We start from the raw sequence: 288,358 nt of genomic DNA on the forward strand, positions 1-288,358 counted from the left end.
ATAGCCATTGTAGTGGTTCTTTGACCGTTCCTCCCCATCAGGCTCGGAGGGAGGCCACTCTGTTTCACTACCTCACACAGTAATGGAGTCAATTAGCAAGCTAGGACTCTGATCCTCTGGTCAGAGCAAAGCAGCACACAGTCTATTGCCCTGACCCGCAGGGGAGCGGGGGGCAGGCAAGGCAATGAGCAATCTTTTGATATAGTCTTCGGGCTGGAGCGAACAGCAAACACAACCTATGGGCGGGGCAGAGCAATAGGCAGTCTTTAGCCTATGTGAGTAGGCCTGCTGGCCTCAAATGAATAGGCCACCAGCCCCCAAAGGGGCGGGGGGGGGGAAGTAGGGGGTAGGGGATCCGGGTCTACCCTACTCCACCAGGTCCCAGCCCAGGGCCCTAACAGTTGAGGATGGTTCCACCACTGGGTCAGCGGGGAAGTCACCAAAACAGACTGAATCATTTTCTGGTCACACAACCAGACTAATGTCTGGTTTCTCTGGGTTACTTCCTACTTCCACCTGTTTGTAGGGCTCCATTGCTCGTGGGTCCTCAGTCTCCTCTGGGCAGGGCCGGCTTTAAGGCGATTCACCTGATTCGGGCCCCGCACCCCTAAGAGGACCCCGCAACGTCCCTAAGGACCCTCCGCCGAAGGCACCGGCAGCCAGTTGAGCTGCCGCCGAAGTCCTGCCGCTGTCTACGGCGGCAGCTCTTTTGAATCGGGCCCCGCAGTGCCTAAAGCCGGCCCTTCCTCTGGGTACTCAGCAACTGGCAGTCCAAGCAACTCCTGAAGGTACTCATCTGGCAGCAGTCCCAGCAGCTCCTTAGGGCACTTGTCTGCAGGCAGTTCTGGCAGCTACGAAAGATACTTGGCTGATGGCAGCCTCGGCAGCTCCCCTACCTTGGGGTTCTCCTCCAGGGGAAGAGATTGGTCCCTGGTTCAGGAGCCAGCAGCAAGGCAAAGGCATCTGAGTCCTTCCCTGACTCTCATCCCACTGAACTAGAGGCCTCACCTCTTACACTTCCTGTCCCGCCTCTCAGTTTCAGGTGCAAGGGGCCAGGCTTGCCTGGCTCTGCCCACCAGCAGGTGAGAGTGGGAGGCCACTGTGCCTCACTACACCCATAATTGTCTGAATGTTAGAAGATGGTACAATACTCAGTCTCTTCTGATCTGGGCTGGATTTGGTCTAGGCCAGCAGTTCTCAAACTGTGGGCCAGGACTCCAAAGTGGGTCGCAACTCAGTTTTAATGGGGTCTCCAAGGCTGGCATTAGACTTGCTGGGGCCTGGAAATGAAGCCGAAGCCTGAGTCCCACCACCCAGGGCCAAATCCCAAGCCCCACTGCCTTGGGTCAAAGCTGAAGCCTGAGGGCTTCATCCCTGGGTGGCAAGGCTCAGGTTACAGACCCCCATCGCCACCTGGGGCTGAAGCCCTTGGGCTTTGACTCCCTCCTCCCCCCACCTGAGGCGGAGGGACTCGGGCACAGGCTTTGGTCCCCCATCCTGGGGTTGTGTACTAATTTTTATTGCCAGAAGGTGGTTACAGTGCAATGAAGTTAGAGAACCCCTGGTCTAGACTCTGTGTCCTATTATTAATTCTCTAAACCACATAGCTGCCTGACCTAAGCTCCTTTTGTGCAAATGACTTCTGGTCAATTGTTGTTTCTGCTATAGTTATTGCTTTCTTACTATTAATGAGCTCAATTAGCTGAGAAAGAACCCCGTGAGTTCTACCATTTACTGGGTCTCTAACTATTAACCAGCTAGCAATTAGCTATCACAATACTATGAACTAAAATACAGAAGCTTTGGCACAGGATAATTCAGGCTAACATCTAGAAATAGAAGACTATCTAGAAAATGTTTTAATCAGATAGGGCAGAATATGGGGCATGTTTCTTCACCTTTCAATGTGTTCTAGCCAGACTCTTGAAAACAAAAATTGTGAAAATAATAAAGTAAAATGTAAGCTAAAATAGGAACATTTTTCAGATGTTGTCAAGTGTCATAGGAGATGTACCCAAGAATGTTTTGAATAAAAAAGAGATTTTGTTATTATATACAGCTAATGATACAGCTGGAGTTGTTCTGTTGGCTGAGAACATGACATCACTTTTTGACCTAAAATAAACAGAAACTTTCACAATAGAGCTAGTCAGAAAATGGTAAACTTTTTATGAAAATTTTGGAAAGAAATGAAAACTGGGGAAATACGTTTTTGGTCAAAAATTTCAGCTTGAGATTTTTCTGCCAAAAAGATGGAAATTTTCTTTAAAAAAAAATAAAAATTTTCTGCAAAATATTTTTATTTTGAGAATAGGTCATTTTAAAAATTTTTTTTTTGTAATTAAAAAAAAAAATCAACCAGCTCTAATATGATGGGTATAGTACACATTGAATTAAGGCAAAATTGCAGCAATAGGGTAGGAAAATGTTTTCAAAAGCACAACACAAAACACAAACTAGACATTTTGGTGTCTAGGGGAAATGTTTGCCCTTTATATTGGAAAAGGGAGCTGTGGTGCATAATAACAGTGACTTCAGAACAAATCTTTGGGCCATACGTCTCACTGCCAGGCTCATTTACTATAATCTTTGAACTCGGGCAACAGTTTTCCACAACTGATGTTAATAATAGTACATTTACAGTACAATTGTAAGTATTTATTTTACATCCGACTTTCCTTCAGCTGCCTGTCAGCAGGAGCTCAGGTAAAGCTTATGATTATTTCTTCCTTTAAACCACAAGGGACTCATGGAGTTGTAATTAAAGTCATGTATTTTCCTGAATGAACTATACAAAATATGTTAAGTATTTGACCATATACTGAAGGCTGGTCATTTTGATCAAAGAGATGGAGAAATAGCACTAACAGAGGAAGAGAGTACTGGAATTCTTTGGGAATCTGAATGTTTGTGTTATAATTTATACAAAAGTAGGACTCTATGTCTGGCTACATAAATATTTTTAACAAAGCACTGGCTTCAGAGAAGAAAGGGAGTAGTGCAATTTTCTTGATTTAAACTCACTATTCTGCAGACTGCTTCCCCTATTTAAGCAAAGATCACTTTTTTATTTAAGTCTGTTTTAATGTAATTTTATGTTGGTATAGGTTTTTTCCCCTCGGATTTTTAGATCTGGACGCATCACCCATCCATCAAAGCAGCTGGGTTTCATAACAAACTGTTTTGTTTAATCTTTTCCTAAATTCTTGTCAACCAAATGCAAATAGAAAATATGAAGTTTAAGAGTACATTTTTATTGCAATTAATAGGATTTAATTGCCCTGTTCTCATTAACATTTGTTGGAATTGTATGGCTAAATCTCCATAAAAAGTATTAAATTTTTACCCCTAAAATATTTTGCCTTGCTTAAAAAAAAAAAAGTACTGATTTAAATATTTTGTAACAACCATAAGAATAATTAATTAATGGAGATATCCCATCTCCTAGAACTGGAAGGGACCTTGAAGGTCATTGAGTCCAGCCCCCTGCCTTCACTAGCAGGACCAAGTACTGATTTTTCCCCAGATCCCTAAGTGGTCTGTTCAAGGATTGAACTCACAACCCTGTGTTTAGCAGGCCAATGCACAAACCACTGAGCTATCCCTCCTCCCCAACAAGTTTTGTTTATAACTGGAGATGCTCACTCTTCTTGCAAGATCTTTTTAGTTTGAAGATGCTCATATAAATTGGAAATGTTAATGCTTTTGTTTTAATAATGTGTTTTATTCCTTTTCAGTAATCAACAAATCGGAGGAGGGTTTGATAAAAAATTGACAATTTTAATAAATATATGAATAAATCTAAAAAAGGGTTGGACAATATGGGCTTTTAAATGTGATTCTAGACAAACAGGCCAGTGTGGGTTTCTAAATATTAATTTAGATAATTTGGCCCATCTAATCGGATGGACTAACCAGATATGATAAAATGACTCAAATCTTTGCTTGTTCCTCAGACTGAACCAAAAACAAACATTTTCTGAAATGTTGAATGTTTTGTTTCTTTTATTTGCTTTTGTTACATGGTAACTTTCTGTTAGCACCAGCACAAGTGTCAAAACACTTTAGGCCAATTCTGAATTTTTTTGCTTACGTAAAGAGCTCATTGATTTGCACAGGAATTTAGCTATTGCTGAAGTAAGGATCACAGAATTTGTGCTTGTGCTATTGGGCCTACTGTTTTATCCGGGGGTACTAAAAATACAGCTTATAAAACCTTCTCTTTGCTCTCCTGAACACAAGTTGATTAGAACACTGAGATTCTATAGGTTTTTTTGTTTGTTTGTTTTAAATTAAAATATATTCAGATCCTTTCAGAATGAAATGATGAGAAAGGTTGTATGTGGTATATCACTTAGTACTGTGAGAGAGGTATCAGAATATTCTAGGTGAAGAAGAACAGGTTGTTGCTTTAACATCCACTAAGGAGGAAACCTGTGGTTGAACAGAGTTTATTACAAAATAAAAGTTAGAAATGAAATCCTCAGAAGATTAGAAATGGGATACAGAGCCTTTCACATTAAGGTCACTAGTTCAAATACAGCTTAGGTCACCACTAATGGAAAGTCATTACTAACTCATGGTTGGTCAGCTGTCTGCATGAAATGAATTGGTGGTCTCAATCCAATTCCTAATAGACAGGAATCCATACCACTACCACAATTGGCACCTTTGTCGTAAGTCTCAATTAACAAGCCAATGACTGAATTGAGCACAGACACAGAACAATCCTTTCACCCTGACAGGTGGTACCTCAAAAAACAGGTTAGTAAGACTTGTGGTAAGATTGTTGCTGGTAGTTGCTACTTGCATTCCTAACTAGTAATCAAGATAGAAAATATCTGGGTTGGATTCTTAGTGCTGTGATGCCCAAATAAATTCTGGACAAACAAGCTATTCTTAACTCTTTCATCAGGGTAGTGATTTCTCTATTACTTAAAGACCACATAATTACCTCCATATATAGCCCATATCTCTCTCCTACATGATATCTTCCTTCAACACCAGGAAAAGTACTCAGTTTACAACTTGATGAAAATAGGATTACTATTTTACATCATATAATAGTTCTTATGCACAAAGTGCTTTACAAACATTAATAGATCCACACAACACCTCTGCAAAGTAAGTAAGATATCCTCAGCTCCTTGTGTAGTCTGTGATTCCCCTGGTATAAATTTGGTGCAGAATTCACCCCTTGACACAGAATCATGATTGAGAACCTCCACTTTCATTTAAATAAAAATTATTTTTCTAACCTTACCTTATGGTTGCAGAGACAACCTTGAAAATGTAAACTGATGCCTGTCTGAGTCTGCAAAGAGCCTGAAACACTTACTCTGAGAGGTGTGCATTGCCACAGTCATCTCGCAGGGACCCATGGATTATTCTGTGATTGCATGGCCATGGAATTTAGCCTTTTTTTCAAGATATTACAAAATTCAGCATTGTTGCTACAGAATTGACTATTTTGCTGTAGCCAAACACCCAGCATTTTGTTCTGTCTCCCTGCTCTGTTGGGATCTATGCGCACCTACCTCTTGCTCTCCACCTTTCCCCATAAGGGGAAATTAGTTGCATTACAGGGCATGCTCCCTCTAAAAAGCCAGGCAGGAGACAGGACATTCCACAGCTTCAGAGCCACAAAAGTAAATACATACAGTAATGCCCAGTTTCTCAAAAGAGCTCAGACCTTCTTTTGGAAAATGGCCAGATTGTCAAAAGAGATCAGCATTCTGGAAGATGAGCTTTTTTTGAAAAAAAAAAAAAAAAAAAGGTCACTAGTGTCACAATCAGCCAGATTCTCAAGTGCTCAGTACTGTCACGGGGTGTATGTACGCTGGCCCAGGTACCAAAGGGTTAATACAGGTACTTCGAGCCACTGCTGATAGTAAGCCTCACAGCAGCTAGGAGGATAAAAGGGCTGGGAAGCAGAGGGGAGGGGTTGCAGTTGTGAGCAGGTTGGAGAAAGGAGCTCCTGCCAGCAAACTACTTAACAGCTTCACAACAACAGCCCAGGAGGGGACAGACTGACCAATAGGCTGGAGAGCCTGCAGAGATCCAGGGGCAGATAGGAAAAAGCTTGGGGCGCAGTCAAAGTAAAAAAACCTTGATCCTACTTATCTATCTCAAGGGCCCTGAGCTGGAATCCAGTGGAGTGGGCAGGCTCGGGTTCCCCTACTTACCGCCTGATGGACTTGGGAGAGACGAAAGGGTTTTCAGATTCCTGGACCCAGGAACAGACTGGCAGCCCTTCTAGGCTATGTGAGCCCAGGAGCTTAGCCATTGCACTGAGGTACCACCTCAAAAGCAACACAATCGGAGCCAGATTTTCAAAAGAGCGCTGTTCACAATTAGGCAACTAACTAAGGCAATTTACAAAATGCTAAGCATCCAACAGCTCCTTTATGGCACTTCTAGCCAGATTTTTAAAAGAGGTAAGTATGCCAACACATTGCTCTCTCTGCGAAAATCAGGCCCAAAGGAGCTGCTGGGTGCTGAATGCTTAAAAATCTGGCCCTAAGCATTGCTGGTTCTGCAGTACCTATTACATTTCCAAGATCAAAATCCCTAACTCCTCAGACCCTCAAATTATAAAGGTACCAGAGGCTTGGCAAGATAAACCTGACTCATTTCAGTTCATGAGGCTTTTTGAAAGTTAACAGGGAGGCCTTAAAATTCAACACATGCACACTTACATCTAAAATAATGTGTCAAAATGTCATTTAGGAGGCAGTCAGTCTTACAGGGAATATTAAGTTTAGAACATATTTAATAGCAATCATCTTTGAGACAACCTTACCAGTATAATTTAAACGACCTTTCTGAATCTTGTCATCAGGACACAGTCTCTCTTAGACATCAACTGTGCAGGGGGAAATTCTTTCTTACAGAGAAAACCTTCCTCTGAGAGAAAAATCATTAGGCAATAGAATATAAACAATCTGGTCATGGTCATTGTCTTCTTTTTTTGGCTGGAAAAAGCAACTTCCTGGATTCTGAAATATGTTGTTGATCAACACATTGTTTCAAACTGGAACACTGGAAACTACTACAATTAGGAATTTTAAACAGGCCAGTTCGCGAATGGGGCTGATTTAGTTTAAATTTAATGTTAAGAAACAATATTTTAATGATTAAAGAATCCCTAGGCATTGGAATCTCTTCAGTGTTGGGAATGTGTTCACTAATAGAAATGATACCAAGTGGGTGACCTAGATAAACTGGAGAAAAAAAAAACTAATCTTTGTATTGGGGACAATCTTTTTGTTATGCTTGTACAGAGCCTAGCATGAGCTCCTGATTCCTGATGAGAGCCCTCAGTACTAACACAATAAATGATAACAATACATTGTTGATGTATAGTTGGGGTTATTGTCATACCTTCCTTCATTATATTCAGGATTAGAAGGAAAAATATGGTGTTATGTAATTATTATTGTTATTTGTATTAGAATAGCACCTGAGACCCCACCTGAGATCAGGGACCCTTTGTGCTATGCACTGTACATAAACAGCATGAGAAAGAGTCCTTGTTCTGACAACAAGGAGTCCTTGTGGCACCTTATAGACTAACAAATATATTTGGGAATAAGCTTTCGTGGGCTAGAACCCACTTCATCAGATGCATGGAGTAGAAAATACCTCTGTTATTGAGTGACCAGACCTAAAAGTGGCAATTCTTCAACAAAAAAACTTCAAAACCAGACTCCAACATGAAACTGCAGAACTGGAATTAATTTGCAAACTGGACACCATCAAATTAGGCCTGAATAAAGACTGGGAGTGCTTGGGTCATTACAAAACCTAATTTCCCCCATACTAATTTCCACCTACTGTTACACCTTCTTGTCAACTGCTAGAGGCCCTAGTGGCTGCAAGCGGCTTTCAATCAGGCCAGGCATCCAATCAGCCGCGCCGCACTCAGCAGGAGGGGAAGGGGGAAATCCCGGACATTTCTACGTGATTAGAAATCTCCCCCCAGATGGCCATTTAACACTGAAAAAGCCGGACATGTCCGGGGAAACCTGGACGGATGGTAACCCTATGTAACAGTAGTTGGCCAGAGGATCAGACCACTCAAGATCCCTCTGTGGTTAGCTGGAAGCTTGCAGGGGGCACCAGGGATTAGAAAAGGACTGTGATACCATACCCTGCCATTTGGAGATGGACTTGTGCTGACTTCTCCCTCAGCTAGTCTATTTTTATTTTTTATTTTAGCCTTCAGATTTCAGGGTGCTCAGCAGGCCAGCCTATGTCTGCCCTGCTAGGAGGTTGGAGGCAGCCTTTATGGTGGTCTCTTTCTCACAGTTCATCCTCAGTTGGGTGGGGAGAGGGGAACCTTGCCTTGCTCTCTCTGCAAGGTTCCTGGCCCTGGCCTCTTAAAGATACAGGGACAGGATTTCCTTCCAGGTATCATTCATTCCCGGTGCCTCTTCCTCTTGATCCGTAAGTGCTTCCCCCTTATGTGCTTCTATCTTGATTGATCTATCTAGATAGGGCCTTTCAAACCCTTACGATCAGGTCATGTGGTGGGGTGGGCTGGGCTGACCACAAGGCCCTACTACCCTTAAGGGCAGAGACAGGGAATCAATATAATAGAATCATAGAACTGTAGGCTGGAAGAGACCTCAAGAAGTTAAGTCCAGCCCCCTGCACTGAGGCAGGACCAAGTATACCTAGACCATCCCCCATAGGTGTTGGTCTAAGCTGTTGTTAAAACCCTCCAATGATGGGGATTCCACAACCTCCCTTGGAAGCCTATTCCAGAGTGTAATTAGCCTGATAGTTAGAAAGTTTTTCCTAATATCTAACCCATAGGTGCCAACTTCTCCTGGCGCAGGTGGATGCTCGACCCCCCCCCCCCTCCCGGCCCCAGGCCCCGCCCCGACTCCACCCCTGCACTGCCCCGCCCCATTCTAACTCCTTCCCCAAAATCCCCACCTCAACTCAGCCCCCTCCCTGCCTCTATTGGAGTCTTTCGCCTAATCCCCGCCCCAGCCCCTCCTCTTCCCTGCCTCCTCCTCTGAGCATGTGGTGTTCCTGCTCCTCCCCCTCCCTCCCACAGCTTGTTACGCCACAAAACAGCTGTTTCGCAGCAGCAAGCACTGGGAGGAGAAGCGGGGACATGGCACGCTCAGGGGAGGAGGAGGTGATCTGGGGTGGGGTGGGGAGCTTGACTGGTGGTGGGTGCAGAGCCACCAATTTTTCCCTGTGGGTGCTCCAGCCCTGGATCACCCACAGAGTCTGCGCCTATGATCTAACCTAAATCTCCTTGGCTTCAGATTAAGCCCGTTACTTCTTGTCCTACCTCCAGTGGACATGGAGAACAATTGATCACAGTCCCCTTCATAACAGCTCTTAACATAAGCCTAGTTTATCAGGTCTCACCACCAGCCCAAAGCTCAGAGGGAGCAGTACAACCTCCTGAATTTCCAGAAACTCATTCTGTAAGCACTAGAGCTGGGCAAAATGTTCTTGATAACTAGTTTGTTCAGTGAAGAATGAAGTTCGGGTCAACGGAAACTGTTTGAGAATTCCTGTTGAGTTTTGCAAATTAGTTTTGTCTGGGGAAAAAAAAATGGGAAAAATTATTTCCAAAAAAGTCAAAACATTTTGTTTCATCATTTTAGAAACTAAAACATTTATAGACTTCTCATTTCAAAATAACACTTGATTTAGAAATTTAACAAGATTTAACTTAAAAAAAAAAAAAAGCAGGGCTGGGGGGAGGGGAGGCAGGAGGGAGTAAAACCCTACCTGAAAATGAAGTGTATCAGAGTTTTTGGTTTTGGCCACTGAACTGAAAAAAATCAGTTACTCACCCAACTCTGGTAACACCATAGGGTTTCCATCCAAGTATTGTCCAGGCATAATTCTGTTTAGTTTATGAGATCTGGTAAGATTCCTTCCTAATATGATAAGCCGTGAACCAAGTTTGGGAAACCTTGTCATAGATGATAGTTAAATCCGTCACCCTTTCCTTTTACATACATGAGAGGTAGATTCTTATCAAATATTAACTTTTTGTGTCTCCTGAAATGAATCTGGGGGAACATATCCCTCAACTGGTATAATTTGGGGTCATAGGCATGGTTTGACTTCTATATTTGGAGGGGAGGCTCCAGTCAGGCCAATGGGGTTGCGCATGGGAGTGGGACAAATTCTATGCCTGCCCATAGAGGCAACTTTAGCCATGATTCCAGGGGCTACTTAGGCAACTGAAAACTCTAGTGTTTTTGCAAATAACTTAGAAGTATCTGACAGGAGCACTAATTCCTATATCAAGAAAGAAAATTAAATAAATATTTGACCCACTCAGCTCTAATAATAACAACATGTTCTGATATCTTGTGGCAAGTCACTTGAGGGACACTGGTTAGGTTTAAAACTGTAATGTATATTCTTACTCAGATACTCTTATTAAAGCCAGAAGGGACCATCGTGATCATCTAGTCTGACCTACCACACACTGCAGGCCACAGAACCTCACCCACTGACTCTTGCAGTAGATCCCTAACTTCTGGCTGAGCTACTGAAGTCCTCAAATCATGGTTTAAATACTTCAAGTTACAGAATCCACCATTTACACTAGTTTAAATCTGCAAGTGACTCCATAACCTATGTTGCAGAAGAAGGTGAAACCCACCCATGGTCTCTTCCAATCTGACCCGGGGAAAAATTTCTTCCTAACCCCAAATATGGTGATCAGTTAGACCCTGAGCAAGTGGGCAAGATCCACCAGGCAGATAGCTGGGAAAGAATTCTCTGAAGTAACTCAGAGCCGTCCACATCTAGTGTCCCGTCTCCAGCTGTTGGGGATTTTTGCTACTGGCACTCACCAATGGGCCACACGCCATTATAGGCGGTCTTGTCATATCATTTCCTACATAAACTTATCAAGCTCAGACTTGAAGCCAGTTAGGTTTTTTGCCCCCTCTGCTCCTCTTGAGAGGCTGCTCCAGAACTTCACTCCTCTGATGGTTAGAAACCTTCACCTAATTTCAACTTGTTGATGGTCAATTTATATGTATTTGTTCTGGGGTCCACATTAATGCTTAACTTAAATAACTCCTCTCCCTCCCTGGTATTTATCTCCCTGATGTATTTATACAGAGTAATCACATCTCCCCTCAGCCTTCTGTTGGTTCAACCAGCGGTTCTCAGACTGTGGGTCAGACCCCAAAGTGGTTCGCAACCCCATTTTAATGGGGTCTCCAGGGCTGGTGTTAGACTTGCAGGGCACAAATTGGGAGCAGCACATCTCCTGTCCCCTCTACAGAACTCATTGCATTGCATACTCAGGCTGCCTGCCCCGATGCAACACCGTGCCTTGCCCCCTCCGCCCAACTCTGCCTATGTTTGGGGTAGCTCCATTGCCAACAATGGAACATTGACATAAGCTGAGTAACTGTCCTGAGGTCTAAAATGGTTCAAGCATTCAAACATGAGGGAAGGGTTATTTGACCTGAACCTCTGAACCTCATATTTCCTTTCTCTCTCTCACAATATGTTGGTTAAAAAAAAAAAAAATCTATCAGTACAACCATATGAGTGAGATAAAAACAGCTCAATCCAAATTAATTTGTGTATCAGTATTGTATAGTGAAATGCATGCACAAGACTCATTTGTAAGCATCTCATGGATGAAACAATATGGAAATACAGCTCAAAATACTCAGTCTGACATATGTCACATGGCTTTAAAGAGATTTACTTACTTACATAAGACATCCTTCTTCACATAAGTAGTTATTACTCATGTGAGTGATCTCATTGACTTCTATGGAACTATTCAGATGAGTAATTATGAGCTCAATTCTGCCATAACGGCTAATGTACCAGAGTCCATTTTGATTTTATTTAGAGTCAGTGATAGAAGGTTTCAAGAACATGGGAATGAGCCAGGCTGTTCAGGTCTAGATTCTGATCCATTTCTGAACTTCCCCAAAGTCTAAGGACTGTTGTATCTGGTGCTTTGCTTTGGCTCTATCTTACAGAGATGGGATGAAGTCCTGAAGTGTAAGTATTGATTTTTTTCCAAGAAAAATGCAACCTCCCGCCCCACAATGTATTTAAATAAATACAACAATTATTACTGGGAATCAAGCTGCCAATCCCTCCTAGGTACCAAATGGCTCTCTCACCAGCTTCTCACATGAGCAGGATTGGCCCATACCATAGAGACCAAGTTAGGAAACTTACTCATCTGTTTCTTTTGTTGCTGCTGATTCTGTGATTAGTCAGGTACATTAGCTAGGGAATAATCTTACCCATATCAGATTCTGTACTTGCATTTCTGAGCTCTGCTCCCTTTCTCAGAGATTAAAAAAAAGAAGATTTTCACCATGAAATTCTACCAAGATTCAGAGCTGATTAACATATTTATATATTAGTTTTGACCAGAAGCAGCCAAATATCTTGGGCCAGCCCTTCCTTTGTTATTGAAGGAAATGACACCTTTGTGCTTTGATGTGCTTTCCCAGAGGGGAAAGTGTACTTTAGACAGAAATAATAGTTTTATTTTATGTCATTTTGATATGCACATAAATGTCTTTTACTGTGATAATGTCTGGGCAAGGTCTTTTCCATAGTTTTAGATTGCCTATGACATTGAAACAGACAGGAAGGATGGCAAATTCATACACACAGGCCACATTTTGCATGCTGTCTATACTAGCTAGTGCAACACTTTCTTAGGAGTGACAGTATTTGAAAATAAAGGCTGCCCTTACTTATGTGAGTTGCACAGTGCTGGGGGAAGACAAGGGGGAAAAGCAAAGTGGGACAGACCATGTGGTAGGTGCTGGAAATTCAAATGCCTAGGATATTTCTTTCAATGCAAGAGTTCTGATTTCATCATTCAGGCTACTAGCGTCTCAATCCAATGTCAGTGGAGATCAAGGAGAATCTTTCCATTGACTTTTTCACAGATATTGGATATGATTCTGTGCAGGGCCGGATTTCCAATTAGGCACAGAAGGCACATGCCTGGGAGGCTGGCATTCTAGCAGCACCTAAAAGTAAAAAGTGGGATAAAAAAGTTTCATATTTTATGGAAAACACAAAGGTCAGCAGGGGGTCGGGGGGAGAGAGAGGGAGGGGGAGTTAAATATGCTGTGCCTAGGGTGCATAAGGTGTATATCCGGCCCTGATTCTGTGCAGCACCTCTAAGAAGCGCAACACACAACTTGATGTCCAGGTGAAGTGGAGTTGAGGCAACTTTAAACCCATCTCTGTAGCCTCCTGAGTGGCCTGGAGATATCCCTGGCCTAAGTTAGACAGCCTCTGGGAGAGGGGAAGGGGGAAGGGTGTCTGTCTAAGTCACAGTAGCCTCCCTGGGCTTCCCCATATTGTCCTTGGGCTACTACACCAGAGCTTGTGAGGGGTCCTTAGAAGTTAACCTTAAAATGGTTTTTCCAGCACCTGCACCAAGGGAAAATCCTCCCTGGTCAGAACAGGAGATTTTTGGACACCTTTACATTGCTTTGGCTCTTTTACCTGGCATAAAGGGGCCAGGGTGGGGGTGAGGATTTTACCCATTAATTCTATTTAAATTAGAATGCACTCTATTTGTTCTGATTAGTTTGGATAAAGTCATAAAGATACATATAGTGCATAATCAGCAATCACCCAAATTTAGGTGAATCAATTTAATACAAATTAGATATTAGCATCCAAGTATTTTTATTACACTGTCTCTTGCACAAATGGTTTTGCGGTGTATTAGATATTTGGGTATTTTGATTGGCTCGGTAGAGCCTCTACTACCAGTTAATTTTGCATTGGCTTCAAATTCCCTATCCTATAGCTAGACTGCCATAACCCCCTTTTTTGGCCTATCATTAAAGGAGTGTTAATGCCCCACTTCACCTAGAAGGGTCCTTAGAATATATGCTAACTACTTATGCTAATTAGTTCAATCTTGTATTTAGCTGTGACATACTTAGTACCTTTCCCAGACCTGAAAAAGAGCTCTGTGTAGCTCAAAAGCTTATCTGTCTCACCAACAGAAGTTGGGCCAAGAAGATAAGTATTACCTCACCCACCTTGTATCTCTAATATCCTGGGACTGACAAGGCTACAACAACACTGCATACCTTTATGTATAAATCAGTTAGCCTCAGTGATTTGTTTCCTCCTATTTTTAGTCAGTGCAGGAATCAACACTTTTTGAATTACAAACATGCATTCATGTGTTCAGAACACAGACAAACATCACTGGCCATCATCAAGCCTTTAGCAACTGTTTGAGTTACTGCAGCCAGCTGTCACATACATCTGAGAGCAACACTTCAGTTCACAGTTCATTCATTAAGTTCCAATCACTTGAAATGCTTGAGTCCAATCATGAGGCGTCATAGGAGCTGAGTCTAAAAGATTTCATGCCCTAACACTTCATCTGAACTTTCAAAAGACAAAACAGTCATCTGTGTCAGTGATATCAGAATCTGGAGCTATATTTCTTTAGTTGTTTTTCTTCTGCCCGTTTTTAATCTTTCTTTCTTCTCATTCTTTTTCCTACCAAAGTAAGTCAGTTGTCAGAGCACATGGTCTTCGCTTTCCTAATGCATGCCAAAGACTTCTCCAAAGTGTCTCTCTTTACTAAAGTTTTAATTTAAAAAATATACATCGTAGACTAAAATATGATTATATCACACAAAAAGGTGCATGTGTAGTGGGGAGGTGGAGAAAGCAGAAACAATTATACACTTACTCCATAAACCAGTTTTGTAGTGGTAGAGTTAGTCGCAACTACATTTATGAGTGAATGAAATTTCCATCCAAGCTGGGTTTTGAAATGAAACTGTATTGGATTTAAATCCCACAAAAAAAAGGGGGGGAAGTGGCTTTATAGTCTTGCAAGAAACTAATTGTATACATAACTCATTGCATAAGGGTTTATGGTTTATCTTCCCCATGTAATTATTAGGGATGGGCTTTGAACCAAACCCAGTCCTCTTCTGAGGTTCAAAAAGTTTGGTTAACTGATTTTTGTTTCAGCCAAGAGTAGAAGCCTCAGTACCAACATACAATATTGTGAGAGACGGTTCTCACGGTATCCTTATGCTGGCAGCAAGAAGTGAGCACTGGAAATATCATAAGATCTTGCAACATTTCCAGCCTTATTTCCAGACCAAAGAGGCTTGGATAGGTTTTGATTAAGCAGTAGAACTTTTGGATGCGTATCCAAACTGAACAGTCTCTCTGAATCTTTTGAGGTTCAGCATTCAGTAACTAGCCATTTGAGTAGCTGTTGGAGACTTCGTGTAATTGACAAAAGCCTGCCAATGTCCTCAAGTGTGTTCAGTTTATTCTGCAATGTCAGTAACTTTCTCATACTGTGCGTGTTGAGAGTAAGCTTCCCTTCTGATGTTGGCGTTTGAGGAGAGGTGATATTGTGCTCATCTAATGAATGCTGTCCTGTCCTTTCAGACATTTATTCACTTATAACAATGATGAAATGCAGACCCAGCTCACAAGTGTTATAAAAGCTTTTCCATGTTGTTTTGATGCTGTGGGTTTTTTTTACAACTACTATTCAATTATTACGACGAGGAGTCCTTGTGGTGCCTTAGAAACTAACAAATTTATTTGGGCATAAGCTTTCGTGGGCTAAAACCTACTTCATCAGATGCATGGAGTGGAAAATAGAGAGGCAGGTATAGATACACAGCACATGAAAAAATGGGAGTTGCCTTACCAAGTGGGGGGTCCTTGCTAATGAGCCAATTCAATTAAGGTGGAAGTGGGCTATTCTCAACAGCTGACAAGAAGAGGTGAATACTAATGAGGCCAATGTAATCAAGGTGGCTCATTTCAAACAGTTGACAAGAAGGTATGAGTATCAGCAGGGGGAAATTAGTTTTTGTAGTGACCCATCCACTCCCAGACTTTATTCAGGCCTAATTTGATGGTGTCCAGTTTGCAAATTAATTCCAGTTCTGCAGTTTCTCTTTGAAGTCTGTTTTTGAAGTCTGTTATTGAGTGTCTAGGGAGATTTAAGTGTTTTCCTACTGGTTTTTGAATGTTATAATTCTTGATGTCTGATTTGTGTCCATTTATTCTTTTGTGTAGAGACTGTCTGGTCTGGCCAATGTACATGGCAGAGGAGCATTGCTGGTACATGATGGCATTTATCACATTGGTAGATGTGCAGGTGAACGAGCCCCTGATGGTGTGGCTGATGTGGGTAGGTCCTATTATGGTGTCCCTTGAATAGATATGCGGACAGAGTTGGCAATGGGGTCTGTTGCAGGGATTGGTTCCTGGGTTAGTATTTTTGTTGTGTGGTGTGTAGTTGTTGGTGAGTATTTGCTTCAGGTTGGGTGGCTGTCTGTAAGCGAGGACTAGTCTGTCTCCCAAGTTCTGTGAGAGTGCGGGATGATCCTTCAGAATAGGTTGTAGATCCTTGCTGATGCACTGGAGAGGTTTTAGTTGGGGGCTGTAGGTGACGGCTAGTGGTGTTCTGTTACTTTCTTTGTTGGGCCTGTCCTGTAGTAGATGACTTCTGGGTACCCTTCTGGCTCTGTCAATATCTTTCTTCACTTCACTAGGTGGGTACTGTAGTTTTAAGAATGCTTGATAGAGATCTGGTAGGTGTTTGTCTCTGTCTGAGGGATTGGAGCAAATGCGGTGGTATCTTAGAGCTTGGCTGTAGACAATGGATCGTGTGATATGGTCTGGATGAAAGCTGGAGACATGTAGGTAAGTATAGCGGTCAGTAGGTTTCTGGTATAGGGTGGTGTTTATGAGACCATCACTTATTTGCACTGTACTGTGTAGAAAGTGGATCTCTTGTGTAGACTGGTCCAGGCTGAGGTTGATGGTGGGGTGGAAATTGTTGAAATCCTGGTGGAATTCCTCAAGGGCCTCCTTCCCATGGGTCCAGATGATGAAGATGTCATCAGTGTAGTGCAAGTAGAGTAGAGGTGTTAGAGGACGAGAGCAGAAGAAGCGTTGTTCTAAGTCAGTCATAAAAATGTTGGTATACTGTGGGGTCATGCAGGTACCTACCTCTGTTTTTTCCACTCCATGCATCTGATGAAGTGAGTTTTAGCCCACGAAAGCTTATGCCCAAATAAATTTGTTAGTCTCTAAGGTGCCACAAGGACTCCTCGTTGTATTTGTTGACATAGACTAACACGGCTACCACTCTGAAACCTATTCAATTATTATTATTAAATTCTGAAATGTATTTTCTGTGCTTTTTTTTGATAGTCGTTTCATTAGATGAAAGTATCAGAGGGGCGGAAAGGATGTTTGGAATTCCATAGTGAATAGGATTCACTTTCCTAAAATTCTCTACCTCATCCAGAGAACGTGGCATTTTGGATGAGATTTGGGCTCTGAAAAATTTCATAGTGGATGGATACAAAGTTATTTAGTGCAGGTGTTTCAGTACAGATGTGTCCTTTTAAAAAATCCCTCCTCTCTTGCAAGTAGAAGGGGTTTTTTGTGTGGGGGGTGAGGGGTGGGGGTTGTTTATAACAGGAACTCTGTCTCATAGAATCACAGAAATGTAGGACAGGAAGGGACCTCAAAAAGTCATTGAGTTCAGCCCCCTGCACTGAGTGAACTTAGACCACTCCTGACAGGTGTTATCCAATTTGTTCTTAAAAAACCTCCTTTGATGGGGATCCCACAACCTCCCTTGGAAGCTTTTTTCAGAGCTTAACTAAAATTTATATAGTTGGAAAGTTTTCCTAATAGCTAATCTAAATCTCCCTTGCTGCAGATTAAGCTCATTACTTCTTGTACTACCTTCAGTGGACATAGAGAAGGATTGATCACCATTCTTTTTATAACAACCCTCAACATATGAAGACTATTATCAAGTCTCCCCTCATCTTATATCTATTTAGATGGTAAGGTCTTCAGAGCAGGGATTATTTACCACTCTGTGCAGCACCTAGCACAATGTAGTCCTGATTTTGGTTGGGGTTCCTACCATAAACAAGTTTATAATAATAATTTTTATTCAATGGAATTCACCCTGAAGGACAGGAGGATTGTAAAGAGCTTGGACTGTAGCTGCAATACCCAGCCTATGTTACTTTTAACAGAGGTGTAGTCAGCAAATACATACACATTCACACACTTGAAATGAATGACAAGAAAGTGAAAGTGTCTAGTGGCTTGAGGGGTACTCTGGGTTACAGTGCCACCCAAAGACGACAGAATAATGCCCCCTCAGTGTCATAAGTGTATCATCTCCTTGTTGTGAAAGAGGAGACTGATACAGCACAAGGATAAGGAAAGTTTGTGTGAAAATGAGAATCCTGATCCAGGTAAGAACTTTTATAAGGTCATAGGAATCTAGGAATTGCAGGACTGCATCAGAGACCTGATTCCTCAGACAGTCTATGAAAGTGAGCAGTTCTAGGTACTTCAGAGAAAGACATAAACCTCCCCATAATGGACAAGTGTGCAGTGATATCTCTCTGGGGAAAGTTTCCTTCCAGCCTCAAGAAGTTAGTGGTTGGATTAGGAAGAACAATAATTATCATGCTCACTAATATTTTATGTCAGGACGTTCCATAGGTTAATTAAGCATTGTGTGGAAAAAGTATTTTCTTCTATCAATTTTAAATGTGTTGCCTTTCAGTGTCTACTCCATGGCCTCCTACTGTGGTATTATGAAAAAAAGGATAAATAGGAGTGCCTGATTTCACCATCTCTGTGCCATTCATTATTTTACATCTCTCTCTTGTGTTGCCTCTTAATTCATCCCATTTTAAAATTTCTCCTTCTTTGAAAGCTGTTCTGTGGCTCTACCCATTTGCGTTGCCTACCTCTCGACCTTTTCTAGTTCTCCTATATTCTTGGACAGGCAGTCACCAGAACTGAACAGAGTGTTTGGTTGAAGGCTCACCATTGACTCATATAATGGAACTATGATATTTGCTGCATTATTTTCTCTCTTAGCTTGTATTTTCAAAAAAAAAGTAACATCTTAGTTCCTGTCTTGACCTCTGTCGCATGCTGACCAGAGTTTTTCAGTATGCTGCCCACAATGAAATCTAGGTTTTTTCACCCAAGTGCTGACAGTTCATTTAGAATCCAGCAACGTGTCTAAGTAGTGAAAATGGTTCTTCCCATTATTCCTTACTGTATCTTGCCCTTGATTATACTGCTCTGCATTCCTTGCCCTTTTACCCCTGCGTTATATTCACAGCTCTCTCCTCTACTACTTCTCCTTCCCCACCCTGATTCTTCCTCAGCCTGTTTGCCACTTCACACTGTGGACACATGCAACACCATGGCAGTGATTAAGTACCTACGCAGTCAGAATGATTCAGAAATTAGTGATTAGTCAGACCAGACTCTCAGGTGCGTCCCAGTGTCTTAGAATATTGCACACATTTTGTGTTCAAGGTCCAGCCCTTAGAGACCATGGATGAATAGTGATGAAGAAGTGCCATGGGGTAGTATTACTTATGCTCAACCTTCCACCTGTATAGTCTGGTTTTCTAGCATTCTAATGAATCCCTAGAAGGGCTAGTCAAACTATTATTCATCGCAAACAAGGTAGTTAACAAATGTAGTCCTTTCTTCTTCTGTTTGCAGAACTGCTGTTCATACTGCGTATTCTGTCACTCGATGTGATATTAGGAATTTGCTATTTGAGCTGTGTCACCGATTACCCAAGGGTATGTCTACACTTCAAGGTGGGCATGTGATTCCCAGCTTGAAGAGACATACCCATGTTAGCTCTCATTGAACTAGTGCGCTAGCTGTGACAGCGCAAGCAGTGGGAGGTGCTAGCCACTACTTGTACATGCCAATGGTCTCAAACAGGCCCATACTGAGGGGCCTCCCACTGCTCACGTTGCCCCAGCTACATTCTAACTTTAGGATATTAGCTTGATGAGAGCTAGCACAGGTGTTTCTCCTCGAGCTTGGAATCATATCACCGGCTCAAAGCGTGGACATAACCTTTGTCACATGGGATTGTTTCTGTCCACTGATTGAATGACCTGACCTCTTTATAAACTACTTCTGCTTTCATCTGAAGCTAAATTTGTTTGGTTATTAAAAGGATTTACTTGTTGGTTGAACAAATTTCAATATAGGCCCTAAATAAGCTTTTGCTTAATAAACATTGGTATGAACAAAAGCTTTGTTGGCTGGGAATAGTGAATGATAAAGGAATATGAAAACAACTCGCTCATGTCATCAGCCACATTAATATACATACATCATGTCTGTTAGCCTAAGAACACGTATAGCACAAGGACTAGAACTTGAACTAGTGGTTTAGCTCCCAAACCATGTTTGCTGCTTCTGCAAAAGGAGAATCTTTTTTACCTCTTAGCAGTAATGTGGTTTATATAGTCTTTGTGGGCTAGCCACTAGCTGGAGAGATGACAGCAAATAGTTGAGCAGGTGTCACTCTATCCTTTAGAGGACAACAGAAAACATTCACAGTAGACAGTAGAACTGGTCAAAATAGTTTCATCAAAATGTTTAAAATGAAGAATAGTGTTTCACTTAAATAATTTTTTTGAGGAAATCTTTCATTTTGGTTAAATGTTTTTTGATGGCAAACCAAAATGTGAAATACTGAGGTTTCATTTTTTTTTAAAACACACCCCCCCACCATTCCCTATTTTCTTCACTTTATCCTTATGTGAAAAGGAAGGAAAAGGCAAAAAGAGGAGAAAAGGGCAGGCCCTGCAGGGAGGGATGTGTGCACAATCCCCACCCCCCTGAGTTTTGGGCGTTCATTTTATTGACAATCCTGTTGTATTATGTCACGCTGAAAATCTGGTCCTTCACGGTAAAGTTGGGATTTTCAAAGGTCCTCAGGTTTGGTCATTGACTCTGCTCCTAATTATGTCAATGGTGAAATTCAGTGGGAGGAGAGTTAGGCCAATACCAAGTACTTTTGAAAATCCACCTTAGGTGTCTCCAACTGGGTCCCCAAAAACGAAGCTAACCAAAATTAATGGACTCATTTGAAAACTTAATGATGTTATTGGGAGCTATGGATGCTCCGAGAATTAGGCACTAGCTTTCTAAAATACTCAAATTAGAGACCAATTTTTAAAAACGTGTCTGTCAGTTCTTGCTCAAGGCCACCCAGAAAGTCAATGGCAGAGCCAGGAAAGAAATCCAGAACCCTGACGCTCCAGTCTCTTGCTCAGACTGGCAAACAACTTTCCTTCCTTTAGCTTAGGCTTATGCTTTTGATATTCTGCCTTCTCAGTAAAAAAGTGGAAAACGTGTGATTATGTTGACTAATTTTATTCTAAGTAGTAGCTCTAAGCATAGAAGGTCACTTAAAAATGAAAGTTAATACCTGTGTGGGTTATTATTGGCGGTAGCAAGATGGAAATGTGACTCTCGGGCTCATATCAGGGTCAGGCTTGCTTTGACCTGGATCTGTCTCTGAACAAGCCATTTCCAAGCATTTCCTATCATGCTTCTCATCAATCTACCATAAAAGACTAAGAGGGAGAATTCTCAGAGTGTTTCAATAGGAAATAATACCAAGAATTCACTTCCTAGTGGTATTTTCTCTGCAATGCAAAATGGCAGCTGCTTGCCTGGCCCCTCTCCCTTACCAGGAAATGAACTCTCTCTTTTTCATTTTAAGTACTCTCACTCCTGCTATTTATTGATTGATTTTTGTTTTCTTGACTTGACAAGATCAGGTTGGTCAAACCTGAACTGCCTGGATGTTGCTGACTGGATGGGCTGCAGACCTTTTAAAACTCTTGTCATCTTGTCTTATAAATTACATTAATGAGGGGTGTAAATCTTAGTATTCTAAGGGTATAGTTATAAAATAAAAGCCAGTATCTTGCAGGGGTGCTCTTAAAATGTAATGCATCCTCTGAGAGCTGCTTTCCCCCTGCCCCCCTTTTTAAACTAAGGTTGGATTTTTTTAAAGAAATACGAATGGACCAATTTTTTCAAAGTCACTTTCAGGAAAGTGCAATGTAAATAGCAGATTGTACACATCTGTGGAGTTTTGCATATGCAGACAAAAGCGGTACATTTTATGCACACATTTTTAAAGGGAATTTGGAAAATTTAGCCCAATACATCTAACCATATTTTCACACATTAGAAATAATGCCAGTTTCTAAACAATACCATTTAAAACATATTACGACTACTTCCTCCCCACCCCTTCCCCAAAGGGAAAAAAAGCAAAGGATACAAAAATCATTGAGTAAATCCAAAAAAATCTTTAGCAGAACCAGGAATAGAACTGCAGTCTCCTGACTCGGTGTTGTGACAAGCACAAGATATGCCTAAGGCCATCTGAATATAACATCCTCTGATGACTGACACTGTTGACCCCTGAGACAATTATACGGATTGGTGTGTGCCATGTGAAACCCCTCCTCCCAAGCTGAGCATGTTGCTTCTGTACTGCTCTCAGGACTTGATTCAAAGCCTACTGATGTCTATGGAGAGTCTTTCCATTAATGTCAACATACTTTGGATTAGGCTCCATGCCTTTGCAAACTCAGGTGCAAGGATTGAGTTTGACACCCAAACTGGGTTTGTGTACACAACATTTTGGAACAAGCCTCCTAACCTGGGCTGATAGATTGGGGTGAGAAGAACTAATGTTCTAAAAATAACTGTATAGACAGTGCTTTGAAGTTGTGGCTTGGTCTGGAGCATGGGCTCCCAATCCCACCCCTCTCATTTGGCTTCAGAGCTCCAGCCCAAATCGCAACCTCAAAGTGCTCTCTATACAGCTATTTTGAGAGCACTAGCATGAGCTCCACTAGCCCCAGGATATCGGGCTGAGAGGCTCACTCCCAAATGCTGTGCAGATGCACCCCTTGAGGCCCTAGTTCAGCAAGGTACTTAAGCATGGGATTGGTCCCATCAGAGGGAATAGGACTACTCACTTGCTTAAAGTTAGGCATGTGCTTAAGTAACCTGCTGAATCAGGGCCTGTGTGGGGAGAGTCTAACATTTGCAAAGATTAATTGTTCAATAATTCCCTTCTGTACTTTCTGCTCGATAGCAAGCAATTATAAAATGGCTCCATGAAATGTTCATCCGATCACCGTGCCAAGCACGCTGATTTGTTGGAACTGCTTACCTCAAACCACCTATCATTATCTACTACTATATCACTGCCCCTCAAACACACACATAAGGACAAAAAGAGAAATGTGGCTAGGCAGGTTTTGGGGGCTCTCGCGGCATTTATCTGAAGTCCTCTCAGCCAGTCCAAATCTACTGACAGGATGCTAGTGTCAAAGCAGACTGTAGTACTGTAGATTTATTTTCTCTCTCTTGATATCATTGACAAACAGATCAAAATATGCATCTTGGATCAAAGTGCTAGGCTGACTCTTTAGACCTCAGCATATTGTTAACAGCCTGGGAAGTTGCAGGAGAATCTTATTACAGACAGAGCACCCGACAGAAAAGTGATAGCAATGAAAATCATATCCTTGTAAGAACAGCTGCACCTCATTGAAAACCGCAGTCTTCAAATATTCCAGTGCATAGGCTGGATGTTACAGCAAAAGTAATTTACAATATAATTATAAACCCCAACACATTAATATCTATGCAACCAGCCAAGAAATCTCACATTGCAACTGTGGTCAATTAGCAACGGGTCAAAAAATAAAAGTTAATGCCATTTTAATCAGACACAGCACAAGGAGATCCTCATTATTATTAATTATTATTTTACTCAGTTCTATAAATCAATGAGAGTTTTGCCTGAACAAGGACTAAGAACAAACTTCAGCAGATTGACCAAGATTAATAATTTTAAGAATAGGCCAAGTTCATCTCTGATGTAACTCCCCTTATTTCAGTTTGAAGTTTGCCCAATATAAAATGTATTGCTGATTTTAAAACTAAAGCTACTCAAATGTTTTAAAAATACATGCACATGTCAACTAATAAACTCACAACAGGAGTTAAAGGGTGCATATGTTCCTCTTGTGATGTTACTTGGAAGAGGTGGGATAATAGTTGCTAAACAAAAGAACCTTAACTGTAATATTAAATTCTGTGGCCCTCATTCTCAGTAGCACTACAGCCTATTTATACTGCCAGAGCAGAGCAAAGCATAACAGGGCCTTAGGGTATGTCTACATTGCAAAAAAAGTGCATTCCTAACTTGGGTTAGCTACACTCAGCCTCCCCTGTAGGCTTTAAGTCAAGTCTGAGTTAAAAACAGAGTTGCCATGTCTTCACTGCTATTCCAACCTGAGTTAGTTAACATGGGTTAGGTAACCTGAGTTAAGAGCACACTTTTTTTTTTTTTTGCAGTACCTATGATCTCAGATGGAACCATGTTTGGGGCTGCTATCTTCTCCCTCTGCTTGCGCCACTGTGGTTGTGAATCTATTTCTAGTGGACTACCTTAGTCACTCTTCCAGCTTTAGTGTAGACATACCCTTAGACTAGCTGAGGATCAGGAGATATGTATTGCAATACAACTATATGGCTAAAATATTTCATAAGCATAGCAGCAAGGTTTTTTAAATTGTTCTCCATCACAGGTCTTTGTTTAAAATACATAATGCAACATCTTTAGATGGGCCCCTGAACCTGAAATGTTCCATGCTCACCTGTTTGTGTGCTCAAAAACCATATCTGAGAGTCTGTCTCTATCTCCACTGTGGTGTGGACATTTGTGCATTTAACAAATCAAGTGGTGCTCACATATGCCTGTGTCTGCATTTAAATATGGTGTTATATGCAAAAAAATTTGGAGGCTGGTTTGAAGCCAGTTGAAAATATGGCCCATAAAGTCTCAACTGTGATATGTACCCTTCTAAAGGAACACTCTGTAAACGTCGACAGGTCCCCTGCTATTCTCGCCTCCTTACCTGCTAGTGGGTTTTGTTATAAATTCAAACTTTGGACTAAGTTTGCCAAAAGATTTGCAAATCCTTCGGTGAATTTGGTCTGAGCTTTGAGCAAACCCACTCCAAGTTTAAGTAAACATAGGCAGAGTTTAGAGCAAAGTGAGATCTAGTTTAGACTCATCAGGAAAAAAATTTTGAGCTACAAATAGGTGGTTTGGGGTAAAACTGTTATTGTTTTGAGATTTTTTTTGATCCCCCAAATGTAACACTTGAGAGGTGCAAACCCATCCAAACCAAAATAAACAAACATTTGCACGAATACCTGTGAACAAAATGCACCAAATTTTGCACATCTTTAAGGTTGGGATTTTCAAAGGGTTGAGGGGGGTAAAATGTCCACATCTCACTGAAAGTCAGTGGACGATGGCACCTTACTTTCTTAGGCCTCTTCAAAATCCTTATCCTATATCTTTGGGCATTCTAATTTGGATATGACGTCACATTGTTTAATCATCCAGTTGAGCCAAAGCAAAAAGTTTTCTATAACAACTTTAACAAACAAACAAAAAAAAACAGCCAGTTTGAAGAGAGAAATTACTTTCTTCCATCCTTTGGATGTATTTTTTTTTTTTAAAATACCCAATGATTCTGTAGTCTGTAAAACTCAGTAAAACGTTTCTAGTGGAGCTCAAATCCACAAGGCATGCGAGAACTAACCTGGAGAAAGATCTTGATCATTCTTTTCTTTTTCATGCATAAGACTGAATAAAATGGGGCTTTTCTTTCAGCAGCAGCCTTTTCCATTTTCTTCTGCTTTGTTTTTCTCTTTCAGTGATGAAGAATGCACCAAGGGACAGATGAGTTAAGCTCGAATACCATATGTGTACGTGTGAATACTTCAGTATGTTCAGGAAAACAAGGCTTTCATAACTACTATACCAGTCTGAAGAAGGTGATTTTTTTGGTGTTTGTCCTACAAATTACACTATAAATGCTTTCTTTCATAAGTTCTAAAGTCCCTGAGCAAGACACTGGAATTCCCATCTGTACAATACACGCTTTCATCTGTGTGTTCATCAACATATGTTGAATGAGTTTCTGAAAGTTTGTTTTAAAGTTCTGGCCATGGAACATCATGTGACCACTGACTCATTTTCTTCCAGCTCAGGGTACATTTTATCTTGCCAGACATTTCCACAGTTTGTGCAAGCAGTTCCTAAAGTCTGATTCAGCTACACATGATGTGGCTGTCTGCTTGTCTGAGTGCAGGGGAGGTTTAGGATATCATTTTCCTCTTCACACTGTGATTTTTAATCCTCTAAAGCGTTTCCTGAGTGCTAAACATATGCTTTATTTCTGGCAAATGGTATTTAAAAGATGCTAGGAACAGTTTGTTGATGAAAAATAAAATACATCACGATGGTCTTCAAAGAGCCCTTAATTATTGTAAGTCGGGAGGAAAAAGAGGTTTCTCAAAATGCATGTTTTATGTTAATGAAAATAATATTTTAATGGCATAATTTTATGGGAGGTTTCTTAAAGTAAGGAATCCACCTCATATTTAATAGGATTTATCGCACACATCCACTCATCAAATGCACACAGAACACTCCGTCAACCAATTAAAAAAAAAAAAAAGCCAGCCAACTGTGAACTTCAAGCAAATGTCCCAGTAAAACTGAAACTCTAGCACTGAGCTATAATTGTCTGAAGAATTGCAATGGATTCATTAGTGCCAGATCAATGCATGCACATTACATTTTGGTAACTACAGCATTAATAACCAGATAAGTATGTTTATGCAGTAGATGCCCTGGGCCAAATTCTGATCTCACCATTTATGCTGGTGGATCAGAATTTGGCCCATTCTCTCCCACAGTTAGGTTTTAAACACGACCACAGGCAGTGGGGACATGGTCTGTTAGCCCCAAATGAGCTGTACAGGTAGGGATTGGTGGCTCCGATATTCTTTTGAGTTATAGCCACATTAAGGTCATTTTCAAAGTTACAGGCTGGGCCGGCTCCAGGCACCAGCGAAGGAAGCAGGTGCCTGGGGCGGCCAATAGAAAGGGGCGACAGTCCATCCATTGTGGGAGCAGCACGTCCGGGTCTTAGGCGACAATTTGGTGGTGGGTCCCTCACTTCCTCTTTGGCAGCAATTCGGCGACAGCTCAATCGATATTTTTTTTCTTCGCCGCTTGGGGCGGCAAAAAAGCTGGAGCCGGCCCTGGTTACAGGGATTAAATTTCCCAAATTTGTCTTTACAGTTTGATTTATTATCTCAGGGAATTTGCCTTGTCAGCTTTACATTTTGGTCTAGAATCTACTGATGTGAGTGTCAGTGCTTAAAAACTGTACATGTTCAATAGAATCCATATCACATCTGTCTACATACCAGAACAGAGCACCTGGTTAAACTGCTTCAGAAGGGTTTGAAGATCTGGTGGTGTTTTAAGGCTTCGCTAAGCCTCTGCTACTTTTTAACTTCTCTAGAAATCAGAGACAGAAAGGGTCTGTTGGGCCAGCTAGCCTTTTTCCTTTGTCTATGCCAGATTAGTTCCTATGATATATTTTCTTGTGCTTTGTCCAGTGTAGTGTTAAAATGTCTCAAGCAATGTGGCTTCCTGCACTTCCTTCGAGAGACTATTCAGTTGTCTAATAGATCTCGCTGTCAGGATGTTTTTCCTGATACTCAACATGTTTTCCCTTTCTTAATTTCATCCTATTAATGTTAGTTATACTCCCTTTCCCTTCATTTCAACTATTGTTTTTCAAAGGAAATATAACAAAGTCTTTCTAACTAAAAGGAAGCCTGTCACCAAAGATTCATGTTGGAAGATAATGCTTGCTCTGCTTCTACGAACTAGGGAATTAACATTTTGAAAAGGAACACAAATCCATCTCTCACTTTTTGCCAAACCTAAACAGAACTCAGAAGAGGGGAGGGATAGCTCAGTGGTCTGAGTATTGGCCTGCTGCACCTAGGGTTGTGAGTTCAATCCTTGAGGGGGCCATTTAGGGATTTGGGGCAAAAATCTGCCTGGGGACTGGTCCTGCTTTGAGCAGGGGGTTGGACTAGCTGACATTCTATGATTTCTGGGGTTTAATTCTAGAACCCAGTTTTCAAGTGGGTTATAAACCTGGCATAACATTCTGCTGGCCAACCTTCCTTATAGACCAATGCAATACGCAATTTACATAGAGGGCTTGCTCCAAACCCCTTTGAAGTCGATGTGACTTTTCCCATCAACATCAACCCCAATACACATGAAGACAGAACTGTACTAACAATACAAAGATAAATTATTTGGGAATGTCTAGTAATATTTAACTTCTATAAGCTTCCATATCAGGGGCTCTCAAACTGGGGGTTGGGACCCCTCAGGGTGTCACAAGGCTCTTACATGGGGAGTCACGAGCTGTCAGCCTCCACCCCAAACCCCACTTTGCATCCAGCATTTATAATGGTGTTAAATATCTAAAAAAGCATTGTAATTGATAGGAGCGGGGGGAACATTCAGAGGCTTGCTATGTGAAAGGGATCACCAGTAAAAAAGTTTGAGAATCACTGTTCTATATGTTTTACTTCATCTCTGAAAGTGCCTGTGATGAAATCATGTGTATTTCAAATTTGCATGGCAAGATAATCTTTCAAGTCTCTTCACCCTTTGCTTTATACAAGCTTAACTTGTAACAGCATGCAGAGTGGAGCAGCAATTTCTTTGAGAGAGAATTTATTTTCCAGATGGCTCCAGTAACAAGGGTTTAACCTGTTGATTGCAGTAGTTATACATACAGTAACATGATTAACTCTTCCAAATATTATTGGACCTGTTTAAGTTAAGGATAAATATCCCTTGTATTCTCTCTCTCTCTCTCTCACTAATATCTATTTAGTTAGTTATCTGGTCAATGTTGTTCCACAGGAAACTCCCAAAGGAAAGTACTGTACTGTAACAGCATTCTACCTCTCTTACATATAGTTCAGCACAAAGTGCATTCCAACATACCCTCTCTTACCAATCATGTGCTCTCTCTCTCCCCCGCCCCTCTCTCTGTGAGATAGTTTTGGGTCTCCTATTCTGATAACTGAGTTGGCATTCAGAAAGGATGGTCAATTTTCAGCCAAGGAAAACATGCTGATGTATTGGCATTGAGATAACATCTCACAGCTTTGCTCAGTGATGTATACTAAATCTTCTACGCCAGGCATGAAGATATGCACACCCATATCTAACATATTCACTTCATCTCTTGCTTGGTCTCTCTTCCTAAGCTATGTAGAGACAAACTCCCATGTTCGTGCTAAAGTTTTACTGTTACAGCTTAAAGTAAACAAACTAGAGATAATGCGGTCTTTCTTTGCAGCGAGAAATGCTGGTTTCCTGCTTAAATGCAAACCTTTGATGATGGTTCACTGGCAGAACTTGCCTTAGGTAAAAGAAACATAATTATGTAATTTTCAACTAGACTATTTTTCTCCTTAAAGAGAGATGAAAACCGAAAAACACAATCCTACCTCCTTAGTAGTGTTCACTTCTGGCATTAACATTATTTTACAGCTTTGCTCTCATTTATATTTTTTTAAAATGTGGTTTTGAGTATATTTACATGAAACAAGTGGACAACAATCTAGATGGGTGTTGTCAAAGATGTTCCCTATACCAAATTTCATATTGTTGTCAGCTAGTCAGAGGCTTAAGAAATAAAAATACTTTAAAAATGTATTACATCAACGTGTTATAAAGTTTGACACACACACACACACACACAGATTAGGGCCATAAAAGAATTCAGAAGGATATGTTAATAGTTCATATAGTACATGCTTTAACTGTCCAGCATACTGTGCTGAATAGAAATGAGTGTGGTTATTTAAATCTTGACTCATTAATAAAGTAAACACTAATTATATGGGAAGTACCTATTAATTAATCTCTGAGGGCTCTGCTTTGCCCATGAAGAGACTGTTTCGTCATAGTATTTCTCAGCTTGTTTGATACATTCTTTTAGGAATTTTATCTATATTATGGTAGCATTGAAAAGGGTTGATAAATAAATAAACCTGAATACTTTTTCTAAGCTTACATCTTCCCAGGTCAAAGAAGGCAGCTCTGTCTCCATGTTACATTGCCCAGTTCTAGAAGTCAGTCTCCCAGACTTCAACTTAGCCAAGTAGAACAGCTAGGATCATTTGATATTCAGTGGCTGGGCTAATGCCCGTAACTGTTTACTGCCATAAGAGAACGGAAAGACTAGATGGGAAGGAGATTTTGGTGAGCTAGTTTGACTAAAGTGCTGCTCTACTTATACAATATAATAAACTAACTTGCTCATACTACTGGACCATAGAGATGATGGCCCCTCCCCTCAAGAATCAGAACAGTAATATCACCTGGGTAATTTAGGTATCATCCCAGTGACTAAGTCTGAGATATCACATAGCTCCAGAAGTAAGGATGTCACACAATATCCTTATGAGTGGGCAAATTGCAGCTTGCCGTCTTCTTGGGTCTGCGTGAAGCAGCATAGTTAAAAATATTACCTGGCTACCCAGCATATGAATCATGCAATTCCACCACTTCACCATCTCCATCTGCATCTGCTGGCAGGGCAGTTGGTTCTTTGTCGGAAGCTCTTGGAAATGCATATGTGCAACTCAAGACAGGCAGAAGGGGCTGCAGATATTTCTGGTTGTTATGAAAACAATCTTCACTTTCAAGATGAACTCCTTCCTGACTAGTGTGAGGCAGTGCATGAAGCAGAATGCATGTGAGAAACCACTGCCGTGCACTGATGACAACCCTGCCATGACAGCAAGCATTTTTCCACAGCTATGCCACTGCTGGCAATTCTGTAACTCCACACTGGTAGTGCATGGCACATGCTCACTTTCATTGCTCAACCAATATGCATGCCAGGATATATAGCAAGCAACACTTACACCCAAAGTATTACATTACAGGGGTTAAATCTGTAGCCTTGGTGTATCTGATCCCCAGGTTTGATATGCAATTGGTGGTTAATCCATTGGTGCACTTGTCCGTAGAGTAGGATCCATAGGGTAGACCCTCCAGCACTCACAATTCTAAGGTATTTATATGGCTCCCATTACAGTAGAACCTAAATAATCTTTACTGTATTTATCCTCACAACACCCCTGTGAGGTAGAGAAGTGCTATTATTCCTATTTTCCAGATGCAGAACTGAGACACAGAGACTTGTCCAAAGTCACACAGGAAGTCAGTGGCAGAATAGGGACACGAATCCAGAGCTCCCAAGTCCTAGGCTAGTGCCCTAACCACTGGACCATCGTTTCTCCCCAAGGGCTTGCCACTCTTCCGCTTTCAGTGCTTGGAAAAGCTTTGGCATAGCCTTTAAGGGCTTGGCACCTGCTAGCATTGGGTAGCAGCAACCATCAGTCCCTGGAAGCCAATTCCCTCCACATGAGGAGGAAAGAAATATGCTAACAAATGACAAGTCAGACAGTGTTCAATGAAAACAAATACACATTCCTATCCTGCACGAGCACACATACTTTACCTTTGAACACTGGTGGAAATGTTAGTAGTATGTTTATTGCCAACACCAACAGGTGGATTCCACAGAATACTGCCTCAACTTTCAAAATGAATCCCAGCACAAACATCAGGCTCTGTTGCCCCTACTCACTGTTAGGGTCTCCCGATTGCATGGATCAAACCTCTGTGCAGAGCCTCCAACTTTGGGATGTTTCTCCCAATCAGTTCTCTGAACTTTTTTTAGGCTCCCTAATGGATTGCCATTACACACCAGGGGCTCCATTCAACCCTGGTGTAATTCCACTGCTGTCAGTGAATTTAGCCCAACATCTTCCAATAGATGGCCTGATTGTTTTCAAGTCCTTGAGATAAATAGCACCATTAATCACAGGAAAAACAGAATGCTCACGAAAATGTCTACATTTATTATAGGAAAAGAACCAGACTCTGTAAATCAAAGGGTTTTGTTTTTATTTTGGTGAAGTGGAATATTGCATTCTGTCAGAAGTTTTCTTTCACAGATGCTATTGAACTGAACTGTCTTTTGGCATTAATGACAATAGATGATATCTTGCAGTATGTGTGTGGGTACGGCCATTTTTGGAAGAGAAATTCAATTAAAAGAAAGAGTTCATGACTGAACAACTAAATCCAATGGGAAAACTATCAGACATTATACTGCTTGGATATCTTATAAAGATATAAAGTTTCTCACTGCATTGCCAGTTGTGCTAAGCTTTTTCACAGATGTGTGTACTATCATAAAACTAACTAACTAGATAGGATAAGACATTCTTACGCCCCAGACTATGAGCCTGATTCTCTCTTGTCCCACATGTGGCTGTAAAATGCTACTAAATCATAATGCTAGCTTTTTGCACCCACTTTGCACAGATGCAAATGATAGGTTCAGGGCACTGGAGAATCAGATCCTAATTGTCCATTATGGAGAGCAGATGGGATAGTTGACTGAGAATGAGTAAACATAGTGAGTTGATTCTTATTTACACTAAAAATCCTAATACTGCACTGGCGGTGGAGAGCAGCCTTATTATGATTGTAAATTGTAACATGGTATTTTCATAGTAAATAATGATCAGTTCTCACACCCATTGTATAATTGTGTAACTTGACTTCATCCCATTGAAAGATTAATTTTAATGTAAAGTGGACAGAAAAGAGAGAATGGTATGTGTTTTGACTGTAAAAGCAAAGCATAATTCCCAGGTAGAGGAGTTCTCTTTATACTGGTGTCATGGTGTCCCAACAACATCTCATTCAAACTGCCACCCCAGCATAGCTTGATATTTGATGAGAGAAATGAGTGACATTGGCTATGAATTTGCAACTGACTTTGCAATTGTTCAATAGTAAAAACAAAATTATCTGATCACAAAAGCACCATATGTACAAATACATTTCATTTAACAGGAGCATACTATGTACCAGTGGTTTTGATCCTTATCTATTCAGTTTGTTCCAAGATCCATTATGGAAAGAATTGTCAGGCTGATCGAGGGGAAAGAGTGTCGTATGCCATTCCCTACTGATAAATAAATAACATACCTTATCCTGTTACTTAAATCATGTTTTAAAATAATATGTTCTGAAGGATTTGAGAAACCCCACATAAGCCTTTTGAAATGTTTGGGATTAATTTTGATTTGATTATTCTGAGTTTGGGTAAAAGGGCTGAAACTTTCTAGTTCAAGAGTTTATTCCTCTCTCTCACACACTCACACACACACACAAACCTCTGAATTACTTTTTCCCTGGGATCTTTGGTATTGCTGAGGTCTGTACAGGTTATTGCAGGCTGTCATTACTAAATTCTATGGGGCAGGATGTTCTCTTCTTGATGCCAATGGGAACTGAACATGTGGAAAATGTGACAAATATGACCCTAAATTCTGGTTCCTACATTATATAAAGGACATTGAAAAAATAGAGAGGAGTAAAAGAAAATGATTATAACAACAGAAAGATGGGGGTAGATGATACAGAGTACTGCATATAAGAGAAACTTATGGAGCACAATAATATCAGTTAAGGATGGTGCTACTCCATATAATCATCTTGGCTACATAAGGCATAATGGTCTAAAAATGAAAAAAAATCAGGATAGACATAAGGATTTTTTTTTTTTTTGAGTGTGATTAGTTACTTGAGTCGATTACCAAGAGGGTGGATGGGACCCTAACTATTAGTGAAAGGATTCCATGTTCCCATTCTGCTCCCAGTAACAAAACCTCCATTGACTTAAAAGCAACAAGATTGGGCCCCAAGAGATTAGATAAAATACTAGAAGATGATACTGAGAGAGATTAAGTGAGTTTGATAGTATCACCTCAGTGTCCAATAAGTGTTCATCTACCTCATAGAACCAATGCAGAACTTTGTGCAATCAACTATCTTTGTTAAAGGCAGGTGAGGAAGACCTGCTCTGAGTGTGCAGAGCCACCTAGGGGAGCTTGCTAAAGATCTGTCAGGTCCCAGGCAGTGTTACTGGTTTCTTGATTAAACAAACAAAGTTTTCCAAAATTTTAAAATTAAAAAAAAAGTTGAGCCTCAATTTTTCAGTGTAGAATTCTAGCAGAAAATGTGAATTTTGCAGATAAATGACCAGGACCTCCAGCACACCATTGACTCTATTTATGATGAACATACAGGAAAGTAAATATAGAATTGTTTCCCCATGGGAAGAAGCTTGCAAATGTTTTGCACATAAGGCCAAGTGATGATAATTTGAGGGAAATATTTTTTGAAGGAATACTAATATTGTCTATAAGAAGAGAGGCAAGAATTTCTAGTTGAAATCTGTATGGCAGGAATGGATTGTGTAGTATTTATAATGTAGTCTGTGCTTTGTGGACCACATTTCAAACAAGTATCTATAAATACATTGGCAAGATTTGTGGACTTATCCATTTGTGCATGCACAAAATGGGCAACTGCACTTCTAACTACCCATTTACATTAATTTATCTTGCACAGACATATAATATATTTGGTCACGTAACAACATTTCCAGGAAACGTCCACAGGCTTTATCAAGATGTGGCTTGAATGCTTTTTTGCTCTGTATCTTATATGTACTATTTCTTGTGGACTCTGTGTTATCTGGCAGAATAGGTTTCTTCACAGATATATTAGCTCCAATTGTGGATGTTTACGAAAAGAGTTGTATTTGGTTTAGCTGATATTAGAAATAATGCACACTTATACTAAGAGCATGTAATAGATTATACATGGAGTTGTCTCATTTAATATGAGCTCAAAGTACATTGGTTGCCTGCATCCAAAGCTAAATTTAGCCAATTAATTTTAACAAAGCATTTGCACCAAATATAATGTAACATAAAACCTATTGTGTAGAATTTTAATAGAATGCTTAGAAGAAAGTTGAAGACATTTCCAATGGAAATATTAAAATTAAACAGATCTGTACAGCTCAAAATAGTTTACATTTTATATGGAAAAGGCTCTGGGGACATTTGCTGTTTCCTACTATGAGATTCATTTCAACGGATCCATTAACCCATTGCACCTATTTCAGCACTCTCCTTACATGTACCATTATATACCATACATACACAGGCACATAGAAAAGTAATACCAAGTATTTTCTTTTACTGTGTATGTTCATAATAGAATACTGCTTTTCTATTAATGGTAGATTTAGTAAATTAAGTGGCAATACAAACACATCTATTTCTCATTGCCTATAACATGCAGTCTAAGCAGTCATATATTATCATTGGAAGAAAGCCAACACTGTATAGTTCACTCTCATACAAGAGCCCTTGCCTTCAGGACAGAAAACCTAATACAAGATTTTTACATATAATTTAGCTTTACAGCTTCGAAGCATTTAAAGCAGGACAACGCCAACTATGGCTTTAACAGCGTGGCGGCCATGACTCAGCCTGTAAATGAATCTTTGTTTAATGAAAGTTTTATGACTGATATAATTTACTACAGAAACAATGTAATGAAAATTAGACTAATGCTATAAGCATATCACTAGCAGAGCTGTGTGGGAACCAGATTTTTCTTTTCACAGAAAATTCCAGGATTTTGAAGTTTTTTTCTATTAAAAAATGAGATGAAAACAATTTTTAAAAATTTCCCATGGAGCAAAATTCTGAAAAAAACTGCTTTGGGTCAATCAAAAAACTTTTGTTCAGAGTTTGACTTTTTAAAATGCTTATATGATAATACCATTTTTTTTTTAAATTGGGGGAAAAAAAAGTCATTTTGAACCAGAAAAATCAAAAATGTTCCATTCCAGTTTCTAAAAGAAATTTAATTGAAGTAGACATAAAAAACATGTTAGCAGAAAATTTCCACCCAGCCCTAATAACTTCATGTTTAGAAATACCATTCATGTTAATAAATTCATGTCGACAGCTAACACTCTGCCATTTAATTGCTGCCTTTTGCTGCTTTGTTTGACTTGATTTACTTGGTAGATGGGTTAACATTACCTACACACTTTTTCTATGAATTAGCTCATGATGTGCCTTTTCTCAAGTGCCAGATACATTATTTAAGAAACAAATGGCCAATACAAACACTTAACTTTATTTTTAAACTCAACATTTTGGTAGCAGCTTTGTAAACCAGTAAAGGAAACGTTTTGTTTTAAGATCTTAACTTAAATCTTTGTGAAGCATTTTATCAATTGATAATCTCATACTGCAAGTGAATCTGAGATGTATTGTGTAAAAGTAATGGCCAACGACATTGGTTTCTAAAGGTAGGCTCCTAAATCTATATTTAGGCATCTAAATAAGTGGCCTCATTTTCAGAGGTGCTCACCAATCCACAACTCCTACTGTCTTTAGAAACCCAAACATTCAAATGTTGGCCATTTTACAGAACTCACCCATAAAGAGATTGTTGGGAGGGGAAGGAAGGACTGAATTTGTTTGATGTGAACACAGTGTACATTGTAAAGGAATGGATTTGCATGGGGTTTGGAGTCAAGGTACATTAGCCAAGCAGTCAGGGGTGACTGTATCAGCACACTTTGCAGCTTAATAAGGAGTGGCAGGACCGTTTTAACAAAATATGCCGTGGTAGCTGTGCCTGAGTAGCCCAAAGGCTGGCTGCCCTCTCACAAACCACCTCAATAAAAAGGATAATTTATTAGTATTTTCCCTGAAATAAAGGAAACACACTGAGTTCTCCTTTAAAGCCCTGTAAATAAGATACCTTTAATCAGACTGGTTTACAAATTAAGATTACAAGCTTTCAATCCCCTGAGGAGCAGAAATAATCAGGATGATGACATATGATTAGAGAAAGGCCACTCTATGCCAAGAATTTTAATCTACAAGCAATTATTTAAAGACAGCAGAAGGCAGCTGTATAAGCTGAAAGAGATGAGATGATTATTAGAGGAATAACGGTAGAACAGGGAACTACTTCTACAAAGGGAATCGCAATGTTGATTTATAGGTTTGACACACAAATAATGAATGAATGCAGGCTGGTGAAATAAGAATTCAAGATTGTTTTTGAAATTTTATTTTCAACGAAGCACAAGCTACAACAGGCCCATATCATGCTACAAATACAGAAGTGTGGGTTATTATAAGAAATTAAGTGATCAAGCAAGAATTCAGGCCACCATGCTGGTCAAAGTCCTGACCTGCTTATCTGAATGGGGTGTTGATCTATAACCTTGAAAAGGCCATCATGCCATATAATATATCACTTGTGGCTAAATGCCTCTGAAAGTCCAGGCACAAGAGCGAGATATCAGGCCTTAAAGAGTGATTATGTGGTCCAAATATTCCATTTACAAAGGGTCAGTAATGAACAGGTACGTGAATGAAATCCACAGCCTTGATGAACATCCCCCCTACCCTACCCAGCAAACCCAAATGCCTTCCCCCCCCCCCCAGTCCCAGGATTCCAAGTTTTGGCATCACCCGAACCACTGCCCCTCAAATAATGAGAGAGAGAGACAAGATGGAAAAAGGTAAATAGTCCCTCAGTTTGCTAAAGAGATATGGCAGGCCTAGTAAGTAACATGGCTGGAACCTTTCAGAACTCATTAGCACTCTTCCCTATGAAATGACTTGAGATTCTATTGTTCTTCTCCAGAGCTGTCTGTCTCTTCCTCAGCACTCTTGTCCCTGCTCTTGCGAAAAGCAAGAGAAGCAGCCAGTAATTAAAGTAAAGTAAAGTAATTAAAGCTGGGACTTTCACATAGCAATACAGAGTCCATTCAGTAATCTATTGGGTGCCGCTAGCTTTAACTTACTGTGCTGGGCATAGCTATTATGATACACATGCTTCTGTAGGTAAGATCAAACAGGGTACTGTGACTATGTGACAAGAGAAGAGCTGCAGATTTAGAGTTTGGTCATGAACAGTGCAGGTTTGGGGTGTTGCCATATACAAGCATAAAATAAAAAGTGGTGAGCATGAGAGGGAAGGCACTGGAACCTAATAATGTGTCAATGAGAGTGCTGCTGTGCAACTGCCAAGTTACCCTGGGGTATCAGGAAGAGAGGCTTAAGAAAGGAACACTTAGCTAAGCCCTCAACAGCATGATGGGGATACTGCTTCAAGCCATATCTCCTGAGACATGGCCTTTGTCCTCACCTACTTTCGACCCTGAACAACTAGGAAAAAGGATGCACTGGTGTAAGTGGAGCTTGAGATGTATCACCATACCTAGCCTAAACCTGAAATCCTTGCCCATAGCTTACTCCTGCCCATAGTCCATTTGCCTTCCAGAGGACAATCTGCAGGACAGGAGTAAGATAACACACAGGACTAGAAGCTTAAAAGAATGGGCCTGGAAGGTGAAATCCACCCTTGTGCAGAGGGCCAGAACAAGGCCTACACACCTCTTTAAGTCACACTAAAACATGATTTTGAAGACTTAGGTGGGACTAAGCAGGGTCTGTGCTGGCCCTCTGAATCTCACCCTCTGTGTATAGACCTACTCCTAGTTCATGTCCTTACTTGTCTCTGTGTATAAATTTCATTTGCATTGGAGTGCAATAACTTTGAGAACCCTGCTGCACCCCTTGCAATGGCTGACAGGGTCAAGGCCTTAATATCCACGCCTTTCAGTATACCTTTGTATTTGCTAATATATCTCAGCTCATTTTCAGCTAGAAATCAGCAGCCTTCTTTTCTCTTTTTGGATACATGTATAGTGGATGATATGAAAGCACCCAGGGTTTTGTCAGATGCCATTTTCTCAGGCCTTGAAGTCCCAATTACAACTATTATCATGGTGGGGATTGTGAATTGTTTTACACTTACACTGGAATAAAAGGGAAAAAAAGTTTTGTTAAACTTGAAAGCAACATCATCATCTGCTGCCTCTAGACATCTAACTGGAGGACTCTTGTTTTGTATTTAAAGTAACCAATAGAAATCAGATGACTAGCACAGCACTAGCATAACACATTGACCTCTGCATGCCCTATATCAATGTTTCTACTTCTAAAGCTTTCTTATGCTGCATAATAGTGCAGTATTGTACTCTTTAGTGTCTTAGAAATTCGCTGCAAATCAAGTGAGCAATCCTGTGAAATGCATCCCTTTCTCAAGGCAAAATTTAAACAACATGAGACAGCCACATGCATATTTCTCTCAACTTCCGCTGTACTTCCCCGCCCTCCCCCCCAAGTCATGATATGTCAGTTACAAGGCTATGGACTGTGCAGTTACATGCTCGCTTTTAGTTTGTATATTGAACAAATTCAAACACCACAGATTCTTAGTATGCGGATTAGGATTTTATGGTAGCTACAGGCATGATTTTTGCTTATGTAAGTTACCTCATATTTCTGCCAAGAAAGTGGCATGTTTTTTCTCTTTTTGGTTTAGTTTTGGCTACCATGTCTGGGTGTGCGGTACATTTTGTTGTAGATACTATATCTGTTTTCCTTTCCTGTTTATGTGTTGATAATATCTTAAGGGGCCAAAACAATCAGAGCTTACAAGCTTCTGAAAGTTCAAGTAACTCTTTTCATAGTTATGGCCACAAATACTGATGTCACTAGAAAGAGAAACTACATTGGTGTTAGCTAACAAACTTCCAATTGTGAAATGCAGTTTTGCAGCACATGCAGTGAAAGGGAGAGAAATAGGTTAGAGAGAAATTTGGAACGGTTGTTCTAGTGCTTCACATGCTTAGCAAGGCTGCCCTGAGACTTGCAAATTCAGCTCAGGATACATCTTGTACTCTAATCCTGGGTCAGGCAACTTGAGCAGAGCTTCTCAGTTATGTTGAGATGTTAATCACCAATCAATAGAGAGAAGAAAGACCAGAAACTCATTTTCACTAGGATTTAAATTCAGATCTTTCTAGAGATGAAAAGCCATCTCAGTAACATGGTAGAAATAACCCACATTGGGGGGCACAAATAAATTGCAGTGCAAGAAGCATTAAATACTGTCTTAATTTACTTATGAATATATGTTTAATACCAGCAATAATCTCAGTTCACAAATTTTATTGTAAATTACGATGAATGTGGTCAAATGTAGTCTCCCAGCTAAATGGTATGTTTAATGGGATGTTTTAATAACTGACCCTTTTCTAACATGTCTAGTCTTACAGAATCACAGAAGTTAGAAACAGAAAAGAGGGAAGATCCAGCCCATCTCTCAGCCCCTGCAGGACCATTCTGCTATGTTCAGGTATGTTACCTAGGCCTTTCTTCAGTATAGTTTTAAACGTTCTGAGTAATGGGGCTTCTACTCCTTCCATAAGGAGGCTATTGCACAGCCAAATACATCTCAACACAAAAGAAGTTTTTCCTGATATACAGCCTACATTTTTGCTTCCTAAATTCCATCCCATTATTCCTTGTCCTACTTGTAGACTTTCTGGTCATATAGCATCCAGATCGGAGTGCAATATTCCAGTGCAGTCACACCAGAGGCAGTGGTGTTGGAACAAATTGTATAGTGGGGGTGCTGAAAGACATTGAACAAAACTGTAATCCCTATATGATGGAAACCCCTTCAAGCCAGGAGGTGATGTCACACCCCCAGCACCGCTAGTTCCAGCACCCCGACCAGAGGGACAACTGCTTCTGCAATATGATACCATTTTGTATGCAGCCCAAACCGTTACTGGACTTTTTTGTATCCATATTGTTTAGCAAACTCATGTTGAATTGTTTGTCCACTGTCATCCCTGGAGGTCTTTCAGCATCGTTGTGTCCTGGGTTTCTCCCTCACACTGAAACATCAATCATGTACTCAATGGATCTTTCCCTAGGTAGGGTGACCAGACAGCAAATGTGAAAAATCAGGACAGGGAGTGGGGAGTAATAAGAGCCTATATAAAAAAAAGACCCAAAAATCGGGACTGTCCCTATAAAATCGGGACATCTGGTCACCCTATCCCTAGGTGACATGATTCCAGGATGAAACTCATTTTATTTTCTTCCCATATTTCTCTCCTTTATGTGTTATGTCATTGTCATGACTGGAATTCACTTTCTCCCAACATATTATTATTTGCTAATCTAAACGATCTGTTCGCTCTCTCTGCCAGATTAGTATTGAAGACATTAAAGAAACAGCTTTTAAGACTGACCCTTGTGTTACTCCACTGGGCAGCCTCTGTCCCACAGCTCGATACAGCTCCATTTATCGCTATCCTGTGTTTACAATCTGTTAGCCAATTTTCAGCGCCCATGACCTTGACTCTGAGACCGTTGAAATGAATTTTTCATGTAAGATTTCATGAGGTGCTTTCAAATGTATTGCTCAAATCCCCAAATATTCTATCCACCGTATCACTTTCATCCCTAAATATTGTAATTCTATTAAAAAAAAAAAAAACCACAACAGTTTGGCCTGGTAAGACTTGGAGCATGATCCTGCAGCCTTTACTCATAAATAACCCAAACTAACATTGGCCCTGTTTCAGCAAGGTATTTAAGCATTCAACGAACTTTAAAAATGTGACTGGTCCTATTGATTTCAAGAAAGAAATAATACAGGCAGAATATATTACAAGAAGAAGCAATAGGCTCTTGGAAGTCAGCAATTACCAGTGTGTGTATATAAAGTTATTTTCCTAACCCAGCTCTACTTACAGAACATGTGAAATGATTTAGAGTAGATCAAATACTTAACATGGTAAAAAGAAACAAAAAATTCCTCATTCTATTGGACCAGTGGTCTAACTAATCTTAAAAAGAAAGAAGAAGTCTGTGTAGGACAGATATAAAATTGTGTCTAAAACTAGAGAATGGTCTTTTTGAGGAGCAATACCTTAGGCATTTAATGTACTTTTAGCTTCCTTTAATGTCTCTTAGCAGTTGAAAACAAGAAAGAGAGCCACCATCATATGAAAAGCCAGCTCTTCACAGATTACCATTGGTCCATAAGCCATAGATTAAGAACCTCTCTCTAATTCCCCATGCATTTTGGAGTATACATTAGAATCCAAGCATCAGAGGGGTAGCCATGTTAGTCTATATCCACAAAAATGAGGTGTCCACTGGCACCTTAAAGACTATCAGATTTATTTGGGCATAAGCTTCAGAAGTGGGTTTTTTAGGTTTAGGGTTTTTTAGATTTAGACTAAATCTGTGAATCTTTAAGGTGCCACCGGACTCCTATTAGAATCTAAGTAACGCCTAACTGTTTCTTTTGTAGATATATGTTTCTAGAGAAGATCAAACCTTAAATTCACACTAATGTAAAAATGAGCCCTCTTCAGAAAAAGCATAAAAGTGTGTGTGTGTGTGTGTGTGTGTGTGTGTGTGTGTGTGTGTGTGTATATTATATATTCTGTTCTCTCCTCTGGGAAACTTGGTGAAAGTGGGAGATGAAAGGGACATGTTAAGTAGAAACAGATATCTGATCATTCTCACAAGATCTGGTTTGTGTCCAGTATTTTCCATTAAGAAATTTGGAAGTAGCTAGCAGCCTTGAACGGTGCATACATTGATAGTATATCAGTTTTCATGAGCCCTTCAAGACCTTTTGGGCAATTCTTAGGCCCTTAGAGCTCCCTTCTTCTCTCAGCTGTAAACACTGTTCTCAAAGCAGTATTACATAAATACATTATTATTCATAACACCACGTTCAAATAGACTTACAAATATTAAGGGATTAATCCTCACAATACTCATTCAATGTAGGTATTAGTAAGTAGTAGGTGCCTCCATGGTAGAGTCTCCACTGACCTGGGAAAGGGCGTCCAGGGTTTAATTATTATGTCTTTTGTGATATTATATATTAGGGTTACAGGGGAATCTATATGGCATATAAACTACTACTGTTTCAATAGGCATTGGTTATGGATAGAGATGGTTAGGAATTTTCTGTTTAAATGTTTTTCTGTTGGAAAATGCAATTTCTACAAAAATCAAGGTTTTCCATGGAAAAAAAAAGTTTACATTTTGCCAAAATTTTTTGACTTTCCATCAGGAAAATTAAATACAATATTTTATTCCAGGTTGGATCAATCGATATTGAATTATTTCAATTCTTTGACCTGAATTCAAATGTTTTATTTCGGGTCAGTTCAACATTAATCTGTATTCAAGTGAGTTGCTGAGGGTAGAGGGATAGCTCAGTGGTTTGAGCATTGGCCTGCTAAACCCAGGGTTGTGAGTTCAATCCTTGAGGGGGCCACTTAGGGATCTAGGGAAAAAATCAGTACTTGGTCCTACTAGTGAAGGCAGGTGGCTAGACTCAATGAACTTTCAGGATCCCTTCCAGTTCTAGGAGATAGGTATATCTCCATATATTTTTATATTTCCTACAATGCTTCATGGAAATTGTAATTTGTGTGCCTCTTGGCTTCACACTCCCTTATGGGTAGACTTGGCAGAATTCAGTTTTCATTTTTTAAAATAATTGCAACAGATAATATGGGTGCTTATTTTTATCATTTTTATTTTTTTAATCAATTTACATTTTCACAGTTACACAAAATTATGGATTTTAAATGTTTTTTTAGTGATTTAAGTTTTCACAGTTCAGGAATCATTTGGGGTGTCACAATTATTTAATGACAGTAGACATTGAGATTCAAAAAGTAAAGCTTCATAACTGCTTAAATATAAATTGTCAACATCACATGTCAAAATATACAAAATAAATATCCTTAAATCAACAACTCATACCTGTTTTTGCTATTCATTTGCTAGACCATTTCTATCAAGACTAATTCAAAAGTCTAAATTACCGGATTGTGTTTCTAAGAAGTTCTCAGGAAGCAGTTTTCTTTGCCTAGTTTTAAATTTTGATTATTAGCGATGGAAAAGTGGGTAGGTCCAGTTATGGAGTGACTGGAGCCAAAGCAGCAAAGAGATGTGCTGATTCAGTGCTTGCCCTGGACAACCTTCACCAGTGGTGCTCCTATGGAGAGCATGTTCTGAGTGCTCTATATCTGCATATATGTAAATAGTTAATACGTACGCTGCCAATAGATGGTGCCTATTAATATGTAACATAGTTCCTGGGGTTTGTAGGAACTATGAATTTTGTTGTACACTGAAAATGGCTTCCTTAACAGAGCATAAAGAACAGCAGCAGGAGATGAGAGCCATTGCTAGAACAGTGCCTTGAGATCTGGCTCTTCTAGATGAAAGATTCTTCCTAAACATATGATGCTATTGTAAAAAGGACTTAAAGTTAAACTTTTTGAAGCCACACTATTTTTGACCGTCTTGAATTGAGTTCTGATTGAAGGCCCAAAAATAGTTTGGTTGGAAATGGCATCATGCAGTACAAATTGTGTACGTTTTTATAGATCATTGAAGGAATGTGAGGTGTTAATAAAGACAGCAGTACTGTACATTTTAACCGGGATAGTGTCTCACTAATTCACAGAAGTCAGAACTTTTGCAGAGCACCACTCATTTTACAAAATTTTTCTGTAACCTTCTCCTGAGTCCTGGCCCAGCTTGTGATGTTCTGATTACAGTAATTATTCTGTCTTGTTACTCATATGTTGCATAAGATGTGTTTAAAGCATCAACAGAACAATTATGTCTGTGGAGCTTAAGGCACACTTCTCTGGCTGGTGTGGTTTCTATGGGGTGATTTATTTTACAGTTAGTGCTTAAGGAGTTCACACATTTTGTAAGTTTTTTAAAAAAAAATTACATAGAATTGCCAGCACCTCAAGCAGCATCTAAGGCCAAAACAAAAATACGGAAGAGAATACCATTGTCCTGAATACCATTATTTAATTAGGTAATGACAACATGCTGACTGTGTGGTGGTTTACATCACTTGACCTTTATTCTAAAACATCCCCAACTATCATTATAACCCTGTTTCCGTTGCACATGCCCAACATATCTTTAAGCATCTGTATAAATATAAAATCACTCCCCAAACTTTGGAACTAATTTAGACATTTTTTGACAGTTTAGGTTTTCTTCTGCCAAAATACTGACACATGCTCACCACATAAATACAGTTATAATGCGCTGGTCATGATTTTAACTTACCACATACAATTTGATAACATTTTCATTTTCCATATTTTTAGAATGGGTTGAGAATACTTTGATTACTTCTCTCTCTTTGGAGGTTTGTTTTGTATAAATCCCTGAAAGTTTGGATGCTTATCTGAACTGGATGCATATTCACTTCCTGTCTTAAACTTTTAGGTAGTTTCTGTGCCCTGATAAAACAGCCACCACATTCCTCCCTAGAAACAGTTAATTAATCCCTGTACCTAGTTTGTATAACAGTTTGTGAAGCACTTTAGGATTCCCCAAGATGAAACACACTATGTAATTACAACTAGTTGGAAAAATTTTAATGAAACTTTCCTTCTATGGGAAAAGGTCAGTTTTGACTAAATTTCCTCTTTTTTGAAAAACAAATTGAAAAGTATTTAGAAGTTGTTGAAAGTGACAGGTTTCAACAGTTTCAAAACAAAACTTTCCAGTTTCCTGCTTCAAAATTACTTTTCATTTCAAAAATTAAAGCTAATTATAGTGAAAATTTAAAAAGGTGAAAAATCAAAATGAAATGGTTCGATTGACCTGAACCAAGTGGTTTGTTTTGTTTGTTTACAGATTTTCAGTATAGGCAAATTTTCAAAATTGCTTCCCCGCCCCCCAATTTGGGACAGGAACATTTTTCCAAATCTCAAATGTTTTCCTGGGATGGGGGAAAAAAATCCAATTTCCTGCCTTGTTCTGTATATATTTTAATCAATCTAAAACTTCCCTATTTTTAATCCTATCCCTATATTGTCCCACCCAGTCAAACTATATCCTTCTTTAAATGTAATCCAATTTTTTCTGACCCCGCTCCTCTTCTTAACATCTTAACTATTGACATTCAATACCAATTAATTTTCCCTTGCCCCAAAGAGGCTATTGAATCACTCACAGCTGGCCCTATGTCCATCTCACTTCCTTCCCCCAGTATGCCTCCTACCTTCAATGAGATCAGTTTGAGTTGGAAGTGGGGAAATTAGGTTAAATTTGGAGCTAGTTCTTAGGCAGTTTACATCCTGTCTTCACTGATCAACTCAGGTGCAGCATTGTCTCTAGACTCTTCCTCAACAAGAATGGATGGCCAAACACAACATATTTCTTCTAAGGTGAAGGGAGGAAAGGGGTCTAAAAAGGCTTCAAGAGGGCTTCAAATGAAGGTTCTTAAGGTCTCTCAGAGGGCATTAGATAGGAACTTGAAGCTCTAGGTTTCAAAAAGGTTGGAAATTTCAAATGCAAACTTCTAAAGGAGCAGCCCAAGGCATCAAAGAGGCTTCCAAAGAGGTGCCTAGTCAAAAGAAATAAATGCAGGATTCTTTAAAACAGAAAATCTTATCCACGGGGTGGAATTAAACAGGCAATCATAAAAGGAAGCAGTACTGCATATTCTTACTGTCTGAAAGCAATGGTAGATGCATAACAGAGGATTCAGACTTCTGAAATTAGAGAAATCTCCCATCTCTTTTTTAAAATGTTATTTGAAAGAAAATGGATTTCAGCCTGTCACGGTGCATGAAACACTCTTTTAAAGATGTTACCGATACTATTTTATTGGGCTGGTTTGAAGTAAAGGCTAGAACTGTCTGAACTTACATACTGCAGAGAGCTGAAGGCTGTCAGTCCTGGGAGTAGTGAATGAGGGGGCTGTAACCAAACAATCCCCTTCAAACATTTACAGGCACCCTGGCATGCTCCCAAGTTTATTTTTCATAAAATTTTCTAAGAAAGTAGGGCTCTCTTTCCATCATTGGTTCTGGTTCTGTCCCATTTGCTGGCATTACATAGCTCAGCCTTTAAATATGCTGCCTTAAAACTGTATTATGATTTTCATTTTCGCCTTCTTTCTATGAGAGATATGCAGTGAATTTCCTGCTGAAACCCTCATGACAGGATGATTAGACAGGCATTGTACTGGATAAGAATTTCTGAAATTAAAAACATAGCAAAACAAAAGTCCTTTTCTGCTTTTCTTTAGTCATTAAAAACTTACATGAAAACTAGAGCTGGTTAAAAAACAACTGCAGACATAGTTCTGTAAAAATAGTTCCTCAAAATTGTCTAAAATATTTCAATTGATTCTAGTTATACAAAAGATTAGACTGGTCCAAAATCCCAAGCGTCTCCCGCCGCAGGCACAGACTTTGGATTTGAATGCTGATGTGAATTTTGCAGCTTTGAGCTCCCTGTGTAATGGCCTCTATCTGAGGCCCTAATCATAATCTACAAGATTGGGAAAGTTTGAATTTGGATCGGAATCCAGATTCAAATATGCATCTTGGTCCCTCCTCAGAGAGGGTATCATTTAAAGAAAGCAGGATGATGAACAGAGCTGTAGTGCTTTGCCAGAGGAGTTAGAGAAATGCCAGGCAACAAGATTGCTTGTTTTATTAAAGTGCATAGTCTTGTATCTAAAAAAAAGGTCCTGCACCTTATAACGTTGATATAAATACAACGTAAAGCAATTTGGAATTCTTGACTAGCAGAGCAGTGTAAAGGGGCCTTAGCGTAAATGAGAATCAAACCCTTTGTGTCCAGACACAGCTACACAATGCAGCCTACAGTATTTTAATTGTCAGTATGTGACTGTAGTTTCCCTTACAGCACCTTATGATATTTGATGCATTTCCGAGATTGAATTGGGGCTAAACTGTGATAGGTCAAGATTCTTCAACAGAATTGCACCAAAGTATTACACCAGCAGAGAATTCAGTACATAATGTGCTGTTTCTGCCATCCAACTATTTTTCCCAGTCCCTCCCCTTTTCAGACGGAGCTGGTGAGGAGTTTGGCTATGAAATAAACATGTACACCAACATCATTCAAACATTTGTGCCTTTGCTCCAGCACAAATGTGAAACATAGGTCTACTCTGAAGCCCAAATGCTAGGTAATCATTAGTACATGTAGTCATCCCTTGAAATGAATACTGTGGTGCACATTCAGGTATTATTTTCAGTACTGCATACTGTAATATCTTAAACTGATCTCCTACATGTGCCCAGTCAGGACTTTGGAACAACCAAACAGTACATAAAGAATCAAACCAAAGATTTACATGAGAAACCATGCATGCTAGGACAGGATACTTTAGAGCACGAACTTGTTTGCTTTTTTCTTTAATAGTGAGCCTTATTTGCATACATTAGAAATTGGCAGGAACACAGGATGGATATATATCAAACAAATAGCTTTTGGCTCAAATGAAGTTCATTCACTGGCAAAAAAGAAGATAAATTCTCGGGCTTTTAAATAAATACATAAATAAAAACAGAACAAATCAATAGGAACCAGGTGGGGAAAATGGCAAATTCAAGCCTAGCATTAAAGCAATTGCTGTTGAAAAATAAAATAAATAAATGAATAAAAATCTACAGTGGCAAAAGTCTGCTAGTTCACACTGACAAGGACTCGTTGGTTATGTCAGGCAATAATGTTTGATCTATTTTGTTGACATTCAGCAAGTGGGTCTTTTCTTATCCTAGAAACCCCAGGATAATGGAACTACAAGTTGACATGTACAGGTGTGCAATTTTGTTTGGTAGCTGCTTTTTCAAAAGTACAGCTGTAAATGTAGAAATTAAAAACTTGTGGTTAAGGCTACAAAGCCCCACAATGCCCCTTCCCCCTTCCCTCATTTTTGAATTGGTAGAATAAACATTTAAGTACAGTCTGAATGTATTTCACCTTCTTAGAGATGCATTGTCTTGCAACTCTTCCTCCCGCTGCGTTCAGGGTACACTACTCGATAAATTAATGATTTTACTAATAGCTCCACGAGTGATGAATATGAAATTGTTTTCAAACTAATGTTTCCTTGCTCGCTACTGTTCTCTTCCTGCTTCCTTTATATCTGACCTAGTCTCATTTAATGTTCCATCCTGCACTATCCAAAGCAGAATAGGTTTTTGTTTTTTCTAAAAATCAAGAGCAGTTCCAACAGCATACAGATTCCCATGAAAGGGTGTCTGTAGACCTAGTAAATGCCACCACTCACGCTGGACAGGTTCAGTGAGGGTAAAAGAAAAGAAAATAGATGAGAGGTGGGGGGGTTGTTTTGGTTTGGTTTAGAGTTTAGCTCAAATCTGATGGGGGAAGAGGCAGGAGAATGTTGCTATAGCTCTCACTCTAGTGAAAATGAACTGACAGTACATTCCATGCAGGAAGCGAATCAACCTGCCTGCACTTTGAACAGAGAACTTTACTTTCCAGAGTAACTTTGTGTTATAGAAAAGTCAGATTATGCAGTTGATGTGAATTCATGGGAAATGGCTTCTGGACTAAAATCATACTTCTCTCTCCAGATGAAACTGAAGACCAAACTTTCTGTACCCAGGTGTGTAGAATTTGACTGCAAGTCTGCGTAGATCTTTGACGAACTAGTAGAAATCTTTGGATATCTTCTAACCTATCCTGGGTTCCTAGTATAATGATTTCCCTGCAAAATATTGAGTTACACCGTGTTGTTTGAAATCTCCCATAGTAAAGCAATAGTTATGAAAACATCCCACTGGGCAGAAATTAGTGAGAATACACATTATGTGCCTCTGCTGGATTTGCTGCCATGAATACCTACGGATGCCAATTATTTGTAGCTTTTACAGGAAGCTTCACTGCTCATGCTCATAAATTTCCAAGTATTTTTCCTCTTTAAACCTCAGCCCAGGCTGGATCTTTTGGCGGAAGCTCTTGTGTCTGAACAGAAGATAATATAAGAAGTGGATAAATGGAATATTATCAAAGGAGGTCTGCAAAGTGTATGTCACGGGAAAGTTAAAGATGGCAATGGGTTTTCACAGTAAGACAACACATACACAATAAAATGGCTAAGATTAAAGTAAGGTTCTGATCTGAAACATAAAAAATGTTATCTTCTTCCTCCTCAATAGTTCAACTCCCTGTACATATTCAGAGTCTTATCTTACTGACTTTAGGGCAGGGGTAGTCAATAGGCGGACTGCGGGACAAATCCAGACCACCAGATGCTTTTGAATGGACCCCAACATCTTTTTATTGACTTGTAATTTTTTAATTATTATTTTCTCTGGAGTCTGGACCTTGACTATACCTTAACTAAGAAATTTGGACCTTGCCAGAAAATAATTTGACTATCCCTGCTTTAGGGTACGTCTTCACTGCACAGTTAACTCAGGCTGTTACCTGGCTTTTAGTCCAACACCTCTCACCACCCCTCATCTACCATCCACAAAGAAAAAAATCTGACCCAGGTTTGGATGTGTTTTAAGCCTGAGCTATCTTACCCAGTGAAGGGCATCCATTAGAGCCCAGGCTCTGGTTTAACTCAGGTTGGAACACACACACTTTGCAATGAGGATACAGTAAATCACTTGTGTGCTAATAGTCCTCCAATGCCTTCCCACAATTCCTCCCAAAGGACAGACAAGTTTTCCTGCAGCTGAGTAGGACAGAATCCTAGAGTGTCTCAGCACAAAGAACCGTGGGTTATGCACCCAGACACAGTGAGCGCAGAAACAGTGACAACACAGTGTAGGTTAGGTTTTGCTGTAATATCACAGTTGCCAACTTTCACGCGATAAGTGCCCTGATTTTCACAATAAGCCAAAAAATCAAACTAATCCCATTTCAAAACAAGGCCAAAACAAGCCAATCCCTAAGAACCCCAACACTCTATGTGACTAGATCCCCCTGGCGTGCAGTCTGGGACTGTGGTGGGCTTGCTGTGCACCCCTGATTCTCTCCCCCCACCTTGCCCCTGCTTGCCGGGAGTCGATCAAAAAAAAAAAAATTGAGGCAACAAGCCAAAAACTAGCCAATAAGCAACTCTCAAGCCAATTAAGCCAAAAACAAGCCCAATTTCTGCGTTATTTTTGTGGGTTTGGCATGTCTGGTAGGGATGCTCACACATGGGCTAGGCTAATGCAGGTGCTCAGACCCAGGTGAGAGTCACTAGGTTAACTGTGCAATGAAGACATACGTTTAGTACTTTTTTATTGCTTTTTATTCCTTTAAGCCTTGAAGAGCCACCACAACTAAGAGAACGTGGGCTGGATTCTATTCCTCATGCATCATCAACGGACTCATTAACTAAATTCCAAAATTAGTTACACTGGGAAAAACTTACTGAAGGCAATGGATCTGCACAGGCGTCACTGAGGACATAATCTGAAGACAGTGAATTTGCACAAATGTCAGTGAGAGCATAACTGACCATCATAATGTTTGTTACTGCTGGATTAGATGTAAAACCTGCCATTTTCCCCCTTGTAAATAGAGCACAGTTGTCAAGGAACTCATCGAGACACAATAAACATGGAACCCCACCAAAGCCTTTCTGGCAGAGTAAAACCACACTTTATAAATACATCCCCAATCTAATTTAGCAACACATGCTAATGAACTGTGGGAAAGGAGAATTTCTCCGGTCTGGGCATGCATTGCTGATGAAAAATGCAAATTATGTTAACAGTAATTTCTTTGTTATGACCAAAACTTTGCATATATCCAGCCCATGAAATTAAAACTCATCTAAGATTTTTAGGTTTCTGCAAGTATTTTTCATGAAAACCAGGTAATAGAACTGGCCTACTCATTACTTTTGTGAGACTATTTTCATTTGCAGATATACTGTAGGCACAGAATCTAATAGAATAGTACAAACTTTTGAGGGTTTGCTCTATTGATTTGTTTCAACAGAAAGTATTGGTATGTGGATGCATATTAACCCCCCCTACTTTGATCCCAAGGCAAGAAGAGAAATGTGGTAAGGAAATAGGATTTAAGATCAACACATGTGGACAATATTATCTCACAGAAAAGATTTCTCTGTTAGGGAGTATAAGGTCTAGACTTGTAAAAAAACATGGTGATTTTGATTCAAAAGGCTTTGGAAGAAATATTTTTTTGTTTAGGTACAGGTGAGTTCACAACCACGGAGCTTTACTTTGAGCTTGGGGTTTGAATGAAAAATGAAACAGCCAAAAAACACCATGTTTCATTTGATTCTATGTAAAAAAATTGGCGAAAAACTGTTGTGCTCTGCATAGTGATCATCTGAAACCATAAACAAACAGAGATCCCTTCACCAGGACTACCTCCAATGGCCCCTTCTGACAAAAGGCCTCATCCTACACCACAAAAATCAATGAGGAGCGCAGATCATAAAGACAGAAAATAGGGGAGTTGGACAGCTGAACTCTTGGATGGAGTGAGGAGTTGGCCATAAACTGGATTCTTGCTCATCTGAACCTCATCCCCCATTTCATGGGCAGGTTTGGGCACCTCTGAGGATCTTTGGAAAATGAGGGCTGAGTGATGGATTGGTAAAGTCAGTTTCTGGCTTGGTTAAAAACTTAGTATTACTCCCATAGTCCCATTGAAAATCTCCCTTGCTGAAGCTGGAAGATTTTCTTCAGGCAGGCAGAGAAGCCAGACTCTCCAAGTTTCTACTCCTTCATTTCTTATGGACTCAAGTCTTGGTGGTACAGTGTTTATAAAAAAGGTTGTCTGGCTTCCACAGCACAGAAGCAGGAAGCGGGTTTCTGCTGAGCACAGGATAACTAAGGGTAGGGCTACACTTACCCGGTAGTTCGGCGGCGAGCAATCGAACTTCTGGGTTCGACTTATCGCATCTTGTCTGGACGCGATAAGTCGAACCCAGAAGTGCTCGCCGTCAACTGCGGTACTCCAGCTAGACGAGAGGAGTACCGTGGAGTCGATGGGGGAGCCTGCCTGCCGCGTGTGGACCGAGGTAAGTTCGAACTAAGGTACTTTGAACTTCATCTACGTTATTCACGTAGCTGAAGTTGCGTACCTCAGTTCGAATTGGGGGTTAGTGTAGACCTGGCCTAAGAGGGGCCAGACTCCTGAAAATGTATTCCAGAGAAATACACTAGGCCTGATTCTGCTCTTATTTACACTAATGTACATCAGGAGTAGAGTTATAAAATCAAGGCCTGGCTCACCACTCTATTACTCATTTTGCACCAGTCTGGCTCTATTGTAACCACTGAGTTACACTGGTGTAAAACTAGAACAATTCAGTTGTGAATAAGGCCTGTATAAAGCAGAGGAGTATAAAACTGTTGGTGAGGTCATAATCATGACCACTGGTCCTAATTCTTCTGTCTGTTAAACCAGTGTAACTAAGGCATAATTCCACTTCAATAGAGTTACGCCGGTATAAAACAATGCAAGTGAAAGCAGAATCAGACCCAATGTTCTAAGGGGAACCTGTGAACTTTTATTTTATGGTTCTATTCTTTTAAAGCCATTAGAGCTTAGACATGGTTATGGATAAAATCCAGTGAGAGAGAGGCAGATTTCTTTTTAAATAAGAAAAGTAGCATTAGACATAGAATAGATCTCATTTTGCAATACGGATGGGAAACTAAGAAAATAAACATTTGCTGCAGAATTTTTTCTTCTTTTTTTTAGGATGAAAATGTAGTGTGTGGGCCATCCTCTCTTTACTAGGTTGTTCTAAACATACAGACTTTAGAGAGCTTGTGAGCTGAACTCTTGGAAGGAGTGAGGAGCTGAAAACTGGGGCCTTGTTCATCTGAATCTCATCCCCCATTTCATGGACAGGTTTGGGAACCTCTGAGGATCTCTGGCAAATGAGGACTGAGTGAATCACTCAGGAATCACTCCAACAGAGAGATCTATCCCAGCACATTTATTAGCATGGACAGAGGCCCCCTGTCACTGAAAAGAACTGTTAGCAGGCTCCTTCTAGTGAAGACACCTCAGGACTGGGGGATAGGTCCAGAGAGTAGCATGAGTCCCTGTTCAGCCTACACTGCATATAAGAATCAGCAATAGAACAAAGGGACCTCATGCTCAGGTTACTGTCCAGACCTATTCCCCAGACCTGAGTTCAAGTTCTGTTTGGGCTTGCTTGGTCCCTCCAGCAACTGCACAGGCCTACTGGTAGCCTGCACAGTCCCTTCTCAAACAGCATACGTCTACTCCAGGGCATACGTCTACTCCAGGGGTTCTTAAACTTCATTGCACCATGACGCCCTTCTGACAACAAAAAATACTACAGGACCCAGGGCCAGCTCCAGCTTTTTTGCCGCCCCAAGCGGCAAAGCGTGGGGGGAAGAAAAAAAAAAAAGATAAAGTGCCGCGATTGACGGCACTTCAGCAGCAGCTCTACCGCGCCGCTTCATCCTTCGGTGGTAATTCGGCAATGGGTGCTTCCCTGTGAGAGGGACTGAGGGACCCGCTGCCAAATTGCTGCCCAAGACCCAGACGTGCTGCCCCTTTCCATTGGCTGCCCCAAGCACCTGCTTGGTTCGCTGGTGCCTGGAGCTGGCCCTGACAGGGCCCCAGGTGGGGGGACTGAAGCCTGAGCCCATCCGAGCCCCACCACCCCAGGTGTGGGGGACAAAGGCTGAGCCCCACTGCCCTGGGTGGAGGGGGGGGAGGGAGGGGAAGGAGTCAAAGCCCAAGGGCTTTAGCCTGAGGCAGGGGCCTGTAACCTGAGCCCTGCCACCCAGGGCTGAAGCCCTCAGGCTTTGGCTTTGGCCTCAGGCCCCAGCAAGTCTAAGCCAATCCTGGCGACCCTATTAAAATGGAGTTGCGACTCATGTTGGGGTCCTGACCCACAGTTTGAGAACTGCTGCTCTACTCCAATCAGAGGACAACTGGCAGCAGGAAATAGGGTGGGATTTGTTTATTTTTTTTGGTCAGCTCTTTAGCCAAGCATGGCTCTGGTGAGTGGAGAGGCCACCTTTTCCCATCCAACCAGGACTCGGGAGGCAGGACCAGCCTTCATAGCACTGCTGCTGTTCTATGGAGTAGGGGTTCCATGGTAGGTATACAAATGATCTTTTAACAACTATTGCTAAAATCTCATGCCAGAGAGTAGTTGCAATCTAAATAGGAAAGAAAAAAAAAAAAAAAAAAGTACCTGGGTGTTGACTGGATATTGAAGCCAACAAAACTCAGGATTCTCCAGTGTCTTATACCTGACAGTCATTTATACCTACGTGAAGTGAATTTAACATGTTCCTATTCTGATACAGCTTGTATTATACAGAGGGGTAAAAGGTAGTCGTGAATTAGATCCAAAAGGTCTTTCTTGAAGTTGCTGCTCCCATGCTCCTAACAAGCACATCTCACAGCTAAAACATACACAGCATTTACTTTTGGATTAATATTTAACCCGCTTTAAAGTATGAATGGAAAGATATTTTGATAAATGGAATGGCCCAGTGTACATAATACACTGACAGCTGGAAGTGTAACCATATTGACTGCCCTTGTTTAATAACCTCAGTACAAACTAGATAAGGTTCCTTCCCATCATTTCTGGTTAATAAACGAACAGAGCTGGCCCCTCAAATGCAAGAATGACAATGGACAACACAGTTTCTTGAATCAGCACAGTTTTCAGTGAAAAAGAGCAGATACTTATGCTCAGTCTCTCTCACCTCCCCCATACACATGGGGATGAGTTTTGCATTTATTTCTGAGATTGGCTATTTCCATGGTCACCTATATTTAAATCGATATCTATTACATGTTAAATGAAACATTAAGACACCAACATGTACTGGCAGCCCTATGGGGCTGTGCTAATCTATTGGTATGAAATTTCATGGGGAAAATAGCTTCAAACAAAGATGCAATCATCTCACTGCCCAAACTATTCAAGTTTGCAGAATGTTGGCTTTGACACTGAAGTTTGCAAAGTTCAGAATTTTGATCTTTAACTTTATCTGAATCAAAACAAACATTTTGAGTTATTCATTTTTTTAAAAAATAGGAGAATTTTGGAATGAAACTAAGATTATTTTGCGTTCAAAACCATTTCTGTTTTCGAGCTTTAAAGACATCCTAGTGACATTTGAATTACTAATATATATAAAAAAATCCTCCAGAAAAACTTTGACATAGAGGAGTTACTGAGAATGTTTCTAATGTTCTGAAGGGAAATAGTGGGAGCTAGTGGATAGAGCATTGGATGGCACACAGGAGACCACTAGCCTGCTAGGTGACATTGGGCAAATCATGAAAATTCCCTGTGCCTCAGTTTCCCAATCCATAAAATGAGAAGAATTACCTCCTTTGTCAAGTGTTTTGAGATCTATAGATGAAAAATGCTACATAAGAAGTAACTTTATTAAACAGTCTAAAACAATGCTTCTACTCATTATTGTAATTGGTACCTAATAATACAGTGATGGGCATTTCAGAAATCTGTAGATAGTAATGTTGTAAGTACAATTGGTTTTCCATAAAATGTTCAGAAAATCCACAAAAGGAAAAGTCCCAAATTAATCATAAATTGGAAAAATGGATCCTGATTCTATATAAAAAAAAAAAAAAAAAAAGGAGGAAACATAGCAGCAAAAATACCTAGGAAAATTTCATGGGAATTATTACATTTTGTTCCTGGATTGAGATACCTCTTCTTCAGCTCACAAACCCCAATTCCATAGCAGTTTTCCCAGGAATATTCAGAGTTAAGGTGCTCTGGGACAACATAATTACATCTCCTTTTTATAACTGGAACACAACTCTTCCTTGGCACAGATATCTAAGCACATCTTTTCTATTGAATCAGCAGTTTTCAATGAAAAAGAGCAGGTTTATTATTTGCTGAGAGACAGAAGTTGTCCAAAGCCAGAGAAGATGCGCCATATGGCCAATATTGTAAAAAAATGTTGTTCTAATTTGCTGTTCTCTGAAATACCAGCTTCAGAACCCTCCTCTGACCACTTCAAAACTCGAAGAGTTACAGTGGGATATGGCTCCTTGATGCAGAGGACACACACTTGCATTTGTTAACTCTACTTCTGGTTATTAACAATTTTATCACCGCGTATGGAGGTGATAAGATTATTGTGGATAATTATCCACGGGGAAAATAAAAATAGTATGTACCTGGTTTCCATCACATCAGAAACTCAAGTTTTGTAATCTATAAGGGACAAGGTGCTGAAATCTTTCAGTCAGCCTGGAGAAGCTAAATGCAATTTCTGAAAATGACCATTTTCATGCATGATGTTTTACAGATCTTTTAGTGCTCCATTACAAAAATTAACGTTGCATGAACAAATGCAGTCCTGGTAAATGGGCAGTGACTGTCCCTTCCACTGTGACCATGGAAGCATATCGACGGATAGTTTAGTCTTTGATGGAAGGCAGCTGCTGAATCCTCTCCCCCTGCACTGACTCACAGGATAATATTACTAGGAAAAATGTAGTCACATTTTCTTGTGACAACACCTGGAGCGGCATATATGTAATATACTGAAAAGAGGCGAGGGAACACTGGAAGTTGTCATTACAGTGTTCAAGTGAATATGAAGTCTTGAAATGCCTGAAGTCGGAGTTTAAAAATAAGTTATAGGAAATTGCATGTATGGCATGATTTAATGCACAAAATATGAGAGGGTAAGGTTGGCTATGACTGTGCAAGCTACTCTATGAGTGGATACCCTGCAGCGTAGACAGAGGTTGGAAATGAATGAATCTCTGCCAGTACACTTGAACCTTCTCTAAACTATGAAAACTAGTATGTTTAGCAAATACATTAGCTAACACAGGTGAATTAACATGTTGCTAAAGACCACTTAGCACATATTAGACAAAGATAGTTGGGTTTTTTTAAAGCATGGCTTGGAGATTTGAGTTTAATTAATTCAAGTCACCAACTAGAACTACTGAACTGGCTCCTTTCCCTGCGCTGCCTCCCCTCCCCCCACGCACCCAGGAAACCCCTTTTCTAATCAATGGTTAGGTTTTTTGCTTCCGCTATTCACCCCTCCCCCATTACACTATAAGAGGCCTGACCACCTTCTTAACCGGAAGTCTTCGGGGTCTTGTTTCGGAGGGACTATTCATGGGAAGAGAGGAGAGGAGGGAAGGCTGCCTGTGGGGAAATAGATTCACCAGTTTCCCAGTGCTGTGAGCTTCCCAGCCACACTTGAACTTTTGTGATTTTAGAACGTTTAGATTTGCAAGCACATTGAATCTCACACCCATGTCTTGGACTAAGTGTAGGGTTACCATATTTAACAAATAAAAAAAAAAAAAAAAAAGAGGACCCTCCACGGGGCCCTGGCTCCGCCCATTTCCCACCCAGCTCCGCCCCAACTCTGCCCCTTCCCCACCCCAACCCCGTCCTAACTCCGCCCCTCCTCCCTCCCACTCCCAGCCACGCGAAAAGGGCTGCCCGAGTACCGGCTTCACGGTTTGCCGGGCAGCCCCCAGACCCTGCGCCCCCAGCCGGCGCTTCCCCAGCGCAGCTGGAGCCCGGGAGGGGAAGCGCCCAGCCGGGGGCGCAGGGTCTGGAGGCTGCCCAGCAAACCGTGAAGCCGGTAGCACTTGGGCTTCGGGCAGCCCCTATGCCTCCGGACCCTGCGCCCACTTCCCCTCCCGGGCTCCAGCGGCGCAGGGTCCGGAGGCATGGGGGCTGCCCAAAGCCCGTAGCGCTTGGCTCTTAAACAGAGCCGAAGAGTCAGGGGAAGAGCAGAGCAGCCACGGGAGGGGAAGTACCCGGCCGGCATTTTCCCGAACATGTTCGGCTTTTTGGCAATTCCCCCCGGACGGGGGTTTGATTGCCGAAAAGCTGGACATGTCCGGGAAAAACCGGACATATGGTAACCCTAACTAAGTGGGCTTGAGGGTCAGTGTGAACACTGCACACAACTCTAGTCTATTCTTTATTTAATATACAGCATAAGTTAAATTACTGTTCACCGTGTGCAGCAAGCTGAACTTTTTTAAAAATTACCAAAAAACAGAAATGCTTATACAGGTCTCATTCAGACACAGGCAGCTGGACCTGGAATTTAAAACTCTCAGTCTACTGGATCTACATCACACACCTTTCCCAGAGGAATATGCACAACCTTGAAAGGTTTACAGCTATATATTTCAGTCCAAAGTTTCACCCAATCTCATTCTTTAAAAATTCTGCCCACTTTGTGTGATTTTTTCTGTTGCTATGCATGTTTGCAAATTTCACCATCTTTTCCACAGCATTTTGTGCAACTTTTCATTGGTTTGTGTGACAATTATTTGAAAAACTATAGAGGTGAGAAGCATGTTTACATTTTTCTGAACCCAATGTAGATCCAAAATTAACTTGTTTCACTTTAAGTAAAAATTATTTCCACTACATAGGCTAAATAGCATCCAAACACCAATGAGTAATCAGATAGAATAACCACTTAGTAGCCAAAAGAAGATTTACAGTTGTTAACATTAAAGAAAGCCTCCATAATCCATTCATATATTTTCTATAGTATATTATGTTGCTGCCAAAGCTTGGTCAGTTGTATTCATGTATGACTAGGTGTAATAGAGATACATCTCCAGGTTTTCTTACAAAAAATGGGTATACAGTAAATGGAAAATTTCTAAAATGATTGATAAAAATAGTAAAAAAAAAAAAAGTATTGTGGAAAAGTTCATGAAAAATGGGTCAATTTTGAACCAGGTACAATTGACATACCTTAGAAATTTCAGCAAACTGTTTTCCCATTTTTCTATCATGTCTATGTGGATGTGTTACAGGCTGAGGCAGGATGGGATAGCTTCCCAGAGCTTCTTACAATACTCTGATACAAATCTGCTGAGGCAATACGATGGGTGTGGCTATTCAAACACATTTGACATGGAGTTCTGGCGCGAATGAAGCTGCATATTCAACCATGTTGCCTCACTGAGTGTGTCATGAATAGGTTTGAAAAAACAAACCAGGCTGCACCTGTAGCGTAGGTGTGACCGTAATGAACTCCAACACTGAACAATATTCCTTACAACTGGATACTACTTCTACTTGCAATGAGCACACTTCGGGTCCAGAGACCAACATTTAGGTGCCTCTGGTATCCAGAAAACCCCCACTCAGCTGCTGCCTAAGCCTGTAGGTACCTAAATCTTGTAGATATTAAAATTCCCTAAATTTCAGCAGCTGGGCATGTGCACAGCTACCTAAGTCCTGAGACCACTGAGCAGCTCAGCTCCTATCTCATGCCTAAGCCCAGAAGGGATTCATAAACTAGGTTTTCCCCCTCACCTGTCTTGCCTACAGGGCACAATCCAGTAGGCCTGCTCTAAGCACATGTAACCCCAGACAGGAAGAAGACACAAAAGTAAAGTCACTGTTCCACATGAAGCAGGGAAGGGACATGAACCTAGTTCTCCTACAGTGTGAGTGAGTATTCTAACCACAGAGCTAATGGGTAAAAGACGGACCTGATTTAGGTACTCAGCTCCAGGAGAGGAGTCATGGTTGTGAATCCTAAATGGAGACAGGTCCTAAGATCCTTGGAGTGGCAGGGCTTCGGCCACACTCATCTCCTCAGCATTTCCTACTGGGTAGCATAAGCAGCTCTCTGCTCAGCTTGCAGTCTCCTGTGAATCCCCTTTTAGGTGCCTAACTATCCCCCTGCATTATATGGAGAGCCTGGACACCTAACTCAGAGTTATGAATTCCATTAGGTGACCTGGCACCTCAGAGTTAGGCACTGCAACACCTAAATCCTTGAGAATCGAGCTCTTATTGCATCAGCCTTGTAAGTGCTGCCTCTTTCCCATTTTCTAGCCGTTCAGATATTGATGCTCAACACACCAAATGTTTGAACGCACCTAAATTCATAATAGAAATGAGTATACCTCAGAGTAAATCTCCTATTGATAATTCTACTCTATCATATGCCTTGAAATATGTGCTAACTACTTATGCTAAACAATCTGTTCCACCTTGCATTTACTTATGACACTCTGAATAAGTTTCCCAAACCCAAAGAAGAGCTCTGAGTATGCACAAAAGGTTGTATCTCTCTCACCAACAGAAATTGGTCCAATAAAATATATGACCTCACCCACCTTGTCTTGCTAATATCCTGGCACAGACACGGCTACAAACATAGCATACACATAACTCACGGTCATACTATGTTCACCATTACAACTGGCAAACACCTGTGGCTTATTAGCCGCGTACTTTGTTGTAGATACTGATGCTGCCAGGTTCAAAATAGCTTTGTAAAACCCATGTGGATTCATTTTAGAGGATGATTGATCCTCAAAGCAATCATCCTGTTTTTCTAACGGCTAAAGTAGTTAGAGGCTCATGTGATTCCTTCCTGCTCCTTAAAACCTGGGATTTTTCTAGCAGACATATAGAAAACAAATTGGATTTTATAGGGACATTTAGGCTTATTTACAGTAATTATCCCCTGGTATTGGAGAAACAAGAGATAAGGTCAACTTGCTGTGGAACTTCCACCAGATAACATATATAGCCTTTCCCATCCATTAGCATAGGTCTTGCTGGTTCCAGTTGTCCTTTCTCCCCCCTCCTCTCACCCCTGACTATAAAACCAACTGCCTCCCTTTTTCCTCCTTACTGAAATGCCTAGCTGTGTCCTTTGGAGTAATTAGTAGCCTGCTTGTAGCTATTACATTCATTGTTTGGTTCCCCATTTCTGCCCCTATGTGCTTTGAACTACAGTACAAGAGGATGGAGAAGAGGGATATGCAAATAGCATCAAGCCAACTGAGTACCCTCCCAAACCTAGACTGAAGTTTGCAGTGGGAATAAAACCAGAATCTACCTGATTTCAGGTGAGATTCATATGAACCTTTCACACAGCCCTATTCTCTAATCAGAGAGGGACATGCCAGACTTGTTCTCTCTCACATTGGTTAGATCCAGTCCTTGTGCCCAGGGCACTTAGGCCATGACTCTCCCTCAAGAGCATGTATAGACAATAAGATCAGGGGGGAAACCATTAAAACATTTATTTGAATTGTAAAATGAGCAGTTTCATAACCACACTGTACAGAGGTTTGTCGCAATGTACACACCATGGGGCAATAATGTCCTTATGCAATAGGTGCTTTGTGGCGATTAAGCCCTCAAGCTTGTATTTAAATGCATTTAAACATTTACCATTAAACCTACCATCATCCATGATGGTAGTTTTTAGATTGAAAACTAATGATATTCTAAATTCCACAGGCCCAGCCCAGCAAATTGTATTGTATTGTATATACCTGTACATATACACAGAAATGTATGCACGTGCAGGGACATCCATACTACATGTATATTGTATCACACGGGGCAGATTGTCTACCCTGATCTGCTCCTTTGGGGCCACTCAGAGGGTGTAGAAGGGAATGGAAACCACCCACATGTTCCTTGCTGGGAATTCTCCCTGGGTGAGGGAGTCCCTGGCAAGCACAAAGTGATGGAGAGTCTCTCTCCCTGCTGCTCCTAATACTGGGGTTGTGTTGGAAAAAGGAGAGCTCTTTGGGGGAGGGAAGGTGGTAGGGATGGGCAGCTGCTGTAAAGTGCACTGGGGCAGGAGCAGAAAAGTCGGGAGCCTCCTCTGCTCTGCTATGCCTAGCTGGGCTGCGCAAAGAATCTGTCCCTTCTGTGTTTAGCTTGCAGGGGAAGTTGGATGTAGCTTTTACTGAGCCTGGCCTCATTTGTTAAAATAAACCATTTCCACTAGGTAAGAGAATCTTTTGCAGACATGCTATGTGTACCTTGGAAAAAGGGTGGAATATAATGATGAGTATTGAAAATAGTAAACAAACTTATGAAGGGGGACATTTGGTTTTAGTGGATGACAGTAAGTTTCTTATCATTATTACAAATATATATAACAAATACTTTAAGGAATGTAAAAATAAAACATAGCATAACATGCAAGTTGCCCACCTAAAATGTTTGCAGGGGGATGGGAAATGGTACGCCAAATAGTGCTTACGTGTTTTTGAGAAGTCCATGAAAGGCTGGCAAATATAAGAGACTTTGAGTATCTGCTGTTATGTTGTTAGGACACATTTGCTTCCCTTTTTGCTGGCTACCAGTACTAGATGCAGTGCTCCACAGTTTGCTTCCAGAAGTATTAAAGAGAAAGCATTGGACAAGCATTAGTAAGTTGCAGCTATAATAGTGAAACTCCTTTTACTTATAGATTTGCATAATCCAGCCCTACTCCTATGGAGAGCTCACGAACTAAGAAGTTTGTGGCATTGGGGTGCTGCTGCCGCACGCCATGGCTTGAAGTGGTTTCCATCAGGTACAGGGTTTACAGTTTGGTTCAAAGGCTCTCAGCCAGCCCCACTGTACAGATTGTTCCAGCACCCCCAGTTTGTGGTGTCAGAAATCATTATTATTAGTCACATTTATCATGTTCGTGCCTAAGGACCAACCAAGAATGGGGTCCCATTGTACTAGGAACTATAAACCACAGATGGTCCTTTCCCCGAAGAGCTCACACTCTAAATAGACGAGGCAGGCACAGGCGGAGGGTAGGTGCAGAACACAGAGTGAGCAATGTGATGGCAGCAGACAGCATATTAGTTCCATTTTTTCAGTGGGTTTCATTAGGAAGGGGATCAGCTAAATGGAAAGAATAAGAAAAGGAAGGGGAAAGGGAGAAAAGGGTAAGAGGTGTGGAGTGAAGTTGAGGTAAAGAGACTGAGGGAGAAGGAAGAAGCAAGTTAGAGCAAGCAGCCAAACAGCACAGAGCAGAGAAGATCCAGAGAAGTTTTTACAGTTTTGACTGAATGTTTGAAGGCCACAGCTTCAGCTGCTTCTGCAGCTGAGCATACTGGCTGGAGTCTCTGGCTGGTTCCTTCCTGCAATTTTTCTCCGTGGCTACATGGGTGGTGGGGATGAGGGAGGAACCACCTGCGTCCTAGTGACCACAGAGCGGGGCAGGACTTCCAAACAGCAAGTGGTGTCAGTGATTCAGTAAGCAACACCCTTCCTCTTCGAATCAATGCTCTACTGCAGTGTTTTTCGAAAGTGGTGTGGGCCCCTTTGGAAATCTAAGACATAGTCTGCAGACCCTAGTGATCAGCGGACCACAGGTTGAAAACCGCTGCTCTAATGTAATTCTGGAGGCACTTGGATGTGTAAAACAGAGGACCTAGCCACCTGTTATCATTAAAGATCTCAAGATACTTTTGTAAGAGTATGAGTATGAGTGTTAACCCCAGAGGCTTGGATAAATGTCGGCTTGAGATATTACTGTACACAGTGCCTACCTAAATCCCCCCTGGAATTTTAATTAGACAAGGTTTTGTCCTTTACTTCACTTCAATGTGTAATATTGCTGTGTTCAGCTACAAGCTGTTGCATTGCACAACAGATATGCCTTCAGTTTCATGGCACGTGAAGTGATCTCTGTCCATAGGGCCTGATCCAAAGCTCACTGAGATCAGTGGAAAGCCTATTGGCTTCAGTGGACTTTAGATGACATTCACAGTTTCTCTCTCAATCTATTCAATTTATAATGTGCTTGGAGCCATTGGGAATGAAAGATGCTATACAAATGCATATTGCTTTCTTTTGTGAGTGCTGCAAAGGTCTATCATTCTACTTTGCTGAAGAGATCAGGCACATTTGTGAAGGCTTGTCAAACAGCACAGATCAGTGTCCCCTATACTGGTGAACAAACAGCTCAGCTGCATTTCTAGAGTTCAGGACATTCACTCCTCAAGAAGTTCTGGACAGCCTAAAGAAATCTTGATCCAAGAGCTTATAATCTGACTCATGCCCTTTCTAGCTGGAAAGAAAGTCATGTTCAAAATCTTATACTTCTCTTAAACTTGTTCAATGGCCTGGGCCCAGCTGTGATGATTTGGGGAGTCCATATGAATAACTGAACTCCTATGGCTAATTAGCCTGTTAGTCATTACTTCAATGAGACAGGTCATAAACTTTCATTATATGTTTCAATAAGAGAGCTGAAGGCCACAGTCAGACTACCCTAGAATAACGTATAACAAAGAAAATAATATATTCCACTCACGGAAACAAAGAGAATTTCTTCTCAACCACATTATTGGTTCCATGAAAAGTGCACACCCCCTGAACATTTCCTATACTTTGAAACTTGGGGCTCTTCCTAACAAACCATACCTTGTGGGAGGGATGTTTTATAACCATGATAGATAGCTATAGCTAGACGTCTGAATTATATATTGTATTACACTTCTCCACTTCAAATTTTGTTATGAATAAATTTTGCTCATTTTTCCAGAGTAGACAGATCACCAGCATGGTCAAATTGTAGTAAACACTAGAAGTGTGTCATTACCAACCTACCCAACTAAATATTAATGTGTGTTTAAGCAACCCTAAGACAGCACACTTGTCCCTCTCCAACCCGTTCTGATTAAAAGTAGGAAAAACTTGCTTAAGAGACAGTGTATGGTAGCAGGCTCTCTGTACACAGGGACATCTGGACCACTCTCCCACCACTAAGGTTTGATGCTTTCTGAGGCTCCTGTCCCAGAAAAACTACAGAGCAGGGTCTCTGACATTTTAAGAAAGCTAGACAATTTTCAGTTTATGCTCCCCCAGGGTGTGTAGATCCAGATTAATGTTCGCCACCAGCTCTAATTTGGCCTGAGGGTGTGTAAACAGACTGCACTTCCTGCTGGGAAGGGGTAGTAAAATGATAAGGTGGAACTTCCAAAAGTACTCATCATTTGCCTAACTCTGTTCCCAGGAAGACAATGGGAGTTGTAAGAATAAATAACCATTTTGAAAAATGTAACAATTTTCTTGCACTAATTTTAGCAGTGCAAGTCTCTTGTTTGTTCTCCACTAGCTGTGAGGGAAAAAAAAAATACACTGACAGAGCATTATGAAACTGACCGCAAAAGTGCAGACCCAGTGATAAATGAAACATATCAAAGCCAGGCAGAGGAAATAGAATACTTTCAAAAGAGACTCCCTTTTTTTGAGAGGGTTAATCATTCAGTGCTTCACCCTATCCAACAGAAAAATGAGCAACTACAGTAAGATACAATCATTGGGTCAATTCTCTCCTCAAATACATTTATCTGAAGACAGAATTTGGCTATATATATATATAGAGAGAGAGAGAGAGAGAGAGCGCTATCCATAGACCATAGAAGTTAAATAAAAGTAATGGGGACTTATTCTCTTTTCATTACTCAGGTTTCACAAAATTCTAATTCCTTTGATGTAAACTAAACTATTCCTGATTTACATTGCTGTGGGAAGATAATGTGCTGCTTACCTGGGATGCTGCAGACCAGGAGGACTACTAATTTGCATCCCCAGTAGAATTATTTTGAAACCATTTCCTCTCCCAGCAATTTGCTTTGGAAGTTGATCTATTAGAGATGGCCAAAAAATGTTTGTAAATAATTTATTTACCAAAAAAAAAAAAAATGCACTGTCACTCAACCTGCAACTATTTGTGAATTCATGTTGAGTTTACTGATACTTTTCACATAACTGCAAATCAAAATGGTTACATAATGTGGTAGTGCCCTCTTTATAACAGTGGTGTGGACACTCACCTGTGATGTAGAAGGCCTTGGTTCAATTCCCCTCTGCCTACTCTGAAGAAGAGATTTGAACTTGGATCTCTCCCTTATAGGAGATGCCCATAGCACTGAGCTAAGTGATATTCTGGTGCAGGACTCTCTCAGCCTTTGAGGTTGAAGCTGTTCCACTTCATTTCATTAATTAATAGTCATTGAACCAGGGATTTGAGTCTCCAATCTATCAGGAGAGTGTCCTAACACCTGGGCTATTCTTGCTTCTTTTCCTGGCCCAGTTGCTATTTACAGCAACAATTCATAGCCACTCCTCCTCCCTCCCCCCATTCTGTGAATCTCATCCTCCTTTGCTTTTGTTGAAATGAGCAAAATTTAAAAACAACAAAAACTGAGTCAAGTCAAACAAAACATTTCATTTGACCTGCCTCAAAATGTTTTCCAATTTTTAAATGCACCAAAAATTTTGAAAAAAAATTGTTTTGGTTTGATTTTTTTTTCTTCAAATTTTGATAACTGCCAGCCAACCAAAAAGCCATTATTTGCCTAGCTCTATATCTAATCTACCTCCAAGGTGGAAGGGCATTCACCCCATACAAGGTGTGTGCCATAACAGCTAACTGTCTGCCATAAATCATATTCACTGACATCTTGGTATCATAAATAAAATAAGCTTTTGTTTTTTCACTTCATAAAGTTTAACCTGTGTTTGAAATTTTGCTAAAGCAGAAGAGATTTAATGGTAGGCTTTAAGTTGTAAGGATTCAGTTGGCTATTTCACATTACATGATACATGACAAGCCCTGAAACAACCCAGACCCATCTAACCTGATTACTCCAAGGTTAAAATTATTCCTGCAGAGGATTAACATCTGCTTTTAATCATAAGGAGATATTCTGATCAGAACGTGCTGATTATCACTTTCAAGGAGAAAAAAGAGCTAGGTTTGTTTTAGGCAAATCTGCTAATTATAGTGCTGTCATGAATAGCAAGGTTGTTGGATAGGGTTTTAATTGCCTGCCTCCAGGCCAAGTTTATTTATTTATTTTTGTCATGCATGGAGTAGATAAATATTCCTGGATGCATATAGGGAAAAAATTACAAAAGTGTCATCTCTCTTTTGCAACCCACAGAGTAACCTTTGCAAAATGGATTTTAGGAATGCAGCTGGATACTTACATCTTTACCTAATTGCAGGCACAAATCAGCTCCTTAGAAACACAGTTACTCAGATTTGTCTCCAATACATTTTCTGTGTGCAAAAAAAGTGGGTTCAAATTTTCTAAAGGGCAGAGTTCCTTCTGTGGTCTTTGCACCTGCAGTAAAAGTGGAGTTCAAAAATATGGGTGCAAATTTTGTGGGTGCTAATTGTTCTCACAGAAACTGATGCCAAGTCTCAGCCCTTTTAATAATGTACCATAAGAGAAGGTCTAGACTACATCTTAGACAACACCTCTCCCCACCCCCCAGAGGGATGTGATAAAGCCGTTGCACTCCTGCATGGGCTTTATGGACTTTGGGTCTAGCCATACAGAAGTAGGGCTACTTGTTCACTGGGTAGAGAAGGGCAGAGAATGGCAAAACTTTGGCTGCACCACTGCTACTCCTTTTCCAAGTAGCTGAACCAGGGCAGCGTGTGTGGGATGGAAATGGGGATAGTAATGTACCAAAGCTACTGTTTTACAAGAGCAAAAAAGAGGAAGCATGGGAGGAATTGTGCCTCAGAGGTGTCTTCTGAGTCTTCTTAGGCTACTCCTCCTGGGGTAGCGCAGCTCGCAAACCACACCTTGTTTAAGGCTGTGCCTGAAACCACAACATAGCCTTTGTTAATATGGGATCTTTGGGCTTGATCCTGTGAAGTATGTGAGTAAGTTTACTCAGATGAGTACAGTAGTCTCATCGCTATCACTTGGATTATTTATGTGCATGAAATTACTCACATGTTGTTTGTAGTGTTGTAGCTGTTGGTCCCAGGAGATGAAAGACACAAGGAGGATGAGCTAATCTTTTATTAAGCCAGCTTCTGTTGGTAGAAAAAACCTTTCCAAAACTCAAAGAAGAGCTCTGTGGAAGTTTGTCTCTCTCACCAACAGAAGTTGCTCCAATAAAAAAATATTACCATCTTCCCACCTTGTCTTACTCACATGTGAGTGTTTACAGGGACTGGGCTTTTGAAATGGTCTATAATTGTTGATGTATTTATTTATTCATTGCTTTTTATTTACCTGTAAAGTTTAAAAACTGTTTTAATGGGTTTATTGAGAATTTGTATTGCAAAGAATACCACCACCCCCATTCCAGGTTTCTATTACTCCATAAGATGGTTCACATTATTATAAAAATTGGATTTCCATATTTTAAGGAATGATAGGATCATTTTGTAAATTGGATTAGAATGAAGAGGCTTAACATTCTTTAGTAGTTTTACACAATAAAGACATCTCTGTAGGAATCTATGGGTAAATTGAATGTTTACATTGAACTTCCCTGACCACCCAGAAAGGACCTTGAACAAAGTGTTAAGCAGTAGCTTGTACATATAGAATAATTATGGTCTTTTTTCAATTGCTTCAATGAGATGTAATAATATATTACTCGAGTTACAATTATACAGGTTACAATTTTGTAACACTTCAGCCCTCACCACAAAAACATAAAACTTCAGTGAATTTTGCTGATGTATACACTGTATAGTCTTATTCTCAACTTCAATAAGGGCCCCCCGTCCCATCCCTACAATATTACACAGTGTATTTAGCCTACAGTTATCTGGAAGCCTTGGGCTGAGTTAATCTGCTGAACTGACTCATTTAATTGTAAAACGAGTTTGAAGATCAATGCACGATAAGCTCCATACACAAGAATCTTTTCTACCAAGGCACAAATACAGAGCAACAACAAACTGATTAACTTGACCAAAAATAATATGCAGATGTTACATCTGCAGTTTCAACTGCATTGTAGCTAAATTAGCGGAACACAGATTTATGAGTGTTTAAACTCTGAGACTTAGCAGGATATCCCTTTACACAACTACAATGATAATTACTTATAGAAGTTTAACTAGCAAAAGATGATTCCCAACTGTTTTACCATTGAAAACTGTATGACTCTTCTTGTTGACTGGCACCAAACCTCCCCCTCTTAGCCCCCCCCCCCCGTCCCAAAAACACATTTGTAGATTCAGGATTAAAAGGAAATCTTTTTGCCCTTTTACATTAGTAAAAGATGGTTTTTAGAACCCTTTACAAACTTTTTCAAGACTAAGTGTTAGTCAAGCCAATTTGTGAATTCAGTAAAAAGCTGTAAGCCCATGTTTGTCTGTTTTCTCTTATGGTATCCACTTGGAGTGTTATGTGCCCACCCTGTTAACATCAACTAATGCTGACTAAACTAAAGCTAGGTAAACTTTAATACTGTCTTTGTTTAGTCCTTTGTATGCAAGCACTTACGTGCTAAACACTTTTAAAGATCTTTAGTTTTGCTCAGTAAATATTTTACTATTAAGATGAAAGATACAATCATACCCATGTTTTAATTACCTTTCTTTTAAGAATTTGCCTTTATCTCTTACTTATCTCTTTCTATTGTTTGAGGTGTCAGAAAATGAGATGTTGTTCGAACAGGTGGAGTTTGACCTTTAACTCTCCAACTCTTAATTACCAATCAATTCAAGTGAAATTAAGGGGAAACCTGAAAGACATAGCTATGTTTTTAAGGAAATGCACTGTCCGTGTGTACTTTGCCAGAACACAAATTGGTAAGTACATGATTTTTCTGTATGATCATGTCTTTTATTTCCAGGGAAATGGTATGTAAAACATGATAAGACTGACAAGAACCTGCATAGGAATTCAGGGGCCCCATCCTACAACATGATGATCACCTTCAACTCCCACAGGAGTTTATGGGTTTTGAGAGTATTAAACTCCTCACAGAGATACTCAGCACTTGGCAAGAATGGGCTTAGGTTCCCTGTTCCTGGTACAGCATGAGCGGCAAACATCAAAAAAGTTAGTTCAGATAAGAATCTGAAAGTTCAAATGTTTATCTAAATCTTACTCAAACCAATTGAGTTTGCACCACTGGGAATCTATTCTGCAGTAGTGGCTCAAGGCCATCAAACCCAACGGGAATTACATCATAGTCCAGTGGTCACTCAACTTTTCCTCTCGCACCCCCCTGGGCTGGGAACAGAGTTGCTGCTAGGCTGCAGCTGAGAGTCGGGGCTGGCGGCCGAGAGCAGGGCCTCGTGGCCGTGGAGCCTAGGCCACAACTGTGGTCTGGGGCTGGAGCGGTGCGAGAGGCAGGGCGGAGCTGGGTGTAGTTCCCTCCCAGCCCCCTTGTTGGAGCTGGCCCAGGCCCCACTGCCCCACCCAGACGTTACTCCATGCCCCCCTTGAGGGGTGCTCCCCATAGTTTGGGGACCACTGTCTTAGTCAGTACTACAGGAATAAGGCACTTCACTTAGAAAAAGATTCTCTTACAACCTTTTCTATACTACCAGAACAGTCTCTCTCACAGTATATTTCAGAACAGCTGGAACTAAGAAGTGCAGAGCTGAAAAGAAAATTAAGAATAATGAGGGGATAAAATTATCTGCACTTTGGGGTTTAGCCTTGTTTTGGGAGGAAGTTCCAGGTTGGTTATTATTTTTTCCAACGATTCCCTGCCCCTAGCATTTACGAATTCATCTTCTTACTTTGTAAAAGTACACCTCATGTTCCTCTTTTGGTCCTGTTTCTATTACCCATCCGTACATTGAGCAGGACCTTAATTCTTCAAATAGACCTCTGGTAACAATGTAAAGTGCCATTCAACAGGAGTGTGGCTGACAGAATCTAGCCCTTTAAAAGTACTACAGTGCTGGGAAAAAAAAAAAAAAAAAAAGAATGTATCATTCTTCAAATCTACGGAGGGCGGAGCTGGGTGTAGTTCCCTCCCAGCCCCCAGTATTTGAAATATTGCTAAGTATCAGAGGGGTAGCCGTGTTAGTCTGAATCTGTAAAAAGCAACAGAGGGTCCTGTGGCACCTTTGAGACTAACAGAAGTATTGGGAGCATAAGCTTTCGTGGGTAAGAACCTCACTTCTTCAGATGCAAGACCTTCTTGCATCTGAAGAAGTGAGGTTCTTACCCATGAAAGCTTATGCTCCCAATACTTCTGTTAGTCTCAAAGGTGCCACAGGACCCTCTGTTGCTTGAAATATTGCTGTTGACTTCCATTTTATTCCTTTTCATTTAATAACATATTTACTATGCAGAAATGGGCTAAGGAAATTCCACTTACTCCAGGTTATGGAACACACTTTAAAAAATAAGGTACTTAATGTAGCATGTTATAAGGATATGAATAACTGATTTTGAGCAAAATTCTGCACTATCATAATATGCAGGGCCGGCTCTAGGCACCAGCCAACCAAGCACGTGCTTGGGACGGCCAATGTTGGGGTGGCGGGGGGGCAGGCTAGGGGTTTTTTTTGTTTTTGTTTCAGCCGGGCAGTGCGGGGATGTTTCGGCGGCACTGGGGGGGGGGGCAGCGGCGTGGCGTGGCGCTGGGGAGGTGCGGGGGTTTGGCCAGCCCAGCTGGGCGCGGCATGGCACAGCGCTCCGGGGGGTGGGTTTCGGCAGCCCAGCACAGCGAGGTGCTGGGGGGTGGGGGGGTGGGTCGGCGGTGCGGTGCTGGGGGGGGGGCGGGTGTTACAGCGGGGTGGCGCTCTTCTTTTTTGCCTGGGGTGGCAAAAAAGTTAGAGCCGGCCCTGATAATATGAGAGGAATCACATCTGTGCAAAATATAAAAATATGTCCCTCACGAGGGGGCAACCCTGCTCCCTATACCACTAGACCCATTAGTCCAGTGTGGTAATCTTCAGTCACTCCTGCTGTTGGACATGAGAAATTGTGTTTACCCTAAATGGCTGCTAAGCACCAGTATTTTTGAACAAGAGTGGCTGGCCAAAGTTCACACCTTTCCCACTACAGGTCACAATCTGGGTGCCAGCAGCGCTCACATGTTGGGGAAACTTCTGAAAAATACATCCTCACCTGCACTATCTCTTTGCGCACTTGCTGCCATGCACAACCACTATCCATTAGTTATTCAAATGACTTCTACCTTACAGCAATTTAGAAAATAGAAATAATTCCTTTACTAAACAATAACAGAATCAAGCTCCACAACCAAAGGTATTGGCATCAGGCCCTCGCATCTAGTCAACAAGGAATGTGAAGAGAGGGCAGGGAACGTTCCTTCAGCATTCAGAGGCACAGGGAAAACATCAAGAATGACAGATCACATTGTAGAAATTAAATAATCTATTCAGTTTGACTGAAAAATAAATAGGAGATCAAGGTGCCAGAGGACAACTGAAGATCAATCAAATCCTTCAGCTCCAATATCAGTACTTGAATAATCCAATAATTTCTTTGCAGGAAAAAAAATTGTGTCTTGAAATCAGTTAGAAATGACCTAAGACTCTTCGCTTTTCTTGACAACATGAAACATTTCTGTAAAATACTGTGATTGCTCATCTTAATTTTTCTTAAATTCAGTTTCGACAACTAGCACAAAGAATGTAAATTGGCTAGAGCTGAAACTCTGGAGCATCCAGTCCTTAAAAAAAAAAATTGTTTATATGTTTCAAGGCAACTGGTCTGAATTATTGGATACATTCACTCCTCATCCCCTACTCCTACGCATCAACCAGTATGGATATTCCAGAACTGTAAGGATACATGGGGAGATTTTCAAAGGTACTAATGGCAATTAGGTACCTAATTTCTACTTACTTTCAGGATCCTCACTGCTATTAGTGCCTTTGAAAATCTTGTTCACATTTAATGGAGAAAAAAAATAGGTCAAAGAGGTTAGTAAGAAAAGATAAAAATATTCAATGAACTATCCTCCCATGTCTTTTTTAAAAAAGTTGTGAGTTTTGTGTTTTTGAAAGGTGCTGGATTGACAGCCTGGGAAAAAGGAGTCCTCTGTCTAAGCACACAAAGATACAGAATGGGCTAGATCAGGGGTCGGCAATCTCTGGCACGCGGCTCACCAGGGGAAGCACCCTGGCAGGCCAGGACAGTTTGTTTACCTGCCGCATTGGCAGGTTCGGCCGATCACGGCTCCCACTGGCCATGGTTCGCCATCCCAGGCCAATGGGGGCTGCGGGAAGCGGCGCGGGCGAGGGATGCGCTGGCCGCGGCTTCCTGCTGCCCCCATTGGCCTGGGACGGCGAACCGCAGCCAGTGGGAGCCGTGATCGGCCAAACCTGCCGACGTGGCAGGTAAACAAACTGGCCCGACCTGCCAGGGTGCTTACCCTGGCGAGCCGCATGCCAGAGGTTGCCGACCCCTGGGCTAGATGCTATCCCGAACAGCTCTGGTAAGCTACATCAACCTTGACCTATATGGGCCATATCAGTCTCCAGGCCCATTCAGTCCTTGGCTTCTCTACTTACTATGCCCACAAGGTTGCCTAGTAGTGCCAACTGTGGTGGCAATTTTTCTGATTTCTTATATGCACCCACTTGAGTATTCTCCAGAGATTTTTAATGTTAGTCAGTATACATTTCACAGAAGAGTTGAAATCTATCACACTGGCTATTTATTTTAACAAAGTGTTTGATCTTCTGCTAGATGGGTCAAGGATCATAAGAACTGCAAAACCCATCATAAAAAATGCTAGATAATTTTTCTGAAAATAATATTTCTATTATGGTGACCTCAAGAATTATGCTGGCAAATTAGGTAAATGCACATACTCATCAAATCTATGCAAGCAAATGTGGGGTTTTACATGGGCAAACGGAATAATTTTGCAAGTGTATTAATAGAGGCCCTTTCAAAATTTACTCCATAGAAGCTAAACTACTGAATAGGGAGAGCTCCTTCTGTACATTCTATTATCCCACTGCACAAAATATATCCATATGGTTGTCAAGGCCACCCGTTTATCTGATCATGCTCATATTAGTTTAGAGATAATAGACATATATAGAGGCACCTTTAGTTGACATATGCATGCATCTCTCCAATGTGAGAATGTCTGACTTTTTTCACTCTAAGAAATAAAAATATTCTCTGGCCTTGATGAACCATGAATCCAAAATGATTTCATGTGTAGGTTAATACAAAAGATTGTATTAGAATAAAATTAGGCTTTACTTCTATAATCAGCATTGCTTCCCTGATTTTAACAGAGTTAGGCCAATTTAAACTAGCTGAGGATCTGGCCCACGGTATGGAAATATCCATATTTGGTTTGCTGCATTACCCAAGTAAGCAGCTACTATGCCACTGGTCTAAGAGACCTTATCAATAGAAGTCATTACATGAATACATTCCTTTCCTGTCTCAATATGTTTAACTGCACTTCGGGTTTGCCTGCTGTGATAACATGGTATCAAGGTTGTAGGATGGCAGATCATTTCTCTGTTTGTTGAGTTTTATTGAAATGGCACAGAATGACGTCAAATGGATATTACATGAAGTTTTATATCAATTCGGCATATACAAGCTAAAAAATAAAAAGCCACCTCAGAACTGATTTCCTTTACAGCAGCAGTGATAACAAAATTTTAACATAGCAGCATACAAGCAAAATTGAATTTTAACAGAGAAACTCCTGGATTTTTCCAATTCAGATGTCAGCATCCTCACTTCTTTTTTTTTAACGACAAGTTAAACATTTGCATTTTCTCTTTTAGAGAACACTCAGATGCCTTGTTTGGCTGATTTGAAAGAGAACATTGTTTCAAGCAAAGCCAAGCCCTGACCTGACTCAGGCAGTGACCTGACATAAATAAATGAGTAGCAACTACCAACAGGGCAACAAACACCTATAAAAAGGGAGAAAAAAGGCCTTCATGGAAGTGAGTGAACGGTTGTGTGCAACTCTCTAAAGCCTGATCAATGGAAGCATTTTGTGTGTTGTTTCTGAGAAATCAATGCTAAAAGTCTTGGTTACAGACCACACCTTTTATTGATGCCATATTGTCTCAAAGGCACTACCACTGGGAAAATAAACTAGTCTTCCTTGCCTTAATTATAAGGATATCTTTCTAGAAGTGGGAAACTGGTCACCCCATCTTTAGGAGTTTAAAAGCAAGAGGAACACCCACCCATATACCCTTTAATGCTACCCTATAGTGACATGTAGAAAAGAAAAATTGAAAAAAATTGAATATGCTTTAAAATCAGTTGAATCTAATCCACAGCCACAAACACTATTATGTACCCGTCATAATTGTATAGTTATTGCACAGTGTCACTACAGGGCAGCGTTGGGTGCCTTGACTGTGTGTTTCCAGACCTTAAACTTAAAAGGAATCCAAACAAGTTAACTCTGAATTTCCTGGGATTGTACATACCTACTACATAAATTTATCATTCTAGACATGGCAAAATGATAACTGAAAGTGTTAGGCCATGATCAAGAAAAACAGATCTAAAAATAGCTTTCTTTGTGTGTTTTTGAGATAACTTTAATACGTTTTAAAGGGACTGCAAATATCTCACATCCTAAAATATACTATAAATATATAAATTTGCTATACATTTTTAATGCAGTATAACAAATACATCTAAAGATCTATAGCTAAATGGCTATCAACAAGTGATAACCAAGCCAGTTTTCTATTAACAATTTATTATCTGTACTATAGTAAAATGGTCCAAAGTGTTAGATACTGTATAGATACATAATTAAAGACAGTCCCTTACTGAGGAGCTTACCACCTTGTTATATTTACTAGCCTCCAGTCCTCTTATTGCCCTAAGGGCACCATTTATTATCCAAAGACAAAAACTCATGAAGTAACTCAAAACAAAGCTATTCTCCTGACCAAAACAGGCTGCAGCCCCCAGATGCATTTTTGTACCTTGACTGATGTTCCTTCCTTTAGCCTCCTACTGAGTCATGTGACAGGTAGGTAGCCCATAACCCTTTTCTGTCTCTTTCACCCTGTCACATAGGGAAAGAGGTTTCCAAAGATAAATTGAGTAAGGATATTCAAAAACATCCCCTCCCTGGATATTCACAACTTTAACTGTTCCACTCAGCACTGGTGAGGCCTCAGCTGGAGTACCATGTCCTGGTTTGGGCACCATACTTTAAGAAAGATATGGACAAACTGGAGAGGGTCCAGGGGAGAGCAAGAAAAATAATAAGAGGTTTAGAAAACCTGACCTATGAAGAAAGGTTGAAAGAATTGGTCATGTTTAGTCCTGAGAAGGCTGCGAGGCACATGATAACAGACTTCAAATCTGTATAAAGTTTATTATAGGAAGGACAGTGATGAATTGTTCTTTATGTCCACCAAGGAAAGGACAAGGGAGATTTAGGTTAGATATAAGGGAAAACTTTCTAACTAGAATGATAGTTCAGCACTGGAACAAGTTATCTATGGAGGTTGTGGAATCATTGGAGATTTTTAAGAACAGGTTCAGGCAAACGTCTGTCAGTGATGGTCTACCTGCCTCAGCATGGGGGGCGGGACTAGATGACCTAGTCCCTTCCAGCCCTTCATGTCTATGATTCTAATGAAAGTTTGTGTTTCAGGACAAGTTGCCACCTGAGATTTGTTACTAACAGACAAAGAATATCTTCTGTAAAAAAAACGTACAGAAGCTCACACCTCTTAGTATGTATTAGTGATCATAAGAGACCTGCTGTATTATACTATGACTGTGGGGTGTAGTTTTCAAAAACACTCATCTGCTGGCATAAATAGGAGTTTTAACAATGACTTCAGTGGAAGCAGTTAGGTCAGTGTGGGACACTTTTGAAAATCCCACCCTGACATTATAAATAACGTTTGACATGACTATTGTTATTGTGTAGTTGTATTTGGGGAAAAAAATATCATCATATGGACATCTTTTGTCAAGACTTTAGTTTAAGAAAAATACTCAGGGTGCCATTAATCTGATTATAGACAATGACAAATATTATTGTTAATGTGATTTCATAAAAATGATTAATCATTTCACCTAAGGAGGCTGTTGTCTTAGCAAACATAATAACTATAATAAAAATAATATGATATAATAAAAGGATGACCTGTTGTTCACTGAAATGAAACCAACAAAAGGACAAATTGGTAGAACATAGAGTGTCTGATCAACAATCCTCAGTGCTGATAGACTGAGCAAATGCTGCTCTAGCCATGCCAATGAACATCTAGAAGGGATAGCTTTCTCCAGCTGTTTGTATTTCAGCACTGAATTGGCTATTTGCCAAAAGATCACTTAAGGCCCTAGTCTTGCAATCAGGTCTGCATAGATGGATCACTGTTTCCATGTGGAGCCCCATGGAAGATCATGCAGATCTGATTTAAGGATCAGGCAGATAGGCAGCACATTTGCTTCACATTTCCAGTTTTCAACAAACAAACTTTTGGTGAAATCCTGGCTCCATAGAAATCAATAGCAAAACTCCTATTAACTTCATTGGGGCCAGAGTTTCACCCCTTAATGCCAAATTGTATGTTTATAATCAAGGAAAACTAAATGGAAGTTTTGTTCAATGAAAAAGGTCCCATCTACTTGAATTTACTGAAACTGAGTAAAGTAAAACCATTGCAATTTTTATAATAAAATGACTTTCAGACTTCTAGTAGTTGGTTATCAGTGTCTGTTCAGCAAGTAACAAGTGAATTATAGGGGGGAAGCAGTGAAACTGACTACATAAAGAGCTTTCAAATGAACAAGTAAACATACTGAAAAAATAGAGAACTATTTTTAATTAGAATCATGTTGGTGTTACGTGCACCTACTGAAGGTACAAAAACATCAGGTAGAAATGTGATTTTTAATTTGACAGTATCCTTTTAAGAACTGTAAAATATGTCCCCTTGTGGCTGCAGGAACCATTTGGAATCTCAAACTGGTCTGAACTCACCCTGTGTGTCACATCAATATGGTTCTCCTTAGCTCAATTTAGGTAAACCCTTTAATATACCCATTTGACCATCTATATTCATTCTAATCTCACAAAATCCCACTTGGCAAACAGCAGCAACAGAGAGAATGTAAACCTCCCACAATCAGGGAGGACTTTACTTACTGGTTAATCTTCAACCTGTATAAACAAACACAGCTTGATCTCTGACCATTGTGGAGAATTGGAAGTTTCATGGCATTATTTAACCAACTATGTTTGCTTTAAAGGATTACCTCATTCCATTCCCCTTTCTGTTCACCCCCATTTGCTACAGCTTCTCTTCACCATAGTCTGCATGAACTTTTTCACTACTCTAAATGTACCTTTGATCAATTCCACCAAAGGGTGGTATTCAAATTTACCTAACATGCAGATCTGAGTCTTGATCCTACAATACCTTGCTCATGGTTCTTCGATTTAAATATGTGACCATGCAGGCACAGGAGTGAGCCTGTGCATTACACACTGAAGGATTATGGCTTTGGTCATTTCCACAGCTTTGTCTCTATGTCAGCAGTTATGATTTGTATTGCAACAGCACTTAGAGTTTCCAGTCAAGATCACATCAGCAACTGCAAAACTATTTAAAATCATATATACATTTAAATTTTTGCAATTAAATGATCAGAGATCAAATGAAGTCGAGTCCATCTTCGTTTCCCTCCCCCTCCAGATCTCAGACAAACTATTTAGGTAATCTCAAATGCATTTATGTGCTGCAATGAAATGTGGTTTTAAATATGAAAAGTTACATCAAAACCACATGAGTAATTACTGGACAGGAAAAAGCTATTTGGCCCTAAAAGCCTGTCTCCTCTAAGTTTGCCTCAATCCCTCTTCCAGTTTTGCTACTCTTTTGCCTTAATTCCCATCTCCTAAAACAACAAATGCCTGGCAGCCCTTCAGCCGATACTATTGATACTGCTTGCTTTGATTGCTTTACTTAGCAATTTATTCTATGATGTGCACTAGCTGAGACAAAATATTTGTTGAAACTTACTGTTTACCTCAATGTTGAATTTTTGATCATTTTATTCCTGCTTTCAACCTTTCACCAAGACCAATTTTTCATTGCATTTTGTCAGCCTCCTTCATAAGTGTGAACAGCACATATGTTTGAAATGAGAAATCATCTACAATTGTCACCCGGTGCTGCATTTTTCAAGGTCAATACTATCCTACATATGGAAATCTGATTAAATACACCTCTATCTCGATATAACGCCGTCCTCGGGAGCCAAAAAATCTTACTGTGTTATAGGTGAAACCACGTTATATCGAACTTGCTTTGATCCGCCGGAGTGCGCAGCCCCGCCCCCCCCGGAGCACTGCTTTACCACGTTATATCCGAATTCGTGTTATATCGGGTCACGTTATATTGGGGTAGTGGTGTATAAGCACAGTATTCTAGATGAGCTCTAACTATAATGTGCTGTGTACACAAAGATCATTTTATTTGGATTGCATTTTACTACAGCCCAACATTCGGCTTTTTTCCCCTGCTTCCTCTTCCCCCCCCCCCCTTTTTTTAACCTATACATTGGGCAGATGATGTCAAGGATTTTTCTGCAACCATAACTCTTTTCTGGTCAGTACACTTCATGACTACCCCTATTTAACACATACTATCTATTCTAGTTGCTTATATTACATCTTCCATTTTCTTTTCTATTTTCACCCAAACTATTTGCATATCTATCATATATTATGAACAATAGAGGCTGTGAAACTAAATCCGAAGCTATCTGACCAATTAACTCTCTTTTGTTGGAGAAGTTAAAAACTATAAATATAAATGGTAATTTCCTAGTTTTGTGGCACCTTTTTAACTAGCCGTATATTATACTTTTCCATATCATTCAAGACTTAACTTGTTACTTTGTAACCTTCAATGCTGGATGTTATCAATGCTTTGGAAATCAAAGTGTCCAATCCTCCAGGCATTGGAATCCTTGAAACGTTTCTTTTCCTACTGGCTATTTTTACTCAAATTATCGCAAAGTAATCCGTCAAAAAGTGAATCATCTGTGCTCCCTGATGATGTAAGCTGTTTTACAACTGGTGACAAGCTAAGTCTATAACTGGTCTAATATTGTAACGACTTGCTGCAAATCTTCCTTAATACTGTTTTCATTTTTCCCACTCTGCAGGCCTTGGAAAACTAAACTGGAACCAGAGAACTATTAAAAATAAGAGATGGGACAGCAGAAAAACCTAGATCCTAACACACCCCAAATATGATTTGGAATCCAAATCCAGATCTGAACTTTGTGACTTGGGTCCATGCTATGTCAATTTAAAATACGAACCTCATGTTTATTTCAGACTTCAGTTGTTAAAATACTGGGTGAAATCTTGTGCCCTTTACTTAGGCAAAACCCCACTTTTGACTTCATTGGGAGTTCAGTATAATTAATAAACAGAGGATCAGACCCCGAGTTTGTGATCAATCAATTCTAGAAGTCCTCCAGCCCCATTTCTAATACTTATCTTATTGCAGTGAATTAGGAAAAGAATTACCTTTTCATAATTTTAGCTATTTAGTGTACTCCTTCTGCAAGCGGTTGCCAGGAGCAAAAAGGGTCAGGTTCAGTTACCTTAGAGTTCCTTCTGAAAACTTAACAAATAACACCAGCTCAAGCCAAGAAGCCTGGAAAAACTAAATACCCTCCTGGGCACCTTTGAAAGGCAGTACTTTCCCCATACAAGCAATGAGTCAATTTCACAAACCAAAGCAAACTCTTTTGGGAGCAAAAGTGGAACAGAATAAACTTGGGAAAGCAAGTAATAATTAATCAACAATATCTGTTTATATCTATTAAGTAAGACTCTCCCTCCCCCAAGTGTGTCTTGGCCATAGCCTGAAACTCAGGTGGTATGTTCCTGTAATAGCCACTTCCCTCCCTCCTTCCCATCCTTTGCTATACCCTTACTCACTGTTTGTTGTTCACGGTTTCCAGAGATCAAGTTTGGCAAGATCAACCAACAGCCCCTCAGGGAAGTGCTGCTCCAGAGACTCTTCTACTTATCTCAGCAGTAGAGATTACAGCTTTTACTGATTGCTGAGTAGGAAGCCCTCACCAGAATTCTACACTATCTGCTAACTTTGTGCTTCTTTTTGCAAAATCTTCAGAGAACACCAGTAGCATATAGGACCCAACATATAGTCTTTGCTCCCAAATCATGTACTCTTCTTCCCCTACCCTCCAAAAGTGGGCATCCTTTTTTCCATTTTCTCTCTCACACTCATGGTTTTATCTGGGCTTTGCTCCCCAACCACACCAGACTGTGCTTTTGGTTAGGGTGACCCCCTTATTCCAAACACATTTCATGCAGTTCTTTCTTGCCTTTCATTACTTGAGAAGGATAATAATATTGTATTACTCCCAAACTTAAAACTTAACTAAATTTTGACCAAAATGCCCCAAACGGTCACATAACAGAAATGCAAATCAGGCCTGGTCTATTTGGCAATTTATGCTTGCTCACCAACCAATGTTGGAATTCTCAAGCAGGTCTGGGCTGAAGCTGAGTGTATTTTTTGGCAAAAATAGTTCATTCACCAAAAAAAATTCACTTTTGGTCAATCCAAAACATTTTGCAAATGTGCTGTGAATGTGCTGAATAGTCTGTGCCACAAAGTTTTTTGGGCAGACTGGGGCACCATTGTCCGAACACTTGGAGGAGGAGGAGGAGGTATAGCTGCCCTCCTGAGGACTTTCAGATCCTCGGTTATAGTACTTTTTTGGCAGGTGGGAGACCTGTGTTCCATTTCCCCTTCTGCTTCATGTCTCCCACTTTCCAGGACAGTGCCCTGGACAATTGGCGAGAGGATATTCTGGTGTTACTATCTCTCCTGTTGAAACAGTTCTACTTTGTATAAATAATTAAATAAGCAAAGAAGCAGGGCTTGGACTTGTGTCTTCTACAGCCTCATAGAATGTTCTAGCCCTCAGGATATAGAGCCATTCTCACTCTTTTTTTTTCTGGCTTAAAGACAATTAATAGTCATGCTTTATGACTATGACTAGTCATTAGTAGGGAAAGAGATTTTTTTTCAATTCATCTAATTTTTTTTCATATTTCTGATTTGATTTGACTCTAACCAATTTTTCTCTCCAATTTTTTTAAATTACCAGAGAACCAAAATCACTCTTCTCCTTATGTAAATAGCAAGCTTCCTACTCTCTAGGGCTTCATGCCTCAGGATTTACATTCTAAAACTGATTGACTCATGTAATCTGGCTCTTTATATCTCTATTAGGTTATTAATATGTAAATTATTAACATAAATTATATTTGAGTTCTGGGATTTCTGAATCCAAATTTTCTTATCTATAAAACTATTGGTTGAATTACTTTAACTCATCCTCAAAAACTTGCACAGCATCTCAAAATCACTTGATTGCAGTAAAACATACAAAGAGAGACTTTCAGATGATACAAATATATATATTTCCAAAGGATTTAAGTACCTAATCACCACTTTAGCCACATAAATCCCAGAATCTGGCCTCAAGGGGATTCACTCAGCCATTGCGGAACCCTATAGGTGCCTAACCTTGCTTGGTGCCTACATTTCTGCAGTAAAATTTCCCTAGGTGCCTATGTTTCTGTCTTTGCACATGTACATGGCAGCCTCACTTGAGGGGTCTGGACGCTTAAGCCCCAGTGTGATACACAAACTGGGGGGAAGATAGGCAGTTCTCTGCCTAACTCACCTGTGAGAGCGAGAGACAGGAAGAGAGTATGCAAGCATGAGAATGACTCCATAACCTGCTGGTTAGAACACTTACTTGGGCTGTGAGCAACCCAAAAGCCAGTCCCCCTGCTCCAATACTTTTACTTATTTATCCAAAATGGAACAGCTTCAACATGAGAGACTGAGAGATTGCCACATCAGAATATCCCATAGCTCAATGGTTAGGGTACTCATCTGAGAGGTGACAGAGCCTGCTTCAAATCCCTCCTTCCCCTTAGGTGGGTGGGAGTGAGGAGGTCTTTCCCATATCCCAAATGAATATCCTAATTACTGGCTTTAATGTTATGAGGGAGATTCTCCAAGAAAAAGTTTGCAGCTGAGAATTCCAAACAGTGAGAGGTGCCAAACTCCCTGAGGGTGGTGGTGCTACATAAGAATGGCCATACTGGGTCAGACCAAAGGTCCATCTAGCCCAGTATCCTGTCTTCCAACAGTGGCCAATGCCAGGTGCCCCAGATGGAATGAATAGAACAGTGATCCATCTTTGGTGAGGGATCTTATCAAAGGCTTTCTGAACATCTAAGTACACTATATCCACTGGATCCCTCTTGTCCACATGCTTGTTAACCCCCTCAAAGAATTCTAGTAGATTGGAGACACTGATTTCCCTTTACAAAAACCATGTTGACTCTTCCCCAACAATTTATGTTCATCTGTGTGTCTGACAATTTTGTTCTTTACTATAGTTTCAACCAGTTTGCCCGGTACTGAAGTCAGGCTTGTATTTTCCGGGATCACCTCTGGAGCCCTTTTTAAAAATTGGTGTCACATTAGCTATCCTCCAGTCATTTGGTACAGAAGCTGATTTAAATGATAGGTTACAAACTAGTTCTGCAATTTCACATTTGAGTTCCTTCAGATCTCCTGGATGAATATCATCTGGTCCTGGTGACTTATCACTTTTTACTTTATCAATTTGTTCCATTTGTTTATCAATTTGCTAAGGACACATTCTTCTTCTTGGCATCTCCCATTGGCTAGCTTAAGTGGAGAGCCATCTATCATGCTGACTTGCTTTTGTGAATACCATTGTAAGGCACCTATCTCCTTCCATTTATTGTACAGAAAGCCTGAGCACCTAACTCGGGCTTTGTGAATCCCAGTGATTTTCTAGGTGGCTAAAATATAGGCATTGCAACACTCAGCACTGCAATGCTTAAGTCCCTTTAATATTATTATTATACTGTTTAGCTACCATTCCACAGTCTAATAGATCTCATAGTCAGGAAATTTTCCCTGTCTTAATTTGACACCACTAACATTTAGCAATATGCTCTTATCTATCTCACAGAGGTGTCATGAATTTAAGTGGTTAAACAGTTAAAGTTTGCACATTGCTTTCTACACAGAAATCACTAAATGGAGGCATGCAAGACAGTCATTACAAAAGGTAAAGCTATTCAAAATTCAGAGATGTGTTTTTGTTTTGTTTTGCTTTTACAAATTCAGCAGGTCTTCTTGCAGAATTTTTTGCTAAATTGTGTGATTTTTTTTCAGGGGCGAATGGGTCCCAAATGGGCCATTTTTTAATTCAAAATTAAGCAAAAGTTGTCCAAGCAAGATGGATTGTACAATACAGACTTTAAAAAATTCAAACTTCTTGCATGTGAAAATACTCACTTCAGTGAAATTGCCAGTTAAGTAACACTTTGAGGAGTGCAAAATTTCATAGCCTACATTTTCAAAAACTTGGTTCTCTCAAGCTCTCAGTGCCCAGCTTGATACACTGTAAGAGAGTCTGATTTCTACAAAGTGCAGAGCACTTGTCCTTTAAAAATCAGACTTCTTTAAGGTGTCTTAAACTGGGCACCTAAAATCAATAATCACATTTGAAAACGGAGACCTGTGAACTTTGCAGGTGTCTAGTGCTCTGTTTGTGCTACCCCAACTCCCATGATTTTATTGTGTCTCATGATATGTGGTATTTTCCTTAAAGAGGCGGCTCCAGGAATCATGGGATTACGTGAGAATCTCAGCTTGCTTGCTAAAACAAAACAAAGAAAAAAACCCTCATGACGGCAAAGAAAAGTAATTAGAAAGGTTCGAAAACAGGCAAATAAAAAGAACCTACATTTTAGTCAACCTCATGAATTTGAAGCCAATTTCATGATTCTGGGGGGCCTGACTCTTCATTTTTAAATGGTTGGCGTTTGGAGTACTATATGTTATTTTTAACGCTAATCATCTCTCATTTCTTGCAGCACCTAGATGTCCCTTATCATACAAGTATTGCCACATTCCAATCTTGCTTCACTTGTGAGATCACAAGATTAATTCTGCAACATTCAGCTGAAAAAAACAAGACATTCATTAAGACTTCTCCGTCACTTGAGGTCCTTTGTTTTTATGGCTGCTACAGCATCATTTCATTTAAGCTTTGTTCCTTACCTTTCCTGCCACCACAACCAAGGTGTCAGTATGGTTCAGTCTGTAGTTGCACACCTTTGGGCTATAGTCATTCTTAGTCATTTTAGTAGGAGACCAGATTTATTTTGAAGCTGTCAAAATATGATGTAACATTTCACCCCACAGCGGTCTATTTTGTTTCATCATGCATGTATAATATCCCTAGTGAGAATCAAAAGGAGAAAAGATTCCTTAATATGGACCTGAAACAACATTAATATACAGAAATGCATATTAAAACAGCTATACACTTGTACTTATGCTAGCAACTAATTTTTTCTTGTTATTAACTTAGCTATTTTGCCATATTTTTTAAGTACATAACGTTCTTAGCCTGCCTTTTATACTAATATCCTGGACATTTTTTTTTAAACTAACATTTCTTGTTATTATTAGAGGTCAAAAAAGCATAAGACATCTGCTGAAGTGAATATTTTAATCCTCCTCTTTAAAACAAAAAAACAAAAATAAAACTAAACTGAAACAACTTTAATGAGAATGTTCAAGAGAAAAAGTCTTCTTAGTAAAGTAACGAGCTTCAGCACATTTTTTTGGCCAGTATATTGACCCCTAAAAAATAAAGCTTCCAATGGAGAGTCTGGATGAAGTTTATTTCCATTACAGTGGTATTAGTGCTTAAATGTTTGTACAGTTTCTAGCACAATGGGGCCCTGATTTCTGCTGAGAGTTTTTAGTTGCTATCATAATAGCAGCAATTAGTGAGCTGCTCTACAGGCAACATTTTACACAAAATATTTAATGCCATCATTTGCATATTTGCAAATAATTTGCACGTGTCCATACATTTCAGCTTATGGTCAACACACCCTTCCCCAAGCATTGGTAGGGGTAGGACATGTCATGGCAGCTGGGAGTGGGTAGCAGGGAGGATGACCAGAGCTGCTGGGATACATGGGTGAGTGTGGGAAGACATGGGGGTGCTGGGTATTTGAGTGTTGAAGAATGCTAGGGCATCTAGAATAGATGGATGTGCAAGTGCAGGTGGGTGTGGCGGTGTTTGGAAGGTGCTAGGGCATTCTGGGGTGCTGAAGTATGTTGGGAGAGAAGCTGGGGGTGGTTTTCTGGGGGGGAAGATAAGAGTCATGTGGGGGCAGGGTGAAGATGTCAGGGGGAAGCTAAAAGCTGGAGGGGCCTGGTGGCACTTGGGAAGGAGGGCTGTCTATCTTGGGGAAAGCTGGGAAAGGGTGAAGTTGGGGAAACCTGAGGCCACAACTGGGCACCTTCTTTCCTCATGTACTATGGCTGCTGTTGCCTACTGTTCTTCCCAGTTGCTCCTTTTCAGCTAGGATTGAGCATGAGGAGCCAGAGCGGCCGATGGAGGCTGGCAGAGAAGGGACCATAGCAATGTCTGGTGGCTGACACCAATAATTACAGCAAATTTCTGCAATCCAGCTGGATGCCAGGCTATGGCAATGCATGACTGGGCTGCTTGGTGGGTGACAGCTGGTAGCCCTATAAATGCAGGATTTATACCATCTGCCTGCATGTTGTAATAATCTATATGCCCAAAAAAGATACCTAAATTGAAGAATAATTATTGTACGGGATCTAAAGAGCCTCATTTAGTCAGAGATGTGAGTCCAACCTGATAATTTTTGGTTGCCTCTTTTTCTGTGGCAGGTCTACTTTAAATCTTTGTTGAAAGAAATAAACAGAAAGATGATTAAAACCACTGAACTTGATCATGCAAGCTTTCATTTCCATAGGAATTACATCCAGGGAGAATTTGCTGAGTAGGACTTTTCTTTACCCTGTAAAGTGAGGTGAGAAACACACAGATTAGCAATACTGGGTCAAATCTGCAAGTGATGTATATGAGGGAGTGGGGGAAGTAAAGGGGAGGAGTAGTGTGGAAGTTACCTGATAGCAATTGGGATTGTGTCTGAGTGAATTTAAGTACATCTAATGGAGTCAAAGTTGGTGTAACATATATGTTAAAGGACCTAGAAGAAGGTCCAAATGCAAGGGGCAAGTCTTCAACCTTGCCTTCTCTAATATAAAAACATGGCAGTGTGTATTGTTGTGTGACCTCATTGTCTCCTTCTTGATGGATTAGCACAAGCAGGCAGAGTCCCTGGAGCGAGGACACCAGCAGGAGTTCAGAATGTGTTACAACTGGAAGAATAAAACAATACTTTTGCTTTTCCTCTAGGCAGGAAGTACCCGTCACCTCATCTCAGCTTCCTAAAAACGAGGCCCTTCTTCTTTGGGGGGGAGCCACATCCTTTAGGGGCTATCTGTGGTGGACGTCCACACTCTCAGATCCAGGAGCCAGCCAGGAGACAATACATCTCCTGCACTGCTCCTCCTTTTTCAAAAAGACATGTCCTTTAGTCCACATAACAAAATGATCAAAAGAAGGAACTATGAAAACATGGTTTTTATGTCCAAGTGGTAGCCCAGCCTTTCTTGCAGGTGTACTACCCTTCAAAAGGAAAAGTCACTTTTGTCATAATCCTGGTTATTATGGGGATGAGACCTATCAATTTCCTGGCCACACAGTCAGCACACATTGGACCCCATTGTTCGACAGCCTGGCTAGTAATGCCTGGCTGATACCCACCTGCTGTGTTCTTCTCTACCCCTGTTTCTCACCAGCTGATATGTAGCATTTGCAACACCTGCATCGCTAACATCAGGTCTGTTCTTTGAATCCTGAGAATCTGGCCACTTGTTGGTTTCTCACCTTTCTTATTTACTATTCCTTCCTCTTGAGAGCAAGGGGGAAAACTCCCCTAATTTAGTGTCAGGCTATGCAATCTGATCTTCTGGTGCTCTATGAGCTACCCAACCCAATATCACTCCGTTTCTGGCTGTTCCAAGAGAGCGTGCCACCAGAAATCAGACCTTTCTAATGTCCCACCAGATGTCTCCAAAATGGTCTCTAGTCTGAGACATTATACCTGTCACCAGGACTGGAATTACCTCTTCTGACCTTAATGGGATTATTACATCCCTACCACAGTTACCCTATATTCAGCAATGGCATCATTTTGGCAAATTACAGGGATGCATTTTCCAATTGTAATTCATGTTTTATCCCCAACCAATGCCCTGTAGTCTGAGTTTTGTGCCACAGTAAAACCCCATATCGATGTAATGTTTGGCAGTTACTCATTATAGCCATCTTTGGCCATTTGCCCCACTGACTCCCCTACTGCTGTGTCCTGAGCTCTGTGTTCCCAGAGCCTCAGTGCTGCTCCCTCACACCCTTCCAGCTGGCGGATCTGCTCCAGTTCATTTGCTAGTGTGATGGGTTCATCAAGCCTTTGCAGTTTTGCATTCCTCAGTTGTATCCAGACATCCCTTCTGTCTATCTTACCAATGAAGTTGGTTCATGCTAAGGCATCCTTACTGCTGTGTCCATTCCTGTGCAGGCTGTTGCTGCTAGCTGCCTGAGCTGATTCCCATAGTCTCTGAGTATTTCTCTGACTTGGCATTTCTGGTCTCCACTTGCCATCCGAGACCAAACTTCATGTAAAGGAGCCTCAGATTGCTGTTGCAGTGCCTCTTTCGGGGCTTTGCAATCTGTCTGTACTCAGGGGAGGCAGCCATACACACACATGCCATGCCCTGCCTTTCAGTAGCAGCACCAAAAAATCCACCTTCGTGCCCTCAGACCATTGATTCAGATTGTTCAAAGGGTCTTATCCAGGCGCTCCACTCCTCCTCAGCCCCTGCAAATTGATCAGGCATAAAAAAAATGGGTGTTTTTCAGAGTCTTTCCATTCCTGAGGTTCCCTGGTACATGTCACCCTCTTCATCGCTGTCATCTACCATTTTCCTTCCTTCCTAGGCTATGTGCTGATCCCAGTCTGCCACCAGTGGTGTGTGAGCTTTCAGTCTCCTTCTTGATGGGATAGCACGAGCAGGCAGAGTCTGTAGATAAGGATACATTCAGTAACAACAGAACATGCACTTATTACTAAAAGAGAGGACAGAGGCTGCTCCCATTCTGCTGCTGGTGCTGCTGACTCCAAAACACTTTTGATTTTTTGCAGGAAGCCCACACCCCTATCTTCAACTTCCTGAGAGTGGGGTCATTCCTCTCTGGAAAGAGTCACTCCCTTTAGGGGCTGGCTGTGGATGTGCCACAAACAGATACCCAGGCAGCACAGTAACTCTGTCATAGAACCTTTTAAAAAAAGTTATCCCAAAACAAAACCCTACCAAAACAAGCCATTCCATGGCATACACAATTTTCTCTCTGGGAAGAGGATGGGAGAAAGAACAAACCGTACATGACCAATGTTTGTCACATCGCTTAATTCACTACTAGAAAGTACTTAGTTGCTACAAGAATGAGGGTGGTTTAAGAAACCAAATAGAATAGACAAAACTAAACTTGCCTTTAAATTTGGCACACTTTAGGAACATAACTTTTGGGACAGTTGGGGCCTAACTCAAAGCCCACTGAAGTCACCATGAATCTTTCCATGACTTCAATATGCTTTGAAGAATCCCTTATAGCAATCAGCAAAGTGCTCCTTGGAATCATTTCAAGTTTTTCCTCACTAAGGGCTCAATCCAAAGTCAGTGCAAATCTTTCAGTTTCAATATTACTGAGTCCCTAATGCTAAAGTGCTGTTTCTTATGCAAAATATTTCAATAGATATTTCCGTAGACACTCGTACAGTAAGACATATTGTAGGTAACACAGGAGGAATTTAAAGTATTGAGTAGATGGGTAGCTGACACAGTAGGAGCTGCTGCTGCCTGGCCATTAGAAGCTTGAAAAGCATAGAAGAATTTTAATCCTCATCTCCAATCTGCAAGGGAGTGTGCTTCACCAATAAGGCCAGAACAATATCTTTTTAAAAAACAAAACAAAAGGAAAGAGGAGAATTTAAGTACCTGTCCAAAATTTTTCTCCAGATATTGCCAAGATAGGACCTAATTTCTGAACACACTGAAGTCCGTGAGAATTTTCCTCGCAGTAAGGACATAGGATGCTGCCCAAATCGCTCAGATTACTCTGCATCACAGATACACTATCTTATGCCAATACCGAGCATGGGCATAATAAATCCAGCAACCTCTAGATTACTGAAGAAGCTCCAATGCAGAATGTTCTGAATACATTTGAACTGGAAAGAGTTGGTATTTATAATGGTTAGCGCAATCAGAGTTCAGAATAACATTGTTCTGTGTTCTTGGCAAACCACTTAAACTTTCTGTGGCTGAGTTTCATCACCAGCAAAATGAACGTACTCGAGCATACCTAATTAACAAGGATGATGGAAGGAAAGTTTGTAAAGCCCTTCTGAGAGCTTGAGAGCGTGGCATGATTGTGAGGCAAAGAATTAACAGTGTTCTCTTATTATCATTACATGTGCAGAGAGCGAGAGAGAGACCTCTATGTTTATATTAATACATGCAGCATATTGCAGATGTAGATCCTTATGTTCCAAGCCACCAAAAGCTTGTGTACAACAGGGAATAGAAGTACTGAAGTAAGGGAACTGAAGACGACATTAAAACTACCTACGTTGTAGCATTTCCTTAAAGCAAGAAAGAGCTCCCATACTGTCATCAGTATATCATTTATAAAAGTGTTTGGTAATTCCAGAGTGGAAATAAAGGAACCGTTCTTTAATAAACTGGCAACTCTCCTGATCATAAAAACAATTACTAAAGGAAAAGGCATTACACTGTAATACCACTTCATCTAGTCAGATCAGTGTCTGTTTGGGTGGGTGGTTCTTCGATTATGTGTTTGCTAAAAAATGTTTTGGAGCAGTTAAGCTAGAGGGATATGCATCACATCCTTTTGTCCTGGTGGGTTTTTTTCCTTTAAAAAAAAAAACCATTCAGTCTGGTCCCTCAGAGTTCAGAAGTGCAGCACCTGCCTCTCTGATTGTCTGCTAAAGAAAACTATCAAATACCTCCACAGGTGGGGGTGGAGGTTACTTTGCCACTATTCAGTTAGGGCCAGATTCCAACACCCTTACTCATACTGAGTAGTATCTAACACCTCAGATAGTCCCATTGATTTCAGTGGGACTACTTATGGAGTTACTACTCAGAGTGAGTAAAGGGTATCAGAATCTGGCCTTTAGAGGAGGCCTGAGTTGCAACTTTCCAATTTGTATTTGTATTATGAAATCCCGTATCCCAAAGGTTGGTGGTGATCATTTTTAGGGTTTAATTTGGCTGAGGGTAGAAACAGAACATCTGTCATGAAGTTCAGATAGCTGACTCCTTCCCCCCCCTTTAAAATTTGAGTGTGTTCAGGTATGAGATTTTGGCTTGGACCTATCTCTGGTTAAAATACTAATATTATGCTGCTTACAAACTGGTACCTCAGTAGCTGGATAAGGAAAAGGTATAGCTAATTAATGTAGTGGTTGGTTCCAGTCCTCCAATTGATTTCAGAGGTACATGGCATAGAGCATGGTCTTGTATTCAGTTTTGCAGACATTTGCTAATCAAATTAGCATATTAAAATGTTATCTGTAGAACAAAATGCAAGAACTACAGTGAACAGGAAAATTCCTCAAACCTTCCTAGCTAGATTTATTGCTGTTTTCTGCCTTTTGCTTTCTTCATTTCCATGTGGCTGTTTAGTCTCCTTGTCCTCTTGTCATTCATCCTTTCGCCAACATGGAGTTCTATCAAATCTCAGTCAGAGGACTCTCACATTGTTCCCTTTGCTCCTTATCATCCTGACTGACAGCAATTTGAACCCTGCTAGACTGAGAAGTGTAGCAAGAAATTATCACTTTCCTGTCCCTGAATACTCTGTTTTGTCTTAAAACTGATTTAACCTGTGATCTTAAACCAGGCTTTGACTTGGTCTCCAATATTGTGGGTGCTTTTAATTATGACTGCAGTTACAGTTATTTAGATGTCCAAAGACTTAATTTGCAGCTGCAGTTAAATAGTGAGGCTTCTAAATAGATCCATTTGGCAATCTCATAAGAATCTACCTACTCCCTACCCACTTGCACATGGAAAGGAAATGGAATCCCCAGTGTAAAATCTTGCACCACCACCTGTGATATGCTTAGCTAGCACAAGGCATTAAGGGGGTTGTTTGTGTCAGTTAAGCAGCTCACAATCTGGTCCTTATTCAGTTTAATTTGTGATTACAGTCAGTTTCTAGTCCATTTCTGTTTCTGATTCTCATGCATTAACATAAGCCTGTAATGCTTTGATTGCAAACTACATTTAGAAAATTTGTTTATTTGGATTAGAAAAAATTGTGGAAACATTTTTCTTGGTCTCAGATTTTGAAAAAGCTTATTTTCATAAAGATTAAGTTCTGGGTTAAATTTGATCTGGCAGAATCCCTTTAAAGTTTCTATTTGAAATGCAAATTTAGTACAAGCATTCATTTGATTTTTTTCTTAATTTGTGCTAGAGAGAAATCTACTTAGTACTGAATCAGAAATAGAAATTTAATATAGTTTGTTTTGTCTTGGTGAGAGTCTCTGTAATTAATTAAATATGATGTTATCTTCCATTATGAAGTATGTTCCCTGGATTCACTCAGAGGGGTGTGGACACTCTTCAATGGATAAAGTGCTATTAACAAAATATCTTGAACGGATGGGAAGAATATCATTAATAAGCATATGGGGAAATGTATGCTTAATAAGAACAGGAATCAGCCTTAATTAGAAGTCCAGATTCTAATTCCCCTGAACTCCATGGAAATTTGGATCCAGAACCTGATTTTGCAACTAAGGCTTCTCTGAAACATAGGAAGAATCCAAGGGCATCAGAGGACTTTAAGGAAGTTTTGGATTTGAATCCAAATCCATAGCCAGACTTTTCAATTCAATCCCATTTCTACTGTGAAATCCTGGCCCCCTTGAAGTCAGTGAGGGTTTTGCCATTGACTTCAGAGGGGTCAGGCTTTCACAACCTGGTGTCTGTATAAGGTAAATATAGGTGACTGTATTGGGGAAAGATAGGGGATGTAAATATGCCATTTAGACAATCCTCGAAGAGCAGTGTCCAGGCGACAGCCTAACATTTTTTCAAAAAGTTCATTGAACATAATAGAGAATGAAGAGCTGTCAATGTGGAAGACTTGAGGCTATCAGGAGTGTGTAATCTTCTATAGGTTGTTTGATTTTTTTGTTTTCTTAGAACTTAGCATGAGCCTGAAATGCTAGTGCACATTTTAACGAGTAAATCTATCTCACTGTGGTAGTTTCTGTTTGCCTATACTGAACATTTTGTATGTCGTTCCACAATTATTTTAGGCTATGTAACCTCACATTTTAAAAGATTCTGTGATCTTTACAGCAATTTGTATGGAGATGGAATAAGATTATTAGCTTCATCCACATGCCAGGGCACGTCCCTCTAGTGTGTGTCTAGTCAATTTTAAGTGTCTGATGGGACTGATACTCTTTTCTTTGAAGGAATTCCACAATTAAATCGCTCAAGGAGTTTTTCCTGATACTCTAAAGTTACCTTTTCTTTGTTATCAGTTGATCTTTGTTATATGTCTTGTACCATCCTCTCTGTCTTAGATATGTATATAGAGCTCATCGCTGTAGTATCTAGCCACCGCCACAGTAACTATATAATTATTATAATACATATTCAAATATATTAACTATATATACACTAAGATCAAAATCTGTCCTTCAAGATGCATTTGCAGAAAATTAATAGGGGCAGGTATATCTAAGGGCAGAATGTATCCCCAGTGCAAGAAAAGTTTCTCTGAAAACAATACCACTAAATGATAAATATCTAACAGCACTTAAAGGGACCTAATTCTGCTTTGAATGCGCTAACCATTCCAGTCTGGGCTGAGGGAATGGAAGCTGCATGAATTTAGACCACTGGGTTTAAAGAACACAGTCCATTCTTCTGATCATTTTAAATTGTTTTTTTCAATTACTTGCAGAATTCAAATTCACTTCATATTTCTTCAAAATGGTAAGCATCAACATCTCCCAGTAACTCCACTGTTAAATGCCGTGGCTGTTACCCATGAAATTATTGCCATTCACACCAAGAAATCCAAAGACCAAGATCATTTTTAATGATCAGCTTGCGACACACATTGCCTCAGAACAGACTTTGGAGCTCTCTGTAGAATCACACTTTTTAGAGACTTACCCACTGCAGTATCCTGTTTACACAATGTACTTCTTTTAATCATTTCAGGACTACACTGGATTTATTTTCACATCATTCTTTGCCATGAAATTTATAGTTTATAAACAACTTTAAACTATGTTTGCCCTTGACAAGGTCAACTAGGGCAAGCAGCCCATCAGCCACACCTCCAGCTATAAAGTAGCTCAGATGTGTCATCTGACTTGAACCAATAAATAATAAAGATTGATGAAAGCAGCACTTAAAGGAACTTTCAAAATACATTCTATTTTCAGAATTTCTTTAATGGCCAGCTGTAAAAAAAGAAAATGAAAGAAATTAATTTTTTTAGCACTGTAGATTCAGCTGAAGTTTAGAGTCTGCCTAACACTAACAAAAAAGGGTGTGCTGCTATGATTGAAACCAATGTGACTTTTGCACATTCATAGTGCTGTTATGTGCATGCATATTAAAGTTCCAAAGAGTAACTGTATCATGCGGCATAATAAATTTGGGTCTTTGGCATAATGAGGGCTTTTTATTTGTCTTTCACTCCCACATACTGTATATGCCAGGAAAATATAGTCCTGCTCCCTAAATTTGGAACCTTTAGATATATTCAAAATTATATCTACAACTGGGATCAGAGAAACATGTAGAAGTTAGTAGTAACTAGGGGACAAATCCTGTTCCCAGGGCTGGGTGTTTGGCATATTTCAGACTGGGACAGGAGTAGGAAGAAATATATCCCTTCCAGGCTGCCTCAGAGATGGATTAGCCTCCCACACACCTTCCACAGGAGTATAGGGCGAAGTGGAGACTCCACCAGCTTCAACCATCCCCTTTGGGTGAAGGTTTGTTCAAGGGACACAATGAATCAACCCATCCTCTGGCTACGCTTCTCTTTTTTGCACACATAGCTAATTTGGACAGTGTGACCCTAAGTGTATATTACATTTTAATAAACTACATTAAAAGAATGTTAAAGTTGCAATGTGAAGCACTGAAAAGTTAAGAAATGCCAGAATTAAGGTTGCCTTTGCAACCTTAATTCAGTCCCCTTGTGCATATAAATTATGAGAAAGTCTTTAAATATGTGATCACGTACTATTTTTTCCATAGGACTTCTGCCTCATTCACAGCAATTTCCTTCTCTTGGGTCCTGTGCGCTGCCCCACAGCAGTCCTGGCAGTGAAGAACAATACTTGCAGTGAAATCATGTCAGTCCCTTCAGCCATGGCCTAGACTGAGCATGCTCACTTGCTCTGTGTGGATGGGGCATTCACCATCCAGGCTGGCATATAGTAGTAGCTGCTTGAGGAGGGAGCACACACACTGTAGATGGAATCTTTGAAGAATTTAGCTTCCAAACTTTAAAAGGTTCCACTGAGCATCTGCAAACTGAGATTTTTCAGAGATGCAACATAATTTGACCCAATCTGTGCCGGTTTTCACAGGGACAATAAAAGGCACCAAGGTGACATGCTGGACTCCTGCCAAATTTAGGTCCCAACTTGAAATTGATTGATGTGAAGATGAGGAGCTCAGAATTTATGTGGGGTTGGAAGCTGCAATATCTGAGCTAGGGTTAGGTATATGTGGGGCTAAGGGGACACAGAATGAATTAACTGAAATTTGGGGATTTGGAGGGAAGCTCCCAGCATCATCAGGAAGTGCTATATGCAAATGTGTCATTTGGTCTTAGTTAGGGTGACCATATTTCCCTATGCTAAATTCCCCTTTCGGCTCCTCCCAGTATTTCTATATCACTAGTGATCAAACAGAGGAAGGGCTTGTTGACTGCTCCTTTTCTTGATCCAGCCTGAACCTAAGACACTGAGGAGCAGGGATTGGCCCTGACAGACCATCCTGGAGAGATGAAATCATCAGCACTGTGATACCACACTGATAAGAGCAACAGTTCTAAGGTGCTACTGGCCAGTGAGAGTAGTGCATTTCCATTGACCTCACAGTCAAAGTGCCAGCCCTGCTGTCTGCTTCCAACTGTGTTGAATGTGAATGGGATTTGGTCTGCTTGTATTATAGACGGCACAAGTAGTATCACCTACAGTTAAGGTTGACTGATACTTTCCATTATTACACTTTCCTTTTTCTTGCTCATAACCTACTGTTGCTAACCCCAAAAGTCCAAAAATCATGATTCCTCCCTTTTGTAAAATGGTCCCCTCAGCAGCTTAAGTATGGAGGGACAGACACTGGTTACTGGTATATTGGGAAGCATTCTGACCAGTCCCCATGGGGAGGAACTGTGGGCCCTTCATCTCTCCTTCCTTCTCTCAGGAGAAAGTGCTGCAGGCACAAAGTTGCTCAGACTCTCAAAAATGTGTCCCTTAAAATGTGATGAAAATGTCAATGAGATAATCAATAATTTCAAGGCAGGTCACATTCCGGTTAAATTATTTGACCATGCTTCTAAATTACCTTTAATTGAGTCATCAACAATTTTTGTATGTGTAATCCAGTATCATTCCTCATGCTTTCTAAAAGAAGAGCTTTATTATTCTCTCTTGTTTTCATATAAAGTTGTTCAAGTGTTTCAACTTAAAATAGTCCAAAACGTCGTACAAAATGATTAATAGATCAGATGATGGAGAACATGTATCCATAGTCAGAGCTCCACAATCACCTGCCAGTAGATACAAGCTGAAATTCTTAGTGCACCCTAGGGGTAAAAACACACGCAGCTTCCAAAATAAGGCTGCAGTTCCTGTAGCCATTAAGAACACATCCTGCCCTGACAAAAATATTACTCTCCCTTCTCCCTGTTTCACCATCAGACTGTTCTCACCTAAGGAACAATCCCAGAATCATTACAGAGGGGAAACCATCTTTAGCTAAAGAATAATGTAAAACAAGTGAACAAAGAGCTTGGAGGTAAACAGAGGGCAGGAACAGACAAAGACAGATGATAAACACAAATAAATAGAGACCTGAGTGCCAAAGCCCTTCAAAGGCAGTAAATCACTCACAGACTCCCTTATAAATCAGCACAAACAGCTTCCATGTGTGCTATTCTTAAGTGCAACACCCTAAGTGGCATGAATTTATTACAGCTCTGCTTTCGCCTCACCTTCTTCCATCAATACCTCACCCTATCCTATGTACATTAGCTTCATGGGCAAGGTCTCGCTGTGATTCTAGTGAATACACTGTAAGTAACATCTCAATCCAGTTTCAGTAAATTTATTTTGACCCTGTGATACCTCCCAATGAATGTTTACTTTAGAGATTATGCAGTACAATTTTCAACTGAAAGCTATTACAGTGAATTATGACTAAGCCAGAGGGTAGCTTTGATAGGGACACATACACAGAGACTACTAGACCAATAATACGTGAATTAGCAGGTAGATCAGGATTATTACCACATGAGATGTTCCCAGGGCATGTCATCATAGAACTCCATATTTGACACCATCCTAATATTGAGTTGATCTAATGAGGCCATCATTTTATAGGCAGTTCTTTGTGCTCATATGGAATGGGTTGTAACAGAGCCACCTTATGAAAGAAATGCACCTCATTTTCATCTGCAATCAACAGCCTTCTTGTTGAAGAAAAGTACATTTCTTCCAACCCACCCACCAGTCTCATTTAATGTTCCTACTCAAATTTCAGTTTTCAGTGTTTCTTCTGGATTCTTTTTCTATGTCCCAAACTGAAATTTGTCCCTAGTCAAATTGCATGGCTTGGCACAGAATTTCACTGCAGGTGGGAACTCATGGATAATGTTACAGTTGTTTTATCATTTAGATGACGACTGTTTTCCAAACTGAGGAAGAAAATCTATATGGAAGGAGGATAAAGCACACTGCATCAGTTTTCTTGTATAATAAGAGATAATTTAACAATCTGTCTGGGAGTGTACCTTTTCTTTTGTCAAGATGTCTGAAAAGCACTCAATCCACCCTTCTCAGAAGCAGTACTGCATTATCAAACTACTCACACCAACCTGCTTTGGGATTTGGATGGAGTAAGTACTATAGAAATCAGTTAATAGCTAACATACCTGAACAGCTGTAATAGAAAAAGCAGATATTAAAGAGAGAGGAGGCAAATCCACTAATGAGGTAACAGAGCAGTGAACATAAGTTTCAAGTGAGCGATTGGTAGCCTCTGCTTTACTTTCAGACCATTGTGTTAGGCTAATAAACTAAAGCCTAAGAATTATTTTCAGATAGTAAATCAATCAGGAGTTTTACTGTATTAATACACTAAAACAGGGTCAGATTCTCAATTGGTGCAAATTAGTACAACCCCATTGAAGTCAATGGAGCTACAGGGATTGATACTAGCTAAGGATCTGGCCCTATGTCCTATATATATTTTTTTTAATTAAATTCTTTATTAAAAAGTAGTATTACAGTATTATACTGTAATGTGACTGACTAATATGTATGGGTACCACTGCCCTATGGACTTGCGACAGCTCAACTGTGTGTCATACAGTCTCTATTACTAACAGTTAATATTGAAGTCCTACTGTAGTTGGTCATGAGTTCGTTAAAACATAATTAGCATTGTTTCAATTAAAACACTTTTTTAAAGGAATTATTTTTACATTTGATTATTAATGATGCATTTTTAGTTCAGAAAAACTGTTGTGCTGGAATAGGAAAAAAATGTCTGGGATTTGTGGTTGCCTCTAAAAACCCTTTTTAAAACTTGACCTCCCTGCAAATGTCTCTAGTGACTGGCAGGAGGAGGGAGGGAGGGATGTTGAGGAAGGATAACTGCTCTCTCCAAACCACCATTTAGATAAAAATGATGAACTGCTACAAACATTCTACCAACATTCCAAATGAAATTAACTACTTTTGAGGTTCCAAAAGTCATTCATTTTGTCTAACATTTTATTTGTTATTAAAGCCCTCCTTGTCTTCATTCAGGAACCAGAAGCAGATGTCCCAAAATCCTCAAAAGAGGCTACTGGCCTTGAGGTATTTCTGGCATGGTCAAAATTAGGAAGTACTGGCGATCTCTTAAGAAAATCTGATTTTGTGTAATGTCCAGACAAAGATGAGTACTCAAACTTTTGGATTCTTCTCAAGAATGAATCTCCAAAATCTTAAAGATTCACTTAGCAGCAGCAGAATAGCAGAAGCAAATCCTAAAAAGATTTCTAACAGACTTATTTCTAAAAACTGCTTTTCTCAGTTACAAGATCTGTAGCAAATAAGCCGTCAGAAAAAATTATATTGTACGAGCTACCTCACTGAGCATTTTCCTTAATTTGAAAAAGGCCCTAAATAAATGATGTACTCCATTAACTGCAAGGCCTGTATAGTGTCAAAGTTATGTTTCACTAATATGTTATTCCTTCAGAACATCTCAGGCACTGGCTTCTTCCCTTGAATTACCATTCTGAATGCTTTGTTTATTGAAAGCAATCAGATTTCTCAGATAGAAACTGACTTGCTCTGAAACGAAAATCATTTCAGGGTCATCCAATCTGAGATTGAGAAGGAGTCCCCCTAATTTCCCAGGAAGAGATCTGTCACCATAACGAGTATTCAAAAATAGGCCATCTCTGGCTCTGAAGTTTTTCATAAGAGATACATTTGACTAACGTGTTTGTTCTATCCTAATGGGTGTAGAAAAAAAGAAAGTATAAAATGTGATCAGAATCACTCATCAGCTGCTGGTTCTCTATAATTAATTAAAATGAAACAATTTATTGAGGCATTGTACATCAGTGATAAAAAGAAAGGGTCAGCTGTTATCCAGCTTCTTAAATATCTGAATATAGTAAGGTGACCCACTGAAGATGTATTGTTTGACTTACTTTATCTCCAGTGTTTTCATTCCTTAAGACATCTGGGAGCAGGGAAATGGGGGTGGATTTCATGTGTGGTCACTTCTGTTTTGTGCAGGTCACGTGGGGAAGGAGGTTTCTGCTTTGTGCAGTGTGTACATCAGACTAGGGAAAGATTCAACAATTTAAGTAGGAATGAAAGTATCTGACATAGATATGACTTTTCCATTGTCCATTAGTTCTGATTGACTCTGGAGGAATTATGCTGTGTGGGCCAAATATAATTACGCAATCAGGGGAATTAAAGTAATATTCAGGGCAAATTCAAGCACAGACACCAAGATTGTGGTCATAAAATATGTACATGCACATGCGAGCATGTATTTGTTCATGCAGACTGATTAATTGCATGTGCAAATGGGTAATAACACACGCATGTACCCATTATGGACACACAAATTAGTATCTTGTGCTTTCTGTTTGAAAACATATCTACATTTTCCTAGATAAATCCTGGCCAATGGCCTGACCCTGTTGGGGCTGACTTTGCCAGCAGTTGAGGGTAGTCAATACTTTCCAGGAGGTACTTAGCACCTCACAGACTTAGGCCCTAAAACAGGGAGTTGTTGTTGGAGTTTCTACAGTGAAACCACTGATGGTTGTGATGATGAAATGAGGAGTTGAGTGAGTCCAAAGGCCTGTTCGCAAGTTTAAAGGGAAAGCACTGTAACTGTGTGCTTGCATATAACAACCTATTTAGCTTTCAGCAAATGAATGTGTTCTACCTAATATGATTTTCTTTCTACCTCTGATGGTTAAATGCTTCCCCTAGTACTAATGTGTGAAGTGATCTGGAGAGCTAGTGTTTGCATTAAGCAGTTACTTGCGTAGGCCTTGGAAAAATGATGGCTTCTGGCAAAATTCACTAGAGGAAAAAATAAATACATTCCAGATTCAGATTTTACTTAAGGCTTTACTGTTCACTGATCAGTGGTTTGGGCAAGCTCTTACTTCCACTTTTCCCCTGCAAGAAAATAGGCAATGACTAGTAAATGAGCTGGAAATCATTACTATAATTAACATGTCTTCAAAGCAGCCGTTGGAAATTGTGCATGCAGCAACAAACTAATGAAGCTCCAGTTGCACAAAAACAAAAGGGCACAACAACCTGGAAAAACCCAGAGTGGGAGCTGCTTCAGAGAAGTTCCCCAATATTGAAAACAGGCTTTGAAGGGGAGAGTAACAATACCATACCAAACTGCAGAGTTTTATTGTCTCGGCTGTGAAATCTCCCAGTAATGAATGTCTGCTCTGTCAGCACACATGGAGGCATTTGGAAATCCTCATAGAAGAGAGAAGACAGAAGGTCTGGGGGAGGGAGAGAGAAGGGGACAGGAGAAATGCAGCCAAAAGAGGATATTGGCAATCTGAAGAGAGAAGTTTGTTTGGCCAAAACCTGATTTATTGTGTAAATAATTATTCAGCTAGTGCGCACTAATTACAGATAAAGTGCACTAACAAATGAGAGTGGATCTTTTTTAACTGATATGACCCAGTTCTGCTCGTTAGGTTTTTCTCTAAGAGGGTACAGAAAAAAAAAGTGGGTTTCACAACAGCATTTCAACCACATTATTGCCAGTTTATAATAGCCCAGTCTATAATAGATTTTTAGTTGTTTGTTTTTGCTGCATAAGGGGGAGAAATTACAGAATCATAGAAGATTCGGGTTGGAAGAGACTTCAGGAGGTCATCTAGTCCAACCCCCCACTCAAAGCAGGACCAACCCTAACTAAATCATCCCAGCCAGGGCTTTGTCAAGCTGGGCCTTAAAAACCTCTAAGGATGGAGCTTCCACCACCTCCCTAGGTAACCCATTCCAGTGCTTCACCACCCTCCTAGTAAAATAGTTTTTCCTAATATCCAACCTAAACCTCCCGCACTGCAACGTGAGACCATTGCTCCTTGTTCTGTCATCTGCCACCACTGAGAACAGCCTATCTCCCTCTTCTTTGGAACCCCCCCTTCAGGTAGTCGAAGGCTGCTATCAAATCCCCCTCACTCTTCTCTTCTGCAGACTAAATAAGCCCAGTTCCCTCAGCCTCTCCTCATCAGTCATGTGCCCCAGCCCCCTAGTCATTTTCATTGCCCTCTGCTGGACTCTTCCCAATTTTTCCACATCCTTTGTGTGGGGGTGGGGGTGGGGGGACAACGAAACTGGAGGCAATACTCCAGATGTGGCCTCACCAGTGCTGAATAGAGGGGAATAATCATGTCCCTTGATCTGCTGGCAATGCTCCTACTAATGCAGCCCAATATGCCGTTATGCAGCAAGCATCAAGAGCACACTGTTGACTCATATCCAGCTTTTGTCCACCACAATCCCCAGGTCCTTTTCTGCAGAACTGCCACTTAGACAATTGGTCCCCAGCCTGTAGCAGTGCATGGCATTCTTCCATCCTAAATGCAGGACTCTTCTTGAACCTCATCAGATTTCTTTTTGGCCCAATCCTCCAATTTGTCTAGGTCACTCTGGACCCTATCCCTACCCTCCAGTGTATCTACCTCTCCCACCAGCTTAGTGTCATCTGTGAACTTGCTGAGGGTGCAATCCATTCCATCATCCAGATCATTAATGAAGATGTTGAACAAAACTGACCCCAGGACTGACCCCGGGACACTCCGCTTGATACCGGCTGCCAACGAGACATCGAGCCATTCCACATACCAATATGAAATATTTAAATGTTATTCATTGACTCATTTTAAATGAGAAGTTAGGAAGCAGTAGCAGTTGGAAGAGCAAATCATAAGCATAATATGGACAGGTTCTAGGCAATTGCCCACTCACATATTTCTGCCATGACACCTGTCACATCAGCAGGCTTGCCAGAAATCTGTTTTTATTTTTATAATTTTGACAGATAATATCAATGTTTATTTTTAAGCATTTTTAACTTTTATCAATCAAAATGTTCAGAGTTGTGGAAAATTATGGGTGGGTCAGACAATATTTGTTTAATGACAGTAACTGTTGAGATTCAAAAAGTTAAATCTTTATAAACCATTAAAGCACAAATTGTCAATATCATGTCAAAATGTACAAAGTAAATCTCATTCAATCAAACTCTATGTTCTCAAGCAGCATTTTTCTTACATTGCCTATCTGAACATTTAAATTATTGATGGAAATATTTCATCTGTCTGTGCCTGAAATCAACATTTGACAAAAATCTAATACTTCGACATCTACACACGAATCCTCATCTGAAGCATCCCTGTTATTGGGCCTGATTCAAACCCCACGGAAGTAAATATGAGTTTTTCAGCTGACTTCAAATGGTTTTGGATCAAATCTATTATGGGCCTTTCCTCAATTAAGACTAGACTAGTTGTGCCAAATGTTGTGGATGTTTTTGTGATGTTAATTAAACAACCCACCAAGGATGTGCATGGTGTGTGAGGTTTGACAGTGCATTGGAGGGAGAACAAAATCTAATCACTGGATTATTTTAGATCCCTCGTCTTTCTAGTCAGAAGGTCCCATGTGGTGCTGGAACCTTAACATTCCACCATTCCTGCCAGGGGATTCCCTGCCCTGAAGGGTGAATTCTATTGAATAACATGAAGTTCCTGTGAAAAGACACTCTCTTCCTACAGAACCAGGGCTAAGTTAATCAACCAAATTAATCATTACAAATCATTTGCTTATCTCTGTTCCTTCCACATTTAAGTGAATATTTTATTAATGCAATTTTTTAATCAAACCTGACCTAGCCTTTCCACTGCAGCATTAGCAATAATCACAGTGGCAATGAGCTAACCGGAATTATCAGGCTATGCATGATGTACGTTGAGTATTGAAAGATGAATTCAGATTTTCTGCAGAATTGTGTTGCAGATATTCAGGCCGCTGAGGAGATTGCTAATTATAAGTTTGGCTATAAACTTCTATTATATACTGCAGTGAAAGAACTCCAGATTTGACTTGGCTTTGACATGCTTTTTCCTCTTACAATTTGTAATGACTAATTCAAATGGATTGAGCACATTCACAGGGCTTCCCATTACACTCCAGTCTATCCATGAAAGTAGTCTGCCAGTATCATGTTCCAATGACATGGCATATACAACCAGCCTTTGCTCAACGATCCCATGTAACAAAGAATATAGAATTCCATCTGTTAACTGCATCTAAAGTTTGCATTGGGATATATTGCATTCATCTTTGAAATGTCTCTGAAGTTGCTTTTACAGATCTAAAATATTTCTTCCTTTTGGAAGTGATGGTGCATACATCTTTCTTTTACTCCAGGGTATTCTGCAAGGTATTTGAAGCAGGGGATATTTACAAAGCTAACATTTGCTATGGCCAGTTTGCCCTGCATGAAATCTTTCTGCCATGCCTGGGATGCTGAAAAATATATAGTCTTCTGGCAAACTTTTAATGTCTTCAAAATGAAATGACCCTGAAGGGGGTGGGGGGAGGCAAAATGGGTCCTTCAGTAAGCAAAATCATGTCATACTTACAATTCCAGAATTTTACAGTTGCAAATAGAAAATATTTTCAAAGGTAAAAAACTATGGATGAGATTTTCAGAAGTGCTCAGCATTGGCCTAACAAACACTCATTGATCTCACTGAAAGTCCCACCATAAGTTTACAAAGGTGTATTAAGATCTACCAGAGACAAAACTTTCAGGCCAAGATTAGATTATTTGTTACAATTTATAAAATTTTAGAAGGGAGGGTAAAATCAACATTAGGCCAAAGGTGATTGTTTTTCTGTTTGAAGAAGAAGGTCCCTAACTGATCAGTGAGTTTCCAGACCATTCACCCAGCTGGCCAAAAAGTTAGCTATTAACTTCATAACAAATTCTTTAGAGAAAACCCGCAGGGGCCTCCTAGGTCATTGTTTAAATCTCAGCACAAAATATTTCAACTTCATTGCCACAATAGGGATTTTCTAATGAATCTGAAGGAGAAACGTATAGGAACTTTAGTTATTGTCAATTCATACAGGAGAAATGGTCCCCATGAGTCCCAAACATTCCACTTTCAACAGATAAGGCAGGGGAGCTGGAAGAGGCGCAAGTGAGGATTGCTGGAGTAGGCATAGGTATTATTACAACTATTATTCATTTTTATTACAGTAGCCTCCCTGCCCAAGACCCAGTCAGATCGGGGCCTCATTGTGCTAGGTACTGTACAAGCACATAGTAAAAGTCAGTCTGCAAGAGACACTGTTACTTTTCGTCTTTGTAAAAGAAGAATCTGCATTCTATTAAAGATGCTAAACAAAGGTAGTGTGCATATCTTAATAAACAGAACATATAAATTTATGTATTTAACTAGATCAATGTGTCCAAAAAAGACAGAATAAAATTCTGAAAACCTCGTAAGTGAATTAGGAACATAATCCCTATATTCAAAAGTGGTTTAGACACAGATTTTTAAAAGTATTTAGCCATTGTTCTGCTCAGCAAGGCTTAAATGATTGAGGCACTTAGGCCCAGATCCTCAAAGGCATTTAGACACCTAAATGACTAAATCACTTCTGAAAATTAGGTGTAGGCTCCTAAGTCACTTAGACCTAGCAACGCTGAGCAGAGCAATGGCTAAATACCTTTACAAATCTGGGCCTAAATCACTTTTGAAAATGGTGCTTAACTTCTTCATTGATTTAAGTGCTTTGAAAATTTGACCCTTGGTTATATCTTTACACGAATTTAAATCTATCTTAATCTAACAATGAAATATGGATTATTTAGAATACCTGTTAGATAGTACAACTAATTCACATCTTCCATGAAATACTTCTAGTGAAGAAAACTCATTATAAATAGCTATCTTAAAACACTTAAGACAACAAAATCAAGTCTATGCAAATCTAATGCTCACAAATCCATAGGACTTGCTATTCAGACTCTCTTTCATGCTTACTTGAGTTAAAGATACAGACCACAACTGATCTCACTGGTACAGAAACTGGTATTATCCGGGGGTGAATCAAACAATTATTGTTATCTTTAATTAAGAATTTCCTAGGTTTGATCAATTTAAAAGTATTTAAGCATAGTGGGACAAATTTGCCTATGTGTAAGGCCACTGACTTCAAGTATGCTACACCAGAGAGAAATTTGGTTCATTTCTAATATGTGATCTTTCAAATCTCCTTGATTGAGGCAATAACTATCCTCAATGCTTGTAGCATTGCACATATTCCATAGTTGAATTTTAAGTAGAGTTGTCATCTTCAACTAAAAAATGTTCCACATTTCATGATGATGCCCATTAAGGTTCCTGAGATATTTAGTTATTATTGGGTTCTTACCATGACATTCAGGAAGAATAATAAATTTAGATAAGGAATGTCGTGTTTTGGGAAAAGAACACAGAGGGCTGTCTAACATTTCAATAATGAAATAATGAAAGCTAGTGCCATTCTGTATGTGAATAACTGCCAGGTTAAAGCCATTAACTCAGATGTGAAAGTTGAATCTTTGAATTTTTTTTAAAGTGTTTCAATACTGAGGAAGTAATTTGAGTGACATGAATATTAATTGGTGATGTCACTGCCAAAAACTATTTCATTTTGTTTAAAGATCCAATTGTTTGGAGCAGAACTCTGGCTAATGATGAGGGCAGGGGTTAGGAAGTCAGGACTCTTGGGGTCTTTCCCCTAGTTTTGCCATGACTCAGGAATCTCTAACAACCTCTGCGTAACATCTCAATATACTAGTAAGAGTACCACAGTATATTAAATCACAGTGGTGCTGTGAGGTTTTTCTTCTTGTATGTAAAGTACTTTGAGATCCCTGCATAAAATATGCTATAAGTAAAAAAGATTATTCAGGTTAGGGTTAAATATTTCAAAGGATAACTCATGAAACTCAAAGAACGGAGGTTCTCTGCAACTTGAAGTCTTTAAATCACAGGATTTGGGGACTTCACAGCTGAGTCAAGGGAAAGGGGGTGGGTCAGTTTTTGTGGCCTGCATCATGCGGGAGGTCAGACTAGATGATCATAATTGTCCCTTCTGACCGTAAAGTCTGAGTCTATGAGTCTATAACTGTAACATGCATTGTTAGTGAGCTCCAGTGATAAAACTTAACTATGGGCATGGAGAGTGTTGAACCAGCAGAACTGATGTGATTCTATTTGCACCACACAGGGAGACAGAATACAGATGACCCACACCTTTTTCATGCCATTGGGGCACAATTCTGCAAGCACAAGTCAGTGTGTGGGAGTGGGGGAAGCTGGGATAGGGTGGGGTGGGAGAGGCGTGTGAGTAGGACTAATGGTTGTGACTATATATTTTCTCCCCAGGACTATGCTAGTGGTTGCAGAGCTGCCCTGCTGATATGCTACAACATGGGTGAGGATTTTATTTCCGATCCACTGCACCTGTGGGTTTGGCCAAGTCCAGTGACTTAGGCTTTGCCTGAGAAAATGATTTAGCGCTAAAATCCAAGGGTCAGATCTTCATCTACTGTAAATTGGTAGAGTTCCACTGACTTCAATAGAGTGCCAAAGATTTACATCAGTTGAGGATGTGGCCCCTGGAGTGCTTTTGGCTTTGGATATTCAGTCAAGATATATACTAAACCCAATACACTTTTAATAACTCATTTAAAAAATTTGGGTACTTCTAGACAAACTTGTTTTCTTTGCTTGGCTTTCAACACCTCCTAAGAACAAACTGAAACTCTGCCTACGAACAAAGTACAAGGAGGATCACAAACAATTAGAAAAATATTTATCTTCTTTTTGTACGCACTCCATTTACACAGCACTATAGCTCAGTCCAGTTCATAGCTGTACATAGAGACTCCTATAAACCTTGAAGGCATCTATTTTTAAAGCTATCTGGGAATACAGAAATATCTTGTATGTTCTCATCTGGAAATGTTTTTAGAAATGCCATCTACATGGGCAATGCAGAAGCATGCTGTCAAAAAATAAACAGCATCTTTATGCAAGGCAATTAATTTCCCAAAGGCAGTCCAGTCTGTGAATGACTGGTAAACAAATGGGGCAACTGCCAAGATAAATATTTACTTGGGAAGACAGGGAGCTATGGAGAAAACAGAAGTTTGTCTTAAATGGTTAGTGTGTGCACGCTGCAGAAAAAGAACACGAATGGTTCTAACATTCACCAGAGGTCTGCACAAAAACTGCAAATGTATCTGAACATTTTAAAGTCTTTTTTATGGTATTAGTAAGAGTTAAGCAAATTGAACACTGAGTATTTTGTAAAAAATCCCCAAATGAAGATTTAGTATAAACTATCACTAAAACAACATTTTAATTTGTTTTTCTGTGAGGTGACATCAAATTTGACCTACAATGGCTGCACTGGCTGGGTTCAGCAATTGTAAACCCAGGTTTACAATGTAGTATGGACACTCAAGCTTGAAAACACTGATTCCACAAGCCCAGGTACACAATGCAGCTTAGACACATCCTGGGAATTCAGCACACTCAGCACCTGGCAGGGCTGGGCTTAATACGCATAATTATTTCCATAGACATTGCAACAACTCCACTGGAAGTCCTGGACACATAACTGAGAAGGAATGTAGTTGCTCTTCAGAACTTTTGGTGTCTGAAAGGAAATGGCCATTGGGGAAGAGAGAAAGTTCTACAGCTCGATACATGGTACTGCCTTTATTCTTTCTAAAGATGTCAGCACTCAGCAGTCTCTTCTTATGGCACCGGATTTTTCTTTTACTCAGTTTCTTTGCAGTGCTATAGTTGTCATGTAAATTGGATCCAGATGTTCTTTGGAACCTACCTACATTTTACAGTCCAATTCCTACTTTGATGTCTCTTACCTCAGTATATTTGATGAAGAGGGTACTTCAAAGATAAGTACCTTTGGTGATAAAAAGATAACACTGCCAACAAATATTTTTTTCTGCAAACTTATATATTCCCATTTTCATGGCAATTGAGGCTTAAAACACACATCTGCAAGTCTGGTACATAGGGACAAGCGAACCCACTTCCTGCATATGTGCAAAGATACACAAGTTTTTAAAAAGGCCCAGTTGTGGTTCATTCTAAGGTGCACTCACCCAGTTTTCCCATCCCTTATTGAAAAGTCCTTTGGGATGAAACCTATAACGGTTTAATGAAATTTAGTATGATTCTAGAGAGTTTACTGGAAAAATTGAGAGGATTTAAAGGAGATTTGGTAGAGGGAATTTTGGATCATCTACTAGAATCCTATAGAAAAGATACAATTCTTTATTATGGTGTATTGAAAGATTCAAAAGTGGATTGAAAATTTAGAATGTTTAATAAAATTCTACAGAACTTTTCTAGGTGAGTACATCTGTCCTCAAACCTACCATCTTTGCTGTGATTCCTATAAGAAATTAGACCATAAAAGATAGCTACTTTCCACATAAAGATTGTCAGAATTTATTTTACCTAGTTATTTTAATGACTACAACAGATGTTTGAGACACATATGTTTACACAAGCTACATGTATTTAGATTGTATTGCTCTACCCACACTTTTTTTTACGTCACTTATCTCCTAGGGTCCTGACTCTGCTAACACCTATGCACACGTTTAACTTCACATACTATGTGTGGTCCATTTGAAGTCACTTGGCCTACTCATATGTATTGCATTAAGCACTTACATAGATTGTTTCAGGATAAGGTCTATGAGTTTAAGCTTCCTAGGACAGAGACTGTGTCTTCATACATATTTGTCCAGCACCTAATACAATGGAGACTCATCCCGATTTGAACCTCTTGGCCTCTCTATAAGTACCAAACAATTATAAATAAAAAATAGTACTATTAACTGGGTGATTAAAGGAAGGCTTCAGCTACTCTATTGTACTCAGTACAAAAACCTGACAGGTTAAATGGGAAAGCAGTACTTTGGGGAATGAATTCAAGTACTTGATATGTAGTGGAATATTTTTTTAAGTCTACTCCTGCCAGCTTATCTTTCTGCAAAGGCTAATCATTCATCCATGAACACCAACATAAGAAATTATCAACCAGTTCCAGCCTTGCAGTCAAAGGAGTTTGTCACCATAATAATTTCACTGAGTGAATATTAAATATATTTTTAAAAGATTAGGTCGTCAAGTTATTCTTCTACTTAGGCTGATTTTTGTAAAACATGTAGTAAAATCTTCACCACAACACTTCCTGCACATATTTCCAATTGTTTGTGTCTCAAGTCTTGCTTAGCAGTGGCACGTTATCCACTATTGGAGTCACACAATTCCTGCAAGGGGCTGGCTGCATCCTTAGCTCTCACCAGCTGGCAGGATCAGGCCTGCTAGAATGTTTTATTAAGCTGGCAATATTTCTTTATACAGCAAAACAGTGAGAGCCACATTCTTGGTTGGTATATATCAGTGTATCTCCTATGAATTCAATAGAGCCATGTGGATTTACACCAGCTCTGAATCTGGGCCTGAGTTTTGGTAATTATAGCACCATCTGCTGATGACATCAGGAAAAGTACCAATATTGGCAGAGCTCATAATTAAAAATCCCTGTTATATTATAATATTCATTTTTCAAATGCCTTTTGACAGTTTCAGAGTTGTGTATTGTGTGTCTCACCAACTGAGGTTCGGTTCCTCACTGCTGTGTTGGGTAAAATGAGCCATATAATCACACATTCTTGCTTATAAATGGCCAGTTATTTGGTTGGTCACTCCCCTGTTCATGCAGGATTGTTCCCTCGGTATATTGAAACAGTGCTTTGTCCCATATAATTTTTAATGTGTCAGAAGACAGGGCTTCCATCATGCACTCCAGTAAGGAATAGAGCAGAACCCAGAAGCATTTAGGAGATTAGCATGGGATAGGTATATTGTCTCATATCTTCAGGCTTGGCACATGGTCTAGGGCTTATTCTTGATATGGGTGTAGTGTTATTGAATGACAGCTCATCAGAAACCAGATTTGTATCTAGCCATTTCATAATAACCCATTTATTAAACAAATTGATCCCAAAATCAACATTCAGCTGTTTAAATAAACAAGTCCAGACTGAACATATATGCTTTTATTTTTACAATAATGGATAGGGAAAAAAATCTCTTGGTGCATGGTCACTACTTTGTAACAACCTGCCTGTCACAGGCAATAAGTGAGGTACATGTGGCAGGTAATTGCACTGAAGGCTATTACAAATACACTTTGGGGGTTATAATGACTGAGACTTGCTGACAGATGTCTGAAATAAGAGTGATTTGGGGCACCATTGCCCATGTTAAGCCTGGAAAAAAATTTCAACTGTGCTGCTCTTTATGCAGAGTAAAAATTGATGCTGATATTTTAATTGTTATGAAACTATTAGAAAGGAAAGCAAAACCATTGCAAATTGGTTATGTATGAAATATGGTTCATTCTACACGTATGTGAATAAGCATATAATTATATTTCTCAAGCTATAAAGAAACTTACAAGCCACATGAGGTGACAAAAAGATTTTCTGAACCAATTCTCTAGCATTAGGGGGCTACCATGCTGTTGGGGTGCCATCTTACATATAAGAGAAAAGGTTACTCATATGTAATGGTCTGAGTTTAAATTTGATATCACCTTTATCCGGTTTGTCCTTGTCACTCCCTCCATGGACACAAATCGACCCCACACCATTCCATTTTGTTGCAAGCATGTTCTTTCCATTTCTGGCCAAAGAGTTTTGTCATGGCATCGGCCCAGCACTTTTTCGGTCTTCCCAGCAGTCGCTTGTGGTATCTGGGGTGAAAATTCTCTTGCCATTGAGAAGTCAAGGGGATTTTGCTATTGATTTAAGTGGGGCCTGGATTTCACTCCCTATCTGATATACAAACTAACACATCCTAGAAGCTGTTTACACAAGTCTCTGACTTTCCTGCAGCAGGGTGAATAGTAATTATAACTGTCATTGTAACTACAAGTCAGGGCCAGATGCTCAGCTGGTGTCAACTGATATGGCTCTATTTACCTTACTGGAGCGATACTGAAATATACCAGCTGAGATTCTGGCCTTCACTGTTTCTGTACAAGCCAGTACTGCCTATTTAATAAAACTAGAAAGGAAGTGGGGAATCTGAATCCTCCACAGAAAGGCCAAAACCAGAAACTTGATCCACATTCATGGAAGCCAGAGAGGTTTGATTCTAAGGACCTGAATGGTTTGGGTTTCAGAAGGGATCCAGAACAACAAGGGGCCTATTTTCCACTTCCAGTTTGGATACAGCTGCAATCTCATGAGAACACTTGTTCTTATCAGATCTCCCCAATCCACATAAAAATCAGCTGATCAGACTGTTTCTCACCATAGGCTGAATCTCACAAGTACCTTTCAAAAGATTTCAGTGCCACTGACTCTGAATCCTACCTTAAAATTAAACTGGAGCTGCACATCAGCACCTTGGCTTGTTATAGCCTGCACCTTCCAAATCTACCTTATACTGCCAAGTGACTGATATGATAAAGTGATAGGAGTCCTTGGAAGATATTTAACTGAGTGTTACAATCCAAAGGAAAGCCCTACAATCCAAGCTCATGGTCTATTATGTTTTTAGAGTCCCTTATCAAATGGAAACAATTCTTCAGCTAATATGATTATTGTTGTTAGTCAGCGCCAGTTGTAAACAGTGGTAAAGAAGCCTAAACTAATTTAGGCCTTAGAAATTTGGAGGCATGTATATCAACCTGTTGATTTTTAAAGCAGAATACATTGGTGAATTAAATTTATGGTATCAGGTTTAAACACACACACACAGGACGCAGTATGTACCTTGGTTTAAAAGTTCTATTTACTATCATTCTGTAAAGGGGAATGTGCTAATGAAAATTCAAAATGAAGGAAGAAAGATTATGTAAAAACAAAAGAAAGATTGTCCCGTCCCATCCCCAAGGTGGCCTTTGTGTATATGTTAAATATGTTGACCAGGATTAATGACTGTCCTTGGATAAAAATGTCTGGGAACTTCCTGAACTTTGTAGGAATGTTTTATTGAAAGTTTTTTCTTCAGTTGTACATCAGAAAGTGTCCGTAAACATGGGCTTAATTACATTTGTTTAATGAAATTTAGTGGGGAAAAAACACTTCACTCTGAACTTCAGTGCTTTTTGAAAGTCTCAGATTTAAAACAGCAAAGCAACAAATTATCAGAAGGTTGTAATTTAACTTGATGGGCCAGATCAAAATCTTTCCTTTGTCCATTTTTTCCACAGATTTGTTTTTACATTATAAAATATCTCTTTCAAACATCACAGTGGTTACTTTTTTAGCTGAGGGCTGATAGGAAAGAAGGCAAGGAAATATTCTCAGAAAAGCTTATATTTGGAAAATGGGAAAATGAGGTCAGTGCTGCTACAAACTAACCCTGAAAGGAATAAAGCGAATCTTCTGTATGGGTTCTTTGCTTTACTCCCATGAATACAGAAAGGGAGTGGAAAAGCAAGACAGGGAGAGCTACAAAGGTTCTCGTTGTACACAGCTTAGTGTGTTGTGTTGCCAACAGAATAGCTTTGCTGGTTTTCTTTAGGTTAAAAGAGGGGTGTAGTTTAAAGCTAGTGTAATTATTAGGCATATTGAAGTGTGTCACAAATCTGTGGCCATGTAGGAACTTCATGTTTTGGTGAAGTTCTTTGGCCCGTGTTATGCAGAAGATGAAAGTAGATGATCATAATGGTCCCCTCTGGCCTTAAAAATCTATGAATCTATTGTTTCCCCTATGCTACACACGGCAAAACAAAAAGACCACATGAAAAGCCAAACATTTTGTTATGTCATTTTCAAAATAATGTTGGGGGGAGAGGGTTCAAAATGGCTCTTCAAAATGTCCTTTAATTTTATTTTAGAAAGGTTTAAAAATGGTCAAGATGAAAACATTTTGTTTCAAAACTGTTGAAAATAATTTTTTCATTTGCCCTGAAATTAAAGTTTAAAATTTTTGATTAACCAAAAAATTTCAAAGAAAGTTGCTTTTGGTTTGACCTGAAACAATTCATCCAATTTTTTCAAACTGTAATAATCTGAAAAATCCATTATTCACATAACTCCATTTATGACACACAAATGAACTGTTCTAATTCTGCCCAGTAAAGGACTCTACTAGGGATGCACACTACCCAATTATCAATGGTGACCTTCCAAAAAGTATGAGGCCGATGTTCAATTTAGATGCATGTCCAAAACATAGCTGATCTTCTTAAATATGCAAAACTGGACAAAATATCTTCTGAGAACAAGTGACCTCATAAAAAGTCTGGCACTTCCATTCCTGGATAGAATTACCTTGAAAGCAGGCTTTGTACTTGCATTTCAGCACTTCCAGTTCTAGTGCCTACTGGAAACTAGAAGTGAGAATGTTCTACCTAGACATTTCAGAACTTGGAAAGCTTTTGATTTAAGCTCAGTTCTACAGTCCCAGGAGGTAATGGCGTATGTGTACATGCAAAGTGTGCCTTATGATAAAGAAGAGATAGGGTTTGATGGTCATGTATCCCCTCTTCTTAAATATGTTTTTAAAAAATGTCAAACTCGAGCAAGAATACCAACTGTAAACTGAATTTTCACATGCAAGCTTTGCTAATGGCTTAAAGTCCATGGTGTGCTGTGGAGTGAGTACATAGCTTAAATGCCCAAACCATTGGCAGAGGCAGCATAATGCCCCCAATGGTAGTTATAGCTTTCTAATGGAAGGAGCATATGCTCATCCCATTGGTGGCAAAAGAAAGCACTAGCAGCATTAATGCTGCTTCTTAAGTATGTGCATTGGAAGATGGTGGTTGTAAAGGGATATTCTGGCACTCTCCTCTAGCACGCTCCATCAGGGAAATCCATATTTTGGCAGAGTATTTTCATTAATTCTTCCAAGATGAACTGGGGACAAAATATGAGCATGAGGTTTGTGCTCTTGTCAATTGCCACATAAACACATAGACTTGATACATCAGTGACATATTATTCATTTCTATTATCTTATTGTCTTTGACACTAAATTGGCTCCTTTTCATGTCTGTGGGAGTTAGGTCGTTGATTTCTATAGAGCCAGGATGGGGAACTACAGTGGTTGCCATTAAAAAAAAATCAATAGTGTTGTTCGAAAGATTACAACTAATTCCCCTTCGAGAGATGGGAAAGTGACTATGGTATCTCAAATACCACTGTGTGGTTCCCATTGGCAAGGGTAACTTTATAATGGCAACCACTGTTAGTGCTTGAAAAGTGGAAAGAAACATATAGGACCTGAAGAAGAGAGACTCAAACTCAGCCTGGTCTAAATATATGCGTGAAGGTAGAAGGTATTGCATCCACTTATATCATGGCTGAATTTGGTGCACTGCATTGAAAACCTAGAGCAATTTCTTTGAATCTTAATAAGAATCTGCAAATTCCTCCTTTCTGGATGGAAACCATACTTCTGTACTATACATTAACTCTTCCTTTGATTGGTTCCTGAAATTTAAACAGTGCTTGCAGAATCTGCTCCGCTCTTGGCTGGTTGTGCTTTTGTATATTTTATTGAAATTCCATTTGAGTGGGAAGAAGGCATAGATGCTTTAGCTAAAATTGAAAAGACCAGTCTAGCTGAGGGCATAGATTAAGTGATTTGGGTTGTTGCTATTCCCTACAGCAAGAGGTCACTTGGATCTGAGAACAGGATTCCAATTTACTAACTTGTATCTGAGTTTATCCAAACAGAATACATTTCACATTATTATTGGATTAAGATGGTTACATTTTTCATGTTACAGCATATACAATTCCTCTTTCACTCCAGAAATAGTCTCTGCTCTAAATTACAGTGAACACAGATTGTTTACTAATATACACCTACTGATCCAACTTCTAGTGGTAATGGCCTCTAAAATTATAATTTATTATGAATCCATAATATGTAGATAGATGTAGGTAGCCATGTAAATCATATTAACCCAAGTTATGAAATGAAGGATCAAAAAAGGTGAAGTGACTTGTTCAAGCAGCATGAAGCCTAGTGGGATCAGTGTAGACTGCGAGGCAAGGGACCAGGGCCCTAGTAAGGGTCATTTGAGAAATGTTATGTACTTCCTGCAAAACAACTGATGAAATGAAACATTATCTTTCTTTGTTTCTTTCAAAATAGCAAATGAAATTGTTTGATTTTTTCATCAAAACAAAGCAAATCCAAAATGTTCATTTCATAGTGAAAATTTGCCTTTCAGGTTTTATTTTTCCCTGTCAAACGCTTTTCCCTCTTTTCTGCTGGAAAATGGGAAAGGGAAAGGGGGAAAAAAGGAACCTCCTAAAAAACTGAAGCAAAATGAAAAAGTGATTGAAAACAAAAGTGTTTTATTTGAAATAAAATAAAAATTCTCATTTCAACCCATTTAATCGGCAGGTGGAGGTGAATTTTTCCATTTTGTGGGTCATTCCACAGGTTTAAAATTGTTTCGATTTCAGAATTTCCCATGAAATGAGATTACAAAACAAATTTTGTTTCAGGTTGAAACATTTTCATTTAGATAAAACTGAACTTTTCATTCCCATTTTTAATTTATTTTTTAAAACTATATATGTTATTAAGTACAGACTGTGACGTTGCATTCCATATGTTTTATGAAAATATGTTTATAATCCTATTCAATTTATTTATAAATGATCTGGAGAAAGGGGTAAACAGTGAGGTGGCAAAGTTTGCAGATGATACTAAACTGCTCAAGATAGTTAAGACCAAAGCAGACTGTGAAGAACTTCAAAAAGATCTCACAAAACTAAGTGATTGGGCAACAAAATGGCAAATGAAATTTAATGTGGATAAATGTAAAATAATGCACATTGGGAAAAATAACCCCAACTATACATACAATATGATGGGGACGAATTTAGCTACAACTAATCAGGAAAGAGATGTTGGAGTCATCCTGGATAGTTCTCTGAAGACATCCACGCAGTGTGCAGCGGCAGTCAAAAAAGTAAACAGGATGTTAGGAATCATTCAAAAAGGGATAGAGAATAAGATGAAGAATATCTTATTGCCCTTATATAAATACATGGTACGCCCACATCTTGAATACTGTGGTCTCCTCATCTCAAAAAAGATATACTGGCATTAGAAAAGGTTCAGAAAAGGGCAACTAAGATGATTAGGGGTTTGGAACAGGTCCCATATGAAGAGAGATTAACGAGGCTAGGACTTTTCAGCTTGGAAAAGAGGAGACTAAGGGGGGATATGATAGAGGTATATAAAATCATGAGTTGTGTGGAGAAAGTGAATAAGGAAAAGTTATTTACTTGTTCCCATGATATAAGAACTAAGGGCCACCAAATGAAATTAATGGGCAGCAGGTTTAAAACAAATAAAAGGAAGTTCTTCACACAGCACACAGTCAACCTGTGGAACTCCTTGCCTGAGAAGGTTGTGAAGGCTTGGACTATAACAGGGTTTAAAAGAGAACTAGATAACTTCATGGAGGTTAAGTCCATTAATGGCTATTAGCCAGGATGGGTAAGGAATGGTGTCCCTAGCCTCTGTATGTCAGAGGGTGGAGATGGATGGCAGGAGAGAGATCACTTGATCATTACCTGTTAGTTCACTCCCTCTGTGACACCTGGCATTGGTCACTGTAGGTAGACAGGATACTGGGCTGGATGGACCTTTGGTCTGACCCAGTATGGCCATTCTTATGTTCTTAAGTGTGAATATGATGTAACTGAAATATGCTTTATGCAAAAGGTCTCTTGTAAGGTATCATTACAAAGTTTATGATCTATTGAGTGTGTTCATCCTATTTGTATGAATGTATCATTCTTGTATCTGAAGTCAGAAATGTGAAGTATTACTCTGAAGTCTTATTTTAACTATACAAAGTGTGGGACATTAATAGTGGCTTGGAATCTTGATGGCTCCCATCAACTAGGACAATTGGTTGTAAATGGCTCTGTTTATTTGTAAGCCTTCCTGTATACGTGGGTGCCAGCCAGTGAGTAATGAAGTCTCACATGACATGTGAACATGTCACATGATACAGGAATCCATCTTAAACCTGGTGCTTTTCCATTTAGAAGGAAGGTGGGAACCCAGAGAGAGACAAAGGATTCCCGCCTTTGTGCCAAAGATATAAAAGGGTATGGAATAGAACAAAGGGGGCTGCCTGTCATGAGAAATCCCCTAGTTACAACCTGAGCTGTAACCAACAAGAACTGTACTGGGGAAAGGATTGGGCCCAAACTAGAAAGGAGTCTAATCTGTGAAATAAGCTTATTGGAACATCTCTAAGGGTGATATTTACCTGTATTCAGTTTCTTAAATGTATTAGGCTTAGATTTGCGAGTTTTGTTTTATGTTGCTTTGTTCTGTCTGTTATTACTTGAAACCACTTAAATCCTACTTTTTATTCTTAATAAAATCACTTTTGTTTATTATTGAACCCAGAGTAAGTGCTTAATACCTGGGGGAGCAAACAGCTGGGCATATCTCTCTCTATCAGTGTTATAGAGGGCGGACAATTTATGAGTTTACCCTGTATAAGCTTTATACAGAGTAAAACGGATTTATTTTGAGTTTGGATCCCATTGGGAGCTGGGTGTCTGGGTGCTGGAGACAGGAGTACCTGCTGATTGGTTTTCACTTAAAGCCTGCAGCTTTGGGGATGTTGTTCGGACCCTGGGTCTGTGTTGTAGCAGGCTTGCATGTCTGGCTCAACAAGGCAGGGTTCTGGAGTCCCAAGCTGACAGGAAAACAGGCTCAGAGGTCATTTCAGCACATCAGGTGACAGTCCCAGGGGGATCTCTGTGACCAAACCCATCTCACAGACATTGACAGAGGTGCTCAGGCCCTCCTACTCTCCATTTCATGTACTTGACCACATGACTTTGGGAAATCTCCTCTTCCAAATTCTACAAAATTCACAGGCTCAAATGCATGTACAAAAAAAAAAACTTTTGTGACATTTTGTGAAAACTGAATCGGGATCAGTGGAGAAGGGGAAGTGTTTCAAGAATCACAATAAATGAGGAGGTGGAATATTTTCCACACGGAAAGATGTCACCAGTTTTGCTCTTCTCTGCTATAAATGATTGACAGCAAGGTGAGAATATGCACCTATGAATAGAAGTTAAGGCCCCAGTACTGCAAACATACATGTGTAGTCCTAGATTGAAGCTTTTACTAAGGAAAGAACAAAATTATGATGAGAGTAATCTAATTACACCCAGTATTTTCTTGTTTCCCCAGGAATTTCTCAGACGCTGTTACACAAAGATCTGCTTTATAAACATTTTCAAAATATCGTGATTTGGGTTACATTCTGCCCACTAAGAGCACATGATTTTATTGTGGTCATGTGATTTACAGGGTGCCTAAAATGGAATCCTTTCTGGAAGAGTATAACAAACAAAACAACAATATTCAATCAGCTGAAAATTTAACGCTTTCTTGTGGTGTTTCCAAAACTTCTCTTGTGGTTAGGTTGTACTTTATAGCACAGTCCTATAATAGAAAGCCATATTGCCCCAGGGTTAGAGCAATGGGAGAAAATATCATTGCAATAAATTTTTACAATTTGGGCCCTTGATAAAAGCATTTGATAGGCCTAGTCCATGAGACCCATAGAAAATATTGTGTTTTGATTTTGCATGGACTCATGATTTAGGAAGATTAAGCTAATGCTGTTGTACAGCTCTTGATGATTCTTTAAATAAATTTTAAAAACTTTAGAAAAAAATGTCAATAATTATAAATAAATAAATAGGTGTTGAGATACCATGGGCTGGGGGAAAAGATGTGAAAAATGTATCATCCTTGTATCCCAAATTTTGCTGCTGCTAGTGAAATGGAATACAGTAAATTGGAATATTTGCCAGAATAAAGCACACCGAAAGTAAGTCACAATGATAGATATATTTGGGAGTGCTGAGATTTATAGCCATACAGCAGAAAAAGATTTTTTTCCAGTGTCTCCTAAAATATTCGGGGGGTGGGGCGGGGTCTGCATTTGATTTCATAGCAGATATTGAAGCAATAGCTCCACTTTTGTTTAGCCCACATCCTCAATTAGACCAGCTTTGTCTAATTAGCCTGAACTACTGAAAAACACTCTCCTGAGAAGAGATTCATGATCCTTTCTTTTTAAAAACTTCAGACTATACGATATAAAAAATAAGTTAATAAGTCATGTTAGGTGTGGCTGAGACACTCATAGTTTAGACATCAGGATAGCCAAGTGGCTGAATTTCTGCTAAAGCACTTTCTAATTCAAACATATTGGTGACCTCAGAGTGACTTGCATACATGTGCATTAGATATCACTTGCCCAGCCAACCTCAGAGGAATAGTAGTTGATTACAGTAATAGCCCATACTGGAGGAATGCAACTTTTCTACTAAAATGCACAGAGTTGGACATGGATTTATCTCAATTACACGGGGTACTTACATGTTATACAGGAAAAAGAGTTAGTACTGGGTATTAACGCATTGAAAAATATTTCTTTAAAACACAGGGAAGTGAAAGAAAATGCTATCCAGTACAACGCCTCATACATATTTCTGGTTGACACATTGATCAGAAAATATCAATGTTTTGTTTTTTGTTCTGGGAGTAAGTACAGTTTGTAGCAGTTATTGCATTTTGAAATGACGATCTAAAGTAGAAATCTCGTGAGGCACTTCTTCATGCTTCATAGACATTTGTTTATACAAGCAAATGTAAGATGATCAAGTAGCACAGAAGATTGGTCTATTTAAGTTATAATTGTTTTTGCTGGGCCACATACAAGGAGATAAATAGAATATAAATTAATGAACCCCAGTGACTCAAGCTGCCATGTATTGATTCATGGGCTATTTATCTAAAGCTTTACTGTCCAACAAAAACAGTCAGTGCCATTATAACCCCATGGTTTCTGAAACAAAATAACCCAAGAATTGCTTAAGAAAATAAAAAGTTGTAGCTTTTAAGCAGAGGAAGCCACTATCAAAATGGATATTGGCTTTCAGTGCTGAAAATAAGCACTATATGTGTCATTTTTAATTTGGGCATACACCAAACAAAGCTCAGGCAATATGCACACTGTTTTTTATTAGAATGGTCAATGGTTTTCCAGACATTAGATAATGTCGATGATATAGAAAGGATTTTATGAAAATGGAATGACTGAAAAACACACCCAACCCCAGCCAAATCCTTATCCAGTTTGTGTGTGATCAGAATGAGAGAAGAACAAATGAAAAAATCAAAGGAATTAGAGATGGTAGAGCTCTATTAAATTAGATCCCATTTTCCCACCCCACCCCTTCTCACCAGCTGCAAGACATGGCCTCCAGTTAGAGGATTTATGTGGGATTATACTTTATCCTAATCAAAAGGCCAAGAAGAAGCATGAAATATCTCATATTAGTACATTGTAAATATGCCACTAATCTATGTGAGACGTAATCCACAAATTCTTAAGTGACCTGAAAAGAAATAGAAACTCCCAGTCTAGTGACACAGTAAGGAGAGTGCTGTCTTTTTGTTGATTTCATTAAAGATCAGAAGAAACAAATCCCATTTCAGTGATTCTGTTTTGAACACCCTTCTGAAAGAAGGTTTTTCTTGAAAAGCCTTTAACTTTGAATCCCAGACCTCCGCGCCCCATTAATCTTCCAGAACCTGGATTTATTCATTCTGAAAAGCCCAACCTTTCCCCCAGGCTTCTGGAGAGGAAAGAGTTATGGGGTAGAGAGGTTTGGTGGATATTTATGCTGTGGGTATTCCTTTACCTAGCATTGTGTATTTCCATTTATGGGATGGGTCTTTGAGAAGAGGAAGGACAATTGAAGAGATGTTAAAACATACATTTTAATGTATAAATAAGTTATAAATAATCACTTGGGAAAAGTAGGTTCTACTAGTTTATCTAGCCTTAGTAAATTCTAATATGTGTAAGACTTGTTAAGCTTTTTAATTTTATTTATATAATGAAGATAAATTATGAAGTGAAAAAAAAAGTGATAAGGGAACCTAAAGACAGCAGGGGAAAACAGCTAGCAGGGCTGAGAACAATAAAAAACAAATTTAGTTTTAGTTTTGTTTTAGTATAGTACAGGGGAAAAGACTGAATACTGGGATAGGCCTATTACGGTGAGATTGTTTATAACGGTGAGGCAGAAACACAAGCGTTCAATAAATATTTATTTTGTATTTGGAAAGAAGCAGGATCATGTAGTCATATCTAGGCAAATTAATTATTTTAGAATAATCAGTTCACCAAAAAAAATACATCTTTGCAAATGCAGGTCAAATTCAGTGAATAGTTTCAAATATATACATATATATATATTTTAAAATTGGAATAAAGTCAAAAAAGTCAAAACAGTTCATTTCAACCAAATTGAAACAAAAATATTTTGACTCTTCATTTCAAAATGGCATTTTATTTCAAAATTTAGCTGAGGTGAAAAACCCTCAAAAATGAGGTCAAGTGAAATATTTCACGCACCCCAAAAATGAGTTTCTTGTTTTTCATTTCTTCAAGAAAAACTGAAAATTCAGCTTTGGATCAAACCTAACCAAATTTGGATTTGGATTTTTTGTTTTAGGCTCTAAACTAGAAAAAAAATTCACCTAGCTTTGCTCATTTCACATGAGGATGATGAAGTCCATGAGTAACTCCCAGTCCATGAGTAATTAAGGAAGATGTTAGACAATATTTACAAGGGATACACACAAATTTAAAAAGAGCAAATTCAAGTAACTTGCACCCAAGAGTCCTAAATGAGTAGGCTAAGGAAGTCTCTGGGCAGCTGATGTTAATTTTTAATATATCTTGGAATAATGTGCAAATTTCAGGAGACTGGAAGAGTGCTAAGTACCAATATTCAGGAAAAGTAAGCAGAATGATCTGGGTAACTATGGGCCGATTTGCCTCATATCAGTCCCAGGCAAGATAATAGAAAAGCTGACATATGTAAGGGGACTGTCAGCCCCTTACTAAAACTTTGTAGGTTTTTAGGTTGGCCCTCTCCCCACACCAGGAGAAAGGGGAAGAGCCAAAGAGGAGTCAGGATCCTGCTACTGACTGGGCTCTGGCCATTCAGAGAGCTCCAGACTAGGAGCAACGGGAAGTAGCCAGCATCCCAAGTCAGTCTGATTGACCAGGCAACTGTCCTAAAGACCCAGTGACACATGTAAAAGAGCACCAGCGAGCAAGGCGATGGTCAGGGAGGGGAGCAGGAAGCCACTGTAAAGACGAGTGACCAGCTGGGCAGGACCCCGCAAAGGGGAGTGAACAGCAGCACTAGAGACAGGAAGGGCCTGCAGAGAATGGTCTGGGGAATAGAGACACATGATAAGGGAATGAGAGACAGTCACTGAGACCTCAGCTAAGGAGAGTAAGTGGAACAGCAAAGAGGGGGCTGAGTTGTGACAGCACTGTAACCCCCTCTCCCTACCAGCCTGAGTCCAGCTGTGCAGGGAGCTGTAATTAGCAGTACCCAGGGGAGTTCCCAGCAGCCTACAAGTCCCTGGAGAAGGCAGTGAGTCTTGCTGGGTAACTGCAGCTGGTTCTGCAGAGCCTTTTCCAGTCCACTGCTGAGGCAAAGACCTGTCTGAGTTATGCAAATCCCAGACAAAGGCAGCACCACCTCCCAGTAAGTAGGGGAGTCCAGAATTTTTTTATGCCTTTTTCTCTCCTTTTCAGTTGTCCCTTAGCTACAGAGGGGTGGGGAGGGGTGAGTGGATGCTTGGCCAGTGCATTCAGAAAGTTGGAGGGGGTCTTCTTCATTCACTAATGCCTACAGTGGAACAGCATCTAGTGACCTTTTAAAACAGGGTCTCTCTTGTAGGGGAAGATTTTGGAGTTGTAAAAAAAACAAACGGGAGGAGCCCAGACACTGCTGTGATAATTTGTGTGGAACTCTCAGAGAAGCCATAGCTGGGGGGCGGGAGGGAAGGGGATTGTCTCATCACATCCCCCCTTCTGGGGCTATCAAACAACAGAGCCAAGTTTCACCATCCACAAAACAGACGGTTACCATTTAAAGTGGGAGGCTTTGTATGTAGACATATAGAGTAAATAGTATGTCTTTTCATTCAGGTGTAGGAAGTAGCATATGGATTGCTTTGGTATATTTCGAAACCTGCTAAAAAATTTTCTCCCAGTATTAGATTGTTCCTGTTTTACTTGGTTTAGTGTTTTGTGCATGTGCCCTTTTTTAACAGTTTAGTTCAAGACAAAGCTACTACCCTATTAGGGGTATGTTACTTAGTGGGAATCTATCTAGTAACCAAGTGGCAGCACTCTACCTCATAGTTGGATCTGATGCAGGTAAGAGAAGCAACTGGGGAGGAGGCCCCATGGTCAGAGAGTGAGATGACTTTTTTTTTAGCTCCCTTGCCATAGTCTCCAGGGTTCAGGCTCAGTCCCAGGGTACCACAGGCAGCTGTTATGTCCCTCAAGAGGGAGGATAGTTGGGTTGCAGCCTTAAACCCAGTCTCAGAGTGTTCTAGGGACCCAGTAGACAAGGCCTTTCTGGTATAGCCTCACTAGGTAGCTAGGGGAAAGGAAGTCCCCTTGAGTTACTAGTGTCCCACCCCTTCCCACAGGCAGGGAACCACACCCAGCCTGTTCCTCTGGGTAATGCCCGGGGCAGTGAGGGATGAGTTGCTTCTCAGCCCCTGAGATAACTTAGGGTGAAGTAGGGTCCCATTTTACCATGCCCTTACCCCTACCCCAGTTACATATAAAATTTAATTGGTAAAGAACTAAAAGATATGAATATAACTAAATGCCTGTCATGCTGGTTTTATGGAAAACAAGTCTTATCAATCAAACCTGATTTCATTCCTAAATTATGAGAACCAATTGCTGGAAGCTGAAACCAGACAAATTCAAGTTAGAAACTAGACACTAATTTTTAATAGTGAGGGTGATTAACCATTGGAATAAACTACCAAATGATGGAGTCTGCATCTCTTGATGTCTTCAGATCAAGACTGGCTGCCTTTCTGGAAGAGATCCTTTAGCCAAACAGATGTTATTGTGCTCAATACAGGGGTAACTGGGTAAGTGTAAGGGTATACAGGCTAGATGAAATGATAAAATGGTCTGTTCTGGGCTTAACCTTTGAGTCTGTATGTATAAATGTGTATGTATAAATGTGTAGGATTGAGACCTAGATTTTGAACTATTCCTACATACTTTATTAGAAGTTTTAACTCTCTTTAGATTTTTTATTTATACAAGACTTTTTCATTCTGAAGTTGGCACACCGACTGCTGGTTTTGATTTATTTCTGCTTGGATGTCAACACAGCTGATCTAGACATGGTCAGCCAAGAAAATAAAAGACCATAATCTTTCCTGAAAATTGCATTTGAAGTTCATGTTATTCAGACTGGTGCTGGAGGGAATGTGTGGGTGTGTACTGCCTTACTAGCCAAAGCTCATAAAAGCTAGTGCTTCTATGAAAGAAAATAAATCAAATAACCTTTTATTAAATTTCAAATGTACCTCCTAAGAACTTTTAAAAATAATTAAATCTCAAAACTGCCCTTTGAGGTAGGCCACTCATCTCCATTTTGCAGCTGGAGAAACTGAGGCACAGAGAAACTACCTAAGGTCACTTAGTGGGTTAAAGCCAGAGTCATTGTTAGTCCTTTGCTTAACCATTAAGCTACACTCGCTTGCTTAAAAGGTGCGTGGAGGTGACCCTAAAGTTTTGTTGGTGTGGAGACAAGATGCAAGCTCCTTCAAGCAAATGCTTGGTTGTTCACATGGTCCATATGGAGCTAAACACAATTGCTTTGTCTTGGAAACTTATCAGAAATCAGACAACACATACAATTTAAAGAAATAACTACTCTGGAAAAAAATCTGCTAACTTCTACAGGAAAGGAGAATGGTACGAACAGCTGTGGTCATAGTTCTAGGACAGTGGTTCCCAAAGTGGGGTTCGCGAACCCCTGGGGGTTCGCAGAACGTTTCCGGGGGTTCGCAAGAAAAATTTCATTAATGGCGGCCAGAGGACTCTGCTGGGACCCAGTTGCAGGGCAGACAGCCCGAACCCCAGGGAGAGCGGGGCCAGGCAGTTTGAGCGGGCAGCCCGAGCCCTCTCCTGTCAGCCAGGGAGCCGGCAGTCCGAGCCTCGTGGAGAGCGGGCAGTTTAAGCTGGCAGCCCGAGCCCCTCCCCTGTCAGCGGGGGAGCCAGCAGCCCGAGCCCCAGGGAGAGCGGGGCTGGGCAGTTTGAGCCGGCAGCCCCAGCCCTCCCTGTCAGCGGTGGAGCCAGCAGCCCGAGCCTCGGGGAGAGTGGGCAGTTTGAGCCGGCAGCCCGAGTCCTCCTGTTAGCCAGGGAGCCAGCAGCCCGAGCCTCGGGGAGAGCGGGGCTGGGCAGTTTGAGCCGGCAGCCCCAGCCCTCCCCTGTCAGTGGGGGAGCCAGCAGCCCCGAACCCCAGCACTCCATGTGGGGTGCAGGTGGCAGCTCGGATCCCTGTCCTTGTCAGGCAGGGGAAGTTTACATCCAGGGCAGTCAGCAGGAGGCCACGCTGAATGTGGGGGGTGGTCCAAGCTAATTTGTCCCTCCCAGGGCACCTTCCTCGGCGGAAGAAAAGCTGTTTGCGAGCCAAACCAGCCAGAAGCACGTTGTAGCCAGTGAAGGAGTGTTAAGGTGTCTCAGTAATTGTCCTTCTCTCTGGAATGCTGATTTGCTTCAGTGAGTGAATCATCTCAGTTTCTAGTTTGTTGGTTGTTAGCAGTCTCACTCTGTTATTTTTATTAGAACTTTTGTACACAAGTTCAATGGATAAGTGGCTGAAAAAGGAAAGTGTAAAGACGCTGGAATCAGCTAGTGTTTCCTCAAGTCCACACTGTGGAAAATCTAAGTCTAATGATCATGATGGTCCTGGAAAGTCACTTACAAAGAAAAGAAAATATGACGATGATTATATAAAATATGGCTTTACGTGCATTGGTGATCAAGAACATCCAAAACCACTGTGTGTGATTTGTGGTGATGTTCTAGCAAACAGCAGCCTCAAACCTTCTCTACTTCGGCACCATTTAGAAATGAGGCATCCTGCACAACTCGACAAGCCTGTTGATTTTTTCAAGCGAAAATTAGCTGAGAAGAAAAGTGACATTACCAGTTTTATATCCAAAGCAAGTACTGATAATGAAAATGCACTTAAAGCGTCATACCGCGTGAGCTACCAAGTAGCAAAAGCATCAGAAGCCCATACCATAGCAGAGAGCTTGATTGGTCCATGTATAAAAGACGTAGTTCATTGCATGCTCGGAGAAAAGGCTGCAAAAAGGATTGACATGGTACCTTTGTCCAATAATACGTTGTCACGAAGAATTAATGACATGTCAAATAATGTAGAGACCACAATTGTACATAGAGTGAAAAATAGTCCATATTATGCTATACAGTTGGACGAATCAACTGATGTAGCTAATCTAGCTATTTTGCTACTGTTTGTACATTATGTGAATGAAGGTATGGTTGAAGAAGACTTGTTGTTTTGCCGACCATTGGAAGAACGTACAACTGGAGAAGATATCTTCAATCTGACTAATGCATATTTTCAAGAAAATGACATAGATTGGTCTCGTTGCCTAGGCATTTGCACTGATGGGGCCACATCAATGACGGGGAAGTATACTGGATTTGTAGCTCGAGCAAAAAAGGTTGCATCAAAAGTCTCTTGGACTCATTGCAGCATCCATAGACAAGCCCTTGCAACAAAACGCATGCCAGAGGGACTGAAGGAAGTGCTGGACAATGTAGTGAAAATGGTGAATTTCATAAAATCATGGCCAACGAATTCCAGAATATTTCACATACTTTGTGACAAAATGGGTAGTATACACTTCTGTGTTTTGACCCATACTGAAGTTAGATGGCTCTCAAGGGATAAAATCCTTGTGCGCTTGTTTGAGGTTAGAACGGAAATCCTAGTTTTTTTTTTCAACAGCCACCCTTTCCACCTTGCCAGCTGTATGGAAAATAATGTCTGGCTCCAGAGCCTAGTTTATTTAGCAGATATTTTCTCAAAAATTAATGACCTAAATTTATCTCTTCAAGGCCTCAATATAACAGTTTTCAATGTGCAAGAGCGTGTTGAATACCTGATGAAGAAGTTGCAGTTCTGGGGAAGTTGTTTGGAAAATAATCAAACTGAGTGTTTCAGTAATCTTCATGACTTCCTGGCAGAACATAAACTTCAGTTGGATCAGTGCACTAAAACCAATATAACTGCACACTTAAAAGGACTTTGCACAACTTTCAGGGAATACTTTCCAGCTATGTCAGGTGATAATGACTGAATTCGCAATTTTGATGATACCACTTCTCAACACAGATATTAAACACCAAGGAAAAAGAGAAATTGATTGAGATCTCCTGTGATTACGAACTGAAAAGGAGTTTCAGAAATCTATTATTGATCAACTTTTGGCTGAGTTTAAGAAACGAGTACCCCTTTCTGGCAGAAAAAGCTTCTGCAGTTTTGTTACCATTTTCAACAACATACTTATGCAAGAAAGCATTTTCCTCGTATGCACATCTGAAAACCAAATACAGAAACAGACTTGATGTGGAACCAGACCTGAGACTTTATCTTTATCTTTCTCCAGTGGTTCCAGAGTTCCAAGAGCTATGCAGAGCAAAGCAAGCAAATCCATCACACTGAGGAAATTTAAACTTAAATCCCTGGAAATATTCATTTTTAGGAGGGGGTTCACGAGATGTCACAATTTAGTGAAAGGGGTTCGCAGGCTGTTAAAGTTTGGGAACCACTGTTCTAGGATGATTGGAGGGCAGACTACAACTCTTTTCACTTTGTCCTTGCCAGCCCACCTAATGCTTTTTGTGTTCAGCACCTAGTTTTATAGGGATTTTATATATAAATTCATCTGACTTGAGAAGACTCTGTGGTTCACTGTCAGAATTTTGAAAGTTCGGAGTTCCAGGTGTGGATTCAAATAAAGCTGCGGCCCTGTGAAGGACATCTCTCTCTCTCTCACTAGATTCATGTGATCTTTCATTTTCTCTATACTCATATGATCTCTTGCTTTCTCGTCTCCTTCTTGCCCGTGATAACCGTTTCCCATCTTGCCCTTTTGGGTGGAATGAAGTCAGGGGGAATTTTGCCATTGACTTCAGTGGGGCCAGCATTTCACTTTTCATCTTCCAGTCTTGTCCCTTTCAGGACCACAGAGCCCGCAACTGGTTCTTCTTTAATCTTTCCACTCCCTGATTAGCATTAAAGTTGCTATTATTTTGTTCTCCCACATACAAAGAGCAAAACATATACTTTCAGTTCATGTAACTTTTGATTGGGGGAAAAGAAATGACTATAAAATCTTCATGAGGAAGAAAGTAGGGACTCTCTCACCCCAAGATCCTCCACCTTCAATTCTCTCTTAGCTTTGTTCCCTAGCAGACTTCATACATTTAAAGGTGTCAGTATATAAAAAACAGAATCATAGTCAAACGCATCACAGTGACCACTGCTCTTTTTTATGATAGATGTTAAACATTGCTCAGGTTGGATGCATGCATTTCTATCTTCAAATGCACAATATATGTTTATCCTTGACTGAATTATTTGGTTTAGGGGCTTTTCTTCCCCCTATTTTCTCTCTCCTTTTTATTTTACCCTATGTATTCTGCAATCTCCAATAAAATTGCCATGATAATCCAGCACCCATTACATCAGTATGTTTATTTTCTTGTGGTGAGTGGTAATTGTTCCTTTTATTATTTATGTTTTAGGTACATTCATTCATTATGACTCAAAAGACGCCGACCTTGCAGACTTGTTGAGACAAATGCTGCTTGACAGAGTGAGTTGAAGACATACAGGAAAACATGCCTAGTCTCACTAATATTGCCAAAGTCACAAAAATGAAAAGTGCCCTTCTCTTATTACTTTGAAGGAAGTAAACCTTCTAGGAAGACAAGCACTTATTTTGATTTATACGTTTTAAATTATATTAACTTTTAAATGAAAAACATTGTGATTTGGAATGCACTTGAGCGGGGTGGGAAAATTCACAAATAAGATTTTCTCATTGGCAGCAACAATAATCTAGACCTAATTTATACCATTTTTCACTTGTTGGTGGCTTTATGCACTGGCCTTTTGCCTCTGTTCCTGGAGACCAGTCCTCAGATTTAGTTAAGATCACAAATGATTTTTGGGGAGCTCAGCCTAATCCCTAAAGGATGTTGAATGTTCATATTATAAAACCACCACACATCACGGAGCCATTCAGCATAATGAATAGTCTGGATGAGAGAGATGCCCAGGCATGAGTAATTGGAAGTCAGATTCACTAGGAAAGGAAGCGCTTTCAATGCCCTAACCATATTCTTTCTGGCTCTAGCTTTCTCTTTTCATTTCCTAGTCAGCAATATTGACCAAATCTATTCCATATTCCTGCTCACTGGCTAGATTCTGCTTGTTTGATTATGAAAGAGCAAAATCTGACCCATTATTATATACTGGGGTCCTGGGGTCTGATTGGGACCCTGTAGTTACAACAGAAATAGAAAAATAGTAAGTGTCCAGGCTTCAGTGCCTAGAATTTTAAGGGGAAAAACCCCCCAGCATTCAGCAGTAAAGAGGAAAGTGCCCCTTTCCATTTGGACTGCATGAGATCTACACAACATTAACCCATTCTGCAGCTCTCAGAACTAGGAGATTAAAACGCAGAGATTAAGCATCAGAAGTTTTGAAAGCATCTGTCTTCATCTTTAAAACATCTGATCTGTATTTCTTCCTCTGTGGAAGAATCCACCCTGCATGCCTGGAAATTGAAGGAATGTAGTCAGCTTTCAGGACTTCTTAGATGTTGGAATGAAGAATAAAATAATAATAATAAAAAAAAAATCAGGACCCTGATTCTTCTCTGTCTGTTTCTTCCCTCAGTTACACTGGTATAAAGCAGGAGTGACAAGTGAAGCCAAGAGGGGAGGAGGAGTAAATGCTGGTGTGAAACCATTATGAATGACTGACCCTTAGCTTGCTTCCTTGCTATTACTTTATTATTGACCATGGTATCTCTCATGTTGAGAAACACTTCTTAATTAACAAGCCATTGGGCTAAATTTTGTCTCTATGCTCTGAAGTCAACAGGGGTTGTGTGAGCACGAACAACGGCAAAAGGAGGCCAGGAATCATACCTTTTATTTTTAGATTTCTTCACATAGGCCCACAGATTACTCCTTTTTCAATCAATGAGGAAGAAGAAACAATATTTTTATTGTCAGGAGATACTAGGCCTGATTAACCACTGAACAGTTACCAGGGAATTATACCATCATGCAACTGGAGTAATGCAGAGGTGAATTTGACCTGCTATATTTTAATTAGAGACATCTGATCCATGATATTCAGGCTTCAGTCTGGCTTGTGAGCCACTGCCGCCCCCCCAACTCCCCCCCCCCCCCCCCCGCACACACAGAAAAAATGATCAGAGTCTTTAGGTTTGGGGTTCTGGTTTGGATCATTTATTGAGCTACAGCACAGAACTGAATACAAAAAACAATGTAATTTGCATATCAGGTTTAAACGTGAATGCATAGTAGAGCTGATTTAAACATTTTCAGCTAAATAATCATGGGGGGGGTTGCCTTTTTGGATCAGTTTATATAAAATTGATAAAAATTTCCATCATTTTTAAGCAATTTTAAATCATATCAAACATGTCAAACCTAGAGATAGCCAAAAGTTCTCCTCTGTGTTAGCCTTTCCTCAAGAGGTCTTCAGACCTGGGTAGTTTTAGTTTGGTTTTGCAACATTAAAGCCATTCCCAGTTTTGCTCATCTCTTTCACTCTAATGTAAACAGTAAGGTTATTTTCATATTTTTACTGTATGTTCAAGTTAACACTTGAAAATGTTGTTCAATTGTTTATAATTCCCCAGGATTAGTTATTGAATGAAAAGCCTATAGCCTGCCATGAGTCAGAGGCTACATTCACATGACAAGCTCGGAGTGTTTTTCCCCAGCTCACGGACACATACTCATGGCAGCTCAATGAGAGGTAGCACAAGCACAAATAACCATAAAAACAACGAGGAGTGCCAGTGGCACCTTAGAGACTAACAGATTTATTTGGGCATGAGCTTTTGAGGGTAAAAAACCCACTTCTTCAGATGCATTGTAGAGCTGAAGAAGTGGGTTTTTTATCCATAAAAGTTTATGCCCAAATGAATCTGTTAGTCTTTAAGGTGCCACCGGACTCCTCGTTGTTTTTGTGGATACAGACTAACATGGCTACCACTCCGATACAAATAACAATGTAGCTGCAGTGGCACAGACAGTGGCACGGCTCAGCCATGTTCACTAAAAACCTGAAACTGGTAAGTATATACTTGACTCAGTGTAGACATAACCGTCCATTTTCATAGGATTCTTTTCTACAGAAAGCTACAGAGCTGAAGTGTACCATTGGGGCCCACAGCACCACTCTATTTCAACATGCCTGTCACCCTCTCCACTGCTGACCCTTCATACTGAAAAACTTTCAGGACCAGAATCATTATACAATATCACAGGTGTCTGTACCTTTAACCAAATATTACCCGTGAACAAAATGGCCATATTACGTTATTAATTTGTTAATTATTGTGACAAAGTGACTCACCAGCCAGCATGCCCCCTTGTGACTGGGCACAGCGTTGTAGAGCCTGCCTTTCCATTGCCCCCTCTGCATGGCCTTGCAGGTCTGTTGGTAGTCCACTTTGTCTTGTGGTCTCAGCCCTCCAGCCAGGTCGCATTAAGTCCCACCCTTTCCATGGTAAACACAAAGTCCAGCAAAACGATAGTCTATTGACCACACACTGGGACTTCAGTCTGACTCCAGACAATTACTCCTACCGCTTGTGTTACGGCCTTCCCAGTGGGCCCACAGTAGAACCCAGGGCCTTCCCCTACTCTGGGTTCCAGTACAGGAGACCCATAGCAAGCAGCCAAGGCATGTCTACTCAGACCCCTTGCTGCCTCCCTGGACCACTATCTACCTAGGCCTATCTTCTTCCTGAGCTCACTATGTGTCTGAGTCTCTCTCGGGGCCTCCTCTCTTAGGCCTACAGCAAAGAACTTCCTATCACTTACTACAGCTACCTTGCTCTACTGCAGGTGAGTTTTCTTGTCCCTCCCCGAGCTTTCTTTCCTTCCTTATAACTGTGTCTTGCATCTGATAAACGCCCAGCTGGGCCTAATATAAAATTGGGCTCCACCAAGTGTGATAACTGGGCCCTTATGCTCCAATTAACACACTGTTTACTAGTGTTGGGTTCATACCCCACATCACAATTATTTATAATTGATTTGTGCCTTTAGGGCCTGATACTGAAAGGTGCTAAGCTCAGATCCACAAAGGCATGTAAAATGCCTAAAGCCCAATTTAGGCACCACTGGGATCCACAGAACCCCCGCTCAGTTGCCACCTAACCCTGTAGGCACCTGAACTCAGTCTGTACCTATATTTTCAGGGTAAATGTCCCCTAGGTGCCTAAGTTTCTACCTCTGGACACATTCATTGCTGCCTCATGCATGTGCCTCAATACCTATCTCACATCTAAACCCCAGGGCAATCCTTAAACCTGGTGAGGATAGGAGTTCCCTCACCTATCTCATCTGTGGGGCCAAATCCAGTAGGCATGCAGTAAGCCAGGGATCAGCAATCTTTAGCACGCGGCCCGTCAGGGTAAGTACCCTGGGGGGCTGGGCTGGTTACCTGCCGCGTCCGCTAGATCAGCCGATTGCGGCTCCCACTGGCCACGGTTTGCTGCTCCAGGCCAATGGGGGCTGTGGGAAGCAGCGACCAGCACATCCCTCGGCCTGCATCGCCGAGTGGTGAAGCACTCAGAAGAGTGGGTCCCTCTCAATCTTTCCTGTTGAATCTGTTCCACTTTGCATAACTAAGTAAATAATTAAATATGCCTTGGGCCAGAGAAAGAGTGAGAATAATTCGATAGTCCAGTGATCAGACTATCGAATTGAGCCAGGATTGCTCAATTCTCCCAGATGAGTTTCCTAACCACTGGCCTAAAGGTTATAAGGGAGGCTGCTGCCTGCTCCTTCCTTGGCACTCTCCGGCTGCTGTGTGTGGAGTTAGGCATGCACTGCCATTGTGTTTCAAGGGAACAACTTAGGTGTCTGACTACAGGAGAGGGTTCCCAGCTGTGAGTCCCACGCAGAGATAGGCACCTCACTCCCACCTGGACCTACGTACTGATTTTGCAGAGAGGAACAGGATTTAGGACACACCCCTCTCATCACATCAGCTATTGCCTGGCTTAATGACTCCCCACAAGGCCGGTGCAAGGATATTTCGTGCCCTAGGCAAAACTTCCACCTTGCGCCCCCCCCTCCGGCCTGGGGAGCCAGGGCCGCCCTAGCTATTTTGGTTCCCCAAGCAGCCCCCCCGCAGCAGCTCCCTACCCCCCCTCCGCCCTGCAGCGCCCCCCTGCGGCAGTTTCCCGCCCCCCCTCCGCCCGGGCAGCCCCCCCTGTGGCAGCTCCCTGTCCCAGCTCACCTCCGCTCTGCCTTCTCCCCTGAGCACGCCGGCGCCGCTCCACTTCTTCCGCCTCCCAGCCTTGCGGCACTAATCAGCTGTTTGGTGCGGCAAGCCTGGGAGGGGAGGAGAATTAGAGCGGGGGACGGCATGCTCAGGTGAGAAGGCGGAGCGGAGGTGAGCTGGGGCAGGGAGCGGTTCCCCTGCACGCCCCACCCCCCATTACTTGCTGTGGGCAGACCTCCCCGCGCTCCCCTGCCCCAGCTCACCTCCACTCCACCGCCTCCCCTGAGCATGCTTTTTGGCGCCCCCAACCACTTGGAGCCCTAGGTGGCCGCCTAGTTCACCTAGTGGTTGCACCGGCCCTGACTCCCCACCTAATAGACTGGCTTTTTTGGATCCAGTTGTCAGGCGCCTATCCTTCCCCATGCATTGTATGGGGAGCCTATGCGCCTAACTCCAGGTTTGTGGACTCCACTGGCTGGTGAAGCACCTAAAAGTGAGACTTTGCAATGCTGAGTATTGCAACCCCTATGTCACTTTGTGGATCTGGGCCTGAATGCTGTACTCCCCACAACCAATTGTGGGTGCTCAGTGGCTCCTTTGCACAAATAAAGTGAATGAAAAGTTACAGTAGTTACTAAAACTGAGCTAAATCAGAAAGCTTCAGAAGCAGTTGCCAGCTGAGGAAAATAAGGCTCTGATCTCAGAAAGGCTTACATACATGCTGAACTTTACACATTATAAGTAATCCTTTTGGAGTTCGATGGGTCTTCTCCCAGAGTATAAAGTTAAACAGATGTCGAACTATTTGCAGGATCAGGCCCTAAGCTTGTAACAATTGTGACTTAAGGAAGCGCTTGATGCCTTTTGGAAACTGAAGCTTGAAATTACATCAAATATTTAAGTACGACGATGGAATTCTGTAAGAAGGATCAATCTGTGCAACTGTTCTTACCTTTCTATTTCATAGATCCTTTACAATATAAAGGCACAGAATTAAAATTTTCCATTTGGAAGAGTAGTGGGTCCTGTTAAGCATTTTAATGTCAAAGCAGGTAAAGCAGGCTAGAACTAGCTCTAATGAAAGTGCCTTCTAGCTCTTTTATGTTTTATTTCCAGCTGAGTAGCACTCAAAAGTGCAAAGTTCTTCCATGCCATTTACAATATTAATGAAATTATTTCCAGTCCAAACCTTTCTACTTAATTCCCAGTATACACTGGGATAAATAGGTCAGTGGCGAGAGCCAACATGCAGCGGGGGCTGCACTGATGGCCAGCCCCACATGCTGCATCTTTGACCCACCTCCAGCTGTGCACACCCATACCCATCATCGGCCACTGGACCCCCCACTCTCCGTTGTTGGGTGGGCGTCTAGCGAGCAGGGATCCAGCCAACAGCAGGAACCGCCAATACTAATGGGGTGGGAGAGACAGAAAATACGGGACAATTTGCCCGTTTTTAAGAAAAAGTTGGGACACTTGCAGGAGGGCTTAAATATGGGACTGTCCCTTTAAAAATGGGACATCTAGTCACCCTAGTCAGTGCCAGTGGAGTCTGACTTTTGGGAAATAAGATCTGAGTCAGATAGTTGGCACTGAAACTGTTAAGACCCCACAATGGATTTTCAAAAGCTAAAGAAATCCTGTAGCTATCACCTTGTCTTATCCTTTCATTATATTTGGCCTGCTGAATGAGAACGACTTTACTTTGTGGTTTCCTGACTCAAGATAGTGTATGTCTGACTATTCTTTTTAAATGAAACATTTTGAATATCTTTATTATAAACACGCCAGCGTTTTTGGTGGTGATGTTTGTTGGTGGTAATGTTTTTCCAGGCGGTTTTAGGTCAGCTTAATCCAAAATGATATTATCTAATATTTTGCATATGGAGAGCTTAAAAAGCTTCCCAACTAGCAGGGACATTTTAAAGCAAGATCTTTTTTTCTGTTTGTCCTACTGTACCTGTTGTAAGAATGTATTGTAACTGGCAGTTACAAACCACTGACCTCAAATTTAACCTCCTACACAAATACACACAACAATTGATGTCTCTCCAGACAAGACATAACTATTCGACTACGAAGAGCAAAACATTTAGTCTGCTAGTTGCTTTCTGTACAAACTGCATAATTAACATTTTGTTCTGTAATTTTACAAGCAAAACAAATAAAACTGTTTGTAATCCAAAGAACACGAAAAAGAAAATCAAAGGGGGAATAGAAAAATACAGAACATTTTGGGTTTAAAGAAAAAATGCTAAAATGAGATTGTTACCTTAGCAGAAAGTTCCCTTTTCCAGAAATAGCACAGTAATGAGTAATTATGAAAGCAATGACAGTACAAAAGTCTAGAGCATGAAATCTTTCTATTCATTTTTAAATTCTCCTGTCTTTTCTCGTTGTAATTATTTACAACATTCAGAAGCACTGGGGCCAAATCCTGTGAGCCGCACACAGCCTTTTCTTGGGCAAAAAGCCCATTGATGTCAGTCGGAGGTTCGCCTGAACAAGGACAATGCAGAAATTAGCCCTTAGTGACTCTGAATTCTGAGAAATAAAAATCCTATGGAATCAATCTGAGTTTGATTTTTAACTCAGATAACATTAACATTGTTTAACGATCCTGGCAGAAAAGGTCCAAGTGAAAAACATTCAGATGCTTTGAGGAATTTCATGCCAAAATAACAAGTACTGAAACTGCATCTCATTCGTTCAAACAGCACATTTGAACCAGACCATTTTTTAAAAAATCATGGGCCAGATTCTCAGCCCTGTGAGGGCTACTTTATGTTTCTCTAGTGATTCAGAGCAGCCCTAAATCTTCTACAGGATTTCCCTTGTGTTAGGCAACTCCCTGTAAGTGGTGCAGAGCTGGCATTAGGGCTCAACCTAACCTTTGCCACTATCACCTGTAGAGGATCCATCCCATCCTGCTTCTTACCTAAAGTAAAGGGGCAGGGGCCTGGCTCCTGAGCTAAAGCACAACGGGTGTTTTCAGGGGAAGGAGCCATGGCTGGGACAACCCTATGCCTTAGTGATCCAAGGCTACTGGAACTGCTTTTGGGGGCATCTGACAGCCAGTGCAACTTAGAGCTGGCTTAAATCTGCCCCAAGTTGTTCCAGACTGGGGCCCAAAAGTACCAAGGCAAAAGAAATACAAAAGTGTCTTAAAGCTACATGTTTCCTCCCGCTCCAAAACACTGCGTGAAAGCTGGTCTCCACCCCCAAAGCTAGTCCCATATATTAAAATTAAGGTCTCAATCCCACTCCCATGGAAGTCCGTAATAAAACAAATACCCACTGGCTTCCTGAGGAGAGGGCCTATTACACATGCCTGCTGGTGAATACTCCAGCGTATGAATTATTTGACCATTTCCTGGCTGTGGTACATGCATGGTTTTTATTTCATCAGCGACTCCATTGTGAAAACATAGATCGTATTTAGTTAAATAAAGACTGACAAAAGAGCATGTTAACCTCCATCCTTCCAACAAGAAAAAGAACAAAATGGGGAAATCCACATTAGAATCAGTGCAGAATAAAATGAAGTGTAATGTTTCATTTTAAAAATCACCAGTGGACAATGATCAGTTTTATTGGTTAGAAGCTAGAACCATATTCCCAAAGTTTAATAAGTGTTAAGCACGTTTGCACAACTGAAGTGCGACCATATGTGAGTTCAAACAAATTGTGCTGGTTGTGGGAGAAAGCTTTATATTTTATTGTTTAGAAAATACGACTTCATAAACTTTTTCCAAGAAAAATGTTATTACTCTAAGAAAAGGGCAGTACTACATAAAAGGCATTTTTAAAATGGAAACTCAAGTTCATTTTGACTTCTGCCTCTACCTGAACAACAAGAATGTAGTGAAAATTATAAAACAAATTTCCTATATGGTTTTAATGTTAATCATATTCTTCTCCATGTGCATTATTTTCAATGGCAAGTTGATGGTGAAAACTTGGAAAACTCTGTCTCTTTAAAAGGTTACCTGGTGTAACTGAAAAGGATAAAACAATCATTGTCATTGGCCTTACCCTTATTATTTGACTTTGTTTTTCCTCAGTTAATAGTTTGTATTGTTTACGGTCAAATAAAATATTTAAATCCTCAGGATAAGGAACTTGTCTTATTTGTTTACAATGAGCTACGTTCTGAATGAAGAATAAAAAACAGATCATCCCACTTAAGTAGCACCTTACCCCTTCAGTAGTTCCACTGATGTTAGCACCACCATTGGGACATCAACTGATGTCCCCCTTACCTAGACTGAGCAAGCATGCCAGGAAGGAGTAATCAGTATCAACATGTTTTAATGATGCTCACCTGAGGCCTGCCCATTAACTTTGATGGAATCAGATTTCAATCCAGAGGAGTAAGGTACTAAGTGACAGGAGTGAGGGTATGAAAATTAGGCTCTTGGACCTAGAGGGGGCAAATATTCAGCTACTCAGTCTATCAGGTTACACTTGAGTCATGGTAACATTTTTTGGAGAACAATGTGCGGAGGGAAGTTTGACACCTGATAACAGTACATAAATAACAGCGGGGGGGGGGGGATCAAGTTTTGCTCATCAGCAATTAACACTGGCCAGATGTGATGAAAAAGCAGCAGCAACCCAGGAAAATATTCGGATGGGTGTCAGGCCTCATTTAGAGAAGGGCCTCAACTGAACTTCCCTTTTTGTGACAGAATTTTGGTTCCAGGATGAGCTTTTGTCATGTTAGAAGAATTCCACACTGAATGTATATAAAAAAAGTTATAGAATGGTATTACTCGGCAATCTCTGAAAACATTTCAATAACACTACTGCCAGTGGGAATGTGTGCGAGGATTACTTACCAAATATTATGTGTTTATGAGGGTAGTGGAAACAGGATATGAAAGGTGAGCTGTATTATATTCACAGTAAAACAAACAAACAAAAAAGAGGTGGAATCCTGGCCCTGCTAAAGTCAGGGACCAAAACTCCTATGGACTACACCTGAGTCAAGATTTCACCCACATTATTTATAATAGTGGTTCAAAATCCTGTACTAATACTATTTTATGTCAGAGACCTGCATTTCTTGCCATCGCCCCAAACTCCCAATGGTCTTATTTGGGACGTTTCAAGATTGGCTGTAGTTCTAAAAGATAAAATCTAGTTCAATCAGAAGTTATTTGGCTTGATACAGGAATTACTGGAGGAAAATTTAAGGCCTGTGCAGTACATGAGACTACATCATCATAATGGTCTCTTATGTCTTTAAAACCTATTAATCTATGAACATAGGACCAAATCAATGAATTCTGGTGCTATGAATCGTTACTGTTGGATCCGGTAAAAATTTTTAAAATAAGCAAGCATCTGGGGATTCCTGTGACTTTAAAATTCAGTACCAGCATCCCAAGGAGTCCACCAACATTCATTACTTGGATGGCATTTGCACAGAAAAGCTACAAATTGTCCAATATGGACTTGAAGGCTTATCATATTTAGAAAAAAACATCAACACTCTGACACATTAGAGCATTGACTTACTCCCAGAACCTTCAAGGAGATCTATGTGGGTGAAAGGGTCTACGTATGCAGAATTCCTGGCAGGACCAAACCCTTATTTGGTGCTATTTCTTGAGATATGTATATCTATTTAAGGAGACTGAAATGTCCTTCAAGAGAATCAGACTGGAAGCTTTTGGAAAGACTTTGGAGTATTGCATTCATATGTACTCTTCTTTGTGTTTTCTCTTCTTTTGCAGGGCTGTCATCACAGGGATGAGAACAGAAGTTGTCCAGACCCAGGAAAGAGCAGCCAGGATCAATGTGTTTTCATGCCACTCACCAAGGGCCTTATGTTGGACCCACTGAAGTCACTAGCAAGACTTCCATTAACAACAACAGGACAGGATTTGTCATCTTAACAGCAGCCACCATCCCCATTGTGGACCAGATAGTCAAGTGCTCACACCCATGACTGGGGCCAGATTTTCAAAAAAGCCACTTCCATAAGGACCAGATTTTCAGATTTGCTCAGCACACAACAGCCCCATAGCAGTGGATGGGCAACCTGTGGCCCATCAGGGTAATCTGATTACGGGCATGAGACATTTTGCTGATGCTGACCACCCGCAGGCAAAGCCCTCACTCCCCCGCCCCCCGCAGCTCCCAGTGGTCGCGCTTCGCCATTCCCAGTCAGTGGGAACTGTGGGAAGCAGCGACCAGCACATCCCTGCAGCCCACCACTTCGCACAGCTCCCATTGGCTGGGAACAGTGAACCACGGCCACTGGGAGCTTCGGGGGGCCATGCCTGCCAACAGTCAATGTCAGCAAAATGTCTAGCAGGCCGCAATCAGATTACCCTGATGGGCTGCATGCAGGTTGCCCACCACTGCCCTTTAATGACACTTATGACCAGATTTTCAAAAGAACTCACCACTAAGTGTGTTGACCTCTCTTGTAAACTTGGCCACTTAAGTCAGTAAATGGGAGTGGAGCTAAATCTGGCCATATGGGCTTTAATCTGGCAGAGGGGGGAGAAAGAGAGAGAGAGAGTTTGCAGATGATACCAAGCTGGAAGGGGTTGCAAGTGCTTTGGAGGATAGGATTAAAATTCAAAATAATCTGGACAAACTAGAGAAATGTCTGAAGTCAATAGGATGAAATTCAATAAAGACAAATGCAAAGTACTCCACTTAAGAAGGAACAATCAGTTGCACACATACAAAATGAGAAATGACTGCCTAGGAAGGAGTACTGCAGAAAGGGTTCCGGGTCATAGTGGATCACAAGCTAAATATGAGTCAACAGTGTAACACTGTTGCAAAGAAAGCAAACATCATTCTGGGATGTATTAGCAGGAGTATTGTAAGCAAGACATGAAAAGTAATTCTTCTGCTCTACTCCACGCTGATAAGGCCTCAACTGGAGTATTGTGTCCAGTTCTGGGCACCACATTTCAGGAAATATGTGGACAAATTGGAGAAAGTCCAGAGAAGAGCAACAAAAATGATTAAAGGTCTAGAAAACATGACCTATGAGGGAAGATTGAAAAAATTGGGTTTGTTTAGTCTGGAGAAGAGAAGACTGAGTGGGGACATGATAAGAGTTGTCAAGTACATAAAAGGTTGTTACAAGGAGGAGGGAGAAAAATTGTTGTTCTTAACCTCTGAGGATAGGACAAGAAGCAATGGGCTTAAATTGCAGCAAGGGCGGTTTAGGTTGGACATTAGGAAAAACGTCCTGTCAGAGTGGTTAAGCACTGGAATAAATTGCCAAGGGAGGTTGTGGAATCTCTCCATTATTGGGGTTTTTTAAGAGCAGGTTGAACAAACACCTGTCAAAAATGGTCTGGATAATACTTAGTCATGCCTTGAGTGCAGGGGACTGGACTAGATGACCTCTCAAGGTCCCTTCCAGTTCTATGATTCTGGGGTGGGGGGGTGTATCTGGTGAAAAACAATGGGAGGGAGATAGTTGGTGAATACCAGCAAGTAGTGATGGTAGGGGACTTGTATATATTATAATAGACTATGTTTTGGATGCATTTCTGCTCTTCTAAATTATACTCCCATACTTGCCCCTCGTTAATTCACAGTGACAGTAAAAAGGATTTGATATATGTATCTCTCCTCTCTCTGCTTTGTATACTGATTATAGAGATGATCAAAAATTAGAATTTCCATTTCATGAAAATTCCAATATTTCAACATTTGTTTTCCCCAAAAATCAGGATCAACAATCAAAATATCAAAATTTTGCAGGGGAATGCAAAATTCCAAAACGCTTTGAAAGGTCGAAACATTTTCGGTTAGTTCAACATTAAACTGTGTCTGTCTGAACTGCTGTAGTGCCTCCCATTCTGCCCTAAGGGCTTGGCTCTCTGGTCAGACTACAACTCGCATGCAAAACTGTGGTCATGGGATTTCCAAGGTACAGTACAACAGATCAACCAGAGGGAAAACTGCAATGAATTATGGGAACTGTACTGTGGCCTGGCAGCCCAGTTCATAGGGAAAAATGGGGGGTTGAGGCACTGATGAGGTCCATGGGAATTCAGGCTGACAGTTTAATGTCAACATAACCCAAAGCTAAATATTTCAATTCAAATTTTCTATGATATAAGTTAAAAAAAATGCAAAATTATTCAAAACTGGTATTTTCCTGCAGAAAATTTTTGTTTTGTAGAAACCACATTTTCTGCTGAAAAACTGACTGAAAATTTCTCACCAGCTCTAGTAGATTTTTATTTGGTGTTACAGATCTGAGAATTTGCTGGTCATGCAAATTTTGATTTGCTTGAGCAATTTAATCTATGTCCAAAATGTCAGTGCAAATAGAGGGGCAATGAGATATGATTATTATACAATTATCCTTTACAATTTCATTCAAATACACTTCAGACTAAACTTGATTCTCTTTAAACATGACTAATTTAGCACTTGTGATAAGCTAGATTTTTTAAATGTATTTGTTAGCATTTGGTAGATAACACTGGAGATGAAATACTGGCCAATCAACTGGTGAGAAGCTGAAGGTTTTGATTTTGTGGAACATTGGAGCACACTCTAGTGGGAGAAAGGTCTGTGTGAATTGGAAGGCCTGTATCTCTCAGGTAGGGGAACTAATATTCTAGCTGCAGCAGCCACAAAAGGGTTAAACTAACAATGCAAGAAGAGGGTGCTAAAGAGAGAACATGGTACTAACTCAAACTCAGCATCTCATGAACAAATTGAACCAATGTGAAAAGAAGAAAATTTTCAATTACTGCTAGGAGCCAGGGTAAAAAAGCAAGAGGAATTGGAAATTTTCATTGATGAGAAGACATTAGATTGAATTCATATTACCTCATATTTGTATGATTAGAATGTTAAAATTGTTGGTTATAACCTGTTCAGGAAGGACAGAGCAGGTAAAAGAGGGTGATGGTGGAGACTCTATATTAAAGCTGTTTTCAGTTATTGATATCTCAGAAATGCAGGATCTTGAATGCATATAAATCAACATGCTAGCTAATAAAGCCCAGGAGGGGTTACTGATGGGGGGCTATTACAGCCCCCCAAATCATACCAGAGAACCCTTGTCTATAACATGTAGCTTTTCTTTCTATGTTATAATGGACTTCAATATGGAAGACATACGCTGGAGGTTTCATGCAGCCAGTAGTGAAATAACATTAGTTTCTAAAAGTTACAGGTGATAATTTTCTAAAATGAAAAGATATTGCACCCAACATAAGAAATATTTTGAACCTCATTATGATGGATACATGTGTATTATTAATTAAACTGGAATCTGATGGTTGCTTAGGGACTAGTGATCATGCACTCATTACATTCAATATGGGCAGTTCCACTCAGTAATATTTACTTACTTACACACACGATTCTTCAAAAAACCCTGTCTTAATTCAGTGACAAAGTAAAGGCAGCAATCGGGGGGGGAGGGGGACAATAAATAAGTGGGGAAAGGGGTATTAGATAGCAATCAATATAAATTAGAAGTTATGAAGAGTAGAAAATTGATAAGGGAAACTTAAAGACATCCAGGAAAAACCCATGGCTTGTAGGGCTAAGGACAATAAGAAGGGTTTTATGTTTTTTGTATTTTTTTAAGTATATCAGAACAAAAACAATCCTAGCAATGGTATATCCCCACTGCTAGATGGAAATGGTAATATTGTTAATAATGATACAGAGAAGTTCAAATAATATTGCTCTTCTCTATTTGAAATGAATCATACTGTTGTTCTTTTATCACATGAATATGATAAAGTACTTTCCAGTCCATTAGTAACTAAGAAGGATGTTAGGCAGCCAATCTATTAGAGATAAATATTTTTAAAACAGAAAGCTCCAGTTAACTTGCACTCAAGAGTAACAAAAAAAAAAATGTCTGAAGAGATCTCTGGCCCAATTATATTAATTTTTAGTACATCATGGAATATTGGGGAAATTTCAGAGGACAGGAAAAGTGCTAATGTTGTGCCTATATTTAAAAAAGGGCAAGCAAATAATCTGGGTAACTCTAGGCTGGTTAGCCTGGCATCATCTCATGCATAATAGTAGTAAAGCTGATACAAGATTCAACTGGTAAAGAATTAAAAGGAGAAGAATATAACTAATGGCTCTCAATATGGTTTTATAGAAATAAATCTTGGCAAACAAACCAGATTTCATTCTTTGATGAGATTACAAGTTTGGTTGATGAAAGGTAACTACCGGTATGTTGCTGTAGCATACTAGATGCCTTTCTTGAAAATATGCTTTAGCCAACACAAGTTATATTTTAGTCAGCGATAAGTTATTGGGCTCAGTATAGGGGTGAAAATTAGTAGCCTGTAAGAGGTCACAGTAGATGATCTAATGTTTCCTTCTGGACTTAATTCTATACATTGAACATTAGACCTCAGATACTAATCAGGCCTAACGTAGGAGTAACTTATGTGAACTCAGTAGAAGAGGAGAATCAGACCCTGCATATATAGAAAGTGTCAATTTACAGACAATGGTTCTGACTTTCAGCAACTGCTTCCTATTTTGAGAGTTCAAGTTTGCACCAGAAATTACAGGTGCTGATAATCAAGTATCTAAATGCCTAAGTGCTCTGATTTTCACCAACAGTTAATTGTGCTAAGAGGAAGCTGGTGGTGTCCCCGTTAAAATAATATAGTCCTATGCACACAAGTGCTTTGGAGTCAGACTGTATTTATAATAGGAATCACTTCACGCACTAGACCCTCCTCAGCAGTGGGAAATCTGTAACTATAAACACACTGCACAACATGGGTTTAATTAAAAGGGAAAGTGTAGAGTAACTTCTTTACTTGAAAGTGCAGGAGAATTGTATGTAGCAAAACCCCAGCTGGGATTTGGCTCAGGCATTTTATTCATGTAAAAAGTGAGAGGGATTCTTTAACAACCACAATTGGTCAGGAGCTAGAGTTTTACCTCTCATCCAATGGCAAAGATGAGCTAAATATAAAATGTTAGTCTCGGTTCTTTACTTCTGTGGATTTAACTCAGACACTTAAAAGTTGTCTAAGCACCATTTATGTGGCTTAATCTATACTGTAGTCTGAACCTTTCTCATACTTGTGCTCAGTGGGAAAACACTGCAGGATGTTTTGCTTCCAAAAATATACTACTTATGGTTACCCAGAAAGAAGTGAGCCATTTTCAGTTACACAAGTCTGTGCTGAAAAAAGGTCCTGCTGACATATGAACAACACTCATTGATTGTATTTTACTTTATGTATTGTTTCAGATTATATACAGTATTTCAAACTGGTTTCAGAATGGAAGGGAACAATGATAGCATGACAGAGGCTCTTAATTCATTAAGCAGCTACCACAGCTGTGATGGAGTCAGAAATTTTTTGGAAAGCTTCAGAAAAGAATGAAAAACAGACAGTTTGCAAAACCAGGGTTCGCCATTCCTCAGTTTGAGCAGAATCACAGAGCAGAAACTCCTTGGACACAGTAAAATACCATTTCCATTGACTTTGCTTTTAAGATCAGACCATTTTACTATGATTTAAACGGCCAAAGCTCTTCCCTGTATACAGAATCTAGTGAGTTTCATCACATAAAAACAAACAAATGGAGCCGATAAAGAGAAAAGAGCTATGCTGATCTTAATTTAAAACTATTGAATGCTGAAGTTCTATTATTTGAGCATTACTTTTCCAGGATCTTTACATTTAAAATATTGCCCTTTTAAGTGCACTTCAAAGATCAAAGATTACACCCCACATATCCAAGAGGGTCATTATTATATTAATGAAGGTAAAAATTGTTGATCTACACTGTTGTTGGCTACTTTGGTCTCCAATTTTGCAGCAACAGATTGCTTTGTATCTGGTGATGGGTCAAAGGTCAAGCTAAACTCTAACCATGTGGAGCCTAACGATAGCTAAGGGAGAGTCATGAAGGATGTAAAAATAGAACTAAGGATACAGGCTTTAATCACAAGTGACAAATTACATTTCTGATGTGTCAAGTTTAATATTAATTATTTTCAGCTGCTCTGCTTTTTCTTTTGTCTTAAAAGGAAGCTGCAGCAATCTGCTGACATGTATGAAAAAGTTCAGGTGCAAAATGATTTCAGTTCTGCTTGCACATTTACAGGAAACCATCTACTACCCTTGGAACATTTAATTCTATGGCCTGTGGAAATATAAATCAAGCCATGATCTTGCTCGTTTGCTAATTTTAGAATGTGCTGATTCTTTTAGTAGTATCACGTATTATAGACTGGTATGGGAAGAGACTGGGTTAGCATTTGTGCATCTCAATCAGGTAGTGTTTTCAAGTCAAAAGAGCAAGACACAGCACATCCCAGTTTTAAAGCAGAATTAAATCTACTTCATGCGTGGTCTGGAATGTCTAACTAAATAGCTCACTGCCATAAACCAGCAACCTTAAAGAAACGGCCATCTCTTTTCATGAAGGCCACATAAATGCCATTAGGTGGTTTTTATGTTCAGTCAATATCAACATAACTTGATTTGAAACAGTGACCTTAGGCTCTTAAGGAATATGGTGTTAAAAGACCATTAACAAACCTTTAAGTCAACAGACCCCCCACACACACACACATTAAAAACAGAAAATTCAAACAATTTTACCAATTAACTTACCTACTGCATAGGCTGAGGTTTCAAAAATATGTTTTATTGATATAGAACATGCATATGCCTTTATGTAGAAATTATTAGGGGGAAAATGGGATATTTTTAGAATCATAAAATATCTATATGCAGAAATTCCTTTAGAAAGGTGTAGAAAAATGGCACTGAAGTTGAAGACACAATCGAGTGACTACCCACCTTGACAGATCCATATATAACAGACTGACTTCACCAGCACCAGTCCCCACACCACCCCAAAATGTAGTAGATGACAGATTACATAAAATAGTAGTATCTTACATCTATCTATGGACCATCCCTGATGAACCAGTAACCATGGCATCTAGACTATTCAGTTTAGAAACAGAATTTTTAAAACAATATATTGGTCCTAAGTTTTTCTTTTCATGGCCAGGTTGTAATGAATACATGAAGTCCAAATTACAAATTAAATCTTTGAGGGTAATGAGTCAGATTGGGCAAATACTACAAAGAGAATGACATGTTTTCATTTGAATAAACACTTCAACTAGGCAATATTTGCAACCTCTTTTACACACTCTCCACAAGCATTTGTAAGAGTGAGTTTTTGTTCACAAGGATTAGAAAGTCAATCCTTGTGCTAATGGTGTTTGCATTAATATTTGTACTCTATATGTTCAGATGGTCATCTTGAAAGGTCAGAAAGCAAGAATAAAGCTATTCAACTTGGGTAACAAATTGCAAATAGCAAACACCTGAAGCATACATCTCAACAATTTATTTACGAGCAATTCATTTGCATAAAATATTTGTTGAAGGATTTTGAATAATAAATATTTTTTAAATGAAATAGTTTCATAAATACTTTAGAAACATGGAAAGGGCCTAAATTCATAAGTTACTTTTTTTATATGAATAGTTCAATCTAGTAATGAATTGTCAAGCAGTTAAGTGTTCCATCCTAACAGAACTTTACTTACCAACTTATTAATGTACTAAATAGACAGGAGCTACAAAATATTACATTGTTAATAATGCACTGATATGATACGTAACTGGAAATTGAGATTTACTCTAAACCATTGATCTTCTGCTAGTGTGATTTCCAAAAAAAGATGATAATCATTAACTGTAATCTTCACATGTAAGAACATCTGTGTGGTAACATTCTACATAAAAAGATTTGAATGTCAGTGTTTACTGCATGGTCATTGGAGAGCTGTGGTGAAAAGCAAAAGAAAAAAATAATAATCATCAAAGCAATCAATAAAATTATGCAAGAGAGTTTAAAATTCTGACTGTAAAATGAATATGGATATAATTAATTAGAAGTAGCTCATGTTTATGGCACCGAAACACTACAAAGCCTGTAAAATTGCCCACAGCAAGTTAAAGAAACAATAAAAATAGTCAGTCCTGGAAACAAAGGTTATAAAAATAATGGAAGTGAGAACTGATTCAAGAGAATGAAAAGAGTGAAGTACAGTAATTACCCGAGCATATAATGAGAAACTCATAACATTGTGCTCATTGAGTTACTGCATATTCCTGTAGATCTGTGAAGAATCCAAATGTAACAGCATTATAGTGTATAAATTCCTTCTGCAGCTGTCTCCAAAGGCAATCAACGTGAATCATCTTTTTTATTAAATTAACGTTATTAAAATTCATGAAGAGTTCACTTGGAGTTATAAAATGGCTATAAATGAGGCATCGCGCTCTGTTGCATAAATGTGTGCATGTTTCCAGGGAGTGACCTTTGGACTGACCTGTCAGAGGTATATCCAAGCCATTATTCTCTGACAGGCCTTTATTGAGGGAGAAAAATCTTCATAATAGCACAGAAGAATTTACTGGTCTGACATCTAGTTTAGCAGATTAATCTTGAATGTTCTTTGATCATGCTTGGTAACCATGTGCAGCAAGTCAAACCAATCAACAATAATTAATTAGCAGAACAATGCAGAGCAGAGGTTACTTAATTATGAATGGCACACTGATTACAAATTATTAGTCCACAGATGAAAGACTAGATCAGTGTGGAAACATTTGCAAAAATGGCATATATCAGCACTGAGCCACTATCCTGAAGCTTATCTAAAGTGAATGGGAACCATGAAAGAAACCGGGAGGCCATCAGAAACCTTCATCTGAAAATCTGAATGGAAGATTGCCTTTGAGATTGTCACACACCAAGGCCCTGGTCCTACAGAGGGATCTATGTAGGCAGGCCCATACGCCAGTGCAGAATCCTCATCAGAAAAAAATTGTGCCTCTTTGTAGATGCTGATATATAGTCCAAAAGAGTTTGAGTTGACCAAAATGTGTAAATGATAAAACTAACCTTGTTGAGCTGGGTTTATATTCTTTAATATATTACAATAATGGTACAGTTCTACTCTCATTATTAAAACTTTGCCACAGACATTTAGGGCCAAGTCTTCAGCTGGTGTTGCCTTATTATAGTCAACAGAGCTACGGTGATTTGAACCAAGAATCTGGCCTCAGACCCCCTAGTGATCTAACATTTAATTTCAAACGTCTTTTATTACCTAATGCAAGGATAGAACTTTTTTTGGAAAGTTAACTTGTCTTATAAACTCAGTCTGGCAGTGTTATTCAGCTCCACCTTTGTAACTGTAAACCAGAGCTATGTTCCTACCTGTGTAATATTATTAAGAATGACTAAGCCTTAATTATTCTGGGAAATGAGGTGGATATAAAACGGAGTTAAGTGTTTTAGGGAATTTTATTTTAATAGAAAGAGTCTAAGGAAGTTACAGACATGTGCTGACTTAAAACTTTATCACATAAATAATTGGATGATTATATACTAGGAAATTGTTTGATGCAAAAATACTCTTTAATATCTACACACAGTTCCTTGTGATTTTTCTAGTTTGGAGTTGTCTTTTTATAACTAAATTTAAGCAGATGTTCTGAAAAGGTCAAGGCCCTGATTTTTAAAAGCCTTTTGTTTTTTTCTCATAACCTCTCATCACTGATGAATAACTCCTGATCATTCTGAAGCCAAAGCATAAAAGCAATAAGATGACAAACATCTTTGGGGAAGATATTTCTGCTGGTAGATGTATCTTTAATTTCTCAGAAAAAGGCATAATGAGATATAATGATTGGAAGCTGTAGCTAGACAAAATTCTGGCGAGAAAAAAATGCACAAAATTTTGATGTGATGGTAATTTATCATTGGAACACCTTACATAGGGATGTGGTGGTTTCTCCATCATGTCTAGTCTTTAAATCAAGACTGGATCGCTTTCTAAAAAATATGCTATAACCAAAACAGAAGTTATGGACTTGGTGAAGAAATTACTGGGTGAGGTTCTTTGGCTTGTGGTATGCAGGACGTCACTCTGCATGATCATAATGGCCCCTTCCGGATTTAAAATCTATGAATCTTTGATCTTATTTGAAAGCCATTTTTGGAGCTATGCAATCATTAGTTACTATTGTTTCTGTGCATTTTTGTGTGTTAACATCTATGCACATATTACTTATGGAATTTACGCTATTTATTGGAATAGCTAAAATATTTATTGTAAAATGTTTTTTTCCAGTTATAAATTATTTTTAGGGGTTTTTTTATTTGTGGGTTCATGCAGGAATAGCACATTTTAATAATTTTTGTTGTACCCCATGCCAGCTTTTGTCTCCCGTATTAAAAAAAAGTGCGCTTACTGCTGTTGGATGGTAGCAGTATTGTGATGGAGATAGTTTTTAATACAAATATTAAATGTATTTTGGGAGTGTTTAATCTTTTGTCCAATACAACACGCAACACTAAATTTCAGTGTGAGTGTATGTATGTATATTTTACCTACTATCATTTACTTATGCAATCCATCTGAATCAGATGCTTAGCTGAATCTTTATGCTGATTCGCCCCAGCTGAGTTTCTGTGCTATGTTTGTCACAGAGCAAGAAATCTGTCATACATTAAATTCGAAAGCACAAAAAATATTCAGCGTCACAATCAGATAATGTACACGGGCAACTGGAAACCATGGTGCCAAGGTTTCCTCTGACACAGGGAAACCCAGGGACTCTCAATTAATCTGCCACAGTTCCCAACTGATATAAATAGATGGGAAGAAAGGAGGCAGATGATCCACAAAGCAAGAGACAACTGGCAGGCTCTGAGTGACCAAGGACAGGCCCCAAAGAAATAGGTCTTGCAACATGTCCTGCATGGTAAAGAACTCCAGTAGGCCCAAGGGTCCTTGACTGTGAACACCCTGTCTAATCTTCAACAAACCTAAGGATTGAAACCAGACTACCAGGGACGGTCTTAACTGCAGAGCAAAACTGAGCTTGCTTGTTTTTGTAGAAAAGCTTCCACAATGCTTCTCCTCACCCCCAATTTCTGACATTCATGGGAAAGCTGAATAGAATGGCTGAAGCTTTAAAATGGAAATGTAGCCCTTGATATGCACTCATTGGTTTTGGTATTTTTTTTTAAAGATGTGAAATGGCTGGGATATTTAATTTTATCTGAGAGTAAAGTTGTACACGTGGCCTCCACTTTCACATTTGTCTTGGTTTTTCTATAGCAATAAATACCATTCTAAGGACCTAGGGGGTTTGTACCATGTACATCAATGGAACCTGTTATTGTGAGAAACAGAATCAGATGGATCAATCCCTCTTCCTCAGTGGGAAGATGGGAGGAGAATCCAATGGAACTAGAGAATGAAAGAATGCTGCCCTCAAAGTCATCATTTACCTTTTCTATTAACTGCAGAAATGCTTCTATGGGGCCTCCACAGCATCTGGGTTTTATAGTGTGGAAAGGGGTGGACTACTTAGGCAGCTGTTCTTTATGGAATCATTGCTTCCCAAATCACATGGGCTAGATGGGAGTTCACTGGGTTTAGGAACCAAGCAAGAGGCCACACTCATGAGATGGAAAACCCTATCTTGATCACTCTATTTCTATCTGACCAACTTGGTCTAATTCCTAAACTGCCTACCAGCATAGTATCTAAGCCCCACAATGGATGCATTCATAGAAAACTCTCTGCACGTGGAAGTTCAGAGTTTCCTATCTGTTAAATGGGAGTAGCCCTTGTAGAGGACTATTGCACCCTTTGTATTTAAGGTATTAGCTTTGGTGGTTTAGGCCCTAAAGGCGCTCTGACACCATCCATTTTAATGGGTTACATAATTAATGTGCACTGTGCCACCGTGCAGGCCTAACATAGGCATGGGTGAGGTGAGTGAAGTATAACAAATTCAGTATGAACTACAAGTGTACACATTGTAAGAAAAGTTACTGGACCTGGCAACCTGTATGTGATATTTCCTTGGTTTTGCTGGTTACAAGGAACATTTGATATTACTTCAATAAAGTTTTTTTGCATTTAATTTTCTATATAGTTGATTTAACCTAGACTTTTAGGTTCTGAGCTTGGTCTCATCCATGTGATTACAGAAATAAAGTTTCTCAAAGAAACTAAAAATAACATTTTTCTTTCCATAAATTCATAACTCGTTTATAATAATAGCTGCTGAAATTCCATTTTTGAAATATCTTGGTAATTAAACATTATAAATGTGATAGTGTACCCCATAAGGCTTTATGGAAATATGCTTATGAATGTATATCTGACATAACTGGAATATGTTTTATGCTACATATGCTATGTAACATATCTCTGTAAAGATTATGATCTACTGAATACATTCCTCCTATTTGTATGCATGTATCATTTTTGTACTTGAAGTTAGGAATATTGGCTGTATACTTGCTTGATTTCTAAGTAGCCTTAGTAAAGCATTTGGTCAGCTTCTTGAGAAAGGAATGTGCAAATTAAGTGCCCAATCAAGAACCTCTTAAGCCAACAATGAACTTGAAGACGCCAATCCACATCGGTGCTTTCCCAGGAATGTGGCTTGGTTGGTAAGAAACTCAGTCATGCATCCGAAGAAGTGAGGTTTTTACTCACGAAAGCTTATACCCAAATAAATCTGTTAGTCTTTAAGGTGCCACCAGACTCCTTGTTGTTTCACTCATGCATGGACATTTGACTTGCCCATAGGACTCCAAAACTCCATCTTCGAGATGGACTTTGCATAAGAGAGAGGAGGGGGTCTCCACCCACAAGAGAAAGTCTATTTAAACCCCTGGGAGACCCCTCCATTTTGTCTTCAGCTGGCTCAAGAGATAGCCTCTCCATCCCCAAGAATGCCTGAATGAAATTGGAACAAAGGATAGTAACTATAGAGGGTGTGAATGATTTCTGGACCCAGACTAGAAGGAGACTAGTCTGTAAAAGGAAGCTTACTGGGTGAGATTTTTATCTGTATTCAGTTTTCTCAGACATAGACTTACATGTTCTATTTTATTTTGCTTGGTAATTCACTTTGTTCTGTCTGTCACTACTTGGAACTACTTAAATCCTACTTTCTGTATTTAATAAAATAACTTTTTACTTATTAATTAACCCAAAGTATGTATTAATACCTGGAGCGGGGGGCAAACAGCTGTGTATACATCTCTATCAGTGTTATAGAGAGCGACCAATTTATGAGTTTACCCCATATAAGCTTTATACAGGGTAAAACAGATTTATTTGGGGTTTGGACCCCATTGGGAGTTGAGCATCTGAGTGTCAAAGACAGGAACACTTCTTAAGTTGCTTTCAGTTAAGTCTGCAGCTTTAGGGCACGTGGTTCAGACCCGGGGTCGGTGCTGGAGCAGACTGGCATGTCTGGCTCAACAAGACAGGGTGCTGGAGTCCCAAGCTGGCAGGGAAAGCAGGGGCAGATGTAGTCTTGGCACATCAGTTGGCAGCCCTAAGGGGGTTTCTGTGACTCAACCCTTCAAAATAACACTACTTGTTTCTTTTTTATTTTAAGTAATGTTTCAATTCAAATAATAAAAATCTATACATCTGCAACCATGGCATTTTACTCTTAAGTTATCGCTTTTGTTTCTGAGAATACTAAACTCATAGTTTGGCCAAACTTTTAAAACTTGGTTGCCTACATTTAGACATTTGAATCCATATTTAAAACACCCAACTAGGAGAAACCTTTACTATAAGCCTTTAATTAAACAGTATCATGAGATTGCTGATAAACTGGCCTCATAAGAAATGTTTAGCTAGTATGTGCAGCACAAGGAATTAACTTCAATTTCCCCTTGCCTTTGAAATTAACAACATTTTTAGTCCAAAATAAGAATAAATTGAGAAGTCCAATGAAAACAATAGAGAGAGGAAAGAACAAATTTACAGCACAGCAGTTGTAAACGATAGTATTTCTGCTGCATTGACTGCCTATTGGATAATTACTCTAATAGCTTAAAAAACATGAGAATACCAGGAAATGTAGAGATGTCCACAAAATGTCCAAAGGGATAAATTTATTTAAGCTTTGCCAAACCTCAGAAAGGTTTCTTGTGTTGGATAAACCTTCAAGTCAACGTTGACTTTCTTGTGCTTCTTCTCTTTCTGGTTTTTTTTTTTTTTTTTTTTTCTTTTTCTAATGCAGAACAGAATAGTAGTGCAGGTGCAAGTCTTTGTAATCTGCCTTGTAGACCACTTACTTCATGAAAAGCAACTAACTGTCTATAAGGTGCCACAGGACTCTTTGTCGCTTTTTACAGATCCAGACTAACACGGCTACCCCTCTGATACTTACTTCATGAATACTCTTAAAATAAGTTACATTGATGCTGAGTCTTTGGGACCTAATTTCACTTTTAGTTATGGTAGTTCTGAGTGCATATATTTTATAGCTGCTTAAGGAGCATTTTTCCTCCTATGCATGTGGAGGTTCAAGTTCAGACCTTTGACATGAGTGCAGATGCTCATTCAACTGATGAAATAAGATTATTCACACAATCCACAATGTGCAGCAAATTTTTAGCCAGGCTGAGTCTAAGTTTCCTTTATTGCATGTGAAATTTATGCACACTAAAAAACCACAGCCCGTTTTTGCATCTGCAGCTACATTTTGAGTGCAAATCTTAGTAGTTACCATTTATCCACACAACAGCAACAGCAGCCAAAAAAAAACAACATTAATTACTTCGGAGGTTCAGAATAAGGACTACATTTTCAGAAGTGACTAGTGGTATTGGTTGCCTCAATATTTGGTTCTCAGCTTGAAACACTTTAATGGGATCTGATTGTAACACTGTGGATGCTCACCACTTTTTGAAAATCAGATCCCCAAAATTGAGGTGTCCAAATTTACTAGTCACTTCTGAAAATGTAGGTCAAGGTATTTAAACAGGCAAAAAATAAGTTTTTAAGCCCTTATTTTAGGATATATAAATAGTTTCAATTGCTTGGTTTTAACATGTGCTTCTCAAACCTCCAAGGAAAGCACGGTTTATAACAAAGAGAGCAGTTTTATTTTTTCTAGATGTCATATTATGGAGAATCTTAGTTCTCTGAAATTTCAGAATTGCAACCTCCCTCCCATAACCTACAACCCAATCAAATCTGCAGGGCTGCCACTGCTGCTACTTCATGCTCACCTTAGTCATACAAAAGCCTTTACAGCCAGCCATTCTAGCAGTGTTCAAAGGAAAGTCACCAGAGCTGTAAGAAGAACCACTGAAGTAGCTACAGAAAGACTTGTAGTTTCTGAGTGAGAAAACAGCAAGGGAGGCCATTAGGAAGGGCAAGGGTGAAAGAAGCAAGAGCCATGAATATTTGTCTGCAGAAAGAGGGTCATTGGAAGAAAGGAGCAGAGTAAATGGCAGGAAGATAAAGGAACCAGTGCAAAGGATGGCCTCAGGATTCACATGTATGTCTTATATGAGTGGGGAATACGTTATAATGTAGTATAAAGATTTTTATCAACATGAGATTGGAATGTTCACTTTACAAGTGACAAAGCCACAGATATGCAGGTCCTCCCAAATGAATGCTTCTAGGATTTTTGAACCACACCTTATATATATGTTGGTGCCACAGATGTTATCGTAAAACTATCAGAAATATCTTAAAGAGTTTTAAAAATATTATTGGGAGTGTATCTTGTAATCCCTATGCTTGTAGGGTCAGGTATGATAATTACATGCATCCAAATGTGCAAAGTTCAGTGGGAGTGCAAAGTTTAAACACTAATAAATGTGTAATGCCTACAGAAATGATCTAAAATAGCTTTGCCAGATCTAAAATGTTAGTGTTAATGTGGATTGTCTTGGGTCCTGCTTCCAGGGCTGGAAGCATGTGATGGGAAGCTGAGGATCTCCCCACTTCATAATAGTATAAAAGTTCCCCTGTCTGTCTGGTCCTATAGGACTATGGGGATATCAGATTTTAGGACTGCAGCATTTTTATATATGGAAAAGCAATTATTGGACCAGGACTGAATAATGACTATCCTTGATCTCAGCTAAGGTAAGTGTTGGGAGGTGAAAATTCCACATTTGGGGAGGAAACATTTCTCTGTAGATTGATTTAAAAATCAAAGCCTCCCCTCCAGAAATACATATAATTGTTCAAGGCTGCAGAGGGATTAGTGGGAAGGTGATGCAGATGTGGGCATGTCATAAGTTTCACTCACATGACAAACTTATCACATGGACATCACCTCCACATATAACACCAGAGGGCTATAAAAATCTATTCCTGGATTCTACCGAAAAAACCTTGAGGTTTGCTTTCATGATTCATGATGTCATAGAAGCCCTTGAAGTCATATATATATGAATACACACTGAAAGTTCATAAAATCAAGGCACATAAGACAACATACTATCTGATTGCTTCATGAAAAAGAATTGTGTGGCCGACCTTGGTCTTTGGTGTTAGGCAGGAAAGAGGTTTTTGGCACACACATGTATCCCTGCTGAGTTCAAAAGGGAAACCCACAGGACAGTATGTTCAGGTGCCTCAGGCTTCTCATGGAGAGAACAGAGATATTCGAGAATAGACCCTTTAATCTGAACAAGCAGTCAAATGAAATCATTTAGTTTTGTGTGAAACTGTCCCTGTGAAAGAGACTGTGAAATGGATAGCAATCTTAGGTGCAATTTTCCATTGCATATGTTTTTCAAAGATAAACATCTGATCAGAACTGTTTGCTATTAGTAAGTGAAAATAAGAACCAGAGCTAATACTGTATCTGCCAGCAGCTCCTAGACCATTAACTATTGTTTATTTCTCCTCATGTTCAGACATCAGACTGGAGTGATGGAAGATATAGTCATTAATTTGGGAGCCATTTCAAGATGTTCCCATAAACACTGAATCAGGATATTGGCAAGCTGCCTGAGAAAACTTGCTGCCAAGATTTTTTTTTTTTTTTTTTTGAGTAGTGACATTTAAATGCTGGTGTTATTTCTGCTTTCTAGTCCCTGCAATAGACCAAAAGCAGATAGATCATCACAATGCTTTTACAGAACTTGCTTTCAGATTTTTATCCTTAGCTCTGCAGCTACAGATGTTCCTTGCCTTTCTGTTACAACAAAAACGTTTAAAACTTTCATCATAAAACATTAAGTGCTCTGTTTCTGACTTCTATCACAATGACAGGGTAGTCTAAAGGGGAAAAAAATCTGTTTTTCTTCACCCTACAGAAGCCTATTAAAGTGACAGGTGAACTGTCAAAAACAATTAGACTGAAATGAGTTGTAAGACTTCACAGAAATACTTCTATCCTTTCTGACAAAATTGAGTTTAAAGAATATATTCCACTTAAACAACAAAACCACAGATGATCCAGTCCCCATTAACCACATAATGAATGTAAATGATGTTAAAAAAACTTTAACCATGAATGGACTGAAAGAGAAATCAAAAATGTCTTACCTGTAATTAGATTGTGCAATTGATTAAGTAGAAGTGTTTTAATTTAAGTTACAGGGCTCAAAATTCTGGCATGGAAGAATTATACAAGTCACATACCATGGGTCAAATCCTCAGCTGAGCAGTGAACAGAACCATGCAGATTTACACTAGCTGAGGAGCTGACTCCTAGCCTGTAATCTTTACTGATGTGGAAATTGCATGGAGTTTTCATGAGAAATGAAAATGCTGGTAACTCACAATTATGCTGCATGTTCCTGTCGTTATTTGGTAATGACACTTAGTGGGTCTAAAGCTGTTACCATGTGATATCATGGAATAGAAGATGGAATTAACCAAGAGTAAGACCCTGTAAACATTCCAAAAGAACGAATTTAGGCAAAGTAATTGAAATTTATAAACTTAAAAAATAATTTTGCTGCAGGGAAAATAAGTACTACCAACATTTCAACTATTACAGTGCTTTTGTCAAGGATAACATCTTTCTTTGTTTTTTCAGTCCAGTGAGAGAAATAGAAGTTTTCATCCAGTTGCCCCAGTGGGAAGAAAGTACCAACTCCTGAATCTGAGGTCAAACTTCTGAACCACCTAAAAACGATATTATCTGTTTCTTAGCAAAAAGAATGAATTTCAGAACTGATTTAAAATGAAATGGACTTAACAGTACACAACAAAGGGCCTTGGGCAACTCAATGTTAATGACTCTAAATTTCAACCAATTTAATATTTTTCTACAAAACACTGATTTACAAATAAAATATGAAAAAACAAGAGTAGTACTGACTGCCATGCTGTTGTGTGTACTTTTGAATAAAATGTACCACAGCCCAATTCAAAAGGGAACCAAGTAAATTATATTTTATAAAACGGTCAGCAGTGGTTGGACTTCCTTCATAAAACCATCATAACATAGTCAGTGTCTTTCTGGATCAATTAAAAAAAAAAGAGATTTCAAATTCAGATCTCTGTTATACTTTTTTTTTTAATTGAAGATTATGATTCAACAATAACACCACCATTCTGTAGTATATCAGTATAATTCAGGAAGGCTCCTGGAATCAACCAAGTCCTCTCCCTTTATCCTTTAAGGCTCCCATATCAATTGTTCAGAAAGACTTCAAAGAAGGTTCAAGGAACTCTGGCTGGATTAACTGTTTAGAGTACATCCAGCTGGATTGTTAGAAGCTACTGAATAAACACATGGATATTAAACTAGGTTACATTGTTGGTCTGCTAGTGAGAGTGAAAAGTAGTTGGCCAGGCTGATGCCTATTCTTTCACTTATACCACCTTAATTTCCTCTTCGTCTTGTGAGTATGTTCTACCTTTTGTAAACTATTTGGGCATGTCTGAGAACCAACCAGTACATTGCTTCAACTCCAGTTTTAAATAACTTTTTCTTTATTAATTTCTACAGAATATGTGTTGATTAAATAGGAACAATTTTCACTGATGTGCATAGGAGGCAGATAACACATTCTTGCAAAGTAGTTGAATGTGCTCATAGGGATACGTCCAACAGTATGATTTGAACTCAGAACATTGAGAGAAAAACAGCCAGACAGTAGTACTGTGTGTGTGAGTGACCAGAACAAACTTAATAGAAAATTATACTTACTGCCAGCCAACTGGAGCCAGCTATAGCCAAAAATAAAATATTTTCTCAGAATACTACAAACCATGTCCAAGTAGTTTATCCTTCACCATTATATCCTCCAGGCCATAGTGAGGATTGTGGCAAGTGAAGATAGCTCTTATGTGTAGCAAGTACTGGCAAAATAAGTGCTATGTAAAGATTAGGATACTTGTCGCTGGTCCGAGCCAACCCTTGACATGCTCAACCTGAACATAAAACTCAGAGGTGTCTGAACTTTTGCTTATTGCCCAGTTGAGAGTGCTATAAATAAAATCCTATCTTTGCCATATACATAACATAGATGCAACATGCATTAGGACTGCTATACCCAATTCTGTTACCTGATTATGTATGAGGAATGAGTGCTATTGATATACTGGCAGGAAAACCTTTTGACACAGTACAAACTGATTACAATCATACTGTAATTAATGACACCAGCAAGTGGCTAGAAATAACTTTTACAACCCAGCTTGCTTCCATAACTGTACTATCAAGTTCTTGGTAATAATTCTCAGTCATAACTATAGCACAAGTGCAATAGACTCTCACAAAGGGCCATAGACCACCTCTCTAGGATACGAAGAATTTCTGAAGCACAGAAATAGTAAACACAGACATTCTTCCATTCATTATCCTCAGGCTAATGGGAAATAGAATGTGTTAAGCAAGTTCTGAAAAACTGTTTAGAGGGCAAACTGCTGACTAGAAGGAATGCCCTCGAAATCATTTGCCATAGAGTTTTTGCATAACTGCAAAGCAACCTGACTTGTAACTACCCAGATATCTCCCACAGAATTGTCACATGCAGACAAGTTAACAATTGATGATCTGCAAAAAGTTGTCTGATAAAAATGGAACATGATTCAACCCAGCAGACTGTATGAGACAGTTTGAATAACGCAAAATAAAGTCAAACAGTATGAAGATACACATTTCTTTCCAAGTATCTAGAATGCAATGCAATGAAGTTTTCTTGCAAACCTAGATTTATTTTTTTAATGGCCACCAATTTTGGATGCCCTCATTGAAGTAAAGGGACTCTAAACCATGATATTTTTATGTAGAAAATACCTTTAATTGGCCCATGTCTGAATCATGCTCCTTCCAGCCCACAAGCACGTGTAATTTGGGGGGAGGAGGAGGAGGAGAAAACACTTTCCTGGCAGATTTTTATTTTCAAATGGTGGTTGTTTAAACTGCTCAGGATTTGGAATATTAGACTATGTCCAAGGAAGTTGGATTAATGGGCAAGTGATGCAGTCATAGGAATGCAAACACTTGCACAAGCAAATTATAAATTTATTCATTTTGAATGCCAGTGCAATTTTTCACTTGGAGAGCACTTCCATAACTAACGTCACACACAACCACATAAAATGTAATGGAAGTGCTATCAAAAACCTAAAATAGACAACATACAAAACAAAACATGAGAGGGAATTGAGACCAACAAGATATTTTTGGATTTTTTTATAAATCTGGATTAAAATAAATATATATCATAGGCAAAAAAGGAAAACTATTTTTATTAGCCTTTTCTACTCAGTTAATTCATGGTCCTTTGTGGTTTTGTTCTCTGTCCTGTGTATGCATTGATATATGTATATATCTGTATGTCTGTGTCTATGTCCACACATATATATGTGTATATAGACACACACACACTATAGAGACACAGACAGCAATATCATCATTGGTGGTTAGTGAATTATAATCTGTATGCCTCCCATTTTGCTGAAAAAAGTGTGTTGTTTCCCCTTGTTCTTGCAGTTATGGGCTGTGTCACACTTTAGCACTGATTCGATCTGTTCACAATTCCTTTATCTTCTCGTTTTCATCACATAAATCTCTATATTTTGTGTCCCACTTTTTCAATTCTGCTTCCAATGCAAAGCTTAATAGCTTTTTAAAAAAATCTTTTAAAAATATAATCAAAATGCTAATAAAAGTAAGTGCAAAGTCACTGATTTATAAAAGGCAGTCAACTGGTTGCAGCCTCAATTTGCTGGATCTGCCTCCTTTTTCTCTCTTTTCTAGTTTAAATCAGAAAACAGAGAACAAGTTTGCCTCCAACGATAACTAATTTCAACTATGCAACCCATATTTTAAAACAATGTTATGTCCTAGACTCTGTCCAGACTCATTATTTTTCCTAATCAAGATGAAGTTTAGAAGCCAGTGACTAATCTGCTCCATCACAGACGATCTTTGAACTCTTTGTAGTTGGACATCATTCCTAAAAGTGAGAGAAATAATTCCAAAGGCAAAAAGAGGCCTGATTTTCTATTGCTGGAAAAAATACATAAACCGTCACAAATTCCCAGGTGACAAATATAAGCTATACAGAAATGAGAAATTTCAAAAGTCTACAAAAAGTAACTGGAGCTCTGCCATTTCAACAATCAAAAGAAATCAATTAGTCATCTGAATATATTTGTAAACTATGTGCTAAAAACATATTGCAGAAATGGGAAAGATGTTAACATTTTTTTTAAAATAAGAAGTGCACCATGTATAAGGTTGTGACGTGGTCTGAGACGTTTGGTAAAGCACCAATATTAGGACAATCCAGAAGACAGTCCGAACTGGGATTTTTCCTTAAAATTTCTGCACAACTGTGGCAGCTGGATATTTATAATGGATAAACACTGTAGCTATTCTTGAGGCACTAAACCCCTAAAGGAAAGGAAATATGAGAAACTAAGAAAAGTAAAGATGAGGTGTGGATGCACTGCTCATATTAAAAAGAATGGAAAACCTCAGCATTAATCATGTAAATTTGGTTCTCACTAATGGTCAGGCATTTTAGTAGGCAGCTCCACGGGACCTACAATGGCTAAGGATTATTGTCAAACCATGGCTAGTAACTTGATTTAGAGCCATATTGTCCCCTTCCACTGTCACCGTTATGCACTGGGACAAATCTGACTGGGAACAGGTTTAGATCAGAATTTTCTGCAAACCGTTCATTGGGAGAGGCAAGATGGGTGAGGTAATATCTTTTATTGGACCAACTTCTGTTCATGAGAGACAAACTCATAAAGTTGGTCCAATAAAAGATATTACAGCACTCACCTTGTCACTCTAATATCCTGGGACTGACATGGCTACAACTACACTGCACACCATTGGGAGAGGGGCATTCTCCCTCCCACAGCGGACTCTGCCGAGTGGGCAGAAGATTTGGCCCTTCAAATCTGTGTCCTGATTTTTAAGTTATTTAGAGTCAAATGGTAAACACAGATTTCAGTGGTTTATGAGAGCCTGATCTTGAGGTGGTCCTGAAACAGATTCCGTGAAATGGGTTAGGAGGCCTTAGCTTACTTAAAACGGCATGGCTACAGCATGGCTCTCCCTTGTTTTAAACTTTATTTTACAAAACCAGTTTTGAAACCATTTAGAAAGCATAAACAGGCCTTGGGAAAAACAGGCTACCCGGGGGGGGGAAACAAGTGGGGCAATTTGCCCCAGGCCCACGAGCCCTGGCCTGGTGGCAGTCCGGGTCTTCGGCATTTTTTGGCGGTGGGGGGTCCTTCAGTGATGCCGAGGACGCAGAGAGACTGAAGGGCTCCCCGTCGCCGAAATGCCCCGTGAGCCCTGGCCCGGCGGTGGTCCGGGACTTCAGTGACATTTCGGTGGCGGGTCCTTCAGTGCTGCTGAAGATGTGGAGTGACTGAAGGGCCCCCCGCTGCCGAAATGCCACCAAAGACCCAGACCGCTGCCGGGTGAGTACAAGCACCGCAGCTCCCCCGCTTTGTCCCAGACCCCCTCTGGGCAGCCCTGGGGAAAAAGGCTTAAGGCACCTCCAGAATGGTAAAAAGACTTACGCTCTGTGGATGTTGTGCTAAATAAAGTCAGCATGAGATCATATACTATCAAGGACTTTTTAATTATTGCCACCTAGTTTTAACATTCAGTGTACAAGGATTCTTGAAGTATTTATCAAGATTGCTCAAGAGGAAGCAAATTATTTTTTGCTAAACAAAAAAACCACAATAAAACTTTTCTGGTTGGGTTAATGCAGGGGTCTCAAACATGCGGCCTACAGAGTTATTTGCTGAGGCCTGCCAAGCTCCCCACCCCTCTGGAATTATCTTCTGTGGCCGCCAAGCTCCCCTCACCTGCTGCCTCCCCTCCCCCCAGCGTGCTGCATCCCTGCTCCTCTGCCTATCTACAGGCGCTTCCTTTGTACAGTTAGAGCAAGCCTAAAATCAATATGGGGCTTTTTTGTGTAAGTACAATTCTCTTCCTACACAGTTAGAAATGCGGGTGCTGATATTTACATTTTTGTGGCCTCACTACCTCATGTCACAAACAGGAGTGGAGGAGCTTTGTCACTGCCCTAAACAACAGAGGCGTAATAGGAACACTCATGTCATAGTACTGTTGGCCTAAGATGATTATCCTAACATAGAGCCAGATTTTGATACCTTAGAAGCACCTTTACTGAAGTCAGTGGGACCACTTGGGGAATAATTTACTGTTCAGTGTCAGTAAAGCTATCAAGGTCTAGCCCATAAAGGGCACAAACCTGCTCTGATTGAAGTCAATGGGAAAATTCTTGTCAACTTCAGTGGGAACAGGATCAAGACAAAAAGGTGATCTTAAAAGGAAGGATTTTACAGTGCAATAAAAATGATCTAGTATAAGATAAGACCCTCTTCCTTTTTGAGAATCTCTCTCTCTCCCCCCCCCCCTTCTCTTGCTCTGTCTGGCCTGTTTTAGCATCAATATATTTGTGCACTTGTTCTTACTATGAATTAGGCAAGTTTCTAAAACTAGTCAAATTATTACTCCTAATATTTTCCCCATCATGGATATTAAAATAACTATTTTATAATTGCTTATGGTAGGGCTCCTTTCTGAATAAAAGTGCTAAGTTTTCCTTTTTGCAGTCCTCAGCAGTCTAAGTCATTGGAGAACAGCGCTTCCTTTAAATTTCCTTTAAATCCCAAAGATCTATGTTATCTGGATTCAGAACTTTTCCTACCTCAAGAGAGTGTCTAATAACTTTCATTCTTATCTGTAAAATATTTAGCTCCTCCCTAATCGTACCAGGAAATATGGTCCTTTTCTTAAGTGGCTCCATACTCTATAATTTCTTCATAGTGACAGGAGCAAAATGCTAGTTTCCCAAATCTGTTATTTTCTCAGCCCCCATCCCCACCTTTTTGCCCATTTATTAGGACCAATTTTGTTTCTCACTCTCTGTCTAAGGCAAGTATATTTTGGAAGCACCTCATTATTCATTGAAACTTTCTATGCAATTTGTAGTGAGCTATGCACAGATTCCCCGTGTAAATTTCTCCCATTTTGGGATTTTCTGTGGCAGGTGGTGATTTAGTTCACATGAACAGAGGATGTTTTTTGTGTCTGTTATTATAGAAAAGTCAAATATTTGAAATATTGTCTTTTTAAAAAATATTAGAAATTCCAAACCAGGTATGAAAACTGTCATTTCTCCCTAATTTTCAGGAATCTTTCATGTGACTCTACAAGGCTTGATGAACCACCATCATAGGCATTATTTTCCACAATCAGATGAAGAAAACTACTTTGCAGTCTGATTAATATTTATAAAACAATATTTTTTAAAAAGTGAGATTATCTCTGGACCTTGCAACCATGATCTTATCACCCCAAGTGTTTTGTTGGGTTTTTTTAAACTGCTGGCTTCCCTCTCCAAGCCACCTGAGTAACACAGAGGGCCATATCCCAGACTGAGAATGCACCTCCTGCAAACTCAAAGGGGTGAAGTCTTTGTCTAGATTGGCAGGAAAAAAAGAGATAGTGACTGCTTTAAGGATCGGCCTCTTCTTTGAATTTGGGAGAAGGTATGGCTGGATGTGTTGGAGAAGCATCACCTGAACTGGTAGGCTGGCTAATGGCCTCTGGTAAGCCATTGGCGCCTCTGCACATGGGGGAGGTTAATAAGCCCAGTCTCTCTGGCGAGAGCCCCCTTCTGAGGCCTAGATGGAAGATCAGTTGCAGGATCTCAGAGATGAGAGAGCTCTGAGTTGGCATGGATGGAAGAGCATGCTCTAAGAAGTGAGGGAATGGGGTCACCAGGGGCAGTATCTGGATCTGCAGGTACAGTACTGAGCATTGGGCCCACAGGTGAATGGCTAGTTTTCCTGGAGCTTTGTCGTTGGGCCTTGGAGGGGAAGCAATTTGGAATTGGTATGGCAAGAGGGACTCTGAGACAAACCAATGCCCCTTACTGTTTGGCAGCCAGGAAGCACCCACCCCAAATGATTATTGTACATCTGGGTGAAAACAATTTGGGATTTTATAAAAGGGTTGAATCAATCAGGGCAAAGAGATTTAGGGCAGATCCAGGACATTTCCCCCCAGGGGTTACTGTAAAAATGGTCTGAAATGCTGCTGGGGAGGTATGGCAGGGAATTGCCAGGTCTCTGTGGGGTTACGAGGCTGGAAAATGTGTGAATTAGGAGGTGGCTGAATTTGACTGATCTGATTTGTCACCTGAGTTATTCAGGAAAGATAGATACACCACTCTGACAGGGGAGAGGATATATTTGGGGTTGATGTTAGGGAAGAAATTATTAACTCTCTGGAAACATGGGTTAGGGACCAGAGGGCAGGGGAAGCAGCCAATCTAATTCTGCACCTCCTTGTGGAAGGCGTCCAGTGCAGGTAATCATCCCATAGGGATTCTTGTTCCCTGATAAACCAGAACTGGAAGAGGATTTAAGAGAAGTGATCCTCTAAAGAAGCTAGGGAATGGGGTTGGGGCTCCTAATATCTGGTGCAGCAAGGAGACAACCTCCTTTCTCCAGTTCCTTAACCCACATTTGAGGGGGTTATGCTGAGGAGAAGGGTGTGGCCTAAAGCCTTCCCCGCAAAAAGGCCTTAGGAGCCGAAGTCTGGGCTGGAGGAAGCCCCCTATCTCCATTTGGGATTCACAATTGAGAGTTAGATGCCTAAGCCTTTTTTTTTCCCAGAAACTTTGCAAAAGGCAGTGTTAGTGATGATTCCTTGGAGGTGGGAGATCCAGGCTCCAGTCCCTTTATCCAAATCCCTTCTCCTCATCAGGCAGAGGAGGAAGATTGGACCCAGGTCTCCAACATTCCAGGTGGGCGATCTAACCATGGGGCTAAAGAGTTAAAAGGAGGCTACCTCCTCCTCCAGCTATTTTGTATAGAGTTAGGTATGTTCTGAGACTGCCTACCAAATCGGGCCCCACTGGCAAGATAAGTAAGGGAGCACTGCACTTGAAGATCCTTCTGAGGCTTAGGTGTGAGGTAGGTGCCCAGGAGTTTTGATAGAGGCAGCTGTGTGCATGCTCACTGGCATAAATTTAGGTACCCATAGAGTTAGGTAGCTCCTGAGTAGGGATTTTGACAATCTTAATGGCACCCAATGTGCCAGTTAGGCACCTAAGTCCTTTCAGGGAATCTAGCTCTCAGTCTCTTATTACTCTTAGTTGGACAGTTACAAAGTTAGCACTTAAGAAATTTCTAGGGGGTTACTGTCGATTACAGTATTAAGGGACAATGACCTATAATGAAAACAATACTGTTTGAGGGGGAAAGCAAAACACCACTTTCTCACTTGTCACGGATTTCAAACAAACACATTTTTGACACATTCCCGGGTTTTCTATTGAGGGGACCATCTCCCGCTGATTGACAAAGACTACTGATGTATTCCAAATTGTTTATAGAAGGGCTAAAAACGGTGGCTACTTTAGTTACATATTTCAGAGTCATTGTTTCAAGTTATTTGGCAGACTACAAGTAATAGTGTCAAGAGATCTTGGGTAAATAATACATAAATATCCCTCCCCCCTCCAAAAAAAAAAAAAGTTCAAACAGCTTTTTTTCTGGACTTACGTTTGTAATGAGCTAAACTGATATCTGCCTATTGGAGAAACACAGCTGAGACCTGCACTACACATGCTTAAATTTAACACGTTCCCATGGCAGTAATGAACAAAGCAGTCCTTCCTTTCAGGAAAATCCTGGACTCACATTCCCTAGGTCCCTGAGCAGTATAGAATTTAGAAGAAAAACAGGAAACACATGTGGAAACCAGATAGAACTGACCAAGCCTAACTATTTAAGTAGCCCAGCCGGTAGCTTTTAAATGAATAATCAAATCTATCTATATTATATCTGATCAACAAACCCCCCACTATTCATATTGAAATGTTTAAGTCAGGTATAGGTAATACAGTATGTTTATAGATACACAGAGGAAAGAAAGGGTAGTTAGTGAAGTCTGCTTTTTGGGACTTTCAAGTTCAGTTTATCTGTTACACACAGCCAACTATATAACGGTTTATTGGCTCCTAGTGCATTTTTAAAAAAAGAAACCAATACAGTCTGTGCAAAATAATGAATTCTGGTTCTTTGAAACATTGCAAGTGAAGTTTTTATGGAGTCTCACATCTCAATATTGTAAATATTTTTTAAAAGACTGAAAATTTTTGAGATGAATGAAGCCTTACATTTTTAAAGAATAGTGTACTGGATGCATGCTAACCTCGCTGTTGGATGCATTCAGACCATATTGGAAAAGCTGCTGGAATTTTCAAATCTCCATTAGTATAAAGTATATATTTAAAAATTCTGGACCAAATTGTATGTTTATATTCAGCCCTCACTGAAACCAATGAAAGCTCCTCCTCTTTCTTCACATTTTCATTTTGCTCATTATTTTGTTTTGTTATTCATTTCTGGCTTCACATTTTTAGAGGAAGTGAAAGAATTACCATGGGATGAAGACAGAGAAAGGGGGAAATATTTTTTTCTCAGTGCTCCTGCTATACCCACAACACATGTCAGAGTCTCTTATATTCACTATTCACTGCCCATAAAACTTCTCTGAGTCTCACTCCTTCAATCTTCTGTCTAGTCAGGGAAAAAAGTAGTTTGTTGTCATGGCTCCCTGCCACAGAGGTTTGGTTGCTGAAAGCAATGCCTGGATAAAAAAAGACTTAACTACAGAAGTCACAGGACCTTAGGACCGGTTCCGCTATCATATTCACTGACTGAGAATTTTCAGCATACTTGCAAAAGGCTGCTTCTTCCCATATAATGTTTGAGATCCACCATATTATTTTTGGTCATACAGTATTATATATATTTCAGCCATGTCTTATACTGCAAATATATTTTTCCTCCTACATACATTAAAGCAACTGGAAGTGGGCACATTTCCATTAAAAAAAGGTTTGGTTAAAAAAAGAAACATTGTGGCATCGTGAGCTTTGACTTAATGTGAACTTTCCTATATCCCAGTCCTGAGATTTAACCAAAAGCAGCTTTGGGGATATCATGATGGGAAAGGAAAGTGTGGTGATTGCATTGGGAATACATTAGCTGGAACGCTGTCTCAGCAGCTGGCCAGCAGCCTTTTGAAACCAGGGTTATTCCAAGAACTATATAAATAAACAGAGACCTTGGGAATTTTTATCCGTCCAAAAAAGTCTCTTTGCCAAGCCAACCATTACCCAAACTTTCTTTGTACAGAATGTGTGCCTCACATGTGGGGCACTTTACACAGAGCAAGAGATGACTAGTTGTGTGTGCCAAATTCTTTATGTTAAGATTTGGCAAGCAAGGATTTTCAGGGAGAAGGATGGGGTATAAGCTAAAGTGATTACTCAGCTAAGTATAAGTGGGCTCTCTAGTTTATTACTACTGCAGTCTATCAAGATCTCTATTCTGTTTGAGGTACAGAAGGCCTCGGCTTGCAGTTCTTGCTCTGTTGTAATTCTCATTGACATAATGAGGTCAGGCCAGAAAAATTCTACATTTTGATTCCCAGTGGTATAAGCAGAATGGCCAGGGCTTTAGGTCCCTGCCATGGAGCCTCACTAGGGCAGGGTCTTGCTCCTGGGTCTCCCATATTCCACATAACTGCACTAACAAACAACTAGGCCATACAATCATTTTTATGCTTGGACCACTGACTATTCATCATGAATGACAATGGATAGCTCTTGAGCCAAGGACAGAGAGTGAGATGATGCTATAGGTTGGGGATTAGGGCACTCACCTAGAATGTGGAAGACCCAAGTATAAGTCCTTTCTCCACATCAGTCAGAGCTCCAGTTATAAGGAGGGCACAGGCACTTCTACCTCCAGCCCTTTTGTGACTCATGTCCAAAAAAATTGAACTGTTTCAGTGGTATGGAAAAGAAAAGGTTCATTTAGACATTACTGAAATATTTCAGTTTTTTGGTTTGCTTGAAAGTTTTCAGCTATACACATCATACATAGTTTTGGGTCATCCAAAATGGCATTTTGACCAACTCTACAGATAAACCATTGCCCAACTACACCTTCTGTGATCGCTCTGAAAAAAAGGAGACGAAATGCACTTTTCTCAATCCTAGCCTAGTGTCACTGGTGAGTGAACAAATCCTCTGGGGCAACGGTATTGGAGTCTGCTAAAAGATCTTAAAAATTCAACATGGACACCTGACCTGTATCAATCATGAGAAAGTATCAGCCAGGAAAGCTAATGCCATTACTATGTTGTACTGGATGGCAACAGGATTGAAATCAGTCAGTGAGACAGCGGACTACAAATGCTTTAAAATTATTTCATGTTCTCACTCACCTTTCAAAAAAAGTGAATGTTAGAGAAAGGGCAATAGTTAGTATGAGATAAACAAGCTATGGCTCTACTTTATGAGGTCATACTAACAATCAAAGTCATGTGACCAAAGATGCTTCACAACATTAACTTTGTAGTAAGCATGCTATCACTTTTCTACTGATGTAACTAAATCCAGTGTCACTGCCTCACCCTATAAATAACACAATATTATAAAAGTTTTCAACTGAATTCACATATGACTAATGAGAATAATACTCATGGCTTATGGTAATAAGATTTTATGGCCATATAAACAGGAGACACTTTTAGAGAATAAATACATACAATTTGTAGTTACGGACAATCACGTACAGGTGCTTATTTGCTCTGAACATTCACTTGACAAAAAAGGAAGATAACACAAAACACACTGAATTAACTGATCCTATCATGGGTCAATTATTATAAAATGTTGTGGTTCTATAGCCCTTTCGATTTGAGGATCTCTAAGTAATTTACAAAGATTAATGAACTAAAGTCCCACAAAGCCCTTGTGAGGTAGGTATTATTATTCCTACTTTACAAATTGGAAACAGATACAGAGTGGTTAGGTTACTTGCCTGAATGCACACAAGACATATTTGCCAGTTTGGGAGGAAGAGGCCATACCTCCTTAATCTCTGTTTTTTTGGTTTTTTATCATTAGATTGCAAGATCATAGATCTGCAAAGCAAATGTAGACAGTCTTAAGCCAGCAAGCAAAAAAAAAAAAAAATGCCCTGCAAAAATATATATTAATGAAACTATGGAAAGCATTTGATTGAACTAAGCAACAATTTTTTCTATTGTTCTCAATTACTTATGGCAGTTAAATGCACAATAAAAACTCAGAGGGTTTGTGCATATGTTAATAATAACAAAAGTGTATCATACAAACCAATATCCAAAATCTCTCATACCACTAAAACATTCATAATTCTTCCTAGAATTAACAATAAACATCAGCTATAATTTAATTATGCTCAGGCCAAGTTTAAGTAGTTCAATATTTCTGTTTCTAAATGTTAGATGCACTTATAACTATATTAGTCAGACTGGAAAAAATGCTATTGGGAAGTCTAAAATCTCAAGGGGCTTAAAAAAAAGGTTTGTTTAGGCTAGTGCAGGTGTTGTGATTCAGCACAACACATAGGCTGTGCAAAGGCTCTGTACCAAAAAGTCTATGGCTCCATTCCCAGTGCCTCAAGCCAGATTAAGAAACTATATAAATGAACAGAGCAATAAATCTCCACCCATTTAAAAAAAAAGTGTTACCAGGAATTTCTCTTCTGATTAAATATTCTGGTATCTAAAAATGATACTTATACTTAAATTTTATATGAACAGGCTAAAATTCCACTGCCAAAAGTTCTCTAACACTGGAAAGTAGCACAGAACATGAACAACAAAACACAAAAGTAGCAGGCTGGACTTCAAAGCACACCAATATTGCCTGACAGGTCACTACCGGGATGACTGAGAAGAGAAAAACAGCAATATTGACCAAAAAGGAACTTTTTCTTATTGGTTGTTTGGCATTAGTAGTAATCAGTGTAGAATTGTAAAATTGTGTTCCCATTTCCTTTTATCAAGTTTAACTCAAAGGCTCTCTCTCTCTCTCACACACACACAAACAGAATTTATTATTATGGCCAAGACTGGCAATAAGGGAAAGGTTCACAAGTTCATTTGAGATATCAGGCTCAAAGTTTCCCCCAAAAAGTTCTGGTTCCATTGAAGTGACAAACACAGCAAGAGGTTGGCAGGGTATTTTCATTTCCTTTCTCAACCAGTAAATGCAGAGGAATTTAATGAAGTATACCAAACTTTCTGAAACTCAAAATACTTTGGATCAAAGGTTGGACTCAGGTTTAAGACATTTTACATTAAATAGTTGGTTCACTCCCAGGCTATCTGGGCAGCTATTACCATGGCCTAGGTTCAGCTGCTGGCCTGGCCAGGGAGCGGAGCCTTGAGGGGAAGGGGAGGAGCAGAGGGCAGGGCCCCATGGCAAAGGGGGTGAGGCCCAAATGTTCTTTGAGCCCAGGGCTCCAATAAATCTTCATCCATCTTTATCTACCAAGAATGGCCCTTTTTACCATTATGATACCTTTTTGATATGTCCTGACCTTAAGGGTTGCTTCCAGGTTCACCCAGCTTGCTGATTGTTTAACTTTTGCTGGACACACAGTGCTTTTGGGGATTTGTTCATTATGTGTCAAAATTCTTGCCACACTTATCCCAGGTCACTGAAATCTTTAAGAGACTTACCAGTAAAGAAAGATGCTGGATAGTGCTGAGAATCCAAACAAGAAGATCCATTCAAACAAACCAAAGTTAGTGACCAGTCATATGGTCCTAAAATATTATGTAAAAGGAATTAACTACTCAATGAATGCTAGTGAATGCAGATTAGTAATAATGCTGCTCCAAAATGGACAGTGTGTAGCATATGCCTCTAGGAGGTTATCTCCAGTACAACAAAAACTATGCTGAGGCAGAGAAGAAATGTTTAGCCATTTTTTTTGCATGAACCAAGTTTAATTGATGTCCCCTGGACATAGATTACAAACATTTGAAATCCAGCTTCCAAAAGCCGTTATCGTGAGCTCCAAAACTAATGAAAAAAATATCACTTGGATGTATAATACCAAAGAAGGTTTTGGGCGGTTTGGGGGGGGTGTGTGTGTGTGTGTGTGTGTGTGTGTTTGGGTTTTTTGCGCCTAGAGCAGCAGTGCCACAAAAGACAATATATTGCTTGAGTCTCATCAGTATTAAGTATATACCAAGAGGAGGAGTTTCATCAAGAACTTGAACGTATCAACCAAGAAGAATTCCTATTTGACAGATAAGTGGCTTCTGCAGATTAAGAGACAGCTCCAAACAGACATTGTGTGACTAGCCCTCAGGACTGTCATCATGATGTCAGGATGGCAAGACAGGAAGGGAGATATGAGAGTAATTATTTGTGTATATTGGAGAATATATCTTGAGAAAAACTGAGATTATGAAATGGTGTTCTTTATAAAGGCAGTAGGGACATACTACCTAAAGACATGCATCCTTAACTGCTAACCCATGTACATTTGAGCTGTATTGATGCATATTGTCAATGCAAGGCCCATGATGTTCTGTACTGGCCAACCATGAGCAGTAAGGTCAGAGACTTCATAAGTCTGTGCAGAATCTGCAATGAATTCCTAACAAAACAAAGAGATCCACTTATAAAGCATGAAATACCTGATCAAGCCTGAAGTAAGTTAGGCATGCATATCTATTGGGAAATCAAAGGCACCTTGTGATAGCTGTTTATTATTTAGGGTTTTGGGAAATAGACCCTTTACATATTACAATAAGTTGTATTAATCCTCCTAAACCCATCAACAATGCTACATATTCTTGAGTCCCATTTGCTGTCACGTTTTCTATTAACTCTGTACAGAGCACTATCATAACAGAGTGGGGAGGGGAATCCCTTCTCTCAATGGAATAATTTAGGGAAATCTCTCAGAAATTTCTGCAGTCTTCTTGCTCCAGACCCTCTTCCCGCAGGAATGATGTGGCCCGTAGCAACTAACAGTAAGACTTTTTGTGAAAACAGGATAATGCAGTGGGCCAAATTCTGGTCTTATACAATAGTGTTGTTGATTTTGATGGCACTGATTCAGAAGTCATGCTGGGGTGAATTTCTTCCTTCCTACTGATATAGATATCCTTAGGGATTGTATGGATGTAAGTGATGGCAGAGTTTGCCTGGGGTTGCTCTATATTCTGTCTCCCTTGTCAGCAGGGAGAAATCTACATCTAAAACAACATCTAAAACAATTTTAGGACCTGATTCTCCATTGCTCTGCTCCTTCTGAGGTCATTGTCACCAGTGCAAACACAGGCAAAATGCAAAGCATCTCACACCCATTTAACACTCACTTGGCACTGCTGTGACCAACTACACAAAGAGCTTGGCAACAGGGAATCAGGTCCCTAGTTTTTCTGTATAGTCAGTCAGTATGAAGTAGTCCCCTGGATAGCAGAGATGAGCTCCTTAACCGTTCAGAATAACCCAATGCACCCTCCTCTTTCTAGAGCTGCAACAAACGGAACTAAAGAAAGCATATTCAAGATTTGCTAATAATACTATTTAATACATTTTTCCCAGCTCCATATTAAATTTCAAATAATTTGCCTCCCCCACAAAAAAGCCATTTGTCAACCCAAAATTGGTCATGAATTTGCTAAATAGTTTTGTTGAAACACACACACACACCCCAAATTCAGGGGATGACTGTTTAATTATTTATACACAGTGACACAGCCTCCACAGAAGAGATTGAGAGAGACCTGCCCAGAATAGCCAATAACCTAGTGGTTAGGGCATGTTCCAAGGAGATGGAAGAACTAGGTTTAAATCATTGTTCTACATCAGGCAGAGAAGGGTATTGTTCGGCTATACCAAAAGGAGGACAGGAGACTCTGGAATTGTTTAATTAGGCTGCAACTTTATTATTAGATGTCTGGGACTACCCAGACAATGAAGGTGTACTGTGCAGGTAACTACATGATTATTTCAATATCTACCCAGGGGCTTTCGCCAGCCCCGCCCCTTTTTCCATCCTGGTCCCCAGCCAAGCCATTGCTGGGACCTTAACATCCCCCAGACCCCCAAATAAGGATTGTGGTGATCTATAAAGGTGTGTGTGTGGGGATCCCTGACATGCCAGTCACAGGCACTCCAAACGCGTGCTCTCCCCTGCATTCTGCTCCTTAACAAACACCTCCTTTAAGTCCTTTATCGGGCCATTTATCTGTTCACTGTATCCCTTCCCTATGGAGCCACCCCACACTTACATAGTGAGTTGCAACATCATAGCCTAACTCCCTTCCCTACTCACCATAACAAAGCCCTACCTGAACCAGCTGTGGGGAAGGCAGAAAAAAGCCACATTCCACCTTGATGGTGAGGGGAAAATTCTTTCCCAGCCCACCCAAGAAAGGAGTGAGTAGTGCAATGCCCACGATGAGTCTTGACCAAACCTGGTATTTTGCCACTTTCAGGAGGATCGAGGATGGGTGCTGCTCCACCCGACCTGGGAAAAAGGGACTTCTCCTGCAGGGCTTGCCCCTTAGCAACTCCCCAGTTCCTACGGTTCCTGGGGGGTGAGTCAGTGTCGCCACGCTGACCCACTCTGCATTTGCTGCAGCATCTGTACCTCTCTCTCACCCCTCACCCTTAAAGTGATATACCCCTTCCACACCCCTGCTTAGGGTGCAGTCATTGAATCCAGGTCTCCCACATCCCAGGTGAGTGCCCTAGCCACTGGGATAGAAGTTATCAGGTGGGCATCATTACCTCCTCCTGCTGCTGTTTTGTGAATCAAGCTCTTCACATCCACTGCTTTTATTTATTTTTTAAAAGTGCCCAAAATGGAACAAAACATTGTGCCAAATAAAGCATCTTGTTCAAAACAAATTGTGTTGACTTTGGTTTGCCAAAATTTTACAGAATTTTTGGTTTCAGTTCAGATCACACCAAGTTTTTTTTTTTCCAGAACTATCAGCAAAAAGGATAAAACCTCAAACAAAACATGTACACAGCTCTAATTTAAAACCTATAAGATGCCAGGATGATGGAATTTTCATTATACCTTATATGTAATGTAGCTATGGGGAAATTTGGATCAGGTTCTTTTAAACAAGTTATCAGAAAGTTGAAGTACCACTTGTAAGAGGATGAGGACTCTTTCCAAATAGTTATTATTCTAGCCATTTATTACTCCTACAAAAACAAATATAAAATTGGTGCTATGTCAGTCTGTTGGCTGTAAACTAAATAAATAAAGTTTAAATAAAAGGTGAAAAATTGGGAGCGGGGGAGAGGAGATTTTGGCCGTCAGGTTTTTTCTTAGATGGAGGACACTTAAAACGAACCAAAAAAATCTTTCTGTATTGATGTTTTTAAGAACTTGTCCTGTTGTGAAAATATGATTTCCTGACTTATTTGGTAAATGGCAAATGTAAAGTTCAGTTAAAAGTATATTGATATTTAATAAAACTCCATTTGTGTGAACATGTTGAGATAATGCTCAATGGATGTTAATCAATAGCACACCACTGACTTCAGCTGGGACAGTATCTTACTCTGGGTGTAGATTCTTCACTGTGTAAAATTCAGTCCCTTTTGAAGTCAATGTCAATGGGAGTTTTGCCTTCAGTGGAGCTGGGATTTCACCAATTGATATATCAGTTGGCCTATATACAGAATAATCTATTTTTTCTGGCACCTCTATTTATACTAAGAAGAACTCTATATGAATGCTTAAATCCTCCAAATTTACAGGACAAATCCAAAGGCCAAATTCTTTCCTTAATTATTGTTTACTAGATGTGGTTGAACTATACCGTCTGAACAAAATTAATTATTACATTTAACCCCTTTTGTAGATTGTTTGTGAACAATTTGCCAGATCCTGATTTCCATCAAATGCATTAGTTATTTCCTAAATATTTACTGACTCATTTGGATAAATTTCCAGACCATGGGTTGGTTTTGAACTGTTCACACTTCTGTGATTCAATATTCATTTTTCATCTCTGCCCTTGCCCTGAAATCAATGGGGTCCAAGCAGAACAAATTTCAGGGTTCCTGTGCAATTGACCCCACCTCAGGTCACAAGGAATTATTTCTGTTCCCTGATTGGATGACTAACAGGAGAAAGAATGAATGAACAAACTACATTCTTCCTCTTATGAATTTTGGATGATTGATCATTTGAGCTAAGATTGGTGAAAACTGCAGGATTTGTGAACATTAGCCCATATACATCATGCTCGGATTTTAAGCTCTTTGGGGAAAGGACCGTCTTTTTTGTCTGGAGTTTGCCCACTACACTGAGGTCCTTGTCCAGGACTGGTGCTCATTGGCACTACCACAATATAAATAAATAAGAATTACATAGACTTGGTGGCTAGTTAATGAATAAATGGACACAAATCAGACATCAGGAATAGTAACATACAAAAGCCAGTAGGAGAACACTTCCATCTCCCTGGACATTCAATAACAGACAGGGCTGGCTCCAGGCACCAGCTTACCAAGCAGGTGCTTGGGGCGGCCACTTCAGAGGGGGCGACACGTCCAGTTGTTCGGCGGCAATTCGGTGGACGGTCCCTAACTCCTGCTCGGAGCGAAGGACCTCCCGCCGAATTGCCACCGGAGATCGTGATCGCGGCTTTTTTTTTTTTTTTGGGCTGCTTGGGGCGGCCAAAACCCTGGAGCCGGTCCTGATAACAGATTTAAAAGTAGCCATCCTTCAACAAAAAAAAATCTTCAAAAACAGACTTAAAAGAGAAACTGCAGAGCTACAATGCATTTGCAAACTCAACACCATTAATTTGGGCTTGAACAGGGACTTGGAGTGGCTGGCTCACTTACAAAAGCAATTTTCCCTCTCTGGGTATTGACACCTCCTCATCTATTATTGGGAGTGGACCACATCCACCCTGACTAAATTGACCTTGCAGCACTGGTTTTCCACTTGTAAGGTAACTCCCTTCTCTTCATGTGTCTGCATCTGTAATTTTCACACCATGCATTTGAAGAAGTGGGCTTTTTACCCATGAAAGCTTATGCCCAAATAAATCTGTTAGTCTTTAAGGTGCCACCAGACTTCTTGTTGTTTTTGTGATACAGATTAACACGGCTACCCCTCTGATACTGGTGGCTAGTTGGTTGTCCCAAATAATGGACAATACGACTCCATGAACAATAACACACCCTGATGGAAAAAATATTTGTGAATCAGGTTGTGGTGGGTGTGTTTGTGTTTCTTACTACTTTGAACAGTTCTACTATACACATGCATATAGAGGATATTCGTTCAGTTCATCATTTTATTCACATTTAGTAAAGCTTCATAAATAGAAAGTTTTCCAAGCTGTAGACAAAAAGGTTTAAACATACGATGTTCAGCAAGTCAACATCTATGATTATGAGCCTTGTGGTAAGATAGCCATTGCCAGGTTTGCCACAGTCACAAGATAACGTTGCATGGGAGCAAGTGACTGCAATGGTTGTTTTAATCACAGAGCACACATGCTTGGTTCAATCATGGAGCCAACATCTTCACTGGAGCCAAAACAGGAAGAATAAATGTATTGGTCAAAGTGTTTCAAAAACATGGTACCTCATGTAGAAAAAACAACTTTGCCTTTGACCACACCTGCACTAAAACAAGCAGAATGCAATTCACTTTCCAAAAAAGAAAGCTGCACCCATTTCACTAGATGCATCCTTCCAAAAGCAATGTACATGTCGACTGGGGATGGCATTTGAAAATCTGCAGCTGTTTACACACACAAAAATTGATTCAGCTTGATGCTTTCCGATTTTCCTGTGGTTGATTTGCCCACACCCCTGAGTTACAGTGAGCATTTTCTTGACTATGTGCACTACTGGGTTTTGCAGAATATTGGGTTTTTTTTAAAAGATCAAGAACCACCCAAGATTTTCAGGGAGTCAAGAAATACTCCCACAATTTGCTATTACATCAGTAGAATGTGAATTGTCAAAATTAAGGTAGTCTAGATCAGAAAGGTCTCTGAAAACTTAGGCTGCCTGCGTCTGAGTTGCTGCAAAGTTTTGTAGTAGATTAACAGTTTGGATTAAGAATAAGAATGGTTTGTTTATAGGGTGGCCTGATTTTCAATATGAAAACCTTGACACTTGTCTTCCTGGAGCAGGAGCAGAGGTGAAAGTAAGCTGGTACGGGTCGGTACGGCATACCAATAATAAAAGTGGCTGCCGATACCAGCCAGTACACGGCCAATGTTAAAGCGCTGCCGCGGCAGCACTTTAAGCACCGTACTAGCAGGGCCGCTGATGGGGGGAGGTGGAGAAAGGGGCAGCTGCCCCAGAGCCTGGCAATATAAAAGGGCCCAGGACTCCCAGAAGAAGCCGGAGTCCTGGGCCCTTTAAATTGCCCCTGGAGCCCAGTGCCCTTTAAATTGCCGCCAGAGCCCTGGTCGGTGTGGGACGGGCAGCTCTGAAGGGCTGTCTGGGCGAGTCTGGCCCCAGTCCTACTCCTTCTGCCTGAGGCCCCACCCCTTCCAGGGGCCCAGAGCCGCCCCTCTCCCTGCCCCCCACCTTGCCCAGGAGCCCGGCCGCCCTGCGTACCGGCAAGTCCTTTAAGTTACTTTCACCCCTTAGCAGGAGGGTTTCTAGGGTAGGCGTTTGGTGGGGTCAGAAAGGTGGGCACAGCAGAATTTGAGAGTTATGATGAGTGGGGAAGGAGATTTTTAGGAACACATTGTTTGTAAAAAAAAAAAAAACAGATTGTTGTCCATGTCCATTAATGTACAGTGAGGTGTGAGCATGGTGAACAAGAGTGAATTTTGTTTGAGGGGTAAGAATAGGAGAGGAGTAAAATATGTTTGTCACCAACTGCCCCTCGCCCCTCTATCCCCCCAAAATGTTAGACATGGGTGGCCAAAAATGCTCAGGCTGACCCTAGCGGACACTTAAAACAAATACAAAGACTCAGATTCTATAATGTGGAAAAAAATTCAAACTTTAAATCTTGACATATGGTTCCCCCCACCCCCGCAAATGGTGGCAATGAAGCGGAGGGAATGGTATGTGGTAACAAAAACAAAAACCTGCCAGCAGATATGAATCTTTCTTTCACATAGACATACCTGTACAGCTATGCTGAAACCAACCCTTGTGTGTTCAGATACCATTCTACCAACGGGGACTCGATTGGAGGGAAAGTTCTACGGACCAAGCTAAGATGAAAGGGAACCCTGAACACACAGGAACCAGTGTGTTTCCACAGTGTGCAGTGAAGGGGAAAAGGTGTGGGGTCTGTACTTGAAAGGGGCTCCACTGGCCCTATTATGCAGAATGGCAGAAAAGGCTTATATTGCAAAGACACTGCATAGGAGACAACTGCAGATTGACCATTGTGTAAGTCTGGAAATGAAGGTAAAGTTAGCTTGTTTTAGAGACTGCTACTACTAAATCTGTAGGCTCAGCACAGTCAGATGGCCTGTGTCACAAACTGAAAGAATTACATCTGAGGCTAGTTTTATTGCATTTTTCAATGAAATATTTGGTTATTCAAGCCCATTCCCACAGTACTTGAAGATAAACAGCTCCTGATGTCATGGTGGAGTTCTATTTTCAGAAAGCCTTATTTATTTCTAAGTGGTTTAATGTGCATTTGTTTACATAAATATTTAGATATGTGAAAGCACATCCTGCTCATGCTGGTCTGATAAACAGAACTCAGCTGTTACTCCTTTTCCACTACACACTACGTTTGGAATGCTGCCTATTTCTCAGTTCTGGTTTATAATGCAGCCATTGTCCTTAGAACCAGCAGACGTTTATAAACATAAGTCTGAAAAAAAATGTACTCTGGCTTTCCAGCAAAATATCCAAATGGCTCTTTTATCATTTAAACTGTGCTACAGTTGGTGTAGTTCAGGGACCCAAAAGCTTTTCTCCACCATGCCTAACCCAATATACACATCCACTGGATTAGCAAGTAGGGGAGGTGACAAGACAGAGTGTACGGCAGGCAGGGCCGGCTCTAGGATTTTTGCCGCCCCAAGCAAAAACAATTTTGGCTGCCCCCCTCCCCTGTTTTTTTCTTACCCCACCCCCGGCCCTGCCTCAACTCCACTCCTTCCCCAAATCCCCAGCCCTGCCTCCTCCCCCCAGGCTCTCAAGCCTAGGAGGGAGGGAGGGAGAGGGAGAAGCAGCGCGTGCGCCGCGGCCGCTCGGGGTCTCCCCCTCCCTCCCAGGCTCTCAAACCCGGGAGGGAGGGGGAGACCACAAACGGCTGCGGCGCACAAAACAGCTGATTCACGCGCCGCTGCTCCCCCTCCCTCCCAGGCTCTCAAACCTGGGAGGGAGGGGGAGATCCCGAGCAGCCATGGTGCACGAATCAGCTGTTTCGCACGCCGCAGCCGCTCGGGGTCTCCCCCTCCCTCCTGGGTTTGAGAGCCTGGGAGGGAGGGGGAGCAGCGGCGCGCGAGCGGCAGCAGCGGAGGTGAGTTAGGGCAGCCGGGGCACATTTTTAGGGCCGGCATGGCCCGCGCTGGAATGCTGCCCCTAAAAATGTGCCACCCCAAGCACCAGCTTGTTTTGCTGTGCCTAGAGCCGGCCCTGACGGCAGGCAAAGAGCCCAACACTGTCACCTTTACTCGTGACAAGTAATACCTCACTATACAGCTAGCCCCATTGACTTCAAAGAGGCTATGTATGGGTGAGGTACTATCCATCTACATAACTGTATGATGCCTATTACTAGATCTCACATTAACATTTATCCTCACAAATATCCCGGTGAGACCTGGATGTTTATCAGCATCCCTCTTTTACAGAGTACAAACTGAGGCAGAAAGGGTAAGGGCATGTCTAGGCTGCAAATCAAGATGCAGTTGCTGCGCAGGTAGACCTGTGTTAGCTTTACCCATGCTAGTAGCCCTGTAGATGCAGCAACATAGCTGTACAAGCTTATCAGGGATGCTGGGTAACTACTCATGTTGCTAGCCTGTACTGAAACCAGCACCACTACGTCTACACTGCTATTGTTTAGTTATGGTAACACAGGTATATCTACCCAGTCTGTAGTCACACTTTGGGTTGCAGTTTAGATATACCCTAAGAGTGCAGGGAAGATAGATGTCCTAGTGGTTAAGGAACTGGACTAAGGCTCAGGACATCTGGATTCACCTTTGGCTGTGCCACAGACTTCTTGTGTGCCCTTGGAAAAGTCACTCAGTCTCCAAAGTACTTGAGCAGATCCTTGACTTTAAGTATGTGACTAGTCTTGTTGACTTCAGTCCGTGGCAGAGGTGGGAGTTGAAGACAGATTTCCTGAGACATGATTGAGTGCTTTAGCTATTCAGCCATCCTTACTCAACCTCAGTAAGGGTGACAGAACTGGTCTCAAAATGATAAACATTTTCTTATGTATAAGCCCTGAAGGTCAAACTCTGTCCTTCAACATTGCAGCCAGCTCACATTGAAGTCTTTGCACCTCTGCTAAAAGTGTCACTTAGACCCAATAAAACCTGCATCTGCTATTTATCAGCACTGTGGTCCAGATTTCCAGAAGTTCTCTGAATTTATATAAGTTTTTGCATGCGCAAAAACTCTGATATGAGCGTTCAAACTGTGAGCCCAAATTGCTTCAATATAAAAGTCAGATGACCCTGAGAGAAGGTCATCATCTTTTAGCTCCCTTTGACCTTCCATAAGACTTATTCTCTAACATGCCTAAATTGCTTCTGAAAATGAGACTTAGGAGCCTAAGTCACCTAGATGTTTTTGAAAATTCTTTCCCAATTCCCCATTGACATTTTCAGTGTGAGTTGGGCATCTAGATCCCTGCAGCCCTTTTGAAAAAATTTAAGCCTTTAGGCCCAGTCTTCACTACAGACGGGATTTTCAAAACCACTGAATTTTGGCCTAATTCGACTTCAGTTAAGTCAATGATGAGACTCTTATTGACTTCAATGGGAGCAGAGCTAACTATAATTGTGTTTTGGACTTGGTTATTTTGCTCTTTCTTACATTGCTTTGGCTCCAGGTAAATCAGTGAGGTTGCGTGGGATTAAGGCAAGAAATTTGTCCTGATCCTTTTTCCTCTAAATTAACTACACTCTATACTCACAAGCCTTTCTTCAAACATTTCACATTCACATCAAGAGCCACACAAGTTAATCAATTTGGATATTTACCTAATAAGAAAAAAGGTACATTTGAAATTTTGTTTTCATTTTTTCCTCCAAATATATGTTACTGTCTCTACTATGACACTATTATATAGTTTACATTGCCATCCTCACTACCTGCCCTGCCAATTAATAAAAGCCTAAGCTATTGGGCTTCAGAAGAAACCCACTTAATAGTTAAACGTTGACTGTTCAGAACCCTACTTTAATTGATGTCATCGAAAGGAAAATACTGCATAAGTATTTTAGACATGATCATATCTTAGTACAAAATATAAAGCAGGTGTTTGATATATTCATAATTGTATACACGTCTAAATTATCATTCTAAATTAACATAATTCTCTAGTTTAAGAAGTGTAAAATATGCCCAGAATATTCAAGTAGGATGCCTTAGTCTAAAGGAGAGGTTTATAGATTACAGACTCCATCTGCTTTCTGACACTCCAGGAGTGCAAAGTGGCAGGATTCCTTTGAGAGGGAATCCCTAAGTGACAAAGTTACCCCCGCATGTCCTATACCACACCAGCTTAGGCCACGGGGTAGTGGTTGGGAAAAGAGTCACGGGTATCCCTGTGCCCTAGTAATCCCTGTCTGCCAGAGGCAGAGGCTCCATTATCCTGGTAAGGGGACCATAAAGGTATGCCTTATAGCCCCATCCTCTCTTGAGCTGCACCTTGCACAGCTCAAACATATCCCAGGATAAGAGTCTGAACAAGAGATGGAGACAGTGACTCAAAGGCATAGCAGTATGGGCAGACAACATAACAGTTTCATCATAAAATATCAGACAGCCTTACCAAATTCATATCATTTTCCTCACACATGCCTTTTTTTTGGGGGGGGGGGGATAAATCAGTAAGTAAAATATTCCTTTTTTTAATCTGATCATCAGCATAGTAAGAGATAGGTAATCAACATATGGCAGATGCTCTGCTGGAGACACTGGACCATGGGACAAGAAGCAAGTGTTAACAGAAGTCACAGGAAGGAAGGTCTACCAGAGGACCATGGAAGAGGTATGAGAAGGGAAAGGTGTTGGGAAGGATGCTAATGTGGGAGTAGTAGAGCTACTTGAGGCTGTCCCATCTCTTCTCTTTCCCTGGGAGCAAAGGAAAGGGAAGAAAGAACATATGCTTAAACTAATTGTGACAGACCCAGACCAGTGGGGTACAGGAGTCTGGTCCTGTTGGGATCCAGGAAGTGGGCAGGTGAAAGCCCGCCCACTGCTAAAGGACCTCCCCCCAGCCTAAGGGGAGAATCCACCAGTCAGGGATTCCAAATAATTATGGGGGACAACTAATGATATAACAGGAATGGGAGTGAGGTCACAGGGCTAAACGAAGGGAACCTGACGGGGACACCGAGCAGAGAACCCTGGACAGTGTCCATTGCTCCTTGAAGGCATCAAGGGAGCCAGCAGACACCACCCAGAGGAACTCTGCCCTGATGAGTGAACGGACGGAGGAACGGAAATAGGCCCCACAGTTGCAGGAAACCCTGTCGGCCAACCTCCTCTCCCTGGTTTTGTAGATGGCCATTTTGGCCAGGGCTAGGAGAAGGTTAACAAGGAGGTCCCATGATTTCATGGGCCCCACAGGAGTCTGGTAGAAGGCAAATACACTGGCCACTGGATGAATAGTTTTCTGTTCCCTGAGTGACCAGAGCAGGAGCCAGGGCTGGCTCCAGCGTTTTTGCCGCCCCAAGCGGCGGGGAAAAAAAAAAAGCCACGGTCGGCACTTCTACCGCCGCTGCTTCATTCTTCGGCGGCAATTTGGTAGCAGGTCCTTCCCTCCGAGAGAGACTGAGGGACCCACCGCCGAATTGCCACCGAAGATCCGGACATGCCGCCCCTTTCCGTTGGCCGCCCCAAGCACCTGCTTGCTGCGCTGGAGCTGGCCCTGGAAGGGGCTACCCTAGAGCAATCAGGAATCTGCTAGAACCAATTAAGACAGGCAAGCTAATTAGGACACCTGGAGCCAATTAAGAACTTACTCGAATCAATTATGGCAGGCACGCTAATCAGGACAGCTGGTTTAAAAAGGACCTCCCATCAGTTAGTAGGGGTGTGTGCAAGGAGCAGGGAGTGAGAAGCTGTGCTGCTGGAGGACTGAAGAGTACAAGCATGATCAGGTTTCAGGAGGAAGATCCTGCAGTGAGGATAAAGAAGGTGCTGGGTAGAGGCCATGAGGAAGTAGCCCAGGGAGTTGTAGCTGTCATGCAGCTGATACAGGGGACATTGTAGACAGCTGCTACCACAGGGCCCTGGGCTGGAACCCAGTGTAGAGGGTGGGCCCGGGTTCCCCCTATCCCCCAACTCCTGATCGGACACAGGAGGAGTTGGCCTGGTCTATAAGAAACACCAGAAGGAAAGGTCTAATTTGGAAAGGGATCTGGCCTGTCCCCGACCCACTAGGTGGGACAACAGAGACTGCGGGGATTGTTCTCCATTTCCCCCATTCTGGCCAGTGATGAGGTTAGCTGAGTGAATGGCAGGTTTGAGCCTCTATCAGAAGCGGCCAAACTGAGGGCTGCCCTGAACCTCTGAGGTGAGCAAATCCGCCAAAAAGTGCAGGACCCACCAAGGCAGAGGAGGAACTTTGTCACATAATCTATTGAGATCATTACATTTTACAAGATGTGTAATGGGCCAGAAGGGACCATTTGATCTAGTCTGACCTCCTTTAGAACACAGATCATAGAATCTCACCTACGTTGAACCCATTTGGCTCAAGAGATAGGTTGGGTCAGTTCTAGTAGTTCCTAGACCAGCTTTTTCATGTAGTTGCAACAGGATGTTTCTGATGTCAATCTACTTCTAGAAGTGTTGATTATCCAAGACTGGCTGAATATTTGGTAAGTGACTTTATTTTAATTGAATTTTTATAGTTAATTGCAAGAAAAAGTATGTGCATGTGTTTGGCTATTGTACAGCTTTATTAAAGTCCCAGGTGGTAAATAATTCCATTTGCACAGTCTAGGACACCCCCCATCCTTAACTCCCTTGTCAAGTTCTCAGAATCAACCTCAAAAGAGAAATGTGACTTAAAGGAAAAAAATAAAACCTCAGTTGGTGAATGAAGAGACCTTTGGGAAATTCAAAAGGAGTTTCAGATGTTTGCCCAGTGCACTAGAGCTTGCACCATGGAAAAATCTTCCCAGGTGTTTGCAGTTTCATGCATTGCTGCAAAATGGGGATCACAAAACTATTTCCGTATGGAAGAGCAGCCTTAACCAAAAGGAATGTGAACAAGAGGCTGTATTAGAAAGGGCATCCGCAGTCAATGAGGGAAGTATAATACTACAGTTTATGCAGCACCTATTTTGCAAGGATCTAAAAGCATTTTAGAAACATTAATGACGTTTCCTCACTCCTGTGAGGTATGGAAGTATTAGCCATAATTTACAGATAGGGAAACAGGGAGATTAAAGACAATGTTTTCGAAGACCTTGAGCCTGATTTTCAGAGATGAATTCAACTGGAAATACAGATACTTAGCAACTCTGAAAACCAGGCCCAGGGACTAAAATTTCCAAAGCTGTCAGATGTCCAACTTGACACAACTGGGGCTTCATTTCCAGAGGTGCTGAGTGAGGATTCCGTTTACTTTAACTGCAGGTGAGGATGAACAGCACTGTTTGAAAAAATCAGGCCTAAAGTGTCCCAAGCTGGTCACATGAAAAATGAGCCATCCAAAATGAGTGGACCCATGTGACCATATTGGCTGAAGCAAACTGCCAAAGGTAGTGCCAGAGTGTCAAGCAGAACTCCCAGGTTCTCTTCTAACAACCCATGGCCTGATACTGCCAGGTTTTGAGTGCCTTCTGTGAAGTGAAATGCTCACTTTATAGGAGATATTCAGCACCTTGGAGGATTAAGTCCTAGGTCACACTCACAAAATAAAGAAGTACTCCTGTTCTTTTTGCGGATACAGACTAACACGGCTGCTACTCTGAAACCTTTCTTTTCTAAAGTAAGTTTTCTCTTTAAAAAACTTAAAGAGATTTTCGTAAAAGAACAGTTTCAACATTTGCCCTTAAAAAAAAAAACCACTGTGAAGTGAGAGAGAAAGATTGCAGAGGTACATTTTGTTAGCTTACTGGGGCTAGTGAATACTTTGTCTCTTAAAAAAAATAAAACAAACCGTTGGATTTAAGAGGTAAGCAAGCTATAGACAAGCAACCCACACACTTTACAAAAGCAACATCCTGGAAGGGGGCCTGTAACTTGCACATCTGTGTTGGTCTCTTTACCTAAAGGAAAATTATTTCCAGATCACCTGGAATTCTTCTGTTTTTGTCTTATAAATATTATAATATGTTCACATGCAGAAGTTTCTGCCATGTTAAGATACAAAGACAGTTTTTCCATCTCTTTGCACAAACCAGGGCCAGCACAGCTCATTTCTAAAAGACTTTGTAGCTACATGTATGATAAAGAATCACATAGCAAATAGAATTCTGATCAAGCTGGTAATTGAAGATTACATGCTATGGTATATCTGTAACATTTCTAATGCTTGACTGAATAGTCATTGCTAAACATGTGTCACATTACAAGTCTGATTTCCACGGTGCCAGTGTGCATCATTGCTCAGCAGACCATAAGTATGCGGTTGGCCAAGAAATTCCTCACATTGTTTTAAATTGTTGTAGTTTCATTTGAGACTCATTAGCAGATTTTATGTTGTAGTCCCATGCATTGTATTTGTCTCTCAAGGCATTCATTTAACTCACATTTCCATCTCTTTTCATTCTGAGAGACTGAAATGCACACTTAGGATAATAACCCAAGAAATATTGCATAAGATTGTGAGAGGACTGAATAAGACTGTGTAACAAGATGCTAGCTTTAATATTGAAAGAGATATAGGAGACAGTTCAGGTGCTGTAGGCAAACAAGAATACAAGTGGCCTGAAGTTATATGAAATCCAAGAACTGTACTAGTTTGTTTCCCAAGTTGAAACTGTTCTGCAAGGGTGTAAAGCTAGTGAAATCCCCCTTCCAGATATTAATTCCCATGAACATTCTTGAAAATGAACGAGTAGTCATTTGTCTACATTGGGGTGCAATGGGGGGCAGGTCTCCCCCCTTGGTCCTTGACCAGAGCTGGGTGTCATAATAGCAGAGCCCCTTTCTTGCTGGCATGGCAGAGGGGCATCCAGGCCAAGTCTGAGTGGTGTTGCAACCTGGCACATGAACTTAAAACATCACTCACATTTGGCCTGGCCGCCCCTCCATCACATCAGCAATGAAAGGGCCTCCACCCTTATGCTATGCAGTTCCAATTATTGCCTCCCTATTGGCAGAGGTGTGTCCTGTCCCACCCACTGTTGGAGTGGGGGACACCTGGCCAGAACCTGATAGTTCCCAACAAATCAGGTTCTGGCCAGGACCCTCCTCCCTCTAGCAGTGGGTGAGGCCAATAGGGAGGCAGTGATTGGAGCTGGGTGGCATAAGGGTGAAGCCCCTTTTCCTGCTGGCATGATGGAGGGCGAGGCCAGGCCAAATTTGACCAGCATTGCTACCCCAAGTGGCAGATCTCACCACCACTCAAATTTGAGGCAGCCAGACAAGCAATTTGGGTCAATCCTTAGCAAAAGTTCTGCTTGCACCTCTGGCCTACTTCCCAACAAGTCATGGAGCACACCAGAATAAACTTAGAATGAAAATATTTATGAATAATTTCTTGTATTATTCAACCAACTGAGACAAAGACTGACATGAAGAGAAGAAGAGAGACTTAAGGTCAGAAGGAGCCGGAAAGTCTTTTGCTTTGTTGCTCTGTGCGCTTCTCTACTTCTTCCGGATGATTCTTAGTACAGTTTCCCCTTACTTTTACTCTATGACTATTTGTATCTGTTCAGTCCTTGCTCTCACCCACTTTATTAGTCCCTCTCAACACAGTAACTACCAGTAGGATTTTTTTTAATTGTAGAGCATCTAAGCTACACAGAAGTCAGACTGAAATGGCTCTCTTTAAAACAACCTAAGAATGACCATGAAATTCAAAGTTTTTGCTGCTGTCTGTAAACCCTAGCTACTGCAGTTTGGGTACTGATTACTCTAAAGACTGCATCTCAATTGCACCACTGGAATGACTAGAAGCAGCTGTGATGTTTCTGCTGACAAGCCCTAAATTTCAGTTGAGTGGGGCTGAAGCAAGCCCTTCCCAGTTCAGGGTCCTTGACTCTGGAATTTGCTCCCTCTAGTTGTGCAACTGAGCTCAAATATGTTGATCTTCAGGCCCATCTATTTACTTAGACTTTTGCCTGAAGAGGATTGGTTAGAAGGGAGTCTTTGGTTTTGTGTTCTGTTTAAGACAGTATCTGTTATAAAAAAAAGTGTCTAAATTGCTGGATCATTGCAACCAGAGTTTAGTTATTGAATTGAGGTGACCAGAGCATGTTTTAGATCTTTAATAAAAACAACAGTGCTGCCCTCAATACTCTGCTTCAAAATGTGGTGCTAGCAAGCCCGTGGTGTTGCCAATTCTCACAATAGATGATGCTTTGGTTAAATCCATAGCTCCTGGAATCATCTTTTATTTCAAAAAAAAATGTAAAACTCTAGTCCACATGGTTGGGGAGAAAAGCTTGAAAGCATGAAATGCCTCAGACACTGGAAGGCAAATCAAAATAATCCAACATTGATTATTTTAAAAATCTCATGATTTTTGAATGTTGACCTAATTCAGATATTATGAAACCTGTTGGGTTTCAAACTAGAGAAATGTTCGAGTTTTTCTACTTATTTTTACTTTCATCTTGTAAATGCATTAAAAACAAATACAAGGGATTCACCATTTTCTCCCCATTGGATAAGTGTCAGTATTTACAGTGTTCCGAAGTTATGATACACAATCCTGTCACATGCTTTTCACCTATGGATCTAGCCCTGCATGCTGTGCCCCTCAGATCTGAATTATCACTGGGCATTGCCCCTGCCTTTTGGCAATATGTGCCAACTAAATATTACCTCAGCAACCTATTTATAAACAACATATAATGCAAGTGACAACATTTCCTATGGATGTTACATTGAAAACTGTTTCAACTCAGCACACTCTGGTACTCTAGATTATGTTTTGGTGGTGATGAGTCCAAAAGGCTCTGAAACAATGGATCCAACACCAGACAGCAACGCATCACTCTGATACATTAAAGAAAGATATAAATAAATTCCAGACAATAAGATACTTGCTGGATTTTATTCTCTCGGCAGCCATAACATGAATAACAAACTTTTTACATAGTAGGTAATCCATATAAGGACTTAACAGTACTACAGAAGTAATGCATCACCAGGAAAAAATTCCAGTATAGTACGTACAAGTATTTCCTATTTTAGAAAAAAAGGTATCTTTCAAAAGAGACCTCACTGTTAATTGGAAATAAGTTTTCCTCCAAATTTTGCCCTTTTCTTTTCTGTTCCCAAGTTGTTCACACACTGACTCTGATTTCTGTGTTGGTCATTTGTAAGTAATCATTGAAGAATTCACATGAAGAATTTCCTACCTATGGGTTATTTGTAGACAGTTTACTTCAGCTATTTATTATTCACCATTTGTTTTTTCATGATATGCAATTGGTCACATAAGTCACATGATATTGGTTCTACTCTCTGACTAGATGAAAGAAAAACTTTTTGCAACAGGCGAATGGATTTTTAAAAACAGTATCCATAAATCAGGAATGTATACAACCAACTGACCAAGATTCAGTGGGATTATTTTATGCACAAAATTATGACTGCATTTATTTGTACCCATAATATGCACCAGGAAAAACAATGTCCTAAACATTGATCTTTTGAAACTAAGGCCTATAAAATCCCATCTAGATGTCAGTGTGTAGACACAAACTCTGGCTATTCCTTTGGTATTGTTGCTGTGTGCACCTAAATTACATTAATATGATTGAATGCAGTAAAGGTATTAAAGATGAAGCAAAGCATTTTTAAGCATGCATTTCATTATTCATACCAAGTCACAAGTTTTGGTAGTCCAGTATTTAAGAACCTCTATCCCATAACAACATTTTAAAATACTGGTTCAACCTTTCTGTTCATTTGTGTTCGTGCTCCCTCGCCCCACCCCTCACCCCCCCATAACCCTTGCTTGGCAACTAAATTAGAGGTGTTCCTTTGGTGTATTTTAAAGAATGACTTTAATATTGCAGAAGATGAAGATACTGGATTTAAACGTATTCATGCCATGTATGGCACCTTTCACAACTTTGATATGAATTTCTTTGCTGTTTTTTGTTACTATCAATGCTATTTCTTCCCTCCCTCATATGTTCTGTTTTCCTCCTGCTCAGCACTGGAAACTCCACCAATTCTGGTATACAATGCCTATTCTGCCTTGAATAAGCTACAGACTGTTTTTACTGATACCATGAGCAGATTTTTCAGTGAAGTCACAGGGCCAAATTTTTCTCTGACTCATGTTTCATGCATCACCATTGAGTTCACTAGGTTGAGTTACTACAGGAGGTGTGGATCAGGGGAAATTTGACCTACAGTTATTTGTGATTAAAAAAAGGTAATAAATATTGGACCAAATTCTGACCTCAGCTAAACTCCGGCAAAACTGATAATAGAATTGCATATGTTTACCCAAGGACAGAATTTGGCCTATTATTAAAGTTGCAATGCTAAAGCAGAATCAGGATATGGGGAGGAGGGGAAAAAAACCCAGATCACATGCAATGATACACAAGCACAAATCTTTAACAGCAGAAAGGCACATACAGAAACCACCCGTACTGAGTGTCGTACACATACCTACTGTATGTGCCAGTATATTTCATAGAAAATATTCTCGATTCAACTTTGGCCCAGGATTTAAAGTCTGTCTTTTAGCTTCTCACATATTACAGCAACAGTGTGAGCAGCACAAATGTTACGGCTATGTCTGTGTTTCCATTATAGCCTCCATTTTAACTTAGTTATAAAAGTTTGCTTCAGGCTGGAAGTTGGCATTCGAGATCTGAGCTCAGAAGTATATTTCTAGGTTATGCATTTTGAAATAAAGCTGTTTGACCAGCTTTACGTAAGAGGGAATCAATAAATAAATGAATAAATAGCACTGAAGGCTACAGATTCTGTTCCACACTTCTAAAGAAAAGTTGGCAAGAGATTAATCTTTAATGTGGATTAAACATTTTTTAATATTAAAAAAACAAAAACAAAAAACAACCTAAAATCCTGAATCCTACAGAGGTGCTTTGGGTTGAAAACACAGATGTGCAACCACCTTTTTTAATGAGGTTTAATGGGTTGAATGGCCAGTGGAAGGTATCTTGCCAAAACTCTCTCTCTTCAATGCTTAGCCAGACAGTTGGCTGTAGCGATCATTCACCATTTGGTCTGTTCCTGCACAACCGCAAAGGCTTGACATCCTGAGAGTCCAACATCAGAACAGACTTGATGAACCCAGGTAATAGGGGATCTGCCTCTGGGCTATCTCCACCCCTTAGTTGGTGGAATTTTATCTTGGATGTTACAAGCCACCCGCAGAACGGTATTCGCTGGCACATCTTGTGGCATCCTTAGAATCATAGAATATCAGGGTCGGAAGGGACCTCAGGAGATCATCTAGTCCAACCCCCTGCTCAAAGCAGGACCAATCTCCAGACAGATTTTTGCTCCAGATCCCTAAACGGTCCCCTCAAGGATTGAACTCACAACCCTTGGTTTAGCGGCCAATGCTCAAACCACTGAGCTTGTGACATGTCAAAAAAGCGTAAGGCCAATGGCCCCAGTAGTCTGTATACCCGAGCGACCATAAACATCTGCATTACAGATGAAGTCATTCCACTTTATGCCCAATATACGACATTGACATTTTGTGTGGAAAACCTCCAGCTTTGTCCAGTCTGAGCAGCATAGTGTCCATGTTTCATAGCCGTACAACAGTATGGGAAGGATACAGCTCAAATAGATCCTGAACTTGATTGTCCCCATACTAAGATAATGTTGATTCCATATCCATTGTAAATGGCCCACGGTAGATGCTGTGATGTCAATCCGAAGGAGAACCTCCATGTGAGAATTGGAGGAGCTGGTAAGTATAGAACCCAGATAGCAAAAGTTGGAAACTGATTCAACAGTTTCATTGTCCAAAGATATTGGAGTTATGGGTGGCCTGGTCCTAGATTTTTCAGTTTTGTCTTTGACCATGAAACATGGAGACCAATCTTAGCTGACTCCTTCTCCATATGCTGGAGTGCCTCACAAAACCTGTCAGGGCTCTGTACTAAAAGAACAATGTCATCAACATCGTCAAAGTCTGAAAGCAAGAGATTACTAATCTCAATGGCTATGGACGTGACAGATTGCTGCATTATGAAATCCACTGCCCAACAAAAGAGTGCAGGGGCCAAAACACAACACTGCCTAACACCAGATACTGATTTACAAGGCACTGACATTTGGTTCCCCAGACGAACATGGGCAGTGCTTCCATTATGCAGCTCTCTAATCAAGTCCAGCAGAGTGGTAGGGATACCTACCCTTTAAGGCCTTTCATAACACAACACAGTCTACTGAATCAAATGCAGCCTTAAGATCAACATATGCTACGTGCAGGGGCTTCCTGAACTCACGGTGTATCTCTGACAACAAGTGAAGGGCCAAAATTGCATCAAATGGGACATATTCCTCATAAAGCCTGACTGTTGGGGACAACACTTCTGATGTAACAAAAGCTCCAGGCGTGCCAGCAAAACATGCACAATCACCTTCCCTGGAATGAAGAGCAAGGTGATCGGCCCTCCAAGCCCGACCTGTACCTCATCGTGGTGGAGGGGGTGTAACATCTGAAGTAGGGGATTGCTTGTTGGAGCTATGCCATCAGCAATGAAAGCTTGTCCGAAATATCACCTTGGGTATTATGCGAGGTGGTCAGATCCAGCGTGAACCCTGAAAATGATGGCTAACACAGGCAGCGAAGATGCAGGGCAGCAGCTGCACCTAGCTACCCAAGGCAAAGGAAGTCGCTGAGAAAGACTCAACAGCTCGGGTCGCGTAGTGTGAAGCCAGTACTGGTAGACCAGGAAAAGGGTTGCATTGCCATGCCTCCGTCTCATTCCAGTGTGGCGAGGTATTTCCTGGGATAATCCTTCACTCTTGTTTTTTTTTTTTTTTTAACCATGAATAACCTAGTACTCAGCACCAGGGTTAAAGCCACTGCCTCACTTTCAGCTGTAGATGCCTTGTCGGTGCCACCTCTCCTCCATGCAAACATGACGAGTTTGTGCCAAAGCTTCCCTGGGGAGGCATGTCCTCTGATGTCAGCAGGCCCATTGTGACTATGCATCCAATTGAATCTGGGATTTCCGACATTCCACCAATATTGCAACTTGGAATGTTGAAACTCTTCACAGGCATGGTCATCAGGTCACTGTCTCATGCAAAATGGACCATCTTGGTATATCAATTGCAAGACTAACAGAAGCAAGACTGATAGATCACCGACGTCACAAGGTGGAAGATTCTTTACTTCTGTATTCTGGGGGCCCGAACCATTTACATGGGGGTAGCACTACTACTGTGAGGTGAGACCAAGTCCTCCCTGACAACCTGGACGCCTGTGTCTCCTTGCTTACTTATTGCACATCTTAAACATCGGCATAGTTACCTCACTGTCATAGTAGTCTATGTGACGACAGAGGAATCTGTTGACTCAGTTAATGATCATTTCTACGATCAATGGAAAATGTAGTATGCACCCTTCCTCCACATGATAATCTTGTGATCCTGGGTGACCTAAATGCAGTTACTGGCTCCCTGAGAACTGGGTTTGAACAGGTCATTGGTCATTATGGTTCAGGCACGCCCAATGATAACTCTTGCCACTTGCTTACATTCTGTGCCTCCCAGAATCTTTCCGTTCTTGGGTCATGATTGAAACGGCGATGCATATATCAGTTGTCATGGATCTCTCATGATGGCATCACTCAGAAGGAGTTGGACCACATCATTACATGCGTTAGGCATCTCTTCACCTCCTGTAGGGTATATCATGGTGCAGAATGTGCAGCGAACACAGATCACCATCTAGAGGTTGCCCGTATGGTGTTGATGCTCCAACGAGCAGGTAAGCCCTCTGCGATGATGAAGTTTGACATCGACACACTCCATGTGCCAGGTTTAGCCAACAGGTTTTGTATTGACATCAGCAACAGATTCTCAGCTCTAGCTAATCTACCAGACTACGTGGAGGTTGCCTGGTCCCTGTTCACTTCTACACTCAACTAATCTGCTAAGCAGACGATTGGCTATAGGCATCCAGCACGCCGACCATGGCTATCAGAGGAGTCCTTCCAGATAATTAAATTGAAGGCTGTGGCCTGCCAATGTGGTGTTAAGCGCACTCATAATCAGCTGAAGTGAAAATTTAACACTCTGGCTCTCCGTGATCACAAGGCATATTATAACCAAGTGGTGGATGATGCTGAATTTGGCTTAGCCAGGGGCGACTTGAAGCCAGCATTCCACGCCATTCGCAATCTCAGTGGTCAAGAGGTACACTTGGCATCCTGAACAACAGCCAAGGCCATCCATGTACATCGGATGATGACATTCTCTTAGGCTGGGTGGAACATTATTACAGTGCCTTGAACCATCCTCCAGCATTTGTTCAGAGCTGGATGATCTGGCAGTCACTGTAGTTTCAGATGTAGACATTTGTACTGATGCACCAACATTGGATGAAGTGAAGCGTGCCATCTCTAAACTGAAAAACGGATGTGCAGCCAGTGCTGATGGCATCCCCTGAGAGCTGCTAAAATGTGCTATTGATCCTGTAGCAGAATCACTTCTGGCCGTCTTTTGTCTAAAAGGGGTGCCCTTATCCAGATGGAGAAGATCTGCAATTCAGTAGTGATACAGAACCTCATTCCAATCTCACTGACCCTGTTAAAAATAATTTTCAGTTTCAGTAAAAACTGATGTTAGACCAGAAAATCTGTAATGTTTCTTTTGTGCAATGCAGGTGGATTCTATATATTAATAATAGATAATGAGGGTGCACCTAGGAGCCCAGTTATGGACCAGGACCCCATTGTGCTAGGTTCCCTACAAAGCAAACAAAGTAACTAGCACATATGCAAATTGATGACAACAGGGTTATACAGGTGTAAGTGAGGGCAGAATTTGTCCTGTTTTAAATAATCTATTGATTACCTACATTTACTAAAGGAATAGCCATACATTCATAATTTACATTATAGAACCTACTGTAAATAGAACCTTGTTATTGAGTTAAGAGAACTATCAAATGACAAAATACTCACTCCAGCTATTTTATCAGCAGCAAATTCCAGACCTCAAATTTCCAGCTAACCCAAATTTGGTCTTAAAAAGAATACATTTTCATCACTCTGTGCACGTCACTTTTGTCTAATGCTGATGAGAAACAAGTATGAAAAAATTGCTGGAGTCAAAAGAATAAAAGGAAATAGCAGTTGGGAGTCTAGGATCAATTAGTAGATGTAGCACTCTGCTAGCGGTGGTGTTTTTTTAAAAAATAGATCAGAAGAAGTGCTGGAGGCTGAAATTCATTCTCCTCTGAACTTTCAATATTATTGTGGTACAGATTTAAAATACAGAATGCATTTGGTGTTTGACAATTTTTCCTCAGACTCAAAAGTCCTCCCCTTTTTGTAGCTTTGTTCAGGGCTTGATCCTGAAAATCTTTTCCCAGTCAAGTAGTCCTTACTCACGCAAATAGAGTTTGCAGGATCTGTCAGATAACGCAATACAAATCCTCTAACTGCAAAAGACTAAATCTTGGGTGTTTGGGGGAAACTATGAATTAAAGCGAATGTTCTGAAATGTAAATTATGCATTAACATTTAGTAAAAAGAATAGATGGTTTTTATTACATTTATAGGTTAAAATTTTTGATGTTAGCAAATTATCTTAAGTGAAGGTAGTAAAACAACAGAGTCCTAACATTAGATGGAAGAGAGCTGGGATCTAAAGAGAACTATTCTACCTAATGAGGAACATCTGAGAAGTACATAATGTAACCAGGATGTTGTATATTCTCCATAGTTCTCATTACAATGGTCCCTTTTCATAAAAAAAAAATCCAGCCATTTCCTTGCAAAGGTTAGGTCTGTGCATGAAGGGAAAAAAAAGGTGGAACATGCTATTTTAGTATAAAGAACACTTTCCTGCTATTCATTACATCGTGCTCTCCCTCTGATCACATATTGCAGCTCCTGCTATCACGCATAGAATGTCTGCATAAATTCTAAAGAAAAGCGATCTGAAAAAGGGGTGTCAGGTTCAGAGCAATCTTCCCACAGCATGTATAGAATGTGTTATATTTTTTAAGTGGTGGAACAAAACAAATTCAATGTAAGTTTCAAGTGACAGGATCAATAAGTAGGTTATAAACTTGTTGGAAACATGACTGCTCCATTCATCCACAGTAGGTGATTACCTGAGCAATCAAACATCCACACATTCTGAAAAGTCATGATACAAAATAAAATTTTAATACTTTTTCTTTCACACAAATAGCTCTCACTAAATCTTACATCAAGGGGCATACAAATATTTAGATTTGGCAGCAAATTGTAGATATGATTTGACTTTCCATGTGTGTTAAATTCTTCCCTAGTGTAGCTTCATTAAAGTCATTAAAATACCTCCATTAAAGTAAATGGAAAATTAATTTGACCCAACAGTTTAAGCGTGTGCATTCTATTTTCACTGACGCCTCCCAGCCTTGAACACCTAGAGCAACACAACTCAATATTAACACCATAACAACCACTTCACTTAGTCACCCTGTTAATGTTCCAAACTGTCTGCACTTTGGGTTGCTGGACACATTTTTTCAAGTTCAGGTTTCAGTGTCCACACACACTTTCTTTTGTACTTCGTGCAATGAAGTTTGTATTTTAAAATTGTTCTGAACTTCTCATACTAGGTTAAGATCTGGGATTTGGATTCAGGCCCTTCTTTGCTTTTCACATCCCCTGTTTCAGAGTCGACAGCTGAACAGCTGGGAATACACACAGGAGATTCATAGATCCCAGATCATTTATTGCCATAGGTTGGAACTAGGGGTCCTGGGGGTGCTGCTGCTGCACCCCCTGGTTTGAAGTGGTTTCCGTCATATACAGGGTTTACAGTTTAGTTCAATGGCGGCTCAGCCAGCCCCACTATAAAAATGGTTCCAGCACCCCTGCTGTTGTGATGCAGTTGATAGAAAACTGCCTTATATTTTGGTGGTGTTGATTGTCCATTTTACATTTTAATCTTTGTAAAAGGAGGTTTATATATGTAATGTCTCTGGTTTCTCATCCAGGTGCCAGTTTCGAAAAGTACTTAAGCAAATGCTTAAGAGCTGTCCTACATAGGGATGATTTCCTGAATTGGGGCCCGAGACAGCCCAACCTTAACAAATAAAGAGCTGGTTTTTCTGTTTCTTCTAATCTGGGGTTGAAAAATCTAACTTCCATTGGCAATACCACCTTCAGCTTGGAACTTTTGTGCATTTGGAACCCAATCTAAGGCCCAGTGAAAGCAAAAGGAAGATTCCCATTTACTTCAATGGGCTTTGGATCAGGCTCTAAATTCCATGGAATTTTTTCCAACCTGAAGGACTATCCAAACCTCAATTCTAGTCAATCCCTTGTACATGTGTGCGCACGCTTGTACTCACACTATTCGAAGGTTTGTTGACTTAAGTGACCTGTAGGGTTTTTATTATTATTATTGACATTTTGACTCCTTATCTGAAGTCTTTGGCAGCTGTTTTATGACATACGCATTTTGTTAGTTCATGTTTAAGGAACCTCTATTTATGGCTCTGCCACTGTGTAGTTTTCCTGACCAAGCAGGGTGAAAAACCAATATACCAATTGTGGAATACCTGAGATAAGATGAGGAAATAACCAGAAACAACCAGAAATAGAGCAAAGGAAGGAAGGAAAATCCCTCCACAACATGGAAATCCCCAAACTCAGGATGTCATATCATGGTTCTATGATTCACTCTTTCCCTGCACCTTACACCCATGCAAAGTGGGGATAATACATAACATTATTATTGATCAACACTTTACACCCACTTTTCACTGTTGTGGGTCCCCAAGCATCCAGTATGGTATGCCAAGTTGTGTTTGTACTGTTCCTTGCACACTCACATGACTGGAGCTCCTAGACACCACCACAACACAAATAATTAATTGTTAGTAGTAGTGGAAAGCGTTCAATGAATAAACTCAATTAATAAATTGCAGAGAATTCTAAATGGTTTGCAGATGATAGCATACATATGCAGAAAGGAGCCAAATCCATTGAACACGTTATACACTCAGCCCATAACAAGGGACAGTGCTACCCAGCAGAAGTCCAGGGAGGCAAGTGAAATGCTGAGAGAGTCACAGTTCCTTCCTTCGTTTCTTCCTTGCTCCAGTGGGGAAATAATCTGGTAATTTTCTGTAACAAGCCATTTATTTATCCCACCCACATTGGATGGCCAATTTGCAATGGAGGCAGAGTCAAAACTCCACCCATTCTCTGCTCACCCCACCTCCTACCCACCTGCACGGGAAGGTGGGGTGTCATGCTTGCAGAGGCTAGTATCCCCTCCATGATGCACATAGCCCACAAAGAAGCTTAAAGGGACACCATACTCACCGTGAAGGATGAGCCATAATCGTGCCCCTAAGTATTTAATCCAGCTCTGTGATCTTAAATTGATATTTATAAACTCTCCCTTTTCAATATCTAACAGTAAGCTTTTTTCCTATCTGAAAGTAATTAAAACTTCATGTGGTAAATCTAGAATGCCAATGTAGGTAGATGGGCAAAAACATTCTTGTGTCAATGCCCATTCCATCTGGAATAGTGAGTGTCTGTTTAAAGCTTGGCAGACATATATTGTTTTTGAGAAAGATTTGGCATATCATGCAAGAGTTCTTGGGTTAGGCCTACACACAAAAATGTATTTTATGCCCAGTATCAGTATCAAGCAACCTTTTAAAAATAAAATCTGTTAGTCTCATGGGATTAGAGCTCCCAAATTCACATAAATGTATTTTTCTGTGGTGTGCCATTAGGAAATGCTGACAAAGAACTAATAAATATATGGGAATGAAGCATTTTAGGATCATGTGCTTCCTATTGGTCAATGAAAGAAAACACCCACGTCCACTTCAGCAATCAACACATACAGTAATCATGTGACATACCCACTCCAATCCAGGAAAAAACAAACACTTTGTATGTTATGTGAGTTGCACCATGTCTATTCCCAGTTCCATGTTAAAAAGAAAACTAAAGTAACTGAAAACACTTGTTCCAACAGCATTCTGATTGTATTATTGGTTCCTTAGGCTGGTTATATTTTATGAAGAGATTCCATCTAATGAATACAACAAAGAGTCTGGTGGCACCTTAAAGACTAACAGATTTATTTGGGCATAAGCTTTCGTGAGTAAAAACCTCACTTCTTCGGTTAGTCTTTAAGGTGCCACCAGACTCTTTGTTGTTTTTGTAGATACAGACTAACACGGCTACCCCCTGATACCATCTAATGAATGGTCATCATAGCTTCTCACTCCAAAACCGCAGTCAAGATCTGGACTTGTCACTTATCTCAAATTGTTTCTCAGGAATACAGGATGTTGAAAGGGGGCACTCCATCAGGCAGTGTTCAAGTGTGTCTGTCTGCTCGCCGCATTCACATTGGGGGTCATTCCTGACCTCCTTCTTGGGAAAAAATTGTCTCCAGTCTTTGCCACTCCACTCTCTCTCAAATTAGAATACAGCTGTATTTTCATTGGAGGTCAGTGCCTGGCAGGAATTGCTCTCAAAGATCATTGGCATTTCCTGCCATTTTAGTACTCTGTAGCTTTCTACAATAGTATTTTGGGGTAAGGGATTTTCAGAAGTAAAGCGCTTTCTGGACTTCAGCCTCTTCAGAGGTGGAATGTATACATGCAGAGGATGTTTTGGATCATGAACCTGTTTGTTGTCTCTCCTTTTAATGAAGGCGTCCTACCTCACCAATGGCAGTGCAGTCTTTGCAAGGCAGTACAGCTACAGTGTGAGTGTCGGTTTCAAAGTCCCTGTGATGATCCTAAAGGACTGATTAGTTTAGTATCAATTGTGTATGCATGGCATGAGGGTGACCATACTGGGGCATAGTACTCCACAGTTTAACACAGGGCAAGACTGATTTCTCAAACTATTTTAGGGTCAGCTCTCCATTTTGTGTTGGCCAGTGTCTGAAGTACACAATTCCCAGAGTTCACTACCCTTTTCAGCTTCTTGATGTTGCTCTTTGAATGTCAGCATTTCGTCTAATGGACCCCAAGGAACATTGGATGGCCATAGTGCTCAAGGACCACCCCACAATATCTAGCCTTTTGCTTGGCCTGGTTTTTTTTCAGGTGAAAAGTGCACACTTGTGTCTTGCCGGCGTTGGCCTTCCGGAATCATGTGCAATAATATTTTCTAAGTACACTCAGTCCACTCAAATCTTTCCGAGTGGGTGGTGATGCAAAGATCACCTGCATAAATGAATCTTTGCACCTGGGGGAATTCCAGCTGATCAGTTGTGTAGATATTAAACAGCAATGATGATAGCACTGGACATCAGGGCAATCCATTCCATTGAGTACACCATCAAAAATCTTTCAACCACCCCTTTTTTTTTTTTAAGTTGATTCTCAAGCAGTGAGTAAAAGACCTGGACCATCTTGCTATTTCTCAGAATTCTTGGCAATTTCAGTACAAGTGCCCAGTGTCATAAGTAGCCAACAGAACAAACACAGCCCTTGTAAGTTTGCAGGTTTAGAAGTAATCTTTGATATACTGAGTTAGGTTTGCAACTTGGCCACAGCATGAATGTCTTGGGCTGAAACTGGCTTTTCAGTCAGATGCCCTTCAACTACTGGCATTATTCTAGCCACTATCATGTGCTCATATAGATTGACCAGAATAAGGATGTTGGGTGATGACTCAACTCTCGCATGGAGACCATGATTATACCCAGGCTGTGGAGACAGGCCAAAGAGACTGCACTACTCAAACCACATAAAGGCCATAACTCTGCAAAGAGTTAAGCAGCCAATTCTGTACTCTTATCCTGAAGTGTAATAATCGTTCATTAGCCATACCACTGTGTGCAGCTTTGTTTCCAGCATTTCAGTGCTTCCATAGCTATTGTCAGTTCCTCAACGTTGAGTTGTTCATTGTGGACTTTGCAGTCTCTGAGGAGCGAGCAAAGTTTCTGCCTGACATGTTTCATTCTGGGCTTTGCTTGTTGGGCTGGTTTACCAATTAGGATGAGTTGGCATGTGACTTGGTGGGGAGAGACTGGACCAGTGCACTTCGGTTGCCATCCTGCAGGGTTCAGCTTGCGAATGGTGGCCCATGCTTTTATGCTATTATGAAAACAAATCTATGCCACTCAGCATCCTCCAGTAATCACACTGCTCCTTTCCCTGAACCAAATGGTTTCTTCACCAAAAGACTCCGAGTCAAACCGTTCTAAATATTTCTTATATTGTTGGCTTGCCTGTTCTGAAAGCCCAGGTACACATAGTGTCCGACCTCCCCTAGGGATGAACTTTTGGGCAATCTTCCACACCAAGGAGACATTCTCCCTAGTTCCCATGTGTCAGAATAATATTGTAGATGGATTCATCCAACTAAGAGGTAAAGCCTTCTCAGTAAGCCTTTCTGAAGTTGAATCTCAGCAGATCACTTGTTTTCCTAGTTTGCGCTGCAGCCTCGATTGTCCTTGCAATCTTGGGATCGCTGCCACAACCTCCCTTCAGAGGTGACAAAAGCTAGGTTGGGATTGAACCCATTGTTAATGAATGGTGGTGGCCTTCATGAGCTATAGTTTTGTACTAAGTACTTAGTATTTAAATACAGCATATATTTAATATTGACTTTAACAGAAGCTGCAAATGAATTTGCTCCATGTGTGTACCTAAACTTGAGTTTCACTCTGACCTTTTAGCATTCCTTTTATATTTTTAACCTTATTGATCATCTCTATTTTCAAACTATGATCAACAGTTCTCTGGGCATGAAATTCAGCCACACCCCACACAAAGTGCATAGCCTCTGTGCAGTGAACTCTGTAGGGGCTTGAGAAGATGAAAAGTCACTCCTCTTTGCCCCAATTCACAAGCAAACCATGGTATTGCAACTCCCCTGGCCTCTATGGGTGTGGAGTGGCCCTCTAGACCCAGATAAGTGTGGATCCAGTTGTCTCCCTTCAGTGCCCCTGAGCCTACCACCCTTGATTCTCTCCATGCAGCTTACTCAGAGATAGTTGGAAGCTCCCTCCACACCCCCTGTAGCATGCAAATGTAGCAGAGCTCCCCTGCCCCTGTGTTTGTCTTCTCCCTGTACCTTCCCATCGCGCAGTAGAGCTACAGGGATAAGTGGCAAGGATGGTGAATTCACCACAGGAAGGTGAATTTCTCTCTAGAGTCTCACATGCATATTATTGTTAATTCAGCAGTCAAAATTCATGCAAAAATCATAGTCTTAGACTGGGAGCTCTCAGGGTCAGTGTCTATTTATTTGGACAGTGCCCGGCAGATTGCGGGGGCCACCATAACTCAGATGGGTACTTTGGGGCCCATTGCCTTTCCAGGCACACTGTGAAACCCATCGCATTGGCGGTTGGGCAGGGAGGGGTATGACAGAGTGAGGCAAGGTACCCTGTGGATCGAATTTCATCTCTGGGATTGGTTATTTTATGGTTTGGGGCTGAAGGTAACTTGTTTATCTTTTAGGTAGATCACCCCACCCTTTGGAGTACCCAGTGTAATAGCTCCCACGCCAATTTTCCTCCCTCTAGGCAGAATACAGGGGGAAAGAGAATGTGGCAGGGGCTTGTGTCTCAGCCATCCCTGGTTGCCAGTGGCCCTTTAAGGATCCTAAGTAGCTTCCACAAGTAAGAGCAGACTGAAGGCTATGGGACAAGGTCTGGGGTACTTACACCAGTGAACCAGCCTAACAAAGCTGGCCCAGGATCAACAAAGCACAAAAATGACAGGAAAGCAGCTGAGGACTGAGGCTTTAATGTGCTGTGGTTTATTATTTATCATCATCAAAATTGGGGAGGTGAACTAAAAAAAAAGCCCTTCCAATGTGAAAGGCAGTCTGCCTTGAAGCATGGAGCAGGCGTAGATCAGAGTGTACAATATTAAGGAAATGCGGGCTCTGGGTGGACAGCAAAAGATGAGCTCATGTTCTTGATTTAAAAACAGAATGCCAAGAGAACACATAATATACCATTATATCTATGACTTTAAACTTGAACTAAGCATAAATTATTTCAGGAATGTTGTGCATAGTCTCTTTTTATATCTCCAGCGCAAGAACTATTTTGATTGCATGGCCCTGGAAAAAGCCTGTTATTTTTCAAATTTTATCATTTTTGGAACAGTCTGCGGCAATGCAACCGCCTTATCTTTCAAACCTTTCTTTTTTTAAAAAGCAAAAATAAAACACACTTTGCCACTTGAAAAGCAGAGAAACAGGCTAGAGCAAAAATCTCTATTTATCCAGGGAACGGTCTGTGTCTCCCAAGGAAACCAAAAATAAGGGAGAAGATCTTTATTAACACACCACCAACTTAAAATGCTGTGGGCCAAGGGTTACTCTTTAACATTCTAAATGACCAAGACAAAAAGCTCTATACATGAGTTGTTAAGAGAAGAAGATATATATATATATACACACACACACACACACGATTCCAAAGATAAGACTTCATAAAAAAAAAAAATCCAAAAATGTAGGTGATACAGCCACAGAAAAATATCATCCCCTATACATGAAATTGATATTAATATCAGCCACAGAACAGTGGTAAACAGCCCACTATCACCCAGAAGTCCTTTTGCCCTTCAGCAACAGCTTGTGGCCTAGTTTCAGCTCAACTCATTTTCTATTATAAAAAGCTAAGCCAAATTACATGCCCAAGAGCCAAGCATAAATCCACTCCTCTCAGATAGGAGCAGAAGCGCATGCTGCAGGGCCAGAGGGGTGGAAGAGGAATAGGAAAGGGGCAGAGGAATACATGTAAGAACATAACCGCAGCACCTATTCACTGATGTCTTGCCTCTTCTCTCCCTCTACCCGTTCTAGAGGGGACTCCCCTGGCCACAGCCACCTCTAGAACCCTCTTAAAAAGGAGCAGGCCTCATTCCTGCCATTCCTACTGAGTTTTAAAGAGAAAGGCAATACATAAAAGATGGTATCACATTTCTGTCAGGCCTGGGAAGAACCCCTCTACCACACTTTAAAGTAGATTGTGGTTGGGGCAGCTGTGGCCAGGGAAGTATCTGACTGCACACTCCAGATAAATAGGGGAGAGAACTCCCAAGACATTTGTGCTGCAGTTATAGGTACTTGCAAGGCCTGGTTCCCCACACACTGGCCAAAAACAAGAGTAGTCCATGCTGTGTGAGCAGGTGAAATTGGCAAGGTGAATGTTTCTTTGTATTAGACTGCATTCCTATATTGTTTGGGAGCCCATGTCAGCTGCGCCCAAACCGATTCTGAAACATTGCTTGTCATTGCAATGTTGAATGCTAACACAGGAATGACATGGTTGTGACCAGACTGAGCAAATGTATATTTGAATGGATACTTTATGGGACACTCTGCCCAAGTCCCAAGTGCAAACACACACAGATTGGGCACCAGGGGATGTCTCATTTTGTGGTGATAGGTACAATACATTTCCTTCTGGGTGGCTCATGCAATGTTTCCAACTCGCAAGTGCAGCAGTCCCCCAAACCATGAGACCCCACATTTCCAGGGACACACTGAAATACTTGTATTGCGAGTCATGCTCTGGCATGACGCAGCACAGCTTTGTGCTGACAAGAAAGTCAGTCTTCTAAAAAAAAATCAGAATACCTTTTTCTTTATCTGTTTAACCATTCTGCCATTAGGGTACTGTCAGTGCTGTACACCAGTGTCTCTGTGTAGAGCAGCAATTAAGTTATTGGTCCAATAATGAACTGTTTTTTGAGTTCAGTCCTGAATGCTGTTCTTTATTACAGCTTTTTTCCTTATCTCTGTTGATATATTTCCAACTTTTTACCCTTCCCCCTTTCGTTCAGCTATTATGCATCTTGCCTGAGAGGCAGATTCCAAAATGGTATGTCACTCTCTGGTCACACACAAGCAGGAAGAGGCTTTCTTCACAAGGGAACCATGTGAAAGGTCTCGAAATAGCTTCCCTGCTCAAATTTCTTTGCAGTCCAGCAATTCAAACATCAGTTTTCACAGACAACTAGAGGGCAGGGAAACCAGACACTCTACAGGAGCAGGACCATGCAAGTGAAGAGACACTCAAAGGAGTCCTCCTGCCTCTAATAGTGGTTGCAAGGAATTTCTATGATAGAATGGTGCAATTGCTAAGAAAGGCCCAATCAGTCTCATGTCATTCTGTGTAGAACAGGAGTATGAACATGATACCGCTCAAGTCAGTGGAGTTACTTGCAATGTTGAATGCTAGTTTACGTTGGCGTGAGATCAGAATCAAAAACAAGAAATGTTTGCTAGGAAGAGACTGAACATTTTTCTAGCTTAAATCCAAATAGGGGATTGTTCAAGATTTTCTCCATCCTTTTGCTAGAAGCATACATTCAGTCAAGTTCAAATTGTTTTCTTTCTGCCTCGTTAAGTATCTTGCTGATGATGGATGAGCTATCACAGAGAATGCAGAACCTGTTATTCTTCTCCAGACATGGCAGTTAGCAGCTAAATACAGGGTTTGAATGAATCAAGCTGGATTCACTACAAGAGTAATGAAGTGTTCATTCATAACTTGATTCCAGCCTCAGGGATTTCACAGGCCTGTAGCAACTGGTTCAAATCTCTAGAACATTTTAGAGGACATCTTAATATCCAGAAACTTTGGGGGCAGGGTTGAGGGAAATATTTTTTGTTTGTCTCCTCTCAAATTTCCATAATATATATAAGTTTTCATAAACAGCTCATCGGAAATGTCATGGCTCAAAAACACTGGCCCATTATTGGAATGAAGTTTGAAGTCAGTATTGGCAGTGTTACAGTATGTAATTGTAGCTGCAGCTGTCCAATATTCCTTTTGGAGTGGTTGGTACGTATACACACACACACAATGATATCCATAAGGAGTTGTGAAACCATAAAATAAAGCAGTTTAACTGCCTCACCTGCCCTCTTCTCTCGCTCGCCATTGTGACTAACATACCAAAACAGTCTTCATACAACAGCCACGTAAAAAGCAGCAGCAACAACCACAAAAGCCAGAGAAGAGGTTCCCTCCTCTCCCTACCCCTCAAAAAGGTAGAATTCCCTCACGCACGTGCTATACATACAGATGAAGCCAAACAAATCAAGATCCAAGAGAACCAATATTCCTTCACACCATCTGACATATGCATAGGTATGCATGCACACCATCTGACAATGGGTGGATCTTGCTGCACCACAGTATTTAATTTTTTTCTGGTATTGTCCAAATGGATAGTTTATTGTCCAGCTTATAATGGCACCTGTATTATTGTAGAGAACATGAGTCTCATTTTTCATCTTGTTTTTTCTGAACAGATATTTGTTTTTTTAATGATGGCAAGTAGTTTAAATATTTCCCTCTACATCTGGATGTACTGCATAAAATACTTAATGTGGCAAAATCAGGTGCATAATTATTACAGAAAACCTATTCTCACAGTTATTTGACATCTTTAAATCAAGACTGAATGCTTTTCTTAAGTTGTGCGCTAGTTCAACCAGATGTTATTAGATCTGATGCAGGAATCATAGGGGGAGATTCCAGGTTTATGCAAGGACTCAGACTAGATGGTCATAATAGTCCCCTTCTGGCCTTAAAAATCTATGAATAAAAACGAATTAAGAGATTTTTGCCTGAAAGTGTGACCATGTGTGAGAGAAAGAAAAACAGAAACAGAGGCAGTATAGAAATTTGCCCAACCATGAAGACAGCATTTCTGGACCTATGACAGCAAAGACTGAACTGCAAAATCTTACTGCAATGGGCAGGTGTACTGGAGAAGATATTGATTTCGTTTTAGTTTCCTTCTTTTACAACCTGTTAAGAAGTTCAACATCGTAAGTGATGCCTCCAAACTCAGGTTGACAAGTTGAATCTGTAGAAGATTTTGCATTTCAGCTGAGGGTAAGCAGAAGTTAGCAAGAATGTGATAGCAGTGAATTTTCATCATATCAGCTGTCAGCAATAAATAAAGGCAGTTTGGGAGTACAGTGTTAGAGTGCTGGGGAGTTGATCTTCTTTAAAAAACCAAAACCATAGCACATAGCGTTAGTTAGGAGACTTCTGCTGAAAACTGTTTGGCTCAAGAATGGGGAAAAAACAGTCAGGACAAAGAGCTGCTTTCTAACTGTCAACTTTAAACGTTGAGCTCCTGGTTATAAATAATCAAGGCAGAATATGTCTCTTAAATGTCTGTAATCCCCATTGGGAGGGTGTGGGGGGGAGGAATGCACACAAACAGATGGTACATCTAAATTTCATTAAATGTACAGGAAAACTGAAATTTTATCTTCATTGGGTATATTTGCTGTTTTCCCTATTCACCAAATCCTGAATCTGTTATGCACACCAGTGAAGGGAGCCTTTTATACCCTCAAAATAGGGCATAAGTGAGAGTTAAATACTGCCTATGCCCCATGCTGGCCTCCCACACAAAGGTGAATTTCAGATGCGGCATAACACCCACACAAAAGTGCAGGAACTGTAGCAGACTGACAAACATCTATGGCCAACTTCAGACTTAGTGCAAGTAGGTGTAACTGCAGGTTAAGACACTGTCAGATACTGGTAGTCTGAAATATGAAACCAAAAAGCCCACAACCACGTGTCAGCCTGTTAATCACTGAGGTGGAAATGGCTAAGCAATATACATAACAAGGGCCAGATCTTCACTTGGGAATTAGACCATGTGAAAAGATGCAAGAAGGGAAGGAGAAGGCATAAGAAATTTTCCCAGTTCTTGCAGAGGATGCCACTCCCTCGGCACCAGCCTACATAGCTGATTCATACTAGGAGTGCATACTGCACCCTCCAAGGGGTGGCAGAACTACCCCTCCAGGCTGGGCTCTCTCTGCCTCCCCCACAACCACCATCCTGGATCTTTAAGGAGAAGTTCTGACTGAATGCCACAAAATTCCTCCAGAGCCTCCCACTGCAACATGGCACCTCCTCACCTTCTGCTCCAGTGTGGCCATTTGTTTAAAGACAGAATCTGTCCTTAAGTGTTTTGGACTGAGAAAAAGACAAGAGACTCAGTGTGCTCATGGCCATTTACTTCCTGTTTTGTCTTCTTCACTAGAAGAGTGATCAGGCTGGGTTTCCACACAATATCTCGAGTTAAATTTTCAAGGGGCCTCAGTTTCTACTTATGGGTGCACAGTTTTTTCATGCTATCTGTCTTGAGCACAGGTCAGAGTATTTATGGCTGGAATTTCAGAAGACACTAAGAACATTAGGCACCCAGTCCCCATTATTTTTGGTAGGATTTGGTGCCCTAATTCCCTTTGGGTCTTTTGAAAATTTCAGCCCTACATGTATAAAACCCATGATGTGTAAACCGAACACACAGTGGGGTTTTGTGCATGTAAACATTATGATCTGCATGAACAAGTGGGAGCACATAGAAATGCAGGCTGTATTTTGAGAACTTGGCCCCTAGAGTCCGGGATCTACATCCATGACTAGGACCCATTTCTTCATGATGACATAAGCCTGCTCAGTGCAATGACATCCCTGACTGCTTATAAGCAAGATGAAGAGAGAGTCAATAGAAAATAAGGAGAAAGGAAAGAATGGATGTTTTCAAAATGGCCATGCTCCTGTTGATATAACAGACCACATCTGATATGAAAGCAAATTCCTGCTCAGACTTTTCACCATACCTCTGTGGGTTGCTGTCAGCACAAAATAACTCTTTACTTGCTGCATATAATTAGATGGTGATAATCAAGATGTTCTGGCAGAGTGCTTACATGGTAAATAAATATCTTGTAATTGCACAGTACATACCTGTTATTTCTGCTTTCTAAAGCTTTGTGCACATCATTTGGACATTCAGATACCTATTTTATAACATACAACTTATTTGTCACTCATTGAGCAGAACTGCTAGCCTGCCTGGTGCTGTACAATATGCAAAATATAGTCCCTGCTCCAAAGAGCATATGACCCAAACAGGTCAGACAATACATTTATGAGCCCAGGGTTAAGCTAATACAGGATTTTCTAAAGTTAGGTCTTTATTCACACTACTTTTAGTTATCTATATTGTTAATAAATTCCCATAGGTAATCTAGAAATGTATAGATCCAAAACAGATCTGAAGTAACTGCATAGGCACAGCATCACCTCCATACAGCCAAGCAACAGCAACAAGAGAAGCAAAGTTACTTGGGGAAGGTATTTTTTTTTTTTTTGGAAATACAAACCCCATGCAAAATTTCTGATTCTTCATCCCCTTGAGAGGGAGGGGACTGCACATGTGCAACTATGCTACCAGCAGATAACCCACTGCTAAACTCAGGACATTTGCATGGAAAGTGTAGCTCTGTTGTCCCTGGTAGAAGGGCTCACTAAGAAGCCATATTACAAATAGCACAGCACCCCTGCCTGTGTCCTAGCCTACCTCCACCCAGAAGCCCTGGGCAGGATTTAACTCCTTGTAAAACAGTGACCCACCAACTGATGCACCCCCTAACATAGCAGGCTTTCTTCCTCAGGCCCAGTAGGGGTCTGCTTCTTCTCAAGACATGTCCCTCCAGCCAGCTCACATTGAGTCCCACCCCTTTGAAGAGGACAGAGTCCCACTAAACAGTAGTCCAATGACCCTAGGCCAGGTCTTCAGCCCAAGGATACTTACACACCCCTTATCTCAGGTGACTTTTACACCACTTTCCTCATTTGCCAGTTGGGGAGCATAGACCTTCCCTCTGATCTGGATTCCACTCCAAGCACCTAAAGTCTGCTTCTGACTCAAACACCTTGCTGCATCCCTGTACCATTCCCTATCTCGGCCTGCCATTAGGCTCTTTCCCCAGCCCCTTCCTGGGCTCACTCCTCCCAGATTCTTCACCCATCCCAGGCTCTGCTGAGTTCTTTCTAGCTCTTGTACTGAGCAACACCTTGCAGGGCTTTCTCCCTGAAGGCTCAGCACCTGCCTACCTCCCCAGTGCTCTCACTAAGTCCACATCTCTTTCCCCCAGAAACCCAACCTCTGGGCTGCCTCTTAAACACCTTGCCCCTTTTGTCACAGTTCACCATAGGAGCGCACTCCACCCCAGTGGCTTTCCACATCCTTTATCAGAGCTCCTTTCTCTAAAGAGGCTCCTAAAACCTACTCATCTCCTGCCTGCCCTCCAAAGTCCATCCTCTATCAGTCAGCCCTGCTTCTCACAGCTGGGACTCAACCTCAATTCAGCCAGAGATCACCTCCTCAGCTGGGCCTAATTCTAAATGGGGCCTGGCCGCCTTCCAGGTGCAACTGGGTGGACTAATTACTCTCTCACTCCAGTTAACTCTTTCTCTGCCAGGGTGGGTTATACACCCTCTCACACTCCTAATGAAATTGCCTGTGGAGATTATGGATTTGCCAGAAGGTGGTGCTATGAAATTCCTTGGCTCTGCTATCCCATAGAGGTTCAAGTGCATTGGCGAATGGGGATGAGGTGGATGTGGCTTCACTTCTATTTTGGCTGGTATTTACCAGGTTATCCCCCTTCACAATGCACAGGGGAGGAGACAGTATGGCCTTATTGTATGCCATTACTAACAATTAAATTCTACTCTCAAGGAGCTCCATTCTGCATATAAAGGCAGTCAAAATCATTGTAAGCTCTTCCTTGTCTGTAATGTACTATGTGACTTTGTGAGGCCTATAGCGACCATTAACAGATCTGCACTTATCAAACACATGCTAAGTGTTCCCCAGGTCTGAATCCTGTAGTGATTTATATCCTGTGCATCCCCATTGAAGTCAGTGGGGTTGTATGGGGTGTAAACTGTTGCACATTTTGGTCCTCCAGGATTAGATTTTAAGCAAGTACAATAGATTCAAGGTGCCTATTTCCAGCTTCAAAATGCAGAAGAGTTTTATTAGTTGTTTAACCTCAGTTTATGCAGAATGTCATCTTATTTAGGATTAACACAGCATTAGACATATATATCTTCATGCAGGAAGAACAAGGTCACAGCAGTTATGGCCAAAGATTACTCTGTGATTGATTATCCCAGTCTATTTCACCACCCCTTCTCCGACCAGAAAGTCACATATTACAAAGAAGCCAAACTTCATCTAACTTGTGCGGGACCCATTGTCAATTCGTGATTATTGTCACCCAAGGTGACAACTCTTTTTGAGTTCCAAAAGAAAGCTGTGGCATTACTGATATTTACTTTTATTTTATTTAAAGAGGTAACCAGATTAAAAGTCCAGCCAGAAAAGCAGGGGCTTTGTTTTCCCACCTGATGGTTAACTTGTTACCCCTAACAAATTAAGAAAAACTGAACATGCTATTGTACAACGTTTCCCTTTTTGTAGTAGAATTTACTAAATAAATCAAATCACAGAACATGGCAATTCTTTGGCAAGTAAATGGAGAATTCTGAATGCATGTTAGAATCTTCCATGGTTTCAAATTGTGCTCTGCATAATGCCATCTACAATATTGTAGGAGTACATTTAATGAGGTCAGGCTGTTATGTCTTTCTTGGAGAGGTAGCACTTGGAATAATTGGAGATACTACATGCTTTTTTCAATGCACAAGGTAATGCCATCTGTATTGGAATCCCCTTGGCTTCCTCAGATTTCTACCTGCTGGTACAATTAGTAACACTTTTATTTGTGGAAAATATAATAATATTCTCAATCGTGATTTGAAATTGAGAGATACAGGGCCAGATTCTTGTAATCACCTCACAGTGACTCAATGTCTCCGACAATTAGCAGGTGTATAGACACTGCCAAGTCCTTTGGATATTGCAGCTAGGTCCAGGGCCTGTTACTGCATCCATGGCCTTGCTTTCTCTTCATCAAAGACCAACCCCCTGCTAGAGTGATATGGACAAGATGGGGCTCTAGGAAAGAGCAAGCTCTGCTTTCCTTAAGCACAGAGACTGATATGTGTCTGGCCTTTGCACATGAGGGGCAATCTTCTTAAACTTCCTCTTTGTGTACCTACTTTACAGTCTGCTGTAATCTGACCTTGGATGAGTGCTAAGAATTCTACACATTTTCATAGTCAACATTTTCATATACTGGGTAAAATTTTCAGAAGTGCCTACATGATTTAGGAGCCTGAATCCAATTTTCAGAAGTGACCGGGCCAGATTTGCAAATGTACTTAAGTGCCTAAATATCATATAGATACCTCATGGGGTTTGCAAAAGTGCCTAAGCAGGTTATGTCCCTAACTCCCACTGAAAGTCAATGGGGCCTACATCACTTATGAAAATAAGATTTAAAGTCCCATAGGCATGATGCTCTATAAATAGTGCTTTTGATAAAAGGATTTTGTACCAGGTTATGTATTATTCATGTTTTGCTTACAAGTCAGCACTTGCTTTTCAGAGTTCTTTCAGTTTATCATGTACATATTCTAACTAGAGATGGGGCCAAGCTGCAAAGTTCAGGTCCAGAGATGAACTTCCAAAAAGTGTGTGGGGAAGGGAACTTCATGTCTGGGGGGTTACTACTGTGCATAACAGAATTAAGGGAAACACCCAAAGATACAAAACTGCACCTTGAAGATGGGATTTTCACTCAGGGCTAAATCAGCTCCCATTGAAGTCAATGGTAAAGCAGAGTTAGGTCAATCCCAAGCCCTTTTGAAAACCCATCTCATTTAGATAGTGCTAAGAATATGATGCTCACTAAGGACCAGTAGATTGAAGCTCAGGCTTCCCCTATTCCTGTTGTTTTGTCCTTTTCCCCTGCACAGTGGTGTGAGTTCAAGATAGAGAAGTATTTGCCTTACATAGCATTTCCTGTCTTTCCTTGATAATTTTGTCACAAGCTTAAGGTTATTCATCTGCATTATCTATTTTTCAAGCAACACCATTGAGTCTGTGACAACTAGCCCTCCTTTTATCCTATGGTCTTTGTCCTTGTTTTCATGCAAGCCAGGATGGACCGTGCAGGGTTAGCAAACAGAGGAAAAGACTTCTTGGCTAGACTGTCCTACTGGCATTCACGTTCCTTTGAGTCACGCCTTGTTTTGATAGTAAGGAATTTGCTTCCTTGTACATGACAGTGTGCGAGATTTTTAAACACTTTTTGCTACTGCTGGGTGAAGAACATTTTGCAAATGTATGTTCTCATGCTCATATGAATTGGTTTAGGCCTTGCACCTACCCTTTTATGAGGGGTTTTCTGTGAACATCTGAGCAATCAGGCTTTACAGATAAAATTACTTGTGCAATGAGAGTCATAAAGTCATATTTGTGACTGTCAGTGCACTGTTATTACAGCTGAACCGAACTTATTGTTGTCACTATGGAAAATTGTGTCTTGTAATCAACAAGCTGAAAACTGAGAAATCTGGAGGTGGGGAGGGGTGGCCAAAAATGAAATGGTTTAGGGTTTCAGATCTTGGACACGGAAGCTTGAACATTTCCACAGAAAACTTTTCCCTCACTAAGTTTCTATTTTGACGAGCCATAATTATTTATTATAACTTTTAAATATAAAGGATCTCTATGGTAGTTCACAGAAAAAGAGACGTGGAAACAGGCACCCTATTATAAAATCTTGGCATTTAATTCAGACATGACACAACAAGTGATGGTCATAAAAAGGGGGAAAGAGGGAAGAAAGGGAAGAGGATTAGAATAATAAGATCACATGGATGTCGTAGGTAACCCAACAGAAGTCAGCTTTCAGGAAGGACCTGCCTGAGGCAAGAAGGTAGCTTGGTGATCAATCTGAGGAGGGGCTTCCACGTATAAACCAAATGTTAATTTTTCATATGTAAGTATTCATGTCAGAAATCCCTGTGTGCTTATCCAGTCAACAGAAAGCATACATTTATGTGCCTCTCATTTATGGGATTCACACACACAAAAGCCACTCTACAGAGGCCTTAAAGTGGAAGTAAATATCCTTTAACCCCATGTGACTTTAACACAGCGGGGCACAGACTATCCAAAAAATTCTTGGACTGCATTGCAGACAACTTTTTATTTCAGAAGATTGAAAAAGCTACAAGGGGAGAAGCTGTTCTAGACTTGATTTTAACAAATAGGGAGGAACTCGTTGAGAATTTGAAAGTAGAAGGCAGCTTGAGTGAAAGTGATCATGAAATCATAGAGTTCGCAATTCTAAGGAAGGGTAGAAGGGAGTACAGCAAAATAGAGACAAAGGATTTCAGGAAGGCGGATTTTGGTAAGCTCAGAGAGCTGATAGGTAAGGTCCCATGGGAATCAAGACTGAGGGGAAAAACAACTGAGGAGAGTTGGCAGTTTTTCAAAGGGACACTATTAAGGGCCCAAGGAAAGATAGAAAATGTGGCAAAAGACCACCTTGGCTTAACCACGAAATCTTGCATGATCTAAAAAATAAAAAGGAGTCATATAAAAATGGAAACTAGGACAAATTACAAAGGATGAATATAGGCAAACAACACAGGAATGCAGGGGCAAGATTTGAAAGGCAAAGGCACAAACTGAGCTCAAACTAGCTACGGGAATAAAGGGAAACAAGAAGACTTTTTATCAATACATTAGAAGCAAGAGGAAGACCAAGGACAGGATAGGCCCACTGCTCAGTGAGGAGGGAAAAACAGTAACAGGAAACTTGGAAATGGCAGAGATGCTTAATGACTTCTTTGTTTCAGTCTTCACCGAGAAGTCTGAAGGAATGCCTAACATAGTGAATGCTAATGGGAAGGGGGTAGGTTTAGCAGATAAAATAAAAAAAGAACAAGTTAAAAATCACTTAGAAAAGTTAGATGCCTGCAAGTCACCAGGGCCTGATGAAATGCATCCTAGAATACTCAAGGAGCTAATAGAGGAGGTATCTGAGCCTCTCGCTATTATCTTTGGAAAATCATGGGAGACGGGAGAGATTCCAGAAGACTGGAAAAGGGCAAATATAGTGCCCATCTATAAAACGGGAAATAAAAACAACCCAGGAAACTACAGACCAGTTAGTTTAACTTCTGTGCCAGGGAAGTTAATGGAGCAAGTAATTAAGGAAATCATCTGCAAACACTTGGAAGGTGGTAAGGTGATAAGGAATAGCCAGCATGGATTTGTAAAGAACAAATCATGTCAAACCAATCTGATAGCTTTCTTTGATAGGATAACGAGTTTTGTGGATAAGGGAGAAGCGGTGGATGTGGTATACCTAGACTTTAGTAAGGCATTTGATACAGTCTCGCATGATGTTCTTATCGATAAACTAGGCAAATATAATTTAGATGGGGCTACTACAAGGTGGGTGCATAACTGTCTGGATAACCATACTCAGAGAGTTGTTATTAATGGTTCCTAATCCTGCTGGAAAGGTATAACAAGTGGGGTTTCGCAGGGATCTGTTTTGGGACCGGCTTTGTTCAATATCTTCATCAACAACTTAGATATTGGCATAGAAAGTATATGCTTATTAAGTTTGCAGATGATACCAAACTGGGAGGGATTGCAACTGCTTTGGAGGACAGGGTCATATTTCAAAATGATCTGGACAAATTGGAGAAATGGTCTGAGATAAACAGGATGAAGTTTAACAAAGACAAATGCAAAGTGCTCCACTTAGGAAGGAAAAATCAGTTTCACACATACAGAATGGGAAGAGACTGTCTAGGAAGGGGTACAGCAGAAAGGGATCTAGGGGTTATAGTGGACCACAAGCTAAATATGAGTCAACAGTGTGATGCTGTTGCAAAAAAAGCAAACATAATTCTGGGATGCATTAACAGGTGTGTTGTGAGCAAGACACGAGAAGTCATTCTTCCGCTCTACTCTGCTCTGGTTAGGCCTCAACTGGAGTATTGTGTTCAGTTCTGGGCACCGCATTTCAAGAAAGATGTGGAGAAATTGGAGAGGGTCCAGAGAAGAGCAACAAGAACGATTAAAGGTCTTGAGAACATGACCTATGAAGGAAGGCTGAAAGAACTGGGTTTGTTTAGTTTGGAAAAGAGAAGACTGAGAGGGGACATGATAGCAGTTTTCAGGTATCTAAAAGGGTGTCATAAGGAGGAGGGAGAGAACTTGTTCACCTTAGCCTCTAAGGATAGAACAAGAATCAATGGGCTTAAACTGCAGCAAGGGAGGTTTAGGTTTGACATTAGGAAAAAGTTCCTAACTGTCAGGGAGGTTAAACATTGGAATAAATTGCCTAGGGAGGTTGTGGAATCTCCATCTCTGGAGATATTTAACAGTAGGTTAGATAAATGTCTATCAGGGATGGTCTAGACAGGATTTGGTCCTGCCATGAGGGCAGGGGACTGGACTCGATGATCTCTTGAGGTCCCTTCCAGTCCGAGAATCTATGAATCTATGACTTATGTCACCAATCACAACTTGACAACTCAGGTCAAAGTTTGAATCTGTAATCAGTCCATTTAGTAAAAATAATTTTAAAATAGATGTGGTAAATACGTGTTAACAAAGAATAAATTCTCATTGGGAAAGGGACTGCTACCTTTGAGGTGGGCCACAGTGCCTAGCACACTGCGGGTAATGCTGGAAAACAAATAACTTAATGATCATCTGTGGAAAACTTGGTCTGCTTCTGAATATTCCAAAATCAGATGGAGTAACATTTGTCAAATAGATACTTTTTTATCATTTTTTTCTCTCCATCCTAGTTTCTGTACAGAATGCAGTATATATTTATGATTTCAAAAGTTGTTTCTTCATGCCACCATAATTTTCTTAAGTAAATCTGTATGTTGGACTCTGATCTGCCCACATCCTGACCAGGGCAAACTAGAGCCATGCAATCAGTTCTGACTACAAGACAGGAGCCAATGACATGGAATTTAAATTGGTTCCATTAAAGAAGAATGTATATTTTATTCCACACGTTAATGTACTGTCATCTTTCTCTTGCACCCAGACAGCAGATTTTCTTTCTGAATCCAGGCAGGAAGACATAACAGACTTTAATACAATTCACGTTATGTAATTATTAGTGCATTTTGTAAAGTACCACACTGAACCATGCTGCTTGGAGTTGGCCTTCCAAATGTCCTTGGCTGCTTAGCGTACATTTCAGAGCCAAACCAGGGGCATTCTTGGCTTTAGTTAAATTTGTCTTAGTCCATTCCAGCACATCCCAGTTAGCAGTTCCCTCGAGCACTGAGTTTTCTTTGTGAATCGGGAGAAAAACAGGATATCTGCAAATATAAAAGTCACAACGTCTTATTGTGAGCCTGCAGTACATATGTCATTTCTTTATGGATGTGATCCAGCATGCTTTCCTAGCCTTCCAATTCAGGAATGAATTAAAGCAATTAAGCCTCTGGGTCAAAAGAAGAGATTACTGATTATATATCAAAGTTTGTTTTAGCCTGCATGAACATAGTTTTGTAGAGCAAGTGAGAGACAAACATCAAGAACTACTCTGAAATGTCCCTAATAGGCAGGTTTCTTAAAAAGCACTCTCCTTCGCACATTGGATAAGACAAAAGAATAGTCTTTAAATATTGCGTCAGAGTAAGGGGCAGATTCTGAGTGGTGCTCAGCCCACACAATTCCCCAAGGTGCAGATTCTGACCTCAATTCCATTAGGCTGTCTTGGGTCAGAATGTGGTTCTTTGACTTTAATGGGAATTGTGGATGTTCAGCACCAGACAAACTCCTAGGCCTCTTTTCTGCAACGGGATCTGGAAATGAACACTTAGTCCTGTGCAAAGTCCCACTGACTTCAAAACAGACCATAACTGTCTATTTGTCTTCGGAGGGATGCTGTAAAAGGTTAAAGCTCCATGCTCGTGGATCCCTTTGCGCGAGCCAGGCTTTAAATTTTAATCTAGAAATGGTAATCACATTTTAGTCACAAACCACAAAAACCTCACAAAGATAGACTTCACCAGCAGGATGATTGGACCCTATGGAAAACAACCAGACTTCGGCAGGAGCATGAACGGGCTTTTCAAGAGAATGTCATCCCTGACGTAAATCATCCCTGAGATAATCCCACGGACGTCAATGGAGTTACACCACGGATTAATTTGGCTGAATGTAGTCCTTTTCTGAAACTGGAAATCTGCTCCCAGTACATGCTCCTATTGCTTAGTGGAAAGTTCGTGAAATGAATGGCAACAGTAACTCGATGGTTTAAAGTGCTCTGTGCGTGCATAATAAAATGTTTGTGTCTGTACCTTATCTCTTCATATTTAAATATGAATTTCCCAGTGTGTATTTTTCAAATAACTTTCAGTACAGTTAGTGCTCTCAGAAGGTGGACATTGACAGTGCAAGAACAAGCATCGTGGACAGTTGCCCCTCCCTCTACAGCACTTCTGATAGACTTCAAACTTGACCTCAGACTGTCCTGATACTCCATCCTGTGCAGTGCTTCATTTTTTCTGGGCCTGTATGTTGTTTTTCCCATGTAGCGTACCTAGTCTCCATGATTACTCTATCTGTGAAAGCTGGCCTTGAAATAATGCCTGTGTTATTGCCTGTAATTTTTAATGAGGATTAGCACGCTATTAAAACTTCTACCCTTTACTCAGGATAACATTTGGGTGATGAAAGTAATGACAAGTTAATGGAACTAGTTTGGGAGGGAGGGAGAGCAGTGTAATGTTACCAGTATGTACGAAAACTCAGCCCACGGAGCAACAGGACTGTCACTTTGCTAAGTCAAGGGTTTCCTACATCTAAGTAAGATGTAAGTACAAATACCTTATTTTATTTAATTCTAAGCGTGTTTCAGTTTATGAGAAAACCTAAGGTGCACTTGGAATTTCCCTGCAGATTCTGTGAAATCTTTTTTATTATTAATGTTAACTTGTAAACCATTTCAAGCTCAGACAGAATTTATTGCAGGGTTTTACTTGTCAACAAGATTGGATTCCCAGACTGTATTGTATAAATATTTACATAGCTGGGCGACTATGCCCAGCCTCAGGTGCATTGGTGTCCTAGGAGAATCATTGTTTTAGGTACCCACCACCCGGAATTAAGCGAAGGGGAATACAAAGAATATTGACTGATATTTTCATGTTAAAAAAAAAATCCCATCTCAGAGCCCTATCCTTTAGATACCAGTTGGGCTGCACACTCAGATCAGGAGTAATACACAATTTACTTTCCTTAGTGCTGTTTATCTTTTCTTCCTTTTTCTTACCTCTTTTCCATTCCGGTATTGTCCACCACTTTTTATATTATCCAATTTTATTCTTTTACCTCCTTCTCTCCAGCTTCTGACTTTTCCTCCTTTCTATTTGATTCACGTCCCCTGTGATGCAAGTTCTTCTCTGTTTCCACTCTGTTTCCCATCCCTGGCTCTCCGCTTATGTCTCATGACTTGTCAAGGTCAGCCCATCTTGTTCTATTCTTCCATTCCTTTCTCACATACTCTTTTTCCATCCCCCTCACAGGGGCACCCCAATTATCCTCAAACACACACATACGAAAGGCCACTCATCCAATTTTAAGTTGAACTTTGTCTATGGTTTTGTCCTCTGTCTGGTACTGAGACAAAAGGGGACATGGGTTTATCTGGTGTCACAGATGGGAGATGCCATTTTGAAGAGCACACCACTCCGCCCTGCCAGTGTGATCTCGCACACACAGTCTCACTGGTAGGAAAGGGCAGCACACTCTTCAAACTATCATCCTCCATGCAATATGACCTTGCATTCATGGTGTGTGCAAGGTCATGCCAGTGGGGGCAGTTCCGTGCCATTCCTTAAAGTACCAAAATGTCTGGTATTCTGGGGCTGTGGCAGTGGCCACCCTACACACCACCCCTCTTTCCTTACCTTCCAGTTCACTTTCCCAACTCTTTGTCCCTTCTCTTCCCCCATATCCCCGTCTTACTTCCCTCCAAGTGACTCTCTGTCTGTCTCTCTTTCCCTCCTTACCCTCCCAAGGCCTATCCCAACCCTCCTTACCCACAGGTAGTACAATAATTGGGTATTGTATGTATGCCCATCTTCTCTTCCATGAAGTGCCCTACAAAGTGCTCTCAAACTTGGGATTCAAACTCCAGGCCAGAACTAAACTTTGCTAGATTTCACGCTGTTCAGATCCAGCCCATTTTAGCAATAAATCTGACTTGTAATCTGAGATCCAGGGTTTTGCATTCAGAAATTAGAAATGTGCTTGAAGATATAGGGTAACATTTTCAAAAATACCTGTTTGATTTAGGAGCCTAAGACCCTTTGGCTCCTACATCTCTTAGATGCTTTTAAAAAATTTAGCCAGAATGAGAAATGGACATGTATAATGACATGTAAGCTGGATATAATTATTATTCACTCTTTGCATTATTGTAGCATTCAAGCCACTAATCAGCATCAGGATCCAATTGGGCTGGTTGTAGTACAGGCCCATAGGAAGAGACTATCCTTGCCTCATAACCAAGGAAGAAATTTCCAAGGGCAATTATGTGCCTACCTCCCCTGTGTGCCACATCTGGCCTTTAAGGTTTAAACATAAGCTGCCATGAGTGAATGTAACAAACAACATGCGGGGGAGAATGAGGGTAATAGATATTGTCTTGCAGCTGCATAGGCTAACAATGCACACAGCCTCCTGGTTCCAATTCATTTCAATGAGCATTTAAAAAAATCCTTAGCAGTCTATAAACTCATTGGCTCCTTTAATATTTGCACATCAGTCCACTCCAGGCCAGCCCAGAAAAACGGACCCTGCTGCCTATTATTTTTGTATCTTTTTTCCTTTCTGTACAAACTATTCCCAGATACCCCTTTTGCCTAGCGTTTTTGCTGCTTTCTCCAAACTAACACTCTATCCTCATAACTCTCCAGGGTAACGGGCTGCCTGTTAACTCTCCCTCCAAAATCACTGGGCTGCCTGCCTGCCTGCCCCATCTGAGGCTAGGAGTCCATCATAACCAAAGAGGATTCTTCTATTCCCTCTGCAGCTCTTCAGAGGGCAGAGGTTCACCCCAGCAGGTATTAGGGACGAGGCCCAGTGATCAATTATGTGATCGATCAGTCAGATGTCCCTGAGGCTAGGGAAGTGAGGGTTTCCTTGGGGGTTGTCCACTATCTCAGCCCCCATTTAATCCATCCCTTTCCCCTTTCTCACACTTCCTTCCACCCCCACCCTTTCCCCAAAAGTGATCAGAGACTAGAACTGCTAAAATCTCTGGGGTTTCTGAGGCTGTAAAGAGCTGCCCCCAGGTGCTGCTAGGAGGAGATTGGATGCCATGCTTGGCCCATAAATCCCCAAACTCCTGGTGCTGAGGCAGGGCTGGCTCCAGGCACCAGCCCACCAAGCACGTGCTTGGGGCGGCACCTTGGGGTGGGGCGGCGCTCGGGTTTTATTTATTTATTTTTGGTTCGTAGGGGCAGCGCTGGAGGGTTTTTTTGTTTTCGCGGCGCGGCGCTCGGGGGGGGGGCTTTGGGCGGCGCGGCGCTCAGATGGGGTGGCGGGGGTTGGCGCGGCACAGCGCTCAGAAGGGGGTGGGGGCTGGCGCAGCTCGGCGCTCGGATGGGGGGCGGGGGCTTGGTGCGGCACTCAGATGGGGGGCGGGGGTTGGCGTGGCACGGGGCTCAGATGTGGGGCAGGGGCTGGCGCGGCATGGCGCTTGGAGGGGGGCAGGGGCTTGGTGCGGCGCTCGGATGGGGGGGCAGGGGTTGGCGCAGCGCGGCATGGCACTCGGATGGGGGGGCTGGTGCAGCACGGCGCTCAGAGGGGAGCGGGGGCTTGGTGCAGCGCTCGGATAGGAGGGCGGGGGTTGGCGCGGCGCCCGGATGGGGGCAGGGGTTGGCACAGAGCGGCGCTTGGAGGGGGCGGGGCTTCGGGCGGCGCGGCGTTCGAGGGCGGGGCTTCGGGCGCGTGGTGCTGCGGGGGTGGGGATTTCGGCTGCGCGGCGCTGGGGAGGGTTCGGCTGCATGGCACTTGCAGGGGGGGTACGGCGGCGCGGCGCTCGTGGCGGGGGGTACAGCGGGGCGGCGCTCTTCTTTTTTGCCTGGGGTAGCAAAAAACTTAGAGCCGGCCCTGCGCTGAGGGGCTTTCAGGGCAAGCATGTCTTCTAGGCCACTTCCCCTGGTGCCACTGCTAAAAGCGGCCAATGCTGTAGTCAAGTCTTTCCTTCTTAGAAGATGTCTGGTGTTTTTTTTTTTTAATATTTCAATTTGGAAATGTCACTGTGGTGCATCGTTATAGTACGGGTGCCTCATGCCCCTATTCTGCCCTATAGGCCAGTCGCCTGGGGCGGGGGGGGTCAAAATTTTTCCACAAAAGCAGACATTTGTAATGAAAAATTACATTTAGTCAAATTGCATATCAGTCCACTGAAAACTTCCAACCCAGCCTAGTCCTTTTCTCTAAAAAGAGTTACTAAAGGGGTTGTGTGCTATTCAGTTAGCTTATGGAACATTTGTGTAGTAAAGGAGGAATGGCCAGTATGAAAATGGGGATGGACCTGAAATGGATTTTCTGCCCCTCCTCTCTAAGAAGGTAGTAGTTTTACTTCGGGATAGTGACATGTTTCATCTAGTTTGTTAATGTTGACAGAAGACATCTGCAGTCGACTCATTTCCTCTAAGAGAGTGGCATGCCAAACTTGTGCGGTCACATACTCCTCACCTTCTAGGCAAGGCAGGAAAATAGAAAAATAATTCACTTATCTTCAAAGTTCAAATAATTAAGGAGCTGAAAATGAATAAATGATGTGGCTTGCAGAAGTCACGTAGCTGAAATGTGTATGGTTGATTTTCCACTAAAATTGTTGAAATGTTTTAACTTGCACTGAGGTCCTCTGTGATGAGGCATGTTGGATTGGCAGGAAATAAAAGGATTGTAAAGCTGTGCAATAAAAAAAATTACAAATTAGCGGTGTGCTGAGTGGTTCAGAAAATAATTTTGTAGCCCACCCTAATGCTTATTTACCTGCAATTGACTACCTGCCAGGCTTTTACCTGTGTACATGATTCAGCTAGCAAGCAGCCACTGCATGAAAATAATAGGTTTACACAATTCACTCTGGGAATATATGCTTGTAATGTATATTACTTTTTATCTGGCTCTCTCTTTTATTGGTAAATACCATGCAAATGTGGGTAAACCAACAACTTAACATCAGTTTAAATAACATTTTTTAAATATATCATTGCCTACATTACATGTGAGCAGATCATCAGTTAGTCTAACATATTGCTATGATATGATATGTGTGTGTGTGTGTGTGTGTGTGTGTGTGTGTGTGAGTGAGTGAGTGAGTGAGTGAGAAAGAACACGAACCACTGCCCTCCGCTGGAATAGAAGCAGAACTACTCAGTTTACTGTGCTGCAGTCCCTATAATGCCATCATCTAAAGGAATTTCTCCTTTACCTCAAATGGTAAGGGCAGAGGGTCTGAGTTCTGAAAGCTCTTTGGGACAGGGACTGTAATTTGTTGTGCGTGGGTGGACTGGGATGCCCACATAGAGTCTCCATTGATTTCAATCCCATAGATGCTCCGTGTGGGCACTGCAGTCTGCCCATGCACAAAAAACTGCAGAATTGGGCCCTACATTTGCACAATGGGACCCTTTTCTTGACTGGGGCCTTTCGGCACTATCAGAATGAATGATCTCCCCCACGGTGATGATGACATTCCAAGTAGCCAAGGTATGCATCACATTTCCAAATGGCCACCCATTGTTATTACAATATGTAAACTATGTAATCTCATGATTCGCAGCATCCTCTCTTACAACAGAAAGATCTTAAGGAGTATTAACATTCGGCCTTTACATTACTTTTGCTTGAGCGCTAAACTTGAGGCAGTTTTAGCTTTGTGCACTTTTGCACCCCTCTTCCCCCCTGTGCAATTCTGTAAGCATTTCCTGAGATGGGATTATGGTACACATCCAAGCAAGGGCTGCTGGTCACATTCTGCCCAAATTCAGAAATGACATTCTGTTGCAGAACACTGTTCAATGATGGATTCTGCCCACTTTGACCATTTTGGAGAGAACAATTGCCTAACTAGTCCCTCTTGTTTTCAACAGCTGCTTTTTTGGCATATGGGACTAGTCTGCCCTTGCAAAATGTAGCCACACACAGTTTAGCCTGCATAAAACAAACCTAACACAGGCTCAAACTTCTCAGCACATTTATCAACTAAGCTTTCCAGGACATTAAGATACCTTGTTGATTTAAGACCAGTTTAGGCACAATAGATTTAATTGTTTGTGGTCCAGTAGTGCTGGACCTGTAATGTGGTTACAAGAGCCAGATTATACTATTCACCTTACCTTTACCTGGATTTTCCCTCAAACCTTCCATCTTTGTTTAGAGAGGCTTTAGGTACACCGTGGTATAGTTCAAAGGGGACCTTCCTGAGTCTTTTATTATCAGCCTCACTGAAATCAAAGAAACTCCAGTCCTTTACAGTAGTGAATTCCTGATTCTCTGAACTGGCAAGAAAAGATACAAACAGAAGTCTGCTGACATTTCACGGCTTCTAAATTTGTAGCTAGCATCAAACTTGTTTACTCTTCATGTTACTGCTTACTCTGGGGAACTGGCGAAGACCAGTGTTTCTCGTGCTATGGTTTGGATCTCCTCGGGTGGATTATGCCTACTAAGAAGGCCGTAGTAGTCTTGTGGGTCTACTGTAGGGGGATGGGTGGTGGAATTAGGAAGATTACAATTGTAAACTGGGGATTAAATTATTCTTCTCTGGTCCAAAGTCTGGGCACTATAGTGCAAAGCTCCCCTACTCCACCCTGCGGGAAAGAAAAAAAATCTTTGGGCACACCACCTCAAAGAATGTATTCTCCATGAAAATGTCTCTATTAAAAGAGTAAAATTAAAGATTTTGCAACAAAAATATTGTAATGTATTTGTACTGCAGTAGTGCCCTAGAGGCACCAACCAACAGTGGGACCCCATTGTGCTAGGCACTGTACTTACCCACAGCTACAGACAACCCCAGGCCCAAATCTAAATAGATAAAATAGACAAAGGCTTTGAAGCAAAAGAGAGGCACAGAGATGTTTTGAACTCCACACATCTGCTGCGCAAAACAGTTCAGCTTCAATGAAACAGTATTTTTCAACAACAAAACATTTTGTTGGAAATGTCCCAACGAGACATACTCTTTTGATTTCTCGGTAGGTTAGCTGGGGTCCAGAATGATTGCAAACACATGGCCCCAATCTTGGCACATAACCGACGTGATCAGAAACCCAGTCCACCTTTGCCAGAAATTTGGTGGGAATGCTTTGGGCCGGCATCAGCCAATGCATTTAAAGCTGCCTTATGCCAGTATTTCCTACTCAGAAATGGCTTCCAGTGCCTTTTAATCTACTTGGGCTATGTCCATACTATGATCTAGGGTTGTGATACCCAGCTCCTGTACACAGAGAATAGCTCAATGAGGACTAGCACAAGTATAAAGAGTAGCATAGCCACAGTAGCATGGTCAGCAGCTGCACAGCTTAGCCATACCCCCTGGTTTCAGGCAGGTTTGTGCTCGACACGACTAATCTGTGCCTCCACTGCTGCTGCCCATGCTACTGCAGCTCCACGACTATTTATGCTCATGTTAGCTCAATGAGCGCTAGCGTGAGTATGTGCACGTGAGATGGGAATCACAGCCCTAGCTCATACCATAGATGTAGCCTAAAATCCCCAGGTCACAAGAACTTTCCAGTTAGTAATTGTGAGGTCACACTTTATATTAAAGGTATACATATAACATAATATTCATAATAATTTTAATAAACGGCTAATCAATTGTCATAGGTTGTTATTGAGTAGAGCAGGTCAGAAATTTTCTGATGAAATATTTTCCCATTGGAAAATGCTTAGTCATCAAAAAAGGGAGGTGCATCATAGATAGTGTCAATTTCCATGAAATTTCACTTTTTAAAAAGTAATAAACGATCTTGACATTTTCAGAACAGAATATTTCGATTTTCCGTTTCAAAATTACTTTTTATTCCCATTTTTAAAATTTGTATATATTATATAACAATTTAAAATAAAAAGCAAAACTGAAATGAAATGTTTCAATTTTATCAAAGCAGTGTTTTCATCAACTCAAAAATTTAGAATTTTGTTTTGTGGGAAATTTCTATTTTTTTTTCTTTTGTTCCATTTTAGAATAGAAAAAAGTTCAACGTCATGAAATTTCCTGTGAGATGTAAAATCTCATTCCCACCCATATCTTTAACAGATCAACATATTGCTTAATCTGATTCCCACCCATGTCTTTAACAGATCATTTAACACACATCTACAACGCCACCTACTGATGTGACAACCATCTTTATTCACATGCTACAGTCTGTAACATGCTTTCACCTCTACTAGTTATTAAACTATATCTTATCTTCTTACCAGTTTACAGAATCAATTACATTTCTATCATATTTCTGGAGATGGATCCAAACCAAAATTTGTGGGCTTCATTTTTCACTGCCTTGTATCTTGGGTAGGCATTTAAAACTGTGCTAGTCTAAATAGAAGTGTTTTTCATTCATTTTGAACAGCTGTAAACAACTACAACCATGGTGAAGCAGATGTTCAACCTGGACACTCCGGAATTTTGGAAAGTTCAGCTCCAAATCCAGATTTAAACTTCACAGTAGGCTTCTAAGTCTGGGAAGGTCTAAACCAAAACCTGGGATCTAAATACTCTCCTTCCATATCTTACACAAAGTTTTGAGCTATTTATTTCTTTTCTCTCTCTCCCTCTGAACTTCTCTCAAATGTCTACTCACCTATCTACTCTACCTACTACTAATCAATTTAAGTTATGTGCTTTTAAACCCTATACAGCAAAACACTTAAGCGCATGCATAAACGTTGTTGATGCCAATTGGATTTACGTACAATAAGCTTAAATGCTTTCCTAAATTGAGGCACTTGCATCTTACATCTTATTCTCCTCTCACCTTCACTAGATTTACACTAGTATGGCTCTATTATCTTCAGTGAAACTACACACAATTTACACAAGTATGGCTGACAGAAGTAACAAGCCTGATCAGATGTTGTGATACACAGATAAAAAGTTTTCAAAAATAGGTTCCTGAGTTCATATTTACAGAGCTACATGTGTGCAGAGCACCTACCAGCTCCCATTTTGAGCATGGCTGTTCAGCACTTTTGAAAATCAAGCCTATCATTTAGGTATCTAAGTAGGGAGTGAAGAATCCAACTGTAGACACTCGTTCTAAAAAAAACTGGCCATACGGTCAACATATTCAAATGAAGCAAAATAATAAATTATTTTCTGCCAGTGAAATATTAAGATCTCCAGCAGATTTGTTTGGAGAATTTTCTAAAACCTAAAAGATTTTAAACACAGCACTCTTTATTAGCACAAATGGACTATGTTTTCCGTTCATACATACAAAATAGACATAGAAAATGAGGTTAGAGGTGATATTTCAACCAGATGTCCTTTTCCAAGTTGTGAGGGGAAAAAATCAAGCAGGATCATAATAAAACTAACCATGCCTCCTTTGTTCTTACAGGCTGACAAGGCTTCATAGTTGTGTCACTGACAGTTTCAATTTTGGATCTGAAGTTTCTTTATTTAAAGGGATTTTTTTCCTGTTTTGGCTTAAATCCTGTAGCCATAGGTTATCAAAGTACCTCTTAGCCTATGCAGTGTCTTACAGAGATTACTTTTAAATACAGAAAGGGTGGAAAGAATTTTTTTCTTTAAAACTTTGTTGAGTAAGGGATCTGGAAACTTTGCTGAGCTGTGCTGTGCACAGGAGATAGATATAACAGAAAAAAATTCTTGATGAATGTGCAAGTAGACGTGCCTTTCAGACAAAAATATTTCTTTAAAGTTTCTTGTTACAGTAAAATACAAAAGTGATGTTGAAATAACAATGTGACTAGGGCTGATATATTCACTGCTATATACTGAAGACTTCTAGTAGGGCTGGAGAAGGGAACTGTGAGTTTCCTTTAACTCAGAATTTCCTTGCAGATTTTTCTGTCTGTGTTCATGTTATTTTAAGACACTTTTATTTGATCATTCAATATTTTCCACTCCTGACTAGGTGGTGAATAGACTTGCCACTTAGCCATTTTTTCTGCTCCTCCTTCCCCCGGCTTTAACATTTCTTTTGACATGAATGTCAAGTGAAGTGGAGAAGCCACCAGGGTTATTTTTTAATGCCTTTAACAAACAAAAATAAAAGGATTCTGTATAGAAATAAAACTTAAGGCACTCCCTGGGTCCATCCACCTACGAAAAAATCTGAAACTTCAGCCAAAATTAATCTTGCCAGAATTTCTATAGGAAGCATTAATTCAGTCTCTCACTAAATCACACTGTTTCTTCCTGTTTAATATCACCCCAAACCATTCTAGCCCCTGCTAATCCCTTTCACATATTTTTGTTAGCTCTCATCTTGATTACTGCAAACTTCTCTTCTCCGCTTCTCTTCCCTCTCCACTCTCCTTGAAAGTCTAACGCTAAAGTAATCTTCCTCTCCTGCCACTCCAGTAATGTCAGCTACTCTTTTTCCTCTTTATATATTTTAACACACAATATTAACGTTCCTCACCTTCAAGGCCCTAAACAATCTTTCCCCTACACTTCCATGTCTCTGCTTTCATTTCCTCCTACTTTCCCTCTCACCCTACCCCTCACCCCTCTTTTTTCTCCTCTCTTTATCTCATCCTCCCACATTTGTGCCTTCCTATTTTCATTCATGATGTCCCCTATACCTGGAACAGTCTCCTGTTTTCCATATGACAAATTCCCCTCATATTCCTCTTTCAAGTATTTCTTTTAAACCCACTTCTTCTATAATCTCTGCCAACTTCAGAGAAATTGCACTGGGAAGCTACAAATGGGAGCCCTCCATTAATGGGCTGTAGGGAAGGGGGGGTTAAGTGGAATCTTGCCAATTTTTTCCATGATCACAACTCACCTGACTTTCAAGGTAGTCACTCAGCCAAAACAGCTAGGACTAACATCTTTAGTGCCTTTTTATTGCAAAATGAATGGCTTCTATCAGTTGTAGGCTTGCTTAAATATACAGACAGTTTTGTATACACTGGGTCATAACATGCTTAGCCATTGGATGACCAATGTAAAGACATTTGTATTTGCTGAGACTTGTGCAGAAGTGGTTTGAATTCTATCACATTTTTGGAGTCCACTGGAACTTTGGCAAGATACTATCTCAGTTTTATAATTTAGCTGTGGGAGCAACGAGGTTCCCATGCAGGCCAGCAGCTGTTTTCATTATACTCACAGTCTACTGGTGTCCCAAGTCACATGACTTTGAGACTCTTGTAAGGCAATTTCCCCACACAATCTATTGCAATTACATTTGATTATATCCTCTATATAGGTGCTCTTTTATTGAGTGCTGAATAGGAGAAAAGCTGAGGTCAGCAGTTTGCTTCAACCAATTGGATTACATAAGAACGGCCATACTGGGTCAGACCAAAGGTCCATCTAGCCCAGCATCCTGTCTTCCAACAGTGGCAAATGCCAGGTGCCCCAGAGGGAATGAACAGAACAGGTAATCATCAAGTAATCCATTCCCTGTCACCCATTCCCAGCTTCTGGCAAACAGAGACTAGGGACACCACCCCTGCCCATCCTGGCTAATAGTCATTGATGGACCTATCCTCCATGAACTTATCTAGTTCTTTTTTGAACCCTGTTATAGACTTGACCTTCATAAGATCCTTTGTCAAAGAGTTCCACAGGTTGACTGCGCGTTGTGTGAAGAAATATTTCCTTTTGTTTGTTTTAAACCTGCTGTCTATTAATTTCATTTGGTGACCCCTAGTTCATGTGTTATGAGAAGGAGTAAATAACACTTCCTTATTTACTTTCTCCACACCAGTCATGATTTTATAGACCTCCATCATATCCCCTCTTAGTTGTCTCTTTTCCAAGCTGAAAAGTCCCAGTCTTATTAATCTCTCCTCATATGGAAGCTGTTCCATATCCCTAATCATTTTTGTTGCCCTTTTCTGAACCTTTTCCAATTTCAATATATCTTTTTTGAGATGGAGCGACCACATCTGCATGCAGTATTCAAGATGTGGGCATATCATGGATTTATACAGAGGCAATATGATAATTTTATTATCTATTCCTTTCTTAAATGATGCCCAACATTCTGTTCGCTTTTTTGACTGCTGCTGCACACTGAGTGGATGTTTTCAGAGAACTATCCACAATGACTCCAAGATCTCTTTCTTGAGTGGTAACAGCTAATTTAGACCCGATCATTTTATATGTATAGTTGGGATTATGCTTTCCAATGTGTATTACTTTGCATTTATCAACACTGAATTTCATCTGCCATTTTGTTGCCCATCACCCAGTTTTGAGAGATCCTGTTGTAGCTCTTTGCGGTCTGCCTGGGATAACTATCTTGAGTAGTTTTGTATCATCTGCAAATGTTGCCACTTCACTGTTTACCCCTTTTTCCAGATCATTTATGAATATGTAGAATAGGACTGATCCCAGTACAGACTTCTGGAGGATACCACATTTACTTCTCTCCACTCTGAAAACTGACCATTTATTCCTACCCTTTGTTTCCTATCTTTTAACCAGTTACCAATCCATAAGAGGACCTTCCCTCTTATCCCATGACAGTTGACTTTGCTTAAGAGCCTTTGGCGTGGGAACTTGTCAAAGGCTTTCTGAAAATCTAAGTACACTATATCCACTGGATCCCCCTTGTCCACATGCTTATTGACCCCCTCAAAGAATTCCAGTAGATTGGTGAGGCATGATTTCCCTTTAAAAAACCATGTTGACCCTTCCCCAACAAGTTATGTTCAGCTATGTGTCTGACAATTTTGTTCTTTATTATAGTTTCAACCAGTTTGCCCAGTACCGATGTGAGGCTTACTGTCCTGTGATTGCTGGGATCATCTCTGGATCCCTTTTTAAAAATTGGCATCACATTAGCTATCCTCCAGTCATTTGGTACAGAAGCAGTGGAGAACCAGACCCAATAGGTCAAATCTATGCCTGGTTCAAAGTTTTCCATGGAATGCAGACACTTAGTCTTATAGCTGAAAACTCAATTTCCTGTTGAAAATAATTTTGAAGGAAAATTTTCACTTTTCATTAAACAGCCAAACATCCCAAAACCAAAAAGTTTTGATTAAAAAATGCCATCATGGTGCCTCATACCTTCGCTGTCCTCTGTGGGCCAGGTTCCCCAGTGGGACTATATTTCCCATGATACACTGCAGCTGCTGAAATAGAGGGGTGACTCTGGTGTATCATGAGAGATGAATTCCAGCCTGAGAGGTTGGCCTATGGAGAAGAATAGGGTCATCTCCCAGGAGCACATTTCTAAATTTTAAATATATAACGTTCAGCTGAAAAGTTTCAGGTTTTGCCCATAATGTTTTGGTTTTAGATTTTTCACCAAAAAGTCAAAATTTTCTGTGGAAAAACCTGCTATCTTCCAACCAGCTCTCGTCAAATCCTTAACTGCGGCAGCAGATTTTCACCACATTACTGATGTAATCTGGCCATAAAATGAGTTTAAGATGTGCTGGAAACATCACCCCAGTGCAAGGATTATGCCCCCGTAATAGAGAGTTACTGTATGGGCTCTTATCTACTTGCCCTCCCTGCTGCCAGCACAGAAGGGAAAAGAGGATGTGGCTGAAAGAAAGGGGTCTGGCTGGGATGCCTCTCTACCATTCTGATCCTTGGCTGCATTTTCAAGGCCCGTGGCTGATCCAGCCAGCATACAGTAAAGTATCCCCAGGTCTGCTCTAACATAGCACTAGGATAATGGCCATGCACTCAGCACCAGCACCAGGATCAGGGGAGTGCAAAGGTGAACTTTAAGCTTCCTTTGCGCACACACCCCTGACTTGCACTCTGTTTGCAACAGGATCTGGTTCAAAGTTTTAGGTTTGTTGGAAATTATAACCATGAAGCAGAAGTGTCAAACCTGATTATATTTGTGTAGTTGTATTAAGTGTTAGGGTTTTATTTAGATTTGCCTTCTACTATATAATATCATCAGCAATAAAGTGAAGTAAAACAATCAAGACAAGTTGATCTGATACGGTCATCTAGTTAGAAGGCATTTCTTCTACTCAGGCAGGTCAGTTGTCTATATGCTGTATAGTCTCCTACATAAGATAATTTCTCTCTCCTGCTACAGTATGAACCCATGCTCTACACCTACTGCCACTACTGTTCTATTTTCCCACCCTCACCCCCAACACACACCCCTCCTTGTTTTAGGCAGTCTGTATGTGCTAGGAGCATCCACTGTCAACTCAGGCTTGGTCTACACTTGAAAGTTATATCGGCATAGCTGTATCACTCCAGGGTGAAAAACGACACCCTGTCAGACATAGCTATGCCAGCACTACCCCCAGTGTAGACACAGCTATGCTGATGGAAGAATACTTCTGTTAACGCAGCTACCATCGTTTGGGGAGGTGGTGTTCCTACACCGACAGAAAAGCCTTCTGTAAGCGTAGACTGAGTCTAGACCAGCGTTTCTCAAATGCGGCTGCCATGGCCACATGTGGCCACCAGGGGTTTTTCTTGCGGCCACAGCCTCCTGGGCGGTGATTGGGAGGGGGGGTGGGGAAGCAGCGTGCCCTCCCAAGGGGCTGCCAGCAGGGGTTGGGCCCTGTCCCCCTCTGGAGCCATAAACGCTGGAGGAGCAGGCAGCTGATGTGATTTCTCCACCTTCCTGGGGCTGGTGGGGCTCAGGCTTCTGGCTTCAGCTCTGCGGTGGTGGGCAGTAGCCTCAACCCTGGAGCGGCAAGCTCTAGTCCCTGGCTGCAGGGCTTCAGCCTTAACCCTGAGCTTCAGACACTGGCCCCAGTCTTGCCACCCCTCCCCCATCACCGCTGGCTCCTGCTGCCTCTCCCGGCCCCTCAGACATCTGTCCCCCCCCATCGCCCCTGGCCGCTGATGCCTCCTCCAGTCCCCCATCCATCACCCCATCCCCGTCCCCATCCAGGGCTTAATTTGTCTCCCAGCTTGCTGGGACTGAGTAAATTTGTTGTGAAAAGAGATATTTGTATGTTTGTTAATATCACTTATCTCTGCCTCCCAGCTAGCTAGTCTGCTTCTGTGAAAAATATTAACAAATACACAAATATCCCTTTTCATAGCAGCAGACTTACTAGTTAGCAAGTCTAAAACAAAAAAGCAACCAAAAAAAGCAAAAGAAAACTACAACAACAAAAGACAAGAACATGAAAAGTACCTTATTTTTGTTTCTATTCTGTTTAGGTCCAGTAAAGAATAGAGACAACTGTACATTATTTTGATTATTGAATTTGGGGGGGAAAACCCTATGTAAATAAAATACAATGATTTGGACATGTATATGTGCATACTTGTTTTTCCTAAAGTTAATTAAGTATTTTAGGAAAAATTGTCAGAGCAACCACCAGCAAGAGTTGGTGGCCACAGTTGAGGCCACCAAAAACTTTGTTGTGAGAACCCCTGGTCTAGACTATCGGGCTATGGTGGAATAGCTGCTTCAGTATGGTCTTCAAGTGTAGACATATCCTCAGAGTCATGAAATGTGTGACAATGAACTGAACACCAAGCTCTGTACCAGTTATGGAGAAAACTTTGGCCATTTGAATCCTCCTTTACATCTGTACTGAAAAAAAAAAAAGACTTAGCCAGTAGAGTAGAACTGCACTGAATGGGCATTGCAAGCAGTAAATACAGTGTAGACAGAAGAACAGGAGTACTTGTGGCACCTTAGAGACTAACAAATTTATTAGAGCATAAGCTTTCGTGGGCTACAGCCCACTTCTTCGGATGCATACATACATACAGAGTAGACGTATGACATGGGAATTCTGTGATAACTTTTGTTCATGGGTGAACCCCATCTCTTTCAAAACACTCAGTTTGTTAAATGAAACGAAACACGTGATGTTGGGTGGTTACCTAGCCTAGAGCACTGATGGAATCATGAGAGCAGATGTTCCCACGGATTCTGGTGACAAACATGTTGATCAGCATTAGCCGGTACACACACTAGCCTGCCTAGGTAAACAAAAGTAGATTCAAAGTCAGATCCTCGGGTGGTGTAAGTCAACATTGACTTTACACAAGCTGAGGATCTGATCCTCCAAGTAGAAATAGAATCTTATACTCTGGACAGAGATCTGTATGCAGCCAAAGGTGCATTGTACTGTATTAGAAATATTACATCTCTAGGTAGTGTCATGTGGTGCTATATTAAATATAGTTCCACCTCCATTTAATTTCACTTCCCCAATTAATTGATTCTAATTCATTTCCATTGCTCTGTCCCACCTCCATTTATCTTCCCAATACACATCTTTCCCCATCTTCCACTATACCTACCAACAAACAAATGTTATAGTTAACTACTTAGAAAGTGAATTTAAAACATACATTTATCAAAAAAAAACCAGCCACATAATTTTGGTGTTGTCAGCTTTCCCCTCCCTTCCCTCTTCTCTTACCCCTTGTTTGTCAACACTTGTCTAGTCTCATGTTATGTCTAAACTTAGGTCCCCAGCATACTTGATGGGGGAAATAACCCCTGCTTGGAAAAAGCAACGATGAAAGTGACACTATAGGTGGGCAGGCAAGAGGTTTACCCCTCTGTGAAGGAAGCTAGGCATTCACGCCTCTTTAGAATTCATTTGCCAGCTAAAGGGGGGAGGGAGGACGAGCCTCTCCATGTGACCCCCCACATGACTCCTCACGTGATCCCTCCCATGTTACCTGAGGGGGCTCTGTCCTCCTCCTGCTGCACCGGAGGAACTGCTGGCATGGGTCGCCCAGTGGTCCCACATTCTCCTCCTTTTGCCGCTGCAGTTCCCGGGAAAGCCCAGAACCGCAGGGCTCTCCTGGGATCTGCAGTGGCGAAAGGAGCAGATCGTCGGGCAGCCCCACACTGGCAGCTCCTACGGCGGAGCTGTACTGCCCCCTGCCCCGCTCCCAGCCCTGTCCTCTGCTGTACAGACCCTGGACAGGAGACGCAGGGACACAGCTGCATGGAAGGGCTGGGGATGGTACAGCCGTGCTAGAGGAGGGTGGCCCTACGTTCTCCTCCTCCTGTGTCTTTCCGGTACGCCGTGCTGGCTATAAATAGCTTACTGGTATGGCGGACCAGACCGCCCTACTTGCACCACTAAAGATAAGACTTGCTGTTTGCTTCTGCAAATTTTGCTTGTCTTCTAGCCAGTCCCACTGGCTCCTGCAGCTGAGAGCTGCTGACCTCAGAACACACCTATAAGGAAGTTTACAGCACAGAAGGGGAAAGAGTACAAATAAATGCAGTCTCAGACTTCACTAACTTGTGTTGGCTTTGCCTGAGGGTTTGTGAGTAGAATCTAGAAGAGCCCAGCTGGCTTTACTGTTCCTTCCCCTTTTACCTCCCCACCCCCACCCCATCCCCACTACTCCTCCAAGGAGCTAAAATTCTGCAGATCCCTTGTGGGGAGACTTAAAGAGTAGGCAACATGGATCCTAGAGAATACTAGCTCTTAGGGTAGAGATTGTGTCTTATGCATGTGTAGAGCACATGTGGGAGCTGTTTAAATAAATGTTAGTGATAAAGTACAGAATTGCAATAAGACAAGAAGAGAAAATCAAATATTAAAGACACAGGCCAAACTTTTCAAACCTGTGTGCCTAAATTTAGAATCCTAAATCCATATTTATGCATGTAAACAGAAGTGGCCTGATTGAAGTCAATGGGAGTTCCAGGTGTTCAGCAGCTTGGAAAATCAGGCCGTGTCTATATTTATGCACCTAAATAGATTTGAGTCCAACTCTGGGCAACCAGGTTTAAAATTTTTGGCCATAAATCACATATATTTCACTTGGCATTCTAGGAGCAGGCATAACTACTATCATTACTGTAACTACTGCCAGACCTGAACTTCATTCTTCTCTTCATCTAGTTTGTTAGTTCCGAATAAACACTCAGAATTGTGTGTGTGTGTGTCTGTGTGTATGTGTGTGTGTGAGAGAGAGAGTGTGTGTGTGAAAGAGAATATATGAATATATTCAGATGTGTAAATAGAATTAATCAAAGTTGAAGTACTGAGTTGTACACATCTATATGGTATAAACTAAGGTGTATAAACAGAGCAGTGGATTGCCTACAGGCAACTTCTTACCTACAATTACCAAAATTCTTTGTAGTCATGTTAATTCCAGTCCTTGAGAAAGCTCTGCAATCTGTTTTCCCTAAAGTATATCTGCAGACATTTAATTGCTGCTTGACATATTGATAAGTCAGCAAATGTGCCTACAGCCTTTTGCTTTAGAAACATGTTACTAGAAATACAATGAGCCAGATTAAATACAGGTCAACAAGTAAGCCTTACCTAACATGCTTGAAATGTTTAGGGATTTTTCAGAACAAGCAATGATGCATCTAAAGAGGATTTAAAAAAAAAATGCATGAACTGAAATTATATGTCAAACAAATTTCAGCACTCGTGTTCAAAGCATTAAAATCAGGAGGGAAATTCTGTCTTTAGTTACTAAATCATACACTAAATGTCATATTCAAAATGAAAAGCTTTTTAGTTTAATATAGACATTGCTGTTCTTAATGTGGTTTTAAAATGGAGAATGGGGATTGCAAGGGGAAACAACAACAATAAAAAACCTCTTTTCCATTAAAGGGAATTTGTGAATTGTTCTCGTCTGGCAGCCTTTTTTTCTTTATAGAAAAGAAGTACAAGCACCATCTAGGTAGCAAACGTCCAGTTTCATTCTATGACAGATGTGAAGAATTTCATTTCTCGTCTTCACAGGAATGGTCTGCATATAAATGTACAACTATTTGTGGCCTTAGACCAAAAAATCCAAACTGCCCAGGCAATAGGAAAAAAACCCTCACATGTGCTTGTGTTTGGGATCTAGTGTGTAAATGGAAAGAGCCTAGCTGAATTTCAAAGAATCCAAAGGTGATTTTAAAGAAAAAATGGTCTTCAGGACAGGGGCGGCTCTATGTTTTTTGCCACCCCAAGCACGACAGTCAGGTGGCCTTTGGTGACACGCCTGCGGGCGGTCCGCTGGTCACGCGGATTCGGCAGCATTTCTGCGGGTGATCTACTGGTCCCACGCCTTCGGCATACCCGCCACCGAATTGCCGCCGAATCCGCAGAACCGCCGGACCTCCCGCAGGTATGCCGCCAAAGGCAGCCTGACTGCCGCCCTCACAGCGACCGGCATGCCGCCCCCCGCGGCTTGCCGCCCCAGGCACACGCTTGCTGCGCTGGTGCCTGGAGCCACCCCTGCTTCAGGACGATAAGTACAGGCCAACTGTGTATAGGAGACTCAGAAGGAGTAAGGGCTGCTGGAAAGGGGTTGCCAGCAGGAAGCTTGAAGACTCAGAAAGGTGGTGTTTCATAGTGTAGCATTTACTGCTTACAGTCAGCACCCTTGGAAAGGAAACACTAGAAAAAAGAGGAGTTTGGAGGCTTTTTACATTCCAACCAGCTTCCACGTTGCAATATGTAAATTAGTACATAAACTGTAAGTGCTTGATTTGTATTAAACATCAAATTCTTACTGGAACCTACAAAGGATTTTGAAACAACATCTGAAACACTTCTCTCCTCTGATAGGCAGCATAATCTGCTTTGGCACCAAATAATGGATATTGTTAAAACTGTGACATGTAGGTGTTTGTATTATATTACTGAAGTTCCCTGACTAGTTCCCAAATTCCATACAAGTAATCCTACTATGAATAAATCTTATATTCTCAAACTTGCTGAGGGGTTTGAAGGGATTAAGACATTTCCTCCTATCGCTGCAGTGTACAAAAAAAGGAAGTTTGTTACTACTTTGATTTATTTCTAAAGCAAGGGGCGGTGCATGTGTGTACCAACACAAGGAAGCTACCGGTAACACAGAAAACTAAGCAGTCTCAATAAAACTTAAAGATAAGTTTGTGACTGAAGCAGAATGATGCAAAAGGGGTTATCATCGGCTTTTTTTAAAGGTGTAATTCAAGTATAAGCCTGCGTATTTCAATACTGATCTATTGTAGAACTGGGATATTTTTGTTTTATGAAATTATTTCATGTTAATATCCCCATGCACATCTTAGACCATACATCTTAAAAGGCAGACAGTCAATAATCTAGGGAAGGACCTAGATGTATATAAGTTCTTAAGGCCTAAATGTCCCTGTGTGTGTCCTTTCAGACCATAGGGGTTCCTTTTTGTCTAATGAAATTGGGCCCACTCAAAACTTCCTATAAAAATACATGAGGGAAAACTTTGCTGAACATTCCACAAGGTGAACCTGTTTAAAAACCAGACAAAAATACATAAACATGTGTACGTGCGCGTATATCTATTTCAGAAATATTCATTCAGAAATGCATGGTGCAGAGGGGTTTCAGGATCTGTGCTGGTGTCACATATATGTTACATTGGGGAAATGAGCGTGTTGGACAAATACCAAATATTAGGGCTAGACAAATTTAAATGTACATGAATGATGACAAAGATATAGCTGAGCAGTCTCTCATTACTCATTTTAATACAATACCTTCAGAAATATTGTCATGATCTCATGGTGCAAACCAATAGATAATGTAGGAGAAGAATGAAGTTGGATAAAGATACAGACGATTTTAGCTATATATGAGATTGGAAGATAATGGACATATGTTACATAAGAGCCACCCAACAGTGATACACATTAGGGCACAGATTTTTTTCGTCTGCTTAGTGGAAGTTAATAATGAAGGCAGGAAGTATGGTCTTGTGGTTAAGTCACTGGATTAGGTCTTGGTGAAGTTCCTAGCTCTGCTAAAGACTTCCTGAGTGACCTTGGGCAAGTCAAATAATTTCTTTGGGCCGAATTTTTAAAGGTACTACATCTGAAGATTGAGATAGGTGCCTAGTGAGATTTTCAAAAGTGTTTAAGCAGGCCTATCTGCATCTTCAGGTGTTGAAATACCTTTAAAACTTCTTGCCCTTTGTGCCTCAGTTATCCATCTGTAACATGGGAATATTAATACTTTTCTTCTTCTACTGCCTTGTTTGTTTAAACAGTAAAGTCTTCCGGATAAGGAATGTTTGATTGTGTATTCTTATATAGCACCTACACATCCACTTCACACAGGGCCTCTAGGCCCTACTGTAATACAACAACATCAATTTTTGAAGATTTTCATTGTTGTAAAGTAGGAGCGGAAGGAGAAAAACATTAGCATTGGGCTCAGCATTTTTATATTCCAGTATAAAAAATGTTCTGCAAAACTAAGAACCACTTCCAAGCAACTGAATAGTTATTTTTGAAGGTCTGTTAATGAAGAGCAGCTACAACCAAAATTAGCAACTCAGAGCTAAGCAATGCAGCCAGAAATACATTAGACCTCCTTTATAAATTGTAGTGTCTAAGAGTTCAGCTCCCGTCCTTAATTACTAATCCAGAAAGAAAAGTGTCCCTTTGTTTGGAGAACTAATGCATTACTGGACCAACTAGGCACATTGGGCAGAGATTAAAAATGATGAAATCTCTAACAAGGTCATTATTTTTGTTCTTTTAAAGAAATCTTAATAATTCGTAGCAATATTCAAAATTACCACCAGGACGTGTCTTTAGGTTCGCATTCCAACAGAAACATAAAAAAAAACCTAACAATTTAACCAATATAATCATTTTCAAGGTCACTTATATTGAAGCTACAAGCTACACAGCATCCCATTTACAGAAAACGTTTTCACTTGCACGCCAAAAAAAAAAAAAAAAACCTCCATTCATCACTTTGCAGGATCTAGTTGAGGACAGGACGGTTTTGTAGCTGATGCTAGGACAGGGGTCAGCAGATATGAGTTCTATCTTGACTCTGCCACAGCCTTCCTGTGTGAACTTTCACATGTGTTTCTTGTGTGACCTTACTCGGGCTCTCAGGAGAGAACTGGCATCTACTGTAACCAGTTGAACTGCTTTTCAAGGTCTAATCTCTGGTGACTTCAAAAAGTCTTACGAGAGGATGAATATTCAGAATATATTTTGGAATTTTTCATTTGTGCCTCATATTTAGTTGCCACTGAGTTTTAATAACTGCCCCCGGTGACTATAATTAGCAAGCTACAGTAATGGATTGGATTTATCACAAAACAAAAACTAAGAAATTCAAAATTAAGGGTCCAAGGTGCTGAGCACTCATCTACGTGATGAGTGCATTCAGCTCGCAAGGAACCTTGTCAATCAGAACTGACAGTGCTCTAAGATTTCTGGTCTGACCTTTTTAGCTCATCACAGCTTTCCCCAGGCATTGTAGAATATTAGAACAACCTACAATCTTGCATATTGTGAACCAGATTTTCAACAAGCTTCCTTAACTTCTGACTGCAATATTTTTGAGGCATCTCTTTTCATATGACCTGTGCTTGTGGACGGAAATAAGTAATTGTCTTTACAAATGCTAATTTATGCATGAAGAGCTTACAATAGCTGCTCACTGCAACTTGTTCAGAATACAGAAGCATATTTGTTGCTGATCAGAGCAACCATCTTGATGTCAGACATGTCTTCTTTACCCCGGCTGCCTATAAGTCCACACTGTTGGGTCTCAAAGTCCTAAAAGGCAGAGGCTCTGACTATGTTCAAAAGCTACTACTTGAGTCTTATCTTTATAACTACTCAGAGGCCACTTGCTTTAAGGATATATAGCCATCCTGTCCCAAACCAGCCAGTGACCATGCTTGAGATGTTTGGTGATTCCAAGCTTTCCCCCATTAGCCATCTAGTAATCCCACCTTCAATCATCACATTATGACTCCTTTGTCCCAACAACAGTATTCTTTTTAAGTGTGGTGCCTGTTGGCTCCATATTTATTACTGTATTTCACTATTCTGCAAACATGAGACAATTACCATATAATTCTCAAACACACCTACATGGGGAGTTGGACTGGAACCTTAATAGTTCAGCTTCCCAAGCATACCTCTGAGCTACAGTAGACCACTGGCAAAGTTAATAAGACTTTGACCCTCTCTGTTGACTAGCTACTAGAGCACAACCACACGAGAACAGGGTAAATACGTTTTTGATTTGGTAGCCAAACTGAAAAAATAAAATGGTTTCAAATTGCCAGTATGACAGTTTTTTATTTCTTTCTGGCAGAAATGAAATTTCATTTTGGGTCAAACAAAGTGTTTTTTTCCAACTTGAAACAAAACGTTTTGATTAGTTTTGGGGTAATTAGTCTTTTGTTGTTGTTTCATTTAGACATTGCAACTAGATTTAACAGTTTCGAACAGAATAATCGGAGTGCTTCATTTTGAAAGTGTCAACGTGAAACATTTTAACTTTTTTAGGAATTTCCTTCCCTCCGTTTTTATTTAGCTGAAGCTATTCACCTAATTTAACTTGATTTCATAGACAGTTTCAGTCAACCCTAAACTGCATTTTTTGATGAATAAACTATTTTCTAAATAAAATGATAATCACCATCCACCCAGCTCTCCTTCCCACACACACAAAGCCACTACACTACATTAAACTTCCCATCACATCCAACACTTTTTCTACATTCCCCTCTCTTCCTCCTCCAAATGTGTTATCTTTTATTCTAAGAAAATGGGTTGCATTCAAAAATGTTCATGGTTATGGTCCAGCATTTCACATGTTTCAACATGTGGAAGGGGGTATATTTTTCATCAATAAAATTACTACAAATATTTTTATTTTTTCAAAGGAAAAAAATGACATCCCATCACCATTTCAGGAAATCTCTGCTAATCTGAATAAATAGCCTCAGATAAAAATAAAATAAACATCTTAGTTTCAAAACACAAAAATGTAATAAGATTTCAGCGCTTCTGTTTAGAAACCCAGAAATGTTAGTGCATCATAAATGTATGATTATTTTATACCATTTTGATGTATCATTATGAAGTAAAGGTAATGTGCTCCGTACAAATAAACAGGCCAGAAGAAGTTGTCTTATGTTCAAGTTAAAAGGAGCACTGGGAGCCTGTATTTGAAGCCAAGTCAAAACTGGCTTCGTTCTTAAGTTTACTTTATTTATAGAAATATTCAGTGCATGACCCTCGTCGATCAGGGAGTCTTGGCTCTCAATCTTTGTAAGTTTCATGAGAAAAGTTATGAAACCTTCTCTGATATTTATTAGCACCGGCACTGGTTCAATAACACAGGACACTGCTGAACTGCCTGGTGCTATTGCATGTCTGACCTTTGCATTAAACAGGAAACAAAAACAAAAAAAAGAATTTTATACAAAAAAGGTAAATTATTTACTCTTCCCACCTCCAGAACTTGTCTTTATCTTTTTATATTAACCTTTAAAGTTCACACATTTGAGTGTGCTGGGTGGATGGGACCATCTGGAATTACATCCTATAGGCAGAATGTTGCAAAATTGCTGTGGCCATATGAAGTACTTGGGGAGAAGGGCAAAAAGGGGATATTAACACTCAGAGCTGGTTTTAGCTCTCTATTGCATAGAGTCTGGGTATTAAATTCTCCCTTTTTTGGTTGTTATAACAACAGTTTGTTTGTATGGAGTTTTATCCCCCCACCTCTCATTTAGCAGGGTTCAGTAGCTGGGCTACTGGCTTGGAACCCAGGAGACTTGGGTCCTATTCAAAGCTCTGTCACTTACCTGCCTCAGTTTCCCCTCCTGGGTTTTGTTTGTCTTATTTATACATAGTGTAAGTTATCTGGGGCAGCAACGCTCTCACTATGTGTAAGCACAGTGCTGAGTGCATATGGGGCTCAGGTCATGGTTGAGGCTTCTAAGCACTATCGTAAGACAATAATTTATCAGAAGGGGAAAGGGTATTTACTTTCCTGCTTTACTGGGTTTCACAAAACAACAGTCTTCATAGGTTTCCTCAGACATTAATCTGTGCAACTGTATAAGCAATTGCTTAAATGAACTGCTGATGTGTCAACAGGCTTAGCTCTTTGTACAGTGTGTTCTCTCAGTTGAAAGTGTATTGTACTAATGTTTACTGCTCTCCAAAGTTTTACATGCTGGTGCAAGTTCTACTTTGCATTCGCTTCTAATGAATGGCCTTTGAAAACCGTACAATGTACACGATGAATGAGAACACATTGGAACAGATTTCAAGGATTCTGGGAACAAAGCAAATATTTGCTTTGTAGAGGAAGATCAAGAATTCCTGCCTAAAGACATCCTTTTTTTTTTTTTTTTTTTGCATGTGTGGTTACAACCTTTGACTAGTTTCCTCAGAACAGCTATTTATGGAGCCAATTCATGACAGCACACGTGGTGTTGCTCCATTTTAAAATATTAGTACAGTACATTATACTGTATGACAAACATTTTTAGTAACACACTCTAAGATAAGCATAAGGATGCCAGGGTAAGGAGGGAAATTTTCATGGCATATGCAGCAATGCATAATAGGTAAGGTGAAAGTGTGTTAGCTTGGGTTCATTCTGTTGCCTTCAGCAAGTCACTTAATTTTTCAGTGATTCAATTTCCCAGCTGAAAAAAATAGGAATATGCTTCTTACCCGCTTTGTAGATTTAGATCTAGGGATGCAAAGCCCTATATACAGTAAGAGCTTAGTAAGTATTATTATTGGAGGTAGAGGTGAAGTATGTCCTACATTAAAACATCAGGTCCTGGCTCCTGTGGGAGGCCGGTTGTTGGATGAGAGGAATCCAATGATTTGACAGAAGTATCGGGATTATGCTGGATTGGGGGAAGAGATTGGTTGGAAGGGGATACACATTGCTCCATGGAGAATATCAGAACATTGTAATACAACATAGGACAGGTATCTTTTCCTCAGAGCTCCTTCCTGGAGGTCTCAGGAAGTAGCTATGCATCAGGAACCCAGTTGATGGAGGATTGGGAGTAACCAAAAGCATAGGGTCTCTGCAAGATGGCTTTGGGCTTCCACAGATCTCTGTGGTTTCGAGCTGCATTGAGAGAACAATCAGTGAGTAGCCACAAGGAGAACTTTGCAGAGATTAGCCTCCCCACCAAAGATTTTTTCCATGGGGGCATGTGAGCCATCCCTCAATACATGTGTCTGTGTCATTTCCCTCAGACAGTTCTCTTTAAATGCACCCATAAATCTGAGAAGTGGGTCTATAAAATTCAATATCCTGTTTGAAAAAGTCCCTCTCTAATATAACACATGCTTTTATCTACTCCAGCAATCAATTAGACCATTTAATAGGGGATGTGTTTGTTATGACAGTTAACCTAGTTTATCATTTCTGGACAGATGAATTCCTGTTACTTTGGCAGGCAATGCATGTCGTTCACTGACTGGTCAGAACTTTATCTCATTCACCATTTAGATGAATTCATTTCAGTATGGGCTCTAAAAGATGAGCTATGAGGTGAAGAGCCTTCCACACCCCTGAAAGAGCTGAGGCAGATGGTTTTACCCTGTGTGGGCAGACACCAGGCCAGATAAGCTGTATATAAAGTTTTTTCCTTCAGTTTTTGCTTTTTCCACACTTCATAAGAATTTGCAGTTTCTTGAAGGGGAACAGATTCTCAAGCCCAGTTACAGCCCCATCCAGGTGGTGCAAAGGGGCCACCAATCACCAGCAGAGAATTCCCCTGGTGGTGAGGAAGTCCCTTGAGTATTACTGTGCTGAGCTGGTGCCAGGACCTGCACCTCTGCCCCTACTTCTTGATGTAGGGAGGTGTGGTGGAGCTCAGCTACACTCTGGGTATGACTACACTGTGGGTTTACTCCAAATGTACAGAATTTAATTTTTGGCAACCGATTGTATAAAGTTGAGTGTATGTGGCCACACTAAGCACATTAATTCGGCGGTGTGCATCCATGTACCGAGGCGAGCATTGACTTCTGGAGCATTGCACTGTGGGTAGCTATCCCATAGTTCCCACAGTCTCCTCTGCCCATTGGAATTCTGGGTTGAGATCCCAATGCCTGATGGGGCCAAAAACAGCATCATGGGTGGTTCTGGGTACATCCTCCCCCTCCCTCCGGGAAAGCAACAGCAGACAACAGTTTCACGCCTTTTTTCCTGGGTGAACAGTGCAGACGCCATACCACGGCAAGCACAGAGCTCACTCAGCTCAAGATAGCAGTCATGAACATTGTAAACACCTTGCACATTATCGTTCAGTTTATGCTGAACCAGAACCTGCAAAACCAGTCTGCTATGGCAGCACGGCGACGAGAGTGATGAGGACATGGACACAGAATTCTCTCAAACTGTGGGCCCCAGCGCATTGGAGATCATGCTGTTAATGAGGCAGGTTATAGCAGTGGAATGCCAATTCTGGGCCTGGGAAACAAGTACAGACTGGTGGGAGCATAGTGTTGCAGGTGTGGGACAATTGCCAGTTGCTGAAAAACTTTTGCATGCATAAGGGCACTTTCATGGAACTTTGACTTGCTTGCCCGTCCTGAAGTGCCAGAATACCAGGACGAGAGCAGCCCTCACAGTGGTGATAGCCTTGTGGAAGCTTGCAACGCCTGACAGCTGCTGGTCAGTCAGGAATCAATTTGGAGTGGGCAAATCTACTGTGGGGGCTGCTGTGATGCACGTAGCCAAAACAATCACTGAGCTGCTGCTACCAAAGGTAGTGACTCTGGGAAGTGTGCAGGTCATAGTGGATGGCTTTGCTGCAATGGGATTCCCTAACTGTGGTGGGGCGATAGATGGAACCCATATCCCTATCTTGGGCACCGGAGCACCAGGGTACCCAGTACATAAACTGCTAGGGGTACTTTTCAATGGTGTTGCAAGCATTGGTGGATCACAAGGGACATTTCACCAACATCAATGTGGGCTGCCCAGGAAGGGTTCATGACACTCGTGTCTTCAGGAACACTACTCTGTTTAAACGGCTGCAGCAAGGGATTTACTTCCCAGACCAGAAAAGATAGGCATTTCAACATCCCCAACGGTTAGTTATCCTTGGGGACCCAGCTTACTCCTTAAAGCCATGGCTCATGAAGCCACGGACAGGCAGCCTGGACAGTTGTCAGGAGCTGTTCAACTATAGGCTGAGCAAGCGCAGAATGGTGGTAGAATGTTCTTTTGGACTTTTAAAGGGTCACTGGTGCACGTTACTGACTTGCTCAGACCTCAGCCAAACCAATATTCCCATTGTTATTGCTGCTTGCTGTGTGCTCCACAATCTGAGTGTAAGGGGGAGACCTTTATGGTGGGGTGGGAGGCTGAGGCAAATCACCTGGCTGCTGATTACATGCAGACTATTAGAAGAGCACACCAGGAAAACCCACCCCCTTGATTGACTCATTCCCTGTAAGCAAGCCACCCTCCTCCCTTCAATCACAGTTTGCTTTCAAAGGAAATAAAGTCACTATTGTTTAAAAAGCATGTATTCTTTATTAATTGATTATAAACATAGGGAGAGAACTCACAAGGTAGCCTGGGTGGGGTTTGGGAGGAGGATAGGAAAAGGCCACTTCAAAAGTTCAAAGTGACAACAGCTTTTTGCTTGGGCTGTTCACTGGGGTGGAGTGGGCAGGTGCATGTGTGCATCTTACACATCTGGGTGAGGAGGCTATGGAACTTGGGGAGGGTGGTAATACAGGGGCTGCAGCAGCACTCTGATCCTGCTGCCGTTCCTGAAACTCCACCAGATGCTGGAGCATGTCCATTTGATCATGCAGCAGCCCCAGCGTTGCAGCCTCCCACCTCTCCTCTCGAGCATCCCTCATGGCCTCACGTTCATTAACATCTTTCCTGTACTTTGATACAGTGTCCTTCCACTCATTCAGATGAGCTCTTTCATCGTGGGTTGATTGCATGATTTCAGAAAACATGTTGTCTCGCATGCGGTTTTTTTGCCACCTTATCTGGTAGAGCCTCCGGGACAGAGGAGGGAGGCTTGAAAAGTTTGCAGCTGTGGGAGGGAGGGGAAAAGGGAGAGAAGGATTTAAAAAGATCATTTTATAGAACAATGCTTATACTCTTTCATGGTGAAAGACACTATTCACATTACATAGCACATGTGATTTCGGTACAAGGTCGCATTTTGCATCTTATATTGAGTGCCTGTGACTTTGGTGTTAAAGATCAGACGCCGGGCAACAGAATTTGGCTTGCATGCAGCCATGGTAAGCCATTGTCTTTTGGCTTCTGCAACCTTCATAAAAGCAGAGCCCTCCTTTCCCATACCAAGCAAAGCCCATTGAGTGCTGCGGTTTTCCTGTTAACATGTAGCAGCAGAAACCAAACTAACCCGCCCCCCCCCCCATCCAATTCTCTGGAATGATCGCTTTACCCCTCCCCCCACCACATGGCTGGTATCAGGGAAGATCCCTGCTAGCCAAATGTGAAAAGCTGAGCGCCAATGCCCCCTCCCCTCTCCCGCTTAGCTAACTGCGGGGAAGGATTTCTTTTCAGCCACGGGCAAACAGCCCAGTAGGAATGGCCACCTCTGTCCCCTTCATTAAATTCCTGTATTTCAGCCAGGTTACCATGAGCGATATCACTCTCCTGAGGATTACACAGCAAGATAAAGAATGGATGTTGCTTGAATGCCAGCAAACACCAAGACCATATGCTGCCAGGCTTTGTCATGCAGTGATACCTGATTACTTGCTACTAGCATGGCATGGTCAAGTGTCCTACCATGGAGGATGGAATAAGGCTGCACTGCCCAGAAACTTTCTGCAAAGGCTTTTGGAGTACCTCCAGGAGAGCTTCATGGAGATGTCCCCGGAGGATTTCCGCTCCATTCCCAGACACATTAACAGACTTTTCCAGTAGCTGTACTGGCCACAAATGCATCCCAAGTCTTCAGGGCAAATTAATCATTAAACACATTTGCTTTTAAACCATATTTTATATTTACAAAGGTACACTCACCAGAGGTCCCTTCCATGGCCTCATTGTCTGGGATAATGCCTTGGGAGGGTACTTCAGTCAGGCTGAGAAAAAGATCCTGGCTGTTGGGGAGAAGGGAGTGCGGTGTGCTCTCTGCAAGCTCGTCCGCCTCATCTCCCCCGTCCGCAGAATCCTCAGGCATGGCTGAGATTACCCACTCCTCAGAATCCACAGTCAGAGGTGGGGTAGTGCTGGCGGCCCCCCCTAGAATGGCATGCAGCTCAACTTAGAAGCAGCATGTCTGCAGCTCTGACCTGGACCTTCCGTTTGCTTCTTTGGTTTTCTGGTAGGCTTGTCTGAGTTCCTTAACTTTCATGCAGCACTGTAGTGAGTCCCTATTGTGGCCTCTCTCCATCATGCCATTGGATATTTTTTTCAAATGTTTTGGTATTTTGTCTTTTGGAACATAGTTCTGCTAGCACGGAATCCTCTCCCCATACAGCGATCAGATCCAGTACCTCCCGTACGGTCCATGCTGGTGCTCTTTTTTGATTCTTGGACTGCATGGTTACCTGTGCTATGAGCTCTGCATGGTTTCCTGTTTGTCCAGCGTGGAGAGCACAGGTGATGAAATTCAAGAGTTCACGGGGCTTTTCTTGTCTACCTGGCCACTGCATCCAAGTTCAGATTGCTGTCCAGAGCAGTCACAATGGTGACCGGTGGGATAGCTCCCGGAGGCCAATAGTGTTGAATTGCAACCACACTAACCCTAATTCAAAATGGCAATGTCAATTTCGGCATTACTCCCCTTGTCGGGGAGGAGTACAGAAATCGCTTTTAAGAGCTCTTTATGTCGAAGTAAATGGCTTCGTTGTGTGGATGGGTGCAAGGTTAATTCGATTTAATGCTGCTAAATTGGACCTAAACTCATAGTATAGACCAGGCCTCTATAGACCCTACTCCAGTGGAGCATTAATATGTTAAGGAAACTACAGTAGTGCTGTACCTTAGTGCTGCCTGGCTGCAAAGCTAACTAAGTGGCATCAGGGATGGGCCTGGCTTTCAGAATCAGGGAGCTGGAACTGGCCCACATACACCCGTTCGTCTGCACAAAGCAGAGCTCTGCCGTTCTTAAGGTAAACATTCCTTTTAGGGAAAATAAAATCTGCTAAAAAAGTGCGCATGTGTATGTATGTACACACACACACCAACAAAAAGTCATGTTTCCTCCTTCCCCAACACAGTCTATATACTGCTGCTCTCAGAAACCCGAAGTAAGGAACTGAAACATTACACATGACTTTGCTAAAGCAATTACTCTATTATTCAGCTATGCAGAATAACTGTTCCGGAAACCACATACTCACACCACTCTCACCCATATCATCACCCATTCAGAAAGAATGGAGTCATGTACAAAGAAGAGAATATACTTTAAGTAAATATATAGTCACTGTACTAGATGTCCATCTAGTTCCTCCAGCTTGAACAAATACTGACCAAAAACCTTCTCTATTCCTCACCCTTGCTTTTAAGTAAAGTATCTGAGTATGTATCTTTCTTACAGTCCTGTCCCAGTTTACACATGTATTCAGAGCTATGGATCCTAATTTTGTTCACACTCATGTAATTTCCACTGAAGTCACTGGGAACTGTGCAGGTGCATCTGTGGGAAAATCTGAGCCCATAAAATCAGTCACAAACTCCACATTCTGAATGATAGACAGACCCAATTCTCTAGTTGCTTTCACTGATGTGAACCAGAAATAATGCCATTAAGTTGCACTTCTGTAAGTGAAGAATGAGACCCAATTTCTGTATTACAAGAAATGGTGTTGTTTGGAAGATAAATACAAATCTCACTTCCTGCCTTTTGTAGAGATGGGACAAGAAGCCTCTGGTTTTGTCATCCTGGTCTCTTTATTCTGCAGAGAAGAGGACTATAAATCAGCATGGATATTTGGAATGAGGTTTCATGTTCCCTTGCTTTCGTCAGAGGTGATTCTCTGTGTTCTGTGAGCATACTCAATCTCCTAATGAAATAAGCTACCCGTTATTCTTTTCTGATAATCAAAAACCCCTCTAACCATTCATTCTGTGATCAACAAAAACAATGAGGGGGAATTATTGTTTATGCAAAATATGCTAGTTAGTAACTTTCAGAAAAGTTAAGTACTGTATTGAATAATTACTCCTTCAGAGAGAAAAAAATAAGCCTTTCTACAACCCAAGTGGTTCAATAGAAATGTGCAGAAGATAGTGGCATGCCACCTGTCTCCTCTTAGTCAATAGCATATGGTGGGGGCTTTAGCCAAACCCTCCTCTGACTCATATACATCTGTTCCAGATGCTGATGTTGAGTTTTGAGGACCCTTATCTGAGCATCTTCAAGGCAGTTAAGAGCTCTCTGCATCTTTTTAAATCTCCTAATGGTAATAATAATGATGTTTTGATATTAGAGCAATGTGAAAATTCATTTCCTTGGAATTTTCACAAAAATATTTACACATTTCAACACTTTAAAATGTGACAAGTGACAGAATGTCTATAATTCTTGAACCATGTTTCCTATTGTCTGCCTCACAAGAAAATTGGGAAACTGACCAGACTGAACCCTTAGACATAGGCCTGGTCTACACTAGAAAATTAAGTCATCTTAACTATGTTGCTCAAAGGTGAGAAAAATCCATACCCCTGAGCAGCATAGTTTAAGCCAATGCAACCCCCAGTGTAGACAGCGCTAGGTCAACAAAAGAATTCTTCCATCAACCTAACTACTGCCTCTCAGGGAGGTGAACCTAGCTGCTGTGTCTCTGCCAAGAGGAGAACCCTTCCCATCAGGTTAGGTAGTGTCTACACTGAAGTGCAACAGCGGTGCAGCTGTGCCACTCTAACCTTTCAAGTGTAGACAAGCCCATAGTCTCAGTGCAGTTAGATTGCTAGGCTTTCTAGCAAAGGCGAGAAAGGCAAAGTCATAAAGATAATGCAGTTTATTCCACAGTTTGCTATAGAGATAGGCTGAAACCCAAATCCTAGACCAAATTTCAGTCTTAATTTCTCTGTAATGGGAGAAGCCAAGACAGTGAACCTGGACATTCACAATCCATCTACAAGTCCAAACTTCCCCAGATTTGGGGGCTTTGGATTTGGGCCAGCATAGAGATAAGGTTGCAGCTGCAAACCTGGTGCCAGATCTTTAACTGTGTCCAAGGAGCACTCAGCTGAATGTGTGAGGGTGCAAAAGAGGCTTTAAATTAACTCGGCATTACCCTAACCTTAGGCTGCTCTAGATCATGCTGGGAGACCAGCACAGTGCAGAGCAGCCAGAGAGAGACTGTTGATCAAAGAGACGAGGGAAGTTGATGTTACACCCAGGCATAAAACCAAACAAGAGGGCCCCCGGACATCCAAGGACTCTAAATATTGCAAGAGTTCCCTTGCCACAGTCCACTCAAGCTTTTCCAAGATGAAGTGATTATAAACGGAGGAATATTTTATGAGATCAACAGCTACAAGGAATGGTTTCTTGAGCCAAGGTCTGACAGGCACTTCAAGAGACGTCAGCATCTAGCCCACTTACTGGGACACGGTGACAGTCTCCTTTGATAACTGGACCAACACTTATTCAGTTGATTTTACCAGTTGAATAAGGCCATGGGTCTAAATTGTGGGTCTGAGCCCAAAGCTATACTACAAACTTCAGTAGAGAAGGAAGACTTTGCTTTCGCCTTTCTCAGCTCTGACTTCAGGTTAAAAAAAAAACCAATGGGACTCCACCCCAGAAGTCAATGATCAGGTCTGAACCCACACAGTCTGAACACATAATTGTATATTTAAAAGGCATTGAGAATCAAGACTAAGTTTACTCCCAAGCTTATTTCAGCCAGATCCTGCTGTGTCCTTACTTAAGCAAAACTCCTACTGAAGTCAATGATATTTTCGCCTGAGGAAGGGATGAGGACCCAGATCTGAAGTTTCACATGTGGAGTGCTTATTGGGTTTGAACTCTGGAACACCACTGCAGGATTTGGCACAGTGTATTTATTGCCCATTTTTAGAAATACCGAAGTCAATGTGCATTTGGTTAGTGACTTCAATAGGAACAGGATTGGGTCCATTAGATTTACCCTGTTACATAGGCCATCATGTCCCCTTTCCCAAACAGCACTGTGCAGAGTCATACTGTCATTAGCAACATTTCCTCTCTTCTGCTACAGATTCTAAACTAGAAAAATCCCAGAGGATGCCACAGGCCCATGACAGACTAAAGCTGGGGTGTCAAACCCGTTCAGCAGGGAGGGCTGAAATCCCATTTTCAATTAGGGTCTAGGGACCAACATAAAAATTCAGGACTCTAGTCTCCACAGTGGATTTCACACAAATGTCAATAGGAGGTTTGCTCAGCAGAATCTGGCCTTTATGTAGTAACTGAACTTCTAATTGTTTGCTCAGTATCTAATCACTGCATACAGTGGGCAAATTTACTCATTTAGCATCAGCACTGTTTCTTCCCTATCCTCCTTTCTCCCCCTTTTCCTTGACCTTGTGGACCTCCTGCTTTCTCCTTTCTGCAGTTCCCACCCTGCACCCCACTTCCATCCATGGGCTCCACCACCAATCCCCTCCTAATTCTACCCTTAAAATAAGCAATGGAACAGTTAATTGCTACAGTGCTTTAGAATGCCCTTAGGCTTTAGCATCAACAGCCCAATGACATTGAAAATGGTGGGTGGGAAAGTTTATACTTCTCACCATCACTGTTTCAACCTGTCTGTAGACTGAGGCAAATGTTGAATTTTTACATTTGTGGCACATCTGTACATTTTGTTTGATTGATTTTAACCCTGCAATCATGATGGCTAGAAAGTTCCTTTTCTTCAATAGATTCTACATACTCTGAATATGCCCCACAGGCCATGCAGGCCAGACCCATTCTGCAGGCTGAACATTTGTCAATTCTGAGTTTAAAAATATTTTCAATTTTTAAGATAAATTTAAAATCTTCTCATTAGAGAAAAAAAGAAGATGAAGAAGAAGTTATCCCTTGGGCTGAGACATTGTATTGCAAGTTTCAACCAGGAGGAGAATTATAAGCCAAGTTATAAATCCCAGGAGGGTGGGGAACGTTTATAATGGAAGTGCTGGCCCAAAGCTAATTGTGGTATTGCAAACACATTGTTAGAATAACAGTATCAGTTGAATGGGAAACCACAGCTCCTGAAGTTAAGTCAAGAGATTTGATTACACTTTCATGTGAGGACTTGCTGATATGCTTAAGTAAAAAGAAAAACAAAGACCCTTTCCACATTTCTTATTAATATCTTTCCTATCTTGAATTTCTATAAGCCAAATAAGAAATAGCAACACGCCTTAGAAGCTCCATTAAAAACAACTTATAGGATAATACTCTTATTAGGGCAGATTGGCTAGCCATGTTTGTTCTTATCCTAGTGGCTGATCACATGACACTTTGGGACTGCAATAAAAGGAATTTTATTGTAAAATACAGTTTTCTTTTTATTCTAATGCACATTATGGTGCTTGGATTTATTAGGTGTTTGTATTAAATCCATTTGACAGTAGTAGTTTAGTTTCTGCAAAATTTCAGCTCAGTTTTGCAGCTGCCAGAGGTCATAGTGCATGGATACATTGCAGTCTCAACAGGAGAATTTGTTGGTTGGAAAATGTACAGGTATTTGTAGTAGTCCTCCAGCCTATAGCAATGGTTTTTAATGGGTGAGAGTTCATGGAAGGTCATTTAACTTCTGCAAACTGTAAAACTGTGCTGTTTTTCTGCCATGGTAGCTTTGAAAGAGCTTGGGAGTCCTGTAGTCATCATGACAGCCTGTTTCTGGGGGAAGTCTAAAATAAACTTCATGATGAAATCTCATTTGGTAGGAAATTTCAAAGGTACACGGTCAAGGCTAACAGGGCCCAATTTTCACCTCCGCGTTTAAAGCTGTGTTTTGTTCTGTGATTGTATAAATGATTTACTGAAGATTTTAATATTGACTATAGAGCACTAGGCAAAAGCTAGATGTTTTACATCTTTAAATTGTGTATTGTAAATTGTTGTACAGCTTTTATAATTTATCACTGGTATAATGTAACCTCTGCATTGTATTATCCAAGTTAGTATTTGATTCATTGTGTCACCCTCTGTAAGACCTGTGCTATTTCTAGAAAATTTTACAGCCTCTCACTTGTAACAGTGTAAGTCCACTGAAGTAACCCCATTCTTTTTAGCATATGCACAACGTGCCTCAGGTGGCATGTGACCATGATTCATCACCAAGTTTGGTCCTCTGGTTTCCCAGGGCAGGTATTGACAGGGAGTGTGATGTGATCCATGTCCCCCAGTAACTCCATTGAAGCCAATAGACTTGTGCTAATGTGAAACTGGTTAATCTAAGAGCAGAATCAGGTCCTTAACTCAGAGAATACTATTTAAATTTGCTTTTAGTGTGTCTATACATTCTCCTGTGATAATTAAGCTACCAACCTTCCAAAATAAGGACTAATGCAGTATGACAGTTCCTAGGCCATGTGGGAGGTATAAATAACTGAGGAGGTAAATTCACTGCAGTCATTTGTTAATGAATCCCAAAGTTACATTATTTTCCCTATCAGGTTTGTTCCTACCTGCTAAGAGAAGACTGAAATGGTCAAAGAACCTGCTTTTCAATGGCTTCACCTAAAACCCATTGAAGCCAATAGGAAACATTGCAATGACATCAGGAGCGCTGCCAGCTTTTCTGCCGCCCTAGGCGGCAGAAGGTCCCGCCCCAAAATGCCACCCCCCACAGAGGCAGTGGAAGGTCCCGCCACTGAAATACCGCCACGGTCGCCGCCCCCCAAATTGTAGTGCCCTAGGCGACCACCTAGGTCGCCTAATGGGTTTCACCTGCCCTAAATGACGTCAACAGGTTTTGGATCAAGCCCCATAAGCTTAAGAGCAGGAATCAAGTCATTATCTTAGAGAATTAACAAAATATTGATAAAGATAGAGGACAGCAACAGAGGAGGTCAAATGAATGTGCAAAATGCATGGCTTTGCAGGCAAAACACATGCAGGATTCTGATTATGTTGCTGCTTGGACGCCAGTGGGGTCTGAATACTATTGTAGCCCTCCCTTTGGAGAGCAAGGAATAGGAAAACAAAATACCCAGAAAACATTTTAAAAGAAAAACATACATTTAAATAACGTCAACCCTGAGAACACCTCTTTCAATAAAAGCCAAGAGCCACCTTCCTACTACAAATGACTATTTCATAGCCTTCCTCTTTTTGAGGAAAGTCTCTTATCACTTTGACTGAATGAAAAATGCACTGGGCGCTAGCTATATGGATAAGAATAGGAGGAAGTCCTCTCACTGCACCAGCTAAGGAGGAGGGGGATCTGGGGGGGGAAGAGGTACTTACCCAAGCCAGGAGGGCCACAGGAACTATCCTTCTACTCCCTGTTCTCAGCCCCACATCCATTACTTTATTCCCAGGGTTCAGTTTTGGTTTCCACATGAAGGGAAAGCATCCATTTTTGTGCCCACAAAATTAAGGGCAGTTGGAGCCCAGAATGTCATTGACACCAACAGAACATAATTAGACATGCTTCTTGTCCTTACTTTCCTTACTCCAACTGAAACCCGGATGCCACTGCATCAGCCAAGTAATGTGGCTGTGCAGGGGGGAATTCTACAGGGGCTGGGGAGGGAAGGAATCGTCTCTCTTTTGCAAGACTAAGGAGTAGCAATAGAGCAGCAGCACTATCCTTACTGAAATCCCTGGCATGGCAGACTCTGGCTCTGCAGCAGCCCTCCTCCTTGGAGAACAAATGATGGGTCTGCATGGGCATTCCCTGCCTTCCAACTCCCCTTTGTCCCCCAACATACTGGGCCACAGGGAGGCCTGGCAAGCACAGCCATAGTGCATAAAAGGTGCAGAATCCCAGTGTAAACTCCTTGCATCCTGCCCCTTCCCCACAGAAACCTCACATTTAGTCCATTCCAACTGGCTCCTGAGAAGGAGGTATCCAACACCAAAGATGAATGAAGTGCAACAGAATGATATTCTACATGAACCACCACTTTTTGGTGTATGCAGCTTGTAGAGAAGTGGACTCACTCCTGCAGCACCTCCTGCTGGTAACTTCCAGGAATTAGCTCATTCCAGCTCCGGAGCACCCTCTGCAGGCCAGTGATCTGCCTGTCCTCTGGACCCCAGGTCCCTCCCTGGACCCCAATGCCCTCATACCTGGGGGTGCTGTCCCCTAATAGTAACCCTTCAGTCTTAGGATCTCCCCTCCCCAGGGAACCCCCACCCACTATTCCCACCCCACCTCAGTATAAGGCTACTGCCAGTCATCATCTAGCTCCACACCCTGGGGCAGACTGCAGTATCAGCCTACTCATCACTGGCAAGGTTGGGTTTGGACCTGCTGCCTTGGCCTACCCCTGAACCGCCCTCTGCACCCCCAGTACCTGTTGCCTTTTGCTAGGCCACAGCCTGGGGCTCCCCAGCCCTGCTCCACTCAAGTACCCTGTCTCTAGCTCCCTGCAGCCAGGACCTTCTCCCTCTACAGGCAAAGGGAGACTGTCTCTAGGCCTCTGGCTCACAGCCTTTTATAGGGACCAGCTGGGCCTGATTGGGGCATGGCCCAGCTGCGGCTACTTCCCCAATCAGCTTAGCTTTTCCCTGCCACAGCCCTCTTCCTGGCTGTTTTAAGCCCTTCAGGGCAGGAGTGGGTGTCCACCCCGCTACACAGCTATATAACTATAATGATTGTTTTCTGTGAGGTGCACCTTTAAAGTTCCAGGAGTCTTCTGGAGGCAGCTGCCACTTGGCACCCAGCTCAGATACAGCCTGTTAGAAGTGATGCACAGTGTCCTTTCCCATGGTGGCTTTACTTTTGTTCTTTATTTTCCCTTAAGTACGGTATTTGGACAAAAAATATATGGTTACTCTTTGTATATGGAAAAAATAACACAACTTATTCTCTTCCAAAGAGAGCAAGCCAAGGAATGAAACAGTTCAGGGATTGAAATAGGGTGCACTTGGCCTGCTGTCATGTAAGGAAGAGAAGGTCATAATGATGAAAATGTTGTGGTGATGCCAGAACATCTCATATTTTTAAATCATGAACCCTGTGGCCACAAGAGGGGACATGAGAGAGGGCTGTAGGAAACAATAAAAGTGTAGGGATCAAGAGCAAAATAACTTTGTGATTGTGTGAGAAACAAGCCCAAATATACATTACTATTCTATGAGGGTAGGAGACTGAATAAGAGAGAAGAAAGAAGACAACCAAAAGGAGAAAGGACTGAATCCCAGAAAAGAATTATACACTTGGGGTGAAAGGAAGTGGTTATTCTATTTCTATATCAACTGCTTGTACATCCAAAACATTTACAGCACACAAATGGCCTTCTTTTGGGAACTTTTAAAATCTACTGCATTTTTTTCCATCTTTCAGAAACCTGGGAAACTGATCACTGGAAAGTAGAAGGTGTTCCTTAGGAAAGAAGTCTGACACACAGACCTGGTGGCCAAGGTCTCCTCAAAACAATAGCACAATTTATTGTCAACTTCATGATATTCCTTTACTTCATGTTTTTAAAGATTTAATAAATTCTCTTTCTCCTCTACCATGAACCAACATCAGTCATTTCCTCCTTTGTAACTGTCAACTACCTTTAATGACTTCATTTACATCTGGATGCTTTGGGGGACCTTTGTCTTGAGTGTTGAAAAGATGCTGTAAAAATATTTCCATTTCCAGGACAATATTCTCTTTAAAGAAACCTGCATGGTATACAAACCTTTTTCAACAGATGGGATCAGATGGGAACACACTCTATAAATTCATTGTCACAACAGGAACAAGAAATGATACATTCTATTTACTATACAAAATGAACCCTGGCAAGTTCTTTTCAAAAGCTGGTACATAAAGAATGTCTTTGATCATCTAAACTATAGATTGCATTACTTTGTAACTTATATTGATATTATAGGCAGAGTTGGTAGCACCACGTGTAGTTAAGGTTGCCCAACATGGCCCATTTTAAGGACCTATTTTCAATTGCTTATAACCTTGCCAAACTAACTAGTCAAGATGATTTTTTTCAGTGTTAGGCAGATGTCATAATAGCCCATAATTATATATTTACTGGCAGTTACCTGAATTTAGACAAAGCATCACTAAAATAAAATAGGCATGAAGAGAAGGCCGTAATGGGCTCCCTGACAATAGACCACAGGCCTCACTGTACTGAACAAGTCTCAGCTGCAACTGAGCAAATGGTTTTTTGCTTATACTTTCTGCAGAGGTGTTTTTTCTTAGGTACAGTGTGCATACGACAGTTTTTACTCCAGGATACAATACAAGCCACTGGCGCCAGCTGCTCATTCTCCCTTGTACCATCCAAGCTGGGCCTGAGATAGTGGCAATCTTGGGGATCAGCTTCGCCACTGGTTGAGGCAGGTGTGACTCCAGATACTTTAATGAAGCAGTACCTGAGGTGAATTGGGTCCAGGGATTCTCTGGGGCAGGTTGGACACACTGCAAATACTACAGGCACAATTCTGTGACCCTTATATTTTGTGTCATTTACTCACATAAAGTAGTCTCACTGAAAGCTCTGGTAAGGGCTGCTGACTGGGGGACTATTGGCCTGATCCTGTGCTCATTAAATTCAGCGACAAAGCTCCCAATGACTTCAGTGGTGTGACATTCGGGTCTATAGGAACAAACAACTGCTGGGCCTTTGTTGAACCAGGATCATGTATTTCCATAATAGCATCTCACACACCCTAGCTGGGGAATTTCCAAACAAATAAACTGCAGCTAGGACACTAGTAAGATTACATGTGAAGGGGACGCTAGTCCCTCCACCTGTGACTACACTGGCCATTGCACCACGTCTAGAAGGTGGTCACTCCTGCAGTTACCATGTACGTGCTTGAGGAGCAGCATAAGTCTTGGACACACTCCATATAACCCAATGCAAAACTGGCTCTTTAAATATCTACTTGATCCCAGCAAAATATACAGTACTCTGTTACTGATCTCAGAATACGAATTTGCTCCTCTAGCCACTGATGGAAACCTTCAGAGTAAAAGTGGCATCTGCTTTACAAATTGCTTTCGAATGCAGCGTTTGAGGGGAGTGTGGGAGAAAGGAGGGGTGTGCACCATGGCAGGAATATCTGTCATGTACTAGCTGAAGTTGATGTTGAGATGCAAGACAGAAGAGAATGCATTTCCAAAGCAAGTAGTCTGGGCAGTAGAGGAAAGATGTGTGCTACTGGGTACTGAAGAATGCATAGTGATGTGAGAGGGATACATTTCATTAGAGCAGTGTTTCCCAAACTTGGGGTGCCGCTTGTGCAGGTTTGTTTACCTGCCCCGTCCGCATGTCCGGCCGATCACACCTCCCACTGGCCGTGGTTCGCTGCTCCAGGCCAACGGGAGCTGCTGGAAGCAGCACGGGTCGAGGGTCTAGCTAGCTGCAGAATGGTGCCGTTTCTGCGTTGTGCCAGTGGTTCGTATACCTGGACACCGAGTGCTTCCATACCCTCCTCCTTGTATCACAGAGGAAAGGGGAAATCTGTCTTAGTCAGATCCTGGGAGAGTGTACATTAATGTAGGTATTAATGGCATTACCAGGTTATCTGAGTATGCTTTATATGGTGTACATTACAAGCAATAAACTTTCTCAAGCAAAACCCCAGGAATCCACATAACACCATGGCTTTCCAGAAGAGAGGCAATAAATGTTTCCTTTAGAGATGGCATTTAGTAAAAAGCTTGCACAAAGAGGTGCCTCTTACACTATTTCTGAGTGTTTCCAGTCTCAGGCTGACACATATTTCTCACAGGAGTGAATTCCAGAAGCCAGGACCTGCTACCAAGAAAGTGCTGACCCTAATTCTCTAAAGCCACTTCTCTGGGACAGTTAGCTTAAGCGTTTCAGATGAGCGCAGCTTGTGTAGCTGGTCACAGGTAGCCTTGGTGATTCAGATGAAGAGGACATTAGTCTTGGTGATGGTTTCTCCTGCAAGAGCCAAACCACTGCATTTTCAGAGAATTGCTGGCAACTTACCCTCCCTTAGGAAGGCATTCACACTCCCTATCAGCAACGGATAGAGGCATTCCACACTTGTTTTCACCAGCCAAGAGGGGCAGAGATTCAAGATGATGAGTTGATCTGCCCCAGTGCCATTGACCATTCAGTTGGAACGCTGGATGCCAGTCCAGGAAGACAGTGGTTTTTTTTTTTTTTCTTTTTCTTGGATGCCAGAAACAATAATCATTGTATGTGAGACAATTTGAGTGACAGTGCAATTCTTTGCTAATGCAGCTGTGTCAGCTCTGGGGCAGAAGGGGAAGCTGCAGGCAGGAAAGGGGCAGTAGTTGTGCATAGATGCAAGTTCCTATCCTTTGTCAGTTGTACTAACACTACATTGGTGAAGGGCGACTAATCATTGTGACTAAATTAAAGAAGCTACCCCTGTTCCTAGTTTCACATTCTTCCAGGTGGCGTACAGCATCTGCCCTAGCTTGGAAGTCCCCTACAACAGTAAGGAGCAGCACAGAGATGCTTTCTATAGCCCTGTGCTGCCACTCCATCCACTTGCAGCACCCCAGTGTAGATGCATGCTGGGGGCAGAAGGGGAAGTGGCCAGGGTGCAGAGTGAAAAAGCAATTCTCAGCCACAGAACAGCCAAAAGAGGAGCTGTCAGGAGGGTGCCATACATTAGAGCAACCTCTAAGGTTACTCTAAGGGGCGTATTTTCAAAAGAGCTTAGCACACAGCTTGTAGCCAATCATTGAACTCTTTTGAAAATCTGACCCTAATTGTAGGCCCGAAAGTCTTCTGAAAATTCCAATCTAACGTATACTAGAGGTCACATCAGCCCCCAGCACAAGCAGAATCCAGGTGACAATAGGTAACTTAAATCCCTCTTGGCCTGCAGCTCCTGTGCTCTACCTCTCAGGCGACACAGAATCTAACTCCAGGAGTAGCGCCACTAAAGTCAATAAAATTACACTAGTATAAGGTGGGAATGAGGCCCCACATGAAATGAATCAGCCCTGATTGTGGCACTCAGATCATAGGTCATGTTTCATTGCTATCTGTCTGAACGTAGGATAGCACAAAGCTAAGCAGCAGGACCGATTCACCATGCTTGACATGATGGTTAAATGTATAGAAGATGACGTGTTTGGGTTGAGTACCTGCGGTCAGCTGGGACAAGGGAACGTCTGATCCAGTTGTTTACAGTGGAGGCAGAAAAGTGAGTCAGAAGCTGTGATTTGCTGATTATCTGAGTACATTTCTGTTACTCTGCACATGGCTCACCCAGCAAGAAAAACTGAGAGAAATTCCAATTGTTAAAACCAATCCGAGGAGTTTGCAGTGCAATAAAGGGTAAAAATACTTAATTACTTCAAAGCAGCAGCACAAAGCACCAGTTTCAGGATTTTTTTTTTAAATCAGCTAGAGTCTGAGGGTCTCTTTTTTCATATACATAAATCTCAGCGACATGAATAGGAGAATGGCTCCCTAGATGTACATGTAAATCTCCCTGGAACAATCATAAAGCCAACACACACAACATATAATAAGTGATCTACTTTATAAACACTGGAGCACAGCTAATAAAAAGTTCTGGCAAGAAATATTTCCCTTGCTGGCACTACGCTGAATCAGCTGGTTGTTTATTGTTTCATGGTTATTGCAGATATAGCTGGAAGACAATGCAAAAGTTTTCTACATTAACATGTGCTCTTTTTTCCCCCTTTCTCATTTTAAAAGCTGTAAATTTAAATAAGCCAACATGAAGTGGAATGGTAGCGGATACAGCCATCAGAGCTGCAATGAGATGTTCACCAGAGACTTGGAGGTTGGCAAACAAAGCCCCATACACTCAACATCTGGCTCATCTTACTCCTTTGAGTTTGGCTGAGTAGCCGTCTGCATCATCTGGACATGAGTGAGAAAAAGAGGCTTGTGTTTCTTATATCATCATTTCTGAGTGGTCTGGTCTTGCCTTGTACTTAAGCAGACAGTTTAAAAATGGTATAATGGAAAATAGCAGTCATTTTGCATTGGGGGAATTTTGACTTTATGAAAAGCTCTGTGAGCCAAAGCAAAAACAGGAACTGGAGAATGGGATTTTGGAACTTGGAGGTGGAAGGCAAAGGATACTTTGCCCCCCATCATTTTTAGCCCTGGGTTTTCAAGCATGCCAGCTACAGCACTAAAGCAGAAAAAGACCTATTTATAAGTAATAGCAAGTCAGTGTGATTAAGCTTTCCAAAAAGTCTATAAACATATGAGACTGATTCATCCTCTCCAGTCATTTTTAGTTAGGGCAGGATACTTTGCTCTGCAGGTGGGGTTTTCCAGATTTTTACTGGACTGGCAGGTTTGAAAGACAGAGTAAAAACAGAAGGATAAACTAATAAAAGTTCAATATTGTACAATATAGGATATTTTCCACTTTTTAAATCATCCATAGCTTTGTGCAAATATTAGCTCCTATAGGGCCACATTCTGCAGGTCACAGATAAACTATGGAAGGTGTCAAGCACAGCCGGAGCCAGTGTAGTTCTGCTGTGTGGAGATTTCCACAGCAGCCTTCACAGCAGGCCTGTGAAGGGAGGATGGGGGGGGCTGAACACAGGCCCAGCCAGTGGATCTACAGCAATGTGAGATCCTCTTGGACAGACTGCTTGATGCCTCATGTGCAGCCTCCAGCTTAGTGGTGGTATCAATCTCCCCCACCCCCAACTCTTGCATAGCTCCCCTGTATGATGCCCACTTACCTGGGGCATGAGCACAAAAACAGGAAAATGCCCCAATCAGATTATAGATTTAGAACAAAAAGTGCTTTTGACTTTTGGGGTGGTAAAGGGGAAAATCCAGGCACCACACCTTTCCTCGGTCACAGGAGACCCGGAATGTTTCAGGGCAGGTGTGGTTTTGCTGCACCAGGGGCTTCATCCAAAGTCATTGAAGTTACCTGGAGCCTTTCCACTGACTGCAGTGGGCTCTGATAAGGGTCAAATGGCAAAGGTAGAGAAGGATATTGGGAACTTGCATCAGCCAGCACAGCTCCACAGCAGCAGCCTGTGCCTCAAGATACTGGCATCCATCCTGGGGATCTCTGAATAAACCTAACATCAGCTGGTACCGCTGCGTATCTGACGTTTAGTAGCAACTCTGGAACCATACGTCTCTTCCTCCTCAAGTCGCTCCACCCAACCTCCCTAGCTCAGCAGTTCATTTGACTCAGACTGTGCTCTGGGGCCAGAATGTATGGTCCTGGGTATTCTATGTCAGTCACTTGGCTGTGAAAACATCCCCAATTATGCTACTTGTTTGTTTCATATGTACTGCTGACTTGTTTGTCTTGCCTTCTGAAGTGCAGAATTCCACATCTGATGGATCAACTAATTGGGTTAAGACAATGCATTGTTGAGTCACATATTATAATGGTGGGCATAAAACCAAAATGTTTCATATAACTGCTTTGTAAAAAACATTCCCTTCATTATGTATTTTGAATTACCCATAAGTTAGGCAATGTGCTTGCTGGATAGTTCAAATGCTTTATTCCAAAAGGATCTGACATTTTTCTAATAGGGTCATTAAGCATTAAAAAGCCATTTGTAAAAGTAATTTGTGGTCATTTGTTTTTATAGACTCCAGAATCATTAAGAGAGCTTTACAAAAAAAACCCATAAAAAGAAAGTCTGGGTACGAAATAACTGATGCTGGCATCTTCAGACCCAAGTGTAATTCAGCTCCATTTAATTTGTCCAATTCCCTGTTGAGCAATGAGTGCATTTAGAGAAGCCAATTGCAGAACATTTGGTATCTTCCATCCACAGAGAAAAGTAGTGGACATGAGCATACAAGGATTTTTCTATTAAGGGTGCAGAGTGTTTTGAAATAGACATGATGCATGTCACTAATCAGGTGGAAAGAGGGTCTGCTTTTAACTCTTCCTATTTATTTTCATAAGTAGACATAATCTAGCAAGTTTGGCAACATTTTCTGATATTTTTGGGTTCTCAGTTAAACTAGTTACACTGCTTTAATTAGAATCATTATTCATAATATTATTTCATATCTTCACAATGCATAGAAGCATGATAGGCAATTTACAGGACACACAAAGACAAGTAGTTTCCCTCTACAAGAGCCATGGTCCAATGTTACACTGCACGTGACAAGTTGGGGTAAGATGCCGCTTGGTGGTGATAGGGCAAGGAAGAATGAGTGTTACAGTAGTAAGATTGTGGTTTACTCTGTTTAGATAATAAGAAGGTTTCCATTAAAAGTTTGGGGTGAGGCTATTGTTTTATTATTTCTTGTCTTTGGTTATAATTAGTACGGACGCCATTCTTCTGAGACATGCAGAAGCCCTAACAATATCCTGATTCCAACCCACCTAGACATGCCCTCTAGGTTAGCCTGCAGGACCAGTGTACTAGTTGGGCAATCCTTTTGTGCTCTATGGTGCTTTGCCAACGGATAATATCTGTCTGGCAAGGGAAGGTTCTCCTCAGGCCCTCTTCCCCAAAGTGCAAAAGGAGAATGACTTTGAAACAGAGGCCAATTACATCCACTGGGATGAACCAAGGGCTTGCTCTAAAGCAGATTCCTGCAAGCCTTGAAGCTAACAATACAAAATATTTTAACTAAACCAAGTCATTCTTTTTCCCCATGCTCTGATCTCTCAAAAATGACTAAATGGAATTTTATAAAAAGAAGTTTCCTTGAAGCAATTACAGTTTGGAAGGGAACAAGCATCAGATGTTTCTGCCCAAATGGTAAATTAAAAACTTAAAATTAAACCCTTAGAAATCAAAGCACTCCCTCAACCATTATTGCTGCATCACTGTGATCTCAAACCTGCTACCAACACTTCTCATTGACTTACTTAATTGAGACCCAACACAAGGTGCACCTTGTGTTCCATTTTCTGAATCTCTTGCCTATGGTCTGACTAAGCATTTTAAACAGCCACTCTTAGGTAACAGCCCACTAAGTAACTAATTGTGGCCTTTAATGAAACTGTGATGGTTTAGTCTATCACACAATGTAACACATCGGTTTAGGAAAAGTTAAAAAAATGTATTAATTTGCACTGCATTTTATTCTTCTGTTGAGCAATGCTCAGAAGTTCTGGATGTGTAGATAATTACCACAACATGCACCTCAGTACAATGCTGTAGCAAAAAGGGCTAATGCAATCTTTGGATGTAGGAAAGTGATTTTGACTGAGTACCCAGCACTGGTAAGTACTCAGCACTACTATAACACAGTGTCCAGTTCTGGTGTCCACACTTCAAGGGGGATGTGGAAATACTGGAGAGAGGTCAAAGGAGGGCCACAAAAATGATCCAAGGGCTGAAAAACAAGCCTTATAATGTGAAGCGTAAGGAGCTCAGGTATTCAGCTTTTGGAAGACAAGGCTGAGAGATCACTGTATATAGGTACTTATACCAGGGAAAGATATCTGATGGGGTGGAGGCTTTTTCCAACCTGGCTGATAATGGCATAACAAAATCCAATGGCTGGAAGTTGAAGTTAGATAAATTCAACCTCGACATAAGATACAATATTCTAGCAGAGGGCAATTAAACTTTGGAACAGCTTACCAGGGGAGGTGATGGACTCACCATCTCTTGGAGTCGTCAAGCCAAGATTAGATTTCTTTTTAAAGATGCATTAATCTAGCCTCTGGGAGAAAAATACCATTGCTTGTGCATGCAGGATATCTGGCTCTGATGGTCATGGTGGCTCTTCTAGCTTTGTAATCTGAATCCCCCCTGTTAATCCCTTTCCTTCATGGCTATGGGGAGGACAGGGTTACCTGCCTTCCCTCAGCATGCTTATAACACTTGCAGCTCTGTATTAAGATAATGACTATGAATAAATCTCATGCTCCAAAGCTTCAGCCAGTTGCCTTCATTTTCAGGAGGGAATTATTTTCCCCTAGTGCACATGCGGGAGGGCAGGGCTGCCTTCCTCTGGAGCACCAGAGATTGTCCACAGCTAGAGACAAAACAGCAGAGGAAGTGGACCAATGTTCTAAGATGGTACCAAGTATCCTCTTTCTAGATGCCTGGCTGGTGTGTCTTGCTGACGTGTTCAGGGTAATATTAATCACCAGATTGGGTGTTGGGAAGGAATTTCTGCCCAGGCAGGGACCATGGGTGGTTTTTGAACTTCCTTTGCAACCTGGGGCATAGTTACCCTCCTGGAATTATTGAGAATCTCTCACCAAATCAATGTTCTGTCTTTGCAGGGGCCTGGAGAACTGATGACACCTCAGAGTCTCTTCTCTGTTTTGGCACATAGTTTAGACACCCGAGGACCAAAGTGTTTTAGTCTAGCTCAAGTCTTTGAACTTAGCACAGAGTTATCTGGGTGAAATTCAGTGGCCTGTGATATACAGCAGTTTGGACTAAATGTTCTACTGATCCCTTCTGGCCTTCAACTGTATGAAAAATATACATATGCATATGCCCAAACTTGGCAGGTACAGACACGCACTTTGAAAATTTGAGGGTGAATTCAATGGTAGCTTTGCCATGGGTCCAGGCGATCAGCCCTAATCGCTGCATATATAACATTGTTAGAGCTTTCACGGCACAATCCATCAGGATCAGCTTTGCTCTTGCAAAAGCAGAGGCCAGGTGTTGAAGTCAGGCCACTTATGTCATTTGATTGAAGAAATGTAATAATTCACAAGGCATTTCCTAGCCAGTGCTAATTAATGGAACCATTCCCCATATATTAAAAGCTCATAATTTTTAAACAAAAAATAAAACCCATGTGGTAATTCAAATGATGGGTGAGTAATATTAGCACCTTTTAATCCTGAGTTTTCCACCTTCAGGATATAGTATCAAGCTGTGTTTGGCTAAACGAGTGTTTTATATGTAATTCATGAAAAAAAGTACCAAGTAGTTTTCTCTCTTTTGGGGGGGGAGAAGACATCCAAGACATATAAGTGCTGATCAAGGTAACAGCTGACATTATCAAAATGCTAAAATTGGTTTCAAACTATGTTAAGGTGTAAGTTACATGCTGGCCAAAATTACACTTGGCACCCGCATTTAATACTTCCCTCCACCCCCATCCCTTTCTTCTCACTTTCATAAATGAGCTGCTTTTTCCTTGGCAATGAAGCTGTATTTTTTCAAGCTGGCAAAGTACCTGACTCTCAGTCAGAGTTCCTGGTTTTTATCCATAGCTAAGTCATTTGTTTCCTTCTCACTAAATGAAAATTCTAGATTTTTTTTTTTTACAAAAACAGTGAAAATAAGTTAATTTTGCAATAGCAGAGAAAATATGAAACATTTCCTAGTCAAGAACTAGATGTCAGCAGATCTTGGGATCAGAAGAACGAGCAATGGCTGATGGATACTAGCTGCTCTGCACTCACACATAATGGCTCTTTGACTCTGTCATTCCAACAACTGAGGAGCTATTGTTTTATTAGTGGCTTTTGCTAATACTGCCTCTGCCTTGATGCCAAGAAAACCCAGCAGACGGACCATGGCTAGGCAGGTGATGAGCTGAGATTGTCCTTTGTCTTCTTTTCAGGGATTCTAAGGCTAGAAGGAATCAATTATCTAGCCTGACCTCCTCCTCCATTATGTCCCGACTCCGCCATTCCCATTCATCACCTCCTCTACCCTCCCATCCCTCCCAATTAAAAACCCAGCAACCCTCTCTAACAGATGGCCCTAAGATTGGGGGGGCAGAGATGACTTAAAACCAGTGGTCACCAACCGGTTTGATCATGATAGCTTTCTTTGATAGGATAACGAGCCTTGTGGATAAAGGTGAAGCTGTGGATGTGGTATACCTAGACTTTAGTAAGGCATTTGATACAGTCTCGCATGATATTCTTATCGCTAAACTAGGCAAATACAATTTAGATGGGGCTACTATAAGGTGGGTGCATAACTAGCTGGATAACCGTACTCAGAGAGTTGTTATTAATGGTTCCCAATCCTGCTGGAAAGGCATAACGAGTGGGGTACCGCAGGGGTCTGTTTTGGGACCGGCTCTGTTCAATATCTTCATCAACGACTTAGATATTGGCATAGAAAGTACGCTTATTAAGTTTGCGGATGATACCAAACTGGGAGGGATTGCAACTGCTTTGGAGGACAGGGTCATAATTCAAAATGATCTGGACAAATTGGAGAAATGGTCTGAGTTGAACAGGATGAAGTTTAACAAAGACAAATGCAAAGTGCTCCACTTAGGAAGGAAAAATCAGTTTCACACATACAGAATGGGAAGAGACTGTCTAGGAAGGCGTATGGCAGAAAGGGATCTAGGGGTTATAGTGGACCACAAGCTAAATATGAGTCAACAGTGTGATGCTGTTGCAAAAAAAGCAAACTTGATTCTGGGATGTATTAACAGGTGTGTTGTGAGCAAGACACGAGAAGTCATTCTTCCGCTCTACTCTGCTCTGGTTAGGCCTCAGCTGGAGTATTGTGTCCAGTTCTGGGCACGGCATTTTAAAAAAGATGTGGAGAAATTGGAAAGGGTCCAGAGAAGAGCAACAAGAATGATTAAAGGTCTTGAGAACATGACCTATGAAGGAAGGCTGAAAGAACTGGGTTTGTTTAGTTTGGAAAAGAGAAGACTGAGAGGGGACATGATAGCAGTTTTCAGGTATTTAAAAGGGTGTCATAAGGAGGAGGGAGAAAACTTGTTCACCTTAGCCTCTAAGGATAGAACAAGAAGCAATGGGTTTAAACTGCAGCAAGGGAGGTCTAGGTTGGACATTAGGAAAAAGTTCCTAACTGTCAGGGTGGTTAAACACTGGAATAAATTGCCTAGGGAGGTTGTGGAATCTCCATCTCTGGAGATATTTAAGAGTAGGTTAGATAAATGTCTATGAGGGATGGTCTAGACAGTATTTGGTCCTGCCATGCGGGCAGGGGACTGGACTCGATGACCTCTCGAGGTCCCTTCCAGTCCTAGAATCTATGAATCTATGATGGACTGGTCAATCCTGGAGCCTCTGCCAGTCGATCGCGATCTCCAGATGCTAAAAGTCCGGCGGTGCAGCAGGGCTAAGGCAGGCTATGTGGCTGCCCTGGACCCATGCCATTCCCGGCAGTGGCTGGTATATCTCTGCACCGTCTGTGGCCTCCAGGGGGAGGGGAGAGGAAGCTCTACGTGCTGCCACTGCCCTCTGCCCCCTCCCCCAATGCCAACTCCGCAGCTCCCATTGGCTGGGAACTGTGGCCAGTGGAAGCTTTGGGGGTGGTCCTTGTTGCCCGGGAGGAGGGAGGCAGCACATCTCCATGTGCTGCCCACGCCCACAAGCACTGCCCCCTGCAGCTCCTATTGACCGCAGTTCCTGGCCAATGGAAGCTGCAGAGTTGGCGCTGTGGGGGCGGGGGCAGCAGGAGCGTGCAGAGCCACCTGGCCCCCTCCCCAGGGCCACAGAGACATATCAGCTGCTTCCGGGAGCAGCGTGGGGCTAGGGCAAGCAGGGAGCCTGTCTTAGCTGCGCTGCGCTGCGCCGCGCTGCGCCGCTGATGAGGAAAAACCTGTGGTAAACACCTCCCAGCTGGAGCCTACACCTCACACCCCCTCCTGGACACCTGCCCAAGCCCAGAGCCCCCTCCTGCACCCAAACTCCCTCCCAGACTGTGTACCCCCTCCCACACCTGAACCCCCTGCCCCAGCCCTGAGCCCGCATCCAAATTCCCTCCCTGAGCCTGCACCCCAATCCCAGCCCAGAGACCACACCCCTCACCCCCTCCTGCACCCCAACCCTCTGCCCCAGCCCTGAGCCTGCACCCTGTACCCAAACACCCTTCCAGAGCCTGCACCCCTCATCCCCTCCTTCACCCCAATGCTCTGCCCCAGCTTAGAGCCCCCTCTTGCACTCAAACTCCCTCCCAGAGCCCACACCCCTCACCCCTCCTGCACCCCAATCTCCTGCCCCAGCCCAGTGAAAGTGAGCAAGGGTGGGGGAGAGCAAGCGACGGAGGGAGGAGGGAATGGAGTGAACAGGGAAGGGCCTTAGGGAAGGGGCAGGGTAGATTCTGGATTGATCTTAAATTCAAAATGTGATCTTGTGTGTAAAAAGGTTGGAGACCACTGCTTAAAACTAACTCCCCCCCCCCCCCCGCTTCAGAACTGTACCATACATTCCACAACCACATCATAGAACTGAGCCCTTCTCTTTGTCCCAGTCCCCCATGTAATATGAAGTGATGACTGAATGTGTTTTAAAAAGCCTAAGATCTAAGCTGAGACAGTGACATTAATTCTGTATGTTCTGTTGATTGGCACTGAAGTATAGTTTGTGTACTTTGAAAAGTCGCAGACTTTAAAAACCATTACCGGAGCTGATCCGAAGAACACCCTTTGCTAATCAAAAAAAAAAAAAAAAAGATCTCAGTGGCATATCATCAACAAGTACAAACTAAAAGAAAAATAAAGATATAAGTTAATATCAGATGAAGAAAATCACTCTCTGCAGGATTAACAGCTGGCAAGAGCATGACTTACCTAAAAAAATATCCGGGAACAATCTAGGAATTAAATTACTTCACCATCAAAATAGCCATGGTTGATGCCAACAAACTTTATCCACCCTCTCTCTCCCCTTCTTTTACCCTCTGCTGGATCCTTTGTAAGGATTTCATAAACGTCCATGATATTTCCACTGGGAGTCCTTCAGGAGATGAGATAAATATAGCCCTCATTCTCTCCTTGCACAGACAGTAACTGATATGTGTCTGGTAAAAGTTTAATTTCATCCACTTTACTGGTGAGATAGCTAAAAACGTGTTAACAATCCCTGGAGGCCCACAGGCAGGACTGCTGTACCCTAACGAAGATTTCCATCTGATTCATCATAATATGTAAACCTTTCTTTCAGGAAAAGACAACTTTTTAGCTGAATTCATTGCACGGGGACCCAAACAGACAAATAATTTGGAGTTGTTGTGAAATTTGTGTTTTGATATGGATTCAGATTTTGCAAAAACAGTCCCCTTATTTATAGAGCCACACCAAAGCTCCAGCTCTGTACGCACCAAGTTTTGGGTGGATTTGAATTCCAGATCCTAATTTTGTGGCTTGCACCCATCTCTCTCTTATGCTAGACTGAACTGGAGAGCCTCATGACAGATCACATACATGTATGCCAATTTACCATTGGGAATACACCCTGCACACATGAGAGTTGAGAGAGCAGCTGGAAGCTGCCACCAATGACTGCAGGGGGCAGAAGCAACCATATGAGCCCATTCTTGCATCTATGTTGAAATGGTCAGGCCCTTTGCCATCCAGAAGATCAGTGACCATCCTCCTCATTTTACCCATCTTCTCTGAGCCTCAGGTTGACCACAACATGAGGTGGCAGTGCTAAGCAGTAGCAAACTGCTGCCAAGTGAACCTGTTTGTCTCATTGTTGCATGGAAAATGGCAGGTCTAATTCAGAGCAGCAGGTAGTTACTGCTCCCCTGCTGCAGGGACTTCTAGGCACATTTTCTGGTACAATGGACTTGCAGCTTTGGGGACATACATCCAGGTGCCTCTGGAAATTCCATGGTGGGTACAATATCTTGGCCATACCCCCAATGCACCCCCCCATCCCCCGTGCAACTTTGTGCTTTCCTTTGCAGGATGTGCTGCAGAGGCAAACATTTCCTATGCTCCCTACCATGACCAACTGGCTGGTGACTGCTCCTTGATAAGTTAGCCCAAAGAATCTCATTGACTCACACCCAACCACATAAAAAGAAAGACCAGTCATAATCCTGCCATGAGCCCAGCTGTGCCTTTGGGAAGTCTGGGGTTGGTGTTGGTGTAGAGCAGCACTGCCCAAGGAGGCACTCCAGGAGAGACTGTGCCTTATGGAGGCACAGCTTTCCAGAGCACAAGAGATCTAGTGGTGTAGCCAGTTTCCCCAGAATGCTCAACCTGCTCTGACTGCTCTGGTCCCACCCTCTTCGGGCATTCCTGGAGCTGCACAGTGGGAGCTAATCCTGAACTCCCTGGAGATCATGGAATCAAGTTGTGCCTGGCCTTTTTGTAGAATATAACAGGCCTCATGTCTTCCCACTCTGAACACCCTTGAGTAGGTCAGTCACAGTCTGGATCCTTGTGGGGAAAAATAAATTCCTCAAGGGCACTAACATGAAAGATGCTGACCCCTCCCATGTCTGCTGACCTCCGTCAAGCATTGACAGTGTGCAGCATCTTACAGAACTTGGGCCTGAGCGCCATAACCTCCCCAGTGAAGAAAGCACTTCATAGGAATCCAGAGCTCTGCTACTTCGTTGCTAGATGAGCTCAGGCAAGTCACATCACCTGTGTGACTCAGTTTCCCTATCTGAAAAATGGGAATAATGATACTGCCCTTCCTTGTCAAGTGCTTTGAGATCTCCAGAGCAACAGGGTTGTATAAGAACTAGGGATTCTTATTACTGATTTTATTTCTAAAATTCTCAAGACAGGGTCCATGTCTTCTGATTAATTTGCAAAATTCCATACCCATCTATCACACTCTATAAATAAATTATATTTGTTTGTACATAAGGCGATTATGTGCGGTTCATATCAGTTCCAGGCATGGCTACAGAATATAAATCAAGCTATAACAATTGTACAGACACAAAACTCAAGACACACTAGATTAATTCTGAAATTATTAAATGGCAGTCTTTTCTGCAAATGGAAGTTCCAAACAACTGAATTTCTCACACCATGAACTATGTTTTATTTCTGCTGATGAACATGAAGAGAGATGTTTCATTTAACTTTCTCCTAAGGACTAAAGTTTTGTTCTAACCTCCCATGAATTTCCTGAGGGAGAACCACAGATGAATCAGATAAAAAAATCACGATGCTCCAATAAATTTCCATGCCAAACTGCCCTTATATTAGTCCCAATACAACCATTTACCACTCGATTCTCAACAGCATAAGCTGCCTCTAGACATTTTCTCTTATGGAAACTCTACACTTCGTTTAACACCACAACATTTTCCCATAAATGTTGGTCGTGTCCTCTTTTTTCTCCATGCTCATATTTATTGGCTGCCAAGACTAATTTTGCAACCTGCAGTCCTCTCTCCCTATGCTTTGCTTGGTCCGGTCCACATAATAACAGTTTCCATCACTTACAGGGGAACCTATAAGTCTCATGCTCTAATGGGGATAAAGTTCATACTTTATCTTTCATCCCCAGGAAACAGCATATATTCAACAATAAGTGCAAGAATTCCACAGACATTTTTTTAGCTAGATAACTATGGGCCTCTGCCCAATATTGTCTAGGTACCAGTATGGCCCCCATTAACATAGTATCTGAACGCTGCATAATCATTAACAAAGTTATCCTTGCAACACCCCTGTGAGGCACGGAAATATCATTATCCCCATTTTACAGACTGGAAACCATAGATGCTGGAACTAGGGGTGCTGCCCCACCCCTTGGCTTGACATGGTTTCCATCATATAAAGCAGTGGTGGGAAACCTGCGGTTCATCAGGGTAATCCGCTGCCGGGCCGCGAGACAGTTTGTTTCCATTGACCATCTGCAGGCACGGCCGCCCACAGCTCCGAGTGGCCGTGGTTTGCCGTTCCCAGCCACTGGGAGCTGCGGGCGGCCGTGCCTGAGGACGGTCAATGTAAACAAACTGTCTCGCAGCCCACCAGCCTCAGGTTGTCCACCACTGTTATAAAGGGTTTACAGTTTGGTTCAATGGCTTTCAGCACTCCACTATAAAAATTGTTCCAGCACTCCTGTTGAGAACTGAAGCACAAGATTAAGAGACTTGTCCAAGGTCTGAATCTGTGGCAGAGTCAGAAGTTGAATGCAGATCTACCAATTCCCATTCCCATGCCTTAATTACAAGGCCATTCTTCCTTCCATCTGTCTTCATATATGACGTCCATCGCTATGGTACAGAGCACTTTTTGAAGTCAACAGGAGTTGTGGGTGCTCTGCACTACTCAGGATCAGGTTCTTAGAAGGTCCCTTAGCATCTTGCTCTCCACTTATTCATATTGGCACATTAATTTCAGCCTTCTTAGTGGTAGAACTTTTTTTATAAGAGAAACAAAAGCATATCTGTATCATTTTTCTATTTGCAATTGCTCTAAGCAAAGTGATTTTATTTACTCGTCTCATTAATCTTAAGGTCGTCTTGTGAATGGCCTAGTAGTTTGTTTATATTCTGGTTTTCTTTGCAATTCATTATCAGTCTAACTAGGGTTTCGTGTGCAATATACATTTGTACCCAGTTCACTTTAAAAAAGGTTGAGGATAACAGTCCTGATTTTATCTGGGGTTGCAATCCAGCTTCCACTTATGAACATACAGCTATGTGTGCTCCGTATCCCTGCAGCAACCTGAGCATGAAACAAGGGTCTGAAAAAGTCAGGCCATATGTACTATTATATTATACATATATAATTGGGCCCCTTCTATGAGGAGAAACTCAAAGGGCCAGACTCTCAGTTAGTGTAAACCAGCATTGACTTCAATGGAGCTACAATGACGAATACCAACTGGTTCACAATATTTAAGATCTCTGATAGAAACCAAGAGGTATTTGTTTTAATATTTAGTTTACTGGTTATTATTTCAAGTAAACAATAGCCCAAAGCATAAAGCTGGGAGACAATTTGACAGCTGAAGAAAGCACCCCTGAAATCATTCCATTGTACTATTAGTTACTTTGAGTGTCTAATTCTTTAATTGGAATTTGTGACTAATAGTTTTCATGCCTGGATTTTTTGTATAAAGTTTTTTTAATAATAGTTTTTGTTTAATAAATCAATGAACAAAAGCCAAATAACCTCTATCCCATTTGACAGAAATACCTGAAACCTGATGAATTAGCTATGATCCTGGATTGCAAATGCAAAGTGATATGGAGAAATTTTTGAATTTACTGATATTTTTCTTACAAGAAATGACATGAAAATGTATCTATTCATTCTGTATTTTGAGAGCTTTACCCACCATATTTCAGCACAGCTGTGAAATAACTAAGTGACAGGTCCAACTGGTAATTATAAACTAGATAGCAAGCTCCATTTTTGTACCTTTCCCCACCCAGCTATGATTCATATTCTACTTTTACTGCACCCTGTAGATTAATAGTTGTGTGCACTACTGTGCTAGGCGTTATGAAATTTACATTTTTGAAGTGCAGAATTCTTGATCTCTCTATAATGCATGTATCTCAGTGATTTAGAATGCACTCCGGGTACTTTTTCACCTGCAACATAACAGATTAAGGATAAAGGAAGTTTTCCAATACAGGATTTCTGCCCGCTTCTTCCCCACCAAGGGATATCAGGATATTAATCTTGCCTAATCTATTTAAAACAAAAGCACTTCTTTTTTCCTTTGAAGAGATCCATAGGAACATCACATACCAAACCAGCTCCTGGACTGCTATTTGTGGATTTGGAGTTGAACCTGCAGTCCTTATTCAAATAGTTCCACTGTAATCAGTCGCAGATAGGGCCTGATCCTAAGTTGATGAACTGCCCTGATTAGCACGAGGGTCCTATAGGAGAACAGCAGTGGAGTGTCTTGAAAATAGCTAACATTACAAGCTAACACGAAGTTGCAAAGTGTCTTCTAGTCCTGCTTGTAGGCTAGGAGGCTTTGCAGGGAAGAGTGCAAGCTGGCGTTTGTCAGTCAGAGAGCCAGCCTAGAGCCAGATGGGTTGAGTTGTGCCTTTCTGCATTAGAGAGCAGCCTGCTTTGTCTCTCTGTTTTTGGTTCTTGTGTGTTATCATTCTGAATTCTCAGAAATAAAAGTAGTGTTATGTTGCAACCTTCCAGAAAGTATATTTTATGTTTTTATCTGACTTGTGTCTATTCTGTGATCATAACAAGCAGTAGTTGTGTTCAAACAGTATAAATCAGTGCTGAGGAAATATATGGAGTGTCTGAGGATTCAGTAACTTACTGAATGGCCTATATAGATCACCTAAAATAGTGATCCAAACATGTTTTGGAAGGACAAGTCCCTTTGAAGTGAAAGTTGGACTGCACCGCAGCTGTTTATCATATGTCAGCAGGCAGATCCCAAAGGGAAAAGATGAGAAGTTGCTATATGCAGATAACATGCAATAATGGCATCCTCAAAAGAAGACCTAGAGGAAATAGTAAACCAGTGGCATGACCAGCTAAGCTGGCATGGGATGCAAATAAGCATAACTAAAACAGAGGTCATGCAGGTCAGTAGAGGGGGTCAGGCAAGTGTGTTTGGGTTTGTGCGATTAGATAGTTGGCAACCCTACAAAAGTCTGCAAGCTTGAATGTGAGATACAGTCCTGGTTGGGGAGTGCAGGAAGAATGTGGAACAACATCTCCAAGGTATTGTATGACAAACATAAACCACTAAGTCTAAAAGAACAGGAGTACTTGTGGCACCTTAGAGACTAACAAATTTAATACAGCATAAGCTTTCGTGGACTACAGCCCACTTCTTAGGATGCATCCGAAGAAGTGGGCTGTAGTCCACGAAAGCTTATGCTCTAATAAATTTGTTAGTCTCTAAGGTGCCACAAGTACTCCTGTTCTTTTTGCGGATACAGACTAACACGGCTGCTACTCTGAAATAAGTCTAAAAGCCGAACAGTGGTGCACCCCACAATGCTGCATGGTGTGGAAGCCTGGGTGATAGATGCCTATGGGTGTTTGAGAGGGGAATGTCTTCATGACATAAGAGGAGTTATATGAAGAGACAGATTTTGAAGTGAAAAGTATTAGGATGGAAGTCAAAATCCATGATGTGGCTGACAAAAACCAGGAAGTGCAACTTCACTAGTTCAGACACATGCAGAGGATGAATGAAGGGGACCCGCTAAAGATAGCGTGGAAGGATAGGGTGTAGGATAGAGACCAGGAGGAAAGCAGAGAAAGCAATGGATGGACTGTATCAAAGATGGTGCTGCCTCTGGCAGAAGAAAATGGTGGATGCTGCCACGATGATCTGATCCCAGTTGAGGAGATAAGGAGAAGAAAAAGAAGATAGTTTCAGATGTATTCTGAATCCCTGAAGTCTGTATTCCAATGCATTTTGCCCTAAAGTGGCTCCTTAGGGTAAAGGGTGAAATGGCATTATTGGTATGTATTTCAATGGAACAGTTACTTTATTTCAGTTTTTTGGAGCAGAAACTTTAAAAGTGTGCCTCCTCCAGAGTTTTAGCTCTGGGCCCTTCCAAATTAATAGGCAGGTTTTATAAACGACTTCATAGCAAACCTCACAGTGAACTTTTGTCATGTTATTAATTCCAGATACAAGCTGCCTGATTTTCTCACAGTTCACGTGATTATTGAAGTACAAGTTCCAGCTTGGTGACAAACTTCCCCTTCTCCCCTCCCCCACAAAAAGCCAATTCTTTGGCGGGGGGGTTATAGGAACAGGATTCCATGGAAGGTGTTATCACAATTTGTAAAACTGAGCAAGAATTACCTGGGCTACCTGTTATAGCATGACTGTCAACCTGTGATCAGTATAGGTATTAGAAAGGCAAAGCAGAGCTGGGTGCTTCTTGCATCCACAGTAAAGAATGCTGACAAATGAGTTAACACTTTTCTAGTGAGGCAGGTAACACCTAATTGGACTTAACTAGAACTATGTTTATTTTTACCACCTCACATAGGAGCTGGGTGGAGGTTGTTTATTGGAGCATTTTGCTTTCATTAGCAGAGAAAAGCCTTTAGAAAAGTGGCCTAATTTCATGTTCCCTTGGAATAAGACAATCATCCATGGTCACAAGCCAAATACACAATCCCCAGAATTCAGAAATATGCTCTTCAAGTAAGAATCATTCAGAATATTGAGGAATCCACAATTCTGTTTGGCTACTAAGGAGGTGACCATGGACTATAATCAACTAGCATGTTTTTTAAAAAGGGAAGGGGGCAAGGAATACATCCTCAGCCCCTGATCCAGCTGCTTTGCATTTAAAAGGCTCTAGTCCCAACAAGCTTGTAATTTACAAAAGCAATCACACTCCCTCAGTGTTGGTAAGCTTCCAGGATGGTAAGGAGATACTACTGGAGTTATTTTATGAGCCAAAATGTTTGGAAAAGAGTGGCTTGCAATTTGGGGTACCTCTGTTCTGGGGTGCTAAACAGAGATTTCAAAGGGGCCAGATTTGCAGATGGTAGGAGTTCAGCACTTCCTGAAAACCAGGCCTCTTGACGATATGTCAAGTTGGGCACCCAAAGAGCAAAGCACCCAAAATCGCTAGCCACTTTTGAAAATCCTGGCTATAACTAGTATTTGTAGTGACCATGTGTTAGGTACTGTCCACATGACCTGGGAAGACACAGCTCTTGCCCTGAAGTGCTTGCACTCCAAGTAGTGAAGCAACATGCAGAGGTTAGGGGAGAGGGATAAAACATGCAATCAAAATTTGTACTTTGGATTTGGGAGGAATATGGTGCTTCAAAATAATTGAGTATCAGCTAACCCCAATTGCCACAGTTCCTTGCTAAATTCTTAGAGTGCAAGACACTTGTTCCATCAAACTGCTGTAATTTATACCAGAGGACCAGATCAGCATGTGGTCAGCCCAGAATCTGGGTACCCGAAGATAAGCTTTGTGCCACCTTCGTAACAGCTATAGCTGAAGTAGAACCATATCTTCTGCGCAGCAATTTTTAATATGTCTGTACACACAGTGACCTGATGTTGAAGCATCAGATAATTGCACACTAACAACAGTAGTCAAATCATGTACAAGAATTTATTGACTCCAACGGAGTCCATCTCAGCTGGAAAATTCCCTCACCTGCCAGTACACTGAGCAGCCCATGGCATGCAGGAGCAAAAACATAGTCAGGAAACTCACACTCCCGACTCCTTTTCAGAGCCACTCTAACCAGAGCTTTAAACAACAACTCAAGAGAAGTGAAGAATATGACACGACTGTAACAATCTCTTGTGCACCAGTTCCTTTCCTTTTCGGAGCATGTGAACTACAGACAAGCACACCTTAGAAAGGCACTTAGCAACAAACTGTTTAAATAGAGCATAACCAAGTTTATTCACCTCCACATAAACTGTGCATGGCAAGAACAGTGCCAAGACATTCTTGTGATGCCTGTAAATATTTATGAAAATCAGAAGCAAAGCAGACTTCTGCCAGCATTCAAAATGCCCACAAATTGCTTGATTAACTGCCACGGGGAAGCTCTGCTGCTGCTACATTTGTCACCAAGTGCCTGAGAAATGGCAATTTAGAGAGACAAGGTCTCACAAGGAAGCCCCAACATCCCACTACAATGAAATGAAGAGTGATTTATTGGGGGGTGGGGGGAGTGTTTTCCCTGGGATTACCGGAGGCAACGCAAAATCCAGCATGGCAAGCATCTTGAACTATGTCACACAGGGCTGGCGTGATGAATGGAGGGTTTAATTCAGTTGGCATACGCGCACCTGACCAAACAAAGGCGTGTCCTGCCTGAACCAACTTAGCGTGCTGAAACAGATGCTTTTTCTAAATTTAAATGCATCAGACTGGTATTTAAATATTTTGAACTGCACAATAAAAACTCTGGAAAAGCAACATGAAATGTCTGAGTTAAGCCTTCAAAAAAGCAGGAAATTTAGTGTGAAGGTTGAAAGTCACCCTGTTTCGCTTGTGTGTGGCAGCCCATGCAATATCTGACCAGGTCTGGGATTCCTTTATGGGTTTGAATGTGGATTTTTTTTTTTTTTAATCCAATTTGTGTTCAGTCAGAGTATGACCAGGAGGTGAATATGAATCAACAGAAATACCATGAGATTGCTATTTTCACAGCCTTTGCAGTGGAAGGCACACTGGTAACACTAAGTCTCAGTATCGCTCTGTATTGCTAGCAGAAGTGTGCCCAGAATACTGCAAGGAAAGAATTCTAGGTATATTTTGTCCCATGAATTGGAGCTTATCTTGTAGTTCAGCACTGATTCCCAGTTGCAGCTACAGATTATAAAGAAAATAAACATATGGAAGATGTTCTACAGAGACAGAGAACAAGACAAATATGAACAAAAAAAGAATGGAGCAAATTGTATTCTCTAACCCTCATGAAACTCTACTGATGTGGGGGGGCTTGCAGGAAGTTAGAACTTGGTCCAGCAACTCAAATGTGGGAAAGACAATGTGATGAAGAGCTAAAGGGCTTATGTACATGGTGTGGCACTGTGCACAAAAAGGGTGCAGTTTCTAAAGCACATTAACATGTTGTGCACTAATTTGTCTATGTAGCCCCTGCTGGTGCTCACTAGTGCACTTTAATGTAGTATTATGTTGAAGTGCACTAGGGAACTTTTAGTGTGCATCAGCAGAGTCTACATGGACCAAGTAGTGAGTAACACATTAGGGTGCTTTAGAAATCACACCCCTGTAATGCATATTGCCTACACTCCATTTCTTTGCGCATATGTACATGGTGTGGCAGAGAGTTCAGTCAGATTTTAGATGCAGTATTTGTATGCCTTCATATTTGATGATGGTCATATTAGATTAAAAAGTTACATGAGAGACCAAAACCCTAAATCAAGAACACCCTCAAATATTGTGGAAGTTTGGATTCAGCACCAAGTTTGCCAGGCAACTCCTAAAAGGCCAAAACAAAACTCCAGTTCTGAACATCCCAAACTTTCAGAAGTTCAGATCCAGATCTGGATCCCAACTCAGGTCCATCTTCATATTGCACCTGAATGAGATCCTTGGGATGCAGGCACAGCCCTGCGTGTGTCTGAAGAGCCCAAAATATCATACTAATCTCCTTACCTTTGTATATGCACTGACCCTTCAGCTTCATGTAATTTTTGGAGCATCTGAATTTGTGACAATTTTTGATGCTACCATAAAAAAGAAAATAAGAATCATACATGAACAGTACCCAGGGCTGATACTAATTGACACTGGAGCAACTCCATTGTTTTTTGTGTAAGTGAAGGCAGAATCAGGCCCAAAGTCTTAAAAAGCTCCCTTTAACATTTAGTATGAAAATTACAGTAAAAATAAGGCTGGAGCTGTGAAAATGTCCTCTGACGTTACACCCAGAAACCAGTGCCCATGCCTCTTTGCATGTGAAAAAACAACATTTGCTCTCACAAATTGTAAATATACCTCTAACTACTAGATTTGCATGTCTAAATGTGGACTTTGCATACACAGTTTGAGATCCATTTTGAAAGTTTGGTCCTGACTGGGGCTAGACTGTGACTTTAGACAAAGCCTGGGGCATGGGCAGGGCATAGCACCACACTAGGAATGCTACAGGAGGCGCTGTCACTCAGATACTCCTTAGAGAAACAATTTCCTCCTGGTTCCCCCTTACTCAGGGGAGGGGGAAGCAGTTTGCTGTTGGTCTACAGCAGCAGTAAATTACAAAGCCTCTCACCCAGTTTACACGTGCTCACCAGTGTATTGGGAGACAGAGTCATGCCTGGTTTCTCTCTGTAGACTTACTCTGGAGGGGGAAGATGTAAATGGGTTTACTCCTGCACACCCACACCCAAGGCTGAGATAGTTGTGAAGAGGCAGAGAAGGTGGTTATTTAGTCCTTCTTACTTCTCTTGCATAGGTATATAATCCAATTCCCCATCCATGGGTGTAATTTTAAGGGAGAGGGGAGGGACATGGTGGGGGACATAAGGCAGTTCCCCACCTCTCCTCTTCAGGTATGGTCTGAAAATTGGAGAGGAAGATAGTAGAGCAGGGATCAGCAACCTTCGGCCCGTGGCCCGCCAGAGTAAGCACCCTGGTGGGCCGGGCTGGTTTGTTTACCTGCCGCCTCCGCAGGTTTGGCCGATCGCAGCTCCCACTGGCTGCAGTTCGCCGCTCCAGGCCAATGGGGGCTGCGGGAAGTGGTGCGGGTCGAGGGATGTGCTGGCCGCCACTTCCCGCAGCCCCCATTGGCCTGGAGCAGCAAACCGCTGCCAGTGGGAGCCGCGATCTGCCAAACCTGCGGCAGGTAAACAAACCAGGGTAAACCCCCTGGCGGGCCGCGGGCCGAAGGTTGCTGATCCCCGTAGTAGAGGGAGAAGCAAAAAACAGTAAGTGAATGTTCAACACTATCACTTCCACTTCCCTCCCAATCTGCTGATCAGCTGGGTTGGGAGAAGGCAGTTGCAGTCTTCTGCTACAAGGGCCGACTGTCTTGCCTCATGGGCAGGCAAGAAGCTGCTCCCTGGAATGGCTCAGCTGAGGTCCCTGCCTGCCTTCTCCTCCTCCATCTCCCCCTCACATCCACCCACCTGCCTGCCTGCCCACCCACCCGCACCCATGAAGAATGCTCAGAGGTTCAAGTTTGGGGGATGGGAAAACACATTCTTGGGGGTGGGAGGTCTTGGATAGACTTCAGGGGAACCCCCAAAAGCTGAGATTTTCTCATAGTCCCACGATTCCAGGACCTGAGGGTTTGAAAAAAACATGCATCATAAGACTTGTGATAAAATTGTGAGTTAGGCAACATTGGATTTTGGTGGAAGGGAGGGTTTGGGGACAGAGATGGAGGAGACACTGGAGATTTGGAAGGAATGTTTGTAGAGCAGTTGTTTAGGATGTAAGAAGTCAATTTCACGGGGACAGGGGGCTTGCAGCAGTAGGTTTGTGTCTCATTCCACTGGTCCCAACTTATCCCTATGTTTTTTCCATTATGGGTCAGCAATCCTCATTTGATAGCACCAAACAAATTAAAAATCCCTGTAGGAATCTTATTTTAAAACTCACTGTAATTTCTGGGATGTTGTGGAAAAGGGCTATTTCAGATTACCATGCTGTACTTTCGAGCTCTTTAAAAACAAAAAAACAAAAAACAAAAAAAACACATCAGAGAATGGAAAGCATCTGAGCTTTTTGGAGAAAAACAGCTTCGAACTCCAAACAAACAGACTCCTTTGCAAAGAGTTGAGTGGGGTTTTTTTAAACTATCCCCCATGCTGAGAACATTTGTACAGACCAAGTTTTAGCCATCACCACAATATTTTACAACAGAGTTATTGTGACACTTTGGAAATAGGAGCTGAGTTTGAAATAATTATGAAATAATTATGAAGCTCTCCAGCCTAATGGTGTGAACAAAGCTGGTGTAACATGCTGAAGCCAAAATAAAGTGTGTTTATTTACCCAAAACAAAAACAAGTCAGCACCGATTTAAAGAAAAAAAATGTTTAGGGTGACCAGATGTCTCGATTTTATAGGGACGGTCCTGATATTTGGGGCTTTTTTTAATACTGCCACCTATTACACCCATACTCCTTGTCCTGATTTTTCACACTTTCTATCTGGTAACCCTAAACATGTTACTAGTTCATCTATAGCGTTAACCCTCATTAACTCCCACCATCATTAAAGGGTATCACATTGGCATTCTAATCAGAGTCAAGGATTGGAGTTAACACTTCTTCCTTAGTCTGTTCCTTATAAACAATGGGACAGATTCTCAGTTGGTGTAAATTGATGTCCTTTGAAGCAAACCCACTGAAATCAATTTACACCAGCTGAGGATCTGGCTCGTTGGGTGTCGTGAGATTTCAAACGGCATGCCAAGTCACACAGCAAGAAATATTTCGTAATTTGTGTCACTATCTCTATCATGCACCACATTAGGATGTATTTTTAAAAGCCTCTCTGAGCATGTATGTTAGAAAAGATGGGGTGCTGTTCATGTATAAACACAAAGTTAGAATTCAGTACAAACTGATGGGCTGGTTCTTCACTGTCTTGAATCTTATGCAGTCATTTACCCCTGTGCAAAGTGAGCACAAAACGCTACCAAATCAGGATGGTGGTATTTTTCACAGGTGTAACTGCACAAGATGCAAGGCAATGGAGAAGGATGCCCTAAATACCCTTCTAATTGAGCTAAATCCATGGCACTTGTTCCAGTCTCATTTACTCAAGTGTAAATCAAGAATAATTCCATTGAGGTAAACCCACTACGTGAGAGGAGAGTCAGGTTCAACATTTTCTCATTGACTGCTCACAGTGAAGTTAACTGTGCAGACTATTGCAATAATCACTTAGCTGGGATTATAGACTAGTTAGTAATCCACTGTGTTTAAATTCTACAGGGAACATCTGAACTGAGCTTCCAAGAAATTTTGCAATTTTTGTTCTGTCTCACATGGCTACCAGTTTAGTGGTCTGATGTAATGGGATGCCTCAGGATGCACATAGCTTCTTTCTCCCGTATGCCTCAAAAAAAGGCTGATTTAATTTTTTAAAAACTATTTTAGCCAGAGTGAAATTACTTTCACCCATATAGATCCTGCATAATTGACTTCTAGCTGGAGAATGGTCAGGGGTATGTTCTTCTCCCCACACACAATCTAAAGCCATAACATGTGGTTGAAACTCTGCCAGTTTCTTTTACTCTATCCTGTAGTGTAAGAAAATAGTTGCGTAAAGGACCAGAGCAGAAATGAAAAACTGGTCCAAGGTTAAGTGTGAAATCTGCAGCTGATACAGGAAACAAAATGCAAGACCAATACTTGAAACAACATGGCATTCCAGATCTCCATTAGTCCATGGCTGGCTCACTTCTATTAAATAGAAAAAAAATCCCTCTTATTTCTGGTCCACTTCTCAAATGTCTGAAATTAAACTGTTGCACACATTTAGGTAATCATGGGACTCCAAATGAGTTAACAACAAATAATGGCCTACAGTTAATGAGTGGCTTATTTTGGCAAGTCCTTTTGATATCACAGTTACAGTTCACCACATCAAGTGCATATTATATACAGTCAAAAAGCATGGCAAAAAATTAGTAGTTACAAGAGAACGATACATTAGGGAACTAAAAAAAGAGGCACTACTAATAGAATGCCATCCAGTTTCCCCCTTGCAAATGCGAGAGTGCCCAATAGGTTCCAAACAGAAAGTCACTGTCAAGTTCCCAAAATAACATCAACATCAAGGCCTTGCATCACAATCTCCTCTGAGGAGCTGTCTTAGTTAACTTATAGTGACATTTGTGGGCTAGATCTCTGCCTGCCAGAAAAGAAGAGACTGCTATGACCATCTGCTTTTCCTTTTCAGTAGGGGATCAATGCCATTATTGCTATTTTAGAAGGTTAAAGGCAAAGCATGAAATCCTAGCTCCATGGAAGTCAGTGGCAAATCTCCTATTGACTTCAATGGATCCAGGATTTCACCCTAGACTTTTTTAAATTGAAGGTACAATTTTGCACTTATTTACTTGTGAATGCAATTAACATCTCTTGGATATTCAAGTATTTTATTTGGGAGCACAACCTAGGCTCAGTTGTCCAAGCAACATTATACCTATAGGCAGCGCAAGCACACACACACACACACCCCTAGACCAGATTGAGACTGATCTCAAAGTCAGGCCTTGAAGGTATGAAGTGATTTTATTTTTAAATGGTAATGCAGGAGTATGTGTATTGACTACAAAACTCCTCAATGCCCACTGGCAAGGGGGCTACAAGAACATCCTGTTATGTACATTCTCTTTCAACAAATCATCCTTAGTCTTAAATAAAAGGCCGGGTCACGCTGGTCATTAATATAATTGCGCAATGTATGTACAAATGCCATGTAAAGAGTTATGTATGTTTACTGCAAATGTGTTTTGAACCAAAATGTATGTACACAAAGGCAGCTAAACAGGTTCTTTTTCAGACAATAGATGTTTATTCACCTGTCTCTGTTGGCCTCTAAATTAATCATTGTAAGCTCTGTAGCTTATTTTCCTGAGTGCTGCTGCCCTGTTGGAGTACAGACAGGGATATAAATAGAAGACAAAGATGACGCCCCTTTATCCTGCACCTAGGAAGTGAATGGGCATTGTGTTTACATTCATGAAAATGTAACTGCCTATGTTAGTGGAAAATGCTGCAAAAGACTGAGTAAGACAGGAGGTTAGCCTGTTATATTTAGTCTGTAGAAAGTGTGTATGATTTTGTTTCATATGTAACTTAGTTCCATTATCCTTACTAACTATTCCTTGAATCCTTGATAAAAAAAAAACCTCATTGCTATTTTCACTATAAATATATCTCAGTGCTATGGTCTTATATGAGCTGATCCTGAGTTGAATCATACAAGCTGGTGTGTACACTATTCCTTTGGAGACAGCAGACCTGATATTTCTGTGAGTGTTCACTGAAGAAGGAGCAGCATACTACAAGGGAACACTTCAAAGGGAACACCTATTGTTAACCTGCAAGACAAAATAAAGAACGACAGAACCACCCAAGCACTCTCCTCTGGGCTAACAAGCTGGTGGTGTCAGGGAGCCCACATCCAGTTAAGTATAAGCAGGTATAAGCAAGTCTCACTGGAAACAAGGAGGGTAACAAGGTGACTCACAGTCCTGGGTACTCTGAGAACCATCACAATGCATTGTACAGGAATCCCAAATATTGTCACTGGGACACAAAGCTAGTTCAGTTATGAGGTAAGAGTGTTCTGTATGCACTCCTGGAATTAGAAGGCCAAATATTCAACTTAAGCCTCAGATTTTTACATATATACTTTTGTATGTGAAACTGATTCCAACTGCAAGAGTAGATGTGCAGTTGTTTACATGATCTTGTAATCAGCCAACTGTCCAAGATGCATGAAGGAAGAGTTCATACAGTCAGCTACGTATACAAAAGTATGCAGGCAAAACTGGAGGCTAACCTATCCAGTAGTGGGACTTAAAAGGAGCACGTGCATAGAGTTATTGAGATGCCAGCCAAGCCACATTTAAGTGTCAAGTCCCTTTGGTCAACCACCTTATGGGCATCTCCCTCTACCTTCCCCCCCAGTTGTGAGTTAAATTGATTATGAAAAATAAGGTTTTCGACATCACTGTAACTACTCTGGAAGAGCTGGTTTGCATGCTGTGATGTATATCTCCTCATTGCCAGCGCTACAATCTATCGAAGGAGAAATATGGAGTTGGGCTAGACTGGCATGCAACAGGATTCTTTGCATTGGTTTGCCTTTTGGCGAGGCATTAGCAACTTTTTTTTTTAAATGAAAGCTTAAACTTCCAGAAACTCAATGTGGCTATGAAAGAAATGGCAGTCTAGTTATGCAGCTCCATCAAGGCAAGAAGAGACATATGAACCTCCTAGTTTATCTCAATGATCTATTAACTCATAAACTTAATGACAATAACATTTTGTATGGCAATATTTCACTAGTGATTATCTATTTCACCCCTGATTATTTTAGCAGAGCCATCCAGCAAAGTGGGATCATAGGTGGTATTTGAGTATGGCAATGCCTTTTTTTTCCCCCTCTCTTCACTCTGAACCCTTCCCCTAACTAGTGGAAATAAAAATCTCATACTAAAACATAGCGCCAGGTTAAAAACTGAAAAAGTGGGGAATAGCAGATTTTGTTTTGGACTACTGTTGAGTGTACATTTACTCCATTCCCTGTGTTGACATCATGACATAAGAGCC

The sequence above is a fragment of the Malaclemys terrapin genome, chromosome 3 (assembly GCF_027887155.1).
Source record: "Malaclemys terrapin pileata isolate rMalTer1 chromosome 3, rMalTer1.hap1, whole genome shotgun sequence".
NCBI classification, from domain to species: Eukaryota; Metazoa; Chordata; order Testudines; family Emydidae; genus Malaclemys; species Malaclemys terrapin.